The sequence below is a fragment of the Schistocerca serialis genome, chromosome 1 (genome assembly GCF_023864345.2).
Source record: "Schistocerca serialis cubense isolate TAMUIC-IGC-003099 chromosome 1, iqSchSeri2.2, whole genome shotgun sequence".
NCBI classification, from domain to species: domain Eukaryota; kingdom Metazoa; phylum Arthropoda; class Insecta; order Orthoptera; family Acrididae; genus Schistocerca; species Schistocerca serialis.
The window spans coordinates 218,765,829-219,054,186 of record NC_064638.1 but is presented as its reverse complement, the minus strand read 5'-3'; the positions used below and the strand labels follow the sequence as shown (position 1 = coordinate 219,054,186).

Genomic DNA, 288,358 nt, shown 5'->3' with positions numbered 1-288,358 from the left:
TATCAGTTAATGAAGCAACCCACTATCATCCAGAAATTAAAAAGGAGGAGACTGCAATGGGCTGGACATGTGGCTAGAATGGAAATCAACAGAATCACCAAGAAAGCACTTGAAGGAACTCCCCAGGCAACAAGTTCACTGGGCCGACCTCGTACAAGGTGGAAAGATGACATAGAGAAGGACATCACAGAATTTCTGCAGGGTGGAGAGAGACTGCGAGAGATAGAAGGCGGTGGAAGCAGAATCGTTGATACAGTGCGCGGTCTACAGGGCTTGTGATCGCTGAGAAGAGAGAGAGAGAGAGAGAGAGAGAGAGAGAGAGAGAGAGAGAGAGAGATAGAAAGAGAGAGTGAGACGGGGGGGGGGGGGTTCTGCTAACAGAAGTCTTGCAAAATTCAGGCCTGTCCGTGTGTTCATGATATTCAATTCACCGCCCAGTCCGCCAACTCGTTTCAAAACCTGGACATAATAGGAAAATTGATAGAAAATCCTACAAAACCATCTTTTTTTTAGTTTTTTGGGGTCACTGATTACGAATCCGATGTCGCAATTACAAAATTCAACATGGCGAATCCAATATGGCTGATAAACAATTATAAATTTAGTGTAATCCAGTAAAACTTTGGGTATAAGGTATTTTGAGGTCTCTAGTAACGAATTATGTCGGAATTGTCCCATTGAAATCTTTTATTCGATATTTTACATTTTTTCAGTAATCACATTCCTTTCTTGCCTCGTTAACGCTACCAGAAGAGTGGCCGCCGTCGGATTGTCTACTGGGAGAGGGTTCGAAAAGCAGATCTTTTACCTCCGGTGGCATCAGTTTATGTTCTCCGATTCTCATTTTCCGGATGCCCGAAAAGAGTGGGTCCAAACATGGTAGAAGCCAAAGGAGAACCTACATTGTTTTGGCACAGGAATACTTTCGCGTAAAATCTCCTCGGTTACGCCAGATATCCTTATTCTGAGCTTCATGTGTATCTTCGGATAGCTGATAAATTGGCAGTAGAGCAGCTGCGATTATGCCGTGCGTCTGAGCTATGTGGACTGATGTCAGCGTTGGGTACGATGAGTGTAAATCTACATACCGTCTTGCCACATTCAAGCAGTATCAAGTGAAATTCTGTGTGGTCCAGTGGACATGAGACGACGGGCGGCGCGTGCTTCACGATCGAAAGATTTTTAACTGTGTAACTACGTGTGCTGTGTGCAGCATGACGATATTCCTAGCGCCATCGGAACAAAAATAAGGGCGATCGATAATTACTTCTTACAAGACTTGCACCTTTCCAAACAGCAGAGAATGATAAGCAAGAGAAATCCAACCCCTGCAAAATGAATGACTTTTTTTGTAAATAAATCATATACTCTTGAATTTCACTTCATGAGATCCTTTCTCTCCACCACAGAGCCGCCAATTTCCAGGTAGGGGAGGGGCGGGGGCCGGGGGGCAGAGAGAGGGATGGTGGTTTACCATAGGGGTAGGAGCTAATTAAATGATCAAATTTCTTAAGCAGTCATTCAAATTGATAGGGGGGGGGGGGGGTCTATTCCAATAACTTAGACATGAAAGTGTACCTGCAGCAGCGAGGGGGAGGGGGTGGGTTGGAGGTTTCCTGAGGAGGGAGTGGGAACGGGCAGGGGAACAATAGTTTAAGGACCTGTCAATAAAAGGAGAAGAACAGGTTAATGGCCTGTCAATTAAAGGAAAACGAGAGGTTTGCCACTGAGTGCATACCTACCCCTGATGTAGGAAACCTGCACTGACAAAATGCGCTGGTTCTGCCCTTGTCCTACTACTGTCTTAGACGTCATTTATTGGTGTTTGCATTAGTTCTTTTCAGTGGTGGAAACAGACGATTTATTTGGCGTCTGTCTTTCCACTGGTGGAAATAGACGAATGAGAAGCGGGCGGGTATTGTGACGTAGCGCTGTTTACTTTCCGCCTAGTGGTGGGTGAGGCATCCCAATACTCTTGTTTACCTGCGGACGCTGTGGCCTCCCTAGCGTCTGTGTGTGTTGCTTCGCATGAGCTGCCGTTCGGTAACGCTGTTAACTGCTGGCAGCCAAGACGCCGGAAGTCGATACCCTTCCTCTCTATTCACATTAGCGGTCCGCTTGGTGTTTCTAACGCTTCTCAGTTTTCTCCCTCCTACATGGAAAAGACTGTTTCGCCAGTACGCGGGCTTCTCGAAATTGTTTCGCGTTTGCCGCACTTATACTGATGTTCTGCCAGTGCTAACTTGGTGCGTTGTCTTAGTCGGATACATCTTTCATGTTCAGATAACCGTGTGCTGCTCGGTCGCTCCGTCTCGCCTACATACACTAGCTCAGACTCACACCTGATTTCGTAAACTCCAGCAGCACCTAGGTTATCGACTGCATCTTACATTGAGTCAAGAACGTCATTTGTTGTGTCGCTGCTTCGAAAATCGGCTTGATACGTGCGCGGTGGAGAGTTTTACCTACACGTCCAATGACCTCTTGAACGTATGGTAGTAGGGCGCTGTTTTGGTTTTGTTCCTCCATCTTAAGTTCCCTATTGCCTTCAGCCTTTGTCGCGGTAGTTTTATCTACTTTCGTCATGGACTCTATTTCCACCAATGGAAAGAAGTTATGCAAACACCAATAAAGGACATATAACGCCCTTCCTCCTCATTGTGAATACAGTAACCTCTTCCGCCAGTATATAACAACAAAACTTTTCTCACTCAGCAGTTAGCAAAAACACCATGAAGAAGGCCATTTGCAACAGTGATCGAAACGTCGGAGAATTTTGCACATAGACAATGTGATCACATACCAAGAAGAATTTTATTGACAGATGCCATTCTATCCGATTACGCACTTAGCGATAAATCACTGGAAGTAGTAAGTACCGTAAAATGCCTAAAAGTAACCAGCCTATAGTGACATGACGACATAAAAGAATTTGTAGGAAAATCGTGTACCAGGCTGATTCCTTAGAAACTCCTTAAGGAGTTGTAATTCATCCAGGAAATAAGTGGTTTGCAATACACGTGTTCGACCGTTTCTTAGGTATCGCTCATCAGTATGCCTAAAACCACGTCCAGGCTGACCGGGGCGTCGGTCCTCGTTGTTAATCCGACGGGCGGTTTCGCTATGTGGTTGGCGTGCATCGCCGCTTAACAAATTGGATTAACAGAGGAGTCAGTGTAGATCCCTCGTAGGGCCACTCGTTTCGTCAACGGATCGTCTAGTTGGCGCGAGAGTTTCACGGAGCTGCCCAACAAACTCCAGCATCAGACTTTATAAGAGAGGCGTTGTGCATGACGGAGAGGTTCACTGTTGAAATTAGAGTGCGTCCGTTTCATGAAAAGTCAGGTAACATGTTGTTTCCTCCAACACACGTTTCGCCAAAAGACCACGACAAGAAAATTAGAAAAATAAGAGCCAATACGGAGGTTCACTGACAACCGCTTTTCCCGCGCGCCATTCACAAATGAGACAGGCAAAGCAGGAATAGTAGTGGTATCAAATTCACTCTCCGCCATAGATAGTAAGGCGGGTTGCTGATTGTGTATATACTCATGCTTATAAATTAAGGATAATACTGATACATGGTGAAACAACGCTCTGGTGGTCGGTTTGCTGGTTTAAATCACTTTGGGGTATGACCATGCGGTGCATTTGACCTGCGGCCGTCGCACATTGGCGCTGGCAGCAGTCCTTGAAAGGGACATGTATGGAGGTCGTGGTTTGATAGTGTGGGGTGGGATTATGATTGGTGCACGTACACCCCAGCACGTCTTTGACAGAGGAACTGTAATAGGTAGGTGTATCGGGACGTCATTTTGCACCAGTAGGTCCGCCTTAATGACCTTTAAAGGGACATGTATGGAGGTCGTGGTTTGATGGTGTGGGGTGGGATTATGATTGGTGCACGTACACCCCAGCATGTCTTTGACAGAGGAACTGTAATAGGACAGGTGTATCGGGACGTCATTTTGCACCAGTATGTCCGCCTTGGTGCATGTCAGAGTACGGTGCAACGAGTAAGTGTGCAGACGTGATCAGGCGTGCTAATGGTGACTATGTGTTCAAAATGGCTCAAAGAACACATATTGATGACGTTATGAGAGGTAGAATACTAGGGCGACTGGAGGTTGGTCAAACACAGCAGGTCGTAGCACGGGCCCTCCGTGTGCCACGAAGTGTGATCTCAAGATTATGGCAACGATTCCAGCAGACAGGAAACGTGTCCAGGCGCTACAATACGGGACGTCCACAGTGTACAACACCACAAGAAGACCGATATCTCACCATCAGTGCCCGCAGATGGCCACGGAGTACTGCAGGTACCCTGGTCGCAGGAGAGCCCGTAAAGCCTGGTGTCAGGGACACAGTACATGGTCATTGGAACAGTGGTCCCAGGTCATGTCCACGGATGAATCCAGGTCTAGTCTGAACAGTGATTCTCTCCGGGTTTTCATCTGGCGTGAACCAGGGACCAGGTACCAACCCCTTAATATCCTTGAAAGGAACATGTATGGAGGTCGTGGTTTGATGGTGTGGGGTGGGATTATGATTGGTGCACGTACACACCAGAATGTCTTTGACAGAGGAACTGTAATAGGTCAGGTGTATCGGGACGTCATTTTGCACCAGTATGTCCGCCTTTTCAGGGTGCAATGGGTCCCACCTTCCTCCAGATGGATGATAACGCACGGCCCCACCGAGCTGCCATCGTGGAGGAGTACTTTGAAACAGAAGATATAAGGCTAATGGAGTGGCCTGCCTGTTCTCCAGACTTAAACCCCATCGAACACGTCTGCGATGCTCTCGGTCGACGTATCGCTGCACGTCTTCAAACCCCTATGACACTTCAGGAGCTCCGACAGGCACTAGTGCAAAAATGGGAGGCTATACCCCAGCAGCTGCTCGACCACCTGATCCAGAGTATACTAACCCGTTGTGCGGCCTGTGTATGTGTGCATTGTGATCATATCCCATATTGATATCGGGGTACATGCGCAGGAAACAGTGGCGTTTTGTAGCACATGTGTTTCGGGACGGTTTTCTCAACTTATCACCAATACCGTGGACTTACAGATCTGTGTCGTGTGTGTTCCCTTGTGCCTATGCTATTAGCGCCAGTTCTGTGTAGTGCCACATTGTGTGGCACTACATCCTGCAACTATCCTTAATTTATGAGCATCCTGCAATTATCCTTAATTTATGAGGATGAGTGTATAATGAGAGATGTACAGTCACATGCCTCTGATATTGAAATGTGCACGTGAACACTTAAGACTGCCCTTTCAGTTTATAACATACACAGAAGACTAGTAAAAGGGAACCTAACGTGTCACAAACTCGCTGATAACTGAACCTCATATCAACTTCAGGAAGAATACAGCAGATTGTGAGATTAATCGAAAAACCACGAACAAGGATATGATCTCAGCCTTGGCTACCACCCCGCCAGAAGGCACGACCATAGAACAAGTTGGCACCATCGATATTAGCCTTTGATGGTTCTACTACGAGTTCAGTAGCAACGCTGCTTGCCTCTGTCTCTGTGCAATAAGTTAATTCCGAAGTCTCGAGATATTTCACTGCAGCTTTCATCACGTCCACTGAGAGCATCAGCCAGGCTGTTAAGTAAACAGTGCTGCCGACGCCGAGACACAGGCGCAGATCGACCCGCCGAATGACGAAGTTCGCCGCTGAGCTAAACGCTCTGTCAGAGTTGTATAAATCTGGGACAGAATCGCGCTGACGGGCGCGGTCTCAGTGGGCCTGAGGTTTTGCGAGAGTGGATCCAAGGGGAATGCTATATTTACGACCTCTCTCTGTTTATCTCGACCGTCGCATAAGTTGCAAGAAGTTAATGGAGATCTTGAGAAGTTTTTAATTTCTTAGTAAAGCCATGGATTCGACTTGTATTATTGCCACGTTCTCGAAATCAAATGTGTGTGAATTCCTAAGGGACCAAACCGCTCAGGTCCCTAGACTTACACACTACTTAAACTATCTTATGCTAAGAACAACACACACACCCATGCCTGAGGGAACACTCGAACCTCCGGCGGGAGGGGCCACGCAGTCTACATCTACATCTACATCTACATCTACATTTATACTCCGCAAGCCACCCAACGGTGTGTGGCGGAGGGCACTTTACGTGCCACTGTCATTACCTCCCTTTCCTGTTCCAGTTGTAAGAATTTAATAGAGATCTTGAGAGGTTTTTAATTTCTTAGTAAAGCCATGGATTCGACTTGTATTATTGCCACGTTCTCGAAATCAAATGTGTGTGAATTCCTAAGGGACCAAACTGCTGAGGTCCCTAGACTTACACACTACTTAAACTATCTTATGCTAAGAACTACACACACACCCATGCTTGAGGGAACACTCGAACCTCCGGCGGGAGCGGCCACGCAGTCTACATCTACATCTACATCTACATTTATACTCCGCAAGCCACCCAACGGTGTGTGGCGGAGGGCACTTTACGTGCCACTGTCATTACCTCCCTTTCCTGTTCCAGTCGCGTATGGTTCGCGGGAAGAACGACTGTCTGAAAGTCTTCGTGCGCGCTCTAATCTCTCTAATTTTACATTCGTGATCTCCTCGGCAGGTATAAGTAGGGGGAAGCAATATATTCGATACCTCATCCAGAAACGCACCCTCTCGAAACCTGGCGAGCAATCTACACCGCGATGCAGAGCGCCTCTCTTGCAGAGTCTGCCACTTGAGTTTATTAAACATCTCCGTAACGCTATCACGGTTACCAAATAACCCTGTGACGAAACGCGCCGCTCTTCTTTGGATCTTCTCTATCTCCTCCGTCAAACCGATCTGGTACGGATCCCACACTGATGAGCAATACTCAAGTATAGGTCGAACGAGTGTTTTGTAAGCCACCTCCTTTGTTGATGGACTACGTTTTCTAAGCACTCTCCCAATGAATCTCAACCTGGTACCCGCCTTACCAACAATTAATTTTATACGATCATTCCACTTCAAATCGTTCCGCACGCATACTCCCAGATATTTTACAGAAGTAACTGCTACCAGTGTTTGTTCCGCTATCATATAATCGTACAATAAAGGATCCTTCTTTCTACGTATTCGCAATACATTACATTGTTGCGGGCACGTGACACCGTAAGGAACATAAGCGGAAGAGAGACGAATGGATAGTCATCATAGCGAGGATCCACTGATATAAGCGGTTGCGACAATGTGCACGATGTTGTGGCCCTGCGACTGGAAAGGAGAAGCTGCTCGCCTGTTGGCGTACTGCTGCGGTTGAAGGATCGTGAAATAACGAGTAGGCCGTATGGTACTGGACGACAACGTCTCTTCTCAAAACATAGAGGACGGAGTATCGCCCACTGTGTAATTCGGGATAGGCAGCGATCTGTGGCAGATCTGGCGACAGAGTACAATGCAGGCGCAGGCACAAGTGTTTCAGAGCACACTGTTCAAAGACCATTATTGAACATGGAGCTCCACATCACACGACTACTACATGTTCCTGTGTTGACCCAACGACATCAACAGTTATGATTGCAGTGGACATAGCATCACTGAGTTTTCACCGTGGATCAATAGAAACGTGTCACCTCTGTGTCGATAACTGAGTCCTTACACGCCGTCATCAAGCCAAAGGCAGCACGAAACATGTACCGCGCCACAGATGCAGGCCGGTGAGGGAAGAATTATGCTATGCGGTACATTGATTTGGGCTTGCATGGCATCTCTGGTGGTCATCGAAGGCATCATGATAGCAGTGAAGTACCTGAGCATTAATGCAATCAGGATAGCTGTGTTATCAGTGAATCATATCATTGATAGCATTTCACCTTGAATTTTAATTCATCCCGGAAGATAAATCTGAAAGTAAATCGATGCTGTATTGTGCCCTGTAGCAAGTGATCGTGTAACGGATTTGCTTGGTCCGCACCGCGTGATTCGTAAACCTTGAATCTTTTAATGCAGATTTTCTCTCGCTAAGTGTCTGAGAGCAACAATGTTAATTTTCAGACATAAGGCTCGTTTTGGTTAAATGCAGTGCAAGATGCGTACATAGGTGGTACATGATGTACAAGGGCGAAACAAGTCTCCAATACCGGTTAACAAAAGACAAGAAGAGAAAAATACGAATACATTATTCACGAATTACAAATTCACAAATGAACACATGTTTTAACCATTCCGCACATTGTTCGCGCCAGGACAAGACACTCAAGACCGAACTCAGAAAGTCCATTTTTGACTTACATTATGTATTCAAAAATAGAATTAGCAGCAGAAAGTTCACGACAGGTGGTATATAATTACAAAACTTGTAATCTAAAGGTAATCTCTCTTTCTCTCGCAAGCGACCGCTAGATTTATCGCAGCTAGCGTCTCCTCCACAAGTGTGACTGAGCCACTGGCGCAATGTCCACGTGTTTCCGCCCCAAGTCCTTTGTCAAAATACTTAAAATAAACCACTTGGCTTTGGTCACAAATATAGCTCACAATCAGTTCAGCAAACATTTGTCTTACCCAGGCGCAGCTAACGACCAACATGAAAGCCAGATTACGCGTAGGAGATGAACAGCTGTTTACAATATTTGGAAAGCTCTCTCTGCTCGCCCGTTTTTTTTTTTTTTAATCTTTATTTCATAACATGATAATTATACAAAATTGACCCACCACCTTAGTGATTCTACATTTTACTTAACTACAGACAGTCTATGATTATTACTAGGCAGACTACTTCTTATTTACTAGTAAGCATAATTCCTAATTACTACAAAAGGTTAGTACTAACTGCCTGCAGCGTTACAGTTGTGCCAGTGTTAGTATAAACCTACTTAGATGCCTTGCTCATAGAGCTAATCCCTATGAGCGTGCCACTGGCACAGGGCAGGCAAGGGATAGTTTATCGCTGCAGGTTCCTAATTTACTATCCTATTCTAATTGACTAAATCTACTTCCTATTCTACGTCATAATCGGCGCGTTGTCTCTAATCGGTATCACCCCAGTCCCCCTGGTCCTGGCCGTGGCGGATTCCAACTGTAAGTCAACCTATCCACGAACAGGCGGTGTGGGACTGGGGCAGTGGTCGCAATCGGTGATTTCTAATTAACTATGCATGAAGGTCTCTCAAAAAGGTTTTTAGTACTTTTTGTGATACCTCGTTTGCTAGCGTATTCAGTCTCTGAAAGGTCTCCTCTTGTCTTAAAAGGTCATAGGTATTTGTATTTGGTAGTTGTCGTCTCAATGTCCCGGCTACATCATCGAAAAGGGGGCACTCGTAAACCACATGGTCAGGAGTACCCTCCGGTGCGCCACAGTCGCACGAAGGCGTCGCCCTTTTCCCAAACCGACTTAGATAAGTCGGATATGGGCCATGACCGGTGAGAAAGTGGAACATCCCCCGAGTTGGCTCGAAATACTTCATTTTTAATCTTTCCTTGACATCTGGTAGGAACTGAAAGGTTCTTCTACCAGTTTCGTCCGACTCCCATATCTCCTGCCATAGATCTACCCCCCTTTCCCTTATCTCCCCTTTTTCCCTGACTGGTGCCCCCATAATTTCCTCTACCTTGGTGATATTATCCTTTTTGGCCCAGTACCATGCAGCCTGTTCCCTAATCTTTATATCTAAGGGACAGAGCCCCATTATGATTAGCAGGGCTCCTCCTGGAGATGTTCTATAAGCTCCCACGGACCTTAATATCATGTTCCTTTGTACTCTCCTCACCGTCATGGCAGGCACCACCCTCGTGAGCCTGTGAGCCCAGACTCCCGAGCCGTAACCCACTATTGACGTCAGTATACTGTTGTGATATAGCTTGATTAAATGAGGCGGGAGGTGGAATCTCTTGTGTCCTATGGAAATCAGGTTATTTAATAATCGTAAAGCTTTCTGGGTTACGGTTTCTACGTGCCTTGCAAAGTTCCACCTTTCATCGATGATGATTCCCAAGTAGCGCGTTTCTCGTCTCCGAAGAACGGGCGTACCGTCAATTCTCACAGTCAGGTTTCTCATTAACTGTCCTTTAAGTAATAGGTAAGTCGCCTTGGTTCGTGAGATAGTCATTTTGGTGTTACGGCACCATAGTTGTAGTTTATTTAGTGCTCTATCTATTTTTGGTTCTATGTCCTCGCGACTTCGGCCGCCGACCAGCAGGAGGAGGTCGTCAGCGTAGGCTATCACCTCTAGCACCTCTTCGCTCTGTTGCAGGCTATCCAGAAGAGGCTCCATGTGGATGTCCCAAAAAAGGAGACCCAACACGGAGCCCTGGGGGCGTCCCTTGGTGATAGTTTTCCGGACTTTCCCGCTAGGGGATGATAGCCATACCTCCCGATCTTCACAATAGCTCCTCAAACAGCCATATAGCAGCCCTGGACACTCCTTCTCCCGAAGGCAGGAGAAGAGCGAAGGCCACCACAGGTTGTCGAAGGCGCTACTGATATCCACCATGATGCCAACGACATACTTACACGAGGCTGAGCCGCAGACCTCGGCCGCCAGGGCGATTGCATCAGATGCCGATCGCCCCGGCCTAAAACCGAATTGCCTGCCGCTCATCCCCTGCAGCATGCGGTGAGCAGTCAGTCTGTCCGCTAATAACTTTTCAAGGATTTTGCCAAAACCGTCCAGCAGGCAGATGGGCCTGTAGGATTTGGCTTCAGCAGGGTCCTTCTCGGGGCCTTTCTTAATAATTACCACATTTGCGGTTTTCCATATTTTTGAAAATTTGCCTTGTCTGAGGCATGCGTTATAGAGATGTGTAAGTGGCGCAACTAGCTGTGGGGCTAGCTCCGCCACAATGCCGTCTGGCCCGGGGGCTTTTCCTTTCTTTAAGGACTTGATAAGAGCAGCAACTTCCTCTTCAGAGAAGGAGAGGACGGCTTCGTCATTTGCGTACCTATGAAGGTCTTCAGTTCGTAATTGACGCTGCTCTTCGGTGTCGTTATTCCCGTCTCGTCAGGCAACAGCGATCGGAGGAGGACCTCGGCAGTTTCCTGCCAAGATTCCGTCATTCCGTTGCCGTGCCTGAGCGTTGATATCATCGTTGGGGAGCAGATCTTCTCCCTCACCAATCTATATGGCACACCCCAAGGATCGAGGGCCAGCTGATTGGTTACAAAATTTTCCCAGCTATTTATTCTGGTTTTCTGTAGCTCTTTTTGAAAGTTGTCCTTTGCCTCCCGGTATAACTGCAGCCATCTTTGCTTTTCCCACCAGACGACACTGCGCTGGTAGTGCTTCCTCAGTCTCCTAACAGACTGACGTAGTTCTTGTAGCTCGGCTGACCATGGTGCCGGTCTGGCCGCCACGGCCCTCCTCCTGGTTGGTACGGCCGCCTTAATCGCCCTTGTTATTGCACGTACCAGTCCCTCGGCTCTGTCGTCCACGTTAAAGTCCTGTCGTACGTCTCCTTCTGGTAATGGAGGAATGTCGCACTCTCTGGCTAGGCGTTCCCAATCTGTTTTCCTGAAATTCCTTTGCACTTCCCACCCCATGGCCCAGCGGCACTCTCTATCTCCTACAATAAAAGTGATTAGATTATGATCACTGGTGGTGGCATTGTCTTCCACTCTCCACTCATGTAGCATATTCACTGCGTTTGGCGTGACCAACGTCATGTCAATGTTAGTGCCCTGTCCTCCTCCAGCCACGTAGGGGGGGGGGGGGGGGGGGGGGAGATTGCCTGGTCTGTTTGCCACCACTAGTTGAAGAGCCATTATCATTTCCTCTGCTTTAGCACCATTTTCATCCCTTGTGCCACTGTACCATAGCGGGGATTTGGCGTTTATGTCAGCAGTTATAATGATTTTGCGTCCCCGCAACGCCGTGGCCACACTAGATGATCTAAGTGTTGTTCAATTCTATCTCCGTACGGAAAGTACATGTTAATAATGATAACAATTCCAGCAGGAGATTGTATCTCCACGACGTTGCAGTGACTATTGGAGTACTGTGACAGAGGTGTTGCACGCAGTGCAGTGTTTGTTATCAGAATGGCCGCTCTGGGGATGTCCCCACTGCTAACAATTTGCCATGTTGCGGCAGTGAACGCAACTTTTCCAGCCAGAGTGTACGGCTCCTGTAAACAGAGTATGTCCAGTCTCTTTCCCACCACTTCCTTTCGGAGCTCCTGCATAACTAGTCGACTGTTATAAGTATTGAGTTGTCCAATTTTTATTCTGGTCGTCATGGAAAGTATGTATGTCTGTGGTCATGTGGCCAGGTTTTGTTCCAGTCGTATGCTAGTCGTCCGTTTGCCATCACTGATTGATGGTAAATTTCATCCAGGTCAAATTTTTCTCCTCGTCTTTCAAACACTTTTTTGAGTAGGTCCCGCAGTGCTCCGAAGTCAGTGGGGAGGTTCACCGACTTTAATTGTATTCTGTCCACAGCCTCCATCACCGAGAAGGTTACCCTCCGTCCGTACTCGTGTCCTACCCTAACCACATGTCGTAAGGCAGTGGTCAGGGTAGTCGGCTGCTCCAGCCTAGCTAGTTGCATGGTGTACTCAAGATTTGGGTACACCCTTACCGGGTCTACCATCTTTGGTGATGGAGTTGGCGGTGGAGCTTGTAATGGTGTTTACTTGGACAGGTTTGGCAGCTTTATCTGCCGCTACCACAGGATGCTCTTGCCGTTGTAGATTTTTAGTCGGCAGCGTGTCCCGGCATTGGGAGGAGGGTGCTCTGACCTCTGAGGGGAGCTCGGTTTGAATGCCAATGTCCCTGGTGGGGGACTCTGTTTGTATAGATTTGTCGACTGTTGGTACGTCGGCGCTGACGAGCGACTTCAGGAAACTTCTGAATCTGCTTGCTCTCATAGCATCCCTCCTCCTTTTGCTCGGGGATTTATGCTTTGGCATCCTGCATGTTGTGCCGTTTTCAGCCATAGTCGATTCGAGATATTAATCTCTGTTCAAGCATCCTGTAGGTAGGGCAGTTTCGTCCTGTGGCTCCACAAGACTTCTTGCCACGACTCTTGCAAGGGATGCAAACACCTGTGGCCTTGCAATCTTTCCGGATGTGTCCGTTGTCACCGCATTTGGAGCAGGCCGACCCCCTGGTGCAATGCCTCAGAATGTGGTCCAAGTCGCCGCAGTTATGGCAACGAGGTACCACAATGTAATCTCTGGTATTTATAGCATGGAATCCCACGTATAGTCTGCCCAGTACTGTTATTTTTCTCCACATTGTTGCGGAGACCTCGGCAACGTGATGTACGACATCACGATCCCGAAGACCCGTCTTAAATCTCAGTTTAAAGCTATTTTGAAAATCATTTTCATTCATATCCTCAAAGTTTTGTTTTCTGATTGCTTCACCCAGTTCCTCATTTGACATTACTGTAGGAACATCGTACAGTATGACCAATGGGTTCCTCTTTTTTGGGGTTTTGCATTTTACAACTGCGTTAATTTTCGGATTTTCCAGAAGCTTGTTTTTGTCCTCTTCCGACGCAACTTCTACGATTACCGAGTTGCGGCTTGGTTTGACACGTTTAATCTTTATCTTGTCTTTTACAGGTTCGATTGTGGTAGTTAGAAGTTCCTGAATCCTTTTAACACTAGTATCTTGTGCCGGCAAGGTCCTAAGAAAGACTGCCGTCTCTTGTTTTTTAGTCACCCTGTCAATTGCTTCTTTCGTATTGTTTTGTCTGGTGGGGGCTTGTGCAGCCACCGCCGCCCAGGTCTTGCTCAGTTGTTGCTGTTGTCTCATACGGGTGTTCTCTTTTTCCAGCTCCTCTACACGTCCTTCCAATTTTGCATGAGCAATTGCCCATGCAGCCAATTCATTTTTTATTTGCAGGATTGCTGCCTGCCTTATCTTTCCATTTTTTATACTTTGCTCCAGGAGCAACGTAATTTTTGAATGCCGCTTCATTACTGAGTAGTCCTCCTCAGCCTGTCCCACCTCGTCCTGTGGAGAGGGATCAGGCACAAAAGAAGTTCTCGAAGGCGCACTAGTATCACTCGTCTCTGATCTCGCCATTTTGTACCGGCTCCTCTGGCATGGGGGGGGGGGGGGGGGGGACTCTTGCAGCTCGCCCACCGACCTCGCCCCTAGGCCAAGGGCACTTCAGAGCTGTTGGGTTCAGCGCACCGTCACCAGTGCACTGGTCCCCCTCGGTGACTCCGTCATCGACGATTTCACGCGACGCTCCTCGGCAACTGCACCCCGCACTCCGGAGAGGCCTACTTGCCCGAGTTTCCACCTCCTGGCCAAGGACCCACTCCTACTCAGGTGGCGGGCCGATCCCCCAGACGTTCGGCGGTCTGGACCCATCTAACCTGGCCCAGGCGATGTCACCACCACCTGGGTTTGGCAGAACACGCCCCGGTTACCCAGGGGCGCGGCGAAAAACCCTTGCCGACTCGCGCCGCGATCCCACGCCGACAAACGAGATCGCCGGCATGCAGAGCACCTGCTGGACTGTGCCCTGTGAATAGAAAGGGACTGGTGTTCGGTCCCTGACACAGCTCCCCCTGTGCCACGCACCCTTCGCTTTCGCATCGGGTTGGGTCGCAGCTCTCCCTTTTGTCGCAAGGCAGAATGCCAAGCTTAACATCTGGCACCACGGGAAGGCGGAAAGAGCCACTTGGGAAGGAGAGGCTATGAGAGACGCGTCACTTCCCCTGTGAGGACTGCCGCGGCACACCCGACTGGAAGCGATACGCCCCAGTGCGAGCTTCCGTGCCTTCGGCGCTCCGACAACGGGAGGGCACGCGCCGAACGCACCGTCAAGCGACCGACCTCACGCATCAAACGTCTAAACGTGATAGATCATGTCATGAAGACCAACTTTTGTCGGAGACCAAATGTACGCTGACATTTCTCGACGTCGCTAGACATCCGTATGTACTGGTTATGCTCCTGTGGGGCAGTGCGTATGTCTTGTGTGTTGTCTGTAACCCAGTCATCTACTCCATTTGGAACGGAGTACGTCCTGTGAAATTAAAGTTTCAGATTCGCTTCTAAAATATCTTTCTCCGTTTATATACATTCATGCGTAATGTTTTCTTGTTGAAAATCACTCTGCCGACCGCTGTGGCCGAGCGGTTCTAGGCGCTTCAGTCCGGAACCGTGCTGATGCTACGGTCGCAGGTTCGAATCCTGCCTCGGGCATGGATGTATGTGATGTCCTTAGGTTTGCCCGCATCTCGTGGTCGTGCGGTAGCGTTCTCGCTTCCCACGCCCGAGTTCCCGGGTTCGATTCCCGGCGGGGTCAGGGATTTTCCCTTCCTCGTGATGGCTGGGTGTTGTGTGATGTCCTTAGGTTAGTTAGGTTTAAGTAGTTCTAAGTTCTAGGGGACTGATGACCATAGATGTTAAGTCCCATAGTGCTCAGAGCCATTTGAACCATTTTTTTTTGTCCTTAGGTTAGTTGGGTTTAAGTAGTTCTAAGTCTAGGGGACTGATAACCTCAGATGTTAAGTCCCATAGTGCTCAGAGCCATTTGAACCATTTGAAAATCAGTCTGTCGATTTACTGGGGTAGGTATTATGTAGCAAAAAATGGTTCAAATGGCTCTGAGCAGTATGGGACTCAACTGCTGTGGTCATAAGTCCCCTAGAAATTAGAACTACTTAAACCTAACTAACCTAAGGACAGCACACAACACCCAGCCATCACGAGGCAGAGAAAATCCCTGACCCCGCCGGGAATCGAACCCGGGAACCCGGGCGTGGGAAGCGAGAACGCTACCGCACGACCACGAGATGCGGGCTATTATGTAGCACACTTGGTTAGTAGACTCAGGTAGTTAGGTGAATTCTCGTCGTCCCAGCGTCGCTGAACACTAATGGACACCTGTTGTCGCTGGAAAACGTCAGCGAACATTTTTGTTCCAACAGTAGTTGTTCCTCATGACGTAATTTTATCAATCCTAGGCATTTCATGCAAAGACTTCGAAATACCCTGTATATGAGACTTGTATTTAAATAGATACTAAATATAACATAAAAATCTTTTTGTATAGTGTTATTGAGTTATCCTCACTCAGCAGCAACCTTTCAACATCTTCCTCGACGACAATGGCATCTTCCAGCAGTGTAACCGTCCGCGATGCAAGACCAGAACCGTAGTGCAGTGGTCTCAGAAGCATGGTAGTGAACTCACATTGTTGTCTTGGCCACCAATTTCACCTTATCTGAAACCGATGGAACGCGTTGTCACGCCATCAGTCGTCATCTCCGCGCCCACAGACAGACTGTCCGTAATTAACTGGAATCGCATGACTGGCATGCAGACATCTGGTGCCACGTACCTTCAAAAAGCTGCCAAAAGATATTTCGAATACATGCGGTGCACAATCGCAGCATTATTGCGTTCCAGAGGTCGACCAGCTCTCTACTACGTGGAGGTCATAACATTTATGTTTCGGCTCATTAGTGTATTCGCAAGTTGCTCTATCGAGTAATGCTTAACCCCACAAGCAACCATGAACTCGAAACGGTGATCAAGTAGATCATGGTCGCATCACAAATGACTGTGATTGGTTTTCAATATGTTTCTATCAACGTCCATGCGGCAGACATGTGCTGGCTACGAAGTACAAGTTGTTTTCAGACTCGTCCCTCACACACATTGCTCATTCAAGATCTCATACTGCGTGAAATATTCGTTTCTGTTCATTGGCTCCCTATCTCAAAATGCCCAGTTTGGGGTCCACCAACTAACGTGCGTGCAATTTTGACTCTGAAGATTCTGGCACCCTAAATTCAAAACCTGAGGCGCCTAATACTTCCACCATAACTGGCTTTTAATTCGTTAGATATATGTATCACCTAGACAAACAGCCACCATAGACTAATCCAGTAAAGACCAACTGATTTTATTTTCTTTCTTAGAGAGACAGAGAGAGAGGCGAGGAAATAAACTTTAAAAAAAAAATAAAAGTATAGTATCTTCTGGCGCCTCATTACGAGGTTCCGATAAGATAAAGTAAGTGATAAAAATTTTTGGTGAATTTGACAAGAAGCGAACTGCGAATATTGTATTTCGTCTCCGGATATTCGGCAAACGTTTGCTTAATGATTTTTCTGACGTTTCACCAGCGCGAGTGGCTGGCATTGTCAAAGAATCAGCCTCCACTGTTGATGGTGAACTGTGGTTTTCTGTTTGTGTTGTGGATGTTTTAATGGTGCGCTATTTTGAACGGGAACTTGTGCTGTTTCGATAAGACATAATGTGAAGTTTACGATAATTTAGACAGAAACTAGTGTCCGGATGTTAATACGTGGTCGGCTCTTTCCAGCAAAGTAATATTTTCTTTCGTACAAACATGTTTAGAACTTTGTAAAGTCTTTCGTTCAGTCACAACTCGCCTCTTAACCCGGGTACGAAAATTCTCGTTTACAGTGGGTTACACGCTATCGACGTCTTGCCTCAGCTAGACAAGGTTCCGTAGACATTGACGTTGATTTCCTAGGGGCGAGCCGTTATAACAGCGGCAAAAGCAACAGAACCCTCCCCATTTTAAAACATTTTTTACGTTGCAATGGCTTATCAAGCACTGAGATGACATTAACGACAGCATTGGACTCCTCTTTATCTGCAACGAACACATCATACATCCTAAACCAAGTCCATTACTACATTCGCTCCTCACGACTGGTCCAAAGAGATAACACGATACAGTGAGTACAGTGTTGTCAGGAAGTCACTATACCAATCGGTTATCTGCATTGTTATTGCCTAAGCATGAATATTGTTCACTAAACGACGGCGCGGAACAGTGTTAGTCACCTGCTGAAATTCAAAGTACATGGCATCCACATGGTCACTACAGTCTACAGACTTCTGAGCGTGCGTTTAAGGAACTCGTGTTAAATACTACAGAAGTGGGCATGCCTTTAAGAAATCCGTGTCCAATATTACAGAAAATACCTAATAAAAGAGCGCAATACGTGGTCTGTAACTTCGTTTAATACTTCACGAGTGAGAGACCGTGGATGTCTAAAAATCTTTTCTAAGGTTTCGTTCCCATCTGCAGGAAACATCTTCAGAGTTCGTTGACAGTTTATAGGCTACATCGATCGTAGACACCGACTGCGAAATCCTTGATTTTGAATACATTTATTTATTTCATTTTGTACGCATATCCAAACAGGTTTTTATAACACAACCGCAATCATAAGTATTACATGTGCCAGATTATTCAAACAACACAAAGAAAACATTAAAGGTAGTGGTTAGCAGTACTAAGAAAACTTTTAACATTCTGGTGTTAATTAATCCCTGAAGAATTATTAAATTTTTGCAGTTCATGAATTTGCCACCTTAGAAATACTTTCTTTGGCGAAATGCTCTTCCAGTGTACATGATTCTAGACAAGTGCTGGAATTTTGATGTAGCTGACCAACAGTTATATAATAGTTTTTAAATGAACACGTCGCCATTTGACTGTATTGTTCTTTATTTAATTACGACAGCAAACCAACATCGACAACAATGTTCAGGTATACATGACGCCGTCGCAAGCTGAAGATGAAGATATAGAGAAAGTGTATGTGGGTGTTGAAAGGGAAATACGGTGTGTAAACGGGGATGAAAATCTAATAGTCATGTGAGACTGGAATGCAGTTGTAGGGGAAGGAGTAGAAGAAAAGGTTACAGGAGAATACGGGCTTGGGACAAGGACTGAGAGAGGAGAAAGACTAACTGAGTTCTTTAACAAGTTTCAGCTAGTAATAGCGAATATCCTGTTCAAGAATCAGAAGAGGAGGAGGTATACTTGGAAAAGGCTGGGTGATACGGGAAGATTTCAGTTAGATTACATCATGAAAAGACAGAGATCCCGATATGAGATACTGGATTGTAAGGCGTACCCAGGAGCAGATATAGACTCACGTCGGATCACAATATAGTAGTGATGAAGAGTAGGCTGAAGTTTGAAACATTAGTCAGGAAGAATTAATACGCAAAGAAGTGGGATATGGAAGTATTAAGGAATGACTAGATACGGTTGAAATTCTCTAAGGCTATAGATACAGCAATAAGGAATATCTCAGTAGGCAGTACAGTTAAAGAGGAATGGATGTCTATAAAAAGAAGTTGGGAGGGAAAACATAGGTACAAAGAAGGTAACTGCGAAGAAACCATGGGTAACAGAAGAAGTACTTCAACTGATCGATGAAAGGAGGAAGTACAAAAATACTCCGGAAAATTCAGGAATGCAGAAACACAAGTCGCTGAGGAATGAAATAAATAGGAAGTGCAGGGAAGCAATGACGAAATGGCTACAGGAAAAATCTGAAGACATCGAAAAAGAAATGATGGTCGGAAAGACAGACTCGGCATACAGGAAAGTCAAAACAACCTTCGGTGATATTAAAAGCGAGGGTGATAACATTAAGAGTGCAACGGAAATTCCACTGTTAAATGCAGAGGAGAGAGCGGATAGGTGGAGAGAATACATTGATAGCCTCTAAGAGGGGGGAGATTTGTCAGATGTGATAGAAGAAGAAACAGGAGTCGATTTAGAAGAGATAGGGGATCCAATATTAGAAGCAGAATTTAAAAGAGCTTTGGAGGACTTAAGATCAAATAAGGCAGTAGGGATAGATAACATTCCATCAGATATTCTAAAATCATTGGAAGAAGTGGCAAAAAAACGACTATTCGCGTTGTGTCGAATGTATGAGTCCTGGCGACATACCATCTGACTTTCGGGAAAGCATCATGCGCACAATTCCGAAGACGGCAAGAGCTTACAAATGTGAGAATTATCGCACAACCAACATCAGCTCATGCATCCAAGTTGCTTACAAGAATAATATACAGAAGAATGGAATTGAAAATTGAGGATGCGCTAGATGACGATCAGTTTGGCTTTAGGAAAGGTAAAGACACGAGAGAGGTAATTCTGACGTTGCGGTTAATAATGGAACCAAGGCTAACGAAAAATCAAGAGACGTTTATAGGATTTCTCCATCTGGAAAAAGCGTTCGACAGTGCAAAGTGGTGCAAGATGTTCGAAATTCTGAAAAAAGTAGGGGTGAGTTATAGGAAGAGACGGGTCATATACAATATGTACAACAGCCAAAAAGGAATAATAAGAGTGGACGACCAAGAACGAAGTGCTCGTATTAAAAAGGGTGTAAGACAAAGATGTAGCCTTGCGCCCCTACTGTTCAATCTGTACATTTAGGAAGCAATGATGGAAATAAAGAAAAGATTCAAGAGTGGAATTAAAATTCGAGGTGAAAGGATATCAATGATATGATCCGCTGATGACATTGCTATCCTGAGTGAAAGTGAAGAAGAATTAAATGATCTGCTCAACGGAATGAACAGTCTAATGAGTACAGAGTATGGATTGAGAGTAAATCGAAGAAAGACGAAGGTAATGAGAAGTAGTAGAAATGAGAACAGCGAGAAACTTAACTTCAGGATGGATGGTCACGAACTAGACGAAGTTAAGGAATTCTGCTACCTAGGCAGTAAAATAACCAATGACGGACGGAGCAAGGGGGACATCAAAAGCAGACTAGCAACGGCGAAAAGGGCATTCCCGGCCAAGAGAAGTCTACTAATATGAAATATCGGCCTTAATTTGGGGAAGAAATTTCCGAGAACGTACGTTTGGAGCACAGCGTTGTATGGTAGTGAAACATGGGCCGTGGGAAAACCGGAACAGAAGAGAATCGAAGCATTTGAGATGTGGTGCTACAGGCGAATTTTGAAAATTAGGCGGACTGATAAGGTAAGGAATGAGGAGGTTCTGCGCAGAATCGGGGAGGTAAGGAATATGTGGAAAACACTGAGAAGGAGAAGGGACAGGATGATAGGACACTGTTAAGACATGAGGGAATGACTTCCATGGTGCTAGGGGGGGGGGGGGGAGGGGCGTAGAGGGCAAAAACTGTAGAGGAAGACAGCGATTGGAATACAACCAGCAAATAATTGAGGACATAGATTGCATGTGCTACTTTGAGATGAAGAAGTTAGCACAGGAGAGGAATTCGTGGCGGGCAGCATCAAACCAGTGAGAAGACTTATAACCAAAAAAAAAAAAGCCATTTTCAAGTGACAGAGTTTATGTCATTAACACATATTGCAGGACTGGATTGCAATCCTGGATTGTTTGTGGCTCTCTGTAGATTCAAAGATAGGTTTGATTCCCAAGGAGGTCCCATCTTGCCATAGATACTTTTGTTCTTCTTACTCTGCTACTTGGTTTAAGAAATTTTCCAATGCAGATTTCCGTCAGATGCTAGGTCCTCTCTAGGACAGACCATGTTCTGAAGGTTTTTCAGTATACCTCGCCATAGCTGGAGCGTAGATGGAATACATAAGGTATCTAAAAGATTTGTTGTCCACAGGAAGTTTTCTCCGGATTCCAGTTTTCGGTATAGGTAGTTGTCCGTACAGAGGGTTCCATCTTATAGCTTTCAGCATTTTCGGCCACTGCACGTCTTATGCTATGTAGTGCGACACAATCTATCATATGGTATATAATTTTACGTCAGACAGATTTTAATGAATTATGCCTATAATTTTATGCGTCTATCCTTCATTCCTGTTGCTTCCGAGATCTACGTTTTCCAACAGTCGAACACCAAACGACATGATGTTATGGCTAAGACAGTGTACTCATATTTTGTAGGAATGGTCGTCAAGTCCATTATGGCGTTTCCTGATTTAGGAGTCTCGCTATTTTTCTAAATACCTTCAGGCGAACGCTGGATTGTTTCGTTCAATGAGCACCGCTCCCCTGCCCATCTCGGCTACCACTCCGTCGCTCGCGATCCCTCCGACGACGGAACGCTAAACTCTAATTATCCTTCCGCCTCCTAACTTGAATGTCACGGGCGAGGCAGTTCTAACAACAAGACGTCTGCAGCGCGCACCTCAATTTCCAGAGTGGAGTTTCCGCCCACCCACGTTACACAGCCCTCGCTGCCCGAAGACAACCTTGCAGGGGCAATCGTACAATTACCCTTTTACCCTTCTGGTAACTACTGGCTACTTGCCATGCTTATAAAAGCTATATTTGGCCTTTATCTGAAACAAAAACCGAGTATCTCCCTATCTTAAATGAGTAGCACAAGTTTCGGCTAGCAATTACGTAATTCAATTGGTATCAAGCAAATGTTACCCTTCGCCATTACAATGTGTTTTTTGCGCAGAGAATTAGTCTTCAAGTGATTATACGGTCCGCGCTTCGAGTAATACGTATCTTCTTCCTTTGCCTCCCACCTTACTGGGCTTTCAGCAGCATTACATACACACGGACCATTGTTCGTCCCTGCAAATGACACAGTAGTTGCCGTCTAAGGCGAAGCATAAGCGAGCATGAAAATGGGGCAGTTAAAAGTACCCGAAAATCTGGCAGATTAAGAACATGCACAAGATGCAGATCTATGTATACGACATTAAAAACAGAAAAGCCAATAGAAAGTGAAGTATAGAGTATGTCATAATCATCAGCCGACCTGGGGAAAGATCAGTTTGGGTTCCAAGGAAATTCGGAAGATACCAGTGTAAGTAGGCTGTTTAGGTTTTTATGTTGGTAACGCCACGTAGCGCTCTGTATGAATATCACTGACTGTGCTGTGTGTAGTCTGTGGCTGGTTGTCATTGTTGGAATATTCGCTATTGTAGTGTTGGGGAGTTGGATGTGAACAGCGCGTAGCGTTGCGCAGCAGGAGGTGAGCCCCCAGCAGTGGTGGATGTGGAGAGAGAGATGCCAGAATTTTGAGAGGTTGCTGTATGCGGACGACCTGGACGTGTGTCCGCCAGAAAAAGGAAATTTTTAAAGATGGATGTCATGAATTTATATATGTGATGACTTTTGAACAGTATTAAGGTAAATACATTGTTTGTTCTCTATCAACATCTTTCATTTGCTAGCTTTGCCTATCGGTAGGTAGTGCCTTCAGTAGATAGAATCTTTTATTTAGCTGGCAGTATTGGCGCTCGCTGTATTGCAGTAGTTCAAGTGACGAAAAATTTTGTGAGGTAAGTGATTCATGAAAGGTATAGGTCATTGTCAGTCAGGGCCATTCTGTTGTAGGGATTATTGAAAGTCAGATTGCGTTGCGCTAAAAAAATATTGTGTGTCAGTTTAGTGATGATCAGAATAAGTAAAGAGAGAACTGTCTGAGTACGTTCAGTTTTACTCAGCTGTCTCTGTATCAAATAACGTTGAAGTTTACCAGCACAGTAATTCATAATTTTTTTAAAGGGGACGTTTCGCCAGGAGTAAAATACAGGGAGCGAAAGGTTTTACACATCTTGTACAGAAACTGAACTGCAGTTGGGGTCTAATATCGATTTAATTATTAGGAAGTCTTTTTTGAAGACATTCGTCTAGACTGTAGCCTTGTACAGAAATGTGAACGATAAGTATTTCACACAGGAAGAGACTATAAGCTTTTGAAATGTGGTCCTATAGAAGAATGCTGGAGATTAGATAGGTAGATTACACAACTAACGTGGGGTTATGAAACAAATTGGGGAGAAAAGAAATTTATGGCACAAATTAGTAAGAGAAGGGGTCGGTTTAGAGACACATTCTGAGGAATCAAGGAACTGTCAGCATGGCATCGGAAGAGAGTGTGGGGAGCAAATATTGTAGAGGGAAACTGTGGTGATGCCACTTTCCAAGGACTTTTTTAAGAAGACTCACGCAGGCTGTGACTGAATGGTTGTCTACGACACACTTGTGCGATACTTTTTTTTTTTTCAGCCACATCACACCAGCCTACGGACAATTATCATGGGTACGTGCCGTTAAGCGTAGAGATTACCGTACTATATGTTTGCTCTATTGTCTTCTCAACTATTGCACTCTCACTTATTTTTCAACCATTACTCTACTAATTGAACAGTACAGCGGAAATACTCGTTCCCAGCAAAGTAAAGTTCTCATTGTACCATCACACATCACTGCCATGTTTTCAAAATCACTTTTGTATCAGGAATACGATTTTGGAACAATTTTCCTCAGAGTGTCAGAGACATTAAATATCTTCAAAACTTCAAAAAAAAGCTAATAGTCCACCGTCTATCACAACAGCCATCTCTCCTACACTCTGTGCAGCTCAATATCGTCACTCCCACTCCCCCAAAACTCTTGTCGGCAGAGTTCTCTACTTATATTCTGTTCATTCTCTAACAGCCGCAGTCACTGTCATTTCAATCTTCTCCACTTCCTTTATCCATTCCGGTTCTGTTAATATTGAAAATGGATTCAAATGCGTTAAGCAAATCTATATTAGTGTAAATGCCCTTTAGGAATATTACTAGTAGAGAACTTGACTACGTCATTCGGCGGTTCATGCTCCATACACAGCCATTGACCATCAAAATGAGTAGGTCTGAAGATAATGATGCAATGATCTAAACTGGTCACTTTGAATAACTGTGGCTTGAGACCTAGACTCTTATAATTACTTTCAAAGATTATAGGTGGATCGCTGATATCTCCAATAATGTTTTCCAAACCAATCACTTTTATAATAATAATAATAATAATAATAATAATGTTCCTCCTGGTCAGATGTAAGAGAGGGCCTCGAGGCCCTAATCTAGTCAGGCTAAACAAGCAATAAATAGATGAGAGATGAATACAACAAACAGGTTCAAATGAATGTAGGTTGAAATAGTTATTCAGAGATGGAGAGCCTTCCACTGGAGTAGTCTTCGGACTGAACACCGCAAAACAAAAGTAAATATGTCGCAGTAAACAAGCACTAAAAAAAAAAGAAGAAACAGAAAACTACGCACCAGGAAGGAGTTATCCGAATGGGATGAAAATCAGTAGATGTGGAGTACATGTACAGACAAACAAGTGATTACAAATGGATCTTTTCTTCAAGAGAAATCGCGTTACAAATTGAGTAAGTCAATAACTCGTTGGTCCATCTCTGGCCCTTACGCAAGCAGAAATTCGTCTCGACATTGATTGATAGATTATTGGATGTCCTCTTAAGGAATATCGAACCAAATTAAATCCGATTGGTGCGTTATATCATCAAACCCCCGAGGTGACTGGAAGGCCCTACTCGTAATGCTCCAAATATTCTCAACTGAGGAGATATGCGGCGACCTTGCTGGTCAAGGTAGGGTTTGGGAAGCACAAAGACAAACATTAGAAATTCTCGCTGTGTGCAGTCGAGTATTGTCTTGCTGAAATGAAAGACCAGGATGGCTTGCCATGAAGGGCAACAAAACGGAGCTTAAAACATTGTTGATGCACCGCTGTACTGAGGAGTACTGCGGGTGGCAAACGGAGGTCTCCCGTTATGAAAAGAAATGCCATCCCAGACTGTGTCTCCTGGTTGTCGTGCCGTACGGCGGGCGACAATCAATATTTTACTCCAACGCTGCGTAGGCCCTTTTCGCTGGTCATAGTGGCTCAATTCGAAGCGGGACTCATCACTGAAGACAATTCTACTCCGGTCAATGAAATTCCATGCCGAAGGCGTGCTTGGAGACTCTCTGGACATCGGTGGGATACCAACCTAACTGTCGCTCGCCATACGGTCCTCAACGAGGAGCGATGCCGTTTCATTTCTTTGGTTGTTATCCAAGACGGTACATCGACGATATTCTAAGCCCCGGTTTGTTTCCCTTCATGGCAAACTTACTTACTTACTCACTGGTCATACCGGGCTCGAGAGTCCATTACTGTAGCAACGTATTTTCGCCATCTGTCCCTGTCTTGGGCTATTTCCTTCCATTCACCTTCAATATCTAAGCTCCTCAAATCAGCATTCACATTGTCCTCCCATCTACGCCTCGGTCTCCCCACAGGACGTTTTCCCTCTAAAGCCGCCGGCACACGGACCGTGCATCCGAACGTTGAGCGTTGAGCGTGCGGAGTTGCTGACGTCATAGGGTGGAATAGCACGTTCGGGAGTCTTTCCGAATGTGCAGAGCAATATCTGGCATGTCAGATATTCTGAGCGTGCGTCTGAGCGTTGACCAATGAGATGGCACAACGCCACCACCTACGTCTCAAGCATGCCGTCTCCCTTCAGTACAGAGTTGTGAGGCGCCATATTGGCATTCATTTCAAGTTTATATGTATATATGCCGTTTCTGAGCACCAGCAAATTGAGAATCACTGGAAAACCAGTTGTTAACCGTGTGATTCGTTCTAATAAACTAATGAGAAACATCATATACGTTAGGCAAAAGAATTATTGTAACTTGCGTATTATGAGAATAGGCTATTTGAAGACAGCGACACACTGAAGATCCACCCAAAACGCATTGTTCTTGGTAAATATCAATTAGTAACATATCTACGATTAAGGTTTTCAGGAAGGGAAAGATAATATGAGTAGATGCCAAGACACTGTTGTTGGTTTAGCGTAATGGGTAGCATCACTGTTTAGAATTGAGTTGTTTGTTGGAGCGCTGGTTCGCTTATTGACTCTTCCAAATTTTTTTCCTAACATTCGCATTTTTATTAGGTTCTGACACTTTATTATTAGTTTAATATAAGAATATACTATAGTATTTGATGTTATGTAAGTATAAGTTCACCTTTTTTGAGGGGTGACTTTGTTCGATTGGCTTAATTGACAGGACAGCGCCGGCCCCTCGTGGCCGTGCGGTTCTAGGCGCTTCAGTCCGGAACCGCAGGACTGCTACGGTCGCAGGTTCGAATCCTGCCTCGGGCATGGCTGTGTGTGATGTCCTTAGGTTAGTTAGGTTTAAGTAGTTCTAAGTTCTAGGGGACTGATGACCTAAGATGTTAAGTCCCATAGTGCTCAGAGCCATTTGGACCATTTTTTTGACAGGACAGCTTGCGCTACTTGTATAAAGATATTTTGCTCATTTTTCTTTTATGCTTCGTAATTCATATGTTGCAACGATTCTGCTACTGGGTAGGAACAGTGATCAAGTAAGACCGACCTTGGGGTTTAACTAAAATGGGGGAATGAAGAAATAATGTTTATCTTATGTGGAGAAGTATTCCAAATTTGTACCGCACTGTTTGTAATGGAACTTTCATAAGCCTGTGTCCTTATTGACTGGACATGGTACTTTCCTTTTCGTGGACAATGGAGGAAATGTGCGTTTTAATAGAGCTAACGTGGGAATTTTTGCGGTCCCGTTGAGAAAACAGTGTGATTTACGAACTAGAAACATCCCTCAACTGCCGCTAGAGTGCGTTGCGATCGCGTATAGCACGTTGGGGCCCACGTACCGTATGCAAAAGTCGCATCGTTCCTGAGCGTACAGCAGCACGTTGAACTTGGCACGCCCGACGTTAACGTTCGACAGCACGGTCCGTGTGCCGACGGCTTAAGTGCCCTACCAGTACTCTGCGCGCTTCCCTGCCCTCATCCATTCGAGCTACGTGACCCGCCCATCAGAGCCTACGTGATTTAATAATATTGATTATGTCAGGGCTTGAATAGAGTTCGTGAACCTCTTCGTTATGCAGTTTAGCCACTCTCTGCTAATGTCATCCCTTTTTGCTCCGAAAATTTTCCTCAAAATGTTGTTTTCAAATACTCGAAACGGCTTTTCATTTTGCAAAGTGAGAGACCAAGTCTCACACCCATACAGCATAACTGGTAGAATAATAGTTTTGTATATTATAATCTTTAAATTCTAGACACTATCCGTGATGAAAGTAATCTGTTCAGTGAGAAGTAGCACGCATTTCCCGCCCGTAATCTCTTCTTCAGTTCGGATTCAATCTCATTTCTCGAAATGACGTCCACGACTATATACTTAAATGTGTTCACTTTTTCAAACTGCATGTCTCCAACTCTTAACATTTCCTGATCTACTGCTGTTGGCATTCTAGTAATAACCAGGTATTTAGTTTCGTCTTCACTTATCCTTAGATCTAAATCTTCACTAGCCTTGATTAACGCATTCGCTTTTGCTGTTACAGATTCTTTCCTATCGCTAATGATGTTTAGATCATCTGCATACCCTAATATCTTAATATTTCCATTTAACTCCACACCGTCTGAATTATCTGCTGTCATTCGTACAATATATTCTAGGACTAAATTAAAAAGTAGCGGAGACAGGGCATCTCCCTGCTTAAGTCCGTTCTTTATTACAAATTCTTCTGACTCCAATTTCCCCACGCGTACTCTACCTTTTGTGTTTTTCAAACTCGCTTCTATGAGTCTAACATGCTTCTTTGGTATTCCAAGTTCCAAAAGAATTCTGTTCAATTTTGATTGCAATACTGAATCATATGCTTTTGTAAAATCTATGAAAAGATTATGAACTGGCTTATTGTATTCCCATTTCTTTTCCAAAATTTGAGACGGGGTGAAATTTGGTCTATAGGTGATCTGTTCCTCCGTGGTAAACCATCCTGGAATACATTTCAGTTGGGTAATGCCTGCCCGCTCACGGTGAGAGCTTCAACTATTTTGTCTTCGTGCTTCCCAAACCCTACCTTGGCCAACGAAGTCGCCGCATCTCTCCAGGTTGAGAGCGTTCGGAGCATTATAGGTAGGGACCTCCACCGTATTGGAATTTTGACGATCGAACACATCAGTTAGAATCTGGCACGACATCCCTCAGGAAGACATCCAACAACTCTATCAATCAATGTCAACGCGAATAATTGCTTACGTAAGGGTCAGAGGGAGGCCAACGCCTTATTGACTTGCTTAGTTTGGGAAGCTCTTTCTCTTGAATAAATCATCCAAATTTCCTGAAATTGTAATCATTTTTATCTATACATGTACAGCAATTTACTGATTTCCGTTCCATTATGATAATTCCTTCACGGTGCTTTTTTTGTATACCGCCGTAGCGAGTCGTTTGGGAGATTGTGGTGAATGTGTGTGGTCACGTGGTATCACCGCCCTCAGTAGGCAATGCTGTCCTACTTAGTAGAAATATACTTAAAATGTAAACTTTTCGTTTACATTCCTGTATAATAGTCAGCAGGTTTATTTCGGTAAGCTTGTGAACCGTCTGAAAAGACGAACCCATAGCCGAAATGTTGAATAGTCTGGAGGATCCAACCCCGATACACAGATTACTAACATCGATGAGAGTAGTCCAATATCCATACGTGGTACCGGACTAGAACATGGCTAAATCACCTACCTGCTGATACTGCATGTCTGATACGTAGCATGGAGCCTCGCCGCCTCGACACTTTTCTCCGATTATCATCAACAGTCAGACTGACTCCGCATTCGTCGGTGAAGGCAACCTGACACCACTGATCTAGGTTCTGTTCCAGGTGTTCTGTTACCCACCTTGTTCACAAATCACGGCAGTGGGGCGATTTGCGTTATTGTCCGTAATCAACGCCTAGGTGGCAAACTGATCGTTTGAAGACTGTTTACGTCGACACAACTCTCCCTAGCGCCTCGAAAGAAGCAGCGCGCATTTCGATTGCACTCTCGTCCGGTTACACACGAGTCATCTTTTGCAGGTAAATGTCATCATTTGGTGAGTAGGATACCACAATACGGCTCATATTCAACGTTTTGCCTTCCGATAGCAAATGATTGTTGGTATGATATCGCTATGGTGCACGAAAATTCAGCGGGCATCTTCCCGTGCTTGCAACACTTACTGTCATAAGGTGACAATGTGAACACGGTCGGAGCTCGAAATGATACTAAAGGAATGTTGAAAGACATAAATCGCATTTTCCTGTTCACGACTGGAGTCAGAGCCCGCTCTATTTAAATGCAAAAGAGAATTGAGGAAAAGGTTTCCAATTTGAAACAAAAAAAAAAATGCAAGTCTTTAGCACGGTTCATTAATATCGCAGAATTTTCATTTCTTGTCCTTAAAAAATGTGCAGGACATCAAGAAATATGAGTATTTCGGGCCAGCAGTAACGTTACAAGTCTGAACGTAAAACTAACTTAAACTCTTCATTTAGTGACTGCACTATACATGAGACAATTTACAATGAAAAAGATTATTTATCTTTACAGGCGTAAAGGACTTATGTAACAGAAACAGGCTAAAAGAGTAGCGCCTGCCAGTTCTTGCGCCTTATGTAGATTTCTTGTTCAAGATAACAATTTTGATTCCATCCCTCTCGTTATTTGTCATGACATTATGAGCATCTTCAAAATAGATACATGACGATTCTTTAGGAAGAGATGCACTACGCATCCATTTCTCAGCCAGATGTATGAGAAATAACAGCAGTCAACTATAAGCAAAAGCTTTCCAGAGCGAAATGATATCCCATTACGACAATGTCCTTCAATTGCCTCGAAGATTATTGGTGTCTGTATCGTTCAGACCTTTAACGTGATTGTTATAAAGTAAAGATTTTGAAAAAAAATAAAGAGAAAATGTGTTACATCGTTACACAGCCGTGTACAGATTCAGGGGTAAGGTACACACAGCTTTACCATCGCCAAAAACTGTGCCATTTCTGCACGGTTACTATCTTTCCATGATTAAGACTTCTGGATTACCTGAGGTATTTGAAATAATAGATGTCGCTGTCAATATTATTTTGCAGAAAGCTGATAAAGTAACGTACCAAGGTGTGCAGCTGCGTATCCTAATGTATCATTAAAATAAAGAATGAACTACAGTTGTTTGCCCATAACTACGAAAGCGCAGCTGGCGTTCGTGATAATTACGCCTGCTGAGGCGTGTGAAATGAACTCTGACGACGGTCCTCTGTTAAGAACCATATGACATTTCGCGGGTGAGTGCTCCATTCATTTATGTAATCAAACTGCGGGCTCTCAGAGGCTGTGTGCTTGTAAACACACGTCACTGCTCCGCTGGTTGGGAGTGATTACGACAACGACAGCTTCTACCAGCACGTGTCGGTTTCTGAAAGCGATAGTAATATACATATTCTCCCCATTTCCCACTGCTCACTTCCGTGTTGTTAGTTCAGGCAGTGGAATACTAATAATACCGAATCCCCCTTTGTCGTTTTCAGCTCTTGCAATGAATCAGATGTCGCACTCACAGCACCACAGATTACTCTTTGTCAACAGCTACTCGAAATTCAGATGACCGTTGGACACTATGAACCGGCAGTATACCCGTGGACTGTTCGAGCAGATGATTATAAATAACAAAGGAAATTTTATGAATCCACTTTGTTGATGATCGGCAGTTTTCATTAATTCCTCATAAAGACAACGAGGATTGCTGACAGGTTTGATCTGACATCTGTCGCGTAAATGTTATCTAGCAGGTCGTGAACCAACACCTGTTGCACGATGCAGTTACAAAACTTGACCAACTGCGACCGAAGAAAGCAATGATATAGGAAGGTTAAAGATGCGAAATTAATACCGTGGAGGGCATGTCATGAAATAAGTTTACGGGGTGACCCAAAAGTTACGGTTCGAAGGCCGTGTAGTCCCGAACGACATTTGCAACTTGGGGACGTGCGTTGTCATGAAGAAACAGCGTCCTTTGTCGCTCATCCACTCCACAATGGTGGTTTTCGAAAAACATGCTGTCCATTACAGATTCTTCACTCTCTGATGGATGTCTATCGCTGTTTGTCCTTCGGCAGTGCCGGCCGCGGTGGTCTCGCGGTTCTAGGTGCGCAGTCCGGAACCGTGCGACTGCTACGGTCGCAGGTTCGAATCCTGCCTCGGGCATGGATGTGTGTGATGTCCTTAGGTTAGTTAGGTTTAAGTAGTTCTAAGTTCTAGGGGACTGATGACCACAGCAGTTGAGTCCCATAGTGCTCAGAGCCATTTGAACCATTTGAACCTTCGGCAGCCAAGAAAAGAATAACAGCGCGTTAGACACGTTTGGACGCATTTTGTAATGAAGTCACCTTAGTTCACGTTTCCGCATTTGCCGCACTCGCGTCAGACAGGAGATGCACACTAACCCTTTTCTTATATGTCGGTGCTTTCAAACCCGCATAGATGTCTCGCTACGTTGCATATACGCTGCAGCAAAGTTCTCAAACGGGAACTTTTTGATCGCTCCTTGTACAAAGCTGGACGGTTGGGAGTGGCTGGCCGTTGTGGGCGAGCGGTTCTAGGCGCTTCAGTCCGGAACCGCTGCTGCTACGGTCGCAGGATCGAATACTGCATCGGGCATGGATGTGTGTGATGTCGTTAGGTTAGTTAGGTTTAAGTAGTTCTAAGTCTAGGGAACTGATGACCTCAGATGTTAAGTTCCATAGTGCTTAGAGCCATTTGGTTGGGAGTGGATCTAAAACTAAGTGAATTAATATAGTGAGACTCAAACGAGATTCAAGCATTTAACATCAATTAGTTGCATAGATTATTCAGCGTCCTATTTAATAAATATGGCTCTAAGCACTATGGGACTTAACATCTGAGGTCATCCGTCCCCTAGACTTAGAGCTACGTAAACCTAACTAACCTAAGGACATCACACACATCCATGCCCAAGGCAGGATTCAAACCAGCGACTAGCAGCCGCGTAATAAATATGAATGTAAAGAGATCTTCAAGGAGTTTCTGACAGACCCGGGCTGCAAATAATTTGACAAAGAAGGCATTCACTATTTTCTTAAGGAGATGTATTCTTCTACTGCCGTTAATGTGGACAGAGATTTCAGTAGCTGTGGTCTATGCCAGGTAGCGCGAAAAGTAAGTTGCGTACAGGTGTATAATAATTAACAGCGCAATCTGATATTGGTGAATGTACACCGTCCAGTCACACTAATAAGACGAATCATCTAATGGGTGAATAACTATCTTTTGCAACGCGGACTGCTGCGAGACGAGCTGGAAGAGAGCCAGTGAGGTTCTGGAAGGTATCGACAGGGATGAGAAGCCATGTCGACTACTGTGCTGTGGCCAACAGCGCTAGGTTTCTCTGCTGACGATCCATGGCCAGAGCACTCCAGTGGGGCTGATCCCACAGATTCTCAATAATTGGGTTTTAAACCGGCCAATTTGGTCGCCAGGGAAGTACGGCAAACTCGTCTTGGTGCCCTTCGAATTACGCACGTAACTGCGAGCTGTGTAACATGTTGCATTGCCCTGCTAGTGGATACCATCGTGCCGAGGAAAAACAAACAGCATTTAGGGGTCGACATGGTCCCCAAGGACATTTGCGTTTATTCTCTGAGTCTTCCAAAATGACAAGATGACCGAGGGAATGCGCACGAAAATATTCCCCAGACCATATATCTCCCTCCTGGTTTCAGGGTATTTGCTATCATGCGTTTCACGCCGTACGCGCCAACGGGCATCTGTCCGATGGAGCATGAAACGTAATTCATCTGAAAAGGCCACCTCAATGGACGTACAGTTGTGGTATCGGAGTGAAAATTTCTGTCTTCATAAACAATGAAGAGCAGTCAACTTGGGTGCATGAAAAAGGCGCCTGTTGCGTAGGCCCCGTACGAAGCAACGTTCGTTGAACATTTGTTGAGGAGACGCTGGTGGTAGTCCCTTCGTTCATCTGTGCCTTTAGTTGTTCCACAATTCCATGTCTGTTTGCTCGTATACATCGCCGCAGGCGAGTGGTTATTGCACGCTGACGTCGAACGTAGGCCGTGGACACATTAATGTGACGGGACCGTGTGTATTACAATAGAAACAAAAAGTCTCGGTGAGTACTGATCAGCAAACGAGCCGTTTGCGAGATAATTACGAATGTGTGGTTATGAGCCGTCAATGACATTACATTGAAATATAGCCATATTTCGTACAAAGGTATTTGAAACGCAAACTCTATTAGCATGTCCTCATCCAATAGGGCTTAAATTTATTTGCCGTTGAGGAACGTGACGAATATGTGATGGTGCTCCGGCACTTTTTCCACGGAATATAAGACGACACCTGACGCGCCAATATTGTTCAGGGCGACTAGGTGGAACATTGCGTGCAGCTTGACCTTCAACATCATCTGACCTCAGTCCTCTGGGTTCTTCTGTCTTGAGTAGTCTAAAACGTGTATAACACTCCCGCTGAAATGGGTGACGACCTGGAGGAGCGAATTTTACAGTCTTGCTAAGTTTTATGGAACAATACGAGACTGTTTGAAAGAATTCGCAACTCTCTGCAGAGACAAATACAGAATTTTGCTTTCCTTTGTAAGGAAGTGGAATGTATCTTTTGACAGGAACGAGTGTACAGTAAATTGTAAGTTTTAGCTGGTTTAAATAACATTATATTTCTCGCTTCGTTCGGTCCCAAAGAACAAGAAAGCAGTAGATACAAGCGTCAGAGTAGGTGCCATGTTCCCTGACTTCCGGAAGGATTTGGTACTGTTCCGCCGAGCCACCTAATGAACAAATTACAAATATACGATAAACTGTGTAATTGGACTGAAGAGTTTCGAGCAAACAGTACACTACGTGATCTTCTGAACGGAGAGAAGCCTTCAGACATAAAACTAATTTCGGGCGTGCCCTGAGAGAGTTTTGTACAACCATTACTTTTCACACTATACGACCAAGTAGACAATGTGGAAAGCTCCATGAGGCTTATCATGGGTGACATTCTTGTGTACAGAGAAGACACAGTCCTGGAGAGTTGCAATGAAATGCAGGAAGACCTGCAGAGGATCGATATTTCGTGCAAGGAGTAGCAACTGACCTTCTACTGGAGCAGATGTAACATGTTGCGAATACATAGCTAGAAAGACCCTTTATTGTATGACTAGCTTTTTCCCCACAGTTTCAACCGTGTATACCTTCGACACTTAAATTAACACACCTCCTCTGCCTCTCTGTGTCCACTTATCCCTCCTTCTAGCTGTCCACTTCTCCTTCCAACTCTGTCTCATCTCCTTCTCCGCCTCTCTTCGCCCATTTCCTCCACATCCTCCCTCTCATCACAATATCTTCTCCCATCTCTCTGACCATATCCTATTCTCCTCTTCCTTTCCATCTCTGTCTCCCCCTCTTCCTTTTCCACCTGCCTACTGCTTTCTGCACCTTCCACATGCCTCATGGAACTCTCTCTCCTCCCTTCTCTCTGTCCATTTATTTCTCCTCATCACTCTCTCCAACCCCTCCTCTATCCATTTCAGCCTGGCTCCAGCCACGCACATCGGCACATATAGTTGTGGCAGATCAATAAAGCAGGCCGATATTACTCCACAACACACCTGTCATGTGAGAAGGCTGCATGTGTTTGTTGCCCCTGACATGTAGGCTGCCCTGCAAAGGATGTTGATTTGGCAGGAAAACATTGTTTCTATATGGCATGCCTATTGTGCAGGGCAGCCTATATGCCGGGGGCCAGAAACAACAAGTTTTTAGCCGTATCTCTGCTCTTATTGGAGTTAGATGGTTACAAACTGCACTGTGCTGATACTCATGAGACCTGCTGTTTCTGTGCCAGATTTGCTTGAAATCGATCCAGAGGTTTGGGAGGAATTCTTGGACACACACATTTTCACTTTGCTTTACATATATAAAAACACACAATTGTAGAACACTCATTGGAAACAGTTACTTGCATAAAATATCTATGAGTATCCACACAGAGGAATCTCAAGTGGAATGACCACATAAAATTAATTGTGGGTAAGGCAGATAGCAAGCTGAGATTCACTGGAAGAATCCTCAGGTAATTTAATACAGAAAAAAGGAAGTAGTTCACAAAACATTTATCTGGCCAACACTTCAACATTGCTTGCCAGTCTGGGTCCACACTAGACAGGATTGATATAGGAAACAGACAAGATCCGAAGAACAGCAGCACGTTTCACTGACAGCTCATCAACAAATCTTATCACTAATATCCTTTCACCATGAATTTTAATCCTACTCCTCAGCCTTTTCATTTTTGTTACGTTTTGATTCCATTATCAAGTGCAACACCAAACTGGCTCTCTGATGCTGTTACTTTACTTAAAGCCAAAGTGATTGTCATCTAATTCTTCTTTTAGTTTCTTCAGTTTATTATTCTTGTTGGAAACTTGGATGTCAATCTGTCTGTGTGACAGTTTTCGCACTTATCTGACCTTCCCATCCTTGGAGTTGTGCGAATGCTGTTCTGATGGCATGTCTTCAGTCTCAGAGATTCTAAAAACCAACTTGAACGGTTTTTGCATTTATATGTATGGTGTCTTTTCTTTTGGACATCACATCACAGATATTATTGCATAGACACGCCTCGACAGGCATACGGCTATTTTCGTGTGGATGCATACCCTCGTTCCTCCCTTTGCGGAAATACATTAAGGCACTTGGGAATGTGAATCAGATGGGAAGCGTATGCAGACGGCCGTGGTGACCATTCGCGGGAAGTGAAGAATCCGGGTTCGACTTCCAGTATGCTCAGAAATTTTCAAGTGCAGCTGTTAGTTTGTTTCAAGGCCCAAAGCAGTCTTTGGTCATTACTTCCCCCAAGACAACTCCTAAAATTTCCATAGGAATATTATGTGTCTTTGGCCTTACTTGATCTTTAATCTTTCAAATTTCTTGGTTACGTGCCACTATTGGGGAGACAGGCTTTCTGCGAGATGCTCTCTGGCTCCGGTGACTCGCGACATTTAGCCTCGTTTAAACCTTCGCCTTGAGCGTAACAAGCGAGGAGCGTGCAATCGAGAAGCGGCCGAGTAGGCTTCGGTGACGAAGAGATACGCGCCGCGCGTGTGACGCAATCTTGTGAGCGACGCGCCGGTTCACGGCCCGCTCGCGTCTCTCTGGCGGCGACAGACGAGAAAGTTCAGAGGTGACCGGGGACAGTCGAGCGCTGACTCACGTGCCGGCCACTGATTCACTGGAGCCTCCACCGGCGCCAGATAACTCCTCTACCTGCTGCCTCTCCTTCCTCATTTTTTCCTACAGGCCAGCCAACACAGAAGGGAAACATGTCGTATCTTATCGTGGCTCCGAGCTGCGGAAGTCGATTTGTCAGACAAACACTTTGGAAAGGGGAAACGTGTCGCCGCGGCGGCTATCTGGCGACTGGGACAAGCAGCCAGCTCCGGCGAGGCACCCCCGGCTGTCTCCGGAACACTGCCGGAGCTATCGCCGTGCGCGCGCTCACACGATTCTGCATGTCAGTCTCCTGTACACCGGAGATAAAACGTGAAATAGCTCGGTTCGCCAGCGGTGAACACACACAGAGAGATAAAATACAGGGTTACACAGCGGGCGAGAAATTTTGAAAGCAGTAGTGGCAGCGCTGTGAAGTTGGTAGTAAGGTGGGAGTGACAATTCTCTGTCTGCAGTTCCTCGTCATTTAGTAATCATGGAACAGCGCCCCAGTTCAATCTGTATGTGTGTGTATGTGTTTTTGTGTGTGGTTGCTCAACGACGAGCTTATCGGACTACTTACTGAAATAACTAGAAAAACAAATGTGCTTGATACTTTAAAAGATAAAATACAATCTTTCTTAAAACTGCAGTCACTTCTTCCAATCTCACTCACTTTCACCTGCACTATCACACTGTATGTGTACTGCCTTACACTCCTGCAGTGACTATAACTGATTTCCTCTGCGCCGGCCGGTGTGGCCGTGCAATTCTAGGCGCTTCAGTCTGGAACCGCGTGACCGCTACGGTCGCAGGTTCGAATCCTGCCTCGGGCATGGATGTGATGTGATGTCCTTAGGTTAGTTAGGTTTAAGTAGTTCTAAGTTCTAGGGGACTGATGAGCTCAGATGTTAAGTCCCATAGTGCTGAGAGCCATTTTGATTTCCTCTTTTATTGCGTTTGATGCTCTAATTTATCATGGGTCAATGAGTAGGTCTTGTGGAATTCAGCTCGTTCTGTTCCCCCCATGAGATCCATAGCGCTTTAGGCGACGGCGCTCAGGTTGACGCCGTATTGACTTCAGGAAGTTATTTGGAACCATCTCGTATTGTCGTTTAGTGAAAAACATGAGCTTATCGAGTATCGGACCAGATTTGCAAATGGATTCAAAACTTCGTTGCAGGTAGAACTCGACACGTCGCTCTAAACGGAGCAACACTGGCAGATTTGAAGGTACTTTCCGAAGTACCTCAAGGAAGTGTGATAGGACCGTTATTGTTTACACTGTACATGAATGATCTAGTAGAAAGCCTCAGCTGCTCTTTAAGACTGATCGCAGATGAGGCGGTTGTGTATAGCAAAGTAGCAATGCCGGAAGACAGTGTCGATTTTCAGAATCACTCACAGGGGATTGATGAATGGTACAGTCTCTAGCAGTTGACCCTGAACGTAAATAAATGTTACACATTGGCATACAGTGAAAAAGAAAGCCACTACTGTACAGCTACACAATTGATGAAAAACTGCTGGAAACAGTATCTACCGTAAAATATCTAGATGTTGATGTTTGGTTTGTGGGGCGCTTAACTGCGTGGTCATCAGCGCCCATACAAAAGGCCCAATTTTTACTCAGTCCATTTTTTTACACAGTCCAATCTAGCCACCATCACGAAAGATGATGAAGAAATGATGACGACAACACAAACACCCAGTTCCCAGGTAGAGAAAATCCCCAACCCGGACGGGAATCAAACCCGGAACGCCGTGATCCAGAGTCACCAACGCTAGCCACTAGACCACGGGCTGCAGACATGTAATATCTAGGAGTAACTATCCAGAGCGACCTTATGTGGAAACAAAAGCAGAAAAAACAGATTCTTGGAAAGAAGTTTAAGGAAATGTAACTCATCCCCGAAGGAAGTGGCTTATAAGTCGCTTGTTCGACAGGTTCTTCAGTACTGTTCATCAGTATGGGATACTTACCAGGTAGGACTGTTAGAAAAGAGAGAGAAGTTCCATATAAGGGTGACACAACAACACAACATATTACTTCCTCCCACATACATCTCGGGTAATGACCACGACTAGTAAATTCGAGAAATTAGAGCCAATACAAAGGATTACAGACAATCATTCTTCCCAAGCGCCTTTCGTGAGCGGAATAGGGTAGGTAGGGATGATCAGTTAACGGTACCAGTGATACCCTCAGCCACACACCATTACGTGGCTTTTGCAGTACGATGTAGGTGCAGATGTAGTTGAAGCACAACACACTATGTGATCAAAAGTATCGGGGCACCTAGCTGAAAACGACTTACAAGTTCGTGGCGCCCTCCATCGGTAATGGTGGAATTCTATATGGTGTTGGCCCACCCTTAGCGTTGATGATAGCCTCCACTCTTGTAGGCAGACCTTCAATCAGGTTCTGGAAGGTTTCTTGGGGAATGGGAGCCCATTCTTCACGGAGTGCTGCACTGAGGGGAGGTATCGATGTCGGTCGGTGAGGCCTGGCACGAAGTCGGCGTTCCAAAACATCCCAAAGGTGCTCTATAGGATTAAGGTCAGGACTCTATGAAGGCCAGTCCATTAGAGGGATGTTATTGTCGTGTAACTACTCCACCACAGGCCGTGCGTTATGAACAGGTGCTCGATCGTGTTGAAAGATGCAATCGCCATCCCCGAATTGCTCTTCAACAGTGGGAAGCAAGAAGGTGCTTAAAACATCAATGTAGCCCTTTGCTGTGATAGTGTCAGCAAGACAATAAGGAGTACAAGCCCGATCCATGGAAAACATGACCGCATCATAACACCACCTACTCCGAATTTTACTGTTGGCTCTACACACGGCCGGCCGGGGTAGACGAGCGGTTCTAGGCGCTACAGTCTGTAACCGCGCGACCGCTACGGTCGCAGGTTCGAATCCTGCCTCGGGCATGGATGTGTATGATGTCCTCGGGTTAGTTAGGTTTAAGTAGTTCTAAGTTCTAGGGGATCTCAGAAGTTAAGTCCCATAGTGCTCAGAGCCATTTGAACCATTTGAAGAACTACACACGCTGGAAGATGACGTTCACCGGGCGTTCGGCATACCCACACCCTGCTATCGGATCGCCACATTGTGTACCGTGATTCGTCACTCCACATAACGTTTTTCCACTGTTCAATTGTCCAATGTTTACACTTCTTGCACGAAGCGAGGCTTCGTTTGGCATTTACCAGTGTGATGTGTGGCTTGTGAGCAGCCGCTCGACCATGAAATCAAAGTTTCCTCACCTCCCTCCTAACAGTCATAGTACTTGCACTGGATCATGATCCAATTTGGAATTCCTGTGTGATAGTCTGGACAGACGTCTGCCTATTACACGTTACGACCCTCTTCAACTGTCGGCGGTCTCTGCCATTGAACAGACGATTTCGGCCTGTACGCTTTTGTGCTGTAAGTGTCCCTTCACGTTCCCACTTCACTATCATATCGGGAAAGTGGACCTATCGATGTTTAGGAGTGTGGAAATCTCGCGTATAGACGTGTGACACAAGTGACACCCAATCACCTGACCACGTTTTAAGTCCTTGAGTTCCGCAGAGCGCCCCGTTTCTCTCTCTCACAATGGCTAATGACTACTGAGGTCACTAATATGGAGTACCTGGCAGTATCTGGCGCCACTAATATGAAAAAAGTTATGTTTTGGGGGGTGTCCGGATACTTTTCATCACTTAGTGTAATTGAGATCGATGCCCAAAACTTAAGTTTCATGTGATGTGTCGCTACCAAGTAACATAGCTCGATGGAACTTGGACCATACATGCAAAGAATTATCACAGTATAGTACAGAAAGTATCTGAAAGATAGACGTACGAGACGAACAGAAATGACACTTCAATTCAAAGAGTATAATTATATTGCGGACACCGCAATTCATGATGGTCCCTGGATATCGTTCTTCATAGGGTGTGTGATGACCTAGGACGGCAGTACATGCTGCGCAACGTGCTCTCATGCTGGCCACAAGCTCGGTAAGGAGCTCTTGTGGCAAGGTGTTCCTTTCCTCCAGCAGGGCGTTTGAGAACTGTTGTACGGACGTAGGTGCATGTGACCGTTCTGCAGTACGTCTCCCCAACGCATGCTTTATGTGCTCCATGAGATTTAAGTTGTGGAAACAGGCACGCTCAAATGGCTCTGAGCACTATGGGACTTAACATCTCATCTGAGGTCATCAGTCCCCTAGAACTTAGAACTACTTAAACCTAACTAACCTAAGGACATCACACACATCCATGCCCGAGGCAGGATTCGAACCTGCGGCCGTAGCAGTGGCGCGGTTCCAGACTGAAGCGCCTAGAACCGCTCGGCCACACCGGTCGCCTCAAATTCAAAGATATAGTAGCAACAGCAATTGAGAGATTCATACCTCATAAATTGGTAAGAGATGGAACTGATCCCCCATGGTACAGAAAACAGGTCCGAACCCTGTTGCAGAGGCAACGGAAAAAGCATGTGAAGTTTAGAAGAACGCAAAATCCCGGAGATGGGCTAAAATTTACAGACGCGCGAAATTTGGCACGGACTTCAACGCGAGATGCCTTTAATAGGTTCCACAACGAAACATTGTCTCGAAATTTGATAGAAAATCCGAAGAAATACTGGTCATATGTAAACTACACAAGCGGCAAGACGCAGTCAATACCTTCGCTGCGCAGTGCCGACGATACTGTTACTGACGACTGTGCCGGTAAAGCGGAGTTATTGAACGCAGTTTTCCGAAATTCCTTCACCAGGGAAGATGAATGGAATATTCCAGAATTTGAAACACGAACAGCTGCTAGCATGAGTTTCTTAGAAGTACATACCTTAGGGGTTGCAAAGCAACTCAAATCGCTTGATACGGGCAAGTCTTCAGGTCCAGATTGTATACCGATTAGGTTCCTTTCAGATTACGCTGATATAGTAGCTCCCTACTTAGCAATTATATACAACCGCTCGCTCACCGATAGATCTGTACCTACAGATTGGAAAAATGCGCAGGTAGCACCAGTGTTTAAGAAGGGTAGTAGGATTAACTCATCGAACTACAGACCTATCTCATTGACGTCGGTTTGCAGTAGGGTTTTGGAGCATATACTGTATTCCAACATTATGCATCACCTCGAAGGGAACGATCTATTGATACGTAATCAGCATGGTTTCAGAAAACATTGTTCTTGTGCAACGCAGCTAGCTCTTCATTCGCACAAAGTAATGGCCGCTATCGACAGGGGATCTCAAGTTGATTCCGTATTTCTAGGTTTCCGGAAAGCTTTTGACACCGTTCCTCACAAGCGACTTCTAATCAAGCTGCAGGCCTATGGGGTATCGTCTCAGTTGTGCGACTGGATTCGTGATTTCCTGTCAGGAAGGTCGCAGTTCGTAGTGATAGACGGCAAATCATCGAGTAAAACAGAAGTGATATCAGGTGTTCCCCAGGGAAGCGTCCTGGGACCTCTGCTGTTCCTGATCTATATAAATGACCTGGGTGACAATCTGAGCAGTTCTCTTAGGTTGTTCGCAGATGATGCTGTAATTTACCGTCTAGTAAGGTCATCCGAAGACCAGTATCAGTTGCAAAGCGATTTAGAAAAGATTGCTCTATGGTGTGGCAGGTGGCAGTTGACGCTAAATAACGAAAAGTGTGATGTGATCCACATGAGTTCCATAAGAAATCCGTTGGAATTCGATTACTCGATAAATAGTACAATTCTCAAGGCTGTCAATTCAACTAAGTACCTAGGTGTAAAAATTACGAACAACTTCAGTTGGAAAGACCACATAGATAATATTGTGGGGAAGGCGAGCCAAAGGTTGCGTTTCATTGGCAGGACACTTAGAAGATGCAACAAGTCCACTAAAGAGAAGAAAGAGAACTCGTTCGTCCTCTGTTAGAATATTGCTGCGCGGTGTGGGATCCTTACCAGGTGGGATTGACGGAGGACATCGAAAGGGTGCAAAAAAAGGGCAGCTCGTTTTGTATTATCACGTAGTAGGGGAGAAAGTGTGGCAGATATGATACGCGAGTTGGGATGGAAGTCATTAAAGCAAAGACGTTTTTCGTCGCGGCGGGATGTATTTACGAAATTTCAGTCACCAACTTTCTCTTCCGAATGCGAAAATATTTTGTTGAGCCCAACCTACATAGGTAGGAATGATCATCAAAATAAAATAAGAGAAATCAGAGCTCGAACAGAAAGGTTTAGATGTTCGTTTTTCCCGTGCGCTGTTAGGGAGTGGAATGGTAGAGAGATAGTATGATTGTGGTTCGATGAACCCTCTGCCAAGCACTTAAATGTGAATTGCAGAGTAGTCATGTAGATGTAGATGTAGATGTAGATGTAGATCATTTCAGGTGGCACACGCTTTGGCTAGTGGGGGGCGGGGGATAGGAACGAGAAGTAAATAGGCTACCTGTTTTAACTCTGGTGCTTCGGAAGTGCTTATGCTATTCAGCATGTAAATCCAGTTGCACAGCGAAGGACACACGGCATCTGAACATGAGCTTCTTTGCTTCACTGTCACACTTAGAAATACACATTCCAGCACGCCTAAATTGTCGCACTTTCTCCGTAGATGTGGAAACGATACGTACAGTGGTTAGTGCGGAGTGCTTCCGTTGAGCATTTTACAACAAGCATTAACCACAGCAGCGACGTCCGTTCGGAGCGAAACACAGGCGTGAGCTTCGCAGCACGAACGCCGCTGCCGCCACGCAGGTGCCGCCTACGGAAGGAGGGGGCAGGTGAATCAATGGTGAATGCCGGCCGTTGTATGCAGATGCGACCACGTGCGCCTCGCACGTGGGTGGCGAGCGCAGCCTCGCGCCCGAAGGTGAGGTGGCCCGGATGTTGTCGCACGCCGCGGCCGCGGCCGCGCTCAGCTTTGCCTTGCCGCGTTTATGCGCCTGCAGCTATCATCAGCTACACCCTTGTACCACCATCTTGAAGCGGACCACTTATCGCTACTTGCTTGAGTTAATCGAGACCGGAGCACAAGGCAGGCGTGCGGCTGTGACCACCCGTACTGATGATGCTTCGTTTCTTGAAGGTCCTATTGGCCATTTGTTCAGTCTGAGGAGCATATTTGGCGATGGATAGATTACGTTATTCAGCTCGAAAAAGCAATTTTATGTTAATTTCATTTTCTGAACTACAATACAAAATGATTACAGTAGGTGCGTGTTTGTGGGTGAAGTTGACAATACCTCTAAAACAACTCACTGCTAATCAATGGTTCTTTTGCTTATTGCACCCTTGGTTTCTCCGTTGCGCTGTAGTAGTCGCGTAGAGTAGTGGATGCCATCACATCGTGGTGATCACCAGGACGCCTTCCGTCTCCTTGCATCAAAGTATTTTCCAGGGGGAAAAATTGGAGATCGCTCTATAATGTTCTCAGGCTCTTACGAACATTCCTGAATGTTTTCGAATATTCTAGAATATTCTCGAATTTTCTAGAATACTGTTGTAAATGGCACATATCGTGTGCATCCTAGCTATGGAAAAATCATCTTAATCAATGAGTTGTGTAATGTAGTAACCTGGAGAAACAAATGGTTCAAATGGCTCTGACCACTACGGGACTTAACATCTGAGGTCATCAGTCCCCTAGAACCTAGAACTACTTAAACCTGACTAACCTAAGGACATCATACACATACATGCCCGAGGCAGGATTCGAACCTGCGACCGTAGCGGTTCCAGACTGAAGAGCCAAGAACTGCTCTACCACTGCGGCCGGCGCAGAGTAACAACTCATCAAAACAGTGTATATCTTTCTTATAGAGATAAACTACACAAAAAAGAAAGATTGTCTGCACGAACAATTTTTACAACATATAAGTAGTTCGTCAGTGTTCCCAAAATTCTTTCGCAAAAACGCTTCTATATCAGATTATAGAAGCAGAAATATTAATCAGAATAAAAACTCAAGTCATTTTTCATAACCCGAATATCACTCATTTTGTTGACATACCATTCAGCATTAAAAGTCTCCAATTTCTAGTAAGATTAGCCCACTATCAATAAAGCAGGAGGCAATCATTCCAAAGTCGCGGAGGGTATTTAAAAGAACCGTTTTTCTTGGCACGGACAAGTATACTAATGAGCCAAAACTTCATGACCACCTGCTTAATAGCTGGTTTGTCCATCTTTGGAACAAAATACATAATTACTTCTGCGTATCAGCGATTCGACGGTTCGTTGGTAGGTATGTGGAGGTATATGGCATTAGATGTCTCTGCACAGGTCATTCGCGTAAACAACGGGCCGCTGATTTGCGTACGCGGTGGTGGCGTCCCATAACGACACAGATAGGTTCCACAGGATTTACATCAGGCGAATTTGGTCGACGTGACATTAACGTGAGTTCACTATAATGCTCCGCAAACCACTGAAGCACGCTTCTGACTCCGAGACACGGGCAATTATACTGCTGAAAGATGGCATCGCCGTCGGGGAAGACATCTAACATGAAGGTATAATCTCCCCCTTACTAATCGGTCTATCCTGCTTGCGATATAAAATATGACCGTGGATCGGGTGTATGCCTAATGGATTTTTACTGATTGGATAAGGCTATCTTTCCCAAAGAAATAATACTGATAAGTAGGAGGAAAGTGTACAACAGACCCTTCTGATGGAAAAGTCTACTAAAAGTGAAAAGTAATTAAACCGAACAGGGTTATAACTTGGAAAAATGAAAGTTATTTTGTGCATTGACTCACGAAAAACATTGGACACAAAAGGGGTACCACTGATCATGAATCCAAGAGTTTCAATAATGAACGAAAAGGAAATAATTAACGGTCGCCAGCCCACTAGGCCATTTTTCATCCGAAATCCTGTAAAAGATGATGGGGAAGAAAAACATGTATTATGAAACACTGATGTGGCAAATGAAGGTTGTCACGTTTTTTGACTCTAATTTTAAGTGAGTATGTAATGATAAAGAAAACTGAGAAGCCACTCTTACGTTATGTTTGTCATTAAATTTTGAAAAAAAAAAACAATCAAGTAATGATTTGAAAATATACAATTAAACTGTATGTTAGTATTTAACTTCGTTACGTGAACAATGAGTTTCAGTAACGTTATCAAAGAAATTTAGAAAAACATCGAAGCACTTTTTACTTCCTTTTACTTTGCAGTTACTTATTTTTCAAATTTGATTTCATATTATTGTCTGAACAACTGAGCCTTTTTTACTGACTTGAACAGAAATAAATAATAGAATATGTACCAAACCAAACAGCCATGTGCTCCAAGCTATATATAAAATAAATAAAACTTCAGCACTCTTAATTTGTGCATTTCTTTAGATTTGAATTTTTTTCCAGTGATTGATTCTCAAACTTGAGAATGAAATTGCTTTACATTATTCATATACTGAAACCTCTATCGTACAACAGTTAATTGAAAGTAGACCGAGGCTAAAATTCTTAAAAGTGAAATTATTCATTAATAAACTGGCTGTCACCATTCAATTTGTTTCTTATGACACACGGGGTAGCATAAAAGGAAAAAAAGGAACAAGGACCCTGTTTGGTAACAATGTCTTAGGACAATAAGGACACAATCACCCCGAGTTTAACTGATTATTATTTTAAAAAATTTTATCAATCAAATCACATTCAGTTCAAAAATATTCAAATGTGTGTGAAATCTTATGGGACTTAACTTCTAAGGTCATCAGTCCCTAAGCTTACACACTACTTAACCTAAATTATCCTAAGGACAAACACACACACCCATGCCCGAGGGAGGACTCGAACCTCCGCCGGGACCAGCCGCACAGTCCATGACTGCAGCGCTCGGCTAATCCCGCGCGGCTCACATTCAGTTGTGCTGCTGGGTTAGCCGGTAATACTTTCTACCAATTAACAGTCTTACTTCAGTGCTGTGCATACGACGAAACTCGGAGCCGACGACGAATCTGTATTGCTGGAACTACTGCTGTTGTTGAATACGGTACCCTCTTGTGGAGCACGGCTAATTACAGGAACGGACAACCGTAATTAATACAGCCTATTCCGCCCGTCCACTGTGTTTACTCCTGCTACTAGACATCTGGCCGGCGGGCGTACATGATGCTGCCGAAATGGTACTCTCTACTGGGAGAGCGTTAACACACACTTCCGCACACTACAAGCGCTGGAACCTGTCCCCCCCCCCCCACCCCCTCACTCTCTCTCTCTCTGCGAGCTTCGTGCAACAACTCCCTACACAAAGATTTTACAGTGCACAAGCACTGCTAATATCGTTGCTAGTCGATGCAAATAACAATTCATTTGACTTTCCCCCAGAGCCTATAAGTTTCACAGTAAGACACTGATAAATACAATGAAATGTCAACACAATTCTACTTAAATTTACACATACAGTGAAGGAATGTCCTTACTCATTAAAAGAAAGCATTTAAATTACAAATATTTACATACAGTTCAGCAAAAAAGTTATATACCGGTAGCATCCTGCATTTTCGGTGTTACAGAGGGATGCATGTGTGTGTTTTCGATTACTACCACAAGTCCTAAGCAAGCGCAAGAGAATGTATCCCATAGCATAATACTGCTCCCACCAGCCTGCATCTGTGGCGCACTGCATGTTTCGAGCTGCCGTTTACCTCGATGACCTCCACAGACGACCATCGACCTAGTGTGGCAAAAATATGATTCACCCGAAGAGCCGACACTTTTCCGTTGATCGACGATAGAATCCCGATGGTTTCCACGCCCTCTGCAACCGTAATTGACGGTGTCGTTACGGTGTCGTTGGGCCAACAAGTGAACATATAGGGGTGATCTGCTTCGGACATCCATGTTCGACAATGTATGATGAACAGCGTGCTCATAAACACTTGTGCATGCGTCAGGATTGTGTTCTTTCGGCAGAGATGCCACAGATCACCATCTGTCCTACTGTACAGAGCAGACAAGCCTCCTAACCCTACTTTCCTTGAAGAGTCGTAGACATCCAACTATTTAGGGTCTAGTAGTAGTTTCATTGTCCTCGTACCTCTTTTCGTCATGCTCTCGCCAGTAGTACTTGAACATTCAACAAGCTTCGCCGTTTTCGTGATATTTGTTCACAGGCTCTGCGTAACAATAATCTGCCCTTTGTCGAAGTCTCTTACCTCCCCATGTGCCGCCCATATTTTCGCTAGGATGATCCGTCGCCCGTATCTGCTTCGCTTACAGACTTTTCACAAGCTACGACATGCTCACGAACGGAACAGTGACCCGAAAATGTAGCATAAATTTCTTTTATTTCACGTCTATGGTAACGTAGATGTGCTTTTATAAAACAGATCTGAAGGTGGTCATTCTTGACCGATACTGATAGTCTGAGGACCTACAAGTTTGTGACCATAGCCGTGAAATAAAAGAAATATATTTTACATACTTCTGTTACCACGTCACGTGCCCGCAACGCCACAAGCCGGCATCCAGCGCCGCAGTGGGCAATCGTCACAATGTTTTGTCTTATCAGTGTATGCGTAGCGTGTTCGCACGTTGGATAACGACCAAAATTATTCGTCTGTGTACCGTGCTGCTGCTACGGTCGCAGGTTCGATTCTGCCTCGGGCATGGTTGTGTCTGATGTCCTTAGATTAGTTAGGTTTAAATACACTCCTGGAAATGGAAAAAAGAACACATTGACACCGGTGTGTCAGACCCACCATACTTGCTCCGGACACTGCGACAGGGCTGTACAAGCAATGATCACACGCACGGCACAGCGGACACACCAGGAACCGTGGTGTTGGCCGTCGAATGGCGCTAGCTGCGCACCATTTGTGCACCGCCGCCGTCAGTGTCAGCCAGTTTGCCGTGGCATACGGAGCTCCATCGCAGTCTTTAACACTGGTAGCATGCCGCGACAGCGTGGACGTGAACCGTATGTGCAGTTGACGGACTTTGAGCGAGGGCGTATAGTGGGCATGCGGGAGGCCGGCTGGACGTACCGCCGAATTGCTCAACACGTGGGGCGTGAGGTCTCCACAGTACATCGATGTTGTCGCCAGTGGTCGGCGGAAGGTGCACGTGCCCGTCGACCTGGGACCGGACCGCAGCGACGCACGGATGCACGTCAAGACCGTAGGATCCTACGCAGTGCCGTAGGGGACCGCACCGCCACTTCCCAGCAAATTAGGGACACTGTTGATCCTGGGGTATCGGCGAGGACCATTCGCAACCGTCTCCATGAAGCTGGGCTACGGTCCCGCACACCGTTAGGCCGTCTTCCGCTCACGCCCCAACATCGTGCAGCCCGCCTCCAGTGGTGTCGCGACAGGCGTGAATGGAGGGACGAATGGAGACGTGTCGTCTTCAGCGATGAGAGTCGCTTCTGCCTTGGTGCCAATGATGGTCGTATGCGTGTTTGGCGCCGTGCAGGTGAGCGCCACAATCAGGACTGCATACGACCGAGGCACACAGGGCCAACACCCGGCATCATGGTATGGGGAGCGATCTCCTACACTGGCCGTACACCACTGGTGATCGTCGAGGGGACACTGAATAGTGCACGGTACATCCAAACCGTCATCGAACCCATCGTTCTACCATTCCTAGACCGGCAAGGGAACTTGCTGTTCCAACAGGACAATGCACGTCCGCATGTATCCTGTGCCACCCAACGTGCTCTAGAAGGTGTAAGTCAACTACCCTGGCCAGCAAGATCTCCGGATCTGTCCCCCATTGAGCATGTTTGGGACTGGATGAAGCGTCGTCTCACGCGGTCTGCACGTCCAGCACGAACGCTGGTCCAACTGAGGCGCCAGGTGGAAATGGCATGGCAAGCCGTTCCACAGGACTACATCCAGCATCTCTACGATCGTCTCCATGGGAGAATAGCAGCCTGCATTGCTGCGAAAGGTGGATATACACTGTACTAGTGCCGACATTGTGCATGCTCTGTTGCCTGTGTCTATGTGCCTGTGGTTCTGTCAGTGTGATCATGTGATGTATCTGACCCCAGGAATGTGTCAATAAAGTTTCCACTTCCTGGGACAATGAATTCACGGTGTTCTTATTTCAATTTCCAGGAGTGTAGTTCTAAGTTCTAGGGGACTGATGACCTCAGTAGTTAAGTCCCATAGTGCTCAGAGCCATTTGAACCATTTTTTGTTGAATAGTACATTTTTCTGTAATTCAGAAAACAAATAGAAGACCATGTGAAGCGGATCCTATTCAGTTAGTTGTATTATAATTGCTTTCTTTCTCCAACATGTATCTTATTCTAGATCATGGCTAACCGGATTGCTGTTGCACGTTACATAACTTACTCTGAAGCAGTTAACATCTTTCCATCACAAACAACATTACAAAGAAGACAACCATATGTAAAGTCTATTAAAAACTATATCAGGTTTGTTGCCAGGGGCGTAATTATTACTCTGATATAAAAGGAACATTGACACGTAAATTCTGACAAGAGTACTTTAATTAATCTCGTAAGTGAGAGAAAAATGGAATGCTGGCTGTCAAAATTTGATTGACAGGCAAACTGTTATAGTAGTGCTTTCGAGATAAACGGAATTTCGGTAGGCAAGTTTTTACACAAATGCATTAGTGCATACCACGACTGAGATATAAACAGAACATAGGAAGATATACTTCGGCATGAGAGCCTTAGCGCGTATCATTACCAGGCTCTAAGCCAGAGTCTTGGGTACCTTCACAGCTGATGTATTAAGCGCCACGCGTCGGATCTAGTAGCAAAGTGCCTTCCAATAGCACAGTAGTTCCATCTCCTTTCTTTCTGGAGATATTCTGCAGAATTCATCGTTAGCGTATCCTTACATTTAACAGGTCACTTCAGATTTTTCATTTGACCAACCAAACTATTTGTTATTAACTTTCGTTTCCACTGCCTAACCCTCTTTTCCTATGTTAAAAGAAACACGTTTGACAAAATACTTCTGTCCAAAATAACTCAGGAATAAAGTTTATTTTGGCAATATCTATCTCAGAATTTGTAAACTCTTTATCTTATTGGGACATGAATATTATTGTCAGGTTAGTTCTTTTTGCATTGTAGTCCTGATCTACAAACTAAACAAACGAAGGATGCTTGTGTACTCTCACCAACAACATAGAGTGGTGTTCGCGTGGAATGTCATTAGCCCATGAGTCCCTGTGCACCGATCCTCTTGTAAAGTCACATCACAGGGTATCGAGTCGTTGAGATCTACTCATCGAGAACCAGTGCACGATGAAAAGGCACCTATTCTTGGTAGGAATTCCAGTTAACACATCCATTTGAGTACTGAGAAATTTCACCGTACGTGGCCGCTTTTGGAGCTCTGGAAGTGCACATAATTCAAGTTAGGCACCACCGATCATTTTGGATTTAAATTCGCACACGTGGTAGATTTTGATTCGTTAACATACCACCATTTAGCGTTTATTAATTTAGTCTAACAACGAATGCTGGGTTCGATGATATGGGCTGCTTGGTTCTGAGGACTTAGTTACATGTCTCCTGATGATGTGGTTTTCACTGCCACAAGACCGGTTGTGATCGAATAATGAAAAGATTAAATACAGCTGAAACGGCTTATTAATTCCAAGGATCATTATTCATAACTGCGGTTGCCCAGTCTGCAAGGTTTTCTGCAGTAACGTCGTCGATCACTGGGACATGCTGCGCCAGATCTGTATGGAGAAGGGCACCAACGGTTCTGCATGTATTGCACCCGCAACCGTGGAAACTAAAAGTGACCATTACAATCGAACGCAGCGATTCATCAGAAGCGACGACGCGGCGGATTGTGGGGTGGGGGAGGGAATAGTGCAGCGGACATTTTGGTAGCGTCACCCGCGGCACAATATCCCATAATCTGCGCGGCCGGAGGCTTTATTGTACACTACTGGCCATTAAAATTGCTACACCCCAAAGATGACGGGCTACAGACGCGAAATTAAGCCGACAGGAAGAAGATGCTGTGATATGCAAATGATTAGCTTTTCAGAGCATTCATACAAGGTTGGCGCCGGTGGCGACACCTACAACGTGCTGACATGAGGAAAGTTTCCAACCGATTTCTCATACACAAACAGCAGTTGAACGGCGTTGCCTGGTGAAACGTTGTTGTGATGCATCGTGTAAGGAGAAATGCGCACCATCACGTTTCCGTCTTTGATAAAGGTCGGATTGTAGCCTATCGCAATTGCGGTTCATCGTATCGCGACATTGCTGCTCGCGTTGGTCGAAATCCAATTACTGTTAGCAGAATATGGAAACGGTGGGTTCAGGAGGGTAATACGGAACGCCGTGCTGGATCCCAACGGCCTCGTATCACCAGCAGTCGAGATTACAGGCATCTCATCCGCACGGCTGTAACGGATCGAGCAGCCACGTCTCGATCCCTGAGTCAACAGATGGGGACGTTTGCAAGACAACAACCATCTGCACGAACAGTCCGACAACGTTTGCAGCAGCATGGACTATCAGCTCGGAGACCATGGCTGGGGTTACCCTTGACGCTGCATCACAGACAGGAGCGCTTGCGATGGTGTACCCAACGACGAACCTGGGTGCACGAATGGCAACACGTCGTTTTTCGGATGAATCCAGGTTCGGTTTACAGCATCATGATGGTCGCATTCGTGTTTGGTAACATCGCAGTGAACGCACATTGGAAGCGTGTATTTGTCACCGCCATACTGGCATAATACCCGGCGTGATGGTATGGGGTGCCATTGGTTACACGTCTCGGCCACCTCTTCTTCGCATTGAGGTTACTTTGAACAGTGGACGTTACATTTCAGATGTGTTACAACCCGTGGCTCTATCCTTCATTCGATCCCTGCGAAACCCTACATTTCAGGAGGATAATGCACGACCGCATGTTGCATTCCTGCACGGGCCTTTCTGGATACAGAAAATGTTCGACTGGTGCCTTGGCCAGCACATTCTCCAGATCTCTCACCAATTGAAAACGTCTGGTTAATGGTTGCCGAGCAACTGGCTCGTCACAATACACGAGTCACTTCTCTTGATGAACTGATATATCGTGTTGAAGTTTCACGGGCAGCTGTACCTGTACACGCCATTCAAGCTCTGTTTGACTCAATGCCCAGGCGTATCAAGGCCGTTATTACGGCCAGAGGTGGTTGTTCTGGGTACTGATTTCTCAGGATCTATGCACCCAAATTGCGTGAAAATGTAATCACATGTCAGTTCTAGTATAATACATTTGCCCAATGAATACCCGTTTATCATCTGTATTTCTTCTTGGTGTAGCAATTTTAATGGCCAGTAGTGTAATAGGCTGCTACCGGTGTCTCCTACAGTGGCAGCACTGAGCCCTCGCGAAAACTTCGCTTCTCAATTGACGCGTTACGCCGTCTGTCGCACTTTGACGAGTTAGCATGACTCATCATTCCGGAACATCACGCGGGAGGCGCTCACAGGAGACCATCCTACCTGAGAAATTCCAGTAATCATGTGCGTACCGCGTCTTCAATACACGCAACAGGATTCCCCACAGCTACACTCGCCGTATTTGTCTAGGGAAATCACCATAGCTAGATCACATGAAGTGAACACAGGAGCACCGGATAGAAATCTTTCATTGGATTCTGTGTATAGATCCGTTCGTTTCAGTTCCATAAAAAGAAATGAAAAACGACTTTGTCTTCACAAATCGGAAAGAATATCAAAGAAGTATCGAGCTTCAGTAGATGTTATTATTAGGATATTATTAATTTCCATATTATGTGCAGCAGTATGGGCCTTCCTGATTCCAGATGAGCGCATACACTAATCGAGCGTATTATGTCCACCTGCCTAGTAGTGTATTGGTCCATCCTTGGAACACAGTACACAATTGACTGTTGGTGACACAGATTCCTTGGCAGATTTCAGGAGGTAAATTGCACCAGATTTCTGCGAACAGGTCACCAATTCCCGTAAATAACGGCACGGTTTTTTACGGGTGCGAACCTGGCTCTCGATAGCGTCCCAGATCGGTAGATATGGGGCGAATTTGCTGATAAGGACATACTGGCTTCCACATAAGGCTACACTCCAGACTAATACTTTCAAAAAAGATTTTTTTGCCATTTAGTTTACAATAAATATTGACACATTTCTCATTTTCGGAAAAGCTTTGTTACTATTTTATATTCTTTTTGTTTATGCGGAAGTTCATTATTTTGCTTATCCATTAGAAAATTCGTCTAGCAATTTCAGCGGCTGATTTCCTAATTTTATCCCACCAGCATCACATAACATAATTCGACTGCTCCTCATTATCCTCGCTCAACTTTTATTGACGTTCATCTTACAACCTGTTTTCAAGACATTTCCATCCTGCTCAACTGATCTTCCAGTTCTGAACGAATACTGTCATTGTCAGACCTTAAAGCTCTTTTTGGGCAATATGCTGGAAAAAAGTAGTGTTTCAAAAATTCAGTTTCATTCCACAAAAACAGGATGTAATAAAATGTGCAGGACTCTTAGACTATTGTCTTCTTTAAGCATTTCTTTGAAAAGCTATACAATTTAACTACATGTATAGAGTAGACCCACGTACCTTCTATCTGCATTATCTTAAATAACAGTGTAGTTTTTAAATACTCATATTTCATATAATTTCAGTTCTAAACAAAAAAGAAATACGACAACCATTACTGACGAAAATTGACTTTTGTTCAAAATAAGGTGAACTGTAAAGGGCAACAAATGTTTCTCACTTGCTCAGTTATTGAAGGTGCGTAAAAAGTAACGTACTCACCTTGAGAGACAATCTTTGCTACCGTTAGTCCGCAGAAGAACTTCTATTTAGAAGCTTATAGTACTTGTAGAGTCTTATAGTACGTGTAGAGTACAAGTATCACACACTTATTGTTTTGTTGAACTAAATTAAACGCACAGCCAGTACCAATGTATGAAAATTAATAATGCTACATAACTTGTAATTTCTTTCCACATCGTTGTGAGATGTTGAACGAATGCCTCGTAAAACATAATTCTAATTTACTAATAAGAGCCATCATTAGAATTTTGAAACAAATTTAGAAAATTTTTTTGGAAAAATCTATATTTTGGCTATGGAGATAAGTGACTGGCATGTATTGTACTTTGCTCTACCTTTTCTTTCTACTAGACGCAGTCACAGCGCAAGTCTTAAACAGTGTAAATAAAAGGTATACAAATGCTGTCGTAGTGGAATAGACTCTACAGAAAGTTTAAAAATGTATATGTAATTCAAATTTTCTTATATTTTTTGTATATTTTACATTTAAAGACTTGTTGCCAGGTTCTACAGTGATGTACAGAGGACGTGCGCATCTGGAGCACAGAGAAAGCTAGGAATCCCTTAGTTTTTCAGTATAAATCCATTTGAGTTTTTTTATCGGGTTTAGAATGACAATGCACGTCGTGGACACTTTGTTAGCCTTTAGCTGCTTAAGATGTATAAGTATGAACCACATATATTTACAGTCGCTTCTAAGTAGACCGGCAAAAATTAAAAATTTTTAGATTTTAAACTAGATTTTTCTCCTTCAGTCGCAGTTTCTGGAATACGACAAATCTATGACTGAAACTAGTCACGACTGAAAAGTGCTCTGTAACTGCGTCTACAAGAATTTTTGAGAAGGAGGTTGTTTGAGTTTTGAACGGCTCATTCAAAACCAAAATTTGGCCATCTGGAGTATTCAGCAACATAAAAATTCTGTTTAAGGAGTACACAGAAATGTTTCATACCTCCCTTTGTCCTGTGATTACAGGGGGATTGAGTTTAGTCTCTTAGCTGCTGTTGCAGCTTGTGTTAAAAGGCGGCGAATCTATTGGCTCGGGGAACACACATTTTCCCTCGAAATGTAAAGCCGACCATGTGAGGATGTAGACAGATGGGAACTAGGTAACAGGAGGCATAACGACGGGACCAAAGGGCTTGCATGTCTCCATTATTTCTGATGGTTTATTCAGTGCAGCAGTCGACACGCCTTCCGCTGTGACAGATGCATATAGCATTGTAGTCGTTAGAACGAAACGCCGAACGTTCGCTATTCTGTAGTCCCAGCATCCGTTCTGCTAAAGCGGCGGACGGGGCAACCCATGTATTATGTATGAGCTGTATTCGGGAATCCGGCGTTCCGTTTCTTTCTTTGTTTTCTTTTCATTTTATTTTATTTTTAAAGAAGCGGTTTTCCACAAAAGACCGGCATGCTATATTGCCTGCCTGTTTCTTGCTGCCAATATGTCGGAACGTTAAACTCTAACCTTCGTATTTTTTCCCAATGCATCGTTTTGTGTCTCAAATTCCACAAATAAATAATTGTTTGCATTGATGGCACAGTAAATATTGACTGTTCCTTCCGCTGAGGCAGTAAAATTGAGAACTTAATGCGTAACGACAATGCGAGAAAAAATTACTATGTAACAAAATACAGGGGTTGGAACTGTAATAATGGTAATTATCATATACGTGTTTGAAAGTTTTACGGTCCATCAGACTAGCCACCAGAAAAGTTTATAACCCGTTGCAAGCGTTGTGGAAGTCGTAGGATAGCCACAGCAGCGCCAGCTGTGTTCATACCCGTAGTTCGAGATGAGCGGTCTATTGCCCGACGAGTTTCATTACGGTTCTGAATTGAAACCGTGAAGTACTTCATCTTAAGAATGAAGCTGAACATTCGGAGGGTTTGGTGGCTAGTATAGCAGATCCCAGCGTCATCTGTCGAAGAAACCAGACACAGCCTGCGCCATATGTGCACGTGCATTGACCTCAAAAAAGCTGGGCGGGTCCTGCAGAAAGTGTCGCCGTTTCTTTCTCTAAGCTTTTTACTTTTGGAACGCAATCTGTGACCAGCTTAGAGAAAGAAGCGTCAACACGTTCTGCGGACCCGCCCATCGTTTTGTAGGGCAATGCTTGGGCGCATGTGGCGCAAGTTGTGACTGGCTTGCTCATCGTGGGGGGTGGGAAGTGCTGTACCACCAACCACACTCTTCCTTGTGACTTCAGCTTCATTCTTGAGATAAAAGGAGCGCCTCATAGGTCATTCGCTTCAGAACTCTTAAAGAGATTCGTTCGGCAATAGAACGCTCCACTCGAACTATCAACACAACTGACACAGCTGAGGCTACACCACGACTTCCACATGGCTGGCAACGGATTAAACACTTTTCTGATGCCTGCTATGATGGACAGGAAAAATTTGAAACGTGTATCTGTTTTCTAGACGTTGTTAATAATTACACTCATGCTCATAAATTAAGGATAATTGCAGAATGTGGTGCCACACAACGTGGCACTATACAAAACTGGCGCTAATAACATAGACACATAGGAAACACACACGACACAGATCTGTAAGTCCACGGTATTGGTGATAAGTTGAGAAAACCGTCCCAAAACACATGTGCTGCAAAACGCCACTGTTTCCTGCGCATGTATGGGATATGATCACCATGCACCCGTACACAGGCCGCACAACGGGTCGGGACTCTGGAGGATGAGTATTATTGTAGAAGGTAAAGAAGCAGCCTTGCGCATATCTAGTAATGTATGTTAACTGTCATCCAATTTTTTTAAAAAATGCCCCAATAATAATTTTTATTATATAAAGTAATGTTTTTTTAAAAAAGAGCATTCATTTCAATTTAAAGAATATATCCAATGCATTAACATTCCTTTCACGAATCAGAAAAGTACAGGCCAGCATTGCACGGAGCTGTGCCGAAAATTTTTTAGGTAAGAGCAGATATATTCGCAGTTCTTATTGAGGTAAGAATTTTTTTGTTTTTTTATTCAGAATACAGGGCCAAGGCGCAGCGCCGCTGTCGTCATAAAATTTACCAGGTTACTGAATTTTTTTATTATTTCCGGGTTTAGGAATTGAATTTTGTGGTTACATTAAATGTGAATGCATATCTGCACGGAGACTATAAATGGGGACCAATTTTGTTCAGAGGTTACAATATTTAAAAAATTCATTTAATTAATTTTTCGTGGGGAGGTTACACTTGGTTCATGGTTCATTTAATTATTATATTTCCATGGGGAGGTTACACGTGGTTCATTTTATTTATTATTTTTGTGGGGAGGTTACAACGCCAGATGAAAATCCGGCGAGGATCACTGTTCAGACTATACCTGGACTCGTCCGTGAACATAACCTGGGAACACTGTTCCAATGACTATGTACTGTGTTCTTGACACCAGGCTTTACGGGCTCTCCTCTGACCAGGGATCAGTGGAATACACCTTGCAGGTCTCCGGGTGGATAAACCATGTCTGTTCAATCGTCTGTAGACTGTGTGTCTGGAGACAACTGTTCCAGTAGCTGCTGTAGCACTCCGTGTCCGTTTGCGGGCTCTGATGGTGAGAGATCGGTCCTCTTGTGGTGTTTTATACTTTGAACGTCCCGTACTGTAGCGCCTGGACACGTTTCCTTTCTGCTGGAATCGTTGCCATAATCGTGAGATCACACTATGTGGCACAGTGAGGGCCCGTGCTACGACCTGGTGTATTTGACCAGCCTCCAGTCGCCCTAGTATTCTACCCCTCATAACATCATGAATATGTGTTCTTTGAGCCGTCACCATTAGCACGTCTGAAAACGTCTGCACACTTACTCGCTGCACCGTACTCTGACATGCACCAACACACCTCTGCGTATGTGGACTGCTACCAGCGCCACCGTGCGACGACCGCAGGTCATTTTAACCGCATGGCCATACCCCGAGATGATTTAAACCCGCAAACCGCCCATCAGAGCGTTGTTTCGCAGTGTATCAGCATCATCCTTAATTTATGAGCATGAGTGTAGTTGCCACTATTAAACTTCCAACCCTCGTACATACAATTTTTTGATCATCGTTAAGTTTTAGACTAATTTTATCTCCATAACTGTCCGAGTTTTGCTGTTTCTTCTCGGCAAGAATCCGTGGAATAAAACGAGTCAAATAAGTCTACACTAAACTCTTAGAGATTCGGTGATCGCTGAAGACACAGAACTCGCGTTCGGGAAGTGTGGGGTTAAAATCCCGGTCATCCACATTTCTGTTTTCCGAGGTTTCTGAATATTGATTAAAGCGAATGCCGGAATGGGTCCTTTGCGAAGGACACCATTTCCTTGCCCATCCTTGTGGTCTTCGAGCGTTACTTACGTCTCTAATGACATCGTTGTCCATAGGATGTTCAACGCTAGTCTTCCTTACTTACACATCACGGACGACTCTGGTGTTTTCTTCACGTTATCGCCACGAAACACTTGCAGGTTCCGAACACGTTCCTGACACGCGTAACCTATTGCAGCAGGCATACAGCCTTTTTAGTATCAACCGTTAGTTCGTTATCTTAAAATACCAAGTTTTGTACACACTGCCATCGCTACGAATGAGACTGCAAAGGTTTAGTATGAACATCAAATATATTACCTTTGCGTATGCGTATTAGAGTTATAGCGACAGCTTCGGCTGCGAGCGAAGAACTGCCATTTGCCTACGTCATTTTCCTGTTCAGTCGTGTTGACGGTGATCACCCTTGGATCGTGTAAGCGTTCTCAGTTATTACTCCAATTTGTGCTCCACTGACTTTAAAGAATTTTGTTTTCAGGCCTCCTCCTCGCAATCGCAATTATACAAGTAAAAATGGGTTATGTACCGTCTTTTGCGAGTGTAATAAAAATCTTTATGTAGACCACAAGCCTTTCGGTTTATTTTAAAGCATCTTTATCGGTCATCGTAGTTGTATGGTTTCTCTTACGAATCATTTTGCCGAGATCATAAACCGTTTCCATTTTATACCATTACTGTTAAAATGTATCAAATTACTCTTGTTACAGTGTGAACCAGAACTCCACTGACAGAATACTGAAAATTGCTCAGAGACTTTTTCTGTGTATTTTGGTATAAGGGACCCGTGCTCTCAAGTGGCTCGTTATAACATAACTGCATTTAGCTTGATTTCTTACGTCTTGTATCTTGTATCTTAGCACAGCAGTGACAATGTCGACGGTATCCGCCGTGTGTGTCTTGCTTGGAGAGAAAACTTCATTCACTCGCTATACTTCCTGTTGATAACAGTGACGCCTACTTGGACCTCAAGGTTGCATTCAGGACTGATCGGACCTTTCTCTGTTTGTCTATCCGGCACTGTTAGCTAACAGTGATACGCATCAGGGTGGGTATGTTTATCGGAGAAGAATCGGCCGATGTGCATCTCGTCAATGGGTTCGCTGGATGTGATGGAAAAGGAGAAGGACGACGTTATGCTCAGCTGTTTCCGCAACGACGACAACGTCACAGTAATTTTTCATCCCTAACTAAGCGGCCGCCAATAACCGTATCTTTTCGTGTTACTACAGTCTTTTTCATTGTAGTTAAAATATTTTTTTTAAATAACAAAGGTAATACCGGTAATAAATCCGAATAAATAATAATTGCGTTGTTACGGACTGCTGGGAAACGTGGGTCCCTTGTACCAAAATACTAATGAGTTCGACGTTACTGGGCACTACGCACTGTAGATTGAATAGTTAGCTCGAGCCCCACATGCTATGGCACGAAAATATATACATTTCTGATACGCAACATTCAGCTTAATTGAGCGGCCCAGTGATGTGGCTGGTCTCAATGTTTGGCTATGTTTTTCGTCATAGGGTGCCACCTCACTCCTATCGTAAATTCAATTTTCAAGCTGAAATAAAATATAAAATAACAATGCAGGCTGGTATCGCGGTGAAATTTAAAAAATATTGAATCACTCACGTTGATTTATAAATTGATCAAGTACTTTGTTTCTTTTTTCCTCGAATAGTCTTCAATATAATGGCTAATCACTTAAAATGCAATCTGGGGGGGGGGGGGGGGGGGGGGAGGCTTTTACGAAAGGGCGGCCGTTAGTAAATGAGGCTACAACACTTCACTATAAATTCGTATGTCGCGATCACGGCACCCGACAATCCGTTCACAGTTCACATAATCCACTGTTGTCTGCTTTCCTAAACCACTATATAGAGCTCAACTTGATCGTTTTCGAACGTCACTACATATATACTTGTCCCCGATCGTTGCTACCAACCCAATATCCGCCAGATGCGAGGCACGTCCGGTTCTTAGTGTCGCTCAAACTCAACTCCTCAAAGATGGCCGCCATATGCACCATCGAAACGACTGCCTAACTCAAATCAATGTTAGACAAAAATAATTACGAATATTCTAAAACTAAATACAAAAACGCATATGATACATTGAAAAATATGGAAATTTCCCGAGCAATAACAACTTAAAGTCCAGTTTTTCGTATCTGCCATCGTTTCTTCACAAATAACGTTCTTGTGGCGTGATTTTGCTTTTCCCAGATTTTTTATACTAAACATAAATAAACAAATAAAAATACATAGTTAATTACTCATCTACCTCCTTAAACTTTAGAATGTTGCCGCTAGTTTCATCTCTTTATTTATTAACAAAAACACAGTTTCTCTCAGTCGAATCCCGTATTCCGACTTCTCATTCAAAAACGGTACATATTATGCTAAATCGGCTCTGATTGCCTCTACTAGCCGCATCCGTAAACACATTGGTCATATTAATCAGCCAAAGCATGGCCGAGATATTAGATTTTGAACTTTCATAAAGTTACAATTTCTTAGACACCAATAACTTTTAAACTATTACATATTTTTGACGCGCGTCGTGATAATTTAACTTTACATATTTTTCGGTCCGTGAGTGAAGAGAACGTAATGCCAATCCTGAGCGGTCCATTCGGCATGTTGTTGCGCCCATCCGTACAGCGCTGCATGGTGTCGTGTTTGCAAAGATGGACCTCGCCATGGACGTCGGGAGTGAAGTTGCGCATCATGCAGTCTATTGCGCACAGTTTTAGTCGTAACACGACGTCCTGTGGTTGCACGAAAAGCATTATTCAACATGGTGTCGTTGCTGTCAGGATTCCTCCGAGCCGTGATCCGTAGGTACTGGTCATCCACTGCAGTAGTAGCACTATGAGACTTAACATCTGAGGTCATCAGTCCCCTGGACTTAGAACTACTTAAACCTAACTAACCTAACGTCACCACACACATCCATGCCCGAGGCAGAATTCGAAGCTGCTACCGTAGCAGCAACGTGGTTCCGGACTGAAGCGCCACAAGGGCCGGCTCTGTAGTAGCCCTTTGGCGGCCTGATCGAGGCATGTCATCGACAGTTCCTGTCTCTCTGTATCTCCTCCATGTCCGAACAAGATCGCTTTCATTCACTCCGAGACGCTTGGACAGCTCCTTTGTTGAGAGCCCTTCCTGGCACAAAGTAACAATGCGGACGGGTTCGGACCGCGGTACTGACCGTCTAGGCATGATTGAACTACAAACAACACTAGCCGTGTACCTCCTTCATGGTGGAACGACTGGAACTGATCGGCTGTCGGACCGCCTCCGTCTAACAGGCGCTGCTCATGCATGGTTGTTTACATCTTTGGGCGGGTTTAGTGACATTTCTAAACAGTGAAAGGGACTGAGTCTGTGATACAATATCCACAGTCAGCGTCTATCTTCAGGAGTTCTGGGAACCGGGATAATGCAAAACTTTTTTTGATTTGTGCATATACATAAATGATTTGGCGGACAGGGTGGGCAGCAATCTGTGGTTGTTTGCAGATGATGCTGTGTTGTACGGTAAGGTGTCGAAGTTGAGTGGCTCTAGGACGGTACAAGATGATTGGCACAAAATTTCTAGTTGGTGCAATGAATGGCAGCTAGCTCTGATTGTAGAAAAATGTAATTTAATGGAGATGAGCAGAAAAACAATGCCATAACGTTTGAATACAACACTGTTACTTTGCTGCTTGACAGAGTCAAGTCGTTTAAAATGTTTAGGCGTGACGTTGCAAAGCGATATGAAATGGAACGAGCATGTAACGAGTGTAGTAGGAAAGGCGAATGGTCTTCGGTTTATTGGGAGAATTTTAGGAATGTGTTATTCATCTGTAAAGGAGACCGGATATAGGACACTCGTATGACCCAGTCTTGAGTACTGTTCGAGTGTATGCGATCCCTACACGGTGGAATTAGAGTAAGACATCGAACGAATTCAGAGACACGCTGCTATGTTTAGTACGAGTATGTTCGAACAACACGTAAGTACTGCAGAGAAGCTTTGGGAACTCATATGGGAGGGAAGGTGACGTTGTTTTCGAGGAAATCTATAGAGAATATTTAGAGAACCGGCATCTGCTGACTGCAGATCGATTCTACTGCTATCAACGTACATTCCACGTATGGACCACGAAGATAAGCGAAATTAGGTTTCGTACAGAGAGCAAAGGTAGTGGCTAGTATTAGTACAGGTTACCATCCGCCACTCACCGTACAGTAACTACCAACTTATTTATGTAGATGTAGATGAATACGTAGATGTAGATTTACTGTTGCTAAGCGGTTAAAAGATTTATTTCCTGAAATATATCGGACGAATGTGACAATAGATTGCATATACACGGAAGAAAATCACAACACCAAGGAGGAGTTGTGCGACAGAAACGAAAGTTGGTTGATATGTTTCCAGATCTAAAAGATGACGCCAGTCGCATAAGAGTGGCACTAGTGGCACCAATATCAGAATGCAAATCAGGTTGCGCCCCCCCCCCCCCCCCCACACACACACACCCGCCGGAGGTTCGAGTCCTGCCTTGGGCATGGTTGTGTGTGTTGTTCTTAGCGTAAGTTATTTTAAATAGTGTGTCGGTATAGGGACCGATGACCTCAGCAGTTTGGTCCGTTCGGAATTCACGCACATTTGAACGCAAATCAGGTTTGCTTTAAATACACGCTGTAAAGAGCCTGAGTTTTTGTTACTTTTGAGACTATACGTGGTTTGTTGATATTAATTAAGGATGTCTTTAAGGCAGCAAAGACATTATTATCGTCACCTCACTAAGTTTCAACGAGGTCGTCCAAGAGAACTACAAGAAGGTGGATGTTCCTTCTGCGATACTGCAGAAAGATTTGGCATGAATGTAGCCACTGTGCATGACTGCTAGCAGCGGTGGCCACGAGAACGTGTGGTCACAAGAAGAGCTCCGTACGGTCTCATGGCAGAGAAAAGACCATCGTGTTCGGCGTATGGCTCTGTCGCATCGTACTCCTTCTGCAGCAGCAGTCTGAGCAGCAGTCGGCACCACACAAATCAGTTACTTCAAGGACAGCTCCGAGCCAGACGCCCTGTAGCGTGCAATCCACTCACCCCAAACCACCACCATTTGCGGCTCGAATGGTGTCAAGGGAGAGTTCATTGGATGGCAGGATGGTTACGCCAGTTATTAATGTACCATAATTTCACATTTACAATGGCTTACCTCGCACTTACATTTACCCTGTTGTGTTTTTCGATGGAAGCTGGTTCTGTCTCCGTGCCAGTGGTGGCCGTGTGTTGGTTAGAAGGAGGCCAGTTGAGGACCTGTACCAATCCTGTACGCATGCTAAACGCACTGGACCTACACCTGGAGTAATGGTACTAGGTGCGATTTCGGATGACAGCAGGTCACTGTCACGGTTATCCGATACACTTTGACTGCAAATTCGCACGTCGGTCTGGTAATTCGACCTATTGTGCTCCCGTTAATGAACAGCATTCTATGTGGTGTTTTCCAACAGGATAACGCTCGCCCACATACCACTGTTGTAACCCAACGTCATGCTCTACAAAGTGTCGACATTGTGCCTTGGCCTACTCGATCACCAGATCTCTCTCAATCCAGCACATATGGGACATCTTTGGACGACAACAACAGCGACATCCACAAACAGCTTTAACCATCTCCAGAATTAGATTTTCACTCTGCAGCGGAGTGTGCGCTGATATGAAACTTCCTGGTAGATTAAAACTGAGTTACGGACCGAGACTCGAACTCAGGACCTTTGCCTTTCGCGGGCAGTGCACACAGTTTTACACTGCCAGGAAGTTTCATATCAGCGCACACTCCAGAGTGAAAATCTCATTCTAGAAACATCCTCGAGGCTGTGGCTAAACCATGTCTCCACAGTATCCTTTCTTTCAGGAGTGCTAGTTCTGCAAAGTTCGCAGGAGAGCTTCTGTAAAGTTTGGAAGGTAGGAGACGAGGTACCGGCGGAAGTAAAGCTTTGATGACGGGGCGTGAGTCGTGCTTGAGTAGCTTAGTTGGTAGAGCTCTTGCCCGCGAAAGGCAAAGGTCCCGATTTCGAGTCTCGGCCCGGCACACAGTTTTAATCTGCCAGAAAGTTTCAGTTTTAACCATACTTGTATTGACCGACCAAATCAAGCCATAGAACTCCATGCAACAAACTGACATCGGGCACCCGTACAACACAATGCATGCACGGTTGCATGCTTGCGTTCAACGTTCTGGCGGTCACATCGGTTATTAATGTACCATCATTTCACATTTACAATTGCTTATCTCGCACTTACATTACCCCGTGCTCTTGTATTACCTAGACAAATGTATTCCAATTGTATATTTCATTACTCTACACTAATTATTTTTTTGGTGTTGCGATTTCTTTCCGTCAGTGTATTTTTGAGTCAATATGTATATGATGTATAAGATCGGGGTGCCTCACCCTAGTCGCATTTTCTCTCTCTCTCTCTCTCTCTCTCTCTCCCTCCCTCTCTCTGTGTGTGTGTGTGTGTGTGTGTGTGTGTGTGTGTGTGTTTGTGTGTGTGTGTGTTTGTGTCTGTGTGTGTGCGTGTGCGTGTGTGTATAATGAACGCTCTCTGAACAGCAACGCCCATCGATGTGCAACGCCAGTGAACAGGAGTCGTACTTCTACCTAAGATGTCATTCTCTCTTAGTAGGTAGAAGAGAAATACGTTTACAAGTCGGAGACAGTTACTGTAGCCGTAACTACAAGCGTACAGCTACATTCGCCGCGGTGTTCTGCCTAAGCGGAGTGCGCACGTAGCGCGGGGAGCCCACAGCTATTCGTGTCGGTGAACTAGCCCAAGCCCCTGCCGCGCAGGCTGCAACTTCTATGATTCACAGAGGGCGTCGCCTCTGCGGAACAATCTCCGCGCGGCAACAAGTTTCTCTTTTGTTTCACTGCGAGAAGGTGCGCAATAAATCGATTCTCGTGAGTTCCGGCACGTAAATATAGATCCTCCACGATGGAATTAATTACCGCTTCATCTGGCGGAATGCCAGAATCCCAGCAGCACTTCGCCTATGCAATACCTGATATATGAGAAAGATGTGATCGCTAATCCCTCTTTTGGTGATACCTTCACGCACGCGGAAACAATATTCTTCGATAAGGTATGTTGCTCTCTCCTTGTCTTCATCTTTCTACGCACCTGCTAGACAATTCCACATCCATCATCATTTTCTGGATGAAAAATAATGTCACGTATATTATCGTCTATTGTACGAAGGTATTTTACTCAAGAATACACACAACCTTCATGCCAAACGTTTAACACGTAAGGCAGATATGCACAAAGAAGTTACAGCATACATGCTCATGAGAAAAACTACCATGACCACCTGCTCAACAGCCTGTTTGCACACCTTCAGAACGCAATACAATAGCAATTATGTGTGACATGGATTTGGCAAGTCCCTAGTAGAATTCCAGTAGTATTTCTCCCTACATGTCTACGCATAGGTCACATGATTCCCGTAAACTGCGGGCCGGTGCTTTGTGGATGCGCAGCTGGCGCACTATATCATCCTAGATGGGTCCTGCAGGGTTCAGATGTTGGATGTCCTTCGGGGGGTTGTTGTTGTTGTTGTTGTTGTTATTGTGGTGGTAGTCTTCAGTCCTGAAACTGGTTTGATGCAGCTCTCCATGCTACTCTATCCTGTGCAAGCTTCTTCATCTCCCAGTACCTACTGCAACCTACATCCTTCTGAATCTGCTTAGTGTATTCATCTCTTAGTCTCCCTCTACGATTTTTACCTTCCACGCTGCCCTCCAATACTAAATTGGTAATCCTTTGATGCCTCAGAACATGTCCTACCAACCGATCCCTTCTTCTAGTCAAGTTGTGCCACAAGCTCCTCTTCTCCCCAATTCTATTCAATACCTCCTCATTAGTTATGTGATCTACCCATCTAATCTTGAGCATTCTTCCACATTTCGAAAGCTTCTATTCTCTTCTTGTCCAAACTATTTATCGTCCATGTTTCACTTCCGTACATTCCTACACTCCTTACAAATACTTTCAGAAACGACTTCCTTACACTTAAATCTATACTCGATGTTAACAAATTTCTCTTCTTAAGAAACGTTTTCCTTCCCATTGCCAGTCTACATTTTATATCCTCTCTACTTCGACCATCATCAGTTATTTGGCTCCCCAAATAGCAAAACTCCTTCACTACTTTAGATGTCTCATTTCCTAATCTAATTCCCTCAGCGTCACCCGACTTAATTCGACTACATTCCATTATCCTCGTTTTGCTTTTGTTGATGTTCATCTTATATCCTCCTTTCAAGACACTGTACATTCCGTTCAACTGCTCTTCCAAGTCCTTTGCTGTCTCTGACAGAATTACAATGTCATCGGCAAACCTCAAAGTTTTTATTTCTTCCCCATGGATTTAAATATCTACTCTGAATTTTTCTTTTGTTTCCTTTACTGCTTGCTCAATATACAGATTGAATAACAACGGGGAGAGGCTACAACCCTGTTTCACTCCCTTCCCAACCACTGCTTCCCTTTCGTTCCCCTCGACTCTTATAACTGCCATCTGGTTTCTGTACAAATTGTAAAAGGCCTTTCGCTCCCTTTATTTTACGTCTGCCATCATCGGAATTTGAAAGAGAGTATTCCAGTCAACAGTGTCAAAAGCTTTCTCTAAGTCTACAAATGCTAGAAACGTGGGTTTGCCTTTCCTAAATCTATCTTCTAAGATAAGTCGTAGGGTCAGTATTGCCTCACGTGTTCCAGTGTTTCTACGGAATCCAACTGATCTTACGCGAGGTCGGCTTCTACCAGTTTTTCCATTCGTCTGTAAAGAATTCGCGTTAGTATTTTACAGCCGTGACTTATTAAGCTCATAGTTCGGTAATTTTCACATCTGTCAACACCTGCTTTCTTTGGGATTGAAATTATTATATTCTTCTTGAAGTCTGAGGGCATTTCACCTGTCTCACACATCTTGCTCACCAGATGGTAGAGTTTTGTCAGGACTGGCTCTCCCAAGGGTGTCAGTAGTTCCAATGGAATGTTGTCTACTCCCGGGGCCTTGTTTCGACTTAGGTCTTCCAGTGCTCTGCCAAACTCTTCACGCAGTATCATATCTCTCATTTCATCTTCATCTACATCCCCTTCCATTTCAATAATATTGTCCTCAAGTACATCGCCCTTGTATAGACCCTCTATATACATCCTTCCACCTCGGGGGGATATCGTGCGATATTTTGTACAATTGGCGTGTTTAATCACCGAAATTCCGAGATGGTTCGAGGGCCCTACCAATAATTCTCGAAACGTTCTCAACTGGGGAGAGCTCCGGCGACCTTGCAGGCCAAGGTAGGGTTTGGCAAGCACGAAGACAAGCACTAGAAATTCTCGCCGTGTTCTGGCGAGCATGATCTTGCTAAAATACAAATCCAGGATGGCCTACCATGAAGGGCAACAAAACGGGGCGTATAATATCGACGACGTTCCACTGTGCTCTTGATCATCATTTCATCCCCATCCGGCGCGCAGGTCGCCCAGTGTGGCGTCGAATGTAATAATACCTGCACCAAGGCGGCTGGACCTGCCCCACAAGGGTCCTCCCAGCCAATGACGCCAAACGTTCATTTCCATTTCCATCAACAAAATGCTGGAACTGCATAAGGCGAGTGTAGACTGGTGAGTTGGAAGGGGCCAAGTTCAGTGCACGCACCTCAAACAGAGTGAGGACGTAGAGTTAATAACGAGTTAATAACAACGTACTTACCTATAAAGGTTTAATTCAAAAGAGTTGGCTCTCAAAAGAAATTTCAATCGTTGTGCTGTTGATATTTAGCTCTGTCGGCTAATGAGTTGGCCGACCACTGCCCCAGGGAGTGTATCTGAAGGCCTAAGATCGCAGTACAGTACGTAGATGAGAGCACGGAAATATGGTTTGTAAGAGGAAGCTATAAAATGTTTCTCGGTAGATGAAACAGTGACACACGAGCGCAGAGAAGCTGTCCCCTTTCGTTTATAAAGGCGAGCTGTTAGATCAGCGGGCAAGTGCAGCTCCCACACGCCTGGGGGCACAAGCGCGTCTCTGTCGCCGAAATATTATTAGCCGAGCGTAGCGCGGGTTGTTTATCAACAGGAGTGGCCCCGTTCCGGAAATCTGCTGAACATCGATCAAACGCGGTGGTGCAGCACTCGCGCCGGAGGTGCTTGTGTTGGCGGCGGCTGCGGTCTGGGTGGCCCGTAGTTTATTTGGCCGCACCTCTGACTCACCCGCCAGCCAGGGGCATCCTTTGTCAGCGGGGCCACCACCACCGCCGGCAAGAGCACGCGAAAACAAGCCGCCATGATTTGGCAACACTGACACACATCTGATTCCCACGTTGCGAAACGGTCGCAGGTCAAACGGCGCAGTCCGTTCCTTTTTGACAAGTGGCGCTTACGAAACAGCCAGTCGTCCTCCTGTCGATGAAAATACCAGGAGTTGGATTCCTCGGTTCAAGATTACAGCTTCTGCCTCGTATAGCAGACTTTGCGTTTCGATAGTGTCGTGCGGACAGCGAGATAGCCCCTTGCCAAGGGCTTAGGCACAGAGGGTACACAAAAACTGGCCGAGAAAAAGAAAGGAAGACGATTTAAGAATTAAGTGGTAGCAGTACGCGAGCTTTCCAAACACTCGAGTTCCTGTCGTCCGCAGACTTCCTCTCGGTGTGCGACTGCTGACGCACCCTGTCGTCACAGTGTCATTTCGTCCAAGCAGAATCATAAAAGATCGATTACTGTCGAACAGACATTTAACATTAACATGATTTATGTGGTAACACTGAGCATGGTTCATACAGCTGCCCCCTACACAACTTGCTCGTATTCAAGGAAGGTGTTCTTGGTTTACATATCTACCATATTTTACGGTGACAAATGTAGGAGAGCCGATGCCGAAGAAAACCTGCTATTTATACGAAAGTCCCCGATTTCTGTCGACTGAGGACTGAAGAGAGATGTGACAGTAGAGGTTCTAATGGTTCAAATGGTTCTGAGCACTATGGGACTTAACATCTGAGGTCATCAGTCCCCTAGACTTAGAACTACTTAAACATAGCTAACCTAAGGACATCACACACATCCATGCCCAAGGCAGGATTCGAACCTGCGACCGTAGCAGCAGCACGGTTCCGGACTGAAGCGCCTAGAACCGCTCGGCCACAATGGCCGGCTGACAGTGGAGGAAGCAAGCGAAAAAAGTGGAGGGGATATATAATTTTCTTGCACCACTACCCATTTTTTTTCTATCCAAAGTTTCAGGTGGTACGAGTTTCTGTGAAAGTTAAAAATAATTCAAGAATAAGCCCTCTGTGGCTGGTTAATAGTATCACTGGAATTGTTAATCGTTGCGCTCGTAGACAGCTACGCTGTTTTCGTAGAAGTTCGTCACTGGTCATCGGCTGCATTGTTCAAACATCATGTGTCGTAATATCAAGGCAAAAAATGCCTTTCTTATGTATAAGGTATTTTGTTGTTATTCTGGCGCGAACGAAACTCTAACACACACCAAAATTCGAAAGTTATAAGTTTCTTTTCTTATCACTGTACTAAACCAACGTATTTCCTTTATAAAATATCGCTGGAAAATTGCTTCCGCTGTCTCTGCCAGTCATACCCCTATGGACGTGTCATACGTAGGCGTGTAAAATACTAAACTGCTATTTGAAGGAGTGCATAAATACCCAAACCCAAATATGTTTGTGATTGTGTACCTATACAAAACTTTTTCGCCGTTAAATGTTGAGCTAGGTGCAGAGGATGATTGGACAATGACTGAATGCGAGGCATACATGCTCTCTGTTGTGAAACTGTTTCAGTTAGAGTGTTTGAAACAACTCGATTTGATAATAAGTAAAATGGAAAAAAAGGTCATCTATGACACCCTTTCATGTAACATCAACTTCATTCCAGGATTCACCTAAAAAAAAACCTCTGTATCTTATTCCATTGCCAGATATAGCAAATATACTCGTCTAACGAAACAGGTGCTTTCAAGTTTCAGATAGAAGAGCTGATGAAGAGCTTCCCATTTTGATACTTTTCAGGTTTTTATTTTATTTGCGGTTCAGTAGGTGCTTGCACAGATGTGGAAATAGCTTTTATGTTATTTGTGATAAAGCCACTGGTCGCAGCACCTTTTGTATGCAGTTTCAGTAAATTAAAGATGATAAAAAGCCCTTGAAGGACGACTATGGATGAAAGTGGACTGTCAAATTTAGCTACCTTGCCTATAGAGTACAACGCATCTCCTAAACTTGATCTGATTTGCCTCGCTCAGAGCAAGGAAAAGCAAGGTAAAATTACAACAAAAAAAGTCCCTACAAGGGGATATTTCTCAATTCTTAATTATAGCTCTTTTCTTTTATCTCCAATTGATAATTTGTGCACTAGTAATAATTTATGACTAGCAAATAAAATCCTTTCTTTATTGTAAATCACGCTAAAACCAATGTATGTTATTAAAATTAGTTACTAGTTTCGGCTTTACAGCCATCAGCAGATCCAAAAGTGAGAAAATATAAGCAAGAATATTTTAATAGATTTATACAACAAGAAAAGTGGACAGTAAATGTGTGAATAAGAGTAATAAATTACCGAAAAACAGCAGCACCCAAGGACTGGAAATTCGTAGAATAAGGAAGTAAAGTTTACTGTAATAGTCGCTAGTGGTGCTAATAAAATAACAGTCACAGACAACTGAAGATATATGTAAATAAAAACATAGAAAAATAAAATTTGACTGGAAGATGTAGAATGAGATGCATTTTAAAAATCTCTAAAGTATGCCATGAGTTGTATGTTTAGGAAAAGATACTAAATTTAATATCGTTAAAACCTACAGATTAGATCGTTTCTCATGTGTTTAAAAAGCCTAATAGAGGATGTAAGATAAAAGTTAAAAGAATTTAAAACGCGCTTGCAGGCTGTACATGTACAGCTGTATAACAAAGACATTACACGAAAAGCGGTACATCACATCGCAGAGGCCACACAACTTTATACATGGTACAGTAGAGCGTACGACACTATACCGAAAGTAAAGAAGATTCAAAATAACCTCGAAAATAGAAGATATATATTTAAGGTGACTGGGATAAAAACGTAAGAAAGTAAAAAGAGGGGATTATAAATCGACGACTTTGAATTTCAGAGATTGTGTTTTTACTTTCAATTTCTTTTAGAAACTTCATATAGTTCGTAATTCACTTACTAAAATGATACATTTAATGTTTTGTGTGTAACACTTTCATCATAGTAATTCATTTAAAAAGTATTTTTTTATTTAAATAGCATTTTTATTACCAAACCTATGTTTAAAAATAAAAAGTTTTCTAGACCTGCGTAAAAGAATACAGAAAGAGAGGTAGTTAGTTGTACGATGGGTGCAGCAGTTGCAGTTCTGCCAGGGACTCAGGATCACCCCTTCACGGCACTGCATCTTGGCCAAAGGTGTGCATTTTCATCGTGGTGTAGAATGGAGCACGGAGACTGTTTTGCTCCTTTCTTCCTCTGACAAATACATTTCATCACCTGCATTTAAATTTGGGAATGTTATTCTCTCTCTCTGTCTGCTCTATGAAGTGCTATGTTACTGTCGACTCTTGTCAAGCAACTATCTTTGGTTTACCGATGCCACTGTATAAAATAGTCATCTCTGGGCCGCTTCCGTGAGTAAATGCCGACTCACATTAGACATCAACGGAATGGAACAAAATGAGACCGTCAAATTGTGCGGTATGTTCACAGTGGAAGGACCGTCAACATAAGGTCTGTCCTTCAGCCCAGCACTAAACGGTGAAATTAAGATTATCTACATCTACATCTACGTTATTACTCTGCTATTCACAATAAAGTGTCTGTCAGAGGGTTCAATGAATCACCTTCAAGCTGTCTCTCTACCCTTCCACTCTCGAACGGCACACGGGAAAAACGAGCACTTAAATTTTTCTGTGCGACCCCTGATTTCTGTTATTTTATCGTGATGATCATTTCTTCCTATGTAGGTGGGTGCCAACAGACTTTTTTCGCAATCGGAGGAGAAAACTGGTGATGGGAATTTCTTGAGAAGATACCGTCGCAAGGAAAACGCCTTTATTTTTATGATTGCCACTCCAATTGAGGTATTATGTCTGTGGCACTATCTCCCCTATTTCGCGATAATACAAAACGAGCTGCCCCTCTTTGTACTTTTTCGGTGTCATCCGTCAGTCCCACCAGATGCGGATCCCACACCGCACGGCAATACTCCAGAATAGGGCGGACAAGCGTGGTGTAAGCAGTCTCTTTACTAGACCTGTTGCACCTTCTAAGTTTTCTGCCAATGAATTGCAGTCTTTGGTTTGCTCTACCCACAATATTATCTATGTGATGGTTCCAATTTAGGTTATTTGTAAGTGTAATCACTAAGTATTTAATTGAATTTACAGCCTTTGGATTTGTGTGACCTATCGCATAATCGAAATTTAGCGAATTTCTTTCAGTGCTCATGTGAATAACTTCACACTTTTCTTTATTCAGAGTCAGTTGCCACTTTTCGCACCATACAGACATCTTATCTAAATCATTTTTCAATTCGTTTTGGTCATCTGATGACTTTACAAGACGGTAAATGACAGACGGCTACTCAGATTGTCTCCTATTTCGTTAATATAGGTCAGGAACAATAGATGGCCTATAGCACTTCCTTGGGGAACGCCGGATATTACTTCTATTTCACTCGATAATTTTCCGTCTATTGCTACGAACTGTGACCTTTCTGAGAGGAAATCACCAACCCTGTCGCACAACTGAGGTGATATTCCATGGGCACGCAGTTTGGTTAGAAGACGCTTGTGAGGAACCGTGTCGAAAGCCTTCTGGAAATCTAAAAATATGGAATAAATTTAACACCCCCTGTCGATAGCACTCATTACTTCAGGAGTAAAAAGAACTAGTTGTGTTTCACAAGAACGATATTTTCTGAATCCGTGTTGTGTGTCAATAAATCGTTTTCTTCGAGGTACTTCGTAATGTTCGAATACAGTATATGTTCCAAAACCCTACTGCTAATCGATGTAAGTGATATGGGCTTGTAATTCAGCGGATTACTCCTACTTCCCTTTTTGGATATTGATGTGACGAGCAATTTTCGAGTCTTTAGGTACTGATCTTTCTGTGAGCGAACGCTTGTATATATTTGCTAAATATGGAGCTATTGCATCAGCAAACTCTGAAAGGAACCTGACTGGTATACAATCTGGACCGGAGGCCTTGCCTTTATTAAGTGATTTAAGCTGCCTTGCTTCACCGAAGATATCTACTTCTACGTTCCTCATTTTGACAGTTGTTCTTGATTGGATTTCAGGAATATTTGCTTCGTCTTCTTTGGTAAAGGACTTTCGGAAAACCGTGTTTAATAACTCTGCTTTAGTGTCACTGTCATCAGTGGCTTCACCGTTGTTATTGCGCAATGAAGGTATTGATTGCGTCTTGCCACTCGTGTGTTTTATGTATGACCAGAATCTCTTTGGGTTTTCTGCCGGATTCCGTAATAGAGTTTCGTTGTGCAAATTATTAAAAGCATCTCACACTGAAGTACGAGCTATATTTCGAACTTCTTCAAAACTTTGCCAATGAGATACTGTTCGTTTTATAAAAAGTCGGGGTGTCGTATCAGCATAAAGGAACTAGCCAGCGGCGGTATAGTTTGTTAATGATCAAGCAAAACTAATTCTGAGTATTCTAAACACAGGTCGTATGTAAATTACACATACTGGTGAAAAACTAAAATAATAGGACAAAGACCGTAAGAATAGAGTTGGCACCACTCCTTGACACATAAGTCACCGAATTTCCGTAAATTCCAGGGAGCGGGCGATGAGTTCTGACGCCACATTCAATGACATGGCAGATGTGTTCGATCGGTTCGAGATATGGGGAGTTGGTGGGCCAGCACATCAACTGGAACTCGCCACTGTGTTCCTCGACCCATTCCATCACACTCCTGCCCCTGTGTCATGGCGAATTATCTTGCTGAAAAATTCCACTGCCGTCAGGAAACATGATCATGGTTTACGGTGTCTGCAACCAGTGTACGATACAACTTGGCCGTCACTGTGCCTTTTATGAGCTGCACTGGACCCATGGATGGTTACGTGCATGTTCCCCAGAGCATAATGAGGTCCGCAGTACGGGTGTCAAGGAGCTGTTCCCCTGAAAGACGACGGATTCGCGCCTTCCCATCGGCATGATGAAAAAGGTATCGGAATTCATCAGACCATGCACCGCTCTGACACTGAACCAACGTTCAGTACCTATGGTCATATGCCCATTTCAGTCGTAATTGCCGCTGTGATGCTTTTAACTTTGTCACATGTGTGGGTCGTCAGCTACGGAAGCCCACAGTTAATAGTGTTCGGTGGCTGTATTCAGACACACTTGTACTCTACCCAGAATTTGAGTCTGTTGTTAGTTCCGCCACAGTTCGCCGCCTGCCCTGTTTTACCAGTCTGCCCAGCCTATGACGTCTGATATCTGTAATGGGGGGTGGCTGCCAAACACCATAATGTGTGGCCGTGGTTTAACCTTGGTTCCTGCACGTGTTGAAGACACTCACCATAGAACTCCTCGAACACCCGACAAGTCGTACATCTTCGAGCCTCCGGGCCATCACTATCTGCCCTCGGTCAAACTCAACTAGACCGCGCGCCTTCCCCATTCTGCACGTAGACAATACAGTCACTGATAATACATGCACCGTGAGTGTATCTGACTAGCAGTTATTCCTCGTCAGGTGACGCTGCTATCGCTTAGATGGGTTTATATCGATAGTAGGGCGGTGGCCATTATGTTCTGGCTGATCAGTGCATTTTCATTAAAAAAATATCTGTTTACGATGACACACATTGCCTGAACAAAAAGAAAAGTGAAGTACGTAGGAGATATGGGCGGATGTCAATTAAATTTCGCACATGTACACTCCGTCGGGGGGTTATCTGAAAGATTGGAGCTGAAATATTCCGGGACAGGTAGTACCGCCACTGTAGTGTGTTAGTTTTGTTTGTATTTAATGTTGTTACCAGGCCTGGTTAGGTGGCGTAAACAGCATCAGATTCTGAACGATGACTGTGAAAGAGATGGAGATGCCAGGTACTCGTGTGAGACACAATTAGCAGCACTCGACAGAGTTTGATACTGGTCTGATGTTTGGTCTCTATTCAGCTGGTTGGTAGAATAGTTCACTATCCAGATCTGTGGGGCGTTCTGGGGTGACAGTCGCCCGATGTTGGACTGCATGCGAACGTGAGGCCGGACATAAAAATGGTTCAAATGAGCACTATGGGACTTAACATCGGAGGTCATCAGTCCCCAAGAACTTAGAACTACTTAAACGTAACTAACCTAAGGACATCACACACATCCATGCCCGAGGAAGGATTCGAACCTGCGACCGCAGCAGTCGTGCGGTTGCGGACTGAAGCGCCTAGAACCGCTCGGCCACCGCGGCCGCCTTTTGGAAAGGCGCAGCAGTATTACGCCCGGTGTCACGGTGTGGAGAGCTATCGGCTATGACTTCAGATCACAGTTCCTGGCAACCGAGGAATGTCTGATGGCACAGTGGTACGTCACGGAAATCCTGCGTCCTCGTGTGTTACCTCTCGTGCGACAATATTGTGGAGCCATTTTCGGTAGTACAATGCTCGTCCACACGAGACAGGTATCTCTATGAACTAACTGTGCGATGGTGTCGGTTAAGGTATTCCTGTGGCCAGAAAGATCCCAAGAACAGTTGCTGACAGAATGTGTGTGGCACCAGCTCGGATGTCACCATTCGAGGACCAGCTCCAACAGGTGGGGACCAGCTTGCCTCAGGAGGGGGTACAACGGCTTCGGCTTTGTGACACCCTTCCCAACCGAATCAGTGCAGACGCGCGGAGTGGCCCCGCGGTTAGAGGTGTCATGTCGCTGACTGCGCGGCCCCTCCTGCCGGAGGTTCGAGTCCTACCTCGGTCATGGGTGTGTGTGTTGACATCTGCAGTTTGGTCCCATAAGAATTCACACACATTTGAACATTTTGAATCAGTGCAAGCACTCATGCCATAGTGGTTTCAACGTCGTACTGGTAAATGGTTCATACTGGTAAGCTCTTTGTAAACTGACTTGGTCTTGTAATTACTGAAACAGTCAGGTATCCTCTCAACCGATGAAATTTCACTTCATATGATGCTCCCCTTCTGCGTGCTTCACTTTTCTTTTGTCAGGCAGTTTTGTGTTTTGTTCAGGTATTGCGAAACTCGGATAGTATTTTGTTTTCAGATATTCGGTCTCTCCTTTAGGAAAACACTCGAAGTAAATTATTAAGTCCTCGTTTGACCTTTTCAATATGTCATAAAAATATAGCGAACATTGAAATAAGGACTAGAAAGATACAAAATCCATTGGTATAATACGAGGGAGCGAGGCGGAAATCGGCTAACTTCCGGTGCTCGCATACGGTGTTAACGTCATAACTTCCTTCCCGAGAATCTTTGACCTCCTGTTCGTTTCGCTCTGTTCTGCTGATCGTCTGTATGAATACCGCCATTTGAAATACATCGTGGAATAACGTTCTGACGCTCCCTTTATTGAGGCCTGCTGTAAATCTACCTTAAGCGTACCAGGTGCTTGCAGCTCCTTCCCCTAGATCCGCGGCCGGCCGGAGTGGCCGAGCGGTTGTAGGCGCTTCAGTCTGGAACCACGCGACCGCCACGGTCGCAGGTTCGAATCCTGCCTCGGGCATGGATGTATGTGATGTCCTTAGGTTAGTTAGGTTTAAGTAGTTCTAAGTTCTAGGGGACTGATGACCTCAGATGTTAAGTCCCATAGTGCTCAGAGCCATTTGAACCATTTGAATCTAGATCCGCGCGCGTACGTCTATGCTGTTGATCGAAGCCTGGTGGTGTTCCGAATTGGAAATCATCAACTATAACACTAATTTAGACTGCCCAGTTACGTACTTCTAATATAGTCTGTCCAATTACCTACTTCTGTTGCTTCTTTGTTCTCAAAATTTGTTCAATTTCTTCATCATGTGAATTTGTCGACCAATTGGTAGCAGTTTGCTCTTGACGATGACTGTCATTTGTTATGCGGTTCAGAATCCTGTGTGTTGTATCTGAGGATACATCGTGCGAATACCAATTACCTTCAACTACATTCTGGTAAATACGCACATGATTCGTAAACTAAGTACCTCTCGCGAATCATGATTTGTTGTTCCTTTCCATTAGCGATGAGCGACGGACCACGTGATCCATTGTGTGTGTGTGTGTGTGTGTGTGTGTGTGTGTGTGTGTGTGTGTGTGTGTAATGTTGATTGTTCTGATTCACAAAGCAAAAAATATAAAGGTACCATTTTCTTCCGCTGTAAAATCGTATCGAGATTTTTGTTCCTTGGTGCTGATAAATCATGTCGTTAGTGATACGAATTGAGCTTCACTCAATTCTTGTACCGCAAAACTATTCTCTTAATTTTGATTAGCTCTTTTGAAAGCCTTCAGTTTTCACCGACAGACTGCTGTTAATTTAGGAATAATTTTCGATACCATTTGATTCACATTACGAACACATCACTGCCTAGTATATATGTGTATCAGAAAGTACAGTAAATTGCTGTGTGTATCGCGCAGTTAAAGCCGCTCTCTATGGGTCACTTCAGTCCCAATGTCATCTCCTTAACTCCACTAGACCCGAGTTCATGTAAAGCGGAAGATAGGGCTATCGTTGCAAAGCAAAGTACGTGAACATCATAAGTATTACAGAGTTACGCTGTGTGTCCTTGAATATACAAAAAACTAAACGACTAAATCAGTATATATATTTGTTGATACCGGAATGAGAAAAATATAGCTTTAAAAGACCTTAATATATGCGTTGTAAACTATAAGAGGCAATCAAAAGTTTCCGTTCGAGGGTGTTTTTGCTGCGTATATGCAACATACCGCGAATCCGATGCGGATATATAAGCACCGACGCATAGGCAATGGGTTATTGGGGCATTCGTGTGTGCTGCAAATGTGAAAACGTGAACCATAGCAACGTTATTACCAAATGCGTCCAAACAGGACCAGCGAGGTGTTATTCTTTTCAAAGTTGCGGGTGGACAAACACCAGTAGACATCCATCGGAGAGTGAAGAATGTGTCTGGGGACGCATCTCTGTCGAAAACCACCGTTGTGGAATGGTGCTCCAAGTTTCGTTCGCCATACTGCAAATGTCATAACGCAGAAGATACGCCAGTTCAAGTGGCAGACTTTCGGATACCCGCCTATGTACCTGATCTCCATTCATGCTTTACTGTCTTCTTCACGCAGCAGAACATGGTGTTTTCACAACACGGGAATCTTCAATCTGATGAGTTACTGGAATGATTGCCTCAATGATCACGGCATTTTTGCCTGACTGGTTACCGATTCTGGACTGTATGGCCCTCGAACGGAAGCTTTTTGATCGCCCTTTATAATTTCATCTGACCTCTGCCTTATAATTACATCAGACCTCTAACTTGCGTGTTGTAATCAGGATAAATAGGAGCTGCCTGAAGGCCAACTAACAAAAGTCGTCTGTGGCTCTTGTCTACGAGATACGAAGGGGGTTTGTTTAGGAACTGTTCTTGCAGAATTATGCCCTATCTCCGCGAAGAGTGAGTGATAACTTACGTTCATCTGTTGAAAGCAGTTGACTGTGTTTACACCGTCCTTGTGATGAGAGGAGAAGGTGAGGTAATACTCGGCGTTGGTACACAGCGCACTTTTCTCAAACAGCACCAGGAGCGGTCACCGACCTTAATGTTACCCGTCGACACACGGACCACTATCAACATCTACATCTACTGCTGATATATTTACCGACTTGTCTGACAGTCTGATGCTACCTAAATTGAAAAAGCTCAAAGGCAAAAAAATCCTCATAGGTGACAATTTGTCTTCTCATATTACAGATGTGGTGTTGACATTATGCAAAGACAATGACACTTATTTTGTCTGTTTACCTCCGAATAGGATGCCTTTGGATGTGGCATTCTTTCGTCCACTGAGAGTTGCTTGGAGGAAAATTTAAGGACGCTACGGAGACAGTGAAGCTGGAATGAAAAGTGCAGTTTAACAAAAACAACACTTTCCACACCTTATGAAAGAATTAATAGATGAAATATCTGTCAATGCAGCAGGACATATGAAATCATGATTTCGTAAGTGTGGCATTCTTCCATGTGATGTCAGTGAGCTGCTACATCATCTTCCTGGCAGAAATGGGAAGAATGATGTAGAAAATAGTTTCAGAGAGTTTTTTACGGAGAAAAGGAGCAGTATTACATGTGGAAATACATTAAACAAGAGAAGATTAGTGCACTGGCTGGGAAAAGTGTTGCCCATAAAAGTGAGCATACAGAAACTGATGAAGCAGTAAGCTACAATTCTGATGGTCTTGGGAAAGGGAGTGAACTGAGTAAAGGAACATTTAACAATGAAATGACAGACTATCCAACAGTTTCGGAAGATAATAGTCAGCAATCGGTTGGAGAATCAACTGAGTTGGTCGTATATGAGGGTGGGATTTCTGGAAGTCTATTACCCCTGAAGAAGAAATGTGGGGAATTTGTGATTTTCACTTATGAAAATGAACTTTTGCCATGAAAAATAATGAAATGCAACAGTGAAGAAGTGGTGATTTCACCCACGCTAAGATCGATGCATGGAAGTGAGTCATTCTCTCACAGCACTAGAAATTGCGGAGAGCTTTGGAAATTAATCCAGAATAATAAAATTGGGTAATTTTCCGTGGACAGCGTAGATTTCAAATAAGCCTAAGTTATGTAGTGCTTGCTGAAGCCACGGCACTTTCCCATTGCGTTCGGGAATGCCAAATCTGCGGTTTAGGCAGCCGTTTCTAGAAACACATGGGAATTCTGTGACGAATACATGTTTACTGCGGCCGGCCGGAGTGGCCGAGCGGTTCTAGGCGCTACAGTCTAGAACCGCGCGACCACTACGGTCGCAGGTTCGAATCCTGCCTCGGGCATGGCTGCGTGTGATGTCCTTAGGTTAGTTAGGTTTAAGTAGTTCTAAGTTCTAGGGGACTAATGACCTCAGAAGTTAAGTCCTATAGTGCTCAGAGCCATTTGAACCATGTTTACTGCAGGTTCCTGGCAAGTGCCCTCCCCACCCCCACCCCTACCCCCTCCGATTCCAAGTTTTTGAGGACGCCTCTGACTTTAACATGGTTCACCGCTTTACACGTGTCTCATAGTTTCAACACGATCCACTTCGAGCGGAATTGTCTCGCGTCAGCCAGGACACCTCGGCGAACTATGCCTCTCAGAAATCAGTCTGGTGCGATGTGTGTCAGGAGCCGGACGTAAACAACCTGTCAAGCGATGGAATTGACGCCCGGAAGAGCGGGGAATGCGGCCACCCTCGGGAGTGTCGCATTCGCTACGTGGCCCCCGTCCCTGGCCCCTGGTGTGCGCACCTCGCCGACCGCCGTCCTTTGTTTCGGCTGTAACAGCGGGCGCAACTGAAATAAACCACATTTAATTTGGAGAGCAACTAATGGCACTCGTAAAGGCGGCCACCGTCGCGAACGTAAAAACGCCTCGTTTGTTACGGTCGGCGCGACGTGGCATAAAAATACCCGTGCGCCCTGCGTAGCCGGCCTCGAGCTGCACTCGCCCGTTATAAAAATGCAGCGACCTACTCCCGCAGCGCTCGCGAAATTCTTCGTCTGCTCAAGCAAAATACTAATGTCTAAGACATCCAGTTCCTACCGTCATCTCGTCAAGATGGTTACTGTCGCCGCATTCAGTACTCGACTACGACAGCGTCTCCCACCGGTCCGCAGCTCGTGCTCGTGCGGTAGCGTTCTCGCTTCCCGCGCCCGGGTTCCCGGGTTCGATTCCCAGCGGGGTCAGGGATTTTCTCTGCCTCGTGATGACTGGGTGTTGTGTGATGTCCTTAGGTTAGTTAGGTTTAAGTATTTCTAAGTTCTAGGGGACTGATGACCATAGATGTTAAGTCCCATAGTGCTCAGAGCCATTTGAACCATTGACTCCCACTGTAGATCGTCATTCACAGATACAGTGGTAATTTTAGGTGACTGGAGTGTCGCAACATTCGGTTCTGGGTCCGTGCTGTACTACTTTGTCTACAGAAAGCTGCATACCTAAGCAGGCAGTAGGGGAAATCGGCCTGACGGTGATAATATTGCGCTGTTAAAACGCTGCTGTAACATAAACTAACAAGGGGACTGTACGAACTTCCCTTTACAGATTTGATTCAGATTGACATGGCGTGTGCGGGCCGGGGCGGCCGAGCGGTTCTAGGCGCTACAGTCTGGAACCGCACGACCGCTACGGTCGCAGGTTCGAATCCTGCCTCGGGCATGGCTGTGTGTGATGTCCTTAGGTTAGATAGGTTTAAGTAGTTCTAAGCTCTAGGGGACTGATGACCTCAGAAGTTAAGTCCCATAGTGCTCAGAGCCATTTTTTTTTTGACATGGCGTGTAATACACGGCTAGGGGTTCAATATATGTAAACAGGACGACGTAACTCTCAGAGGTTTTCGAGAAAATAGAGCTCGAAAATTTTAGGCAGGCTTAAATACTTCGTATGGTCGCAAATAAGGGCTATCCAGAAAGGAAGAACAGGTTTCAAACATTGCTTCCCAACTGCAAAAGATGGAAACAGAACACCAACGTTCCTAAAAACAGAAAAGTTCAAATTTTTGTGCATTCGTTGAGCACCATGTTTTACACGACAAATATGAAGACGGTGGCTGATTTCTTGCCACACACGAAGCAGCTGGTCTCTCGTTATCGAATTTCTCTAAGCATGTCCGACGCTTCCTGAATGACACCATTCCGAGACATAGGATTGGAAGAGCGTAGGAGAAGATGATATTCATCGCTGGTGGTCTTGTAAGTAGGCTGTTTATGTTTTCTCTATGTAAGTAGGCTGTTTATGTTTTCTTATTGGCAACATTACGTAGCGCTCAATATGAAAATCACTGGCTGTGCTGTGTGCAGTCTGTGGCTGCTTTGCATTGTTGTAATACTCGCCATTGTAGTGTTAGGCAGCTGGCTGTGAACAGCGCGTAGCGTTGCGCAGTTGGAGGTGAGCCGCCAGCAGTGGTGGATGTGGGGAGAGAGATGGCGGAGGTTTGTAATTTGTCATGAACTGGTATATTTATATATGATGATATCAAGGTAAATACATTGTTCGTTCTCTATTAATATCTTTCATTTGCTAACTATCCCTATCAGTAGTTAGTGCCTTCCATAATTTGAATCTTTTATTTAGCTGGCAGTAGTGGCGCTCGCTGTATTGCAGTAGCTTGAGCAGCGAAGATTTTTGTGAGGTAAGTGATTTGTGAAAGGTATAGTTTAATGTTAGTCAGGGCCATTCTTTTGTAGGGAATTTTGAAAGTCAGATTGCGTTGCGCTAACAAAATATTGTGTGTCAGTTCAAGCACAGTCGTGTATAAATTGTTCAAAGGGGAAGTTTCATATGGCGACCCTGCCAGGATACCTCACTGGAATCTTCTGATTTTTTCTTGTAGTTTGTGTAATTAGTGTAGATTTTGTTTATTGCTAGCGTGTAATTGTAGAGAAAATCTCCTTTGTAGTTGCAGTCTTTCATTGTTGTACAGTAAAACAGTTGTGGCATGCATGAAGATTTGCAGCAAGTTTTTCGCAGCTGCGCTTGCAATTAACTAAATATTATTTTCAGTGCTATGTTAATGTGTTCTCTTATTTTTGCTCTTCAAATTGTGCTTTTCTGTGTTGTCGTTTGAAATATTGTGACAATAATGGCGTGTGAAAAACGTAATACTAGGCTCCAAAGTAAACTGAGAAATGACAGTGAAGACGAAAGCAGTGTGATAGCGCCGCAGAGTAATGAATTAACAGACATTCAAAGTAGTAATTTGGTAACTGTGCATAGGGAAATGAAGCGGGCGGCAAACAATTGCGTGGACAGTGAAACAATTAGTGAAGAGGGACGCATTATCGATCGATCGGTCGGCAACAGCTTGCCTCAGGAATCGGGAATGACAGGACACAATTTTGCAAATACTGTAGACTCAGGGTTTGGGTTCTCACCGTTTTCTCAAATGAGTCAAGACACATTTTCTGCTTGTCAAAATGTGAATGTTGCCGGTGCAACTTCACTGCCGAAAAGCACTGAGGAACATGTTTCAGACACCAGTGCATTGTTATTACAATTAATGCAACAAATGGGACAAAAGCTTGAAAAGTTAGACACAATGGAACAACACCAGAGACAAACACAGCAACAGTTAGACACAGTGGAACAAAATCTCAAAAAGTTAGACACAGTGGAACAAAATCTCAAAAAGTTAGACACTACACTTGAACAAACACGTGAAGATTTAACCACTGAGTTACATAACATCGAATCGAAATGTCAAAAGGTCTGTAATGACGTAAAAACACAAATTTGTGAGCATTTCCAACCTATTTTTTCGCGTCATGAAAATGTATTACAGAAGCACGAAGCAGCCATAAAAGAACTGCAAACTATTGTTCATGAAAATCATGAGACCTTGCAAGCTAAAATTGACTCAGTTGCATCTACCGATTCGGTTACGCAACTTGCAAAAACTCAAGAAAACTTAAAGGACACAGTAGATACCCTGAAAATTGATTCAGAAAGACACATGGAGGAAATAAGTACACTATCAGAGAAAGTAGCCGAACTTTCGGATCAGGTCACTAACTTATCTACAAAGGTAGATGATGATCTGAATGACACAAGACCTGTAGCCTTCACTGACACAGAAGAGTATGAACAAATTAGAAAATTCAAACAGAATCAAAATCAAATCAATACACAGTACAAAAGAGAAATCCGAGAAGTACAAGATCAGCTGACACAGGTAATACAAGAATTATGTATTTCAGAGGATACTCGCGCCCCAACACGGGAAGAGGGACTTAGAAATACGGAACAACCACAAAATAATAACACAGGACACTTCGGAAGTTATGAAAGAAATTGGCAAGGTGCACCGAATTTTGAAATGGAACCGCCGAAACGACGTAACAATGACCGATATGCGACTCGCCGACATGATGACTTTGACTATAAGCTGTTCATTACTACACGTAAATTCAAAACATTTAAAAATTCTGGCAACGACATTCATCCACAAGCATGGCTCCGTCAATTCTCTCATTGTTTTCCTCCCAACTGGTCATTGGAGCACAGATTAGAATTTATGTGTGGCTACTTAGAGAATGAACCAGCTGTAAGAATGCGATCGGTAATTCACGATTGCCACAGTGAGGGAGAATTTTACCATGCCTTCCTCTCAGCATATTGGTCTCAAGCCACACAAGACCGTGTAAAACATAGCATCATGATGATGAAACACTTTGAACAATCTGAATTTTCCAGTCTTGCCAAATATTTTGAAGACATGTTGCATAAGAATCAGTATCTTTCAAACCCATACAGCCCCTCAGAACTCATCCGCATTTGCTTACTCAAATTGCCTGAACATTTAAGGCATATTATTTTAGCAGGACGTTGCAAAGACGACATTGAAGCCTTTCAGGGACTGTTACAAGAACTGGAAATTGACACTGACAATCGCGGAACGCGACAACAGGAACACAACAATTACAGGTCACATCTGTCACAATTCCGTGACGACAGAAACGATAACTGGACGCGACAAGGCTATTCTCACCACGCAAATCGTGACCAAAATAGACACCACCCGTACGACAACCGTTGGCAGAGTAGTAATAATGACAGGGAAAGATCACCTCTCCGCAGTAATGACTATCACAGAGACAATCAGAGAAACAGACAATATGGGAACAAAAACAATTATTGTCAAGGGAGGCAGAATAACATCAGACGCAACAGTTCAGCCCGCAGGTACGATTCAAGGAGAAATTCTCCACCACTTAACCGACAAGAAAGAAACTATGTAAAGTACCGACAAAACGACAGACGTGAATTTCATCAGAACTGGCGGGATTTAAACAGGGCAGGGCCCTCTCGTCACGGTGAATTTGTAGAAGTTAGGTCTCCAAATCCCAATAACGACGCTCGCCAACAAAGAGACAATAGGCAATGACTCGCACCGCAGGCAGCCACGTGCGCCAGGTGGCTCAGAGAAAAATAACATAGACGCTAACCTTGAGAAAAATTCCAGTATTCTTCACCGAAGTATACCGCCTGACAACTGCATTCAAGTTCAAACTCTGAGTACTAGGAAGAGTAAAGGTTTACACCACATTTCACATGTAAAACCGTTTATTGAAAGATAATCTGCTTTTTAACTTAGTCTTTGTCATAAAATTTTTCGCTTCACATTACTAGTATGCATTGTCAGACTTAGAATCTGTTAACATACAACAATGTTTAAAGTTAAATATCCAATCAAGAACCAAGAGAACTTATTTAAACAGAAATGACGAATGCATTGTTATAGTAAACAGACGTCACAGTGTTCTTGTGTGTGTACATTCTTGCTTGTTTGTTGCACGATTACGTAACGACTATAAGGCTCACATACTTAGAACATTTACCAGTACTGCTAATGAGATTTTAATGCAACATTTTGGTTTATTTGAAAATACATTCTGAATTTAAAGTGCTTTCTGAGAGATACCAGATGACACAGAGGTTAGTTTATGTGACAGCTACACGATTTTTATCACGACGCTACTAATGAGTGACAATTTACAATGTTGCTTTTGCGGTGTATCTGTTTTATATCTGCACAGTTTTCTGAATTCTTCTGCAAAGAAAAACATGTTTTACTAGTAACTTTTGTGGTATAGCAACAATGAGACAGCCTTTTTCGTGGCACAACATTACGTTACTGTACAGTACTTTCTTCATCACGCCAATAAGCATAATAACTACGATATCTATACGCAAAGCATTTCACTTTTGTTTATCATGAGGTAAGTACATTGACTTTAGCAGAACTTTGCTTATGGAGGACGATAACTACGACAGTTCCACAGAGTTATCTTACAGCAAGAGGCGCATTTAGCGCTACAGGACACATATTTGAGTGATTGATTATGTACTTAAAATATTTATTTTTAAAGATATTTGAAGTACAATGATACAAAGGTTTTCAGTGATACATTTCATTTCATTGCTGTAATCTGTAACACCTGAGGGTATAATTACATTAATCCTCAGGGGGGTACACACTTACTTTGTGTACCATGTGTGTGGCAACCACAAGGAACCCTAGCTAATATGGTATTTGCTTACACAACTTTACACATCGGTACCATATTTCTCTAATACATAAATACACAGCTATCTGATCATTTAACTGAGAGAGACAAACTTTTTTTTATTACATCAGTGACATATGTTTACGCAATTACAGAGTTGGATTACTTCACACTTACGAAATTGTATTTTGTCTGTACTGTGTGATCTGTTCATATTTTTTTTGGAACCATTGTGATACTATGAGAGCTTTGAATGATGTATTTGGTATGAGATCATGATTTTAAAGTACGTTTGAGGTAGATGACGCTATTGAAATGAGCAGAGAATTTTTTTTAGGTTTTGAAATATTGCAGAAAGTTACGACGATTTTGAGATTTGACTGAAGTGTTATGATGTTATTATTACGACGACGATGTGTATTATGTTGTTGAGGAATGTTTATTATGCTACGTATTTCTCATGATTAAATATTGAAGAAGTGTCGACGAATATGTATATGTATAATGAGGTAAGGAATAATGAGTAGTGTTTAGGGACTCTGATTTATGAAAAGGATGTTGGAAACCAAGAAACGTACTTTAAGAGTTATGAAATGTGTGACTGTATCACAATGCTGACCAATATTTTTTTTGGACACTTATATTTATAGGATTTTGTTTCTACAGATTTGCAACGCTAATTCTTGACCTGTGAAATATTTTTATATGAGACTGCCACGGTAGCAGAAACTGCTGTCGTAAATATTTCCGTACGAAAGTTAAGTGACCACCTGCACGTAATGCGTTGTGGCGCCCAGCTGGGCCAGCCGCCCGGAGAAAAAGCCATTAGGTGGAGAAAAAAAAAAAAAAAAAAAAAGAGGCCATTAACCTCGCTTCTGACATTCCTTTGTAGAAAACGTCGCAAATACGACACGCTAATAATAACTTGGAAACATTCTTACATCTGCAAACCTGATAATGACAAGTGTCTTTCTACGAGAGTTGGGAGCTACTGACTTACGAAATGCCACATAGCTACTGAACGATATTTTTATGCTTTGTACATAATTGCTTATTTCATTTGATACCTGTTTTCCAGCTGTGTTGCAGCATTGCTTTTATAAAATGAAATGCATTTGCTAATGTGAACACTTTCTGTCAACAGATCTATTAAATAATTATTTTATGATCCACATTCTTTAAAAAAGGAGCACTTGGAAAGGAAAGAACAATAAGAAGGAACTAGTAACAGTAACACATAATTTTCTTTTCAAGTACATGGTAATATTTTTTTTTACAATAATTTGTTGTGGTGCACCACTTTAATTACATAGACATTAAGATGTGAATATACAATTCCCTTATCTGCATTGTTGTTTAGTGTAATATTTTTTCTGCTTGCGCTATGTCATGTTTAGGTATAAGTTGCTGCTGTTTGCCAGGCATAGTGTTATTGAATTTGACTTTTGCTCATTTATGCTGCTAGCTTTGCCAATTTGCATTTTTTTGCATTGCTGTTTGTGTTGATTTGTTATGTGATGCTGCATTGCCTCGTCCCTTAGTTTAGCATCTGAGCTCAGTAGATTTAAGTTAGCTTAAGAGGGGGTAGCCTCTAAGAGAATGAGTTGCGATGAATTGGAAGAAATGCATTGAGAAAACAGGTTTAGGTAGGATTTTCTTGGAAATAAATGATGAGGTAAGATAATGGAAAATAAAAATGAGGTAAGAAATGTGTGAACATATAAAAACAGAAAGCATGCTTAGTTAGAATTTTTTTTGGTGGAAACAAAGGATGAAATAAGAGGAAAGATATATTGTCGTGTCCTACTGACGTGTCCTGAGAGGGAGTGGAAGGACTGCGTTGGTGCGCGTCAGAGAACTTACTTGGCATGAGGTCTCGGTGGTGTGGGCCGCCAACTCCTCACTGCTCCGTTGTAGAGAAGGCTGCAAGGTGAGCTAGAGTACGGAACTCGGATAGGATCTTAGGGAAGCTTTCATATATGAACACTCGATGTATAGAACGATTATACTGGAAGTACCCCTGGCACTTGTGATTTAAATAAGGTTCTATATACAGTCTCCAATGATTGTCTATCTGGCTATGCAGTTGCCATCCCTAACTTCCCAAACCTAAGTCCTAATACAGCAGAGGCGAGCGCACCAGACTAAGTGTCAGCTGTGTCGATTCAGCCTAAGTCCCTACTTGTTGCTGTGCTCAATACTCTCCTGCAACTCTTGCAGCATCCCGACGCAGACTGACGTGGACCGGCTTCCTAAGTACCTCGCTCCATCACTGTCTTTCGATCTAGCGGCTATCCGCTTTTATAGGGGTTAGTGCACCCGGCACCACTTGTTCTAGAAGGTTCTAGAAGGTTCTAGCACCCCGAACTTTGAGCCCTGAGTAGGCTAGTCACGCGGCAGCATGTGATGCCTACGTGATGAACTAGCCATTCTCCACTGTTTGCTGTGTCCACGGGTTGCCACTAACTGTGTTTGAGCCTCGTGATACTGCATACTCCGCTCTTGTTAGTCGAGTACACATTACACATTACACATGAGATAGTCTGGTCACGTCCGCCTCGCTTGATCTGTAGCAATAATTTTCCAGCCTACAGCCTACATGATTTTAATTCTATCTTCTACTATTTGCGACACCATCTTCTACTATTCGCGACACCAGCCTACAGCCTACATGATTTTAATTCTATCTTCTACTATTTGCGACACCATCTTCTACTATTCGCGACACCTCCCCATCCCCAGGGGAAAATTTTGTAAGCTCGGTCCCTCGAGATTACAAAATTTTCGTATTCTACTCGCGGTGCCAGTAAAACTTACCAGTCTTTATTGCCATCAAGACTTGACGTTATAAACATGAAAAATACATGGCACAAAAATAAAAAACACAAGAAGTTATAAGATACAGTTGAGTGCCGTCCATAATGTGCGTAGAACAAACAAAATTTATGTCACATATTCAAAAAAATGCTGCAAATTTTTACCAAGAGCATACAAAATAGTTACATACATAAGTACACATTTGAGTTTTATACACATACAAAAGATCTGATTTGTCATCAATTTAGGATACATCAGGAGGGTAAGATAATCAATAAACATACAATTGTGTTATCTCCTGTCTGTCTTGGGGCTTGACAGCTCCATTGCTCTGGCACGGGGCTCAGAGAGTTGTGGTGTTTGACTCTGTTCTCTCCATTGTACCCTATCGGAGAGAGGAGTGCGACGTGTACAACTTAATTCATACTCTCCACCTTCTGCTGCCGCTTCACAGTGCTCGGTTTGTCGGGCAGGGGTGTACCGAACACTTCGTTCCCAGCGGCCATCCGCTACCACTGTATTTGTCACACACACTTTAGCGCAACAATGTCCTCCGATTTCACACAATCTTTTGCCACACATACGGCAACACTTACAATAGATGCATAAACAACATGATATAATTAAGACAACTAACACTACTGAACCCGTATACCCCCATACGGAATATACGCTCTTAGACCATCCACTAAAGGTGGTTCGCTGCTGATATTCTATTTCACTCTGCAGTTCATCCACTTTGTGACTGGCTACCTTGAGGTCATCTAAGTGTCTAACAATATGTTCTAAGGGTAAATCTATAGGTATACGTGTGACCTCTTGCTTTGTTTCGTCTATGATACAGCAATCTATATTTAAGTTTAGCATAGGTACTATATCATTCTTACTTACATTAGTACTAATTATATGGTCAGCTTGTAACATGACCTGCGCACCATATCCTTTACACTGACTCGTAAAGGTTAACTTTCCGGTACCCCTTACAATAAGGTCGTTTGGGGGTAATCCGTTACATAATATTGTCAGTCCTTCATCCTTGGGAGCGACATACAGCCACTCATTGTCCTGTATCTGCGTCCAGATACTTTCGTTCAGTATGACATACTTTTGATTGCAATCTTTCGGAATTTCCCTTATAGGCTGTAGCATTCGAGCTTCACATCGCTCGTGATCATAGGTCGACATCAGAACGAACCGTTGTTTACAAATTTGATTTCTCGCCGTAACCGTTTTACACTGCAATTGGTCCCGAGACAGTAGTGCGTACTGTCGTTTCGCATCGTCAATAAGTAGAAAGTTTCGTTCAGGCTCGATATATGCAAATAACTTCTTAGTTGCATCATATTCTGCGGGTAATGGCCATATTCTATATAAAGTGTATACACTACTATCTACTAAAGGTATATTTAGTACATAACTTAAGGTATTGCCGGCAAGAACTACATCTATATCTATTATACGAAGTAACAGATACCCTTGGTCCTTCGTGAGTTCAACGGGAAATTTCTTGTCTTTTAAGTCCTCCTTTATCAGTTCGAGATACGTGACTACTTGTACAGGGTTAATCAAATGTGGTTCCAATAGCCCTTTTTGCGCATTAACTATGGCAGAGATCAATAGATCATATTCCCTTTCGAGCTCATTGAACATATTAGAGATTTGCATCAGTTGTTCCGTAATAGTCAAAACAATCAGGGTGTGTTGTATCTTCCTGTTGGTACTATTTTCGTAATCCTCGACATGTTTACTCAACTTCCTTATCCCATCCGCAATTATTTGAGTATTCCTGGTGACTGCATTAATTGTTTGGTTCACCCCCGTCAGTGACGCCCTCACAATGGTTACTTGTTCCTTGGACAATCGCAATAATTCCCTTTGCTGTTCCTCTAAAACATCTATCTTAGCTTTAAAGAATTCCGCATCATCTTCATCTAGTGTACCAAACAATACCTTGCTTGTTACCCCAATAAAGTTCAATATCCCCCTTTTGGTTCTGGGCCGTTCATGTCTAGCCAACTGGTCAATCAAGTCCTTTGATTTAGAAATCTCTCCCACCTGCCATTTTACAGTTTGTTGTACATTTTCACATTCTCTGGCATCTAACTTTGCTTGATTCATCGTACTTATACAATGTGCTATCGCTCTATTGGCCCCCACCTGCGTCTCTTCAAATTTGTCATGCAATTCCTTGAGGTTGAAATAGGTCACCACTCTCCACGTTGTGCTGTATAGTTTCACACTGCCCTGGTTGTCGTAATACATTCCTGGTGCAGACTGGAATTTTTGCACTCTTACATCTTGTGGGTTTGCCTCGCGTCCTGCGAGTCCGATCTGCCATATACTCCCGAATATCGCTGTCATCCACAAAGCCCTCATCAGTGGCATCTGTAATAGAAACGCACGTGCCACTCTCCTGTTTTGCTATCGCCTGCAATCTGTTCACTTCCTCTACCACGAACAACTAAAAGATATCCTTGCCTGCTTAGTAAAATTCCTTCAGTCTATTCGCGTGCACTTTTATACATTTATTTCCTTTCAGTCTAATTATCACGTTCGGTCCCTGTACATCTACTACAGTAAACGGTCCTCGCCACTGGCTGTCTAACTTCCTTGAGCGTCCCCGACGCACGCTTTCATCATACAGTAATACGCGATCGTCTTTTTTAAATTCCCTCGGGTTCTGTGTTTTATCGTAATCGCTTTTATTCCTGATTTTGCTTTCCTGTGTTGCCTTACGGGCCTCTTGGTGTACTAACTGCAGTCGCTGTCGGATTTCCGTCACGTAATCATCATAATTGTAGATCACGTTGGCTGGCTTCTTCTGTAACCACCCTGGCAGATTACACTTCCTGCCGAAGAATAACTGGAATGGAGTGTATCCCGTGGTACTGTGTGGTGTTGTGTTGTACACAAAACATGCGAACGATACCCATTCGTCCCAATCCGTCTGGTCCCGGTTCACGTAATGTCGTAACATCTCTGTTAGCGTGCGGTGCGTACGTTCTAATGCTCCGTTCGACTGCGGATGATACGCCGTTGTTTGTATCTTCTCAATTCTCAGTAATTTGCAGACTCGTCTCATCGTATCACCAATAAAATTACTCCCCATGTCACTTAATAGGGCGGTCGGAACGCCGAACTTCAAAATAATGTTTTCTACTAACTTTCGAGCTACTGTATCCGCGTCCTGTCGAGGTATCGGTTCAGCTATTACAAACTTCGTAAGAGAGTCTTGAAAGGTCAAAATATACTTGTGGCCAACTCGGGTAACTGGTAAGGGACCTACTATATCGATGTCACATCGCTCAAATACGAATTCGGGAGTCGGCGTTAGTTCCATCGGTTGCTTCGTTTTTGCTTGGGTTATCTTATTCTTTTGACAACTTTCACACATTCTTATGAATTTTTCTATATCGGCTTTCATACCCGGCCAGGTACAGTACTGCTTTATTCGCGCATATGTTCTTCCCATTCCCTGATGGCCTCCTATGGGAGATATGTGCATCTGTTTTAGGATTTCCAATTTGTCCTCTGCGCTTAGAGCGTCTTCTTCGTTTATCGGCGGTGCGGCTCCGTCTTCACTTACCTCGGTCGCGTCAGCTGTTTCCTCGGGGTCTGTTATCTCAGCTGTCGCTACTGGTTCTGTCGCTGCCTCGTTATCTACTTCTCGGTTCTCGTCCCGCTGCGCGGCGTCCGCCTTTACTTCTCCTTGCCTCCCGCTATCCTGCGGTACTTCCTTATCACTGTCTTGTACACTCCGAATCCGTGATAATGCATCAGCTACGCGGTTTTGTTTCCCTTCCTTGTACAGGATTTGGTAATCATATTCCTCCAATTTTAGCCGAAGTTTCATTAATCGAGACGATGGATCTGTGATACTGCCTAACCACATCAGGGGTTTGTGGTCCGTGAGTATTTTGAATTTCCTCCCAAACAGATAAGGACGAAAATATTTAACAGCCCACACTATAGCAGTTAACTCTCGCTCTATTGTACTATAGTTTATCTCTGCTTTATTGAGAGTGCGCGATATATACGCAACCGGTAAATCTTTTCCTATAGGACCTTGACTCAGATACGCTCCTACCGCGTATTTGCTGGCGTCTGTGGTTACCAAAAATTCCTTAGTGAAATCCGGGTACTGTAGTATTGGAGGTTTGGTTAACTTCTCTTTCAAGGTCTGGAAAGCTTCCTGTTGCACTTCGCCCCATTCGTACGGAACTCCCTTTTTTAGTAGTTCATGTAGAGGCTTGGCAATTTTACTAAAATTGCTCAGAAACCGTCGGTAATATCCGACCATTCCCAGGTAACATTTCAATTCCGTAGTTGTCTTTGGCGGCGGGTAATTTTCTATTGCCGTTACTTTCGTGGGATCGGGTTTCAAACCTTCTGCCGTTAAAACGTGTCCTAAGAACGTAACTTCTGTCCGCAAGAATTCGCATTTGTCGACCTGCAACTTCAGGTTCGCTTTTCTTAAATGTTCAAATACTTCTTCAAGGCGTGCGTTATGCTCCTCAAGCGACGCACCTACGATGACGATGTCATCTAGATAAATGAACACTTTATTCCCTTGCACGCCCGTCAGCACGGTGTTCATTAGCCGTTGAAATGTAGATGGGGCCGTTTTTAAGCCCATGGCCATTCTATTATATTCGTAATGTCCCGTCGGCGTACTAAATGCCGTTTTTTTTCGATCCTTCTCATCTATTAATACTTGGTAGTATCCCTTCGCGAGATCTAACGTTGAAAAATATTTTGCCTTTCCTAGACTATCTAGAATTTCGTCAATTCTAGGTAACGGGTAAACCATATTTATCGAGACATCATTTAGTTTCCTATAATCAACAACTACTCTCCATTTGGGTTTACCACTAGCATCAAGTTTCTTTGGCAATAATAACAAGGGGAAATTAAATGGACTGGTACTCGGCGAGATTATGCCGTCTCTCAACATGCCCTGAATTTCCGTTTGCAGTGCATCCTGCTGAGCTTGTGGGATGCGATACGGTCTTTGATTTATAACTGTCCCTTCAGCTTCCGGCGTTAGTGGGATCTGGTGCTTCACTACGGTAGTGTAGGTGAGCACGTCCCCTGGTAAGTGAAACACGTCGTTATACGCCAAGCACAATTCCCGTATGGCGTTGTGCTCCTCCCGATTTAAGTGGTCTATACGCATATTTTCCGTTAACAACTTTTGCCGCGTTTTTCTCTCGATCCTCCTGTTCTGGGGTGCACGTCTAACTTTGTAGCTACTGGGCGGTGGGACCTCTTCTGCTAGTACTTCCGGCACCCTAAACCGCACTTCTTGGGTTCGGGTATTCATTACGCTCGTTATACATGTTCCATCTTGGACGGCCACTATGGCTTCTGGTATATAGACCCCTGGCCTAATCTCTTGTTTGGGAATTACTGCCTCCCTACCTATTTTCCGCGTCACGCGGACTCTTATAAACCTCTCTTCCCGGGGTCCTATCCTGACTTCTTCCAGATCCTCCGGGGCTAGAGACTTGTCACGCCTACTCGTCGTGATATTACAGGGCTTCTTTGCTCGTTCTGGCAGCTCTTCGTTTCGAATAACTGCACTGTCATCTGGCGTCGCACAATTCTTACAAGTTGGCGCAGCCGGCACTCGGCTGTCTCGCCTCGTCGGGTATTTGGAGCAACCGCCACCCTTACTATCTGTATAACTTGGACCGCTATCTCTTATTTGTCTCCCAGCGACTGCCCGCGCGCGCGTCGTAACCTCGACCGGCGCCTTATCTCCTCGCGCTACATCTGCGTAACTGGCTCTTACCTCCGTCCCAATCTTACCACTTTGCGCAACTAATCGATTTGCAGTGTCCTCTTCGCACGCTTCTCGTAATTCTACCCATTCGTCTTGCACATACATTCTCCGTCGCCCATAATCCAGCACGACTTTATGTTCGTCCAGGAACTCCCGTCCAAGTAACCCATCAAACGGCAGATCAAGACATTCATTTACAACTTGAAACTGAGTAACCCATTTTCTTCCTATACCGCTACTTAATTCGATTAATACAGGACCCTCCGTCCTGACCTCTTCATTGACGATACTCTTTATTGTCACTGCCCTGTCGGTTTCCTTCTTTACACCATCCCTCAAAACCCTGGATTTAATGAGGTTAATGTGGGCCCCACTATCTATTAGTAATCTCGTCTCAGTTCCTTTTACATCTTTGCTCCTCACACATATATAGTCATTTTTGCCCGTGCATTCGGCAGCTCTTATTATTCCTGACGCAGCGTAATGGAACTGCGGCATTACGCCCTCTTCTCGTTTCCCTGCATATTCTTCCCACGGAAGTTAACCCATTTACTTTCGTGGCAATCTCGAGCATAGTGTCCGTGTCGGTGACACGTGAAGCATGTCACTGGTTTGGCTTTGGTACACGGGGGTGTGTGTCCCGGTAGGTTACATGCTGTACACCGTACGGGTGGAGGACACTGAGCTCGTCCCCCATTTCCCCTAAATTCCCGCACGTCAATTTCCTTGACTGGTAATCGATTTCGGTCTGTCCCCTGGGAGCCGCCCTTTACCACGTCTGTTTTTCGGACGGTATACTTTGTTCTACATTCACGCGCTACATGCCCTTCTTTTCCGCAACTAAAGCATTTCATACTATTTTTCCGTCCTGTCCTGCTTGCAGTCGCCACTCGGCGTTTATCTCGCTCGGACGTTATCGCACATTCCTCCGTTGCGGATAAGTCAATAGCCTCTGACAAGGTTATCCGTTCGCCTTGTGCCCGTATTACTGTTTTTATTCTCTCGTCGTATAATCCCTGTATGAACACGGCCCGTCCTAGCTTCCCTATCAGCGCATTGCATCCTGCAATCTCGTCCTCATCCATGACCCTCTTCATTGCCTCTCGAAAGTGGAACTGCATAGAATCAACGCGAGAGCCCCATTGAGCCACACTTTCACCGTTTCCCTGCCTACTATTAAACATAGTACAAGCATAGTAGTCAATTGTGCGTTTGCTCTCATAATTTTCCAACAATATAGACCTCACGGCAGACCAAGTCTCTGTATGATCCCTAACCAATAGTTTACTGCGGGCTGAGCCCGTTATCTGACCAATAATGAACTTCAGAAACACTTGCTTATAACTAGGGTTCACTAAATGGTACGCATTATCGCAATTATCAATAAATTCGGACAATGTTTCTCTGTCCCCATCAAATTTATGGGGTACCAACTTGGTAGCCTCACTATAACTTAAATATAGCCTGCTTACACTGGAAAGTGTCTGCGGGCCTTCGCCCGAGTCTACTTCATTGGAGGTTGACATCTCCACTAACCTTGACTCCTGCTGGCTGGTGCTGAATGTGGCGCGTCGCGGTGGCGGCGCGTAGATCCGCTCGAGATGAGCGCGGTGCGAGACGGTACAGCTGCTGGGACGGCGCGGACCGGCGCCTCTCTACCCCGGCGGCGGCGCGATGCGACGCTGGTGCTGCGTTGGCGTGAATCAGCACATTCTGCTTAGACGTGCCGCGGCGACCCCCTGGACCCGCGACGGTGCGCTGCGTCGACCCTCTGGCTCCGCAGCTGCGCGATGTGTCGACCCTCTCGTTCTGCGACGGCGCGATGTGTCGACCCTCTCGTTCTGCGACTGCGCGATGTGTCGACCCCCTCGTTCTGTGCTGCTGGTGCTACTTAACGCCCCTCTGCCTATTCCAGTACTCTATACTGTCGCTTCTTCACCCGTAGATACCTCACCTATACCCCACACCTGGCACCAGAAAAATGGTCTAAACCTCTGTCGTGTCCTACTGACGTGTCCTGAGAGGGAGTGGAAGGACTGCGTTGGTGCGCGTCAGAGAACTTACTTGGCATGAGGTCTCGGTGGTGTGGGCCGCCAACTCCTCACTGCTCCGTTGTAGAGAAGGCTGCAAGGTGAGCTAGAGTACGGAACTCGGATAGGATCTTAGGGAAGCTTTCATATATGAACACTCGATGTATAGAACGATTATACTGGAAGTACCCCTGGCACTTGTGATTTAAATAAGGTTCTATATACAGTCTCCAATGATTGTCTATCTGGCTATGCAGTTGCCATCCCTAACTTCCCAAACCTAAGTCCTAATACAGCAGAGGCGAGCGCACCAGACTAAGTGTCAGCTGTGTCGATTCAGCCTAAGTCCCTACTTGTTGCTGTGCTCAATACTCTCCTGCAACTCTTGCAGCATCCCGACGCAGACTGACGTGGACCGGCTTCCTAAGTACCTCGCTCCATCACTGTCTTTCGATCTAGCGGCTATCCGCTTTTATAGGGGTTAGTGCACCCGGCACCACTTGTTCTAGAAGGTTCTAGAAGGTTCTAGCACCCCGAACTTTGAGCCCTGAGTAGGCTAGTCACGCGGCAGCATGTGATGCCTACGTGATGAACTAGCCATTCTCCACTGTTTGCTGTGTCCACGGGTTGCCACTAACTGTGTTTGAGCCTCGTGATACTGCATACTCCGCTCTTGTTAGTCGAGTACACATTACACATTACACATGAGATAGTCTGGTCACGTCCGCCTCGCTTGATCTGTAGCAATAATTTTCCAGCCTACAGCCTACATGATTTTAATTCTATCTTCTACTATTTGCGACACCATCTTCTACTATTCGCGACACCAGCCTACAGCCTACATGATTTTAATTCTATCTTCTACTATTTGCGACACCATCTTCTACTATTCGCGACAATATGAAGTTTTGGGTTGGACTGCAGTACCACATGTTACACTGAAAACGAACCCTGTCCTTTCCTATTGGTGTTATCCCACTATGTGTGTGTGTACCCTTGTGTATTTTTCTTCCTGTCTCTGTGTAATTTCATAGAATTTTTTCTTCTTTTAATATTAAGCTACATTCACTATGATGAGGAATACTGTTATCCTCGAATATAATTGGCATTAATAATATGTTATTTACTTTGTAAAGATGTTAGACATTATTAATTCCGTTTTGTTTAATGCTTATGTGTGAAGTTGATGTTTCGAAAGTTATTCTGATCTTTATGTATTTACTTATGTCATAATTCCTGTAACACTGATGTATATGTCTATTTCTATTCTTTTGTAAAGCCTGTACTACAAATGGTATCTGTATTATTATGTTCTTTAATGATGTATTTTGTACCTTTGTAATTGTATTCTCATGTTATAAAATTGTAATTGACACCAGTTCATCTCATTATTCACTTGTAAGTTACATTTCACTGCACACGTTTCTGTTGGTCATAGTATATGGACAATATGCGAGAAGTAGGGACTGTTAGTGTTTGCAGGTGCGTTAATAATTCAGCAAGGGACTGGATAACAGCATTGCTGGTTCTAAGGACATTTCAAACAAATTTTTTTGTGAGTGCACGAGTGGTGGTTCATGGACTTGCTATATTGTCCACAAGACTCTTCGATGGTGATTGTGCACCTGCACAGTTCCAACAGATGGCTGCTGGCCATCTCTACAAGGACTACAGTGGGTCTACATCTTTGATGACACATCAATACCATTATTTCTACAAGGACTGCAGTAGGTCTGCACGTCTGGTGGCCCACCAATACCGTAATCTCTACCAGGACTACAGTGGGTCTGTTCTGTGATGACCTACCTACCAATATTTTTCAAAACGTGGAATGACTCTGCTGTGGGTTTGCTATGTTGTGGCCCATTACCTGTCTGTATGTCAAGAGTCAGCACTGTCTTTCCGTTGGAAGGACAACACTACTTCTTCAAGACTGCATGGAAATCCACTACTTCTGTGTGCAATTTCTTTTACTAATGAGACTTTGTGAAAAAAAAACAACCTGTAATTACTATTATCATGAATGATCGGGACTATCATTATGGACTGTGAGAAAATTTTAGCTTTTGACCAACATTGTATCAATAAGTGTGTGCATTTGATTTCTTTGTTATTGTAATTATGAAAAATTTTATCAAATCATTATTGGCCACTGCCCAAAAAAAAATTTGTAAAATTTTTTGTGGAGAGCATGGGGGCTATGTAAGTAGGCTGTTTATGTTTTCTCTATGTAAGTAGGCTGTTTATGTTTTCTTATTGGCAACGTTACGTAGCGCTCAATATGAAAATCACTGGCTGTGCTGTGTGCAGTCTGTGGCTGCTTTGCATTGTTGTAATACTCGCCATTGTAGTGTTAGGCAGCTGGCTGTGAACAGCGCGTAGCGTTGCGCAGTTGGAGGTGAGCCGCCAGCAGTGGTGGATGTGGGGAGAGAGATGGCGGAGGTTTGTAATTTGTCATGAACTGGTATATTTATATATGATGATATCAAGGTAAATACATTGTTCGTTCTCTATTAATATCTTTCATTTGCTAACTATCCCTATCAGTAGTTAGTGCCTTCCATAGTTTGAATCTTTTATTTAGCTGGCAGTAGTGGCGCTCGCTGTATTGCAGTAGCTTGAGCAGTGAAGATTTTTGTGAGGTAAGTGATTTGTGAAAGGTATAGTTTAATGTTAGTCAGGGCCATTCTTTTGTAGGAAATTTTGAAAGTCAGATTGCGTTGCGCTAACAAAATATTGTGTGTCAGTTTAAGCACAGTCGTGTATAAATTGTTCAAAGGGGAAGTTTCAGTCTCCCAGGGTCGCAGGCCTCCCACCTTGCGAATTTTATCTGTGGGGTGACGTAAAATCTCTCTCTCTCTCTCTCCGTCCGAACAGGCCACGAAGGCCCAACGGTACTGACCGGCAGCCATGTCATCCTCAGTCCACAGGCATCACTGGATGCGGATATGGAGGGGCACGTGGTCAGCACACCACTCTCTCGGCCGTTGTCAGTTTTCGTGACCGGAGCCGCTACTTCTCAGTCAAATAGCTTCTCAGTTTGCCTCACAAGGGCGGAGTGCACCCCAATTGCCAACAGCGCAGGACAGACCCGATGGTCACCCATCCTAGTGCTACCCCAGCCCAACAGCGCTTAACTCGGGAGATCTGACGGGAACCGGTGTTACCACGGTTACATAAAATACCGCGTTTTTATTCCCCCTATGCCTGCCTCTCTTAAGTCTGCGACACCGCACTGTTGTGGCTGTGAATTCGATAACGAGAGACAAGCTGCTTCGTATGCGCCAGGAAATGAGCCACCATTTTGATATTTGACGGATAACACATGGCGCTCACACTGAATGCATACAAATTTGAACTTTTCTCTTTCCAGGAACGTTGGATTTGTGTTCCTATCTTTTGTAGTTTGGAAGCAATAAATGTTTTAAATCTGTTCATTCTTTCTGAATATCCCTGAATTTAAGCAGCTCGCAGCAGAGCGAGTAGGCGCGTAGTTTCATAAGTGCGAGGCCTCAGGATTGAACCTCACTGCTGGTACTTTTTTTCATTCCCATGTAATTCTAACAAAACATTTATTATGATTGTCCAAATTATCTATATTAAATGATTCTTTTATTATGTAATTAATATTTATCGTAAAAAGAAGCAGAAAAGTTTTTTTTCGTAAGGAATTTGGAAATAAAAAAGGATACTCGAGAACTTCCAATCAAATCACTATAGTCATTTAATTTGTATTTTTTTATCTACACTTGTGGAGGACTACACGAGTCAGGATGGTATTGTCCTTAAAAATATGGAAAAGAATAATTATAGTGTCATACACAACGTGTAATGAGCCCCGCTGATGGAAAAAAAAACACCTTGCTTTACGTTCATAAACGATTCTCCATCATCACGCAGTTTAGCGGCGTACTACACAGATCGAACCTATCACCGAATATTGATACAGACGACAGTTGGACTGAATTTTTATACAGTCTTCTCTAAAAGCTATATGTCGATTCTGTTCGATGACGTACGGTCAATTTTGTAGTCGCTTTTTAAGGTTCTTCAGCTACCTGTAGAAATAAACGTCGCAAGCCTGCACCAGCGCAATACATTTGGGAGGGATTACATTAACACTGCACATTGGCAGAATAATGTGAGAATGATAAAAAAAGGGAACCGTAGGCAGATTATTCGATCCAGGGATCTCACGCCTATGGAACTAATCGCTTACTCGCTCAACCGCGGACATCTTTTGGATGCTAGAGAGCACAGGCAGTATGCAAGGGCACCTATTATCTCGGAAACGGTTTAGAGTTTCATCTTCGTGTTCACATATGTTAAAGTTCTAGTCGTACCCTACGCACCCTGTCAGTACGTATCAGATCGGCTAGCGGAAGTTCGTACGCTCCACTTGTAACCTCATGAGTCAAGATATTAATTACTCTCTTCAGCACAACACCATTCGATTTAGAGAATGGTACATGGGATGGAACTGGTTACCAGGCCGGCATCTGCCCTTCCATAGCTAGGGCAAGTGATGGCAGAGGAGTGGTCGGCATGTACCAGTCGGTTGTACGGAATCAGCGCAGCAAGGTGGGTCAATGAGCACAAAGTAGCTGTCGTGTTTCGACGGGCCCGTGGCCACACCGCGAATGAAATTTCTTGGTGAATCAATGCGGAGTATCCCACGTGTTTATGAGGAATGTTGTAGTCATCGCACCCATGTAACATGGCGTAAGAACAGCGGTCGAAGAAAGATCCTAACCGATAGGGACTGCAGAGAAGTGTCACGCCTTGTCGACGACAACTGGTTGTAAACTCGGCGGGAATTACTACAGCCAGCGAATGCGGCTCCATCTCAACCAAATCTCCGAGCGACACTGCGAAGCGAACTGCGTGGATGCACCTTTGGGTATTTCGCAAAACATCATTGCTCACAGCTCCACATAAATCTGTGCGTCTTCAACGGGCCAAACAACACCAAATGGCCACAGGACTGGGTACATTCATTCCTACACTGCGATAGAAAATTAAAGGCTCACTTTCTAGAAATCACGTAGTTGTCTCCCACTGCGACGCAGAAGTTTGAAATTTGCCTCATAGGTGCCTACAACCTCCCTCTGTAACGGTGCAAAAGGTGGCGCGCTGCGACGTCATCGTAGGGCACGGCGACGCTTGGAACAGCAAGGTGTCGACACATGCGAAACGAAGGGCCACAGCTCAGAAGTTGATGTGAGCTGTAAGATGGGTTCATTACGTGAAATTTGCACCAGATTGCCCCACGATTCTACCAACGCCACCGTGGGCATGTAATACGATGGGAAGGTCGTCACACCCCGTCTTATCAACGTTGCAACCCTTCCTTTGAGGACTCTGCGTCGGAGGTCAGAACAGCGACGCTTAGCGCTGAAATCACGTGGTAGCTGAGGGAAACATCACACCGGCGCTCAGAATCACCTCAAAAAGGCCCCACGATATGGCACAACAGGGTTCCTGTAAGGCAAGCCTCGCCCAAGGTGGGGTTTTCCTAGGTTCAGGTGCCAGAGCAACTGAGAGGTTGAATGTTATGAAACGTCCCCTTAGAAAAATTTATGAATCACTGTGCTGATAAACCTCTTACATTGTTTGATTTTCAAACAGCTGAGCAGAACTGAACGTACTCAGACATTTCGCTCTTTACCTATTCTGATCAACACTAAACTGACACACAATATTTTCAGCGCAACGCAATCTGACTTCCAAAAATCCGTACAAAAGAATGGCCCTGACTAACAATAACCTATACCTTCCATGAATCACTTACCTCACAAAAATCTTCGTTACTCGAACTACTGCAATACAGCGAGCGCCGCTACTGCCAGCTAAATAAAAGATTCTAATTACTGAAGGGAGTAACTACTGATAGGCGTAGTTATCAAATGAAAGATTTTGATAAAGAACAAACAATGTATTTACCTTAATAGTGTTCAAAAGTCATTATATATATATATATATATATATATATATATATATATATATATATATATATATATCAGTTCATGACATCCAGTCTTACAAATTTACTGTCTCTGATGGACACACGTCCAGATCATCCGCTCTCAAAACTCCGCCATCTCTCTCCCCACATCCACCGCTGCTGGCGGCTCACCTCCAACTGTACAGCGCTAAGCGCTGTTAACATGCAACTGCCCAACACTACAATAGCGAATATTACAACAATGCCAATCAGCCACACAGACTGTACACAGCGCAGCCAGTGATTTTCATACAGAGCGCTACGTGGCGTTACCAATATAAAACAGCCTACTTACAGTTGGTCGAAATTCCTTGCTGCGGAACCGGGGGGGCGGGGGGGCGTCCTAGATGGAGGACCCTTTTGCCGTTTTATTCAGGCTGTTCAGGCACATGACCACCGTCCCGCCCTTCCCAAACCCCCAGCCTCCTCCCCTTCTCCCGTCATCACCGTATAGGAGGGCCCGAACAAGAAGGCTGAAAAAGCAGAAAAGCTGCTTGCTGCTTCGGGTCACGCTCAAATTTCGTCCTATGATTATTAACGATCCCTGGTGATTCTATCGTGCACGCCGGGGCAAAAATTGCGGTTGCGTTACACTCCAAAGCGGTCAGAGAGCCTTCGATGGGGTTGAGGCCCCACAATGTAGTTAGAGTTGGTTTGAAACTCCCAGCGGGTTGCAGCAGTGTCGAACGTTATCAAGAACGTTGTTCTGTTGCTCATTGCCCTGTGAACTGTCGTTTTCGACCGCGAAATGTGTGGGAATCCTCAAGGGAAGGGGTAATTTCATTGGCGCCCCTTATGGCACCCTATACTTCCTTTTCGTGTCGATTACGAGCGGTGGTTCTTCTAAAATATTTTCCTCGGCCACCCATAAGAAAACCGCGTGATTTGAACGCTGTGTGTCGCGCGACCGATCTCCATCGGAGAGGCGTCAAAAGAAGGGACGAAATGTAAGTAAGTGGGTCTTTGACGACCTTCCCTTGGTGTGACACATCCAAGCTGGCGTTGCGCAGAATTCTGGTGTAATTTGGTACCAAAGCGACATCGTTAGACCACATTACAGCTCACACAACCTTCTGAGCTGTGGCCCCTTTTTTTAATGTGTCGGCACCCTGCAGTTTGAAGGGCCGCCGGGTCCGTGGGTTGCCACGGGTTTTCACAATTACAGAAGGAGCTTGGGCCACCTTTGAGCCAAATCAAACTTATGTGACTCATTGGGAGGCAATTACGATGTTTCGAAAAAGTGGTTCTTTAATTTGGTATTGCAGTATAGTCTCACGAACACTCGAGCACTCTATCGCACCTCGACTGATCTCACCCGGTCTTAATACCACAGGCGTCGTCTGAGACTATTAGAAACAGCGGGTGAAACGTAGCAATCAACTTGCCCGCAGCTCTATGGCATCTAAGCGTCAATGAGTTGCTTCAGCTCCATATGGCATACCTGAAGAAACTTGTAGATCTCTTTCTCGCTGAATGAGGTGATTATGATGTTCCTGTATTGGTAGGTACCTTCAGAGACAGTTGGACAAAACCATCCAGTGACGCATTACTATGCCGGCCGTTGTGGTCGAGCGGTTCTAGACGCTTCAGCCCGCAACCGTGCTGCTGCTACGGTCGCAGGTTCGCATCCTGCCTCGGGCATGGATGTGTGTGATGTCCTTAGGTTAGTTAGGTTTAAGTAGTTCTAAGTTCTAGGGGACTGATGACCTCAGATGTTAAGTCCCATAGTGCTTACAGCCATTTTTTGACACATTGCTTTTAATGTCAGCGAACTCTAGACGTAACGTATTCCGAGTTATCAGCAACGTTCTCTGCTATATTGCCAACACTCATATTAGGCAACACTTAAGGCATTAATCAATCTCCCACATCATCCAACGAAAATCAATAAAATGTTAAAGCTAAAGCAAATCTTGTCCCCACATCTTCAAAGGCTCAGTAGACGAGAACCCCCATATCCTCTTCTCAAAAGACCCCATGTGCTCACACGACACTTTAGGAGCCGATCCTTATTTATGGACGACAGCTATACTAACACACAGGTCATAATGAGTTACTTTTCTAATTTTAAGGAGGTGATTTCCCAAAACTCGTAATATTTGAAGAACGTCATGGTTTACCGCCATGGTACTTTTCTGGAGACTAGAAATCTACTCTGTAGGAATCAGCATGGGTTTCGAAAAAGACGATCGTGTGAAACCCAGCTCGCGCTATTCGTCCACGAGACTCAGACGGCCATAGACACGGATTCACAGGTAGATGCCGTGTTTCTTGACTTCCGCAAGGCGTTCGATACAGTTCCCCACAGTCGTTTAATGAACAAAGTAAGAGCATACGGACTATCAGACCAATTGTGTGATTGGATTGAAGAGTTCCTAGATAACAGAACGCAGCATGTCATTCTCAATGGAGAGAAGTCTTCCAAAGTAAGAGTGATTTCTGGTGTGCCGCAGGGGAGTGTCGTGGGACCGTTGCTATTCACAATATACATAAATGACCTTGTGGATGACGTTGGAAGTTCACTGAGGCTTTTTGCGGATGATGCTGTAGTATATCGAGAGGTTGTAACAATGGATAGTTGTACTGAAATGCAGGAGGATCTGCAGCGAATTGACGCATGGTGCAGGGAATAGCAATTGAATCTCAATGTACACAAGTGTAACGTGCTGCGAATACATAGAAAGAAAGATCCCTTATCATTTAGCTACAATATAGCAGGTCAGCAACTGGAAGCAGTTAATTCCCTAAATTATCTGGGAGTACGAATTAGGAGTGATTTAAAATGGAATGATCATTTAAAGTTGATCGTCGGTAAAGCAGATGCCAGACTGAGATTCATTGGAAGAATCCTAAGGAAATGCAATCCGAAAACAAAGGAAGTAGGTTACAGTACGCCTGTTCGCCCACTGCTTGAATACTGCTCAGCAGTGTGGGATCCGTACCAGATAGGGTTGATAGAAGAGATAGAGAAGATCCAACGGAGAGCAGCGCGCTTCGTTACAGGATCATTTAGTAATCGCGAAAGCTTTACGGAGATGATGGATAAACTCCAGTGGAAGACTCTGCAGGAGAGACGCTCAGTAGCTCGGTACGGGCTTTTGTTGAAGTTTCGAGAACATACCTTCACCGAGGAGTCAAGCAGTATATTGCTTCCTACTACGTATATGTCGCGAAGAGACCATGAGGATAAAATCAGAGAGATTAGAGCCCACACAGAGGCATACCGACAATCCTTCTTTCCACGAAAAATACGAGACTGGAATAGAAGGGAGAACTGATAGAGGTACTCAAGGTACCCTCCGTCACACACCGTCAGGTGGCTTGCGGAGTATGGATGTAATGTAGATGTAGATGTAGATGTAGAGCTGCTGATAAAATTTCTTTATGGAACAACCAGTTTCGATCCATGCCCATCATCAGGTTTCTAAAAATCTTTACAACATCGTCATCGGCGACTGATTTTATTGACGATGTGTTATCGGTTGTCAGCTGACGAACATTATTGGGAGCATTGTCTTCATAGTATTAGAGTAGTAGAAAAAGGTTCCTTATGATCTTCATTCAAATTGGGAGAGCTGACTCCAACAGACCGTCGCTCGCACCTACACTTCTGAGGAAGACGGCAAAACGTCCGTTGAACACACACTTTTGATTGTCCTACGCAGTGGTCTACGTGTGTGAAAACATTGAAACTGACGGTCCAGCCTCGACACTGACGACCTCAGTTCTGAATTCCTGTGTAATATCCGGTGCACTATGAGAGGCCTGTCTGGCACTGACTATCACACCCTGCTTAAGATCAGTTAACTTGTGACTTGCTACAATACTCTTTACGGATTTATCCTGTAACACACCTCTCAGAAATCTTGTCTCCACTCACTCCATTCGCTATATCTAGACACAACATTCGGGCGTCAATTATAGCACGTTCACGGCAAATTTTCAAACGGGGTAAGTTTACTGTCCGTTGCACTCCTATCTTCCAAGTCTTCCAATACGTTTGCTTCGTTCGTGAAATTTAGCATTAGCTCTGTAGTCCTTAATTTTTTAGTTCTATTTAGAAACTTCTGTTTGTCGTTTCACTTTATTGGTTTCTGTTCTATAGGATATGTGTTAATACATTTGGCAGTTTGCCTATTGAAGTTGCATTGAACACAGCACTTTCCTTTGGTGATAGTTAAATGGAAACATATTTTTTTTTAAATAGTGGGTACTATGATCTGAATCGACCTTGGGGTTAATAGCCGAATGGTATGAGCTAGCGACAGCAGCTGTTAAGGGCCAAAGCTAAGCTACAAGGGATGATGGGAAGCGCTATTAAAGTTAGGACGACTCACGTATGCTGAAATGTTTGGCAAACATTGATTCTTACTACGAGGGCGAGCTTAAAAGCAACGCCTCCGAATTTTTTATTCTGTTCTCCTTATCGGTTGGGGTATTACATGCCATGCAATTTACTCGATCGATTTTCCCGCTTCGCTGACGCCAGTTTTAAACCTCTGCCGCTAATGAGCTCTGAATCGTATTGCGAAACACGGTGATGTGTGCGTAATTTCGGTGTTGTAATCGAGTTTCTAACCGCACCTGGCGCACCTTCTCCTTCAGTTTGGTAATGACAGACCACACACGTGCGCTGCGATATCTGCAACAATCCGACGACTTGGATTCTCTGTCATCGATCATCCTCCATACTCCCTCGACTCGCCCATCACATTTCCGTCTTTTCCCAAAACTTGAGGAACATCTTCGAGGACTTCACCTTGACAGTGACGAAGCGGCGCAAGAAGAGGTGAGGTTGTGGCTCTGTCAACGAAGTTAAACATTCCAGCCACGGTATCAACAAACTGGTCTTTCGTTGGGTGAAATGTGGTCGTTACCAGATTGACTCTGTTGCGAAATAAACATGCAGACATGAAGAATAAATGAGTAGAATGTTAACAAACCTTGTTTTACTTAAAGTGCTGTAAGAGTTTTCATGTAAGAAATTCGGAGGCATTAATTTTCAGCGTGCCCTCGTAAATATGAAGTTCTCGAAACAGTCTCTCTTCCTCACTGCTTGAAGTTTGACATTTTTTACAGTAGAATTTGTAAATCGGAGGAAGGAAAACTCAGATTTAACGCCCCGTCGACGACGAAGTCGCTCGGTACAGAACACAGGCCACGATTGTGGAAAGACAGGGAATGAAATTGGCCACGCCCTTTCAAACAAACAATTCCGGTATTTGCTTTAGGCGATGTAGGGAAATCACAGACAACCTAAATTTTGTTGGCAGGACAGCAGTTTGAATCATCGACCACACGAACAGGAGTCCATTGTCTTACTACCACGCCACCTCGCTCGTTTTTTCAAATCAGTAGGAGGCCGTATGTTAACATAACACCTGTGCAAAGTGATTGAATTTCTGGTTTATGAATTAGTTGATTCACAAGTCAGTCATTCACCGAAGCCGCGTGGTTGTTCAGATGTGAAGTTTCCGTGTTAATAGTCCCCTCCACTCATCGCCGATTCTGTGGAACATTCCGAGCTGAGAGCGATCTTTCCAGCCGGGCGGCAGTGTCTTCCCGTTTGATTCAGCACTGCCCAAGCGCTACCGTTCACGCGCGTGTAAGCGACGCGCGGGCGGTCGTTGTTCAGGTTTCGCGAGGAACAGTGATATACACTCGAATCGCACTAAAAATATGAACTGTTTGCAGATGTTGGTGAAATACTTGTTTGGAAGTTTTGTGTTTCACTTGAGAAGCACCAAGAGATAATGGGTAGGAAGCTATACTTCTTATTGAACAAACTTCTGGATACTTCAAAGTCTTCGAGCGAAACGTCTTGTGGTGATAGATCATGTCATGGAACAGCTCTTGTTACAAACAAAATGTTCACTGACGCTTCCCAGTTACGCCAGGCATCATTTAAGACTTGTTATGCCCTGAGAGCGACAGTATGTAGGCACACTGCAGTGTTCATATGCAATGGGTGTTGCCTATCATACTGTCATTTTCCCATCGTGAAAGGCAGTAGACTCAGCAAAATGAAAGCTCTTGATTCACTTCTATAATATATCACTCCTCTTTGAGACACTCTTTTTATAGTTATCATGTTGAATATTGGTGTATGAATCTACTGGGGTAGGTGGTACGCTGCACACATGGTTTGTAGACCCTAGACCCAAATGGTTCGGTGAAATCTCGTTATCCAGTCGCCGAAAGGCGTCAGAGAAATTTTTTTCTAATGAATGTTGTTTCCCTTTATGTGATCTATAACCCTAGGGCCTAGACCTTTGTCACAAAGACTTCGAAATATTCTTAATATACGATATATCTCATAAAATGTATCAAATGTTCAAATGTGTATGAGATCTTATGGGACTTAACTGCTAGGGTCATCAGTCCCTAAGCTTACCCACTACTTAACCTAAATTATCCTAAGGACAAACACACACAACCACGCCTGAGGGAGGACTGTAACCTCCGCCGGGACCTAAAATGTATCCAGACACCTCTAACCACTAGACTGTTTTGAGATGTGGACCTGCAATTATAAATGAAGGCGGGCAGTATTGTGTTGCCAATAGAAAAGCTGTAACAACAGACTGGGTCGGGCAAGAGAGACCAGAGATTTCGAATGTGGACTAGTCAGAAATAGTTCAAATGGCCCTGAACACTATGGGACTTAACATCTGAGGTCATCAGTCCCCTAGAACTTAGAACTACTTAAACCTAACTAACCTAAGGACGACACACACATCCATGCCCGAGGCAGGGTTCGAACGTGCGACCGTAGCTGCCGCGCGGTCCCAGACTGAAGCGCCTACAACCGCTCGGCCACAGCGGCTGGCGTGGACTAGTCACGGGATGCCGAAGTCGACTGATGGTCATGTGATTGTGAAGTGGTAACGCGAAAGAATAACCACAGCTAAACTGACACCAAGCAGACCTCACGTACTGACAGACAGAGACCGTCAAACATTGTGGAGGGTAGTTGTAAAAACTCACATGAAATCAGAGAAAGAAATAATTCGTGAATTCTTAAGTACCAACAGGCCAGCTCGCACTACGACTGTGTGCTTAAAGTTAAAATGAATGAGAGAACAATGTCGAGCAGCTCCTAATAAGCCACAAAATTTTGTCGTCCGTGCTGTACTATGCTTGAGGTGATGTAAAGAGCGACGCACCAGACAATGGATGACTGGAAACGAGTGATTTGGAGTGATGAACCACGCTTTACTCTGTGGAAGGGTTTGAGTTTGGTGAATGCCTGAAGAATGTTGCCTTCCATAACGTGTAGTGGCAACAGCGAAGCACGGAAATGTTGATGTTTCGGCGTGACAGTGACTTTCGTGATTGGTGTGTAGTCCCCTTATAGCGCTTAAGAATACGCTGAATGCAGGAAGATATGAACATATATTATAGCATTATATACTGTTGGCCTTAAGAGAAACAAGTCGGAGACGATGATTCATTCTTCATGGCAGATTGAAACTGTGTGCCGGACCGAGACTCGCACTCGGGACCTTTGCCTTCCGCGGGCAAGTGCTCTACCATCTGAGCCACCCAAGCACGACTCAGGCCACGTCCTCACAGCTTTAATTCCGCCATTACCTCGTATCCTACCTTCCAAACTTCACAGACGCTCTCCTGTGAAATTTGCAGAACTATCACTCCTTGAAGAAAGGAAATTGTGGAGATATGGCTTTGCTACGGCTTGGGGGATGTTTCCAGAATGAGATTTTCACTCTGCAGTCTCGGTCCGGCACACAGTTGTAATCTGCCAGGAAATTTCATATCGCACACTCCGCTGCAGAGTGAAAATCTCGTTCTGATGATTGATTGTTTGTATTTGCATGATTAGTGCACCCTGTCAGCTCTGTCAGAGCAGCATCTGAAATGGACTCGCGTGCCCAGAGTCCCGAACTGAGCCAAATGGAACACCTTTGGGATGTCTTACAACGTCCACTTCGCTCCAGACCTGCTCCAGTATTAATATCCTCCCTTGTTTCGGCTCTTGCGGACATACAGACACCAACAGAGTTCAAGCCGTTATAAAGGCCAATGGTGGGCGCCGCTCGTATTAATATCCGCTAAGTAGTGTCCGCATACTTTTGATCAGATATCGATCACCTAAATTTTTAAAAGAACTACATTTAATACCGAAATTCCCAGCATCTAAATCATGTTGTTCGTATTCGCCCACTATCATATACCGAGTTTTTTTGTGTTTATTTTTAAACCTCGTTTGTCATATGTTCCAAATATTTTCCTTAGTGATAGCTGGAATCATCACAGGCTGTGCCGTTTATCATCTGGTCCTCGGGAAGAAGAAAGAAGTGCAGTTTTATCGTCTCCCACCAGTGCTACATTTACTTCCACATGTCTTTAATTATTATTCCATATAAATTTTGAACGTCAGAGGAGCCAGTGAGTGACCATGTCGAAATCCTTTTCTACTTTGTTTTATCTTTGATAACACGTTGCTTACCATCACTTAGGAGGTGCCTCCAAAATATAAGGCTGGAACTGCATTAAAACATCAGTATTCCACAAACTCAGATTCAGCTTGTTTACACGCCTTGTTTAGGTCAACGAATGTTAGATCAACTGTTCGTCTTCTTTCATCACTTATTGTGTTAGTTAAATATAAAAATATTATATGTACCTGACCGACCAGCTCTGAACCCGTTTTGGTCTTACATTTCTTTAAAATGTCTCTCAATTCTGTTTCTTAACACTGCCACTGGACACATTACAAATATGCCTCTAAATTTATAAACCTCTTTTGCTTCCTTTTCTAAACAAAGATGATATAGCTGCCTTCTTCCAATCAAGAAGCAGATTGTCTTGATTTAAGCATTCAGTACAAATATTTCCAAGGACTTCTATTAAGATACGTGACGCTGCTTTTAGCAGTTCATTGCTAATATATCCCAGACAAGGAGATTTACTTATTTTCAGTATGTTAACACATTACCTCACTTTTATTTTGTCATCATTTCTACTTTGCCCACTTGGGTTTCAATTTACTCCCTCACACCCCTTATTCACTAGATCTTGGCCGTGTCGATTATTCCCTTTTCTCCTCTTTTGAAGAAACGTTCAAAGTATGACGATTGCTGGTATCAGACACAAAGCAACACTAAACTTAATCATATCCCTTAGGCTGCCTTTGTCGGAAATTCGTAACCATAAGAGGCGGTTTCTCTGAAGAACGATGAGCTGTATTTTTCCATTCACGTACCTTATCTTCTATAAATAAATCATTTACCATATTAGTCGACCACAAGTTGTATCCAATGAGTTGTAACAATGGAACCTACTCTATAACTCCCCGCATAACCCACGCAATGCGACGACAGATGATTATAGGGACATGACGAATATTTGTCCACTAAGCCTCGATAGCTGCCATGCGTGCAACAGTTTTTCATTGCAGTTTATATATCAACCGAAGATTGGACGAAAATTAGTATACTTACATTCGACGGTACATGGAGCAAGTCTTTCATTCTGTAAGTGGCAGATTTAAGATCTGCGTAAACCTATAACTGAAACCAGATTCATCGGAGTACAAACGTTGTCTGGCGCCCTCTTGTTTATATCCAGTCTGTGTTTTAGCGGAACTTGGTCTCGAAACAAGAGGCTGAGCTAATCCACGTGCAGTATCTCTGGTGATGTACTGCAAGACTGCTAAACACAGTAATTGTTCCGCGCTCTCCGACAAGGCAATCTGCGGGCAGAACAGTTATAACGGCATACACGCTAACGATTGTAGGGTACCAGCTACAGCACAGCTAAGGAAACGAAAAAAAAAAAAAACATATGAGACATCATCTCCAAGTGATTACATCAGGCAGGCGTACCAGACATCTGCGATATGAAGAGACCTAATCCGTATGTCCTCAGTCCATTCAGCTCGGTACAGTACTCCAGCCTAAATATGGATATGTTATTTAGCGATGATGAGCGTGTAGGAGGTGCTGGCAGTAACGTTCTTATTCCCTTTGTTTCGTTTCATCAGAGGTTAGCGCACCGTCAGAGGTGGAAGAGAACCGAAGGGGTTGTTACTTCTCGTCGACATTGAGGTCATTCAAGACACAACCTAGTTCGGCTCGCTACAAAAGAACGAAGCATCTGCCTGTCCTAGCTGAAGAACCCACCGCAGCGTTCGTCGGAATGATTAACGCGGCAGCGCAAAAGATAAATCAGGTTGGTGACCTTGCTCCTCTACGATAAGAGACCAGGACCTAAACCAAGACGTTCCTCACCACATTGCATCGTCTGATCGGTCCTCCCTAGAAAACTGGGATTCTACTGTGTCATCTTTCCTCAGCTAATGGTGCCAGTTACCTTTGGCAATGTTCGTCTTCGCTGTCATGTACTTGTGATTATATGCTGTTGCTACATTTGCAGGTAACATTTTACAAATGTGGATAACAGTTTGAACAGAGATGTTTGGATACAAAAGTAGCGTTTATTGCTGTAAATAAAATTAAATTCCACGAATCCGTAATGTATTACGAAACAGAAGTAAGAGTGAAATTATTCACAATTTTGTCGACTTGAACATTAATTTATCTCTCTAATTTTGGACAATGTCTGTAAGTCAATTATGGTACAAATTACCATAAAATGTGGTGAACACAAACAGTTTTCAAATTTAAAAGAAAAACTTGATAATTTTATAAATAAATGTGTGAATGACAACTATGGTATTGTGGGTCTTGCGGCCAACTTTAAACTTACAGTTACTCGTAGTTTTGGGACGTAGGTAATGATTTAAAGACAAAAAACACTTTGAGTTGCAGACAGAGTTGGACGAATAAGGACAGGTCAGAACCTGTTTTGGCTCTAGGCGAATAAGAAACAAAATTTACCTGGTTCAAAAAATGTTTTATTCAGTACAAAACTAAGAATATTGAATGAAGTGTGATTTTATTAATTCTGTTGTCCAAATCAACAATGTTATATCAATGTTATATAATGTTCATTTGAAAGATTAATACTGGGAGTCGGACTAGGACTCGAACACGCAAGCTTGCCTTTGGCGATCAGTGCTTTTTACCGACTGAGCTGTATTTTTTATATTTCTATTTCTCTTTTAAATGATGAAATTCCCTTGTTATAAGGATTTTCTTGACTTTTAATATTTGGAAAAACTAATCTCTTCCTGTGGTACAGAAACACCGCGAGAAAAATAGATTTCCTGGAAGTGAGCACCAAATCATGGTGTCAGTTACTGTGGTACCGAAAGAAATGTAGATATGGAGTTCACGAATGATGATAAGAATAACATAGTAACTAACAAATACGGGTGTAATAGGCTTCAACACAACAACCTTTCTGATATAACTTATCTTTTGCTGAAATAAAAAATTAAACTAACTTCTTGCAAACCTTTATTAATTGGGATACCACCATATTTAGATTAGTGTTGCGACTGCCTTTGACGATGGCGTCCTATGGGTGTCCATTCCCATGCCTCATTCCCATAGCCAGTTTGTCAGGCTATAGTGCTGTATCTACGTATCGTTTGACCTTCCGATTATGAAAACTGCCGTAACGCCAGGAGAATTTGTAGCAATTTCATCTGAGAACGAGTTAGTGTATTTTTATTCTTTATCTTTCTCGCGTTGGTGGTCTACTAGAAATACTCTAGTTGCCAGTTACCACTACCTTTTAGTGTAATTTTTTGTTAGCTGTTCTGTGCTCTGTACAGTCTTACACATACATTTTTCCTCATTTGATCAGTCATCTGTTGGCTACATGATTTGTACACTGAACTCCAGTAAACAAAATTAATAATACCATCTAGCATGGCTCAGAATAAGTCTTCTACAGTAACAATGACATTCTACATGAACATTGCCTGAAAAAAACTGTGAAGCACCCAGAAGAAGTAACTTCGTATCGTACACACCATCGGCGGGTATATAAATGATTTGAATTGCAATTCAATATGAGAGGTAGGGCGGCCATCGGATTCAGCATCAGAGTGAGCACTTTGAAGGACGCGGAGATGCGACATATTCGTGTGAGGCAACGTTACCAGCACCTGATTCACTGTAGGCCTCCGTTTGGCCACCTGCTCGAATCGTGCAGTATTCCAATCTGTGAGACATTCGGATGTGACAATAACCCGACATTGGACTGCATAGGAAGATGGGGTCAGGCATACACGTCGTCGTCGAGGTTCCAGTCGATCATGTTTGACCACCACAAAAGAAAATCACGGGCAGCCCCTAAGGCGCTAGAGCGGCTGCGAGGCATCATTCAGCTGAATGGGTGTCGAAGATTCTGATAGGTACATTTCTAATGTGGTCAACAAAGGTGCGTGGCTGGCACCGTCGGTGTTACCGAACGATGTCTTAGAACGACTTCTTGCCGCCTTATTCACGCATATGTCAATGTTCCAACCCTCCGTGATCATGCTATAGGAAGACGCGGAACAGGAGGGATTAAAAAGCATAAAGAGCCTCTGCTGTTTCGGATCACGTTCAGATTTCGTCGAATGGTTTTGAACGGTCCCCAGTGATTCCACTTTATATACAAGAGCAAAAATTGCGGTCGCACTACATTCTAAAGAGATCAGGTCAGGTTCAGGGAGTTGCTGGCCTACTATGCCCTTAGAAAGGGTAGAATCATCCGGGCTGAGGGAGGTAAGCAGTGTCAAAGGCTGCCAAGAACGTCGTCCTGTTGCTCAACACAGTGCGAAATGAGTGGGAATCAACGCCCCAAGGAAAGGGATCGGTTCAGTGACGCCGTGTATGCCGCCACCGAAAACCTTTTTGTGTCGATTCTTAGCGGCGGAGTGACTCTCAGCGGCGGTGTGCCTAAAACGTTTTTGCTCGACCACCCATAAGAAAACCGCGTGATTTCAACGCTAAAAAGAAGGCGTAAAATGTGGATGAGAGGGGGTGTGACGACCTTCTCATCGAATGACATGCCCACGGTGTTGTTGGGCAGAATTGCGTTGAATTTTTTTGCCGAAGTGACATCATTAACCCAGATCACAGCTCACTTGAACTTCTGAGCTGTCGCCCTTTTTTTCGACAGTGTCGACACCTTGCAGTTTGAAGGCCGCCGAGCCCTTGGGTGACGTCGAAAGGCGCCACGGTTTTGCACCATTACAGAGAAGGCTGTAGCCACCTTTGAACCAAATTTTAAATTGATGCATCGCAATGGGAAGCAATTATTGGGTTTTTGGAAAAGTGATACGTAGATCACAATTTTTAAAAAATGTCATGAATGGCGATAAAAAGTGGTATTTTCTTTACGATCCTCGCATCAAATGTTAATTTGCTGAACGGGATACAAAGACATCCCCACCGATTCAAAGATGTTAAATAGACAAAGCAAGGAGAAAGTGAATTTACTGAATTGAGTCTGAGCTGTGAGGACCGGCCGTGATTAGTGCTTGGACAGCTCAGTTCCCGAAAACCATCTTACCGACCAACTTTTGCCGGTTATCTCCGCAGCGTCTTCCTTGGCCCCCCTCAAAGTTGGGGTGTGCCATGCCTACACGTCACATAAGACAGAATATGTTATATTTTGTTGTATTTAATGTTTTTCTAATATTTTTGTTTAACTAACAATCATTTGCATACGTTTAAATGTTAACTTGAAAAAAACTGTTGCACTGTGTATATATATGTACTGTTAGTTTGTTCAGTAAAGATAATTAATCAACAATAAAAAAATTAAAACAAAAAAAGGCAGAAGACAGAATATGTTATATTTTGTTGTATTTAATGTTTTTCAAATATTTTTGTTTAACTAACAATCATTTGTATATGTTTAAATGGTACCTTGAAGAACTGTTGCATGGTGTATATATATGTCCTGTTAGTTTGTTCAGTAAAGATTATTGAAAAAAAAGTCGATAGAATACTTGCTCACGAAAACCAAAGGTCCCGAGTTCGAGTCTCGGTCCGGCACACAATTTTAATCTGTCAGGAAGTTTCATATCGGCGCACACTCCACTGCAAAGTGAAAATTTCATTCTGGAAATTTACAAAATGTCTACCGATTGTAGGAACGAAGTTCACTGCTAACATTAAACAGAGGGTCAAGACTGTGACGAAGAAATCTGATGTAAATTTCTTCCACTACTACGAAGAATTAGCGGGATGAAACGTCCGAAAAATGGGAAGGAAAAATGTCAGATTTTCTGTATGACAAAGTCATTAAGAAGGACTGCACCAAGGACTGGGTTGCCACATTAGAGCATTCGCTCTTTTTCGGCCGAGCAGTTCTAGGCGCTACAGTCTGGAACCGCGAGACCGCTACGGTCGCAGGTTCGAATCCTGCCTCGGGCATGGAAGTGTGTGATGTCCTTAGGTTAGTTAGGTTTAAGTAGTTCTAAGTTCTAGGGGACTGATGATCTCAGAAGTTAAGTCCCATAGTGCTCAGAGCCATTTGAACCATTTTCAGTGTTCTGAACAATGATACGAACGCTATCACAAACGTTTGAATTCAGGAGCATCGTACTTCGAAGAAAAGTAACCGCAAATTATGCGCCTGCAATAGACATTTTAACTTCTTATTCCTTGCTAGTCTAAGATGAAATGCCTTTTCCAGCTTCATGATATTCTTGTTATTCGTCACTCCATAGATTCTACGGGCATTCCTGATTTCTGTTTATGGTAGGAACGTTGTTGGAATATCTCCGATCCAACGTTACGTCAATGTGGTGTTTACAATTCTCTCACTACTTCCAGGGCTTCTCATTTATGGAAAAGCTGTTCATTATTCTGACGTCATCCGTTCGCACATTCCAAAAGCATATTACAGAAATCTCATTCGAATGACTGATCTTTTACTGAGACAGCGTAAATCTCGCTTCCATAAATCAGAACATTGCCATTATATTGTGAAATTTAGTACCGATCTCCCTGCGTGTTTCAGTTTTTTAAGTGACGGTGAACTATGCCACGTATATACTGTAACTTACTACATTTTTTATTTAAATTTTCTAACAGTTGTAGATGATATCATATAAAAGATATTTGAAATATGATATGTGTTGAAGATTCTGAGCCTTTACAACAGTTTTAAATCTGTCTGATACCGTTTTTAAGTCAAGACATTTTTTGTCAATTTCCTAATACCGTATTTCCTTCTCATATGTAAAATGACTTTGACAGTTGGAGCTTATCTTTATCTTCTTGGATGATCGTCCTGCCTTCAGAGAAGAGCAATCAATTAGTGTGGCATCGTCGTTCAGGTTAATCCCTCGAAAAATGTATTTTGTTGCCACTTACTTATTATTTTATCCGAATATATGTTAAGCAATTCTGATGGCAAACTTCAACACTGTTCACTCCCTGTTTGTCTCTGAAGATTATGTAAATCCTCGATTACTATTTTCCAACGTTACTGTGTTGTTGTAGAGACATTGTGCTGCTCTGGCGAGTTTCTGAGCGTATCCAGATACTTTAAAAGTTGTTCATAGAAACTCACTATCAACCGTTTCAAAATATATATTTAGAAATTGTGTATAATCCTTTTCCTTTAACTTTTCTATTGCCTTACATGATGCCTCTGATTTGACTTTGCTTTTTTTTTTTTTTTCTTTGGCCTTATTGGAGTGTTTGTTGACGAAATAATAGTTAACGTACCTACCAATATCCCTGTATTTAAATTCCTTATATGACTGTGTTTTCGATGAGAGGTGTTGCTTTTGTTGCAGCCGGCACGTGTGTTCGGTGCAGAAGGCGGTGCCGCAGCAAGTGAAGCACGTGGAGTCTTTCAGCAAGCCTACGCAGATCAGCTACCAGCACAAGTGCGACAACGGCAGCGGGCTCTGCAAGGCAGTGAGGTGAGTCCAGCTGCGTCCGGTCACACGGTACGTGTACCCAACCACGTACGTCTCGGAATACATAATATTCATTCATGAAAAAAGAACAGAAAACCTCAAACGTTTCACAGCATTTATTTAGATTACCAGTTTCAGGAAACTAAGTTGCCATATTTGGATCTGTTAAGCAAAGATCAAAATTTTAAGCAGAAAAGATTCATATATAAAGGGAGGTGATTAATTTTTACATAGCAAAGATGTATACGTCATACCTTACGCAACACATCTCAGTGCATCTCGACCCTGTGCACATTATATCATTTCAAAAAGACATTTCAGAAACATGGAAACCATGGTATATCGATATGCCAAGTATTAAAAAAAAACGTACATGAAATGCCATGCAATTTTGCCCCAACTATATATGCTTATTTTCGTACGATAACAGAATGGAGACTGAGGTTCTAAAGTGAACAACACCTAATTCCGTAGTAATTTAGATCACCCCCTTCGCCGAAGAATGTTAAGCATACTCAGTATTTATTCACCTAAAAGCATCTGAACATACAGGACAGCATTTGTTTCTTTTAGTGGTGGTGGTAGTGGTGGCGGCGGCGGGAGGTGTTTGGCCTTCAGTCTTGTAACTGGTTTGGTATGGTCCATCACGACTCTCTCTGATGTGCCTGCCTCTTCGTCACAGAGCAGCACTTACTCTCAACGTCCTCAGTTTTTTATTGGATTTATTCCGATTTCTGTCTTCCACCACAGTTTTCATCTCCTACAGCTCCCTCTAGTATGATGGAAGTTATTCCTTGGTGTGTTAACATTAACCTATCATCCCTTCTTCTTGCCAGTGTTCTCCATAGTTTCCTTTACTTGCCCATTCTGGGGACGACGTCCCCTTTCCTTATCTCTTTGGTCCACCTAACCTTAACCCCCCCTCTATAGCACCACATCTCAACACCTTCGACTCTTTCGTTTTCCCGTTTTCCCGCAGTCGGTGCTTCGCTTCCATACAATTCTGTCCTCCAAAACTACATTCTCATAAATTTCTTACTCAAGTTAAGACGTATGTTTATATCAACAGATTTCTTTTGGAGAGAAATGTCCCTTTCGCCTGCGCTAACCTACTTCTTTTATCTTCTTTGCTTTGTCCGTCACGCCTAATTTGGTTTCCTAGGTAACCCCCCCCCCATGAACCATGGACCTTGCCGTTGGTGGGGAGGCTTGCGTGCCTCAGCGATACAGATGGCCGTACCGTAGGTGCAACCACAACGGAGGGGTATCTGTTGAGAGGCCAGACAAACATGTGGTTCCTGAAGAGGGGCAGCAGCCTTTTCAGTAGTTGCAGGGGCAACAGTCTGGATGATTGACTGATTTGGCCTTGTAACATTAACCAAAACGGCCTTGCTTTGCTGGTACTGCGAGCGGCTGAAAGCAAGGGGAAACTACAGCCGTAATTTTTCCCGAGGACATGCAGCTCTACTGTATGATTAAATTATGATGGTGTCCTCTTGGGTAAAATATTCCGGAGGTAAAATAGTCCCCCATTCGGATCTCCGGGCGGGGAACACAGGAGGACGTCGTTATCAGGAGAAAGAAAACTGGCGTTCTACGGATCGGAGCGTGGAATGTCAGATCCCTTAATCGGGCAGGTAGGTTAGAAAATTTAAAAAGGGAAATGGATAGATTAAAGTTACATATAGTGGGAATTAGTGAAGTTCGGTGGCAGGAGGAACAAGACTTTTGGTAAGGTGATTACAGGGTTATAAATACAAAATCAAATAGGGGTAATGCAGGAGTAGGTTTAATAATGAATAAAAAAATAGGAGTGCGGGTTAGCTACTACAAACAGCATAGTGAACGCATTATTGTGGCCAAGATAGACACAAAGCCCATGCCTACTACAGTAGTACAAGTTTATATGCCAACTAGCTCTGCAGATGATGAAGAAATAGATGAAATGTATGACGAGATAAAAGAAATTATTCAGGTAGTGAAGGGAGACGAAAATTTAATAGTCATGGGTGACTGGAATTCGTCAGTAGGAAAAGGGAGAGAAGGAAACATAGTGGGTGAATATGGATTGGGGGGAAGGAATGAAAGAGGAAGCCGCCTTGTAGAATTTTGCACAGAGCATAACTTAATCATAGCTAACACTTGGTCCAAGAATCATAAAAGAAGGTTGTATACCTGGAAGAATCCTGGAGATACTAAAAGGTATCAGATAGATTATATAATGGTAAGACAGAGATTTAGGAACCAGGTTTTAAATTGTAAGACATTTCCTGGGGCAGATGTGGATTCTGACCACAATCTATTGGTTATGAACTGCAGATTGAAACTGAAGAAACTGCAAAAAGGGGGGAATTTAAGGAGATGGGACCTGGATAAACTGAAAGAACCAGAGGTTATAGAGAGTTTCAGGGAGAGCATAAGGGAACAATTGACAGGAATGGGGGAAGGAAATACAGTAGAAGAAGAATGGGTAGCTCTGAGGGATGAAGTAGTGAAGGCGGCAGAGGATCAAGTAGGTAAAAAGACAAGGGCTAATAGAAATCCTTGGGTAACAGAAGAAATATTGAATTTAATTGATGAAAGGAGAAAATATAAAAATGCAGTAAATGAAGCAGGCAAAAAGGAGTACAAACGTCTCAAAAATGATATCGACAGGAAGTGCAAAATGGCTAAGCAGGGATGGCTAGAGGACAAATGTAAGGATGTAGAGGCTTATCTCACTAGGGGTAAGATAGATACTGCCTACAGGAAAATTAAAGAGACCTTTGGAGAGAAGGGAACCACTTGTATGAATATCAAGAGCTCAGATGGCAACCCAGTTCTAAGCAAGGAAGGGAAGGCAGAAAGGTGGAAGGAGTATATAGAGGGTTTATACAAGGACGATGTACTTCAGGACAATATTATGGAAATGGAAGAGGATGTAGATGAAGACGAAATGGGAGATAAGATACTGCGTGAAGAGTTTGACAGAGCACTGAAAGACCTGAGTCGAAACAAGGCCCCGGGAGTAGACAACATTCCATTAGAACTACTGATGGCCTCGGAAGAGCCAGTCATGACAAAACTCTACCATCTGGTGAGTACGATGTATGAGACAGGCGAAATACCCTCAGACTTCAAGAAGAATATAATAATTCCAATCCCAAAGAAAGCAGGTGTTGACAGATGTGAAAATTACCGAACTATCAGTTTAATAAGTCACAGCTGCAAAATACTAACGCGAATTCTTTAGAGACGAATGGAAAAACTGGTAGAAGCCTACCTTGGGGAAGATCAGTTTGGATTCCGTAGAAATGTTGGAACACTTGTGGCAATACTGACCTTACGACTTACCTTAGAAGAAAGATTAAGAAAAGGCAAACCTACATTTCTAGCATTTGTAGACTTAGAGAAAGCTTTTGACAATGTTGACTGGAATACTCTCTTTCAAATTCTGAAGGTGGCAGGGGTAAAATACAGGGAGCGAAAGGCTATTTACAATTTGTAAAGAAACCAGATGCCAGTTATAAGAGTCGAGGGCCATGAAAGGGAAGCAGTGGTTGCGAAAGGAGTGAGACAGGGTTGTAGCCTCTCCCCGATGTTATTCAATCTGTATATTGAGCAAGCAGTAAAGGAAACAAAAGAAAAATTCGGAGTAGGTATTAAAATTCATGGAGAAGAAGTAAAAACTTTGAGGTTCGCCGATGACATTGTAATTCTGTCAGAGACAGCAAAGGACTTGGAAGAGCAGTTGAACGGAATGGACAGTGTCTTGAAAGGAGGATATAAGATGAACATCAACAAAAGCAAAACGAGGATAATGGAATGTTGTCAAATTAAGTCGGGTGATGCTGAGGGAATTAGATTAGGAAATGAGACACTTAAAGTAGTAAAGGAGTTTTGCTATTTAGGGAGTAAAATAACCGATGATGGTCGAAGTAGAGAGGATATAAAATGTAGTCTGGCAATGGCAAGGAAAGCGTTTCTCAAGAAGAGAAATTTGTTAACATCGAGTATAGATTTAAGTGTCAGGAAGTCGTTTCTGAAAGTATTTGTATGGAGTGTAGCCATGTATGGAAGTGAAACATGGACGATAACTAGTTTGGACAAGAAGAGAATAGAAGCTTTCGAAATGTGGTGCTACAGAAGAATGCTGAAGATAAGGTGGGTAGATCACGTAACTAATGAGGAGCTATTGAATAGGATTGGGGAGAAGAGAAGTTTGTGGCACAACTTGACTAGAAGAAGGGATCGGTTGGTAGGACATGTTTTGAGGCATCAAGGGATCACAAATTTAGCATTGGAGGGCAGCGTGGAGGGTAAACATCGTAGAGGGAGACCAAGAGATGAATACACTAAGCAGATTCAGAAGGATGTAGGTTGCAGTAGGTACTGGGAGATGAAGAAGCTTGCACAGAATAGAGTGACATGGAGAGCTGCATCAAACCAGTCTCAGGACTGAAGACCACAACAACAACAACAGCCCGCATCTCGTGGTCGTGCGGTAGCGTTCTCGCTTCCCACGCCCGGGTTCCCGGGTTCGATTCCCGGCGGGGTCAGGGATTTTCTCTGCCTCGTGATGGCTGGGTGTTGTGTGCTGTCCTTAGGTTAGTTAGGTTTAAGTAGTTCTAAGTTCTAGGGGACTTATGACCACAGCAGTTGAGTCCCATAGTGCTCAGAGCCATTTGAACAACAACAACAGGTAACCTTCATTTCATCTGTATTGAGGTCACCAATTTAGACGTTAAGTTTATGACTAATCTCATTTCTGCTACTCCTCATTACTTTCGTCTTTGCGCAGCTGAGTCTCATTCCATATTATTTGCTCATTAGCCTGTTCATTCCACTCGACACATCTTGTAATTCTCCTTGACTTTCACTGACGATAGCAGTGTCATCAGCGAACTTTATCATTCAGTCTTTCCAACCTGAATTTTATTGCCACTGCTGAACCTTTGTTTTATTTCCGTCACTGCCTCTTCGATGTCCTCGTTGGGCAGTAGGGGAGAAATACTGCAACCTTGTCTTGCGCTGTTTTTGACCAGAGAATCTCTTTCTCGATCTTCCATTCTTATTGTTCCTTCATGGTTCTAATACATATTGCATATTACCCGTCATTCCTTACAGCTAGCAGTCATTTTTCTGAGAAATTCAAATATCTTACAACATTTTACTCTGTCGAATGCTTTTACCAGACTGATAAATCCAGTGAAAATGACTTTATTTTTTATAGCTTGCTCCCAGTGGTAATCGCAAAGTTACAATTGTTTCTGTGGTTTCTTTACCTTTCCTAAAGCCGAATTGATTGTCATCTAGCAAACGCAGTTTTCTTTTCTGTTCTGCTGTACCTAACTCTTATCAACAATTCTGACACACGAGTTGTCAAGCTGTTTGTGCGACAGTTCTCGCGTTTTTCTTCTCTTCCTATCTTCGGGAGAGTCTCGATGACATTTTTCCGAAAGTATGATGGTATCCCTCCAGTCTCAGATTCTAGAGAGCAGTATTTAGCAACATGATAGCTAGCAAAGAAAAGGCAGAAGAAAAGGCAGAAATGACATTAAGTTCCTTTAGGTCCAGATTCACCATATATAGTGTCCAACTGCTGTTGGTGGATAATACACTCGACAAATAAATTAAGAGAAGAGGGGAGTGAAAATCCAGCGGTGGCAAATGGTCCACTCCTCTCAAGAAGCTCCAAATTTTATATATTTATCGTCCTCAGTCTGAGAGGCGTGTCACCATAGACAGTGTCGCATGCCCCCATTTCGTGAATATTATACAGTTTGTAACTGGTAGCTATACGTCAACATAGCTTTTCGGCATGCCGCCCAAAATTAACAGACGGAACCTTTTTTCCACCACTATGTTTCTAACTGCTTTCTCTAGACTGAGTATAGTCGTACTAAGGTGTGTCTGTGATATCACCTAATGAGGCTGGTGTACACTAGTACACTAGTATCCACAATTAAACCTAAATTTTACACTAGACGTAAAATAACCTTCGATTGTAATTTCTACTTCCGCGACCGTAGCTGAGGTTCAAATCCTGGTGTTGGAAGAAATTTTCACCGCCAATATTCGGCCGACAAAGGCAGGAAAGATGGTGGTGTAAAGTTGCTGATCGCCTCACCTTGCGCCAGCATCCTGTATAAAACTGCAAACCTCTCCGTAGTGTCTCATGAAGTGGGGGCATGTGACACTGTCAACGGTGATCCGTCCGTTGGATGGGAACATTAGGCCTGAGGCAACCCGCTTGGTGCTGTTAGAGAGGAGCGAGCTATGTGCTGGCAAATGGTTTCACCCTCTCCCTTCTCTCATCACACTATTCCCACACCCAGTACAGTCGCCTACGATCAACAGATAACACAATTCTCATATACCGCATGAAGATGGACCATTGCCACGAAAGAAAAGAATCCTTCCAATTAACTTTTTTTTTCAAATTTCTTCCTACTCGTTTTATGCCTAAAAATTGACAAGTAACCATAACAACTGCTCCATTCAGCAACTTTCTTCTCTCACTGCATGAATCATATCGTGTTGCTACGATTCAACAAAACTTGTGATTATTTTATATTTGCTTTTATTTGCTTTTAATGCTAATGAAAAGACAATATGTTTGCTTCAATATCGTAGGTAAACGTTTTTAACGCTTCCCTTTATCACGTCCTTGACAGCAGTAGTTTCATAACATAGTCGATTGAACTACAAAACCCTGTTTATGATACGTTCCATTGCTCACACTTCTTATACTTGTGCGGGAAAATGTGAAGTTACAGTTGCGTTATTAATTGCCCATGTGGTTAAAGCTAATAAGTTGTACCGTAGTTAAGCCACAACTTCTAATGAACTGAAAAGCTATTACGTCTGAGTCTCTTAATATGTTCTTCTTGTTATGATACTTTCATACAAAGAGGTACGTGTTCCTGACAACATGAAGTTTGTGTAACTAACACAAGAGCAAACACTATCACCATAGACAAATATAATGTATTTTTAAACAAAGGTTATTTTTGACGTAAAAAGGTTGTGTTTTCAATTGATACTTACCATAAGTTCATTTTAGCAGACCAGACACGCGTTGTTGCACAACTGATCACTCGTTCCATGATCAGACAAACGGAGGGCATATTTCACGTCCAGACGAATTGAAATCTGTTAGCGAATACATCTTTCCAGCGGAGCTGCGAGGGATGATCTTTGATGTGCTTGCTTTTCGGATTCCTTTCAGATCGGAGGTATTATTAACAACACGCTGCTTAGTTCGTTTCATGGCAACGGACAAACTACACATGCTCGATTGTTCACGTTGCCAGAGCAATATTTTGGTAAAACTTCCATTTCCTTGACTTTTTTTTCCTTTATTGGATTTCGATTCCCCCTCCCCCGCAGAAGAGGAGTAGGCCGACAGCAGCGTAATATGCCGCTCTGCAGCCTACAGAAAAGTTATAAACAAAATTAGGAGATATTATAAAAATAAAAACAGGCGATAAAACGGTGACTGATTAAACCCGGGACAAGGCGAAAAATTGCGAAGAGAATATAAAAACAAAGGGTCAGTGATGCTGATTAAAACACATAGTAAATAGACAGGCACAATTAAAAAACACGGCGACATTCTGGTTTCTATTCGCAACAGTTTAAAAACACACCTAACGACAGTATGTTGTCCGTTCGCAACACTGACAGGTGATGCACAACACCAAACATGTACTTAAATCAGCACTATAGAGGAGACACGGCGGCGGATGCAGGGGGGGGGGGGGGGGGGGGGGGTGGCGGACCAATGACGGGGAAACAAAAAAAGGGGGGAGGAGAGGAAAGGAAAAAAGGGGGAGCCATTGGAGGGAGAGGAGATAGGAAAAAGGGGGACAGGGCAGATGCGAGAAGGAGTGGGGAAGACAGTGGAGGGGGAAAGAAAATGGACCCAGGGTGAGAGAAGAGAGGCAAGGAGTGGGTACATGGAGAAAAAACGGAAGGGGGGGAGAGGGAGCCCAAGAAAATGACAGAGGGAGGGAGGTGGAGGTGAGGATCATTGTTGATAGGAGGTATAAATGGAGGGAGACAGGGCATCATTCGGGAGGGGGAGTTGATGGAAGCCACCTTGGGAAAGGAGATGAAGAGTGTAGAGGTGGAAGGTAGGGGGGACACAACAGTGAAGGCGCGGCAGAGCAACCAGGGGATGAGGGGGATCAAGTCAGTCGGAGGGTAGAGGATGCGGACATGTTTGAGAAAAGGAACAGATGGGGGAATGGAATCAGCTCATCAGCTCATAAAGGATCCATGTGGGGAACGGGAGATGTATACGGAAGGCGAGGCAGAGTGCATGGCTCAAGGGTCTGGAGGGACTTACAGAATTTGGGGGGTAGGGGGGTGGCGGATATCCAGGCGGGACTGGCATAACAGAGGATGGAATGGATTAAGGATTTGTAGGTGTGGAGGATGGTAGAGTGGTTCAACCCCCACGTCCGGCCAGGAGGTAAGGAGTCGGAGGTGGTTGTGGGCTTTGGATTGGACAGAGCAGAGATGAGGGATCCAGGTCAATGGTGAGTCCAAGGTAGGTGAGGGCAGGGGAGAGGCGGACAGCACTTGTGCAGATGGTAAGGGAAAACTCAAGGGGCCGGAAGGAGCAAGTGGTATGGTCTGCAATGGTTGCCTGGGTCTTTGCCATGTGGCAAAAAGGTCAAGGTGATTCTGGAGAAGGCGTTGGGACCGTTGAAGGGTAGGAGTGAGGGCAAGGAAAGTGGTGTCATTGGCATACTGCAGGAGATGGACCGGAGGGGGGGGGGGGGGCGAGGATTGGGGCATATCTGCCGTGTACAGGAGGTAGAGGGGACACACCTGTAGAAGTGTAGAAGGTGCAGGAAACGGCCTTTTGAATGGTAACGTAGGAGGGTCGGTGGGAGAGGAAGAAGGCAATCAGACAGACATTGCTGATAGGAAGGACGTAGGTCTGAAGTTTAAATAGGAGACTGGGATACCATACATGGTCGTAGGCCTTTTCGAGGTCTAGGGAGACTAAAATGGCGGAACGACGGGCGTTAAGCTTGAGGGAGAGGAGATGAGGGAGATGGAGGAGTTAGTCATCGCCAGAGAAGGAAGGTCAAAAGCCACAGTGGGTGTTGGGGAGGAGGTGGTTTCGGTGGAGGTATTGATGCATGCGCCAGGTAAGGATGGATTCCAAGATTTCCTTGGCGTCAGATCAGCGTAGTCTCAATAAACGGGATGCTGATTGCGAGTGAGAAGTGTCGCGAAGGCTGCATATTATTCTACAACAATTTTTCCTCGTCTACAGGGTGAATATAATTAAAGTTAAGCTTTAAAACCACTGTAGAAATAACACCACCGGTCAGAATGACGTCAAATTGTAACGGAATACTATCGGAAATGGGGGAAAACGTATGGCAGAAGAAAAATAAATAGATACAAAATATAGCAATAGATGGCGCTGTAAGTATCATGATTTAATAGTGGTCGACTACAAATGACAAATGAATCATACAAAAATTCCTAAGGTGTAAGTTTGATGTAAAACAAACTGTAATACTCAGTGAGCATGGGTGTACAGGCGTGGTACTGTTAGCTACACTATCTGTTGGCGGACGACGTGGTGGACTGGTTTACGTAACTACGTTGAAAATAACGAATATCCGTCAGCGTAGTGGCGTAGCTACCAGAGTGCTATCAGAGTCTTCCGTTGAATAGGGAATGCACTCAACCAGAAGGCTCAGTGTGGTGCAAACGTGTGAAGCGAGCAGGTAAACATGCCATAGAGACGCATTCGTGTTTCCTACAGACAACTGAACTAGTTTGATCTTCCGAGTGGCAGAATGGTCCTTTCGGAGAAATGCCACACAAGTTGGACGTGTAGCGACAGTTGTGCAACGACAGTGGTATCAGTGGTCCTCGCAACACAGTCACTCTCCAGGATCGTTGTGTTATAATGGCAGCATTGGCAGATCGCACCGCTAGCACAGCACATATAAGGGGGCTTGTGAGCCCAGACGTGTCAGACCGGTCATTATCAGTGAGACTACGGGCAAGCACAGCTCTAGCCGGTCTTCCACTCGTTCCACAGCAGCGACGTGCACTGCTGGATTGATGCCGTCAGACGAACACTTGGAAGATAGAATGGCGTTCGGTGTTCTTCATCGATTAAAAAGCAGAGTCTGCCTGCATGTAAGTGATGTCCGTTTGCGTGTAAGACCTGGTGAGCACTGTGTCGTAAAGTGCATTCGTCCAAGATACACTGGCCCCCTTCAGGGGTTATGCTCTGGGATACCATAAGCTACAACTTTCCTTCACTTTTGATGTTTCTGGAGGAGAAGATAACCAGCGCTCGGTACGTGTAGGACGTGTTAGAAACATTCTTTTACTGTTCTAGCAACGGGAAGGTGATGTGTTGTTCCAACACGATAATGTTCACCTATGTAGTGCCACTGAAACTCAACGTGCTCTGTAAGTCGTGCAGCAACTTCCGTGGCCAGCACGATCTCCGAACTTGTCTCCAGCCCAGCACATGTGGGATATGTGGGATATGATGCGATAAGAAGTGACTCACGTGACTCGTGAATCAATAACTCTTACAGAGCTACGCGGACAGCCCGAGCAGGTGTGGTATAACGTATCCCCGAATAGCATTCACCATCTGTACGATCGACTGTATACCAGAGTCAGGGGCTGTATTGTCGCCCTTGGAGGCTACACCACGTATTAATATGGTGTTTTCAACATGGGTCGATACCTGATACCTCAAAACAGCTTGAGCTGTTGATCTGTTAATGTAATCATTTCGTGTATTCCGTATGTACTGTTCCAACACTATATCTTGAGTGAACTGGAAACTTCTGGAAGGGGTTGCTAATTTCTTCTGGCACTGTATGTGCTTAAGAAAGAGACAAGCGATGTCGATATTTTTAAGCAAATCATGCTTTTGAGGAATAAATAACCGATAACTGTAGTTCAGCCTGGAAGGTAATGGACTCCCCTAAATTGCTGACTCAGAGGAAAAATATGATAACGTCAGTCTTTCCTCTCGGAAAGTATCTCGGCTAATTTGTCTCGAACACCTCGGTGGATAAAACGCTTCACCTTAAAAGAGGGAGATTAGCTGCACTCTGTAAATGGAGCTTACTTGGGTCCGCAGACGCACGAACACTGTACCTGCCAGACTTTGGGGTTATAAGGACTTGGATATATAACAGTGCCAGTCGGAGAAGGAGGTTAATGGCTCTCCTACCGTGCAACTGTCGCGTATCAGGTTACATGGTAATTACACTCGCTAGGTTAGTTAAACTAGTCAGACACTTTTTGTAGCATCCCTGGCCAGCAGAATAAAAGACAATGATTTGCATTACATTTTTGCAGCATTCCACTGTCACCGTTTGTCGCTCTTCAGACGGCAATTACGCTCCTCGACGCGAAGTTTTCGAGGGAGAAAAAAGCAAGTTATGGTAATTCGTTTGACTCGCATTTTGGTCGAAAGTCAAGTTTTTCTTGTCCGGAACGAGGTAGGCGTGCTACAAGGCGGCCTGCTCTGCGTGTGCACAAGTTCCGGGCACGCAAGCTTTTCAGTTTTATGCTAATCATTTAAGTAGTTCGTAATGACCAAGCTGAAGCGCTATCTTCTTTTGATTATTGTTATAAAGACCATTCATGAATAAATAATATACAAAAATACAAAACCTCGACTAAGTCTGTGCTTCTATGCCAGTTTCGCTACTATCCCAGCACTATTTTCAGATGGAACCGGCACATCTACCTCGCGAGCAGGATGCTAAGTATCACTAAAGCAAGATGGCGGATCCTAGCAGGTTTGCACCAACACGGAGCAGCGGAGTGTCATTAGATATCTATTAGTTGTAGGGTTGAAACTATTCGAAATTTACCTTCGGATGGTTTTGCAATATGGTGAAAGTTGTTTGAATCGAATACAAGTGTACAAGTTGGTAGCTAATTTCAAACGGGGCATGAACTATGTCGAAGATTCGCCACGCCCAGGACACACTGTCCACGGATAGCAACACTGCGATTGTTAATGATTGATTGGAAAACATGTGTATTACTGTGAACGATACCGAAGCAACGATGAACATTCGAGTCGGATCATCCCACCATATTGTTCATGACATACTGATGTTCAAGAAAGTGTGTGCGAGGTGAGTTCCGAAACATTTGACACCAGAAATGAAAGAAAGGCACATGAATGTGTGCAGGGAGACCTGAAGTTCGTCTGCTTGCCCCAGCACGCCACATTCCATGCACCTGTCACCTTCAGATTATCACATTTTTAACTCACTGAAAGAAGCTCTTAGTGTCTAAAGATTCGGTGATGATGAGGAAGTCCAAGCAGCAATGCATAAATGGTCACGTACACGCCCCCAAGAATTCCTTGCATGTGGAATTGATAAGCTTGTCCAGAACTGACATGAATGCATAGAACTCGGAAGGGTTGGGGTAAATGGGTGGGGGGGAATCATTACGTTGAAAAATAGCTAAGTGTTGTATTTCGTTCTCATAATAGATTCTTTAAAAAAAATTTCGTTTTTTTATTCAATGGCCCTTGTATCTTCGTATTTTTTTTTAATTTTTTTCATCGAATATACCCACGTTATTTCCTGCATTCCCTCCCACATTTGCCTTCAGTGGTCTTTCTTAATTGTGCTGTCCAGAATTTGCACTTGCTTTTATTTGGTTTTACGTGGAATCTCTAGTATCCAGTAAGCCACTCTTTTATGATTTTCGACTGAAGATGTTAGAGTACCAAATCCTTAACTTCTTTAAATCTCTTTCCACTGCTGCAAACAGACTCCTGTGATATGCTTGTTTGCATAGCGATCTTCCGTAGCAGCCGTTACGATAAACTATTACTGGTTTTACCGTCTGGAGCTTACTGCACTTCAAGAGTGCTTTTCGCCAGACGCTTTTCACTTTTATTTACAAAATCTGTTCTGTTACCATGCCTATGCATTTTGGTATTTACATTTTAAAATCGGTGTTATACTGTTGGCGTACTGTTTACATGCGTTGTAAACAAGGGACAAAAACACCGTATGTACACTACTCAGCACTACTTAAGGACGAATAGGTAAAAGTAACATAACATATCAGCTACTCGGTAGAAATGAATAAAGGATGGGCAGAATGTTGCCAGATGTCTCTCCATCGTGCACAGAAAGTTGAAATTCACATGGCGTGAGGTTAGCGTGACTGTAGCGCCAAAAGATATTGGCCGTGCAGCACGAGACAATTGAAGGAACGTAAAGAACGCATGTGTGTCAATCAGCGAGTAGTTAGGGGGTGCTGTGGTGGCGTTCTTCGTTACAATATACCGAGCCCGATGGCGCAGGAGTTACATACTGGACCCGTATTCGGGAGGATGACGGTTCAAATCCCGGGTACCATCCTAATTTAGGTTTTCCGTGATATCCCTAACTCGCGTCGGGCAAATTCCAGGCTGATTCCTTGGTTCAAATGGTTCGAATTGCTCTGAGCACTATGGGATTTTAACATCGGAGGTCATCAGTCCCTAGCACTTAGAACTACTTAAACCTAAGTAACCTAAGGACATCACACACATCCATGCCCGAGGCAGAATTCGAACTTGTGACCGTACCGGTCGCGCGGTTCCGGACTGAAGCGCCTAGAACCGCTCGACCACTGCGGCCGGCTGTGATTCCTTCCCCATCCTTCCCTAATCTGATGAAACCGATGACATCGATGTTTGGTCCCCTCCCCCGAATCAGCCAACTAACTATTACAATATAGCCCGGAGACAACATTTGGGTTACTTCACGTGAGAAAAAAAATCATCGAAAAAACTTTAAGAAGAACGACATGTAACGAATGTAGCTCAGGAGTTTGGTATTGCTCCCAGCATTGTTTCACGTGCATCAGGAGCATTCCTAACTGTCAGTTTTAAGTTTATTTTTTATTTATTAGTAGAACTAACTGGCAATAAGTTCACAAAATTTTCGGTGATGAAATCGCATCCGATGTGCCTGAAATACAGATTAATGTCAAAACCGAGAATCCAAATGAGTTTCTAAATCCACTCACATGGAAACGATGTCCTAAAACCACATTTTCATTTGCTACAGTTAACAGAATTGCAACTTTTGATGCAGTTCCTGTATTTAATGATGGGAAAGTAGGGAGGATGAAGGTATTAGAGAATGGCCTTTAAGATAAGAAATTTCTCTCAGGAGATCTTGAGAAAAAAAGAATACAGCGCCTCTCTGAGAAAAATGTTCGCGTACTATTTTTTGAAATTAAAATTTTTAAATTCCATAAAAAAATTAAATATATATAATCCAAGGCACTTAACAGTAAATGTATTAATTTCATGTAAAGTGTAGTACAAAATTTCATTGCCACATCTTTAAAAATGAGGATTTGGCTTCTCTCTTAAATAGTGTGTGTTTTTCTTGAACGTTCTGCTTAAGCGATTTTATCGAAAAAGGTGTACCTGACAGAACTTGAACAACACTACTGGAAAACAGCCTCAGAATTTCTATTAAATACTACAATTTCTGTTATGAGTCAGAATTTTGATTCCAAGGACTAAAGAACTAATTTTGGTACAAAATGAATTACAAAACAGTAGGTGTGGCTTCAATATTAGCTAATAGATTGCAGTAGCTATATGATCAAATTAGGTTCTCATTGGATTTAAAAGAATAGCAAATAGTGCTAATGTTTCTGAGGGTATTTTTGTTAAGTCTTTACAATTAAAAGAAAATACGTGTTTTTCTCACCACTCAGGCATTTTCTTGCAGTTGTAACGACGGAACGAAAATAGCCTCTGGAACTGCAAAAGCAACTATGGACCATATGGCCACACATATGAAGCATATTATGCTAATTTTGAATGTTTCTACAAAAAAAGATGCAAATAACTCGAAAACCAAGCACCCTAGTATCACGTCAGAAAATCTGGTGAAATTTTTGTTCCTAGTTCACGCGTAATACTGATATTAGTGATAAGTTAAATGTAATTTTTATTCGTTACGAAGTTTACTCGCAACCAACAGGAGACACTGTTAGATTCACTGATAGAAACACGTCAAAACTCGCATTTTTATCATCTCAAAGGAATCAGTGTGCAAACACGAATCATGTAAAGTGATTATATGCATAGTTTCCATCGTAATATGCATAGTACGTATAATATTGTGGATTTTTGCAACGGCAGATCGAGGGTATGAAAGGGCAGCGGACCATTTGTCCTAGGTCAACTGGCTGTGCGAGATCAGTGAATCAAGACACGCGCTGATGAGCGGCGTCTCAGCAGCCGGGCGACAAGTCCAGGGTCTTTTGTAGGTGCTTGGGAACTTGTTTTCAACAGTCGCGTTGTTGTTGTTGTGGTCTTCAGTCCTGAGACTGGTTTGATGCAGCTCTCCATGCTACTCTATCCTGTGCAAGCTTCTTCATCTCCCAGTACCTGCTGTAACCTACATCCTTCTGAATCTGCTTAGTGTATTCATCTCTTGGTCTCCCTCTGCGATTTTTACCCTCCACGCTGCCCTCTAATACTAAATTGGTGATCCCTTGATGCCTCAGAACATGTCCTACCAACCGATCCCTTCTTCTGGTCAAGTTGTGCCACAAACTTCTCTTCTCCCCAATCCTATTCAATACTTCCTCATTAGTTATGTGATCTACCCATCTAATCTTCAGCATTCTTCTGTAGCACCACATTTCGAAAGCTTCTATTCTCTTCTTGTCCAAACTATTTATCGTCCATGTTTCACTTCCATACATGGCTACACTCCATACAAATACTTTCAGAAATGACTTCCTGACACTTAAATCTATACTCGATGTTAACAAATTTCTCTTCTTGAGAAACGCTTTCCTTGCCATTGCCAGTCTACATTTTATATCCTCTCTACTTCGACCATCATCGGTTATTTTACTCCCTAAATAGCAAAACTCCTTTACTACTTTAAGTGTCTCATTTCCTAATCTAATTCCCTCAGCATCACCCGACTTAATTTGACTACATTCCATTATCCTCGTTTTGCTTTTGTTGATGTTCATTTTATATCCTCCTTTCAAGACACTGTCCATTCCGTTCAACTGCTCTTCCAAGTCCTTTGCTGTCTCTGACAGAATTACAATGTCATCGGCGAACCTCAAAGTTTTTATTTCTTCTCCATGGATTTTAATACCTACTCCGAATTTTTCTTTTGTTTCCTTTACTGCTTGCTCAATATACAGATTGAATAACATCGGGGAGATGCTACAACCCTGTCTTACTCCCTTCTCAACCACTGCTTCCCTTTCTTGTCCCTCGACTCTTATAACTGCCATCTGGTTTCCGTACAAATTGTGGACTCTAACTGTGAACAGTAGAGCGGTGTTAAAGTATTGTAAAATTTATGTGTAGGTTCACGGACCTTCAATAGTTACCCACAAACAGTTTCTTGAACTTAAACTTTGTTCGAAAACGTCGTGTGCAAGATTTTATGCATTCGTGATCGACCTCGTGACCCCTCTGTCTCTGCCTTACAGTATTGTACGAATGTTCAACAAACATATTAATTACTAAACAATATCCCGATTATGTCATGGAGAGTTATTCATTGCACCAACCAATTTAGTCACGTTATAGTAAGTTCACAGAATAGTAACATGATAATGTGACAGCTATATGGCCACCCCTATACACTTACCAACCCCACAAACCTCAGTAAAGGGTTACACACTTAACGTAACCTTTTCACACGAAAATGCTGTGTAACAAAAGCTATGTCGCAATAGCTAAAGTTTGTTTGTTTTTCTGTATTAGTCTTCATCTTTGATTACCCCAATCCCGTTCCCATAAACTTTTTTTATTCTACTAGACCGTATGTGTACGTTATGAGATATATTGGTGTCTATGGACCTTTCAGTAGGCTGACTGAATAGTTGATTTCGAGCTTGACAATAACGGTCAACGATTCTTTGTTATGGGTATACTGTAATCGGGTGAGTTGGTACACAGTTTCCATCTTGTTGATCCTTGACTTAGAGGTATCTTTCTCAGAGATATTTCGTTCCATCCATTCCCCTATGCAATTAAACGTCTGTACCTGATTTATTTTCCCTCACATACGAATAGTTCTCTGCGAGTTTGCTTACGTTCGTTACGAAAATTGTTTGCTCAACTGATATCTAAAGTCCCACCTCGCTGCTTCCAACTGAAGTTGACTTGTCAGTTAAGCGATTGCTTCAAGAGTATCTCCTGAAGTTAGACAGTCAGTTGTCAGCCTCTTACAGGCGAAACTGACTCATTTCTTAACACACAACGTACGCATTTTTTCGCGCCACTTTCGGGTAAACTTCTCTAGAACACAACCGAACCACAACGACCGTAAGTTCCCGCCAAATCACCGATGTTAAGCGCTGTCGGGCTGGGCTAGCACTTGGGTGGGTGACTATTCAGTCAGCCGAGCGGTACTGGCAAGCTGGGTGCACTCAACAATTGTGAGGCAAACTGAGGAGGTACTTGATTGAGAAGTAGATGCTCCTGTCTCGTAAACTGATAGGCCGGGAGAGCGGTGTGCTGTCGACATGCCCCTCCATATCCGCCGCATCCATTGACGCCTGTGGGCTGAGGATGACACGGCAGCCGGTCGGTACCATTGAGGCTTCATGGCCTATTCGGGCGGAGTTCAGTTTATTTTTGGCAAAGAGGACTTTCCTCGCTAAAATTAATCTGCTAATATCAAACACAGGCCTCGATTTGAGGAAGAAATTTATGAGAGTATATGTTTGAGACACTGCGTTCATTGTAAGCGAATCATGGACCGTGGGTAAATGGGACAAGAAGAAAATCGAAGCAGTCGACAAGGATTTTGAAAATTATGTGGAGCGTGAATAGTAGAGGCAAGAAATGTACGGAAAGCTCGGACAAGGAGAAGGGACATAACGATCTTAAAACGTCACAGAATAACTTCCATTGTACCAGAGAGAGCTGTAGAGAGTGAAAACTATAGGGACTGACAGAGATTGGAATAGATTCATGTAATAAGAGAGAACGTCGACTTCGAGTGGTAATCTGAGGTGCAGAGATTGGTACACGAGGGGCAGCTGTATCGGGCCGCACTGAACAGCCACATGCATGAAAAAAGACAAAAGGAAACGCAAATTAAATACTTGAACTCAATAATCGGTAGAGCGGGATAATCATGAGTGTCGTTCGCTAGTGAGGAAAAAATTTGTGCATTTGCACGCCAAACTGGTCAAGGGCTCTGTGTAGCAGCCCTTTTTCTGTTTTCGCTTTTTCGTCTAATAGATGAAAGTTTGATTTTATTTTTTCCACATTGACTGTCATTGAAGGGTTTTACTTTTATTTAATATTGTCCCGGCTAAGTATCAATTTGATTACTTTTAAAAACCCAATGTTAAACGTGGGTCACTACACGTGTAGTCTTCCCAACTCTGAGAGAAAAAATCTTTAGTAGCTTTACTACCAATGTTTACAGACGACGATACTTTAACCTTTCGTTCAGTTGTTTTAGTTACGAATCGCTAGTTTGTTCTTGGCATAGATCACGTAACCTTAACGTTTATTAATCTAAGTTAAATTAATGTTCAAGACTTGTATTATGTTTCAAATTAACAACGTCAGTTTATTGACAAGAATTATTAATAAATATGTTCACTCATACGATCTCATTCAAAGAAGTTCTTTAATTAGATGTGTAAGTATGAGTACCGCTAGTATCAGAGATGTTACTATCGGTCGGATGTTACTATCTGTTACTATCGGTAAATATTTAATATCCGCAAACTGTCATTAACTATAATCATTAGTCGCGTGAAGTTAAAGTTTCCCATTATCACAATTCAAAGTCCGAATCCGGTTAAAAATCTCAATTCAGTAAAGCGTTTAAATATTGACACGAATTGACATTAAAGCCAAAGAGATTACTATTCACCTTCCCGTTTATCTAGTCTGATAAATGTCCAAATTAAAGTCTTAAATTGGCAATCCTCAAAAACAATCTCGTCACGACCTATTCTTGATTCCCGTTTAATAAAGTCCCAATTGTTGTTCTCTAAAGCTGTACGTCCTAAATAACTTCCGAAGTAGAACACACTAGAGACTGGAGTATCGTAATTACAACGTATGGCTATTTATACTTTAATAAACACTATCTTTGGTGTCCCAGACCTACGTTCTATGACTATAATATTGATTTTCGTACGTATTGGAATAACTAATATTTTAATATTTTCTACTGTTTTTCCCCCTTCCCATGTTTCTCAAATTTATAATTAAATTTTCCTTTTCTTTTCTTTTGCTTTCTATACTAGATATTTCCATCTACTTGTTTTTTATTTATTTTTAGTAATTACTACTTGTGGAGGGACTTGGGTCATTTTGTGAATTGAAACTTTAAGGACATAGGTGCTAATTTGGGAGCTTTTATTTTTTTTCAACACCGAGAGACGCTGTAGGTGTTACATCTGCTAGCCTCGCCGTCGTGCACTCGTTCTGTATAAAAGGGTTGTCACAGTTGCCGAGACTGTCTTCGCCGGTTTGCGGACGTTTCCTAGTGCTCTTCACGTTTGCCAGATACAACACTCGGACGCCTTAATGCTTTCCGCGGGTCAGGACGAGATCCCGTCGAGTTACGGTACACAGCATGTCCCGCCGGTCCTGCGTTGCTCAACGGGCGCTTCTTGAAGGCAGCGCCGTTCGCGGACAAAAAACGTTAAAAAAAGGAAGGCAACCGCGGAATCGGGCGAGCCGTTTTATGTCGCCGCGCCAGATATCTGCAACACGCCTCTCCCGCTACTTTAAAAGTCGCCGGCCAAGTCTCGCGCCTTTCGTCTCTGCGGCGCCCCGGCAGATTTCTCCAATTAGCGACGGATTATAACACTGAAACACTCTCAGAAAAGTTGCCCCTTCTATCTCTCTTTCATCGCGTGTTCATTTGCTGGCGCGCCACCAGTAATCAAACTGGTTACATTTATGTACTTCCAGATCTAAAGTCTGAAACTGTTGCATTTTCTTTTCGGTGAAGTTTGTACCTGTTCTGCTGAGGACCTGTTCTCATCCTTCCATATTCATCGTCAGTCGCTCTCATTTATCTTTATCCCAAATCACTTAGTTCGAGCTCCGTCTCCACAGCTCAGTGTGCAGCCCTTCTGACTGCCACCTGCGGGAACTGGGTTTAGTCCCTGGTGTCACCAAACATTCTTATCAACTGAAGACATATAGTTGCTAAATGAGTCCGCCATCATATTGTGGCACTTTTTTGTAAATGTCCGTCTTCATCACACTCATTTTACAGTTCACTATTACCAGTTTTGGCTACTGTCATCTTCATGTCTCTTACCAAAAAAAAAAAAAAAAAAAAGGCAACGTTGTAACCAACTAAGTTCAATTTGCCGAAGCAAAATATATAACAGGCCTGGTGATACACAAGAAAAACAAAAAATATTTACATGATTTACAGTCATGCATACCATAAAATATTCTGGTGTAGGTATCAGCGTCAAAATCTACACATTTACATACGTAGTAAGTGCTGGAGGATGCATCCGGTATTTATACGAATAACTGAGGCCAACATAGGACACTATAGCTAGAGTACATGAGTAACAGTATCGTAAATTTAATTGTTAAATTGGAGTATGCGTAGACATTAATTAAAATTACTTCACATGGCAAAACGAGCGTCTGACAATAAAACTGACATATAATATGTAGAATTACATCCATACTTAAAATCCACATAAAAGGTGTAAATAGTAATAACGGGAAGGTCCTACCCTGGCAAAGTAAATAACACCCAATTGTGTAAAAGCTAGAATAAAACGTTTAAAAATAACATCACATTTGATTTCATCCACTGTAAATGGTTCTGAAACCCTACGACTGTGAAAACAATAGGTTTGTTTAAAAATAACTTATCTGCAACCAATCTCGATTTTGTTTATTTTATTTTTCGCACGACTCGTTTCGGGAAATGATTCCCACTTGAAAATGCGAAAGCCGACCGGTGTGGCCGTGGGGTTCTAGCCGCTACAGTATGGAACCGCGCAACCACTACGGTCGCAGGCTCGAATCCGGCCTCGTGCATGGATGTGTGTAATGTCCTTAGGTTAGTTAGGTTTAAGTAGTTCTAAGTTCTCAGGGACTGATGACCTCTGAAGTTAAGTCCCATAGTGCTCAGAGCCATTTGAACCATTTTAAAACGCGAAAAATAAAATAAAGAAAATCGTGACTGGTAGCAGATGAGTTATTTATAAACAAACCTATGAACATCACATCTGTAAATCGAAACCTAGAATGACAAAACAGTTAAACCATAACCGAAAATGTAGGTAATTAACAAAACAGTGGCTGTTAGCCAGAAACTCGATAGTCGATAACACATCCGGAGCAGGATGTCAATGGTGCCGCCTCGTGGCTTCTGTGTATGAAGCTCTTGTTTCCCTGTGGCGGAGCTTTCGGTAAAAGGCCCAATATCCTTGCCGCTGGTGGTCGGCGCACACGAACACACGCCTAGCTGCTGCAGCGCTCGATGCCATTCAGACTACACTACTGGCCATTAAAATTGCTACACCACGAACATGACGTGCTACAGACGCGAAATGTAACCGACAGGAAGAAGATGCTGTGATATGCAAATGATTAGCTTTTCAGAGCATTCACACGAGGTTGGCGCCGGTGGCGACACCTACAACGTGCTGACATAAGGAAAGTTTCCAACCGATTTCTCATACACAAACAGCAGTTCACCGGCGTTGCCTGGTGAAACGTTGTTGTGATGCCTCGTGTAAGGAGGAGAAATACGTACCATCACGTTTCCGACTTTGATAAAGGTCGGATTGTAGCCTATCGCGATAGCGGGTTATCGTATCACGACATTGCTGCTCGCGTTGGTCGAGATCCAATGACTGATAGCAGAATATGGAATCGGTGGTTCAGGAGGGTAATACGGAACGCCGTGCTGGATCCCAACCGCCTCGTCTTCCTAGCAGTCGAGATGACAGTCATCTTATCCACATGGCTGTAACGGATCGTGCAGACACGTCTCGATCCCTGAGTCAACAGGTGGGGGCGTTTGCAAGACAACAACCATCTGCACGAACAGTTCGACGACGTCTGCAGCAGGGTAATGCACGACCGCATGTTGCAGGTCCTGTAAGGGCCTTTCTGGATACAGAAAATGTTCGACTGCTGCCCTGGCCAGCACATTCTCCACATCTCTCACCAACTGAAAACGTCTAGTCAATGGTGGCCGAGCAACTGGCTCGTCACAATACGCCAGTCACTACTCTTGATGAACTGTGGTATCGTGTTGAAGCTGCATGGGCAGCTATACCTGTACACGCCATCAGAGGTTGGCAGCCCTGCAGCCAAGCGACTAGCGCGAGGTTTGGTGTTCTCGTAAAGATAAGTTATTTTAGATTATAAAACACATAGATTACTACTGATTACGTGGTAAATAAGTGTATTAGTGTGCCGTTTAAGTGTACCATTAAAGGTTTCATTTCTCATTACGTAATATAGCAGAAAACGCGAAAAGACCGTACAGTCGTATTTTCTGTTTACGTTCTGCTGCAGCAAATCTATAGAATTTCGTTTAGTTGTTCCTTGCTCTCTCCAGCAATTTAACTTAGCGTACCTCTTCATTATTTAACTAGCATTTCCGGAAAGTAGCGTAAAGTTTAACTTGTTGTTTCAGAAACTTTGCACTTTTGTTTTTGTTTACACACAGTTGCGTATAGGCCAAATTTGTGTAACCATATTTTCGTGTTTATCTGTAATTTAACTGACTTATTCTTAATAAATTATTACGTTTATCATGAGTGAAAAGTGCTTGACTTGCCGTAGAATTGTTAGGTCGGGGCTTTGGTGTGATGGGTGCTGTAGTTTTTTCCATGTGGGTGACTGTAGTGGCGTGGGAATAGGGGAAGTAAATGAGACTCATCAGTGGTTTTGTAGGATTTGTAGTAGAGATAGGAAGATACTGGAACAGGAGGGGAAAATTGCTGCCCTTCAGGCTGAGTTAGACAAGGCCAGGGGAGATCTTGACAGGTTAAGGAGGGAGAAGGGTAAAGAGAGGTGGGAAGTGGCAACAGGCAACAGGAGGAACAGGCCTAGAACTTTGTCTGACAGCTTTATGGTGAATGTGGAAAATAGATTTGACCTGTTGCTTCAGTTAGAAGCTGGTGAGCCTCAAGCAGTTACAGGTGTAGACAGGGCACAACAAACTTTCAGCAGCAAATTGAAAAGTAAGAATGTAGGGAAATCAGTAAAGAGAAAGAAAGTGTTGTTGTTAGGTAGTTCCCATGGAAGAGGTGTTGGCCAACTCTTGCAGGATGAACTAGGATCAGAATACCAGGTCACCAATTTTTTTAAACCTAGTGCTGGTCTGGAGCAGGTGACAGAGGATTTAGGATCACTTTGCAAAGATTTCACTAAGGAAGACACCGTGGTTATAGTGGGTGGGGCAGGTAACAGTATTGACAGAGATCCTGGGTACAGCATAGAGTGTGACCTGGCGAAGATTGCATCAGCATCGAGGCATACCAGTGTTGAGTTTGTATCTGTTCTTGGGCGCCATGACCGACCTCATTTGAACTCTTCTGTCAAGAGAGTTAATTTGGAGCTGGAACGGCTGCTCATGTCGGGTGCGGGGTCACACATTGGTGTGGTTCATGTTGATTCTGTCAGTAGGTGGGATTATACTAGGCATGGCCTTCACCTCAACAGGAAGGGGAAGGGTAAATTGGCTGGGGAAATAGCAGGAAAGTTAAAGGGGGGAGGCACTGTCATGAGTGGTAAAATACCAGTGGTTATAGGATTCAGAAAAGACCCTTTTTTAGGGTAGGGAGGACAGAAAGAAAACAAATTTTAAGAGAGGTTAGAACTGAGACAAACCTTCAGTTTGAGAAAGAAATCAAAAAACATAATTCCAGCTTATTACATCAACATAAACAGCCATTGGTTAAGAATTTTCAACTGTCAGCAGATATTTTAACTCCATCCAATTTTAAGTCAGTCAATGTGAAATGTCAGCTATCTTTATTGCATCAAAATATTCGAGGACTGAGAAATAAAATTAATGAATTAACTATCTGCATAGATGAATTAGAGTCTTCAAACCCAGCTGACATAATGTGCCTCTCTGAACATCATGTGACCACTGGTATAGAACTTTTAAGTGTTACAGGGTTTAGGTTAGCATCTCACTATTGTAGATCAGAAATGGAGAAAGGAGGAGTTGCCACATTCATCAGGAACTGTCATAAATTTAAGAACATAGACATTCATAAATTTTGCCTAGAACAGCATATGGAAGCATGTGCAACAGAATTAGATTTTCACAAAAAATCTTTCATAATATTAAGTGTATATCGAGCACCTGCAGGTAACTTTAATCTGTTTGTAAACCACCTTGAAGCTGTACTGGCCCATTTAACAACCAAAAACAAAGAAATAGTGGTTGCTGGTGATTTCAATGTAGATTTCCTTAAAGACTCTCCCAATAAGAACCTATTTGAGTTAGTAACACTATCATTCAACTTAATTCCCACAGTAAAGTTCCCCACTAGGATAACCACTTGCTCACAAACAGCCATTGATAATATCTTTATAGAAAAGTCAAATGAACAAAATTATATTACAAAACCAATAGTCAATGGCCTCTCAGACCATGACATGCAGTTCCTTCTGTTAAATGTTAATACTGAACAGGATATAAAATCTGTTAAATCTGAGCTCAAGAGGGTAATCAGTAAGCCAAAAATTGATTATTTTAGGACACTCCTCAGAGACATTCACTGGACTGATGTTTACAGTGCTCATGGCATGAATGAAAAATATAACATTTTTGCTAATAAAGTGCTTACCTTATTTGAACACTGCTTTCCCCCAAAACTTACCAAGGTTAGAGCAAAGTCTACAAAGAAGCCATGGATTACTCGAGGAATAGGGGTATCTTGTAAAACAAAAAGAAAACTGTATCTGTCAATCCGAAACATTTCCAATGTTGATGCTATAGCACATTATAAGAAATACTGCAAAATATTAAAGACTGTAATACGGATGTCAAAGCAAATATATTACAAGGAAAAGATAGTCATATCAGATAACAAAATAAAGACAATATGGGATATAGTGAAGGAGGAGACCGGTAGAACCAGACATGAAGAGGAACAAATAGCATTAAGAGTAAATGATGCATTGGTGACAGATGTGTATAGTGTTGCAGAACTTTTTAACAAACATTTTATAACTGTTACTGAAAAGATGGGGTTGTCAGGTTCGGTAGATGCTGCTATGGATTACCTTAGACCAGACATTTCAAGTAACTTCCATAATATGAATTTGACCCTCACTACCCCAACAGAAATAATGTCCATCATAAAATCTTTAAAATCAAAAACATCTAGTGGGTATGATGAAATATCAACAAAGTTAATTAAAGAATGTGATTCTGAGCTAAGTAACATATTAAGCTATCTGTGTAACCAGTCATTTATCAGTGGAATATTTCCCGAATGGCTGAAATATGCTGAAGTTAAGCCACTGTTTAAGAAGGGAGATAAAGAAATAGCATCAAATTTCCGTCCAATTTCACTGTTGCCAGCATTCTCAAAAATTTTCGAAAAAGTAATGTACAGTCGTCTTTATAACCATCTTATCTCAAATAACATACTGTCAAAGTCACAGTTTGGATTTCTAAAAGGTTCTGATATTGAGAAGGCTATCTACACTTACAGTGAAAATGTACTTAATTCATTAGACAAAAAATTGCAGGCAACTGGTATATTTTGTGATCTGTCAAAGGCATTTGACTGTGTAAATCACAATATCCTTTTAAGTAAACTAGAATATTATAGTGTAACAGGAAATGCTGCAAAATGGTTCAAATCTTATATCTCTGGCAGGAAACAAAGGGTGTTATTAGGAAAGAGACATGTATCAAGCTATCAGGCATCATCCAACTGGGAACTAATTACATGTGGGGTCCCACAAGGTTCCATTTTGGGGCCCTTACTTTTTCTTGTGTATATCAATGACCTTTCATCAGTAACATTACCAGATGCCAAGTTTGTTTTGTTTGCTGATGATACAAACATTGCAATAAATAGCAAATCAAGTGTAGTCTTAGAAAGATCAGCCAATAAAATATTTGTAGACATTAATCACTGGTTCCTAGCCAATTCTTTGTCACTAAACTTTGAAAAAACACACTACATGCAGTTCAGAACTTGTAAGGGGTGTCCCAAGAGTATAAGTCTAACATATGATGACAAGAAGATAGAAGAAGTGGACGGTGTTAAATTCTTGGGATTACAGCTTGATAATAAATTCAACTGGGAGGAGCACACCACAGAACTGCTGAAGCGTCTTAACAAATCTCTGTTTGCAATGCGAATTTTGTCAGACATAGGGGATATAAAAATGAAAAAGCTGGCATACTATGCTTACTTTCATTCCATAATGTCATATGGGATTATTTTCTGGGGTAATTCATCAAGCCAAGCTAAAGTTTTCCGGGCACAAAAACGTGCAGTAAGAATTATATGTGGTGTGAACTCAAGAACATCCTGCAGAAGCCTGTTTAGGGAACTAGGGATACTAACTACAGCTTCCCAATATATTTATTCCTTAATGAAATTTGTCATTAAAAATATATCACTTTTTCAAACCAACAGCTCAATTCATGGAATCAATACTAGAAATAAGAATAATCTTCACAAGGATTTAAAGTCACTTAGTCTTGTACAAAAAGGTGTGCATTATTCAGGAACACACATTTTCAATAACTTGCCAGCAGCCATAAAAAGCTTAACAACCAATGAAATTCAGTTTAAGAGAAGCCTAAAGGATTTATTGGTGGCCAACTCCTTCTACTCCATTGATGAATTTCTGAGGAAAACCAACTGATTTGTATATAAGTACAACATAACTTCTGCACAATTTCAGTGCAGTAATGTGTTCACTGAAAATTTGTGTGTGTGTGTGTGTGTGTGTGTGTGTGTGTGTGTGTGTAAGTATAATCTAACTTCTGCACCATTTCAGTGCAGTAATGTGTTCATTGTAAATAAGTATTACAGTAGTTGTATTACATGTTTCTTACCTTATAAATAAATATAAAACTTTTTTATTTTAAATTCAGTGCAATAGTATTTGTAAAATGACTCTTAGTGTTCATTAAAAAATGACGATCATTCCACTTGGGACCTGTGGAATGGTACATTAGCTTATTTGTTTTAGTTTAAATATTTGTCATGTATTGTTGTTTTTCTGACATGTTCCACATCCTGGAGGACCTCCTCACTACGGATCAATTGGAATGAAAGTAAATCTAATCTAATCTAATCTAAACTGATTTCTCAGGATCTATGCACCCAAATTGCGTGAAAATGTAATCACATGTTAGTTCTAGTATAATATATTTGTCCAATGAATACCCGTTTATCATCTGCATTTCTTCTTGGTGTAGCAATTTTAATGGCTAGTAGTTTAGTAGGTTTCTGAATACAACAGAATAAGCATTCAGATTAAGCTCATTCTGTTCATTCAACAGTAATTCCGAATGCCGTTTTCCGTTACATAAATTTCTATTCTTTCGAGTAGGTTCAGTAATTGTCCCTTTGATGCCTTGTGGAACACTTCCGTATTATCTTCTATGTTTCCTGCCACGTGTTTCTCTTTATCCAATTGTGTACCGAAAGCACTCTTATTTTTGCTATATGCATGCTCTCTAAAACGAGTCTTGAATTCTTTCCTGTCTGACCGATATAAAACTCGTAACAGTCTTGGCAGTTGATCTTACAGACACCAGATTCTAAATGCTTAAAGGTTCATTTCATCACGGTCCCTATACCTGTTTACCCTGGCTACTTGTCTAATCATATTTAATTCTTCCACTTCATCGTTAGGGGTGAGTGGTAGTTTTAGCATCCTGTTGATCATGGTTCTCAAGAATGCCATTTATGTTTCTTAGTTTTTAATTAGTAGTGAATGTTTGTTAATTACTTTACACTTACGGTTATGGTTTAATTGTTTTGTCATGCAGGAAGATTTCGATTTATAGATGTGACGTTATTTTTAAACTGATTATTTTGGCTTTTACATAATTGTGTGTTATTTACTTTGACAGGCTAGGAGCCATAGCTATAGTGCCCTCTGCTGGCATCAGTTATTTGAAGGGCTTATTTCAATAGTGGTACAAGTCCATTTTTGTTCATTCTGAGATACAGAGTCCTAAAGTTAAATGGGCGCTGAAAAATCTGCAGTTGATATACCAGAAATATTCAAGTATATATATCAAATCTGCAGTTGAGATACCAGAAATATATTTCTGGTATCTCAACTGCAGATACCAGAAATATATTTCTGGTATCTCAACTGCAGATTTTTCAGCGCCCATTTAACTTTAGGACTCTGTATCTCAGAATGAACAAAAATGGACTTGTACCACTATTGAAATAAGCCCTTCACTTGTATAACTACCAGAGGCGTCCAGACCATCACCATCGCTTACTATGTACCTACATGTATACATTTTGACGTTGATACCTACATTAGAAAATTTTATGGAATGTATGGCTGGTATGCATAACTATTAAACATGTAATATTTTTTATTTTTCTTATGTATCATTAAGCCTGTTACAGATTTTACGACAGCTATATAAACTTAATTGGTTGCACCACTGTATTTTTATTTTTAACAATAATAAAGATGGCAGTATCCGAAACCGATAATAGTGAAGTATAAAATTTGTGTGATCAAGACGGACATTTACGAGTACAAATATTCTCTCATTCATAATCGTGACGACGACAGAAAATCTACTGGACGAGGAAGAAGTGGCTCGTGATTCGGAAACAGACAGTTACGATTGGGAAAATAATCATGAAACGTATCTGTAGTCTAGTTGCGGCGTATTTAGAGGTTTTCGGTTGACATCGCACTGCCCTTTGCTCCGTCTCGTAGATGCGGTGATGACTTATTCACAAATAAGTGAGCGCGAAATTCAAAATTAACTCACATGCTACATTTTCTACAGGACTGAAAGAAGACATCTTTAGTAAACTACATGTCCATTGCTACTGAATAGAGCGATTTCAAATGTCAATGCTTCAAGAACACACTGTGCTACATCAATGACTGATAACGAAAATGCGATCGTACGGGGTGCCTTCAAGGATATGCAATTGGCTAGATGAGTCTTTGATTCACAGAATCCAGTTCATTATACCAGATGGCGAACCTTTCAACAGAAACGAAAGCGAAACAGAACGTCCTCCAAGGAAATGTAATACGTCCTCCGAAATTCTCAATGTACATAAAACACTTTATCAGACAACGTTAGCAGTATCATCAGATTATTCGCTGACTGTTCTGTTGTGTAGAATAAATTATCCTCCTTGGACGATCGTACAGAAATGCAGGAAACGTGTTTGCCACTTAGTGTAGTGAATCGGAGCTCTCTTTCATTGCTCGTAACAAAGAGAAAGATTCCGAAAGCATTGGATTACAAGATTAGTGGTGTGCATCTGGAGTATGTCACAAGGTACACATTATCTGATCAAAAGTATCCGTATGTATAAGGCCCTAGACATAGATTATAAACAGGGGTAGTTATCTGCGCTAGGAAAATTTCTATTAAACATAGTCGAAGTTTTAGGTAAGTTCAGCGCTCAAGAGTTATTGATTATAAGGCTATTGACAATACTGAAATCACTGCCGGGTCCAAGGGGAAGAATAAAGTGAAGTTTATTTCAATAAAACATTGAGTATGACATCTAAAACAAGAAACAAAGAAACTATGAATTATTCAATCTGTATGAAATAATGATTACTGGTTATTTTGGATAACAGAGCTACCCCGCTGTTCCCAACATAGCCTCACGAATTCCTCGCACAAACAGTGACTCGAAGCTGGCGGCAGCTATTGAAAATCATGTTCTCACAAATGTACTCTGATCCTAAGAATGGCAATCGTATGGAACCCTTCAAGTGCGGGACAAACTGACCTATCTCACCAGTGCCGCCCGCAATGCGCCTACTGTCAACGACCGTGTCCCCTCAAAATGTAACTTTTTGTTCTCTGGTCTTCGCTCTATTTTCCGACGAGCAGTTTCTTTTGAAAATTGCAGAACATTGCAACCTAATAGCGAGCTTTCCCTCCAGAATAGAGTTCCTCCAAAAACACCGCGTCGTCTTCAGACGCCCGTCAGATCGACTTAGACACGTGCGCCCTCGCTCTGTGTCCGTGACGCCACATTCAAACACTCCAATCCTACACCTCTTAAGACTTCCGAAATGACGAAAATGACGCTAGCCTATTGCTTTGTGAGCTTCGTGTTTTCGAAAGCGGCCGATGGCTGTCTCCAACGCCGCTCTGCAAAAACGCGCGGAAACAGCCCCGACATACGCCCTCAGCGTCCCACACGCAGCCAGAGGTCGTAAACGCGTACAATGGTTTGCTGACTCCTGGAACACTCCTGGTCTCCCAAACAGTGTTACTCTAGGCAACATTTCCTGTTTCCCCGTTCTCAACTCCACTGCTGTATGTCTTCTCACAATGGTAAAAACATTCAGAACGATTGAGTCCTCCTCCCTGTTACAGGGGTTAGAATATTTATATAGGGCAGTTTACTATGAGTCACTGTGGTATATGCCCGTTGATAAAGCATTCATACCAATCCTCGTCGTTCACCTTCTCTGAATTATGGAATCTATGGCAGAATAAAAATGAAATAGACATGCAAATTTGTATGTCACCTTTCACTCATCACCATTTTGTCCTTGGAGGAATGGCAGCCATGAATCCCTCAAGATCCGAAATCGGAAAAGGTAGTACAGTTGGAGATTGGAGTCTGCAGAGAAGTCAACACTCTGATTCCAAAAATGTTTCGTGGGGGAGTTAATGTAAGCATAGCCTCCTACGTCCATTGTACGCTGAAGTGCCAAAGAAACTAGTATAGGCATCCGTATTCAAATACAGAGATATGTAAACAGGCAGAATACGGCGCTGCAGTCGGCAACGTGTGTATAAGACAACAAGTGTCTGGCGCAGTTGTTAGATCGGTTACTGCTGCTACAATGGCAGGTTGTCAGGATTTAAGTAAATTTGAACGTGGTGTTATAGTTGGCGCACGAACGATGGGACGCAGCATCACTGAGGTAGCGATGAAGTGGGGATTTTCACGTACGATCAATTCACGAGAATACCGTGAATATCAGGAATCCTGTAAAACATCAAATCTCCGACATCACTGCGACCTGAAAAAGATTCTGCAAGAACGGAACCAATGACGACTGAGGAGATTCGTTCAGCGTAACTGAAGTGCAAGCCTTCCGCAAATTGCTGCAGATTTCAATGCTAGGTCATCAACAAGTGTCAGCGTACCAACCATTGAACGAAAAGTCATCGATATGGGCTTTCGGAGCCAAAGGTCCACTCTTGGACCCTTAATGACTGCATGACATAAAGCTTGACGCCTCGCCTGGGACCGTCAACATCGACATTGAACTGTTGATGACTGGAAACAGGTTGCCTGGTCAGACAAGTCTCGTTTCAGATTCTATCGAGCGTATGGACGTGAACTCCATGAATCCATGGGCCCTGCACCTCAGCAGTGGCCTGTTCAAGCTGGTGGGGATCTGCTACGGTGTGGGGTGCGAGCAGTTGGAGTAATGTGGGACCCCTGATGTGTCTAGATTCGACTCTGGTCGGTGACACGTACGTAAGCATCCTGTCTGATCACCTGCGTCGATTCATGCCCATTGGGCTTTCCGACGAAATGGGGCAATTCCAGCAAGACAGTGCGACACCCCACATGTCTAGAATTCCTAGACTGGCTCCAGGAACACTCTTCTGAGTTTAAACCCTTCCGCTGGCCACCAAACTCCTCAGACATGAACATTGTTGAGCATATCTGGGATGCCTTGCAACGTGCTGCTTAGCAGAGATCTCCACCCCTCGTACTCTTGACGGATTTATGGACAGCCCTGCAGGATTCATTCTGTCAACTCACTGCATCACTATTTCAGACATTAATCGAGTGCATTCCACATAGCGTTGCGGCAGTTCTGCGTGCTCGCGAGAGCCCTACACGATATTAGGAAGGTGTACCAGTTTCTTTGGCTCTCCAGTGTAACAGTCAATAAAATTCTTCTGGGTATTTGGCTACATTATCAATATTTAAAATCCCCCCTGCATTTTGGCCAATGCTGTAAATCATCTTCCTCAGATTTGTCAGCAAAACACCCTGAGGAAGGCCATTTGCAACAGTGGCCGAAACGTTGGAGGAATTGTAAATGTTGACAATGCAGTCACATACCGAGAGGAATTTTATAGACAATGTTCCCTTGGTTTCAGTACGGTACAGTAGGCCAGGCCAAGTCAGGAATCTTATAGTCCAAAACCATTGCCTCAAAGAGTGCTCCTGGATGATAGGATGCGTCCTCATGCAGATACATATAGAATTTGTCTTCCAACTGTTCCTGCAGTGTACGGAGCACACAATGGTGTAAAATGTGTTCATTACCCTTCCGCAATTAGTGTTTTTTAAGAGCAATAAGGGATCACACCCTAACCATGAAAAACTCCTCCATAATTTAACACCACCTCCTCCGTACTCCATTGTTGGCACTACGCACCATGGCAGGTAATGTTCTCCAGAAATTCGCCATACCCAAACCTTTCCATTCGATTGCCACAGCGCGGTTCATCATTCCAAATCACTCGGTTCCCGTCATCTACTCAATGCCGAGGCGTATCAAGGCCGTTATTGCGGCCAGAGGTGGTTGTTCTGGGTACTGATTGCTCAGGATCTATGCACCCAAATTGCGTGAAAATGTAATCACATGTCAGTTCTAGTATAATATATTTGTCCAATGAATACCCGTTTATCATCTGCATTTCTTTTTGGTGTAGCAATTTTAATGACCAGTAGTGTAGTTTTGTGAGCATGATGATGAATTGCCGCATCTTCCATGGCCGTCAGAGATACAAGATCTCATACTATTGAGCCATTTTGGTTTACTTTAGAGAGAAGGTTGCATGATGGCTGTCTGCGACCACGGCCATCATCGTTACCTGAATTTGACACTTTTTTGCCGAAAAGTTCCTTATATTTCCTTGAAAACAATGCAGGACTGTTATTTACCCACTCCGAGACCACTACAAGTTGTTTTGAATGCAAACATTTTTTCTGCACCGTATTAGGCACGGCAATGCATTGTTTGTGGTGTTTCCATATTTTCGTCCACCCTCTGTATGCCTGTTCGGCTGTGCTGAAGTGCTGATCACTTGCACGTTCAGTCGCGTAACCCACTTTATGCCGTTTTGACATTTGTTGCTGGCCATTTCAAGTTGTTCCAGTTTTAATGGCCAGCTGTATACGTGTGCGTCTACGTGTTGCCAATGCGTGTGTGTGTGTGTGTGTGTGTGTGTGTGTGTGTGTGTGTGTGTGTGTGTGTGTAGAGCAGGGGTTCCCAACAAAATTTTCTCGCCGCGCGGGATTAGCCGAGCGGTCTTAGGCGCTGCAATCATGGACTGTGCGGCTGGTCCCGGCGGAGGTTCGAGTCCTCCCTCGGGCATGGGTGTGTGTGTTTGTCCTTAGGATAATTTAGGTTAAGTAGTGTGTAAGCTTAGGGACTGATGACCTTAGCAGTTGAGTCCCATAAAATTTCACACACTTTTTTTTTTTTTTTTTTCTTGAGGACCCCCTCATCGAGCATGATTGGTACCTTGTCATATCACAGTATCAAGTACCTAAAAAAAGCCAAATTAATAGTCTTTTTATACGTTTTCTATGTTTGGTACTTAGAAAAAAGAACATTGATATATTCATTATTGAAAAAATATTGAGGTTAAAACTTTTTCAATTTAGCCATCATTGTTATTGTTAAATTTTTGATTATTGCTCAAAATCTTTGTCTTCAAATCTGGGTGTTTAGTAAACAAACTCCTTAAAAAATAAAAATTGAGTGGTAACTGAAATTGACAGGAAAAAATTAAAACAGAGTATTGGTCTTTCAAGTGTACTACACTTCAGATTGCATTTAGTAGACATGTGTGAAAAATAAGAAAACTCTAATTTCATACAAGGTATTACGTATTTGAAAAAATACAATTACAACAGAGTACATCAGTATACAGTTAGTTTTAATTTTCAGTTCTTAATGAGATGAGTTCAATCTGACCTAAAGCTCGTGCAGGAAGCAGTCAAAACAAAAAATCTGTTATCATACGAAATATACTTAAATATTTTTTTATTCTAATAGCATCTTGCGGATCCCTCTGGCATAGCTCGCGGACCTCTGGGGGTCCGCTGACCACCTGTTGGGAACCACTGCTGTAGAGACAATGGTAGCAGACCGGCGACATTTCACACGCTGTCTCCTCTCAGAGCAGGACGCAAAGAGCAGTCGTACGGCTGTCACCTTCTAACAATACGCCACGAACAGGCCGTGGTGCCGCCTACCACGCGTGGTTCCCACATCACACGGGAGTGAAGGTGACGAATCACAGCAAGGAGAGCTGCAACCAGCGGCGACCTCCGTCGCTCGCAGCGTTTAACGAACAGTGCGTGCCGCTAATAAAACGCACCGCGTATGAGTATTCCGGACGTTCACTTGTCGTAAAGCCGCACAGCCGCGGCGCCTCACCGGATTTACGTGGTATTTAAACAGCATTCCGTTTGGGAATTTTACGACTGCTCGAGCGCAGAGACAGCCAACTGACAAGTTGCACGCGCGCTATTAACGGGACGAGGAATGCCGAACATACGGGACGCCAGGGGCAAAGAGACCACACGCGTCGCCAGCCGGTGGTCCTCGGCGCTCTCCGGAATGCAGGAGGCAGCTTTGTGAATTACGGCTCTGGCATGTAGCCTACGTCCGTAATCGTAATGAGAGCGGAAGGGGCTGGTAACACGTTTTTATTATATATATCTGGAGGGATGCGAAGGGTCGGACCAAATACAAGAATTACTTCCACAGTTTCTTCGTATTTTTCGAATTCATTCATTTCACTTTATACACTTTATTTGTGGTGGTAGTTAATGCCGCTTCAGCTCTATAAAACATTAAGAATGTAAATGAATACGTAGCTTTAAATAACACTCGTATGTGTACAGGGTTTTTCAAGAACATTCATTTTATTTCACAAGACTATATCTTCTACATGAATGAAGATAAAAACATGCGGTGTACTTAACTTAAGCATAAGGCTGCGAAGTTCTTAATTCCAAACAAATCATCTCACTTTAAAACAGAATACGTGTGTGAGTTGTCTTTTAATTATTTTAGACTTCTTTTCTGCTGTCGTAGTTATACAAGTAATGTAGTCTATATATCGTCTTTTGCAAGGGTAGTGAAGTCTTATTTAGACCATACACTTCTCGCTTCATTTGAGAGCAACTTCCGTGATCACTGTAGCTGTGTGGCTTCTTCTAAAAATCTGTTTCACAAGGTCGTAAATAGTTATGTCTTAAATTATTACTATTATACACCATTATATTACTATTATTACTCATGTTTTTTTTGTTTCCTATTTCATTCCTAACGTTTTACTACACATTACTATTATACACTATTATATTACTGTTATGATTTTTTTGTTTCCTATTTTATTCCTAACGTTCTACTACACATAGGTGTTCGATTTTAGTAGACCACACTTCACTGACACGGAATATACTTTCGTTTTCATATTGTGTAAATCCGCCTACACCTCGTGCACTTTTTTTTGCTTTGGTCTCCGATTATCTGTAATTTTTATTTTTGTGGTTGTGGAAAGGTCTGCTGTTTGAATTTATATTTTTTGACTGGCATGTGTGTGTGTGTGTGTGTGTGTGTGTGTGTGTGTGTGCGTGTGTGTGTGTGTGTGCGTACATACATATACACACCACTTTTTTTTTAGATAATAGGTAGGGCGTGGGATGATGATTCCTCCTGACTTCTTTTAGTAAGTGAGTGTGTGAGTCAGACTGTGTTTTTTTTTAGTTTTATTTATTTGTGTGTGTGTGTGTGTGTGTGTGTGTGTGTGTGTGTGTGTGTGTGTGTGTGTTTGTGTGTGCGGATGTACATTCGTGCATGCCTGGGTGCTTGCACAAGAGTGTGGTGCGTAAATGGAAGAGGGGGACGGTGTGATATGTCCTAACTTCTGTGTGAGTGTGTGTAAAAGGAGATGGTGTGTCTTAAATTCAGTGCGAGTAGATTATTAGTTTGTTAAATTTGTTAAAGCTACTTTACCATGCTATTGTGGTGTGTGATCATGAGTGGGTATGTAGCCTGGTTTACGCGACAATCTTTTTGTGGTGGCTAGTCGGGTTGTTATAGATTGGGGTGACAAAAATCATGGGATAGAAATATACACATATACAGATGGCTGTAACAACCCGCACTCAAGATACAGGGTGGCGCAGTTAAAAGTAGGTCTCCTCCCATTTGAATGCAATAATCGATTGTTAGCGTTCTTTTGTCAGTATTTCACTTCATTTCATCAGTGAAGTTAGACGTTCCTCTATGTGGTCTGCAAAATGAATTGAAATTGTGGAAGCATATGTGAGAATAGGTTCGATTGACGAAAGTTGCGTAATTTTCGGGGTCAAGCATCCGGATAGAGCACTGTCACCAAAAAGAGCAATACAGACTCTGTATAAAAACTGGTGCACATACAGATCTCTGCAAAACTTAAAACGAGAAATAATTCATTCATTTCGCGCACCAGAAGTTATTACAGACATTCGCCGAAGAATTAATCAGAGCCCAAAGAAGTCTATACCGAAACAGGTGCAACAGGTGCACCTCAGTAGGAGTAGTTGCCAGCGGATATTGAAAAGTCTTAATTTTTAAGCCATGTCACGTGTCTGTTGTACAGCAATTACAGAAGAATGGCAATCAGGAACCTCTAGTTTACTGCACCAGACTTTTGAATAACATCAACGATAGTTTTTTAGATGCTTTCCATTACATCATGAGTGATGGTTTCGTCTTCATGTGAATTCACAGAACACGCGGTACTGGGAAACGGAGAACCGTAACATTATGTGTCAGCAACCACTCCATGATGAACAAATCTGTGGTTTGAGTGGAGTATCAGGAACGTGCATCATTCAAAAAATGGCTCTGAGCATTATGGGACTTAACATCTGAGGTCATCAGTCCCCTAGAACTTAGAACTACTTAAACCTAATTAACCTAAGAACATCACACACATCCATGCCCGAGGCAGAATGCGAACCTGCGACAGTAGCAGTCACGCGGTTCCGGACTGAAACGCCTAGAACCGCTCGGCCTGACTTCAGTCACCGAACGCATCATGGTGTACTGCTCTGACCAGCAGGAGGGTAAGGTATTCGCTACTATGGCGCAGGGCTCCAATATACGTTTCGCAGCACCCTGTTCTTTCGAACCATATTTTTCTTTTATTGGAATAGTAGTTTTTGTGCCATAACCCGGATTCACATGTATGAAGTCAGATACAGCGATTAGTGTTCCAGTTAGTGTCGTGTGTCGATCCCTAGCTGATCACCACGTCCACCATAGACCCCATGTTGGTGAAAGCATGTGTCAAATAAAAATATTTGTGTTACATTTCGTTAGTCATTTTTGTTGTCTTGTGATGTTAAGGATGAATAAATCTATTGTCATTTAGATCACAACTTCTCTCTGAGTTCTTATTAACAGTACCTTCCCATTTCATTATTAAAGTCTAGATTTGAAACGTAAGTAGAAGGCTTTCAAATGTATTGTTTTGTATCGTACAATAAGTAAAATTACATTATTTATTATCGTTCTCGGTGTTGCAATTTTAGTGGCTAGGAGTGTATATTGCGAATTAACACAAGAAACGCAGCGGTTGTGTACGTGTGTGTGTGTGTGTGTGTGTGTGTGTGTGTGTGTGTGTGTGTGTATGTGTGTATGTGTATTTATGTATGCGTGCGTGTTCGTACGGAGGGAAGTAATGTGCCCCGGAGAACTCGCCAGGCTGCCACCTGTTGGCGCGCTTGCAGACTGCGGCTATACATTTTAGGAAGGTTCCGCACGCATGTGGCAGCTCCTTCGCGCTGGCCATCTTCACCGCCGTAGTTAATTCCCGCGCCTCCAGCTCCCTTGATTAATAGCGCTGCCCGGGGCAGTTCCCGCGAGACCGGAGCGTGGAAACGTTGCGCGTTATTTATGCCTTGTTGACCGCCACCCGTCATAATGCTCGGACGTGCGGCCAGAGTGCGCATGTCCGCGAGTGTAAACGTTTTAGCGAGCGACACCGTGCCATCCGTCACAGCCGCTTGTGAAGACGTCCGAGGCGGGTTCCAGCCGGGAAGCTGTTAGCCTGTTGGCGCGTCTCTGCTCGCAGCGCTTGCGTGTTTGCGAGCGAGGTCCTGTAGATTTCTCTCGCCCGCCGGATTGCAGACGGTAAATCAGCGCTGACTCGGAACAGCGGGCATTCGACCTCTTCTCTCCGATTAGACCCTCGTTTTCGTTTTTAGTTCTTTCCCTGAGTGTGAAAAGAAAGATGCGTATCCCTTCGTTATGGAAGACGATCTGTTCCAGAGGCAGCAAGTATTCCGATGTTTCAACCACTACTGAAAATCTTGCTCACGTATGCAGGCCATATTATATACACTAAAAAAAACTTAACTCCATCCGAACAGGCTATAAAGGCCCAACGGTACCGACCGGCCGCCGTGTCATCCTCAGCACACAGGCGTCACTGGATGCGGATATGGAGGGGCATATCGTCAACACACCGCTCTCCCGGCCGTATGTCAGTTTACGAGACCGGAGCCGCTACTTCCCATTTAAGTAGCTCTTCAGTTTACCTCACAAGGGCTGAGCGCATCCCGCTTGCCAACACCTCTCCGCAGACCGGATGGTCACCCATCCAAGTGCTAGCCCAGCCCGACAGCGCTTAACTTCGGTTATCTGACGGGAACCGGTGTGACCACTGCGGCAAGGCCGTTGGCATATTATATACTCTGCGTGACAATAATAGTGGAGCAATCAGAAGACGGTATCTTCATGCAACTACACACCATCGGCTGGTATGGAAATGATTACACTTGCAGTTATCTTTAACAGGTAGATTGACTATCAGAGTGCATTAGTGTTGTTCGTGTTTACTATTGTAACCTGCCCTGGTGGGTTATATACTGTGCGTGTAACCCGTCAGACGTTGAGTGATCACAGTCAAGGACGCCGAGTGCTGTGTACTCGTATGAGACAGTGTTACCAGCGCGTGACAGTTTGAAAGAGGCCTCATCGTCGGTTTCCATTTAGTTGTACTTGTAAATAATGCATTCGGATGTGACAGTGGCTAAGATGTTTGGCTGACATTGAAGGGTAGCCAAGATATCGGCTCACGGGCCATGCTTGGGTCCGAGCACCAAAGTGCTCAGCCTCGCTCCACATTTCCCCCACGGCCACGACGCGCCATCTGAGTGCGAAGAGGGGAAGAGGGGAAAACAGCGAACACGCCTCATTCAAATGTCAATACAGTCGTACTGCATATCACGTGGTTTTATATTACGCATTTCTGAGAAACATATATCTCAAACAAAACAAGTTTTACTATTAATTAACTATTTTTGGAGCGCTGAAGACACAATATAATTTTTATCTGTTACAGACTGTCAGCATTTGGACTGACGCAGACAGTCTCTCAAAGTTTCACACTCAGGTTGCCACATACTTAATTTCATAATACAAAAAAGGTCTTTCACATAAATATGTCCATTGACATATTGCAGTACTTTCGCAACTTCATTATGGAGACTTGGAAAATCTAACTGAGAAAAGTAATGTAGATGTCATGGACAGTTTTAATGTAACGAGATTTGTAATTAAAACTGAATTACCTAGCAGATCAATTAGTTACATCAGCACATGCACAGGGGCACTTTCAACTGAAACGGCAAACGGTCTCGCTAACAGCTCGAAAATAGGTGTAAGATTGACAGAGTTCTCAAAATCTTCATAAAACTATCGTTCTAATTCTTGCAAGGCCGTGATGAACTCTTCAGACTTCGCGCTTATTTTTACGCCAGTGAGCTTAGGGAATTGGATTGTTTTTGTCAGTATATGTCCCTTCAACAACGCGATTTTCTTTTTAAAAGCATCCCCATCAAATCAGAAAGAAGTTGCATGGCAGTGTCGTGCTGTGGGCAGTGTGCATTGAAGTCCAAGAAACAAATGGTTCAAATGGCTCTGAGCACTATGGGACTTAACATCTTAGGTCATCAGTCCCCTAGAACTTAGAACTACTTAAACCTAACTAACCTAAGGACATCACACACATCCATGCCCGAGGCAGGATTCGAACCTGCGACCGTAACAGTCCCACGGTTCCGGACTGCAGCACCTAGAACCGCACAGCCACCGCGGCCGGCCAAGTCCAATAAAATGAAAATTCTGTAGTCTATTCTGGATGTTCTAATTTTTGTTCCTGCACCCCTACTTCCTTTATAAATTCAACAATAGCGAGATTTAGACCGAAAAATAGTTCCACGTAAGTCTCTTGACTTAGCCAACATACTTAGCAGTAATACACACAGATGAGCCAAAATATTATAACCACCTGCTTAATAGCTTGTTTGTTCATCTTCGGAAATACAGGACTGATTCTGCGTATCGCGGATTTGTTGATAGTTTTATGTAGGTATGTGGCATTTGATGTCTACGCACAATCATGTAATTTTCGTAAAGGGCCGCTGATTTGCGTACGCGGTGATGGCGCCCGATACCGACCCAGAAGGGTTCCATCGGATTTACATCAGGCGAATTTTGTAACCGAAACATCACTACAATGCTCCTCAAGCCATTGTAGCACTGTTCTGGCTCCGAGACACGGACAATTATATTGCTGAATGATGACATCGTCGTCTGGTAAGACATTAAGCATGAAGGGATGCAGGTGTCTACTGCCACCACATGCAAGCGGAGGAGAATGTCTCCCACGACATAATACTGCTCGCAACAGTCTGCATGCGTGGCGCGCTGCACGTTTCGAGCCGCCGTTCACCTCGATAACGGCGTTTATGGAGACGAGTGTCGACCTAGCTTAACAAAAATGTAATCGCCCGAAGAGCCGACATGTTTCTAATGATCGACGGTCGAATCCCGATGGTCACGTGCCCACTGCAGTCGTAACTGACAAAGTCGTTGTGTCAACAATGAATATTTAAGGGTGGTCTTGTGCGAAGTTCCATGTTCAACAATGTACGATGAACGGTGTGTTCCGAAACGCTTGCATGTGCACCAGCATTATGCTCTTTCGGCAGAGATGCCACAGTTCGCCATCTAGCACACTTTAAAGAGCAAACAAGTCTCCGAAACCCACGTTCTGGGAAAAGTAGTGAACGTTCAATCATTTAGCGCCTAGTGGTAGTTTCACTGCTCTTCTACCTCTTGCTAGCCGGTGTGGCCGAGCGGTTCTAGGCGCTTCAGTCTGGAACCGCACGACCGCTACGGTCGCAGGTTCGAATCCTGCCTCGGCCATGGATGTGTGCGCTGTCATTAGGTTAGTTAGGTTTAAGTAGTTCTAAGTTATAGGGGACTGATGGTCTCAGAAGTCCCGTAGTGCTCAGAGCGATTTTAACCATTTTTCTACCTCTTTCCGTAGATGCTCACGACAGTAATACGTGAACATTCAACCAGCTTTGCAGTTTTCATCTACATCATACTCCACAAGCCACCTAATGGTGTGTGGCGGAGGGTACTTTCGGTATCACTATCTGATCCCTCCAACCCCGTTCCACTCGTGAATAGTGCGTGCGAAGAATGATTGTCTGTAAGCCTCTGTATTGGCTCTAATTTCTCGAATTTTCTAGGTACTCGTTCACGGACTCTGTGTAATAATAATCTGCCCTTGTCAAAGTCGCTTACTTCAATGGATTTCCCCATTCGCAGCCCAAAACGACTTCGCTAGGAAGATCCCACGTCCTTGCGTCCTTGTTTCCTCCGTTAACATACTTTGGCTATTGTGTCATGTGCCCGCAACGCCACCAGGTGGCACCCAACGTCTTGGTGGGTAGTGGTCATAATGTTTTGGATTGTCAGTGTATGAAGTCTCCATACGTTTCGTTCATTTCCATTGACAACTGCTGCAGCTGAAAATGGAATAACACGCGTCACTTTAGAAATTTTACTATTTCTACCACCAAATTCAAGTACTCCACGCCTGATGTACGGGACAATGAATCCTGTCTGTCGATAGTAATTTTTTGCAGTATCATTGTCATTTGAAAGTTTAAATTCATTCTGCATGCTACTACACGGTCGTTTCTCTTCTGTCACTCCCTATCATTTTAAATGATTGTGACGACAGATCGTTAGAATGCTTCTTTTTGTGCAAACAGCCACTGGGCCTGCGAACGTCCTTCATATTACGAACGAATAGAAAGGATAAACTGCGTTGACACCACGATTCTGCCGAACTCAGAGAGTTGTACCGACCTCTAAGAGCCGCACCACAATGCTAAATGAAATGTGGCGCTATTCTGGGTTCTTCTGAGAAGGACCAAACAAAACCGAAAGACAGGCCGGCCCTTGCTCCGCACGTGCCTCGCACGCGCTGATTGCGTGAGGTTTGGCACGCCATGGCCGGCCCTGACATACTGTGTACCAAACGTATCGTAACCCCATGAAATCTTCGCCTACCAACAGAGAACAGGTGATGAACTCCCCGCAATATGCTGTATATCTCGTGCCACTGGTCGGAGACTAGCAGTAGCCAGTCTAGTAAATTTCCGTCCCATGCACAGGCAGCCGTTAATACACTACTGGCCATTAAAATTGCTACACCACGAAGATGAAGTGCTACAGACGCGAAATTAATCTAACCGACAGGAAGAAGATGCTGTGATATGCAAATGATTAGCTTCTCAGAGCATTCAAACAAGGTTGGCGCCGGTGACGACACCTACAACGTGCTGACATGACGAAAGTTTCCAACCCATTTCTCATACACAAACAGCAGTTGACCGGCGCTGCCTGGTGAAACGTAGTTATGATGCCTCGTATAAGGAAGAGAAATACGTATCATCAAATTTACGACTTTGATAAAGGTCGGATTGTAGCCTATCGCGATTGTGGTTTATCGTATCGCGACACTGCTGCTCGCGTTGGTCGAGATCCAATGACTGTTAGCAGAATATGGAATCGGTGCGTTCAGGAGGGTAATACGGAACGCCGTGCTGGATTCCAACGGCCTCGTATCACTAGCAGTCGAGATGACAGGCATCTTATCCGTATGGCTGTAACGGATCGTGCAGCCATGTCTCGATCCCTGAGTGAACAGATGAGGACGTTTGCAAGACAACAACCATCTGCACGAACAGTTCGACGACGTTTGCAGCACCCTGGACTATCAGCTCGGAGACAATGGCTGCGGTTACACTTGTCGCTGCATCACATACAGGAGCACCCGCGATGGTGTACACGACGACGAACCTGGGTGCACGAATGGCAAAACGTTATTTTTTCGGATGAATCCAGGTTCTGTTTACAGCATCATGATGGTCGCATCCGTGTTTGGCGTCATCGCGGTGAACGCACATTGGAAGCGTGTATTTGTCATCGCCAAACTGGGGTATCACCCGGCGTGATGGTATGGGGTGCCATTGGTTACACGTCTCGGTCACCTGTTGTTCGCACTGACGGCACTTTGAACAGTGGACGTTACATTTCAGATGTGTTACAACCCGTGGCTCTACCCTTCAATCGATCCCTGCGTAACCCTACATTTCAGCGGGAAAATGCACGACCGCATGTTGCAGGTCCTGTACGGGCCCTTCTGGATACAGAAAGTGTTCGACTGCTGCCCTGGCCAGCACATTCTCCAGATCTCTCACCAACTGAAAACGTCTGGTCAATGGTGGCCGTGCAACTGGCTCGTCACAATCCGCCAGTCACTACTCTTGATGAGCTGTGGTATCGTGTTGAAGCTGCATGGGCAGCTGTACCTGTACACGTCATCCAAGCTCTGACTCAATGCCCAGGCGTATCAAGGCCGTTATTACAGCCAGAGATGGTTTTTCTGGGTACTGATTTCTCAGGATCTATGCACCCAAATTGCAAGAAAATGTAGTCACATGACAGTTCTAGTATAATATATTTGTCCAATGAATACCCGTTTATCATGTGCATTTCTTCTTGGTATAGCAATTGTAATGGTCAGTAGTGTATTTGTTCTGGTATATATTTCAGCCTCAGACCACGCAAATGGTATGATTACCGGTTTCGAATTATTACCACGTCGTCATCAGATGATCTGTTTAAAGACAAAGAAAAGGAAAAGGAAAATGTTGGTAACGTTCCTAAAAAATAAAACTAATTTCTATACAAACACTAAAACCAAACTAAACACCGTCCGAACAGGCCTTGGAAGACCCTAAAGTACCGACCGGCCGCCGTGTTATCCTCAACCCACAGGCGTCACTGGTTGCGGGTATGGAAGGGCATGTGGTTAGCACACTGCTCTCCCGGCCGCATGTCGGTTTACGAGACCGGAGCCGCTAATTCAGTCAAGTAGCTCCTCAGTATACCTCACAAGGGCTGAGTGCACGCCGCTTGCCAACAGCGCTCGGCAGACCGGATGGTCACCCATCCAAGTGCTAGCCCAGCCCGACAGCGCTTAACTTCGGTGATCTGACGGGAACCGGTGTTACCACTGCGGCAAGGCCGTTGGCTCTATACAAACACTGATGAGCCGAAACGTTATTACCATGCCCACTATGAGACTATATGTCGTCTGATGTCACTGCGAGAACGCGACAAAGTAAGGAAGGAAGCAGAGCAGAGACGAATGGGATATCATTGTAGCGACTCTGACAAACGGCAGATCGTTATGGCGCGACATCTGAGTGTGAGCATCTCGGAAAGGAAGTGGCTGATTAGATATTGGCTTGCTGCTGTCGTGAACATCTATGCAGAATTGTTGATGGACGGCGAAACCACGAGTAAGTGACAAGGTGTTGGACGATTAGCCTCATCACAGGCCGTGGAGGCAAACCCGCTTGTAAAAGTGGGATAGGTGGCGATTAGTGGCAGATCTAACTACAGAGTACAATTCTGCCATAGGCACATGCGTTCCGAAGCATACCGTTCAGCGCACATTGTTGAGCATCAGGCTACACGTTTTCGTGTTAACGTCGGCGCTGGATCTTCGAAACCGGACCGTGGTTCAATGATGGGATGATAACGTTTTGTATATTAGGCCGATGGTAGTCTCCACATACAGCGTCATACAGGCTAATGGCTACTCGAAACCCACACGTCGTTACTGACGCAGGTTGTTGGGAGAAGGGGTTGGGGGAGGGCGGCAGTATTTTGTTATTGTGGACACTCACCCTGAGCTTCCATGGGACCTAGTAGTAATCGAAGGCACATTGACAGATGTGGCCTACGTGAATATTATTGCGTTTCACCTCCGCGCTTGATGCCTTCCCCCATGGCGATGACATCTTCCACTAGGACAGCTGTCCGTGACATTACGCCAGAAGCGTGCTACAGTGGTTTTATTAGCATGATAGCTAACTCAAGTTGATGCCTTAGTCATCAAATCCGACTGATCTCAACCCAGTAGTATACATCTGGGACGCTACGAACCGCCATCTCCGCTCCCACAAATCACCGGCACTTGATCTATGGGCATTCCGTGATCTGGTGACCCTTCCGTGTACATATGGCATCTCATGCCTCCAGAAAATTATCTAGGACGTGTCGTTTCTATGCCACATAGAATCGCTGCTGAAAAACAGCGGAATTTTAAAATATTGTAACATCTAGGTTACCAGCTGACAAATGCTCCTGTCAGAGCACAAAATAAAGCGAATAGCCTCCTCTTTAAAACACTCTGACAGAAAAGTGGGAAGCAACCGCCCCAAATCTCATTCCGCCTTCCTCATCAAAAATTTTGGCATACAAACATAATCGCGCTCTTTTAACACAGAACATTCTAAATCGTTTCACTCAATCTCTCTTTGTAGTGAAGCCTTCACACTCAGCATCTCCTTGTAACTGCCACTATATATATATATATATATATATATATATATATATATATATATATATATATATATATTCGCTTCTGTCTCCTGTCTCATGTGTGTGACCGTTGTAGCATCATTTCTACTGTTGTTTACCACGCAATCCAATTTGATTGTAGATCAGTGCAACAGAGTCATCTTTCGAAAACATTTCTGCTTACAATCACGTACAAAACGTATTGTATGCAACATTCTGCAACGTATCCATCTCGAGAAGGTAGAACTGTGGCGACCAAGGCAGCATGAGAAAAGCAATGATAAAGGAAATATTCCACCGCTCATCCGACTGTGTCATCGGCCGATGATACAGTATGTTCCAAAAGATCGGATATGTTTGTAAATGGGAAAGCGCGGGACGACCAGAAGCAACTAAAAAGCATGTTGACCATCTCAGAGCATCTTACCTTAGTAGTCCTAAGAAGTCTATCCGATCAGCAGGTTTTAAACTTCAGTTGGCAAAGACGACAGTGTGGAAGGCTTTAGAAACACATTTGCACATATAAACGTACTGGTTACAGTTGGTACATGCTTTAAAGCCAGATGACTATTTTACAACTTTGTAAGTGAAGTTTTGCAGCAAGAAGGTAACTTTCTTGATCGCGTGGAGTTCATTGATGACGCAACTTTTCATTTAAGTGGGGAGGCAAATACCCGTAATGTTCGTAGTTGGGATCAGAACACCCTCACGAACTTGTGCTAGGTGAAAGATGTGCCCCAAAATTAACCGTCTTGTGCGCTGTGTCCCAACGTAAAAGTGTACAGACCATTTCTTTTCATTGAAGCTTATATGTTGAAACAATGCCACTTTCTCCAATTAGAAGGTGAACCTGAAAACTTTATTTGCCAACATCCCTTCCCCCCCCCCCCCCCCTCCCTACCCCACACCGCACTGACATGGTTTTGTACTAGAGCAGCTGAACGTCGACAGAACTCTTTCCCACTGGCCTCCACGTTCACCTCACCGCGATTTGTTCCTGAAGAGGTTATTGCTTCCATTACTCCAGGTATGTTAACCAAAGTGAATAATAGTTTTTTATGTTGGATGTGCGCTTTGTAACTAAAGGAGCACATATGGAACATTTGTAAGCTAGGTTATTTACCCTCAACTTGAAATACGATTTGTTGTAAATAGTCTAATGTAAACTGTGTGTATTGTATTTGTTGTATCGAACTGGGGACCTAGAAACGACGGAGAGGCTTTGTCCCCGCCGTAGCCCTTAGTGGTACACAACCCGACCGGCGCACACATTTTCAGCTGTCCTCATCGAGGTATATCAACAACACCTGTCGGCAGCTGAAGGTTTCAGTTAGTCATCATTTATTCCAGGGAAAAGCTGCACGATCATCCACAGTACCTGTTCTTTCCAGAACAATTGCTGTCTTCATATATATAACTGTCTCATACTTGAATTTAAAAAAGAATACATTTGGTGTTTTTTAATTCAAAAGTCAGTTTGACCACAGTGAAATCACTATTGATTTCGGCATTAGAATATAGCATTGGGAGTTATCCTCCTTTCAGAGTCGACTTCCTTTATCTATTAGCCACAGTCAAGAAGTAACTTTAAGCTACTTTTTTTTTTAATTATCACGGTTTGAAAGCCAGTAGGTCGTGTTACATACTGATACGAAAATTTTGTTTAATCACCACAAATCTGGACATTTGATATTGAGGTACGTTAGGTATTTATAAGCAGGTTTTTAAAGCTGTCAGTGACGTGATCGAAGGACGTAACAGAGGAATAACATGGCTCACATTTGGCAACACATGGCTCTTGGTTGCATGCTGTTGTGCAGTGGTCGCTTCTTGGAACAGAGAGATGACAGAAAGGCTGTTAAGTTAAAACTCGGCAAAGAAGACGAAAATGTCAGTCTCAGACCTCGTACTAAATCGACCTTACCAGGAAGCTTGGTAATGGCAGATTCTTCTGTCGTTCCTGCAGGAGGAGCATGCCTACGACACTAATTGGTTTGGCAGCGTTGAAAGTCACTAAGATTATTTCAGGGTTCTTGTGTTTATAAACTCTTTTTCATACACGGCCAAAAGAATAGGTTGTATGTAGCTGTCTGCATCCATCATGCTGCTCCAGAAGGGATAAACGGTCACAATGACGCTGTCCAACTCTGGAAGCAGAATCGAATCTATGTGCTTTGAACGAAAGCATTTTTCCTTCGATTAAGTCTGCGGTTATCCTTCTAGAGAACTCTGGCGACCGTATTTAATTCAGCTGAAAAGCTATCAGTACAGGCATAGCAGGTCGAAGTAATGAAATGAGATATCAGCAATAAATTCATTTCAGGTGGAGTCCAACAGAGGGATATTACCAGATTGTGCCGGACTATCGTCCCAAATGTTTAGGAATCTGACATTATTATTATTATCCTCACATATCTTCAACAACTTTCGATCCTCGTGTGATTGTTGATTTTTATGATAAAAATATAAGAAAACTGATTTATCTTGCTTAACCGCGTTCATCAATGCCATAGCGAAGCGATATGAAACAGAACGAGCACTTTAAGTCATTTATATGGAATGGTGAACTTCCATGTATTGAAAGAATTCTAGTAAAATATAGTGCATCTATAAAAGATACCTCGTACAGAACACTGGTGCGACCCGTTCTTTAGTACCGCTCGAGTCTTTTGGATATCGGGTCGGATGATTCAGAGGCTTGCTGTAAGATTTACAGTGAGTAGGTTCGATCAACGCGCGAGTATTACGGAAATATTCCGTGACTCAATTGGGATCCGTGGAGTGGAGAAGACAGACTTCTCGCGGAAAAGTACTCAGAAAGTTTAGAGAATCGGCATTTGTGACAAATGCTGACCGATCCAACTCTATCAGTTGTACATCTCGCGTAAGGACCGTGAAGACAAAATACGAGAAATCGGGTCCCGTGCGGGAAGCATATACACAATAGTTCTTTCATCGCTCCATTTACGATTGGAGCGGAAAGAAAATGACTGGTAGTGGTACAAAGTACGCACCGCCGCACAGCGTACTGTGCCTGGCAGATCATGTAAGTACGAGGGGCGTTTGAAAAGTCCGTGAAAAATAAAAACTACTTACGCTTTTGGGGTAAACTTGTTTTATTTTTCGACGTAGTCTGGTTTTAGACTTATACACTTCGTCCAACGCTGTTCTAATTTGTTAATCTTTTCTGAATAATAGGAATTGTCCAATTCTGCAAAATAGCTATTAGTTGCTGCAATCACCTCCTCGTTTGAATAAAATCTTTGTCCCACCAGCCATTTCTTCAAATTGTGGAACTAATAGCAGTCCGAGGGAGCCAAGTCTGGAAAATAGGGGAGATGTGAACGAGTTGGAATCCTATTTCCATTAATTTTGCGACCGCAACTGCTGAGGTGTGTGCTGGCACATTGTCGTGATGGAAAAGGACTTTTGGCAGTCCAATCGCCGACGGTTCTCTTGCAGCTCGGTTTTCAAACGGTCCCGTAACGATGAATAATATGCACCTATAATAGTTTTATCCTTTTCCAGATAGTCGATGAGATTTATCCCTTGCGAATCCCAAAAGACAGTCGCCATAAACTTTCCAGCCGAAGGAGTGGTCTTCGCCCATTTTGGTGCAGATTCTCCCTTGGTAACTCATTGGTTAGATTGTTGTTTTGTCTCAGGAGTATAGTAATGTGTCCATGTTTCATCCACAGAGACGGAACGACGCTTAAAGGCCTGCGGATTCCTTCTGAACAGCTGCAAACCATCCTTGCAACACTTCACCCGATTCCGTTTTTGGTCAAACGTGACCAATCGCGGAACCCATCTTTCGGATAGCTTTCTCATGTCCAAATGTTTATGCAAAATGTAATGTACCCGTTCATTCGAGATGCCCACAGCACTAGCAGTCTCACGCACCTTAACTCTTCTATCATCCATCACCATATCATGGATTTTATCAATGATTTCTGGAGTCGTAAACTCCAGAGGGCGTCCAGAACGTTCAGCATCACTTGCGCCCATATGGCCACTCCGAAAATTTTGAAACCACTTGTAAACTGTTCTGATCGAAGGTGCAGAACCACCGTAATGTTTATCAAGCTTCTCTTTAGTCTTCTGAGGCGTTTTGCCTTCACAAAGTAATGTTTAATCACCACACGAAATTCTACTTCGTCCATTTTTTTACAATCACTCGACTTCCTTGATTCACACGAATGCCAAACACAGAGAAATAGACCAATGTGGCTGAAACTTGGTGTGCATTCTTTCCAAAGATGCTACCAACAAAACATGACTTTGATAGGCGCCGGTGGTGCCATCTCGGACTATGCACGGACTTTTCAAACGCCCCTCGTAGCTGTAGATGAAGAAAAGTGCTTGAAAAAAAAAAAACGGTGAAAGAGTATGGTACGTTTTACTTGAGTAAGAAGAAAACTTTGTGCAAGATGGCTGCCGCATTTTATGAATGTTTATTAAAAGAGAATTGGAAAATGAATCTTTGGACTGCTTTAAAAACCGTCGCACTGTATAAATAAATGGGTGACTTAACGACTGGATTGAAGAAGAAAAATCACCTTTCGGAATGGCAATGCACCTGCCCCGAAAAGTGCTTTAAAAATGGCAAAATTATATTATTAGGCTATTCACCAGGTTTAACACCTTCTTATTTTTCATAGTGTTCTCATGTTATTTATGAGAAATTTTTTGTTCTATAAATTCCTTTTGCGCTAAGATTTACACCTGTTGCTTACAGAAATCTTTCAACGAAAACGCTCTACACACGAAAGGAACAAAAGCATACCTCACGTGAAAATATGGGGCAAAAGATCCGCAGTAACACTATTGGGATTTGTAGTTGGTCAGGTGTTGTTGTTCTTAGTCTAAATTCAGATTTTGTGAAGAGAAGTGTTTCAACTGAGAGACCACCACACGTCAGTTCGCTCAAGAAGTTGTTGTTTGCAGTGTGTCACAACAGCTCGCTCGTTAGCACCAATTATGAAAGAAGGCGTAGTTCCATACCTCACAGTTTCTGCGTATTATTTGAGTACTGAAAGTATATTTTTCTGGAAATAACTTCTTCTGTTTGTAAATTTAAGTGTAGTTGTGAGGTATTTCCTATTCATAATAAACAACCGGCAGCTGGATTTTACAACAACGAAAGTACAAATGAAATTGTCAGAATGTCAGAGCGCTGCTGTGACAAAAGAAATGTTAAGCCTCCGCTGCTGTGAGTTACTTTATTGACCACGCTATATGTATCAGATGCCTAGCCCCATCATCAGGTGTAATAATGTGAGTACGTAAGTTACTCCTATAAATGGGTAACCAAAGTATGTCGTAAATGACGATGTTTCGAGCTTTTTCTTCGAGCATTTATATTCAGCTACTCAGAACTCACTTGCTAGTGGTTATCACATAGATGCATATTGCGTGATTTAGCGTTGTGCTTAGATTAGGGCCGATCTTTTTTTGTGATATGAATGCCATGCTGTACTTGCAAGTGGAAGTAAGTGGAAGTTTATTATACGTATTATACTGCTACGGTGTGAAATTGTTTTATTGCTCCAACTACTTCCGTGCTGGGTATTGCCACTGCACTTATTTTCGCCTGACAGTTAGTGGCTTAAAGCCCCATCGTTTATGTCACAAAGACAAACGTTGATACCGTTTACGAACGAGTAACGTAATTCATGAGTTTGTGTAAACACATACCTCCTTCAGTCTTTCTCCAGGGACGACAGACATAACAGGAACCAGTAACAAGTGTTTTTCAAGTAATCGAGCATGACTTCATAAGTAGAATATTTCAAATACTCTTTAAATGTTCATCTCCCCACACCTGATGAAGTTAGCCTACCAAAAACATGTAGTGCGGTGAATACATTAACCACAGTGTTTCTGCTACATGGGGGATCAAAATTAAACTTTAAAGGAAACACACGGTAAACTAAAATTACGTATTCACTCTCAGCAAACTGCAGAGCACGAAACGCTTTATGCTCAGGAGTCGCCATTATGCTTACGTGCCCTACGTGGTGCTGCAAGCGGGAAAAAAATAAAGCAGTACCCGTGCGTTTACTTGTCTGAACCTGCCTGAGTTACTCTTTAATTTTGGCATTGAAGTAACGCTCCACAACGCTTATAGTTGATAGTATTAAGGTTCGTGACTTTGAAATTCCTTTAAGACACCCTGTATATTGCAATCCAGGTTGATCAGCGCGGTAGACTTAATGTTCATGTAAAATCCACACAACTCCCTTTTATAACCATTCATAACAAAAATATATATTCTCGCTAATCATTGCAATTACTAAATTACTGATATACCTGTGCGTCTTCCTGTGGAGAAGGCAAAATGCTCAACCCCTTCCCTCCGACCACAACAAATGGAGCCAAAAACTAATATCACTGAAAAAGCGGTCTCTGTGTTTCATTCTGGACAAACGGTACCTGCACAGTTCTCGTGACCTGAATAAATAAACAAGCACTATTCTAAGTAAAAGATCGTGGATTCCTTAAGACTGCAACCACATTTCTCCGGCTCGTCAGGTGTTTGCATTCTTTAGGTAACCATCTGCTCAAGGTGAAGTCTCCATCAAAATTTCGAGCTTCAGTCCACATAAATTTCCAAAAATAAACTTTTCAGTGATAATTTATGTAAGAGCATGACTCAGTTAGAATGCTTATAAATCATATATGGCTTACCTGGTGCGGGATCAGCTAACACGTGCACTCGCCTCTCTTTACAGGACGGTGTACCAGAAGGCCTTCCGCACGGTGTACTCGACTCGCTACAGCAAACATTCCTCGTTCGCCTGCTGCCCCGGCTGGACGCAGGTGAAGCCCACCAGCTATGGATGCATGCAAGGTGAGTCTCACGTTCTGCACTGAACTGTGCCGGTACTTGCTTAATTTGTGTAGATATTGTTCTAATTACTCGAGAGAAGCTATGTGAAAGTAAGCTGTTCTTAATCGTTTCTCCGGTACAGATCACAGTGGCTTGATAACGCTGGTTTCTAACGATTGTAGAAGTTAGAAAAGCCATGTTATTTCATCATAATAGTCATTAACACCAATGTTCAATATTTCCAGTCATGGTAGCGGAAATGTTATCATTTTGTAAAATTCTACCCCTGGTAAATATAACACTTGCGCCGTTGAAGTAACATGCTCAAGTTAAATAGATGGATAGACCTTATGCTTTACACATCACAACGCTGCCAAACGTATATTTCAGAAATCTGAGGCTTTACAGTTCCGCTGCCTGTGCATATTCTTTGGGGCTAAGCAGTCGACTTTGTCGAACGCCTTCCTGATAGAAGCTTGCTGAACTTCCGTTGACGACAGTGCCTGGCGAGAGAATTTTTTTGTCATAAGATCAAGTAGACTATTAATAGATTAACTACCCTCCTACGAGAAATAGGACACAACTTGTCGTTCAGTTGTTCCTTCTGTTATTCCCAGAAATGAACGTGTCTGCCTTGAACCGTTCGATTAAAAGGTATAGTCACATAGTCCCATTTGGGATTCCATTCAGGTAGCAGTTGAAAAAATCTAGATACTCACTGTTACAGTTTAATGGATAGGAGCTTTGGCACAGTTAATCATGTTTTAAATATTACGATAGTCTTGATTGGCCACATTGTGCTCAAGCATTTAATGATGGCTCTTACAGCGTACATTCTTTACCGCCAAGCAGAAGTATGTGCAAGCAATTTCGAATGTTGTCATATTGTACTACGAGAATGAGTCAATAAGTTAGTCGAAAACTGTGGTAGAGACACTAGTGCCGCGTGTAACAGCTGAGGTTTATTTTACTTTTTCAAAAGGCTCCCCCCGTAAATTTAAACACGTAATGAATAGAAACGGGGAAGAAAAGAAATTTGCGACACTATTCGATTAAAACAAGAGATCAGTGGACAGATCTCTTTCTGGGACATCAACGAATCACCAGTTTAGTATTTGAGGGACGTGTGGGCGCTAAAAATCATAGAGAGACCAAGAGATGAACACAGTAAGCAAATTCATAAGGATATAGGTTGTAGCGCTTATTCAGAGATGAAGAGGCTTGGACAGGACATAGTAGCATGGAGAGCTGCATCAAACCGATCTTCGGACTGGAGACCATAACAACAACAGCAACATCCCGTTCGCCAAGATCTTAAAAGCCTGCAGCATAGAGTTCTTGTAACAGCGTTCACATCCAAGGAGTGATCTCTCCAGCTGTAACAAGTTTATTTGGCTCCTTACATTGCTGCAACCCACAAGACCTATGTGTTGGGCGAGTAGCGAAATACCCTTAGACAGGCAAACAATGTGGCATTAGTGGATAATCAGGATGGCCAGGATTTTCCTTGATGGTGATTTTGTTTTTTGTTGTTGTTAAATTCCGCATCCAACTCAGTACAGATTTCCATGAAACACAGTTCTAACCACATACGAGACAAATTTCACTGTCAACGTTCTCTGCGGACAGTCCCTTGGCTCATAAAAATCGTGTTGCCGGGTACAAACTTGCGGCAAAGCTGCCGTATTGGTCAGACTGCACATCATTTATCATTGGCGGATACAAGTGTTCTGCCATCTTCTTGATATGTACAGGCGCTAAATTTAAAATGATGTACGGTACTCCGGTGTTTGCGACCTATTTACTGATTCACCATACCATATTTAACTGAGAAAACGATAGCAATACAATAGGCTCTCCAAGTTGGTCGCTGTTCTGCTTTAGATAACCTGAAATTCTAGTTTCCACAAACTAATTATAGTATCAGACATAAAAATATATTGCAAATACGGCAACCATCTTACACATGCCTTTCATGCAGTTAATTCATCAAGTCAAATGTAGCGCAGTCTTTCTTATAACATGCTTATGACATTAGATATTTCATACACGTTTAATAACCGTCCTCCCACAAAAATGCTGTGCGCTTTCTCGATGTTTCCGTATGTTATTTCAACTGTGGGATGCGTTTCATGCGGATCATTCTAAACAGAAGAAATCATTCACTTATTTCTCATCTGTTGAAATTTAAGGTACAGACTGCTTCAGTAACATTGCAACTTTCCTTCCAAATTGATTTGATAAGGACACGGTTTTCAAGTATTTTCAAGTATTTGCATTTGAAAGAATTAGACTAAATACGAGCACTTTAAAACGTTGCATAAATAAAACCGATACACAGAAAATTTATACATTACTTACGTTACTACGCAACTTGTACCAACATATCAGAGGAAAAATTTCATTCGCATTAACGCCAGGTCAAACCTGCCAGGAACTTTTTGGTTTTGAACTCGTAAACGCATCCTGTATTAGTGAGTGGTGTAATCGTAGATAGTTGGATAACATAGGTATTCCAGATTGTCATTTACTTTTAATCTAAGCGTTTTTTGCTCATCTGATCATTCACTTAATTTACAAAAGACTTCGCAGTAACAGCTTTCCAGCCTTCTTGTATCCTTCTTTATAATCAGTAGTGATGGATTTTAGCTAAGCCTCACTTACGTGAAGTTTGATTTATTAAAGTTGGTTACACTGATTAATTATTAGATAAAGCTGCCTGAGTGTGGCATTCGTAAGTACACCCTACAAATTATAATTATGGATGTATGTATATATGTTCCACATCGCCTTCTAAACCACGGGACCGGTTTCAGTCACCCACCTATCAAAGGGATGGGGATGGCAGTAAAAAAGCAGTATAGATATTTTAGTCCTCCAGTATTTAAGAATGAGAGCACTTAGAGACTTGAAGTAAACATTATTCATAAATGGAAACCTTTACGAAACTTTTTCTCGCTGACTGTCCCCCCAAAATGATGAAAGGAAAAAAGTTTATCGCTTACTACATTTCTACTGTTCATACAGTAAAACTGACGCTTCAAGCATGACGTTTTAGTTTATTGCTTCTTTACTACTAATTGTATTCGTGCCACATTTTTTCAGGCGGTATTTAGATATGCCGCTGAATGTAACAGAAAAATTACACCATTGTACAACGCTTAGTTCAAGAGATATGACATCATAAACACTGAGGTACGTGAAAAACTACTGTATCATGCAAGATGTTTAAATTTATTATTTCGTTGTTACTAAGTCCATTCGCAACACTTCTCGCAGACTGTATCCACATCTGCCCCTGAATGTATCTACAAAAATATATCAATATCCGACTCTTAGTTCAGGAGATATGACGTCACATACAGGGATGCGTGAAAAACTGCCTCATCTCGCATGATTAATTACTTCTGACAAGTAATCCCTTGAGTGCGACTGCTACGGTCGCAGGTTCGAATCCTGCCTCGGGCATGGATGTGTGTGATGTCCTTAGGTTAGTTAAGTTTAAGTAGTTCTAGGGGACTGATGACCTCAGAAATTAAGTCCCATAGTGCTCAGAGCCATTTGAACCACTGCCCACCACGACGTTAAATGCCTCCTGATGGTGTTGCGGCAACGTGACACAGTAAGGAACATAAGCGGAAGAGAGACGAATGGATAGTCATCATAGCGAAGATCCACTGATATAAGCGGTTACGACAATGTGCACGATGTTGTGGCCCTGTGACTGGAAACGAGAAGCTGCTTGCCTGTTCCATAGTGCTCAGAGCCAAAGCAAGCATTGCATTACATCTACAACAACAGTTTCCGTAGTTGACTTATCATCAGAAAGGAACCCAAGGAATTCCACAGAATGAGAAAATATGGCACATGAAACATTAGTGTTTCTGCAAGATGAGTCATTGGAATGTATGGTATCGTATACGCTCGACTGTGCGGACAATATACATGAGAAATAGAAGCATGACGAAATATGCTTAACAAGTGAAAGCGATACTGAAACTGGTGACGAGCCATGTAGTTCATCATCCTCGTCGGGCAGGGAGACACAAATCCTGTCTCCAGGGAAACGTATAAAGAGACAGTCGTTCTCCAAAGAGCGGGTATTAAACGTAATTACGTGCATGGAAGGTACTTCGCGGAACAGCTATGAACACTTGATCAGTAGAGGAGATGTGTTTCACATTAGCGAAGATGAACGAATGGTCATAGCTCCTCAGGTATGCAATTTAGAGCCCACGTATATTGGACATTTTTTTCTCGTTTTTGTCCACACTATCACCACTGAAAGTTACCAGCCCTACACTCTTCGCAACACAAGAACAGGTACATGTATTCAACTGTCAGAGGTATCAGAACAGTTTTCGTTTATAACTTTCGACTCGTTCGTTTCCGGTGAAGGGATCCTTACTTCAAATTAATACATTTATCGTTCTCCATCATCCTGGAAAGTCTGTAACATCATCACGGAATCACCACGTGTATATTTACATTTACAGACGCCCGCGCCTACAACTTTGACGCTCTGTAGTCTCGTTGGATGACGTTTCCGGACATGGGTTCCTACTCAAAATACTATGTACTCACTCCCCTCTACATTTCCCAGAAGTCCGTAACGGGAATTTCCGACCACCCTGTATAGTGTGATGAAGTTTAAGACTGAATTACGGGACTTCCTGTCGGGCAACACCAACAGCTCCATAGAAGAGTATTTTCACAGAAGATTATTTTATAACAACAGTTACACAATTATCGTTCGTGATGTTAAACCATTTCACTGTATTACACATAAATGTACATCTCTGGCTTCTTTTACATTCCAGAAGTCACTCACCGTGTCATCCATGGAGTACGACTAACCTAATTTCACTGTAATTAGGACCAAAGGGATATACAAACATGAGCCGTAGAGAAAGATGAAATGTTTCCAGCGATGAAGGCTTCCGATTCAACCGTGACAGCACGATTAAATTAGCTAATTAGACGTACTCAGATTCGCAAAGGTGATACTTATCAACAAGGAAGGGCGGTGAACACAAACATGGTAGACGTCTAATTTTGACTCAGTGAAGGACTATATTATTGCACCACAAATTACTAAAAGTATAGCACATACACTATTAATAAACAACGCTGAAGCAACAATTATATTTATGACGTGGTGGAATTAATTAATAAATCCAAGAAACAAAATAAAAATGCGCTATTAATGTGGTTAAATGGACGCTAAGGTATTCGGTGCAATGAAGTATCGTCTGACCTCATAAAAGTGAGCATGTACGTTCCTATTCCCTCCGCATTTAATACTTGCTGTGGTAAAGATCACTACATGAAAAAGGGTTACTGCACAGTTCAGTCCAGCTCACAGTACCGACAAAACCGTGGTGCAGCCTAAAACTTGTTCCGAGGACACAGTTAACATCGATTAACCGAGTAAGGTTGGAGCACACGTGTTGCCATGCTATCTATACTATCCGATACATTGAATATCCAGAAGAGGTTGGAGATCCGAAAAACGCTACATTCGGAACCACTAATCATGCTGTGCACAAAAGTGCTTTCTGGGTCCTTGTTGATACTAACTACTATACATTGTTCCGTCTTGTTACGGAAATGTAGTAAGGAATGTTTGACAGGCGCCATTTGTGTTCATTATGTACTCTTGCGCGCTGTCATCGTAGCACGGTACTAGTGTGTGTGCACTCATTTTACAGTGGTACATTTATGTGTGTACCTCTCGATATTTCACAATGCATTTGCAGACAAATTTTACACAGTACTTACATCAGTTTCAAACAGTATACGGAACGACAGTGGGTAAAAATGTTTGCAAAGTATCTGTTAAGTTCTTTAAAAAAACTCTCTAATATTTCTAAAATTCAAGAAAAGTTATTTTAAAATGCATATTTGCTTTAAAAACACATACAAATTACATTCATTAATGCCAGTCACAGTAATGTGACCACCTCTTATGGTCGACGTCAACATTCAATACCCACTCACAGACGGCGGGTGGCAGTGGAGGGTATATAAACTGTTCCGAGCGACGCCGAAAACGCTGCAGTTGTCATCGTAGTGCGGAAACGGGGCGATCTGTCTGACGCCTAAAGGACATGATCATTGGTTCTCGACCCACAGGTGGAAGCATTTCCAAAGAGGCTAAGTTTTTAAATTGTTCGCATGCCGCCGTGGTTAAATTATAGGCTACAATGGCAAAATCCTCCCCCCCCCCCCCGCCCCCCCCCTCCCCCCCCGTGAACCATGGAACTTGCCGTTGGTGGGGAGGCTTGCGTGCCTCAGCGATACAGATAGCCGTACCGTAGGTGCAACCACAACGGAGGGGTATCTGTTGAGAGGCCAGACAAACATGTGGTTCCTGAAGAGGGGCAGCAGCCTTTTCAGTAGTTGCAGGGGCAGCAGTCTGGATGATTGACTGATCTGGCCTTGTAACACTAACCAAAACGGCCTTGCTGTGCTGGTACTGCGAACGGCTGAAAGCAAGGGGAAACTACTGCCGTAATGTTTCCCGAGGGCATGAAGCTTTACTGTATGGTTAAATGATGAGGGCGTCCTCTTGGGTAAAATATTCCGGAGGTAAAATAGGCCTCCATTCGGATCTCCGGGCGGGGACTACTCAAGAGGACGTCGTTATCAGGAGAAAGAAAAATGGCGTTCTACGGATCGGAGCGTGGAATGTCAGATCCCTTAATCGGGCAGGTAGGTTAGAAAATTTAAAAAGGGAAATGGATAGATTAAAGTTACATATAGTGGGAATTAGTGAAGTTCGGTGGCAGGAGGAACAATACTTTTGGTCAGGCGAATACAGGATCATAAATACAAAATCAAATAGGGGTAATGCAGGAGTAGCTTTAATAATGAATAGGAAAATAGGAGTGCGGGTAAGCTACTACAAACAGCCTAGTGAACGCATTATTGTGGCCAAGATAGACACGAAGCCCACGCCTACTACAGTAGTACAAGTTTATATGCCAACTAGTTCTGCAGATGACGAAGAAATTGTATGTATGATGAGATAAAAGAAATATATGATGAAGTCAAAGAAATTATTCAGATAGTAAAGGGAGACGAAAATTTAATAGTGATGGGTGACTGGAATTCGGTAGTAGGAAAAGGGAGAGAAGGAAACGTAGTAGGTGAATATGGATTGGGGCTAAGAAATGAAAGAGGAAGCCGCTTGGTAGAATTTTGCACAGAGCACAACTTAATCATAGCTAACACTTGGTTCAAGAATCATGAAAGAAGGTTGTATACATGGAAGAACCCTAGAGATACTGACAGGTTTCAGATAGATTATATAATGGTAAGACAGAGATTTAGGAACCAGGTTTTAAATTGTAAGACATTTCCAGGGGCAGATGTGGACTCTGACCACAATCTATTGGTTATGAACTGTAGATTAAAATTGAAGAAACTGCAAAAAGGCGGGAATTTAAGAAGATGGGACCTGGATAAACTGACTAAACCAGAGGTTATACAGAGTTGCAGGGAGAGCATAACGGAACAATTGACAGGAATGGGGGAAAGAAATACAGTAGAAGAAGAATGGGTAGCTCTGAGGGATGAAGTAGTGAAGGCAGCAGAGGATCAAGTAGGTAAAAAGACAAGGGCTAGTAGAACTCCTTGGGTAACAGAAGAAATATTGAATTTAATTGATGAAAGGAGAAAATATAAAAACGCAGTAAATGAAGCAGGCAAAAAGGAATACAAACGTCTCAAAAATGAGATTGACAGGAAGTGCAAAATGGCTAAGCAGGGATGGCTAGAGGACAAATGTAAGGTTGTAGAGGCTTATCTCACTAGGGGTAAGATAGATACTGCCTACAGGAAAATTAAAGAGACCTTTGGAGAAGTCCGCAGCTCGTGGTTGTGCGTTAGCGTTCTCGCTTCCCACGCCCTGGTTCCCAGGCTCGATTCCCGGCGGGATCAGGGATTTTCTCTGCCTCGTGATGACTGGGTGTTGTGTGATGTCCTTAGGTTAGTTAGGTTTAAGTAGTTCTAAGTTCTAGGGGACTGATGACCATAGCTGTTAAGTCACATAGTGCTCAGAGCCTTTGGAGAAAAGAGAACCACTTGTATGAATATCAAGATCTCAGATGGAAACCCAGTTCTAAGCAAAGAAGGGAAAGCAGAAAGGTGGAAGGAGTGTATAGAGGGTCTGTACAAGGGCGATGTACTTGAGGACAATATTATCGAAATGGAAGAGGATGTAGATGAAGATGAAATGGGAGATACGATACTGCGTGAAGAGTTTGACAGAGCACTGAAAGACCTGAGTCGGAACAAGGCCCCGGGAGTAAACAACATTCCATTAGAACTACTGACGGCCTTGGGAGAGCCAGTCCTGACGAAACTCTACCATCTGGTGAGCAAGATGTTTGAGACAGGCGAAATACCCACAGACTTCAAGAAGAATATAGTAATTCCAATCCCAAAGAAAGCAGGTGTTGACAGATGTGAAAATTACCGAACAATCAGTTTAATAAGCCACAGCTGCAAAATACTAACGCGAATTCTTTACAGACGAATGGAAAAACTAGTAGAAGCCGACCTCGGGGAAGATCAGTTTGGATTCCGTAGAAATATTGGAACACGTGAGGCAATACTGACCCTACGACTTATCTTAGAAGCTAGATTAAGGAAAGACAAACCTACGTTTCTAGCATTTGTAGACTTAGAGAAAGCTTTTGACAATGTTGACTGGAATACGCTCTTTCAAATTCTGAAGGTGGCTGGGGTAAAATACGGGGAGCGACAGGCTATTTACAATTTGTACAGAAACCAGATGGCAGTTATAAGAGTCGAGGGACATGAAAGGGAAGCAGTGGTTGGGAAAGGAGTGAGACAGGGTTGTAGCCTATCCCCGATGTTGTTCAATCTTTATATTGAGCAAGCAGTGAAGGAAACAAGAGAAAAATTCGGAGTAGGTATTAAAATCCATGGAGAAGTAATACAAACTTTGAGGTTTGCTGATGACATTGTAATTCTGTCAGAGACAGCAAAGGACCTGGAAGAGCAGTTGAACGGAATGGACAGCGTCTTGAAAGCAGGGTATAAGATGAACATCAACAAAGGCAAAACGAGTATAATGGAATGTAGTCGAATTAAGTCGGGTGATGCTGAGGGAATTAGATTAGGAAATGAGACACTTAAAGTAGTAAAGGAGTTTTGCTATTTGGGGAGTAAAATAACTGATAAGGGTCGAAGTAGAGAGGATATAAAGTGTAGACTGGCAATGGGAAGGAAAGCGTTTCTGAAGAAGAGAAATTTGTTAATATCGAATATAGATTTAAGTGTCAGGAAGTCATTTCTGAAAGTATTTGTATGGAGTGTGGCCATGTATGGAAGTGAAACATGGACGATAAATAGTTTGGACAAGAAGAGAATTGAAGCTTTCGAAATGTGGTGCTACAGAATGATGCTGAAGATTAGATGGGTAGATCACATAACTAATGAGGAGATATGGAATAGGATTGGGGAGAAGAGGAGTTTGTGGCACAACTTGACTAGAAGAAGGGATCGGTTGGTAGGACATGTTCTGAGGCATCAAGGGATCACCAATTTAGTATTGGAGGGCAGCGTGGAAGGTAAAAATCGTAGAGGGAGACGAAGAGATGAATACACTAAGCAGATTCAAAAGGATGTAGGTGGCAGTAGGTACTGGGAGATGAAGAAGCTTGCACAGGATAGAGTAGCATGCAGAGCTGCATCAAACCAGTCTCAGGACTGAAGACCACAACAACAAACAGTGGCAAAATGGCGCCATCCAAAACCTGCACGGAAGCAACCATGGGCTATAGATGACAGGGGTGAACGACGCCTGCTGAGATGTTTAAGAGCGAAGAGACATGCAACTGCTGAGCAATTGACAGCCAGAATGAACTAAGGGGCAACCAATAGTGTCTCCTCAACGACCGTGCAGGTAAAGTTGCTGCTTATGGGCCCCCGCAGGAGGCGCCTAGTTCAGGCACCCATGCTGACTACTAAAAATGGTTCAAATGCCTCTAAGCACTATGGAGCTTAACATCTGAGGTCATCAGTCCCCTAGACTTAGAACTACTTAAACCTAACAACATCGCACACATCCATGGCCGAGGCAGGACTCGAACCAGCGACCGTAGCAGCAGCGCGGATCGGGACTGAAGAGCCTGGAACCGCTCGGCCACAGCGGCCGACCATGCTGACTACTGTTCATCGGCAAAGAAGTCCGGAATTTGCACGCCAATACCGCAGCTGGACGCCCACTGAGTGGGGACAGGTGTCCTTTTCAGATGAACCACGTTTTATGCTCCATCGCCATGAAACGTCTAAGAGCAAACACCCTGCAACAATCGTCGGGAGGTTCCAGCCTGGAGGAAGGAGTGTTAGGTCTGTGGAATGTTTTCGTGGTATTCCCTGTGTTATCTCGTCATCCTGGAAGACACAATGGATCTGTCCTTGGGAACCACGCCTAAATGCAGTTTCTTTTTCCTCGGCACATTGGCATCTACCAGGAGGATAATACAACGTATCACACAGCTCGCAGTGTACGTGCATGGTTCGAAGAGCAGCAGGATGAGTTTACCGTACACCGCCGCCAACTAAACGCCCAAGATTTAAAACCAGTCGAGAATCTATGGGACCCCATCGATCGGGCTGTTCCCGCTACGGATCCTCAAACGAAAAACCTAGCGAAGCTGGCCACAGCACTGGAGTCGGTATGACTCCAAATACCTATCTGTACCTTCCAAAACCTCACTAATATAGAGATGGGGCCCCTCCACGCCCGCACCAACGTGGTGACCAAACCTAAAGTTCTACTGTCACCTGCGTCAACATGTTAGTTATCTAGTAAGTGGATCACAGGATGCTGGGCTGTGTTGTTATCCGTGCGTCTGGGTAAGACTACGCATTAAGACGGTTCATCAGGTGATAGGTAGTGGACGAAACGCGAATGAGGGTAGCAATTTGAAGAGCAGAGGAATAAAAGTGCCAAGGCTCGTGCCGTGGGAAAAAACCTCTGCGACAGTGGGATGGGTAGTAAGAGCAGTAGTGGCTTACTAGCTGCGATAGTTCATGTAAGGTTGGGTTTGTTAGTGTGGGTATCATGCATCATTACCATGGCAGGCGATGGCGATGTATCCCGGTTTGCTGCAGCCGCTGTATTTCTGGAACAATCAGGACAAGTGTGTTCCAACTGGATATCCAGTAATGGTGGCTGATTAACATGGGCTCACCTGTACCGTTGTATTTGCGTGTACTTGGCCATAGATGTTAGGTGCTTGCAAGTATGTCTATTCTCTTCCTGCACGTCTCGCAGCAGTCCGCACAGCAAAAGTTGGTTATTCAGATTTTTGACAGGTGGTCATATTAATGTAACTGGAAATTCCACACCGGGGTGACAGAAGTCGTGGGATAGTGATACGCACATATCCAGATAGAGGTATCATCGCGTACACAAGGTATAAAAGAGCAGTATATTGACGGAGCTGTCGTTTGCACTCAGGTGATCCATGTGAAATGGTTTCCGACATAATTATGGCCGCACAGCGGGTATTAACAGACTTTGAACGCGGTATGGTAGTTGGAGCTAGACTCATAGGACATTCTATCCCGAAAATCGTTCGGGAATCCAATATTCCGAGATTTACAGGGTCAAGAGTATGCCGGCAATACCCCATTTCAGACACTACCTATCTTCACGGACAACGTAGTGGCCGACGTCCTTCACTTAACGGCCGATAGCAGCGGCATTTACGTAGAGCTGTTAGTGCTAACAGACAAGCAACACTCCGTAAAGTAACCACAGAAATCAATGTGGGACGTACGAGGAACGTATCCCTTAAGACAGCGCGGCGAAATTTAATATACCTTTGCTAACAGCACGATATCGTCTTCAGCGCCTCTCCCAGGCTCGTGACCGTAATGCTTGGACCCTAGACGACTGGAAAACTGTGGCATTGTCAGATGAGACCCGATTTCAGTTGGTATGAGCTGATGGTGGGGTTCGAGTGTGGTGCAGACCCCACTGAGTCACGGACCCAAGTTGTCAACAAGGCACTGTGCAAGCTAGTGGTGGTTCCATAATGGTGCAGGCTTTGTTTGCTGGGTCCTCTGGTCCAATTGAACCGATCATTGAATGGAAATGGTTACATTTGGCTACTTGCAGACCATTTTCCGCCGTTCATGGACTTCATGTTCCCAAACAACGATGTCATGTCACCGGGTCGCAATTGTTCGCAACTGGTTTGAAGAGCATTCCGGACGATTCGAGCGAATAATATGGCTATCTAGATCGCCCGACACGAATCCCATCGAAAAATTATGCGACATCGTCGAGAGGTCAGTTCATGCACAATATCCTGCACCGGCAACGCTTTCGAAATTAAGGACGGCTAAAGAGATAGCATGGCTCAGTACTTCTGTAGGGAACTTCCAGCGACTTGTTGAGTCCATGCTAAATCGTACTGCAGCACTAAGCCGGGCAAAAGGAAATCCGACACATTAGTAGGAGGTATCCTATGACCTTTTCACTCGTTGTACATGCTGTAGTTCAACCATCGTCAGTTCCTTTGCTGCCTAAGCAGTAGAGCTCATCTATTAGCTTTAGTATCTCATTTCCTAACATAATTTCCGCAGTGTCACATGTTTTAACGCAACTAAATTCCATTACGTTAGCTTAATTTTTGTTGATATTCATCTTAAATCTCTTCTCAACACACTATCAGTTCCTTTCAACCGCTCTTCCAAGTCATACTGTGTGTCTGACAGAATTACAGTGTCAGTATAGTATATCAGCATCAAATGTTGCACTATGAAATTATTGCACTGGTCACATCAGAATGACTCTTAACCATCGTAAAGAACTATAATCATTTATGTATAAGTATGGGCAACGGTTTGTATACTTTAATTTTTTGTATTTTACCTTTTGATTAATTATGCACTTTTAAATTAGGTAATTGTTTGAAAACGAACAAATCCATTTATAACTAGTCACCGGCAACTCAAATGAGAACGCACGTAGGACAGAGAGTTAAAGAAATCGTAAGGTTAAATAAAATGACTGGTTCTTCAGCGAATGCAATGTTGGAATTCCACAAATGTGAACTCTGCACCTCCAGAATATGAGTGCAGACTCTTAACCAATGAGCTATCTCTCCTTTTACACTTGGAATATTGTGCGCTCTACGCTGCGACATAGATGGTACGTTCGGCAGTAATTACTCCTTAATGAAAGCGGGACAGCGGTTAGAAAGAGGTCATGCACCTATACTGAGTAGTACGACGCGGGTTGCTTCATGGTTTTCTCATTGCGAAGACCAGAAATTAACAGCGATGTATTCTAGAAGCTGAAACTCGCCGCAAACAATAAAATTTAGTTGAACGAAGCATTATTGCTGTGAGATGTGAGTTACTTTCTGTATTAGGCCAAGACGGCTTTTGCTGGTAGCATGAAATAGTCATATCTGTGATAGGGTAATTGAGGGTACGTCCCCTTCTCGGTAATAAAACTTTTGCAGACGCGCTTGCGTGCGTGCTGCGAAAATTACCAATTGCAGACAGCTTTCGACATAGGCAGAACTGCTGTTAGCGAAATAGTCTTGGAACGACTTCGCGGCTGAGGGCACAACATGTCGGCAAAGTGCTAGTGCTCCTTCATAAGCAAGAAATAAAAAAAGGGAAGATTGGTGTTAATCACCAGAGGGAGTGTCTCAGAGGGAGCAGACCAGCGTTCAGCTTGAACGATTTATGGAACGAAAGATAAACCTGAATCTAGATGGTTGACTGGAGAATTGAACCCCTCTCTTCCCATACAGCTATAAAGCTGAGGTGTAGCACTGGGCACTTTCTGCACCATACTCCTGGCACAGACTGCATGCTATTAAGTGCTAGTTCGCAGCTACAAAAATAATATGAGGATGGCTCGAAAAATAAAGTAACAAGTCCTCTGCGAGGAAAGCTATATTGAAGAAACAAAAGAGGAACAGAAAGTTACTAATTCATTGGCACACATTAATTCTCTCAATAGCCACCGTAGTTTCGTAAGCATTTGTTCCGTCTGTAAACAAAACCGTCGAAATTGACATGAAAAAAATATTTCCTGTCTTGGAGACAGTTATCAACTGCCTCTGATCGTCGGCGACGTTTCTGAGGTGGTGACCGGTCAGGTACTTCTTGAATAGACCGCTTGGTGGGGTGTCCGGACTGCGTAGATGGTCGCCGCGCGGGATTAGCCGACCGGTCTAGGCGCTGCAGTCATGGACTGTGCGGCTGATCCCGGCGGAGGTTCGAGTCCTCCCTCGGGCATGGGTGTGTGTGTTCGTCTTTAGGATAATTTAGGCTAAGTAATGTGTAAGCTTAGGGACTGATGACCTTAGCAGTTAAGTCCCATAATATTTCACACACATTTGAACATTTTTGTGTAGATGGTCATTCAACACAGTACGTTGTAAACGCCTGAGCAAATCCGGCGTAATCAAGGCGGTATGCGTCGAACGTTGCCGTGCAACAACACACCACCACTCTGAAAGCAATCTCCGTCGCTTCCTCTCAGTCACCATCTGCTACAGTTCCAGCGTAGCACAGTAACGGGCAACAGTCACGGTCCCTCCATGTGTGAGGTCAACTAGTAACACACTCTGCATGTCTGTAAAAACGTCGCCTTGCCTTTCTTCGTGGAGACCATATATTTGATCTTCTTACCTGTGTGTGTGTGGAAGGGGGGGGGGGGAGGGGATTACCTCTATGACATTCCTACTTTATTCGCCTCACGTATCACATGATGCATCCACGTTTCGTCCCCAGAGACGATATGCTGCATAAATGGAACACTCTTCGCTTATACCGCATTAACTGCTGGAGAGACAAACAGCGAAAACATATCTTCCTCTAGACCAGTCACTTTCATTGTATGTTATGTTCGTGTACAGCCTGCCTCACATGCAAGCGACTTGAACTAACCATTCGGTACGTCAAGTGTTGCCGCTTGAGGTGGTGGACATGCTTGGGTGCTTCTGTTAAATTCCCGCCACTGAAACCAGATCTGTTTTCGCGAAATTACGCTCGTTCCGTGAACTTCCACAAGTTGGTGATTGTAGCTGGGAAAGTTTTCACGGAAAAATCTTATCACACTTTGCACTCCAGTCACTGACCGTGTATCCGTCAATGCCTCCACCTTGAAAACTGTATTTCGAAGCGCAACGTCACTGCTGTCTCGAACTACCAGCGGCGTTTGATAGCTTTCTTCGTCTATTCTATCTGGACCTGGAATTTAATTCGCACGTGGTAATTATGCACCTCTCAGAACTCTTTTTACATTCTATCCAATCCTCGGCTGCTGTCGCCCCTATACCAACATGTAACCCCCCGATCCCGCTCCGTCCACTTCCAAGCCCTCAACACACTATCTGAAGGCAACTTCCTCAGACTATCTCCACCTAAAACAGAAGTCTGCCCAGACGTCTATCCATCCTACTAGCTGTAGCCCTAGGCTCCAATATCAGCCTCCGGACCCAACCTCACTCCTTCACGATATTCCAGCCCATCATCATCCCTCCATTCCCAGACATCGCGACACATTTATCTATATTGACCCCTACCTCTTCTTCCTTGCTACCAACATAGCATTTACTGGCAGCTGACTTCAAAGGACTGGCCAGGTTGTCTTCGACATCTTTTCAGCACCAGTCGAACCACTGCCACTTGAAGTTCATAGTGAAGCATGAAATTGAGTCACTCGTGTTGTACTGTAGTACTATTACTTTGATCTTTTAATTTAAAAGTTATATGTATATCTCTTGAAAGTCTCTTCGGGTTTGCTGCCGGATCCTAAAATCAACTCGACTCAATATTTCGGCGATCCAGTTGCGTCGCTGTCTTCAGGAGAACGCTACTACTGCTGCTGAGTGCGTTCTCAGCAGCAGCAGCAACCGTCTCCTGAAGATGGCGAACAGCTGGATTGCCGAAATTTTGCATCGAGCTGATTATGGGATCCGGCAGTAAACCCGAGACTTTCAAGACTTATTACGCCGGGAAGGCCTACGAAGTCAAATATATGTATACATTTTATATTTTAACATTATTTGAGTGAAGAGTAACAAGAGAGTTGCTGCCAGCCGACCACAGACTCCGTGGAGGGAGGGGAATCAGTAAACATAAAATAAATCTTCTCACTTTACTGGTGTAAATGGTTGAGTATATTTGAGAATAAGCTATGTATGTACGTAATAAAATGTAGTAAATGAAATACTGACGGGAAAACAAAACATCTATTTGAAATCGGCATACGGAAGTATAGGACATTATGTACTTACCGTCAGGGCTAACACTGCGTCAGCTCTCTACTGAGACTTCGAAGGCGGAATTTTTTGAGAATAACTTTTCATTTTTCAGTGGAATGGAATGATCTGTCGAAGGTCAGTATGCAATAAATGTATGTCAAAGGTCATGTGTGAAAAATATAGAGTAATTTAATATTAAATAGGAAATGCTTCCTGATGTTATGCAAAATTGTATTTATTCGGTTTTCGGCTTCTTAGACCATCTTCATATGACAGCTAAATGCCGTAAACACAGGTACAATGATACTATTTTCACAGATGTCATGTAGGCTGTTTACAAAGCGAAGTATTACTTTTTTGTCACGCAGAAATATAAGGAGCAATCCAAAACTTTCCGTTTGAGGGTGCTGTTGCGGCGTATATGCAATGTAGTGCGATTGCGATGCGGGTATATAAGCACCGACCTATAGGCAAGGGATTAGTGTGGCATTTCTGCTTTTCCGACGTGCGTGCGGTAAATGCGGAAAACTGAATTATGGTGACGTTATTACCAAACGGGTCCAAACAGGATCAACGTGCTGTTCTTCTTATGGGTCAGCCGCAACTGTAAAGTTCATTTTGAAAAATTAAGAAAACCTCAGGACAATTGCTTAATCCACGACCGATTTCGGAACAGTTACAGTCCCTTCATGTGGTGTAAATTGTTGGCAACAGGATCTGGCCATGGATTCCCACCTAGCTTGCATTTAAGCCAATATTTTATATCTCATTTCGAGTATCCGTTTTTTAAGAAGTATCCGGAGGAGGCCGCTAAGATGGTATGATGGAAAAGTTACGTTGATGACATTTTTGTTCTTTATGGAGGCAACAAGGAAGCTTCTGACAATTTACATAACAAACTTAATAGATTCCATGGGAAGATTTCTTTCTCTGTACAGCATCATATTAACGGGGCCTTGCCATCTTAGGCTTAAAGAGCTCCTTAAATGAAGGCACTGTAGAGTTTGACATCTGTAGAAAAGAGTCTACTTCTGATTTAGTTCTGAATGTGGGATCGAACCACACGTATAAATATGAAACTGCTTCCTTCTGGTCCCTCCTAAACAGGTTGAATAATGTTCCCCTCACTTAGAGGCATATGAAAGAAAGTTCGGTGTAATCGAGTATATTGCTGCGGTTCATGGGTATCCGGGGTCTATGATTGAGAAATGAAGCATGGAAGGGATTAGATTCCATATAATGGATACGTATCAGAGAGGACTGAAATGAGTTTGATGACAGACAACATAGCTCCGGCAGTTTCCATACTAAAATCTTTGGGCTGTAGGTTAAGGAACCGCGAGATCTTCAATAAGGATCCTTTCTCCTATACCGGAGTGTATCGTATTGAATGCGATAAAAGCCAGTTGTGTAAGAGTAGATCCATTGGCCACACGGGCTGAAATTTTTTTTACGAAATTTAAAGAACATAAAGAACTGGCCAATCTCAGGTGAGCTCTGGCCATGCATTTGATTGGCAACAAGCGTCAGCTGCAGCAGGTTAGCGATAATTTAACTGTCTTACGCACTGCACTGCATTCTCTAGATACAATTAATGAACGAACGGACCTGTATCACAAAAATATTTTAGTTAATTATGACATTATCCGGGTAGCTTAAGGTGTCCATTCGACGTAACATTTTTCCTTGTTTGTTTAAATGTACAGATCCTCTCCTCTTTCACTGCTGTTATAGTTGTGTCTCCTTTCTGCTGTTACTTCCCGCTTTTCCACTTTAAGCAGTTCACCAGTCTCATGTCTGTTTCGTACCGCGCCTGCGCTTGGGTCTTGTGCGGCTTCAGTACTGATGGCTAATATTTACTATTACGCAGTTTTCCTGTTTGTCTTCCCGGTCGCGCAGCAAGGGGAAGCGCTATTATGGATTTTTGTAGTTATTCCACGCAATATGTGTTTCCCTACCCACCCCACCTCCAGTTTTTTGCATTCTACATGTTTCATTATTTTGGAAACTTTCGGCGCCCGATCGTGAAATCTGTTTTTTTTCTGATTATTTTCTGCCCCTTTTACTCTATTTATGGCAACATTCGAGTGAAGATGACCTCAGATGATTAAGTGATGTTATTTGTCAGTAACGTCCTGTTCTCTCTCTTTTGTTCAAATGTGTGTGAAATCTTATGGGACTTAACTGCTAAGGTCATCAGTCCCTAAGCTTACACACTACTTAACCTAAATTATCCTAAGGACAAACATACACATCCATGCCCGAGGGAGGACTCGAACTTCCGCCGAGTCTCTCTCTTTTACTTTGTTTTAATTTTGCACTTTAGCCGCATAGTTCCTTGTTTGACATTTAAGACTTTAGCATGCCTCCCTTTCGCGTGCAACATTAAATTTTTACTATCGCAGTTTACATCAGATAACAGTAACTGTTCCGAAACCGGTGGTTTTTGGAAACCCAGGATCTACTATGTAGGAATCAACATGGATTCCGGAAACAGCGATCGTGTGAGACCCAACTCGCTTTAGTTTATCCTGTAGTGAAGTAGAAGTGGATAGTTCCTGTGAATTATTATGGGTGGAGGTTACACGCAACAACCGAGCTAGGTTAATAATTGGCTCCTTTTACCGACCTCCCGACTCAGCAGCATTAGTGGCAGAACAACTGAGAGAAAATTTGGAATACATTTCACATAAATTTTCTCAGCATGTTATAGTCTTAGGTGGAGATTTCAATTTACCAGATATAGACTGGGACACTCAGATGTTTAGGACGGGTGGTAGGGACAGAGCATCGAGTGACGTTATACTGAGTGCACTATCCGAAAATTACCTCGAGCAATTAAACAGAGAACCGACTCGTGGAGATAACATCTTGGACCTACTGATAACAAACAGACCCGAACTTTTCGACTCTGTATGTGCAGAACAGGGAATCAGTGATCAAAAGGCCGTTGCAGCATCCCTGAATATGGAAGTTAATAGGAATATAAAAAAAGGGAGGAAGGTTCATCTGTTTAGCAAGAGTAATAGAAGGCAGATATCAGACTACCTAACAGATCAAAACGAAAATTTCTGTTCCGACACTGACAATGTTGAGTGTTTATGGAAAAAGTTCAAGGCAATCGTAAAATGCGTTTTAGACAGGTACGTGCCGAGTAAAACTGTGAGGGACGGGAAAACCCACCGTGGTACAACAACAAAGTTAGGAAACTACTGCGAAAGCAAAGAGAGCTTCACTCCAAGTTTAAACGCAGCGAAAACCTCTCAAACAAACAGAAGCTAAACGATGTCAAAGTTAGTGTAAAGAGGGCTATGCGTGAAGCGTTCAGTGAATTCGAAAGTAAAATTCTATGTACCGACTTGACAGAAAATCATAGGAAGTTCTGGTCTTACGTTAAATCAGTAAGTGGCTCGAAACAGCATATCCACACACTCCGGGATGATGATGGCATTGAAACAGAGGATGACACGCGTAAAGCTGAAATACTAAACACCTTTTTCCAAAGCTGTTTCACAGAGGAAGACCGCACTGCAGTTCCTTCTCTAAATCCTCGCACAAACGAAAAATTGGCTGACATCGAAATAAGTGTCCAAGGAATAGAAAAGCAACTCGAATCACTCAACAGAGGAAAGTCCACTGGACCTGACGGGATACCAATTCGATTCTACACAGAGTACGCGGAAGAACTTGCCCCCCTTCTAACAGCCGTGTACCGCAAGTCTCTAGAGGAACGGAAGGTTCCAAATGATTGGAAAAGAGCACAGGTAGTCCCAGTCTTCAAGAAGGGTCGTCGAGCAGATGCGCAAAACTATAGACCTATATCACTGACGGCGATCTGTTGTAGAATTTTAGAACATGTTTTTTGCTCCAGTATCATGTCGTTTTTGGAAAGCCAGAATCTACTATGTAGGAATCAACATGGATTCCGGAAACAGCGATCGTGTTTATTTATTCATGAGACCCAGGAAATATTAGATACAGGCTCCCAGGTAGATGCTATTTTTCTTGACTTCCGGAAGGCGTTCGATACAGTTCCGCACTGTCGCCTGATAAACAAAGTAAGAGCCTACGGAATATCGGACCAGCTGTATAGCTGGATTGAAGAGTTTTTAGCAAAAAGAACACAGCATATTGTTCTCAATGGAGAGACGTCTACAGACGTTAAAGTAACCTCTGGTGTGCCACAGGGGAGTGTTATGGGACCATTGCTTTTCACAATATATACACTCCTGGAAATTGAAATAAGAACACTGTGAATTCATTGTCCCAGGAAGGGGAAACTTTATTGACACATTCCTGGGGTCAGATACATCACATGATCACACTGACAGAACCACAGGCACATAGACACAGGCAACAGAGCATGCACAATGTCGGCACTAGTACAGTGTATATCCACCTTTCGCAGCAATGCAGGCTGCTATTCTCCCATGGAGACGATCGTAGAGATGCTGGATGTTGTCCTGTGGAACGGCTTGCCATGCCATTTCCACCTGGCGCCTCAGTTCGACCAGCGTTCGTGTTGGACGTGCAGACCGTGTGAGACGACGCTTCATCCAGTCCCAAACATGCTCAATGGGGGACAGATCCGGAGATCTTGCTGGCCAGGATAGTTGACTTACACCTTCTAGAGCACGTTGGGTGGCACGGGATACATGCGGACGTGCATTGTCCTGTTGGAACAGCAAGTTCCCTTGCCGGTCTAGGAATGGTAGAACGATGGGTTCGATGACGGTTTGGATGTACCGTGCACTATTCAGTGTCCCCTCGACGATCACCAGTGGTGTACGGCCAGTGTAGGAGATCGCTCCCCACACCATGATGCCGGGTGTTGGCCCTGTGTGCCTCGGTCGTATGCAGTCCTGATTGTGGCGCTCACCTGCACGGCGCCAAACACGCATACGACCATCATTGGCACCAAGGCAGAAGCGACTCTCATCGCTGAAGACGACACGTCTCCATTCGTCCCTCCATTCACGCCTGTCGCGACACCACTGGAGGCGGGCTGAACGATGTTGGGGCGTGAGCGGAAGACGGCCTAACGGTGTGCGGGACCGTAGCCCAGCTTCATGGAGACGGTTGCGAATGGTCCTCGCCGATACCCCAGGAGCAACAGTGTCCCTAATTTGCTGGGAAGTGGCGGTGCGGTCCCCTACGGCACTGCGTAGGATCCTACGGTCTTGGCGTGCATCCGTGCGTCGCTGCGGTCCGGTCCCAGGTCGACGGGCACGTGCACCTTCCGCCGACCACTGGCGACAATATCGATGTACTGTGGAGACCTCAAGCCCCACGTGTTGAGCAATTCGGCGGTACGTCCATCCGGCCTCCCGCATGTCCACTATACGCCCTCGCTCAAAGTCCGTCAACTGCACATACGGTTCACGTCCACGCTGTCGCGGCATGCTACCAGTGTTAAAGACTGCGATGGAGCTCCGTATGCCACGGCAAACTGGCTGACACTGACGGCGGCGGTGCACAAATGCTGCGCAGCTAGCGCCATTCGACGGCCAACACCGCGGTTCCTGGTGTGTCCGCTGTGCCGTGCGTGTGATCATTGCTTGTACAGCCCTCTCGCAGTGTCCGGAGCAAGTATGGTGGGTCTGACACACCGGTGTCAATGTGTTCTTTTTTCCATTTCCAGGAGTGTATAAATGACCTAGTAGATAGTGTCGGAAGTTCCATGCGACTTTTCGCAGATGATGCTGTAGTATACAGAGAGGTTGCAACATTAGAAAATTGTAGCGAAATGCAGGAAGATCTGCAGCGGATAGGCACTTGGTGCAGGGAGTGGCAACTGACCCTTAACATAGACAAATGTAATGTATTGCGAATACATTGAAAGAAGGATCCTTTATTGTATGATTATATGATAGCGGAACAAACACTGGTAGCAGTTACTTCTGTAAAATATCTGGGAGTATGCGTGCGGAACGATTTGAAGTGGAATGATCATATAAAATTAATTGTTGGTAAGGCGGGTACCAGGTTGAGATTCATTGGGAGAGTCCTTAGAAAATGTAGTCCATCAACAAAGGAGGTGGCTTACAAAACACTCTTTCGACCTATACTTGAGTATTGCTCATCAGTGTGGGATCCGTACCAGATCGGGTTGACGGAGGAGATAGAGAAGAACCAAAGAAGAGCGGCGCGTTTCGTCACAGGGTTATTTGGTAACCATGATAGCGTTACGGAGATGTTTAACAAACTCAAGTGGCAGACTCTGCAAGAGAGGCGCTCTGCATCGCGGTGTAGCTTGCTCTCCAGGTTTCGAGAGGGTGCGTTTCTGGATGAGGTATCAAATAATTGCTTCCCCCTACTTATACCTCCCGAGGAGATCACGAATGTAAAATTAGAGAGATTAGAGCGCGCACGGAGGCTTTCAGACAGTCGTTCTTCCCGCGAACCATACGCGACTGGAACAGGAAAGGGAGGTAATGACAGTGGCACGTAAAGTGCCCTCCGCCACACACCGTTGGGTGGCTTGCGGAGTATAAATGTAGATGAATGTAGATGTAGAAGAGATTGTGGATTAAGCAACTGTCCTCCGGTTTTCTTCATTTTTCTAAATCAACGTGCTCTTATTCTTTTCTTGGTTGCCGAGGGAAAAACAGCGATAGACCACCATCGGAGATTAAAGAATTTGTACGGGGCAGTATGTGTGTTGGAAACCATCGTTGTGGAACTGTGGACCAAGTTCTGTGCTGGTCGCGATTCTGCACAAAACGTTGGTCGATCTGTGAGGCGAGCTTCAACTGGGAGATTCAGTTGGGAAATACTCGAGCATCCACCCTACATTCCTGATGTATCCCCATGTCAATATCACGCCTTCGGTCCCTTAAAAAAGGCCTTGAAGATCGACGATTCCTGTCGGACGAGGATGTTCTGCGGGCGGGCGGTTATGGACTTCTTCACGCTGTAGGACGCTGATTTTTACCAAACGGATATCTTCAGCCTGGTGCGTCGGTGCGATGTTGCATGAATCCTCACGGCGATTTTGGCTGAGCGGCATACCGATTCTGAACTGTACGACCTTCGAACGGAAACTTTTTGATCGCCCCTTATAATTACATTGACTTAAAAAAGAAACAAAGTTCTTTTGTGTGTTACATTTAACAACTGATGAAAAGTAATTTTGAATTTACAGTTTTAATGGATTATTTGTAACGAATACTTAATTTAAAATACGGGAAAAAGAAAATCGAGTTTTATCATTTATTAAGCTGTCACGTTTGTTGATTTCCAGTATGTATTTCGTCTTTCTACTTTTCCTTACAAAGTGTAAAACTACCCAGTCAGCCGCGCGGAATTAGCCGAGCGGTCTTGGGCGCTGCAGTCTTGGACTGTGCGGCTGGTCCCGGCGGAGGTTCGAGTCCTCCCTCGGGCATGGGTGTGTGTGTGTCCTTAGGATAATTTAGGTTAAGTAGTGTGTAAGCTTTGGGACTGATGACCTTAGCAGTTGGATTTCCGACACATGTGAACACAACACTACACAGTCCACATCATATGAGTGGTTTTCTGTTAAAAGATGATCGGCAAAGGTTGAATCTTTCTTTCTTTTGTTCTCCAACTCTAGCTTTTCCCATATTCAGATAATCTAAGTGCCAGCTCTGCCTTACTGTGTAATATATACTTCCCCACAGTGCTTGCAAGCTACTTTATATAAGGTTAAGGTCAGCTGTGAACACTTCTCCTGTTTGTTAGTCTGTTAGTGAACCCATAATTTGACACATTAATTTTCGGCGTGTGAGGTTTATGGGGCTGCATTTTTATCAGATTAAGAATAACAGATTGGCTTCATCTTACGAAGAATTTACTAAATATCGACTAATATACTTGTGTCCGTTCCACATCATGAAAAGACAAGTTCACTTTCTTGATGGTATTTGAAGGAAAAACAGAAACCAAATATATAATGGTGTAACGGGTACAAATGTAGATATTTCAGCTGTTGACTGAGGAGGATGTGCTGAACATTACATCAGTATTTTCTTCATTTGCAGCCTAATAATTATAGCTTCACTAGTAGTATGTTTTTTAGGTTGGTTAGTACCGTCGAGTAAATACGGCAAGAGCAAGTCACTAACGTTTATTTTCCCCTTGGTAGCAAGACAGGTGATGAAGTGTGGGTGCTTGACGCCAAACGGTTAGTCTACATTGACAGGCGTAGTCTACTTAGTGCTACAGCTACGATCGTGAAGAAAACATCCGGCTGTAAATTATGTGAGATGTTTGTCGGACGACTGTCAGACACAGAGAAAAAAATAACCAACGCAACGATTTGTATACCTATTAAGTAAAACATATAAAAATCTGAACTTACACCCATTACACTCTGTATATCATGGATAAAGGAGACGTGATGTTATGCTGGGGAATATTTACAAATGTCTGAAGTACAGTGTTGTGAAGGAAAGGAATTGTACACTGATGAGCCAAAACAGTATAATCACCACCGTGTGTCTACACCTCTGGAACGGAATACATTTGCAATTGTGTGTGGCATGACATTGACAAGTCCTTGGTGACGGCGTAACTGGACACTAATGGTGTAATAAGAAACGTCATGTAACCAGGTGGTACATTTCCAGGATACGTGGTCCAATCTGGAGGATCTCGTGCCCATTGAAAGTGTACTGGATGATATCATTTCCGTACCGTGTCACGGGCCCGCAACATCATCGGGCAGTTAGTCAAGTGGTGGGATGTGATATATATTATTTTGGTTCATCTTTGTGTGTGTGTGGTGTGTGTGTGTGTGTGTGTGTGTGTGTGTGTGTGTGTGTGTGTGTGTGCGCGCGTGTGTACACTACTGGCCATTAACGTTGCTACACCACGAAGATCACGTGCTACGGACGCGATATTTACCCGATAGGAAGAAGATGCTGTGATATGCAAATGATTAGCTTTTCAGAACATTCACACAAGGTTGGCGCCGGTGGCGACACCTACAACATGCTCACATGAGGAAAGTTTCCAACCCATTTCTCTTACACAAACAGCAGTTGACCGGCGTTGTCTGGTGAAACGTTGTTGTGATACCTCGTGTAAGGAGGAGAAATGCGTACCATCACGTTTCCGACTTTAATAAAGGTCGGATTTGTAGCCCATCGCGATTGCGGTTTGTCGTATCGCGACATTGCTGCTCGCGTTGGTCGAGATCCAATGAGTGTTAGTAGAATATGGAATTGGTGGTTCAGGACGGTAATACGAAACAACGTGCTGGATCCCAACGGCCTCGTATCACTAGCAGTCGAGATGACAGACATCTTATCCGGATGGCTGTAACAGATCGTGGAGTCACGTCTTGATCTCTGAGTCAACAGATGGGGACGTTTGCAAGACAACAACCATCTGCACGAACAGTTCGACGACGTTTGCAGCAGCATGGACTATCAGCTCAGAGACCATGGCTACGGTTACCTTTGATGCTGCATCACAGGCAGGACCGCCTGCGATTGTGTACTCAACAACGAACCTGGGTGCACGAATGGGTAAACGTCATTTTTTCAGATGCATCCAGGCTCTGTTTACAGCATCATGATGGTCGAAACCGTGTTTGGTGACATCGCGGTGAACGCACATTGGGAGCGTGTATTCGTCATCGCCACACTAGCGTATCACCCGGTGTGATGGTATGGGGTGCCATTGGTTACACGTCTCGGGCACCTCTTGTTCGCATTTACGGCGCTTTGAACAGTGGACGTTACATTTCAGATGTGTTACGACCCGTGGCTCTACCCTTCATTCGATCCCTGCGAAACCCTACATTTCAGCAGGATAATGCACGACCGCCATGTTGCAGGTCCTGTACTGGCCTTTCTGGATAAAGAAAATGTTCGACTGCTGCCCTGTCCAGCACATTCTCCAGACCTCACACCAACTGAAAACGTCTGGTCAATGGTGGCCGAGCAACTGGCTCTTCACAATACGCCAGTCACTACTCTTGATGAACTGTGGTATCGTGTTGAAGCTGCATGGGCAGCTGTACCTGTACACGCCATCCAAGCTCAGTTTGACTCAATGCCCTGGCGTATCAAGGCCGTTATAACGGCGAGAGGTTGTTGTTCTGGGTACTGATTTGTCAGGATCTATGCACCCAAATTGCATGAAAATGTAATCACATGTCAGTTCTAGTATAATATATTTGTCCAGTGAATACCCGTTTATCATCTGTATTTTTATCTTGGTGTAGCAATTTTAATGGACAGTAGTGTATTTCTATCACCGTTGGTTAACATACAAGGCTCACATAAGCTAGTGTATTGATCTTCACCTCCAAATAGTTCTGGACCTGAGTCGTCTTGTCAGCGTTAATGACAAGAGTAGTGCGTATTGATAATGACTAGAAAAATCAGTGTACTATGAGTCTGCTTCCCGTGTTTGCAGCGGTGTGCGTGACTCCGTGTCTCAACAGCGGCACCTGTGTCAAGCCGGAGCGCTGCTCCTGTCCTCCGGGCTTCACTGGGCACCACTGCGAGCACTGTAAGTACGATGCACAACGCCCCCACACACTTAATGCGCTCATACAAGACACATATCTTCAGCGTTCAACGCACTGAGACATTCAAACACCTGCTTGTGTTCGTTTCTGGAGGGAAAAGGTGTGGGTGATTTTTAAATTATGTTTCACCATCTGCATCTCCGTTTTGGGAGCGGGTGATAGGAGCAGGGTACGAGGGTAACGTCTACAGCTTTCCAGATTTTCTCTTTTCTCTTTTTGTTCAATATGTAGGCTACTTTCACTCTAGACTCTCCATCTCCACGAGTGTTATCTCACACTTCCTCCACATACAAGGTGTCACAGGAGAAATGGTCGATATTCGAGGAGTTCTTTTTCGATGCGGTAAAACAAATCTCTTCTACTGCAAACACTTTGCTTTCCATATTCTGGGAGGTGGCAGTATGCCCCAAAACAAGAAAAAAATGTGTAGCAAACATGGGCTCTAAAGTGCATACCTTAAGAACTACGCGCGCTCGTTCATCTTCGGTACCTTCTCATCTCTTCTATTGAAGAAGTGCCCGTACACCTTAAGGTATGCATTTTAGAGTCCGTGTTTCTAGACAATTTTTTCTTGTTTTAGTCCATACTACCCCCTCTCAAAATATGGCAAAGAAAGAGCTTGCTGTAGAAGAGGTTTCATAGTACTGAAGATCAGGTGGCTATAGCTCTTAAGGTATGGTTTTGGAGCCCAACTTTACTTCACTTTTTTTTTGTCTCGAAGAATAGTTCCTGTTATACCCCCGAACGCTGACCATTCCTCCCGGGACACCGTTATAATTTGCTGTCAAGCGAGCCTGGGATTCTATTATTAACAACAATATCAATGAAATAAATAAATGTTTTAAGATAACAATTAATTCTAATTTTTTGCGTCGTTTTTGCATAACTTCCAAGAAAAGTCTCTCCCCACCCCTCCGTAGCCAAGGTCACAAACCCACGTCTGTGCGGTGGTGATCAAATCGGAGGTAAGCCGGTTCGAATCCTTCTAGCGGATGAAGTTTCCACTGCCAATATTTCGCAAGCAAGAGGAGGAAGGTGATGGTGTAAAGTTTGTGATCATCAGTCTCTGCGCTAATATTCTGGATTAAATTCCAGACCTCTCTGCAGATTGAGGACATGTGTCACTGTTGATTGTGGGGATATTAAGCTTGGCAGCCATTGTGGTGCTATTCGAGAGGACTACACTAGTCTTACCGTACCTATTACTGTTGTATTGTGAAACCGTCGAATGGTGTTCACATGTCAATTGCACGTTAGTTGGATACTCCGTATTCGGCGACTATTTACTATTTGCACGATATACGAGAGAAAATCGTCAGAGCACGTGCTTCGATAAGTGCCGATGTGATAAGGAATACCACTCAATCCATGATAAGTAGATTGCAGCACTGCACTGATACCAATGGTCATCACTTCGAACACCTTGTGTAAATGGACGTTCATGCCACCTTTGTGACCTTCGTTCGCCTTCAAAGATCTTACTGCGTTACACATCATTGGATTCGTCTAGATAGCCGCTATCAGAAAATAAATGCCAAACTATGGCATCCCCTATAAAAAACAAAGTTAACCTTCATATCTCTGAAGCGACTCCACCTAGCAACAAAAAACCAACGTCGTATTATGACTCCCCTTATCCCACGCAAATTTTGTCCCAGAAATTTTTCAGCGCCTATCGAACTTTCGGAGTTATTCTTGGTGGCAATAGTTAATGACTCACCCTGTATACATGCATCCATTACACTCACCTACACTCTCCAAATACACATACGACACACGTCTGACAATCCGCAAGGAAGGAGACCATTGTGCGCGGAGGAGGAGCACCCTTTTCGACAGGCAGCTGAACCCACTCCGTAGGATTTTCCAGCCAACAACACCACACGAAATTTACATTTTTACTTCCAATGAAAATGCAGTTCAGAAAAGTATTGGATGTTTCGAAAAAATGCATGCGATTTCGCATGCCTGTATTTTCTACACGAATAAAGATAAAAATTTGGGGCGAGTTTTAACTTACGCGTCGAAATTAAAAGTCTACCTTGGCGCTAGTTATAAGTTGCTGGTTCTCGTGGTTGCCGCTAGGGGTCTCCCTGAGCGCCTAGCTCGGTGCGGCTAGCTCGGTCGCTGCCTCGTTCGTTCATCACCAAATGTGTGCAAATCGAGTCAGCGATAATACAGCAACATAAAAGGTGGTACTGCGTCATCGACGTCAGTAATACGGAGTACCACCGCACTGCAGCAATGCTTTTTAAGAGGACAGTAGGCCGAATGATCAGTATTCTTTAGCACCATCACTTGTCGCTAGGTAGGAGGGTGGAGAAGTGGTCCTTCTTTCTATTATTTCTTTCTACCGCAAACATATTTTTAGTATTTTAAGATATGGTCAAAATAAAAGTATAGTCAAAATACGTAATTCTTTCTATTGTGCTTTTAAATTTCTCCTTATGATTGTTTTAATCCATTTATTGGGATTCAAATGAGAAGTAACCATTCCTTATGCGTATAATGTTCTCTAGTTTCCAGCTGCATCAGAGGCTGAAGCGCCATGAGCTTTTGACCAAGTGCTCCATGATCACTCTCAAGTGGAATGACTGCTGAAGGCACGCTGGTGCGACCTTATCCGCTGTAGCTGCTGGGTATGAATTACTTATGCTTCGACATATCAGTATACAGGGTGGTCAGAAACAGTCTGAAAAGCTTGTAAGGAGGTTGCAGGCTTGGTTGTGCTGATAAATAACTTTTAAGAAAAAAATTCGATACCTTGCGCTGTTCCCGAGTTAATTAGCATTGAAGTTAGCCAATCAGGCCGTTGCGCATGCATGCAAATTCAAGCGGCCCGTCAGATACAATTGCGTCAGTAGTGCTCATAGCGCACATCGGGGGTTCTCAATCTTTTAGTATTCGCGACCCAATTTTCAATCGTAATTTTTATCGCCCCCCTACCCTCCTCTTGATCGCACATATATGTTGCTCTCTGTCTTACAGGAAACGCGCGAAAATTTAAGGATTACCTCAGGGGAGTGCGGAGTGCAGAAGGGAAGCAGCGTTTCCGATGTCCTTGGAAGACTTTCCTCTGGAAGCCAGGCCCTAGGGAGTCACTAACAATCACAAAACTTGTTTTTAATTTATTATTCAAATGTTAATTATTAAATTCATTGTGCAGAACTGATACAGTCCTATTTACAAGTGATTGAATCACTGTAAATGAAATTTTATTTCTTATTGTGTTAGAATGTATGTTGCTTTGCTTCCCTTTCAGGAAGGTAACTAGTTTCTGATCTAATTTTTTTCTGTTTAATAAGCTCGCGCCCCTATTAATCTTATGACGCCCCCTTACTGGGGGGGGGGGGGGGGGGGGCGGTAGCCCCTGTCCCTCAAAAGATTGAGAATCGGTGGCGTAGACGATAGCGCATGAGACTGCTCAGCCTTTACCTCGGATTCGATTCTTACTAGCGTCCATCTCCAATTTTTGTATAAATTCTCTTATTCAGTTTTAGGAAACCAAACGAAGAAACCGTTGGGCAACACCGCCTCTGGTGGTCCGCTTGAATTTGTGTGCGCAGAGGCATGATTGGCTAACTTCAGTGTTAATTAACTCGGGAACGGCGCAGACCATAGATTTTTTTTGTTAACTATTATTTCTCAGCAAAATCTACCCCGAAATATCCTTACAAGCTTTTCAGAGTGTTTCTCACCACCCTTATATTCATACGTTCACTCCACATTCGATGCGCCCGTTTCCTCCCCGCTATCGCTGGATCCCAAAGCACGATGAGCTGCAAGCCGCAACCTGTATTAACCTAGTCGCTTCAAATGACGAATGTAGTCCCATTGAGTTGCTATCTCATTTAAATCGTACGACGAGCTTAGCTCGCAAATGTGCGCTTCACTATATGAGTGCATGGAGTTTAACTTCTAGCTCATAGATGGCTTTTAAATGTATTCTAAAATGAAGCATAACCCATGTGTGCCACGTGGTAGTTGATCTTAGTAAACGACCATCCTGGCGAATAGAGTAGTTCGTAGGAGGGATTAGAGGAGGAGGTGGTGGATAGTGTTTAACGTCCCATCGGAAACGAGGTCATTAGAGACGGAGCGCAATTTCGGATTAGGGAAGGATGGAGAAGGAAATCGGCCGTTCCCTTTCAAAGGAATCATCCCGCATTTGACTGAAGCAATTTAGGGACATATCGGTAAACCAAATTCAGGATGGTGGACACGGGTTTGAACCGTCGTCCTCCCGAACGCGAGTTCAGTGTGCTGACTACAGCGCAACCTCGCTCGTTAGGAGGGATTAGAGAAGATTGTGAAGGTTTCTTCAGCAGTGATAATTAAGTAAGTGATTTGTCTCAGCGAGAGCCAACTCTATGATAATGAAGGCAAAAATGCTGGTTCATTTCCTATGCACATGCCCCCATGAAAGGCAAAAAAGTGACGAAAAAGTGTGCTACGTGCTACTCAAGAGGAAAAAGAGGCGAAAGCGATGGCCAAATAAAAAAAAATCTTTGTTATTGCTCAAAATTCAGAAGATTGTTTCGAAGTCTACCATACCCATCGGTCATACTAGCTGATATCTATTAAATCTGATTTCATAGCAACCAGTAGGGTACTTAAATACCATGCATTCGGGTTAAGCGGGCGTTGTCAATGATTTTTATATCGATAGCATCCTTAATTACACAGTGCCACAGGCCGTTAGTGCAAGCTGCGACAGAGGTTGCGTAAAATTTGATCTGATGGCCGTTTTCTAGAGCATGCTCATCTAAAGCTGATTTTTCGGGGTAGCACAGGCTCTTGCTCCTTCCCATAATGTTCTACAGTGCGCACTGTTTGTCCGACGTACGACTGGTCACACTCACGAGACATCTTGTAGATCAAAGGTGTTCGGAGACCTGCCGCATCTTTGACTGCTCTCAGTAATAGCCGAATTCTTGACGGAGAATTATAGATCGATTTGATTTTGCGTCTTTTCGGCAGATGCAGCATGGCTCACAGATGTCGAATTATAGCTCAATGATCACGAGGCACATCGAACGCCGTCCACTTATGCCCACATATGGTGGGCACTAGTGACGTCATCGCTGGCAGCTACAGTATATAAGGTCGTACCAACAGCCCATCAGCAGACATTCCGATCGATAACGGCGAGGGAGTACTTGGTCGAAAGCTCGTGGCATTTTGACCATTTGACGCGCCTGGAAGCCCGAGAACATTTCATTCGATGTTACAGATGCGAGACACTGCATTATTACATTTCTGATTGATAGAGACATGGAAATCTGCCAATAATGACATTAGACAGGAAGTCAATTAGCAGACTGCAGAGTCAATAGGGAACAAATTGTGGTGGCATACTTGGTGACGGTACGTGAGTACGCTATGCTTCTTGTTTTCAGCCGTGTGCTCGCCTTCGTGCATCAACGGTGGCTCCTGCGTCAAGCCGAACCTGTGTACCTGCCCTCCTGGCTTCACGGGCCACCGCTGTGAGACCAGTAAGTACAAGCCTACTCTGTCTTCACTGCCAACTACGTTACTGGCCGCTAAAAAGTCAGTACCATGAAGACGGCACCTGACAAATATAATACTGACATGAAGTTTACTACGTACTTCGACGTGCAAATGATTAGGATTACATTCCAACCACACAGAATAGCCAGGAGTAACGCCATCATTCTGTGTATAAGGGAAGATCATACAGCGGGTTTCTCATTAAGAAGTCGCATTTTAATGGAGACTTTTTTGTGAGAAGATCGCCTTATGCCTCACACAAGGAGGAGAAACGTCTATCAGCATGTGTTGTAATTCAACAGCGTCGGGATCGTAATCTATCTACTGCTGTTTATTGTTCCTTGACATGGTTACTCTTGGTTGTGCGGATCCCATGACCTTAATGTAAATATACAGGGTTGTCCATTGATCGTGACCGGGCCAAATATCTCACGAAATAAGCGTCAAACGAAAAAAACTACAAAGAACGAAACTTGTCTAGCCTGAAGGGGGAAACCAGATGGCGCTATGGTTGGCCCGCTAGATGGCGCTGTCATAGGTCAAACGGATATCGACTGCATTTTTTAAAATAGGAACCCCCATTTATATTACATATTCGTGTAGTACGTAAACAAATATGAATGTTTTAGTTGGGCTACTTTTTTCGCTTTGTGATAGATGGCGCTGTAATAGTCACAAATATATGGGTCACAATTTTAGAAGAACAGTTTGTAACAGGTCGGTTTTTAAATTAAAATACAGAACGTAGGTACGGTTGAACATTTTATTTCGGTTTTTCCAATGTGATACATGTACCTTTGTGAACTTATCATTTCTGAGAACGCATGCTGTTACAGCGTGATTACCTGTAAATAGGACATTAATGCAATAAATGCTCAAAATGATGTCCGTCAACCTCAGTGCATTTGGCAATACGTGTAACGACATTCCTCTCAACAGCGAGTGGTTCGCCTTCCGTAATAATCGCACATGCATTGACAATGCGCTGACGCTTGTTGTCAGGCGTTGCCGGTGGATCACGATAGCGAATATCCTTCAACTTTCCCCACAAAAAGAGATCCGGGGACGTCAGATCCGGTGAACGTGCGGGCCATGGTATGCTTCGACGACCAATCCACCTGTCATGAAATATGCTATTCAGTACCGATTCAACCGCACGCGAGCTATGTGCCGGACATCCATCATGTTGGACGTACATCGCCATTCTGTCATTCAGTGAAACATCTTGTAGTAACATCGGTAGAACATTACGTAGGAAATTGGCATACATTGCACCATTTAGATTGCCATCGATAAAATGGGGGCCAATTATTCTTCCTCCTATAATGCCGCACCATACATTAACCTGCCAAGGTCGCTGATGTTCCACTTGTAGCATCCGTCGTGGCTTTTCAGTTGCCCAATACTGCATATTATGCCGGTTTACGTTACCGCTGTTGGTGAATGACGCTTCGTCGCTAAATAGAACGCGTGCAAAAAATCTGTCATCCTCCCGTAATTTCTCTTGTGCCCAGTTGCAGAACTGTACACGACGTTTAAAGTCGTCGCCATGAAATTCCTGGTGCATAGAAATATGGTACTGGTGCAATTGATGTTGATGTACCATTCTCAACACCGACGTCTTTGAGATTCCCGATTCTCGCGCAGTTTGTCTGCTACTGATGTGCGGATTAGCCACGACAGCAGATAAAACACCTACTTGGGCATCATCATTTGTTGCAAGTCGTGGTTGACGTTTCACATGTGGCTGAGCACTTCCTGTTTCCTTAAACAACGTAACTACCCGGCGAACGGTCCGGACTCTTGGATGATGTCGTCTAGGATACCCAGCAGCATCCATAGCACACGCCTGTTGGATATTTTGATCGCAATGGTCATACATCAACAAGATATCGACCTTTTCCGCAATTGGTAAACGGTCTATTGTAACACGGATAATGTATCACGAAGCAAATACTGTCCGCACCGGCGGAATGTTACGTGATACCACGTACTTATACGTTTGTGACTATTACAGCGCCATCTATCACAAAGCGAAAAAAGTGGTCCAACTAAAACATTCATATTTCTTTACGTACTACACGAATATGTACTAAAAATGGGGGTTCCTATTTTTAAAAAAACGCAGCTGATATCCGTTTGACCTATGGCAACGCCATCCAGCGGGCCAACCAATAGCGCCATCTGGTTTCCCTCTTCAAGCTAGACGAGTTTCGTTTTTTGTAGTTTTTTTCGTTTGATGCTTATTTCGTGAGATATTTGAACCGGTCACTATCAATGGTCCACCCTGTATAATCGAAGGGTTCAGATTTCCTTCAAACCAACTACACTCCCCAATGATATTTCTTCCTATGTGTATAGCAAAGTTTTAAAATCCATCCTCTCCTAACACATCCACAAACACTTGAACCCGCATCTACCCTCCCTGTCAGCCAATATGGCTTCTGGCCCAACTTATCTAGGAGATGGAATTTGAAACCTACTCCTCCCGAAAACGCGTATCTTAACCGTGGATCATCGCACTCGGTGACAGAAATGGAAATGAAACCTGGAACGTAATCTGCACGTTCCGAATAGTACCAAAGAAATATTTATCGTAGACATCCTACGGATGGTGCATCATACTCTAGTCATCAGTTCGTATAAAATCTTAATGGCACGAATTATTTACAGCAGTATTTTCCTAAACATTCTATTGTGCTTGGAGGGGGGTGGGGGGTTGACTCAGGAAAGTCATGTTATCAAAACTGGTGTCAGAGACAGCGATTCCTGTGACATTACTCTGAACGTCTTGTCGTAAAATTTTGCTTCGAGCAGATCTTTAGAGAACCAACTCGTGAAGGTAATGTCTCAGACCTCCCAACAACAACCAGACTTGAATTTATCGAATCAGTTACGCAGAGGAAGGTATCAGTGATCGTAAGTATGTGACAGCAAGTATGACTTCGGGTTTTAAAAATTATGTTAAGAAAGGTAGAAAAATATTTCTGCTTAACCAGAGTAACAGACTACAACCTGCAGAGTATCTGAGTTGTCAGCATCAGATAATCAGTGACTAGAACGAAGATGTGAGGCACAAATGGAAAAAAATGTAAAACCGTCGTTCAGTACGTCTTAGACAAGTATATTCCGAGCAAGAACTCAAGCGATGCGAAAGACCCACAGTAGTTTAACGGTCGTGTCAGAAAACTCCTACGTAAACAAAGAGAGCTTCATCACAAATTCAAGAAATTTCAAAACGTGGCTGACAAACAAAAATTGAATGAAGCGAAAAAAGCAATGAGAGAAGCTTTCAAAGATTCTGAAAATAAAATTTTGTCAACCGATTTGAGTAAAAGCCCTAGGAGGTTTTGGCCTTACGTAAAATCAGTAATCGGTTCACTCAGTGAACATACTGGCACCGAACTGAAAGATAACAGAGAGAACGCCGTAAAACTGAATTCGGTCTTCCGAAATTGTTTAAGCGCGGAAGATCGTAACACGGTCTCTCCTCTCAATTATAACACGGACGTCGGAGTGGCAGATATTGAGGTAACCGATAGCGGAATAGAAAAAAAAGTACAATCGCTTATTAGTGGAAAGGCATCAGGACAAACGCTTCCCTGCGCATAGAACTCAACACTTCGTCCTTAGCGGAAATAAATGGACAGATGTGAAGGTAATTTCCGGAGTACCGCTAGGAGGTGTGTTAGGACCATTATTGTTGTAATAATGATAAATGATCAAGTAGAAGGCGTCGGAAGCTCTTTAAGGCTGTTCGCACATGATGCGGTTGTCTACGGGAAAGTAGCAACGCCAGAAGACAGTATCCGTTTGCTGTATGACCTGCATAGAACTGATGAATGGTGCAGGCTCTGGCAATTGACCCTGAATGTGAAAAGACATAACATATTGCGGATATGTAGGAAAAGAAGCCCACTGCTGTACAACTAGACTACTGAAGACAAACTGCAGAAAACATCATCGCCCCTAAAATACTAGGAGTAACTATCCAGAGTGACTTGAAGTGAAATGATCACATAAAACAAATAGTAAGGATAGCAGATGCCAGACTGAGATTCATTGGAGGAGTCATAAACAAATTTAACTCATCCACGAAGGAAGTAGCATACAAGACGCTTGTTCGACCGATTCTTGAGTACTGTGCATCATTCTGGAACAGGTAGAAGAGAGATTAAGAGTGGCGCGTTTCGTTTAACCGGCGCGAGACTGTTACAGAAATGCCTAACAAACTCCATTGGCAAACGTTACAAGAGAGGCGTTGTGCATCACAGAGAGGTTTACTGATGAAATTTCGAGACAACATTTTCAGGGAAGAGTCGGACAACATACATCTCGCGAAATGACCATGACGAAAAAATCGCGAAATTAGTCCTAATACAGAAATTTGTCGACAATCATTCTTCCCACGCGCCATTCGCGAGTAGAAGAGGGAAGGGGGGATAAGTTATTGGTACCAAACGTACCCGCTCACCGCTAGGTGACTTGTGGAGTATGATGTAGATGTAGATGAATGGAAAACACTGGTAGGAGCCGACGTAGGAGAAAGGCTCGAATTCCAAGGAAATGTAGGAACATGTGAAGCAACATTGATCCTACGTTTTAACTTAGCAGATAGATAGAAGAAAGGCAACCCTACGTTTGAAAAAGTTTTGATCAGTGCTAACTGGAATATATTCTTTAAAATTATGAAGTTATCAGGTATAAAACACAAGGAGCGGAAGGTTTTCTGCAGCTCGTACAGATATCAGACTGCAACTGTAAAAGTCGAAGGACATGACATGAGCGCAGTAGTTGAGAAAGGAGTGAGACGTTGTAGATTAAACCCGATGTTGCTCAGTCTGTGCACCGAAAAGGATGTGGAGGAAACGTGGGGGAAATCTGGAAACAGAATTAAAATTCAGGGAGAAGAAATAAAAACTTTGAGGTTTGTTGATGACTTTGTCATTCTGTCCGAAAAGGTAAAGGATGTGGAAAAGCAGTTGAACGGAATGAACGGAGTTTGGTGAAGTCGTTGTAAGATGAACGTTAACTGAAGTGAAATGAAGGTAATGAAATGAAGTCGAATTAAGGGTGGTACAGAGGACATTTAATCAAGAAATTAAGCACTAAAACGAGTGCGTAACTTTTGCTCTAGGGGCAGCAAAATACTCACAGCGTAGTAAACGTCATAATGATATTTTAAAAAGAAAAGGTCTAGACTAGCTGCAATAAATTCAGTATTCTTTATGACAGCTGTTACGACTTTATTGCCATCTCAAGTAACATCTAGTTTCATTTGGCGTCCATATTACATCTATAGTAAACTGTCATTGTCTAATTCGTAACGATTAGGTGACATGTAGTAATTATAAACGTATGGAACACGTTTTGACACTTGTTTGATAGTCCGTTTAATTTAAAGCGCGATTTGACATTTATTTGACAGTTCGTTTGCTATGATGTTATCACAAATGTAAAATCGTGCTTTAAGGTAAACGAACTACCAAATAAGAGTCGAAACGTAGTCCACACGTTTATAGTTACTACATGCCATGTGATCACTAAGAATTAGACAATGACGCTTTACTATAGATTCAATACGGACATCAAATCAATCTAAACGTTTCTTGGGAACAAACAAAGCCGAAGCAGCTCTCGTGAAGATTATTGAACGTATTGCAGCTAGACTGGACCTTTCCTTGAAAAAAAGAAAAAAGAAAAAAAACTGGAGACGGTCGACGTTGAGAGGGATGTAAAATGTAGGCTGGCAATAGCAAGAAAAGCGTTTCTGAAAAAGCGAAATTTTCTAACATTGAATATAAATTTAAATATTATGAACTGTTTTGTGCAGGTATATGTCTGGAGTTTTGCCTTATACAGAAATGAAATGTGGACAATAAACAGTTCAGACAAACTTTTGTAATGTGATGCAATAGGACTGCACTAAAGGTTAGACAGGTGGTCGAATAACTAATGACGCGGTACTGAATCAAATTTGGAAGACAGAAATTTATGGCAGAACATGAGTAAAAGAAGGGATCGGTTGTTCGGACGCATCCTGAGGCATCACGGAATTCAGTTCTGCTGTTGGGAGAAAAAAGCGGTAAAAATTGTAGAGAAAGACCAAGCTTGAAAGCAGACATCAGGATCAAATGGATTTTGGTTGCTGTAGTCATTCAGAGGCGAAGGGGCTTACACAGGATAGACAAGCGTGAAGAGATAGATCAAACCAGTCTCCAGACTGGAGACTGTAACGACAACACTTATGTTAAGAATCTCTGCGCCAGCACCTCTCTTCTCCTTGTAGCCAGATTTAGGCGGAGCAACTATTTACATCTACAAGACGGTAAATGGCAGCATCATCTGCAAACAGAAGACGGCTACTCATATTGTCTCCTATGTCGTTAATATAGTTCAGTAACAATAGAGGGCCTGTAACACTTCCTTGGGGAACGCCAGATATTACTTCTGTTTTACTCGATGACTTTCCGTCTGTTACTGCGAACTGTGATCTTTCTGACAGGAAATCACGAATCCAGTCGCAAAACTGAGGCACGCAGTTTGATTAGAAGACGCTTGTGAGGAACGGTGTCGAAAGCCTTCTGGAAATCTAAAAATATGGAATCAATTTGACATCCCCTGTCGATAGCACTTATTACTTCATGAGTATAAAGAGCTAGTTCTGTTTCACAAGAACGATATTTTCTGAATCCGTGTTATGTGTCAATAAATCGTTTTCTTCGAGGTACTTCATAATGTTCGAATACAGTTTATGTGCCAAAACTCTACTGCGAATCGACGTTAGTGATATAGGCCTGTAATTCAGTGGATTACTCCTACTTCCCTTTTTGGGTACTGGTGTGACTTGAGCAATTTTCCAGTCTTTAGGTACGTATCTTTCTGTGAGCTAGTGGTTGTATATAATTGCTAAATATCAGCATACTCTGAGAGGAACCTGACTGGTATACACCTGGACCGGAGGCCTTGCCTTTATTAAGTGCTTTAAGCTGCTTTGCTACACCGAAGATATCGACTTCTATGTTTCTCATCTTGGCAGTTGTTCTTAATTGGAATTCAGGAATGTTTACTTCGTCTTCTTTGGACTTCCAGTTGTCTTGTGACAGCCAGAGCGAGAGCACCAGCAGCAGCGAGTACTGTTTGTATAAAGCGTTTATTTTGCATTTTGTTTACGACCTTCCACTAAGGAAGGGGTTCTATTTGTGTTTATCTGCTCTGCATAGTAACTAACAGTTCTTGATAAAATTTTACGTAGTTTTCGTGTTAGATTTCTTAGTGTTTTCTTGATCGTTTAGAACAGAAAGCGCCCAAAAACCGTCTTTTGTTTGTTTCGCGGCCGTTAGCCACTAGTCACTTGAATCAGCAGTTGTCTTGTGACAGCCAGAGCGACAGCACCAGCAGCAGCGAGTAGTGTTTGTATAAAGCGTTTTTGTACTTATTTGCTGCGCTTAGCTTTTAAATAGTTTTTCTGGGAAAACCTAGCGTAGTTTTCGCGTCTCGTATTTCAGTGAGTGTTTCTTGATTATCAGAGTAGCTCATCAGAAGATTATCTTGGGAATTTGTCACCGTATAGAGTAGGGTAAACATAGTCATGTGTAGGGGCTGTGGTTGTTGTGAGCGGACGCAAGGAGAATTGGCCACTCTTCGGGGGCAGGTGGAGGCTTTGTCTGTTAGGCTCATCGAGCTCGAGGCGCAGGCGTCGGCTCGTAGTGGCGTTGGGGCAACTGTGGTGAGACCTATGCCTACTTCGGTGGCCTTGGAATCACATGGAACCCCTGATGTCGCTGCGTCTTCTGGCAGTGAGCATCTTACCGGTCAGCCATCACTCCAGGGTGAATGGCGGACAGTGGTGGGCTCGCGCGTGCCTGGCCGAAAGGCGAAGGTGGGATCTGGCCGCGTGGCAGCTGCCTTACCCCTTTCCAACAGGTACGGAGTGCTTCCTAGTGGTGATGACATCGTTTCCGAGCCACCACAGGGTGCCTCGCCTGTTGGGCCAGTGGCCGATTCTCCGGCAAGGTCCCGACAGTCACGGAGGGCGGGCCTATTAGTTATAGGGAGCTCCAACGTTAGGCGGGTTATGGAGCCCCTCAGGAAAATAGCGGGTAGGTCGGGGAAGAATGCCAGTGTGCACTCGGTGTGCTTGCCGGGGGGTCTCGTCCGTAATGTGGAGGAGGCCCTTCCGGCAGCTATTGAACGCACTGGGTGTGACCGGCTGCAGATAGTAGCACATGTCGGAACGAATGACGCCTGCCGCTTGGGTTCTGAGGCCATCCTTGGTTCCTTCCGGCGGCTGGCTGATTTGGTGAAGACAACCAGCATCGCACGCGGAGTGCAAGCTGAGCTTAATATCTGCAGCATAGTGCCCCGAGTCGATCGCGGTCCTCTGGTTTGGAGCCGTGTGGAGGGTCTAAACCAGAGGCTCAGACGACTCTGCGACTATAATGGTTGCAAATTCATCGACCTCCGTTATTGGGTGGAGAACTGTAGGGCCCCCCTAGACAGGTCAGGCGTGCACTACACACCGGAAGCAGCTACTAGGGTAGCAGAGTACGTGTGGCGTGCACACGGGGGTTTTTTAGATTAGAGGGACCCCCCCTTGGGCGAAACGATAAAATACCTGACGGCTTACCAGAGAGGACATTATCATCGTTGATAAAGAATGTCCGTCCTCAGAGACCAAAAACAGGAAAAGTTAACGTAATATTGGTAAACTGCAGGAGTATCCAGGGCAAGGTTCCTGAATTAGTATCTCTTATTGAAGGAAATAGTGCGCATATAGTATTAGGAACGGAAAGTTGGTTAAAACCGGAAGTGAACAGTAACGAAATCCTAGACACAGAATGGAATATATACCGCAAGGATAGGATAAACGCCAATGGTGGAGGAGTATTTATAGCAGTAAAGAATTCAATAATATCCAGTGAAGTTATTAGCGAATGCGAATGTGAAATAATCTGGGTTAAGTTAAGTATCAAAGGTGGGTCAGATATGATAGTCGGATGCTTCTATAGACCACCTGCATCAGCAACCGTAGTAGTTGAGCGCCTCAGAGAGAACCTGCAGAACGTCGTGAAGAAGTTTCGTGATCATACTATTGTAATAGGGGGAGACTTCAATCTACCAGGTATAGAATGGGATAGTCACACAATCAGAACTGGAGCCAGGGACAGAGACTCTTGTGACATTATCCTGACTGCCTTGTCCGAGAATTACTTCGAGCAGATAGTTAGAGAACCAACTCGTGAAGCTAACGTTTTAGACCTCATAGCAACAAATAGACCGGAACTTTTCGACTCCGTGAATGTAGAAGAGGGTATCAGTGATCATAAGTCAGTGGTTGCATCAATGACTACAAGTGTAATAAGAAATGCCAAGAAAGGAAGGAAAATATATTTGCTTAACAAGAGTGATAGGGCACAAATCGCAGAATATCTGAGTGACCACCATCAAACGTTCATTTCTGAGGAAGAGAATGTGGAACAAAAATGGAAAAAATTCAGAAACATCGTCCAGTACGCCTTAGATAAGTTCGTACCGACTAAGGTCCAAAGCGAGGGGAAAGATCCACCGTGGTATAACAATCATGTACGAAAGGTACTACGGAAACAAAGAAAGCTTCATCATAGGTTTAAGAGTAGTCGAATCATAGCTGATAAGGAAAAGCTGAACGAAGCGAAAAAGAGCGTAAAGAGAGCAATGAGAGAAGCATTCAACGAATTCGAACATAAAACATTGGCAAACAATCTAAACAAGAACCCTAAAAAGTTTTGGTCATATGTAAAATCGGTAAGCGGATCTAAATCCCCTATTCAGTCACTCGTTGACCACGATGGAACCGAAACAGAGGACGACCGAAGAAAGGCAGAAATACTGAATTCAGTGTTCCGAAACTGTTTCACTGCGGAAAATCGTAACACGGTCCCTGACTTCAGCCGTCGCACGGACGCCAAAATGGAAAATATTGAAATAAACGATATCGGAATTGAAAAACAACTGCTATCACTTAGTAGCGGAAAAGCATCCGGACCAGACGAGATACCCTTAAGATTCTACAGTGATTATGCTAAAGAACTTGCCCCCTTTCTATCAGCAATTTATCGTAGATCGCTGGAAGAACGTAAAGTACCTAGCGACTGGAAGAAAGCGCAGGTCGTTCCCATTTTCAAGAAGGGTCATAAATCAGATGCGAATAATTATAGGCCTATTTCGCTTACGTCAATCTGTTGTAGAATAATGGAACATGTTTTGTGTTCTCGTATTATGACGTTCTTAGATAATACAAATCTCCTTCATCATAACCAACATGGATTCCGCAAACAGAGATCATGTGAAACTCAGCTCGCCCTATTTGCCCAAGAAATTCACAGTGCCGTAGACACTGGCGAGCAGATTGATGCCGTATTCCTGGACTTCAGGAAGGCATTTGATACGGTTCCGCACTTACGTTTAGTGAAAAAAATACGAGCTTACGGAATATCGGACCAGGTTTGTGATTGGATTCAGGATTTCCTAGAAGAAAGAACACAACATGTCATTCTTAACGGTTCAAAATCTGCAGATGTAGAGGTAATTTCGGGAGTACCGCAGGGAAGCGTGATAGGACCTTTATTGTTTACAATATACATAAATGACTTAGTTGACAACATCGGTAGCTCCGTGAGGCTATTTGCAGATGACACGGTTGTCTACAAGAAAGTAGCAACATCAGAAGACTCGTACGTACTCCAGGAGGACCTGCAGAGGATTAATGCATGGTGCGACAGCTGGCAGCTTTCCCTAAACGTAGATAAATGTAATATAATGCGCATACATAGGGGCAGAAACCCATTCCAGTACGATTATGCCATAGGTGGTAAATCATTGGAAGCGGTAACGACCGTAAAATACTTAGGAGTTACTATCCGGAGCGATCTGAAGTGGAATGATCACATAAAACAAATAGTGGGAAAAGCAGGCGCCAGGTTGAGATTCATAGGAAGAATTCTAAGAAAATGTGACTCATCGACGAAAGAAGTAGCTTACAAAACGCTTGTTCGTCCGATTCTTGAGTATTGCTCATCAGTATGGGACCCTTACCAGGTTGGATTAATAGAAGAGATAGACATGATCCATCCAGCGAAAAGCAGCGCGATTCGTCATGGGGACATTTAGTCAGCGCGAGAGCGTTACGGAGATGCTGAACAAGCTCCAGTGGCGGACACTTCAAGAAAGGCGTTACGCAATACGGAGAGGTTTATTATCGAAATTACGAGAGAGCACATTCCGGGAAGAGATGGGCAACATATTACTACCGCCCACATATATCTCGCGTAATGATCACAACGAAAAGATCCGAGAAATTAGAGCAAATACGGAGACTTACAAGCAGTCGTTCTTTCCACGCACAATTCGTGAATGGAACAGGGAAGGGGGGATCAGATAGTGGTACAATAAGTACCCTCCGCCACACACCGTAAGGTGGCTCGCGGAGTATAGATGTAGATGTAGATGTAATCGTGTCCACCATAGAGGCTGCTGAAGTAGTGAGTGAAAAGCGGAAACGGCTTCGCGCTACCCAGCAAGTGGAGATGATGTTTGTGGCGTAGGCTGCTGTTCTGTTTTGTTTTTGTTTTTTTGTGGTTTTAGGGTGCACAACTACAGTGGTCATTAGCGCCTGTGCTGTGCCGTAGAGTAGAGTAGAGTTGTGTGTGCTGCAGTAGACTCTCGGCTCGTGTTGCAGGGGACTGCGGCGGCTGCAGGAACGGCGGCACCTGTCTCAGGTCTGGGCTCTGCGCCTGCCGGGACGGCTACGGCGGCGACCACTGCGAACACGGTGAGCCGTAAACAAGCGCATTCGTGTAGTTACTTTTTTTTCTTATTACAGAAGTTTATTCGCCCAGGTCACATAAGAAGTCACAGTGATTACTCGTTTCAACGAAACTAAATCGCTATCTTCAGATCATTTGTAGAGAGAAGATTTTTACACGGCCAATCCATTTAGTTGACTGTTCACACTAATTGGGCAAAACTGCACTGTACATAAAAATACAATTATGGAAAATTCTAATGTCAAACCAAAATAAAACGCCTACAGTTCCAAAGTAAACATACCTTATAGAAACGACATTCCATACTACCGTCTCTCGTCATACAGTAACAGAATAGTTGTAAGAACAGGGCACAATAGTTACCAATAAAATACATAAGACGTGTATAAAATGTTTTCATGTTGCATTCCTGTTAACGTCTGATGAGAAACTGTTATGAGGAGGCCGGCCGGAGTGGCCGTGCGGTTCTAGGCGCTACAGTCTGGAGCCGGCGACCGCTACGGTCGCAGGTTCGAGTCCTGCCTCGGGCATGAATGTGTGTGATGTCCTTAGGTTAGTTAGGTTTAATTAGTTCTAAGTTCTAGGCGACTGATGACCTCAGAAGTTAAGTCGCAGAGTGCTCAGAGCCATTTTGTTATGAGGAAATCAACGGAATAAATCGTGTTTAGAGGCGCCACCAGATGGCAGTAGTTTCTTACAACATACGCTTATGTCTTCGAAACACAATGTAAAGAGCTTATATACATATAAAGAGCTTATATACATATAAAGAGCTTATATACATATTCGTGGTTTATAGAAATTATAAAATATGAAAATGGTGTGAGAGTCTCGTATAATAATGTGTCTTTATTGATCAGATGATGTGTTCTGCGTAGCTTGAGGTCTTGGCTACGGTCCAATTAAGTTTGTTATCTGAGTCATGGTCTAGGTTACGATAAGTGTTACATATCGACTCATTATACAGAACTCTCGGACCAAACTCCATCTTTAAACTTAAAAAGATACAGGAATAATATCTTTTTAATAAAATTTTTTGACATGTTATTTGGAAAACCAGGTATATAATCCTTTCAATTTTATGGATTGTTAGGTATATAAAGAATACAAAAATAAATTACACTGTATTTCGAAGACATAATCGTATGTTGTAAGAGACTGCTGCTATCTGGTGTCACCTCAAAACACGATTTATTCCGTTTATTGCCTCATAACAAGTATCTCATCAGATGTCAACAAGGACAACATAAAAACATTTTATATACGTTTTTTGTATTTTAACGCAACTACCTTTATGTACGTTACAGTTGTGTCCAATGAATGTGAAGTGAGAACGTAATGAATTCACCCTGTAAAAATCTTCTGTCTGCACATGATCTAAAGATCGCGTTTTAATTTCGCAGAAATAAAATGATGACATACTTGAGACCGGGCCAAATATATCACGAAATAAACATCAAACAAAAAACTACAAAGAACGGAACTCGTCTAGCTTGTAGGGGGAAACCAGATGGCGCTATGGTTGGCCCGCTAGATGGCGTTGCCATAGGTCAAACGGATATCAACAGTGGTTTTTTTAATAGAAACCCCCATTTTTATTACGTGTTCGTGTAGTGCGTAAAACAATATGAATGTTTCAGTTGGATCACTTTTTTCGCTTTGTGATAGATGGCGCTGTAATAGTCGCAAACGTATAAGTACGTGGTATCACGTAACATTCCGCCAGTACGGACGGTATTTGCTTCCTGATACATTACCCGTGTTAAAATGGACCGTTTACCAATTTCGGAAAAGGTCGATATCGTGTTGATGTATGGCTATTGTGATCAAAATGCCCAACGGGCGTGTGCTATGTATGCTGCTCGGTATCCTGGACTACATCATCCAAGTGTCCGGACAGTTCGCCGGATAGTTACGTTATTCAAGGAAACAGGAAGTGTTCAGCCACATGTGAAGCGTCAACCACGACCTGCAACAAATGATGATGCCCAAGTAGGTGTTTTAGCTGCTGTCGCGGCTAATCCGCACATCAGTAGCAGGCAAATTGCGCGAGAATCGGGATTCTCAAAAACGTCGGTGTTGAGAATGCTACATCAACATCGATTGCACCCGTACCATATTTCTATGCACCAGGAATTGCATGGCGACGACTTTGAACGTAGTGTACAGTTCTGCCACTGGGCACAAGAGAAATTAGGGGACGATGACAGATTTTTTGCACGCGTTCTATTTAGCGACGAACGTCATTCACCAACAGCGGTAACGTAAACCGGCATAGTATCCACTATTGGATAACGGAAAATCGACGATGGCTGCGACAAGTGGAACATCAGCGACCTTGGCAGGTTAATGTATGGTGCGGCATTATGGGAGGAAGGATAATTGGCCCCCATTTTATCGATGGCAATCTAAATGGTGCAATGTATGCTGATTTCCTACGTAATGTTCTACCGATGTTACTACAAGAATGTTTCACTGCATGACAGAATGGCGTTGTACTTCCAACGTGATGGATGTCCGGCACATAGCTCGCGTGCGGTTGAAGCAGTACTGAATAGCATATTTCATGACAGGTGGATTGGTCGACGAAGCACCACGCTTTGGCTCGCACGTTCACCGGATCTCACGTCCCCGGATTTCTTTCTGTGGGGAAAGCTGAAGGATATTTGCTATCGTGGTCCACCGACAACGCCTGACAACATGCGTCAGCGCAATGTCAATGCATGAGCGAACATTACGGAAGGCGAACTACTCGCTGTTGAGAGGAATGTCGTTACACGTATTGCCAAATGCATTGAGGTTGACAGACATCATTTTGAGCATTTATTGCATTAATGTGGTATTTACAGGCAATCACGCTGTAACAGCATGCGTTCTCGGAAATGATAAGTTCACAAAGGCACATGTATCACATTGGAACAACCGAAATAAAATGTTGAAACGTACCTATGTTCTGTATTTTAATTTAATAAGCCTACCTGTTACAAACTGTTCTTCTAAAATTGTGAGCCATATGTTTGTGACTATTACAGCCCCATCTATCACAAAGTGAAAAGAGTGGTCCAACTAAAACATTCATACTTATTTACGTACTACACGAATATGTAATAAAAAATGGTGGTTCCTATTTAAAAAACCGCAGTTGATATCCGTTTGACCTATGGCAACGCCATCTAGCGGACCAACCATAGCGCCATCTGGTTTCCCCCTTCTAGCTAGACAAGTTTCGTTCTTTGTAGTTTTTTCGTTTGACGCTTATTTCGTGAGATATTTGGCCCGGTCACGATCAGTGGACCACCCTGTATATATATATTTGTAACGTAAGGAGTGTTACTTTTCCGATAGCCCTCGTACCTCGTATCATTCGTTTAATCTTGACAAGATTTTCTTGCTAAGCTCTTATAGCAAGAGGAACTTCTTCTTCAGCCATGATGCACAGCTGTTGTAAGATTTTTCAGTAGAATCTGTCTGGCACGAAACCAACGTTATAGTTCATCCCATAGACATTAGATGATCCTGATCAGTTTCCCGGTGACAAACCATCGACGAAGTACGTTTGTTATTGTTTTACTCACATTTACAAAAAAAAAGTCGAAACGTCAATATTGTTACATTCTAGTCACCGTTACATTTTATACTAGACTCTCCAGATTTTACAAGGAGCTACTTAAATACTGAGTTTTATTTTTTTTTCCTTTTGTCATTATTGTTTTGCCCGAAAAGGTACACCGTACACAATCGTGTTCGTGTCTCTTGATATCATTCTGTTTACGTAATGTGTGACGGTTCCAATACAGTGACACGAAAAATTCGCAAGACCAAAAAATAATTAATGTAGAGTAATGCAATTTCGGGGATACATCTGTCTAGGTTACATATTTAAGTGATTAACCTTGCAAAATCACAGATATACGCGAGATAATCCATTGTAAATGTGAAATGCTGGTACATTAGTAGCCGGTGTAACTGCCAGGACGTTAAAGACAAGCATGCAAACGTGCATGCACTGTGTTGTACGGATGCCGGAAGTTAGTTGTTAATGCTGGTTGTGGATGACGCTGGAGTTGTCGTCCGACGATGTCCCATATCTGTTCGATTGGGTACAGATTTGATAACCGAATAGGCCAAGGCAACATGTCAATACTCTGTAGAGCATGTTGGGTTACAACAACGGTATGGTTCAAATGGCTCTGAGCACTATGGGACTCAACTTCTGAGGTCATCAGTCCCCTAGAACTTAGAACTACTTAAACCTAACTAACCTAAGGACATCACACACATCCATGCCCGAGGCAGGATTCGAACCTGCGACGGTAGTGGTCTCGCGGCTCCAGACTGTAGCGCCTAGAACCGCACGGCCCCTCCGACCGGCCAACAGCGGTATGTGGGCGAGCTTGGAAAGCACCGCCTGGGATGCTGTTCATGAACGGTAGCACAACAGGTGGAATCACCAGACTGGCAGACAAATTTGCAGTCAGGGTGCGTTGGATAATCAAGGGGGTGCTTCTGTTGTCATACGAAATCGCACCTCAGACCACAACTTCAAGTGTAAGTCATGTGTCTAGCACGCACACAGGTTGACTGCAGCCACTCAATTGGTTTCCTTCGAACACTACACCGCCATCACTGCCACCGAGGCAGAACCAGCTTTCGGCAGAAAACGCAACGGACGTTCACCCTGCCCTCCAGCGAGCTCTCGCTTGACACCATTGAAGTCGCAAATGGCGGTGGTTTGGGGTAACTAGAATGCACACTACAGGGCGTCTGGCTCGGAGCTGTCCTTGATTTACTGATTTTTAACACTTCTATGGTGCCAGCTACTGCCAAAGTTTCTGCTGCAGATGCAGTACGGTGCATAAGAGCCATATGCCGAACTCTATAGTCTTCCCTCTTGTTAGTGCCCGGCTGGTCCCGGCGGAGTTTCGTGTCCTCCCTTGGGCATGGATGTGTGTGTTTGTCCTGTTTGTCCTTAGGATAATTTAGGTCAAGTAGTGTGTAAGCTTAGGGACAGATGACCTTAGTAGTTAAGTCCCATAAGATTTGACATACATTTTTGTTAGTGCCAGGTGGCCGTCCGGAGCCCAGTCTTCTTAGGACCGTACATTCTCGTGACCACCGCTGACAGCAATCATGTACAGTGGCTACATTCCTGCCAAGTCTTCTTGCAGTATCGCAGAAGGAACATCCACCTTCTCGTAGCCCTATTACGCGACCTCGTTCAAATTCAGTGTGGTGTTGATAATGACGTCTTCGTCGCCTTAGAGGCATTGACTACCATCAATTACCACGTCCAATCTCAAAGGTAACTGACACTCACGACCTTCACAGCATGTATTTAAATCAAACCTCATTTGCGTCCTCATAGAGGCGCTAATAACGCCACTCTTATGCGACAGGCCCGGAATCTCAATAGACATAATCTTTCAGTTGTAGAAACATGCCTATCAACTTTCGTTTATGTCGCGCAATTCTTTCTTTGTGTTGCAATTTCTTTCCGACAGTGTATTTCTCTAAATGGAGTGTTAATAGTTCTGTTCAGTAGCCCTGTTGACTGCAGACGAAAATCTTCTCTGTTTAGGTCAGTATCTCATGCTGAATAATTATCTAATGCAAATACAGACGCAAAAATCGAAAAGTGCATGTACCTGGCAATAACACATTAGTGACATGGATTGAATAAACCGTAAGCAAGCTACGAACTTGGTATCAGGCGGAAAAGAGCAGTGTGAACCAATGAACTGAAAACCATCAAGTACTCTTGACGTGTAACAAAACCGGCGAGAGAAACAAAAATAGAAAACGAATGTTTTCTGGATAAGCATGACGCAACCTCAACTTGCCGAGTCGACATAATCCGACCGAGAGTGGCCAGTGCCCCTGCGGATGTAGGCAACCACCGATATACACCGCAGAATGTCTTGCATAAACCTCAGGCGGTCAGTCGTTGATACGGAGGGAATAACAGACGCTAAACTGTCCCAAAATTTTTTTAGAGTTTTACAGTATAGACTGTACCAACGAATTAAAACAAATTGATACAACCCATCACGAACAGAACGTCGTAATTTCACCAAGTTTTAACTCTCTTTCTTATATTTGGATGTAACACCAGTTGTTAAACATCAAGACAATTAATTCTGAGCCGGCCGGGGTGGCCGAGCGGTTCTAGGCGCTTCAGTCTAAAACCGCGCGACCGCTACGGTTGCAGGTTCGAATCCTGCCTCGGGCATGGATGTGTGTGATGTCCTTAGGTTAGTTAGATTTAAGTAGTTCTAAGTCTAGGGGACTGATGACCTCAGATGTTAAGTCCCATAGTGCATAGAGCCATTTGAATTAATTCTGAAACTATACATGCGTGATACTTTCAAACGATTCTCTCACGTCGGTAACAAAGGAATCATTACACATTATTTCAGGTTCCTTTACGGCATTAGAATGGAAGCTTACGAATTGTTTCTCAAAGACGAATATGACATTATAAAGCTGAATACATGTATTTACTTCAAGTAGCGGGGGACTGATGCCCATAGATGTTAAGTCCCATAGTGCTCAGAGCCATTTTCAAGTAGCACCCCTTTCATACAGACAGTACGGTTCACGTTTTATTGCGCTGTATTCTATCCTACTGTTATCCACGAGTATTCTTAAGTAGACGTCGCTGGCTTTATTTTCCAGTCACACATGGGGAACAAACCGCTTCTTTCAGCTGCCTGAAGGCAGCAGCGCGGGGAGTGCTGAGACTCTTCGCAAAATCAATTTTTGACCAATGCTTTTTTAACTATAGTAAACAAGTATCTTTTTAACGATAGTAAACAGTTTATAAAATATTAATCCCGTTGAATTGGTTTTACTTACAGTCATAGTTGTAAATCACAATTTCTGAGATTATTTTGCCACTCGTAGAAAACATCGCTATCGCTCTCCCACAGTAATTAGGGAAAATTGCGTAGAATGTTTACGTACATCACTTTGGCCTCACAGAATATTTTATGATAAACAGAGAGATACAGTCTTTTCGTCTCGCGGAGAAAAGAATCTCATATTTAATAAATACACACATCAAAAAACGTTTTGCATCACCTCGGTTCCCAGAACTCCTGAAGACAGACGTTGATTGTGTATATTATATCACAGACATAGTCCCTTTGACTGTTCAGAGTTGTCACTAAACCCGAGCAAAGATGTGAACAACCATGCACGAGCAGCGCCTATTATACGGAAGAGGTCCGACAGCCAATCAGTTCCAGTCGTTCCACCAGGAAGGAGGTACACGGCTCATGTTGTCTGTAGTTCAACCATGGCTAGACGGTCAATACCGCAGTTCGATTGCGTCCGCATTGTTACTTTGTGCCAGAAAGTGCTCTCAACAAGGAAAGTATCCAGACGTCTCGGACTGAACCAAAGCGATGTTTTTCGGACATGGAGGAGATACAGAGAGACAGGAACTATCGATGACATGCCTCGCTCAGACCGCCAAAGGGCTACTACGGCACTGGATGACCGCTAGCTACGCCATCATGTTCAATAATGCTTTTCCTACAGCCACAGAACGACGTGTTACGACTCAAACTGTGCGCAATAGGTTGCATGATGCGCAACTGCACTCCCAACGTCCATAGCGAGGTCCATCTTTGCGGCCACGACACCATGCAGCGCGGTACAGATGGGCCCAACAATAAGCCGAATGGACCAGATGTGTGTGAAATCTTATGGGGCTTAAGTACTAAGGTCATCAGTACCTAAGCTTACACACTACGTAACCTAAATCATCCTAAGGACAAACACACACCCATGCCCGAGGGAGGACTCGAACTTCCGCCGGGACCAGCCGCACAGACCATGACTGCAGCGCCTGAGAACGCTCGCCTAAGCCCGCGCGGCCAGAATGGATCGCTCAGGATTGGCATCATGTTCTCTTTACCGATGAGTGTCGCATATGCCTTCAACCAGACAATCGTCGGAGATGTATTTGGGCCGGCCGCTGTGGCCGAGCGGTTCTAGACGTTTCAGTCTGGAACCGCGCGACCGCTACGGTCGCAGGTTCGAATCCTGCCTCGGGCATGGATGTATGTGAAGTGCTTAGGTTAGGTAGGTTTAAGTAGTTCTAAGTTCTAGGGGACTGATGACCTCAGATGTTAAGTCCCATAGTGCTCAGAGCCATTTGACGATGTGTTTGGAGGCTACCCGGTCAGCATGAACGCCTTCCACATACTGTCCAGCGAGTGCAAGAAGGTGCAGGTTCCCTGCTGTTTTGGGGTGGCATTATGTGGGGCCGACGTACGCCGCTGGTGGTCATGGAAAGCGCCGCAACGGCTGTACGATACGTGAATGCCATCCCCCGACCGATAGTGCAACCATATCGGCAGCATATTGGCGAGGCATTCGTCTTCATGGACGACAATTCGCGCCCCCATCGTGTGTATCTTGTGAATGACTTCCTTCAGGATAACGACATCGCTCGACTAGAGTGGTCAGCATGTTCTCCAGACAGGAACCATATCTAACATGCCTGGGATAGCTTGGGCTGTTTATGGACGACGTGACCCACCAACCACTCTGAGGGATCTACGCCGCATCGCCGTTGAGGGGTTGGACAATCTGAACCAACAGTGCCTTGATGAACTTGTGGATAGTGTGCCACGACGAAGACAGGCATGCATCAATGCAAGAGGACGTGCTACTGGGTATTAGAGGTGCCGGTGTGTACAGCTGGATCACCACCTCTGAAGGTCTCGCTGTGTGGTGGTACAACATGCAGTGTGTGGTTTTCATGAGCAATCAAAAGGGTGGAAATGATGTTTATGTTGATCTCTGTTCCAATTTTCTGTACAGGTTGCGGAACTCTCGGAACTGAGGTGACGCAAAACTTTTTTTGACGTGTGTACATTGCGAGTCTATAAGTCCTTTGCTCGTACACTGGCCGCACCTTCCTAATTTGGATAAATTGAAAGTAATTTACAGATAACGTGGTTTGGGACTTAAACAAAAAAAACAAGCCAAGATGTGAATGTGTATGGTTCCACACTTGGTTTTTTTGAGTCATCTGTAATTGGTTTGTCACGGCCCGCCACGAGTTCCTCTCCTGAACCAACCTTTTCATTTCAGAGCAGCAATTACAACCTAATTCCTCAATTATTTGCTGGATGTATGCCAACCTCTTTCTTCCTCTACAGTTTTTACCCCCTAAGGCTCTCTCTAGCACCATGGAAGTTATTCCCTACTGTCTTAACAGATATCCTGTCACCCTGTCCCTTCTCCTTGACAGCGTTTTCTATAGATTCCTTTCCTCGCCGATTCTGCGGAGAATCTCCTCATTCCTAAACGTATCAGTCCACTTAATTTGATTCGTTATACATTTTTATAATAAATAATTTTCCTTAGTAAGAGCGATAACTTAGTTAAAGCTTTCTGTTGAGTTTCACTGGTGATATATCTTTTCGCACCTCTCGTATGAGGTAGTCATCGTTGCAGAAACATAGAAATGTGGTGTAAAAACACTGGAAAATAAAGTAAAGAATTTATCTAATATCATAAACACATATAACTTAGAATAGGTAACCTAACTTAGGTTTAGCGTAAGAGTGTATAGCTAACTTACTTATACTACACTAATAAAACTTAGTTCCTCCCGAATAGGCTATGAAGGCCCGAAGGTACCGGCCGGCCGCCGTATCATTCTCAGCCCACAGGCGTCTCTAGATGCGGATAGGGAGGGGCATTTGGTTAGCACACCGCTCTCCCGGCCACATGTCAGTTTACGAGACTGGAGCCGCTACTTCTCAAGCAAGTAGCTCCTCGATTTGTATCACAAAGGCTGAGTGCACTCCGCTTGCCTACAGTGCACGGCAGCCCGGATGGTCACCCATCCAAGTGCTAGCCCAGCCTGACAGCGCTTAACTTGGAAACCGGTTACTACACTAATACCCGAACATATTACCATCAGAAACGTAGCTGTAATTGGCTGAGACGTTAACGTAACATAGCTGAATATTATCCTCTTTTTGTTGAGCAGAACACACGTGGAATCAGTTGAAAAGTTGTTGTAATAGGTGCATCACGACTTTCTATAGTACTTAGACAGCAGGTTGAAATACAATGCCAGAAAAGAAATTAATTTAAAAAGTAGCTGATTTTCGATATCCTTAAAAAACAACCAGTTTTGTAGTGGATGATAGAAAAATGTGTTTACTGGTTGATCCAGTTCGGTGTTAATGTTGAATGTCGGGGACGGTACGTCGGGTGATGTACATCGTTTGTTGAAGACCCTGGCAGGATGCTGACTGTTGTTCTATACAGGAAGTGCGTAGGCTTTAAGCAACGATATGCAGCGCAGAAAATGGATAACATCGCTCTCTGCTGAAGAGCTAGGAAAAATTAAACAATTAGAACGTCCATCCGAAGACATAAAGTCGTAGATTTCTTGGTGCTCTTGTTGAATCACAGTCTGTGTTCTTCTTGTCGCTTAACAACCCTGCGCGAATCGTTGTCTGGTTAACAGTTTCCTTCCATTCTGTTCTCTCATTTACTTTCTTTCTGCTTTCTCTGATCCCACGGGCTTTGATGTTTTCATCCACGTCATCCAGCCATCGTTTACGAGGTCTTCATTTTAATCTTCTTCCTATCGGTTTTCATTGGAAGATTTTTTTTTGTACGGTTTCCACTGGAAGACTTGCTTTGTAGTTCTGGTGTCCTCCATTCTTAAGAGATGCCCCAGCCAGGCTATTCTTTTATTTTTCATTAGCCTTACAATGTCAGCACTCTGTATGAGACGATCCGACTCATAATTTGTCCTTGCTCTCCAAGAACCACCATTACTTCGTATCCCTCCATAAATTTTCCTCAGTATTCTTCCGTTCAAATATTCTGAGCTGCTGTTAAACAGTGGTGGTTAGTGCTTCACATCCATACATAACTACTGGCCTAATCATAACCTTATATTTAGTCATTTTGAGCTGTCAGTTTACCATCCTAGATGTCATTAGCTTCTTAAACATATGGCAAAACCTATTACCACTTAAAATACGGGCTTTTATTTCACTGAACATGGAATTTACTTTCCCCTAGGTATTCAAAATCCTCTACATGCTCAAAATTAAAATCTGCTGCTGTCCACTTATTCAAGTTACTGTCCCCTGTTCTACGGAGTTTCATATACTCAATTTATAATTCACTAATTTCGAGTCCTATACGCTGTGCAGTTTGTTTCACTTCCATAGCTACTCTCTCCAATGACATCATAGTCTGTAGTCGATGTTATTTTAGTACGGCTGGGATTATACCCAGTACCTCAGCAAGGCAACGAATTCGGTGGCAGCTGTGTTAAATTACCTGTCATAAATAAGAGGTGCAACAATAAGATAATGAGATTGATTTTCTTTGCAAGATGTGGCAACCCTGCAGGCTTGCATAGGCACAATATCTTTAACCTTGGTCTATAAGCTGCTTCTAGTCCAAGTGGCACATCGAAGCAACTGCCCAGTCTTGAGTTGTACTGTAATAAGTTAACACGTGTTTGTGTATCTCGTCACGGGAATGGAACCGCATAATATTGCGCAACAGTATGCCATTTCTTTTTGTGTTAAATTGGGTGAAAACGCGACGACATCTTACGGTAAGCTTCAGAAAGCTTTTGGAGAGGAGATCATGTCAAGAGCTCGTTTTTCGTTGGCATAAAATGTTTAGTGAAGGCAGGACGAATGTTGAAGATGAAGACCGCAGTGGACGACCATCAACCTCACGAACTTGGCCAGGGTGCGTGAACTCGTATGATCTGATCGAAAATAATCCGTGAAAATGATTGCAGAAGAACTGAACATCAATCGAGAAACGGTAATTGAAGATCTTGGTATGAGAGAGATTTGTGCAAATGTGCCATCCCATACTGCTCTTTCAGTACAACAATTTTTAACCTCAAAACAAATTTCAGTACTATCACAGCCATCTTATTCACCAGATATCGCTCCGTGAGACTTTTTTCTATTTCCAAGAGTCAAAACGGCGGTCAAGGGACACCATTTTCAAACAACACAAGATGTCCAAAAGCTGTGACGAGGGTCTTGGAGGATATTACAGAAGATGAGTTCCAGAAATGTTACCAACAATGGCAGAAGCGCTGGAAAAAGTGTGTGCAATCAGAAGAGAACTACTTTGAAGGAGACAACACTAAACTTGACTAAAACGGTAAACAACATTTTTTCACATCAGTGTCATCACTTTATTGCCACACCTAGGCCGGCCAGGATGACCGAGCGGTTCTAGGCGCTACAGTCTGGAACCACGCGACCGCTACGGTCGCAGGTTCGAATCCTGCCTCGGGCATGGGTATGTGTTATGTCCTTAGGTTAGTTAGGTTTAAGTAGTTCTAAGTTCTAGGGGACTAATTACCTCAGAAGTTAAGTCCCATAGTGCTCAGAGCCATTTGAACCATTTTTGAGTCACACCTAGTGATTTCACCATCTGAATAACGAGGAAAATTTCTCTTCCAGTTGCCAATAGAGCAAATAAGGAGACAGTGAATGAAGTCGGCTTAGCACAACAAAAGATGGGTGTTCTTTATCGCCCCCCTTGACTCTGCAGCTAATTCAGTTACGATAAAGTAGATGCGAATTGTGGTTTCCATACTGTGGAAGGCTCGAGAGTCAGAGAGTCTTACCGATTTTTTGCCCCCGGCAATTATATCTGAAAATACGCTTTATTGGTATGTATCGTCTCTCTCTCTCTCTCTCTCTCTCTCTCTCTCTCTCTGTGTGTGTGTGTGTGTGTGTGTGTGTGTGTGTGTGTGTGTCTGTCTGTCTGTCTGTCTGTCTCACTGACTCTCCTCGCCGACCCTCTTCAAAATGGTTCAAATGGCTCTGAGCACTATGGGACTTAACATTTGAGGTCATCAGTCCCTTAGACTTAGAACTACTTAAACCTAACTAACCTAAGGACATCATACACATCCAAGCCCGAGGCAGGATTCGAACCTGTGACCGTAGCAGCAGCGCGGTTCCAGACTGTAGCGCCTAGAACCGCTCTTCAGAGATTCATGTGCCATACCACGACATTTTGTATAATGTTCGCAATGTAGTGTGCAATTCCAAAATACGTAATACTTGATTAAAGGCCTGCCCATATTTAGAAAAAAATTCGTGATCTTTCACTAGCGGAAATGATTCGGCAGTGTGAGAAATGCAAAGTTCAACAGTAATTGAAAGTCCACATTTAAATACAGGTAAGAAATTTAGATCTGAAGAGGCAATGGCATATGACACCTAATGGAATCATGCGTAGTACGGCACTGCATTGTTCGACCAACCTTGCTTAAGCACACAATTTTATACGGGGCGCTACCACGGCTCCCGTGTGTTGCAGATGTGGACGAGTGCTCTTCGAACCCTTGTGACCAGCTGTGCACCAACAGCGTCGGCAGCTTCCAGTGTGAGTGCCGCCCAGGCTTCACGCTGCTCGCTGATGGAAAGTCCTGCCGCAGCCAAGGTAACCACCAACACATCTCCTTTTCGAGTTGATCTCGAACACGAGAGAAACGTCCGCTACTTCCCCTCTTGTTTCACGACCCAACAGTAGCGAAACTGTGGAAATAAGAATACTTTTACGAATAGCTGTGATCAAAACAGTCAGGGAATCAGACAGCATACAAGGAACAGTCAAATGAAAACGAGACAGATGGGAAAAAGTAAGTAAATTGTTTACTATTTCACAAGTAATCTTCATCTACATCTACATTTACACTCCGCAGGCCACCCAACGGTGTGTGGCGGAGGGCACTTTACGTGCCACTGTCATTACCTCCCTTTCCTGTTCCAGTCGCGTATGTTTCGCGGGAAGAACGACTGCCGGAAACCCTCCGTGCGCGCTCGAATCTCTCTCATTTCACACTCGTGATCTCCTCGGGAGGTATAAGTAGGGGGAAGCAATTATTCGATACCTCATCCAGAAACGCACCCTCTCGAAACCTGGGCAGCAAGCTACACCGCGATGCAGAGCGCCTCTCTTGCAGAGTTTGCCACTTGAGTTTGCTAAACATCTCCGTAACGCTATCACGCTTACCAAATAACCTTGTGACGAAACGCGCCGCTCTTCTTTGGATCTTCTCTATCTCCTCCGTCAACCCGACCTGGAACGGATCACACAGTGATGAGCAATACTCAAGTATAAGTCGAACGACTGTTTTGTAAGCCACCTCCTTTGTTGATGGACTACATTTTCTAAGGACTCTCCCAATGAATCTCAACGTGGTACCTGCCTTACCAACAATTAATTTTATATGATCATTCCACTTCAGATCGTTCCGTGAGTATACTCCCAGATATTTTACAGAAGTAACTGCTACCAGTGTTTGTTCCGCTATCATATAATCATACAATAAAGGATCCTTCTTTCTATGTATTCGCAATACATTACATTTGTCTATGTTAAGGGTCAGTTGTCACTCCCTGCACCAAGTGCCTATCCGCTGCAGAACTTCCTGCATTTCGCTGCAATTTTCTAATGCTGCAACTTCTCTGTATACTACAGCATCATCCGCGAAAAGCTGCATGGAACTTCCGACACTGTCTACTAGGTCATTTATATATATCGTAAAAAGCAATGGTCCCATAACACTCCCCTGTAGCACGGCAGAAGTTACTTTAACATCTGTAGACGTCTCTCCATTGAGAACAACATGCTGTGTTCTGTTTGATAAAAACTCTTCAATCCAACCACACAGCTGATTTGATATTCCGTAGGCTCTTACTTTGTTTATCAGGCGACAGTGCGGAACTGTATCGAACGCCTTCCGGAAGTCAAGGAAAATGGCATCTACCTGGGAGCCTGTATCTAATATTTTCTGGGTCTCGTGAACAAATAAAGCGAGTTGGGTCTCACACGATCGCTCTTTCCGGAATCCATGTTGATTCCTACAGAGTAGATTCTGGGTTTCCAGATATGTCATGACACGCGAGCAAAAAACATGTTCTAAAATTCTTCAACAGATCGATGTCAGAGATATGGGCCTATAGTTTTGCGCATCTGCTCGACGACCCTTCTTGAAAACTGGGACTACCTGTGCTCTTTTCCAATCATTTGGAACCTTTCGTTCCTCTAGAGACTTGCGATACACGGCTGTTAGAAGGGGGGCAAGTTCTTTCGCGTACTCTGTGTAGAATCGTATTGGTATCCCGTCAGGTCCAGTGGACTCTCCTCTGTTGAGTGATTTCAGTTCCTTTTCTATTCCTTGGACACTGATTTCGATGTCAGCCATTTTTACGTTCGTGCGGTGATTTAGAGAAGGAACTGCAGTGCGGTCTTCCTCTGTGAAACAGCTTTGGAAAAAGGTGTTTAGTATTTCAGCTTTACGCGTGTCATCCTCTGTTTCAATGCCATCATCATCATCCCAGAGTGTCTGGATATGCTGTTTCGATCCACTTACTGATTTAACGTAAGACCAGAACTTCCTAGGATTTTCTGTCTAGTCGGTACATAGAATTTTACTTTCGAATTCACTGAACGCTTCACGCATAGCCCTCCTTACGGTAACTTTTACATCGTTTAGCTACTGTTAGTCTGAGAGGTTTTGGGTGCGTTTAAACTTGCAGTGAAGCTCGTAACTGTCAATACATTTACCCCACTGTGATGCAAGGTGGTCAATATCTTCACGGAAAAACGCTTGGAGTTGCCTACGGAACCGTGAATGTACCCAGGCGCGCACCTCTTCATCCGAAGCAAGTGATGCCGACAACTGACTTTCTTCAGGTCTCCAAAAATATGCAAATCGCATGGGGAGAGATCGAGACTGTATGGAGAATGTGTAAAGGTTTCCCAGCGAAATATCTGCATCGTAGTCGAAACGATCGTGGCTATATATGGGCAGGCATTATACTGCAAAACAATGATGCTGTCCGTCAATATTATTGGGCGTTTGGACTACGCTGCAGAAATTTCACTGTTATGCCCTTACACAAACTCCATACAGTCTCGATCCCTCCCCATCCGATTTCCATATTTTTGGAGCACTGAAGAAAGACATTCGTGGCCGTAGATTTGCTTTGGACAAAGAGGTGCATAGCTGGATACATAATCATGATTCTGTTGGCACACATTTTTCGATCACGGCATTAGCCGTCTTATCTCACAATGTATAAACAGTTATGGGGATTACTTTTGAAACAATAAACAGTTTTGTATTCTATTGTATGTTAACCGGGGACCTAGAAACGACGGAGAGGCTCCGTCCCCACCGCAGCCACAGTGGTCCACAGTCCCACGACGACTACCGCAGTCCACTTCACCCCTCCGCCGCCCCACACAGAACCCAGGGTTATTGTGCGGTTCGGCCCCCCGTGGACCCCCCAGGGAACGTCTCACACCAGACGAGTGTAACCCCTATGTTTGCGTGGTAGAGTAATGGTGGTGTACGCGTCCGTGGAGATCTGTTTGCGCAGCAATCGCCGACATAGTGTAACTGAGGCGGAATAAGAGGAACCAGCCTGCATTCGCCGAGGCAGATTGAAAACCAGCTAAAAACCATCCACAGACTGGCCGGTTCGCCGAACCTCGACACAAATCCGCCGGGCTGATTCGTGCCGGGGACCAGGCGCTCCTTCCCGTCCGGAAAGCCGTGCGTTAGACCGCACGGCCAACCGGGCGGGCATAAACAGTTTACTTACTTTTTTTTAATTTTTCTCGTTTTCATTTGACTTCCCGTTACACATTACGAAAAGTTGGGATTATTATTTACTCTGGAGTAACAAATATTATATATCATTTTTTTTATTCCGAAATACTATCTTCGCGGAGAGCAATGAATTATTTAGTCTCTTTATTACGATACCCACTTTACACAGCCGTAATAAATATTGTTTATTAAGCCCTACCAATTTCTAAGGGCTCAAAGCTTCGTCAGATACACGAAGTAACCATCGACAAACTCTGCAACCGCAAAATACATTATTTCATAATCATATATCATCATCAAATATGTCTTCAGCTTTGCTGGCAACATAATGTTGCCAGTAAAGGTGGAGTCATATTTGATGATGATCCAAGTTTATGTAATAATATACTTTGCAGCTGCTCATTATGTCAGCTGTCATCTCGTGTGTCGTCCGCCTCCGGTAGCTGAGTGGTCAGCGCGACAGAATGTCAATCCTAAGGCCCGGGTTCTATTCCCGGCTGGGTCGGAGATTTTCTCCCCTCAGGGACTGGGTGTTGTGTTGTCCTAATCATCATCATTTCACCCCCATCGACGCGCAAGTCGCCGAAGTGGCGTCAAATCGAAAGACTTGCACCCGGCGAACGGTCTACCCGACGGAAGGCCCTAGTTACGCGACGTTTCCATTTACCTCGCGTGTCTAATGATGAGGCCTTGAACACTTCAAAGAAAGGAAAACTGGATTTAACGTCCCTTCTACATCGAGGTCATTAGAGACGGAGCACAAGCTCGGATTGTCTCAAGAATGGAGAAGGAAATCGGCCGTGCCTTTTAAAAGGAACCATCTTGGCATCTGCCTCGGGCGATTTAGGGAAATAACAGAAAACCTAAATCTGGAGGGCTTGAACACTTCGAAATCGATATCGGCTAATAAACAGCGTTGAAAAGGAGCTCTCAGTTTCGTCCAGCGAAATGGAAAGCATAGGATAATATTATTCTAACACTGGTATCATCACGGAATATGGTATTACACTAGGTGATTAAAAATTAAATACAGTGCCAATAATGGAAAATGGAATATCTATACCCTTACTGTTGTGAAGTAGAGAAATCATATTTCCATAGGACACTGATAAATGGCAGCAAAGACATTTCTATCGTATTCTGCGTAGGTAGAACACAGATTATGATCACTCGCTCTGGCTGTGATGCAGAGACCGGTGGAACAAACAAGCACGTCCGAAATCTATGATGGCAGAGTTCACGAAGTGAAGGCTTGCCAGAAGCAAAATCTAAAGTGTACAGACAGTCTTCGTAAGAGTGCGCAAACAGTACAAGGAGCATTCCGAATTGAAAACCATAAACACAAGCAAGGACAATCACTTTGATATCAATGGTATGTTTCGAACGCCTCAGCAAATAGCGAGAACTGCTGGACACGTGCGCGTATTTACAGGCAATCTCGCGTCAGTGGATGCTTCCATATGATGTGCTGGCAGCTGCAGTAGTACCCTCTGCGGGAGCAAGCTGCAACCGTGGTATGAAGCCCAAATATCTCTGAGTCTTCCTCTATATCAACAATGGGTCTGGCGGGGAATCCGAATCACTGTCACATACGAGAAAGAAATCATTCAAGGTGCCTTGCTGTGAAGCACTTAGTTGTTGTTGTCTCAGCGCTTCAATTCTGATTGTTTCCAGAATGAATTTTCATTATGCTGTGGAGTCTCCATTGATTTTGATACTTTCTGACAGATTAAAACAGTGTGCCGGGCCGGGACTCGAAGCTGAGACCTGTGCCTTTAGCGAGCACTGCACGAGTGATCTATCAACTGAGCTATCCACGCACGACTCACGTCGCCCCATCACAGCTTTAGTTTCTCCAGTACCTCTCATTTACTTTCCAAACTTCACAGAGATATTGGCGGAACTAAACCTGTGAGGGCGAATCGAGAGTCATGCTTGGATACTTCAGTCAATTAGCGGAAAAAAAGAACTCAATAGAGCACTTGCCCGCGAATGCCTAAGTTCCCATGTTGGAGTCCCGATCCAGCACACAGTTTTTATCTGCCAGAACGTTCCACAACTGTATTTGACTGACCGAATATTTCATTCTGCAACAGAGAGCGTACTGTTTCGAAATTTCCCATCATATTAAAAGTATGTGCTGGACTGCGACCTTACCTTCTAGGGGCAGTGCTCTTACTAGAGTGCTGCAGCGGCGTGGCCTAACCGCGTGGCCCGCACGCCCTGTGGGGTACGAGTGAGAGAGTGAATGCGCCTGGCGAACGTTGACGGAAGTTGCCTAAGATTGACGATGCTAATGACAGTCAAGTGAGCGCATGTACGTCGGCCACGCGGCTGGCCCAACCGTATGAGAGCTTGTTCTTATCCACGCGGATTTCATGCAACTGCTCTCACTTGCACATTGGTTGCGAGTTTGCAGTGTGTACATGCGCTTGGCCTAGCACCAGATTCGGGAGAAATTTATGAAATGAAAAATAACGAATACAGATGTGTCCTCGGAGTCTTTCGCTACGGCATACAATAATAAAACGTTCTCGGTTTTCAAGCCGCGTCAGTTCGAATAAAATTCTTGAGCTTTCGATGAACATCTCCCAAATAGGCATGATGACGTCATCAGCAGCCAATCAGATAGCCCCAATGTGGCGCGCGTGCGTAAGTCGACCCGGACAGCTAGCGGAGCTATTGCCCTTGGCAGCACCGGTGACGTCAAGTGGCGCCAGGGACAGGCGCAACGTTTGAAACTGCCGCTCCTGCGTCGCGCATCTGTCTTTGCTTTCTTTCGACGTCCAACGCCCGCCCCCATGCCCTGCAGAGTATGTAGCCCTCGTATATTTTGACATTGTTGTTGTTTAAACGAATCTCGGCCGCTTCCTTTATAACGGAGTCCCAATATGTAGATGTATGATCCAACACTTTTGTATTTTCGAAGTGTATTTTATGTCCGTTTTCTAGGCAATGCTCCGCTATGGCCAACTTGTCAAGCTCCCTTTTTTTAATATGGCGCTTGTGCTCAGTACAACGTTCCGCAACCGTGCGAATTGTTTGTCCGATATACATGCTGCCATATTCACAGTGTACACCATACACGCCGGACACTCGAAGAGCAATGTCGTCCTTAACAGGGCGCAACATATCTCGTATCTTGTGGGCGGGCCGGAACACTGGTCTTAGCCCATGTATCTGCAGCAGACGTCCTAACTTGCTGCTAGTTGCTCCACAATATGGCAGTAACGCAATCCGTTTGGCCTCTTCTACTGATTCACCAGATGTCTTTCGTCGGTGGCCCTTGAAAGCGTTTGCGATGTCTCTTTTGCTGTATCCATTTTCCCCGAAAACACGTTTTAAGTTCTGCAATTCAGACGGAAGGTGGTGGTCGTCAGAGATAATCTTGGCTCTATGAACCAACGTGTTCAGGACCGCTTTCTTGTGTACAGGGTGGTGGAAACTATTGGCGTTCGACTACCGATCAGTGTGTGTTGGTTTCCGGTACACTGAATGACCAAGCTGGCCTCCTGCCTTCCGCTCAACCAAAACATCCAAGAATGGTAGCTTGCCGTGCTTCTCCATCTCTATAGTAAAATTAATGTTGGGATGGACACCATTCATGTGACCGACGAACTCCTGTAGTGTATCTTCACCATGAGGCCATATCAGGAAGGTGTCATCAACATATCGTAGAAAGCAAGACGGCCGTAATGTCGTAGTTTGCAGTGCCTGCTCCTCGAAGTGATCTATGAAGAAATTTGCGACTGCTGGAGACAGTGGTGATCCCATGGCTCTGACGTCCACCATCTCATAATATTCATCGCAGTACAAAAGTACGTTGTCGTTCCATCTGGAATCATTAAGTTGTTCCATCACGTCTTAACGACAACGTGGTTTCCAGAGTATAGATGTAAATGTACATGTACATGTAGAACAGACTCAAGACCTGCCCTAACAGCTTACTTTCTGACAGTCTCTTTCACCTACTTTCCAAACTTCACACAGGCTCACCTGCATCTGAACTAGCACCCCTGGAAGACGCGTTGCCCGTTAGCACTCGTTTCAGGATATTCGTCTGCCACCAGTAATTTAGGATGAATCTTCGATGGTGTCAAGTTCCTGTGCTGCGAATCATCAGGCAAATGGCTGAATGACATTAAGCTAAAGATCCTGAAATGAGTGCCAACAAGCAGTACATCAAGAACCGGTCACGAAAGCCTCAACTGTTTTCTACTCGTAGAAGAAATTATATTGCAGAGAAATCGCTAAGTCTCAGCCTAGGAGTTGTTTTCAGAATGAAGGGAGGATAAGGTTTAATACACCATTGATAAAGAAGTCAATAGAGGTAGCGAACAAACTTGGATTGGGCAGGTAATAGGCAATGTCCTTTTTAAGAGAACCATCCCAGCATTTAGCTCGACTAATTATAAATGGTGCAATATTTGACTTCCTGTATAAGTGGAAAAATGGCTGAAACTCACACTTTGGGTTGTTTCCAGAAAAAAAATTTAACTGTGTTGGACTTACTGAATCACTGAAGTCTTATTCCAGCATGACATTTTGTGATGTAAACACTGTAGGCGTTCCGGAATGGTGTCTACGAGCTCAGTTAGTCCAGTGAACTGAGTGTCAGTAAGGTCATATTGTGACATAATGGTAAGACAGAGATTTAGGAACCAGGTTTTAAATTGTAAGACATTTCCAGGGGCAGATGTGGATTCTGACCACAATCTATTGGTTATGAACTGCAGATTGAAACTGAAGAAACTGCAAAAAGGCGGGAATTTAAGGAGATGGGACTTGGATAAACTGAAAGAACCAGCGGTTGTAGAGAGTTTCAGGGAGAGCATAAGGGAACAATTGACAGGAATGGGGGAAAGAAATACGGTAGAAGAAGAATGGGTAGCTCTGAGGGATGAAGTAGTGAAGGCAGCAGAGGATCAAGTAGGCAAAAAAAGACGAGGGCTAATAGAAATCCTTGGGTAACAGAAGAAATATTGAATTTAATTGATGAAAGGAGAAAATATAAAAATGCAGTAAATGAAGCAGGCAAAAAGGAATACAAACGTCTCAAAAATGAGATTGACAGGAAGTGCAAAATGGCTAAGCAGGGATGGCTAGAGTACAAATGTAAGGATGTAGAGGCTTGTCTCACTAGGGGTAAGATAGATACTGCCTACAGGAAAATTAAAGAGGCCTTTGGAGAGAAGAGAACCACTTGTATGCATATCAAGATCTCAGATGGCAACCCAGTTCTAAGCAAAGAAAGGAAGGCAGAAAGGTGGAAGGAGTATATAGAGGGTTTATACAAGGGCGATGTACTTGAGGACAATATTATGGAAATGGAAGAGGATGTACATGAAGATGAAATGGGAGATAAGATACTGCGTGAAGAGTTTGACAGAGCACTGAAAGACCTGAGTCGAAACAAGGCCCCGGGAGTAGACAACATTCCATTAGAACTACTGATGGCCTTGGGAGAGCCAGTCATGACAAAACTCTACCATCTGGTGAGCAAGATGTATGAGACAGGCGAAATACCCACAGACTTCAAGAAGAATATAATAATTCCAATCCCAAAGAAAGCAGGTGTTGACAGATGTGAAAATTACAGAACTATCAGTTTAATAAGTCACAGCTGCAAAATACTAACGCGAATTCTTTACAGACGAATGGAAAAACTGGTAGAAGCGGACCTCGGGGAGGATCAGTTTGGATTCCATAGAAATGTTGGAACACGAGAGGCAATACTAACCTTACGACTTATCTTAGAAGGAAGATTAAGAAAAGGCAAACCTACGTTTCTAGCATTTGTAGACTTAGAGAAAGCTTTTGACAACGTTAACTGGAATACTCTCTTTCAAATTCTGAAGGTGGCAGGGGTAAAATACAGGGAGCGAAAGGTTATTTACAATTTGTACAGAAAGCAGATGGCAGTTATAAGAGTCGAGGGGCATGAAAGGGAAGCAGTGGTTGGGAAAGGAGTAAGACAGGGTTGTAGCCTCTCCCCGATGTTATTCAATCTGTATATTGAGCAAGCAGTAAAGGAAACAAAAGAAAAATTCGGAGTAGGTATTAAAATTCATGGAGAAGAAGTAAAAACTTTGAGGTTTGCTGAAGACATTGTAATTCTGTCAGAGACAGCAAAGGACTTGGAAGAGCAGTTGAACGGAATGGACAGTGTCTTGAAAGGAGGATATAAGATGAACATCAACAAAAGCAAAACGAGGATAAAGGAATGTAGTAAAAATTAAATCGGGTGATGCTGAGGGATTAGATTAGGAAATGAGACACTTAAAGTAGTAAAGGAGTTTTGCTATTTGGGGAGTAAAATAACTGATGATGGTCGAAGTAGAGAGGATATAAAATGTAGACTGGCAATGGCAAGGAAATCGTTTCTGAAGAAGAGAAATTTGTTAACATCGAGTATAGATTTAAGTGTCAGGAAGTCGTTTCTGAAAGTATTTGTATGGAGTGTAGCCATGTATGGAAGTGAAACATGGACGATAACCAGTTTGGTCAAGAAGAGAATAGAAGCTTTCGAAATGTGGTGCTACAGAAGAATGCTGAAGATAAGGTGGATAGATCACGTAACTAATGAGGAGGTATTGAATAGGATTGGGGAGAAGAGAAGTTTGTGGCACAACTTGACTAGAAGAAGGGATCGGTTGGTAGGACATGTTTTGAGGCATCAAGGGATCACAAATTTAGCATTGGAGGGCAGCGTGGAGGGTAAAAATAGTAGAGGGAGACCAAGAGATCAATGCACTAAGCAGATTCAGAAGGATGTAGGTTGCAGTAGGTACTGGGAGATGAAGAAGCTTGCACAGGATAGAGTAGCATGGAGAGCTGCATCAAACCAGTCTCAGGACTGAAGACCACAACAACAACAAGATATTGTGTGTCTGTCCAACACAACAGACCTGATAAGCTAACCAGACAAAGTGTTACTTTCCTCTTTAAAAGAGCAGACTGGTCACTTTGGGGCACTGTAGGTGGTGTAGAGGTAATACCAGGTGATCATCTGGTCATCGAACACTGACATAATTCATATTAGTGACAAGGTGTGTATGTGTGTCAGTCAGCTGTACGGAACAGTGCAATAAGAAGAATGGAATTTAGATGTGACGAAATGGCAGAAAGGAACTGTAATGTTTGGACATGCCCAAGGACACAGGTGCCAGATCTATTGGTGCATCCTGTCCAATGTGTCATTGTGGACTGTACAAAGTACCAACAAGGAATAATATACTATTTGCAACCATGTAACATGGAGTAAGAACAGTGGATACAAAAAGATTCTGACAGGGACCAGAGATAAGTCTCACGCCTCATCAGTGACAATCAGTTTGAAGACTTGACAGGAATTACTGCCGCCAGCTAATGCAGGCACATCTCAACCAGTTTCTGAGAGAACGCTGAGAATGACACTAAATGCAATTGACATTAGGGGTCACACACCCTCGTAAATGACCATTGATAACAGTAGGAAATAAAGCTGCAAATCTTCAGTGAGCAAAACAACACAGAAATTGGGCAGTAGCTGACTTGTAAGCATGGAGTGTGGTCCAACCAGTCCTGACTTTGGTTCTTTTCCAAAGGAAGTAAGGTGTCAATCAGCAGTCCAGTCAGGTGTTTAAATTGCAGTGTGTAAAGAGCTATTTCATGCCAGAGTTGGTTGTGTGATGTTTACACAATGTTTCTTTGGACTATGATTTGGCCCTACTCATTCAGGTGACGATTAATATGTACCAAGAACTTTATGTCAACATTCTTGGTGACCGCGTGTTGCCGTTTCTTCCACATATTGATGAGTATGCCATGGACATTTCCCTTCAAAGTTCCTAGTTTGATGAACACCCTTTCATACCTCAACTGACCCACCAAATTGCCAGTTTCAATCCCATAGAAAATGTCTGTGACTATTTGGAACAGAGGATGAGATGTAACAATCAACATTCCTGCTTAAACTGCGGTGTTCCTGAATCTAATCCCCAATGAATGGCTTCAACTGGATATGGCATACCAGATAAACCTTGTGGATTCTCTTCCTCGCCAAACTGAGGCCATTATCAAGGCCAGAGACAATGTTACATGGTATTAGCATGATGTCTGTTGGGAGAGACTACTGCAATTTTTGTCTAATATGCTCGTCTTAGCTATGTATCAATGCTGTTTCCTTCGGTAAAAGGAAGTTACACAGATTCGTCATTCTAGTTCCAAACAGCAGCAGGATGTAGATTCGTGTGGATAGCCACTTCTGAAGATCATTACTTGTTTGACTGAATACTCCCACTGTGAAGTGCATTGCAGAATACGTTTCACTTCTCACACATGGCTCGAGTTGAACACATTCCATTCAAGAGACAGGACATTTTATTAGACCTGCATGCCTAAGCACACATTCTGTACTGTTATGAGAAATCGTTTCATGCATTTTGTAACAATTATTTTTGTAATATTGTCTTCTTCCAGTTACCGATAACATTCGGCAGTTGTGTAACATTTCTTCCTGATGAGAAGTACCATGGGTAAGTTATGGATTACTTAAAAATGGTAATAATGCTTTCAATCCTGAACCATTAAATTTTGTTATATTTCGTTTAAAGAGGGAAGCAAAATTTAACCTATCAGTATTAGTCCATAGTGGTCCCTTTACTTGTAAATATATATTTAGCATTAGATGCATAGGCACTCCCTTTTGAAAATCTCGGGGTATGCTCATCAAGTCACACTTTGAAACGCACATTTACCCCCTATATAATTATAGTAAATGTAAATGCTACAAAAGTAACTTAAATTATATGATCACTTGCGTAGATAGGGAGAGACTGGAACACGCTCTTCCTGACAGTTGTTTTGCTGATGAATTCGTTGAATTGAGGTTGGCAACTGACTAGAATAAAATAATAACTGGATCATTTTAGCGGCCTCCCAATTCAGATGATACAATTGCTGAAAGGTTCAAAGAAAACTTCAGTTTAATTTCAAACATATATCCAACACATACAATTATAGCTGGTGGTGACTTTAATAAACCCTCGATACGTTGGCGAAAACGTATGTTTAAATCTGGAGGTTTGCATAAAACATCGTCCGAAATTGTGCTAAATGCATTTTCTGAAAATTATTTCGAGCAGTAACGGTTGCGAAAACACACTTGATCTCTTAGCAACAAACATTCCTGAGCTAATAACGAATATCAAAACGGATACAGGGATTAGTGAACACAGGGTTGTCGTAGCGACACTGAATATTGTAAACCCCAAATTCTCCAAAGATATACTTGCTCAAAAAAAGCAGATAAAAAATCGCTTGGCGCCTTCCTGGGAGACAATCTCCACTCCTTCCAAATTAACAATGTAAGTGTAGACCAGTTGTGGCTTGAATTATAAGAAATAATATCGACAGCAATTGAGAGATTTTTACCAAGTAAATTAACAAACGACGGAGCTGATCCCCCGTGTTACACAAAACTGGTTAGAACACTGTTGCAGAAAAAACGAAAAGCATGCCGAATTTATACGAACGCAAAATCTCCAAGATTGGCGATCTTTTACAGAAGCTCGAAATTTAGTGCGGACATCAGTGCGAAATGCTTATAATAGTTTCACACCGAAACTTTGTCTCGAAATCTGTTAGAAAATTCAAGGAGTTTCTGGTAGTACGTAAAGTATACTACCGGAAATGCTATCAACGACAGTGCTGCAAAAGCAGAGCTACTAAACACAGCCTTTCGAAATTCCTTCATCAAATAAGAAAAAATAAATATTCCAGAATTCGAATCGAGAACAGCTGCCAACATTAGTAACTTAGACGTAGATATCTTCGGAGTAGTGAAGCAACTCATATCACTTAACAAAAGCAAGTCTTCCGGTCCAGACCGTATACCAGTTAGATTTCTTACATAGCGTGCTGACGCAGTAGCCCCATACTTAACAATCATATACAACTGCTCGCTCGATGAAAGATCGGTATCCAAAGACTGGAAAGTTGCACAGGTCACACCAATATTCAAGAAAGGTGGTAGGAGTAATCCATTAAATTACAGACCCATATCATTAACGTCGATATGCAACATATGGTGTGTCCGAACATAAGAATTACCTCGAAGAAAATGGTCTATTGACCTGCAATAAACACGGATTTAGAAAACATTATTCTTGTGAAACGCAAGTAACTCTTGATACACACCAAGTGTTGAGTACTATTGACAAAGGATTTCAAATTGATTCCATATATCTAGATTTCCGGAAGGCTTTTGACACTGTACCACACGAGCGGCTTGTAGCAAAATTGCGTGCTTATGGAATATCGTCTCGGTTCTGTGAATGGAATCGTTATTTCCTGTCAGAGAGGTCACAGTTCGTAGTAACTGACGGAAACTCATCGAGTAAAACAGACGTAATTTCTGGGGTTCCATAAGGTAGTGTTATAGGCCCTCTGCTGTTCCGTATCTATATAAATGATTTAGGATACAATCTGAGCAGCGATCTTAGGTTGTTTGCACATGATGCTACCGTTTATCGTGTAGTAAACTCATTTGCAAGATCAAAACAAATTGCAAAACGATTTAGAAAAGATATCTGAATGGTGCGAAAATTGGCAATTGACCCCAAATAGTGAAAAGTATGAGACCATCCACATGAGTGCTAAAAGGAAACCGTTAAACTTCGGTTACATGAAAAATCAGTCAAATCTAAGGGCCGTAAATTCAACTAAATACCAAGGAATTACAATTACAAACAATTTAAACTGGAAAAAAACGCATAGAAACTGCTGTCAGGAGGCAAACCAGAGACCACTTTTTATTGGCAGAATACTTAGAAAATGTAACAGATTTACCAAAGAGACTGCCTACACTACGCTTGTTCGTCCTCTTTTGGAGTATCGCTGCATGGTCTGTGATCCTTACCAAATAGGATTAACGAAGAACATCGAGAAAGTTCAAAGGAGAGCAGCACATTTTGTACTGTCGCGAAATAGGGGATAGAGTGTCACTGACATGATACAGGATTTGGGGAGGACACCATTAAAACAAAGGCGTATTTCGTTGCGGCAGAATCTTCTCATGAAATTCCAATCACTAACATTCTCCTCCGAATGCGAAAATATTTTGTTGGCGCCGACCTACATAGGGAGAAACGATCGTCATAATAAAATAAGGGTAATCGGAGCTCGCACGGAAAGATATAGGTGTTTATTTTTTCCGCGCGCTGTTCGAGATAGGAATAACAGAGTATTATTGTGAAGGTGATTCGATGAACGCTGTGACAGACATTTAAGTGTGACTTGCAGAGTATCCATGTAGATGTAGATGCAGATTCAGCTCCCTTGCGAAATCAGAATCGATGTTCAATAATGCTACATGAATTAACCCGTCATGGGTCATGGTTCATGGTGGCTCTGGTGTAAGTTTTCAGTCTTTGAAGTGCAGAAAACGAACGTTCTGCAGTACATGCGTCGTTAAAAGAAGTCGCAATAATTGTACTATTCTGGTATCGTGTTATACAGACTTATATTCTATAAGCACTTGTCGTCCTCTGTCCTAATCAAGTACTGCGCTACGCTTTCAAAGCTATCTAATTTAACATTAAGCTGATTTACCTCATCCAGCAAAATATCGCGATGAAGAGTCAATCTCATACAGTCGAGATAGTCCCCGTAAAAAGCACTAATGTAACTACTGTCTTCTTTACCTACTAAAAACTGTTCTATTTTGACAAGGTGACATTGTTTTGGGTGGAAATCTCCTTTTAAAGCCGCCTGCTGCTTGATGCATTACCTGAAAAATAAAATTCGAAACTTTTCTTGAAATTATGATGAATTATGTTTTTCACTACTTCCTAATTTTGAAGGCACTTTCTAGGGCATGAAAACAGTGGAGGGACTTAATTGCAATGCATCTCATTTTTCTTTGGTGCGTTCCCAAAGCGATATGAATATATCTGTATTTCTAGCTCCTTCTATTGAAGATAAAACAGCATCTACAGAATTTCGAGCAAGGTGGAAATTCAATGAAGCTTTTTGAAGTACTGCATTATGTATTTCTACTCTTTGAAATACAAAAATTAGCATGTTGGTATGAAACAGGGTTTCAAATTTTTGAAGACTTTTAGAAATCCTTTATCTTTTGCATCAGCATCGTTTCTTTCATCTTCCGTATCATTAAGAAATTGCAAAAGAACTTAATAATTATTATCTATGCACAACGGAGACACAACACCAAGTGATCTCCATCGGTAGTACAGGCATCACTGCACAACTCGCATGCACCACCTCCTTGGGCACCTCGACCAACTTCATAGCCATGAGTATGTGAAATCAACTGTTTAAGATTTCCGAATTTTCCTAGCGTCTTGGGTGAACCACGGATAAATCAAATCAAATCTTAGAGAATTGACGGAATATCTCTTAATACTGGAATGGTATTAAATGAGTCCTGAACAGCTAAATTTAGGGAATGTGCGACGCAGTGAACGTAAATAGCCTTGGGTTCAGTTTCTTTTATCCGTGACTGTAATCACAAAGGGCTAACGTTTGTTGCGCCATCATAGCACTGCCAACGGCAATTGTTATTACCAGACACATAATATCTTAATAATATATCCTTCACAGATTTAAACAGGGTATTTGAATCAATAAATGGGAGCTCACAAAAACCATAAAACAACTCACGAACAACAAAATTTTGATCAACAGTACGAAAACAGACATCTGCTCTCTGATATATCGGATGTCTCGTCCGACATTAATGTATACAAATCATGTTCTTTTCTTTGTTGAATCAAAATTCTCTGAAAAGAAATTCTTATCAATGTTGTAATTTCATTAATCATGTCATGATACACTGGAACGTAATTTCAGAAGATTGACAAAATTAGAAGACTCGTCAACATGATCACGTAAGGCCAATCCTTGGCAAACTAAGAACATCATTGAAGTAAAAATTTTCCTTAAACAAATTGTAGCCCGCTGCATTTCTTTTGTTTTAGAATGGCTAACTTACGCTTTTTCAATAGAATTGTTTCTACTAACTGAACACATATGCAAATTACTTTTTTTCATGAGAGTTAAGTCGTTTTAGGGTAACGGACCAGTTCTTAAAGCTGTACTTAACGAATGCATTATAGTAATCCTTGTTCACAGTAACAGTTTTTGGAGGCACTCTCTTGTTTTCACCACGTAGACCTACACAACAAAAATAAACTCTGTCATCTTTTTCGTCATGCTGAATCCATGTATATACACTCCTGGAAATTGAAATAAGAACACCGTGAATTCATTGTCCCAGGAAGGGGAAACTTTATTGACACATTCCTGGGGTCAGATACATCACATGATCACACTGACAGAACCACAGGCACATAGACACAGGCAACAGAGCATGCACAATGTCGGCACTAGTACAGTGTATATCCACCTTTCGCAGCAATGCAGGCTGCTATTCTCCCATGGAGACGATCGTAGAGATGCTGGATGTAGTCCTGTGGAACGGTTTGCCATGCCATTTCCACATGGCGCCTCAGTTGGACCAGCGTTCGTGCTGGACGTGCAGACCGCGTGAGACGACGCTTCATCCAGTCCCAAACATGCTCAATGGGGGACAGATCCGGAGATCTTGCTGGCCAGGGTAGTTGACTTACACCTTCTAGAGCACGTTGGGTGGCACGGGATACATGCGGACGTGCATTGTCCTGTTGGAACAGCAAGTTCCCTTGCCGGTCTAGGAATGGTAGAACGATGGGTTCGATGACGGTTTGGATGTACCGTGCATTATTCAGTGTCCCCTCGATGACCACCAGTTGTGTACGGCCAGTGTAGGAGATCGCTCCCCACACCATGATGCTGGGTGTTGGCCCTGTGTGCTTCGGTCGTATGCAGTCCTGATTGTGGCGCTCACCTGCACGGCGCCAAACACGCATACGACCATCATTGACACCCAGGCAGAAACGACTCTCATCGCTGAAGACGACACGTCTCCATTCGTCCCTCCATTCACGCCTGTCGCGACACCACTGGAGGCGGGCTGCACGATGTTGGGGCGTGAGCAGAAAACGGCCTAACAGTGTGCGGGACCGTAGCCCAGCTTCATGGAGACGGTTGCGAATGGTCCTCGCCGATACCCCAGGAGCAACAGTGTCCCTAATTTGCTGGGAAGTGGCGGTGCGGTCCCCTACGGCACTGCGTAGGATCCTACGGTCTTGGCGTGCATCCGTGCGTCGCTGCGGTCCGGTTCCAGGTCGACGGGCACGTGCACCTTCCGCCAACCACTGGCGACAACATCGATGTACTGTGGAGACCTCACGCCCCACGTGTTGAGCAATTCGGCGGTACGTCCACCCGGCCTCCCGCATGCCCACTATACGCCCTCGCTCAAAGTCCGTCAACTGCACATACGGTTCACGTCCACGCTGTCGCGGCATGCTACCAGTGTTAAAGACTGCGATGGAGCTCCGTATGCCACGGCAAACTGGCTGACACTGACGGCGGCGGTGCACAAATGCTGCGCAGCTAGCGCCATTCGACGGCCAACACCGCGGTTCCTGGTGTGTCCGCTGTGCCGTGCGTGTGATCATTGCTTGTACAGCCCTCTCCCAGTGTCCGGAGCAAGTATGGTGGGTCTGACACACTGGTGTCAATGTGTTCTTTTTTCCATTTCCAGGAGTGTAATTTTATCCTATTTTTTTTTTTTTAACTCCCTGCGGTTGCCACTTTCAGTGCCGGTATAATTTTTCGTGGAATTTCAGAGATTTCAATGTCAGGCTGCCGAAGATCGATCACTTTTTACTGCTACACGCTGTGGATTCGATATCACCATCACGATTATCAGTCGAAGTCCTTTTGTATTTCACTATATACTTATCCATTTTAACGATTTGGTCACGCAAGACATGAAGACAATATAATTCCAAGCACTGGTGACGCAGATCAAACAGAACTCAAACTAACGTGTAGCGGTCTACACGTTCTGGGTTCTGACTATTAATATCTCGTTGTTCGTTCAATTATCGAAGTCTGGAAATTCAAATTCAGCCTAAGTTACACTATATCAAACATGATTTCACTAGAAAAAATTTCTCGCTGGCTGTTGCCTTTCGTGATCGTTGCAGAGCTGCCAAGTAAGGCACAAAGAACTTCGCCATTGTCATTACTATGTCTGATTGGAATACTCTCTTTCAAATTCTGAAGGTGGCAGGGGTAAAATACAGGGAGCGAAAGGCTATTTACAATTTGTACAGAAAGCAGATGGCAGTTACAAGAGTTGAGGGGTATGAAAGGGAAACAGTGGTTGGGAAGAAAGTGGGACAAGGTTGTAGCCTATCCCCGATGTTATTCAATCTGTATATTGAGCAAGCAATAAAGCAAACATAAGAAAAGTTAGGAGTAGGTATTAAAATCCTTGGAGAAGAAATAAAAACTTTGAGGTTCGCCGATGACATTGTGATTCTGTCAGAGACAGCAAAGGACTTGGAAGAGCAGCTGAATGGAATGGACAGTGTCTTGAAAGGAGGGTATAAGGTGAACATCAACAAATGCAAAACGAGGATAATGGAATGTAGTCGAATTAAGTCGGGTGATGCTGAGGGAACTAGATTAGAAAATGATGCAAAGTAGTAAATGAGATTTGCTATTTGGGGAGCAAAATAACTGATGATGGTCGAAGTAGAGAGGGTATAAAATGTAGACTGGCAATGGCAAGGAAAGCGTTTCTGAAGAAGAAAAATTTGTTAACATCGAGTATAGATTTAAATGTCAGGAAGTCGTTTCTGAAAGTATTTGTATGGAGTGTAGCCACGTATGGAAGTGAAACGTGGACGATAAATAGTTTAGACAAGAAGAGAATAGAAGCTTTTGAAATGTGGTGCTACAGAAAAATGCTGAAGATTAGATGGGTATATCTCATAACCAATGAGGAGGTATTGAATAGAATTGGGGAGAAGACGAGCTTGTGGCACAACTTGACTAGAAGTAGGGATCGGTTGGTAGGACATGTTCTGAGACATCGAGGGATCACCAATTTAGTATTGGAGGGCAGCGCGGAGGGTAAAAATCGTAGAGGGAGACCAAGAGATGAATACACTAAGCAGATTTAGAAGGATGTAGGCTACAGTAGGTACTGGGAGATGAAGAAGCTTGCACAGGATAGAGTAGCATGGAGAGCTGCATCCAACCAGTCTCAGGACTTAAGACCCCAACAACAACAACATGTCCATTTACTATATGCTTCAGCCAGGAGCGGTGAGGCACTCTTTGCAGCAGGTATGTGGGCTCTTTGGTAAAGATTACTTTAAAACAAGCAGCTAATTAAATATTATTAGATGTCCTTTGTGTGAAATGCTGGAATAGCCTATACTTAAGACTTGTACACATATGAACTTTCCAGGGAACATCACAGCAACAGAAGCGAGAGACCTGATGGACTTTGAATTTATTTCTGAGAGGCTGGAAGAAAGAGTAACAGCCATTGAAAAAGTAAGTGGAAGCATGAATTCAAAATAGATGTTATAGGAACCATACAGATTATTTAATATATATTCCTGTGTCATAGTTTGTAAAAAAGAGAGAAACTGGTAAGTCCTGGAGCTATTTAGAATCTTGGCTGACACTTTCACAAATAAATGAAGTGTTGAGTGATACTAAATCATCTCTTAAATCAAATGAGTACCAAATGAATCCTTGTCTTCCATTAGAAATAGTATCATCTGGGACACTCAATCACGTCATGAACCAGCTGTTTTTTTAATGCTGTAATTTTTGCAATCTACCCAAACGTTACTACTGAAATGGGTAGTACCTAACTTACACAAGTGCTGCTAACATCTGTAATTCACAATTTGAAGTAACAGACATCAATGTTGTAGTGCTAATATCCCAACAAGTTGCAAAGGTGGGTCTGTTCACGTGGATGGCAGTCCTTACATACACTGTTGAAGAGAAAAAGTACACCATTTTAGAGGTTTCCATTTCACACAAGATTTATTGTCACAACAATACATATGAAGCACATGAAACGATTACATTTACAGAACAACAGTGCAAGCGGTTCTGAAGCACAAGGTAGTGACCCATGCTGAACCATCCATGTTAGTACATGTTGTGTAGCCTCCATGGGGTGGCAATGCAGATGCTTATTCTGACATCCAGACGATTGTACAGATGGTGAATACTGTCCCAGGATGTGCCATTCCACACCTGCTAGACATGTTCACATAGTTCTGTAAGAGTTGTTGGTTGACGAGTCTCACAAGTCACTTCTTGTCCCATCATGTCCCACACATTCTTGATTGAAGAGAAGTCTGGAAATTGCTGCACATCTTGCAGAGTGCATTGAGTTTCACAGGCAGTGTGTGGGGAAGCATTATCGTGTTGGAACAACACATCACCTTCCTGTTGCAATAAGGACAAAAGAACAGGTCTAACAACATTCTGCACATACGAGGTCTGGGTAGTGTCCCCTCCATAAATACCAAAGGGGAACAAGAGTTGTAGCTTAGCACATCCTAGATCATAAGGCCTAGTGTGGGGCCAATGTGTCTATAATGATTGCACCCTATGACACAGCACTCACCAGATTTATGTTGTATGCACAAACAACCATCACTTGTGTGCAGGCAGAATCGGCTTTCATCACTGAAGACCACGGCGCACCATTCCATGTTCCAAGTGATCCACCATTCCACGTTCCAAGTGATCCTCTGATGGTACCAATCAACCTGTGCATGTCGATGCTTTGGAGGGCTAGAGGTGTGGGTGCCTGTAGATACACTGGTAATGACTGGTTCGCAACAGTCTGTGTTGACACATGCGGGCTCACAGGTCCTCTTATCTGTGCTGTGGTGGCTGTAGGACCTGCCACTGCTGCCTTTACAATATGATGATAACGGCAGTTGTCTGTGCTCCTTGGACGGCCAGAACCTTATCGACAGGTGTGAGAATGTTCATGTGACCACTGATAGCATCATCACTGCACAACTGACACAGCACATCCAACTTTTGTAGCAGTTCTCCAAAAGGACACCCCACCACTCGGAAGGCCACAATTTGATGCCTGTCAAACTCAGTCATTGGCTGTAGGAAGCACAAGTGCATCTCTGCGTTCACATCACACTGAGCCTTCTGGCTATGATCATTCCATATTAAAGAGTAGACACTGGCAGTGTTACTATGCTATCTATTGACAGACTGTGTTTGAAATCATTATCAGTACATCTACTATTTACCAGGTAACATATGCCATCATCAGATCCACATCAATGTCGTCTTCTCAGGTGTATTTTTTTTTTTTTTTTTTTTTTCGGCAGTATATGTCGTGCTGAAGGTAACATCTTTTATGATGACAGACCATGTCATTTTCTGATTCAGTTTCTTCTAGTCAGTCAATGTTTCGACCCCTTGGCTGGGACCTTCTTGAAGATCCTGTGTATTGGCAGTTAGCTGAACACTGTCAAAGACCATCATCATGTGCACTAACAAAATGGAATTTTCCCGCACTTATGCTGAAGAAATGGGTGTATAGAATAAAATTTCTCTAGCTATAGTGGTGGGCCATCATCATTGATTTTTTTGCTCCACAAAACAATGTGTTTAATGTCCTCTACTGTTCGCTGTTAGTGTGTTATGCGCAGGAGTGATTGGGGTTCTTTTGGATGTTAATTCAGAAATTGGTCAGTTTGATCAGAGTTGATGTACTACAGCACGTGCTACATCACAGCAAAGTTTGCTGTAGTTAAGAGCTGGATCACACTTCTGTGCTCCCAATACGTTATGACTGCCAGTTGCAATTACTCTGCTAGCCTTAAAAATTGCAACAGCATGAAGTCAGCATGGAAAAGACACAAAATTTTCATATTTTGATATGATTAACATTTCAGCACAATGGCACAATGTAGACAGGCAGCATGGAAAAGACACAAAATTGGCAAGAAGGCTGCTACATATTTTGATACGATTAACTTTTCAGCACAACTGCACAAAGTAGGTAAGAATAAGGTCATCTACATTCTGTATCTAAGAGGTTTCTTATTGAGAAAATCATTTGAATGTTGGTTGCTTGTGAGGATCTCATGTTATGCCTTGCATAAGGAGGAGGAATTCTACAATAGGATTGTGGCTTATCAAGACTGTGGTGGTGTTGTTGATGTTTGTGTTGGTTAGGGTTCCACAACTGTCATGCAAATATGGAATCAACGGGTTGAGCGGCCCTGCTCAATTCCACAAGGGCTCTCAGTGGTCTCACAGAACTAGCATCATAGGGGACAGAGGTACTACCCTAAGTAACCAAAAGTATCATTGCAAAAATCAGAAAACTATGCTTACATCATAGTGTCCTCCATGACCTTCTAAGTAGACACATTAAGCATGTACATAATGACCCCAGTGTTGTTCCCATTTTTGGAAGCACTTCATGGAGGCCACGAGGTGAAGGATGTTCAGGGCCTGTTGCAATTCCACTTGGATGTCTTCAATCAAGTCAAAATGTCACCTATATGTGCGCTTTTCTTGTTCAGGCACAAGTAGAAGTTGCATGGGGCTAAGATATGGCTAATTGGGAGGGTGGGGAACTGTTGCCGTGTTGTTTCTGGCCAAAAAATTCCATCACAGTGAGCAAGATGTGCTTGGGTGTGTTGTCATGGTGCACTAACCAGTCATTCTTTTTCTACAACTCTGCCCATTTGCTTCAAACATTTTCCCTCAGTTGCCTCGACACCTCACAGTAAAACTGCCCTTTGACAGTCTGATAATGTGCAACAAAGTCCTTATGCACTATTTCCTGAATGTAGAAAAAATTGATTAGTATTAACTTTATGTTGCTACAAATTTTTTGAGCTTTTTTCAGCCTTGGAGGAGATGGCATTTTCACTGCAATAACTGCTGTTCATTTCAGGGTCATAACCACAGTGGTGAATACCACTTGTTACGACTCTGGGTTAGAATTTTGGACATTCTCGAACTTTTTGTTGCAGCTCAGAGCATGTCTGAATCGTGAGGTTTCGCTAATCGATGCTGAGAAGGTGTGGGACAAACATCTCATCTTCATTTCATAGTCTAGAATTCATTTATATGTAGGCTTGACAGCCCAAGTGAATTGTCTGCTATCGGTCTCTGTGAATCATGTCACGCACTGTCACAATCGTTTCCAGTGTTGTGCATGTTGACAGTTGACCGGAACATTTGTCATCTTCCACAGATTCTCAGCCTTTCTTGAAGTCAACAAACCACTCATACGTTCTCTCTTAACTCAGTGCACTCTCAGCACATGCCTCTGTGAGTGTGTGGTGGGTTTCAGCTGCAATTTTTTTCAGCTTGAAACAGAATTTGATGCAAATCCATTGCTCCTTCGTGTTATCTATTTCACATTTCGCAGAAACACTGAAGCACTTCCTGACATGTACAACTACAACACACAACTGCATGCACCGAAGATGACACAATGTTGTGCTGCAGTAGCTAAGATGTGTACCTCGAGGCTTCTTGCTGCAAAATGTAATACTGTACTGGTTTGACCATTACAATGAAATTCTCGGATATTTTGGGCAGCACCTCATATTGTTTGCTCAGCAATGTACGTCCATACAGCAATGTCAAGCAATGTCAAGAATTGAGCTTTTTCGCAGCAAGCCAGTGGGATGATGTCTGAAGCACTATGAACTGTCAGCACAATGGCCACTGTTGCGGCTTACTTTGATGAGACAGCAAAGAGAGGCATGCTGACTGTGGTGCACTCCTACAGCCCCATAGTAATGGATGTATCCACGAGTGGAGGCTCCAAGGAGTGTGAGCTTTGTCAGTTTGCATTCATTGTCATCATTAAAGCCCAGCACCTGGTGTGATGATACAGGATGTCATTGGATATAGCGTACCATCACTTGTTCACTTGTGGCTCACAAAGCCAGTAAATGAGACACGCATTACATTTCTGGCATGTTAAGGCTGGGAGCTATGCCTTATCTTTGAGGTCTCCATCTCAGTATCCTTCAACAAGATAATGCAAGGCTGCATGTTGGTCATGGTGTCCTGACCTACCTTGGCTCAGTGGATATTCGACTGTTACCCAGGCCAGCATTTTCTCTAGATCTCTCAGCTACTGAAAACATTTGGTCATAAGTTGCTGAGTGATTAGCATGACACCACTTGTCAGCCATTACAACTGATGAACACTGGCACAGAGTTGACATAACATGGGGTGACATACCCATTTCTGCCATCCAAGCTCAGTTTTATTCATTGCCCAGCCGGGTTACACCCTCAATACTCTAAACCACCTAAAAAAGATTATCGTGTGTTCTTTCTACTATAATGCATATGCACAATAAGCAAAATTTCATTACTTCCTATCCTTCTGGTCATTGCAATTTTAATGACCAGCCATGTATAATGCAAACTAGATGTAGGTATGGAAATGAGTCACTTCTAGTTAACATTACAAAGTACATTTCAAATGCTATGTAAGATAATCATCCATTTTTGACACTTCATTACCTTGTTATTACACTCCATGTTGTACTGCACATTATGAGAGATAGTCATTGCACAACACTCCATCCATGGACATTCTAAATTATAAGTGTCTCCAAAAATAGATGACACAATGATAAATTATTTATTTGCCAAAGTTTTGAAGTTCCTATGCTATGGATTATTATAATACCTTAATAATAATTACTAATATTGAACTGAACTCCACCTGAACAGGCCTTGAAGGCCCAATGATACCGACCGGCCGCCATATCATCTTCAGCCCACAGGCATCACTGGATGCAGATATGGAGGGGCATGTGGTCAGCACACAGCTCTCCCAGTCGTATGTCAGTTTACGAGACTGGAGCCACTACTTCTCGATCAAGTAGCTCTGCAGTTTGCCTCACAAGAGCTGAGTGCACCCTGCTTGCCAACAGCACTCGGCAGACCAGATGGTCACCCATCCAAGTCCTAGCCCAGCCCGACAGCACTTACCTTCAGTGATCTGACAATGTGGCAAGGCCATTGGCTATTATTAATATTATCAAAATTATTATCATTATTTCTATTTTGTTAACAACTATTGTCACATCATACTTATAGAGCCATAAACTGATTTTAAAATGCTACAAATGGCAATAGTGTGTGTAACTGAAATAAATTTTACTGATGAATATAAATAACAAGGTAAGATAGTTGCATTATGAAACATTATGTGGTTAAACTTGCAAATTTGTTAATCACATTGAAAATTTTATGCTTGTGATTTATATTAACATCAAGTAATTAACCTCATCTGTCCAGTTGCATATAATAAAATTTGGAATTTATTTTAGCCTTAAAAATCTTTACTACAAGATTTTGAACTCTATTGAAGAAACAGCACAACTTATCAATAAATGTTTGTATCTTGTCTATTTTCAGAAAATGGCACTGCAGGAAATACAAACAGAACACATTTCTTATGTTTCACTCTCAGAAATGAACAACAAGATGGTTTCCATCATGGAAAGTGTAACAGAGTTGCAGAATCAGCTAGAAAGCATTGTAAGTTATGCTACATTTCTTGGTTGGCCTAAACATACATTTAAGGCAAAGAAATCACTTTTACACCACTATGTATGATATTTATCTGTAAAGTAGGAGTATCTTTTTAAAAACTGTCATTCTTCTTAAATGTGGTATTTAAATTGTTCATTTTACTTGCATCAACAACAAAATCTACAAATTCTCCTAGTTGAGCCCTCAAAGAGCACTGATACACTAATTATAGCTTCTTTTTTTTCAACATGTAACCCTTCTTTATGTGTGGTTCTGTGTGGTATGGCATAACAGCATTACTCTTTAGAGCAGCTTCTATATCCAAAGTGGTATTTCCTAAATCATTATTAATAAATATAAAAAGGGAAATACATTAATGGAAAAAAATTCCACCACCAAGAAGTAGCTGTGTGAGATAAAAAAAGTTAGTAGGTATGTTTCTATGTCTGAAAGATGACGTCTATTCAAATTTTGGGGTAGTCTCATAAGAGGGGTGCTTGTAGTGCCACTATGAGCATTCAAATCGGGTTTGCTTTAAATATGTGCCGTAATGGTCGTGAACATTAGTTATCTTTGAGATTTGACACAATGGATTGATGTTAGTCAAGAACGCCTTTAAGGTGATGAAGACGCCATTATCAACTACTCATTGAGTTTGAACAAGGTTGTATAGTAGGCCTGCGAGAAGCTGGATGTTCCATCCACAATATTGCAGGAAGACTTGAAACAGCGGAGTGAAAACCTCATTCTGGAAATATCCTCCAGGCTGTGGCTAAGCCATGTCTCCGCAATATCCTTTCTTTCAGGAGTGCTACTTCTGAAAGGTTCGCAGGAGAGCTTTTGTGAAGTTTGGAAGGTAGGAGATGAGGTACTGGCGGAAGTAAAGCTGTGAGGACGGGGCATGAGTCGTGTTTGGTAGAGCACTTGCCCGCGAAAGGCAAAGGTCCCGAGTTTGAGTCTCGGTCCAGCACACAGTTTTAATCTGCCTGGAAACTTGTTGCCTGGTCAGACAAATTTTGTTTCAAATTGAATTGAGCAGATGGACGTGTACAGGTATGGAGACAATCAATCTTGGGTGTCAGCAGAGGACTCTTCAATCTGGTGAAGGATCTGTAATGGTGTGGGGTGTGTGCAGTTGGAGTGATATGGGACCCCTGGTATATCAAGATTTGACTCTGACAGGTGACACCTATGTAAGCATCCTGTCTGATCACATGCATCCATTCATGTCCATTGTGCATTGTGCATTGGGTAATTCCAGCAGGACAATGCAACACCCCACATGTCCAGAATTACTACAGAGTTGCTCCAGGAACACTCTTCTGAGTTTAAACATTTCCGCTGGCCACCAGACTCCCCAGACATGAACATTATTGAGCATATCTGGGATGCCTTGCAACATGCTGTTCAGAAGAGGTCTCCACCCTGTCATACTCTTACAGATTTATCGACAGCCCTGCAAGATTTGTGGTGTCAATTCCCTCCATCACTACTTCAGATATTAGTTGAGTCGATGCCATGTCATGTTGTGGCACTTCTGCGTACTCACAGGGGCCCTACACTATTATGACAGGTGTACCAATTTCTTTGGCTCTTCAGTGTACAAATATGAAAGATTAACTTTTATATGAATTTTCTTGCTTGTTGGCATTTGTGAATTTATAGTATCATACAGGCCATCAGGCATTTTATAATAAAGTATTAAGTCATAATTTTATGTTTACTTCTTCCTGTTATTTGCTACAGAAATCGGTGCAAAGTGAAGCAGGCAGACTCATGCGCACACTGCAGAACTACAGGACTGAAATTGAAAGGATAAATCCACTCTGTAGCCAAGTGTCAAGTCTACAACATCGAATACAGACTTGTAAGTAATGTTTTGCAGATTTTGTGTGTGCTAGAATTTGTAACATATGATACAGAGACAAACCAACTAAGAAAGACAACACACTGAATAAGATATCACATATCTGTGGTCAAGAGCACTGATATTAGTCTTAATCATTAAAATGTTGAAGAATTTCATGCCCTTTAACTTATAAGAGAATGAAGAGGGAGAGCACAGGAACAGGAGTGTAAGCAGAGCACTCACAAATCTCCATCAATAAATACACTAAGTTCAAAACACTTGAGAATGCTGCCTAACCCCCCTCCCCTCTCTTCCCCCAATTCCTCCGGCCCCAGTTCACTTTCATGCTTCTGTTAGTTTTACTCTAGTTGTTTTGTTAAATGTATTCACTATTTTTTAAATAATTCTTTAGCTATGAATCACCATATAGAAGAGATGCAGATAGGCACAACAAAAAGACTGTCAAATAAGTAAGCTTTCAGAATTAGACAACAGACATACACACACTCGAGCAAATGCAACTCAACCCCCACGTGACCACAGTCTCTGGCTGCCAACGCCAGAGTGTGAGCAGCCACGTGTGGTGGGAGAAGCAATCTTGGTGGTGGGGGTAAGAAGGAGACTGGGGCTCATGTCTGTTTGAGTTGAATTTGTGTGTGTGTGTGGGGGGGGGGGGGGGGGGGGGAGAGGAAGTGTCTGATTCTGATGAAGGCCTTTTTGGCTGAAAGCTTACTAGTTTGACAGTCCTATCTGCAACTCAGCATCTCCGCTATACAGTGACTAGAAGCTGTACTTTTCATAATACTGTAATTATTCCATCCTGGATTTTCCATTGCTTGGTTCAGTTATGAATCCAGTTACATCTTACAGAGTCGCATTACAGTACACACTGAATCATTTTAGGGTTATGTTATACACTAATTTATAATGCTTGAAAATAATTGATTGAAGTAAACCATTTCTTTTATTATTTATACACTATTTTTCTTAGTGATCTGTTTCGTGCCATGCTATCTCTGGGCACCAAATGAAAGGTTGTATCATAAACAGCAAACAGTTAAACATATGGCTGAAGTAAATATATTAGTGGTTGTTACATAAAGATGAGAAGATCACTAAATAAAGAAAAATAGTAGCAAAACAAGGAAAAATATTTATGAAATGAGGAAAATTGTTGCCAAACAGGGAGAAAGAAGATTTTTCAACTATGAAGGTGGGTCAGCATACAAAACAAATAGATTGTTAAACACTGGGAAAAGATCGCCAAACAAAGAAAAAAGACCGCTGGGCACAGTAAAAGCACTGCCAAACACAAAAAAGGTGACGAAAAAGCTTTTGCCATTGTTTCCAGTGTTATACTAGGTAGTGGCACCACTGCTACACAGTCTATTGCCAAGAGGAGGTATCAACAACCTCCTGACTCAGGCAGAGGTCTTACAAGATCAAGATGATGGACATGCTGCAGTCACCCCTTTGGTATTTGATATTTGCCATGCGTGGGGTATGCATGGTGTCCTACTTTACCTTGCTGACAGCTAATTCAAGCTCATGTCCATAACATGCAGTCTGTTTTCACTTTTGACCAAGCAATACATTCCATTATTAATTTTGTAGCTGATTATATCTGAGTGAGACATGCCATGGAAATAATTGAAAACGATGTCCTGAAATGTTTGTGGAACGGCCACATATAGGAGATACCGCACTCTAATTGAGCAGCAGCTCTGGAGATCATCACCTGCTCTAATGTACATCCTGTAGCAGCCTCTAGTAGTAATTCTTTTATTTGTGGGTCTTGCTGTTGTGTTGCAGTGAGCTCTTCTTGACTGATGCTAACTGTTACTGCATTTATATGTGAGAGAAAATCAGCCACGGTATTGTCTGTGTCCTTAAGACATCCATCATAACAGGTCCTGTTGTGAGCTGACCACTTATGCTGCAATTCTGTGAGCTTTTGGGAGAAAATACGTAATGGTTGTTGCTGACCTGTGGTAATATGCTGTGGGACTACCCTATAGCAGTTCTGCTAGCATCAGTGGTAACTGATAAGGTCACTGAAGACACAGGATGTGCCAGTGTATTGGCTTGGTCTAAACTGTCTTTCATTCAGTCAGGCACATGTTGCATTTTACTGGTCCATGATAGTGCTTGTTTGCCATGAGCATTTTTCCTGCCATTGTGTCAGTTAATGGCACTTGGTATTTCTACAGCCTGAGGTATGTGTAGACAGTAGAAACTGATCATACCACGGAAGTACCTAAATTCATGGAAGTTTCTTGGCCTAAGCATCCAATGGATAGTCTTTACATTGCTGTCTGGATCTAGTCACATTCTTTGTCATGTAGTTGCCTAGAAAGATTACTTCTTGTTTATGGAAGTGACATTTTTCCTCATTTACGACTACTCCCAATCATTCTAAGGATTTGCAAATTAGGTGAAGCTGCTCTTCATGCTCTTGGGGGAATGTCAAAAATACTACAATGTCATCCAGATAAGAGAAACAAAATGGGAATTTATAGAGGACTATGAAATATTGACAAGTCTGAGTGAAATTTTTAATACACAGGGCTGAAAAAGCAACTCATACAGTCCAAAAGGCATGATCCTCACAGTTTTTGGTATGTTTTCACAGGGGGGCTTGGGATTTGCAGATACGTTTTTTGGCAGTCCAAAATGCTGAAAATGGAGCACCTGCTAATGTGTGTGCAAAATCTTGTTTATTATGTTGTGGTTAGTGATTAGGTACCGTTTGTATTCTCCACATAGACAATGCATCCCCCTCTAGGGTTCAGAATATTTTACATCGTGGTCCAAAAATTTATAATGGGTCACTGTCGGTAAACAAAACATCTCAACATCCTTTATTTTTATTCTTCTGTCTATTGGTCGTGTGAATCTAGGACTGCAGAGGTACAAAAGATGATGATTATTATTATTATTATATTATTATTATTATTAGACCACGTGAGTGGTTCAACATTCAAATTTTGTTTGAAGGTTGTGCTATTTGGTGCTCATGATCTGCCCAGTACCATTTCATTCTCACTTATCATAATTCTCTCAATTTGCCTGATATTTCTACAACCCTCCTATGTGTAATTTCTGCTGTGAATTTGCGGTTTTTAAGAAGAGTATTAATTTTGTCTTTGTTCTCTACACCTGTTATTTGGAGGACTGCTTTAATATCTTCCAGAATTTCTGGGATTCATTGTTCTCCAGACTCCTTTGATCTGGTATTTATTATTTATGTAAGTTCTGATGATTATTCTTTCAATCTTGAGGAGCTGATCAGTTCTTTCATTTTTAATTTGGAACCAGGTTTCATAACCACAAATGGCTTCCAGGAGAATTATGCTTTTATAGTGTTGGATCTTAATGTCTATTGACAAATATTTCTTATTATATTTTAGGTAGTTTTGAAACTGAGCATTTTTATTTTGTAGGTTTTACTTACCCATCACTTAAGTTATGCTTGATGATTTCTGCAAGACATTTCAACTGTACAACTCTGTTAATTCTTTGGTTGTTTATGAAGACTCTAACAGGGGTTTCATGGATAACAGCTCATTTTTCTCAAAGAATCCTATTTTCAACATGATTTTTTTGGAGACTGGTGATCAGAGCATGAACTTCTTTCATGTTAAGAGCTAAGAGAGTTAACTCATCCATAAATGCCAGGCAGCAGTCTATCTTATTGTAGTTTTGTTGCTATTTTGAATTTGGTGGGTTTCCTTTTTGCCAAATCCTCATGACATAATGAAGAGCTACATTGAAAAGATAGTCCATCATTTATTTTTTTTATTGTGAAAGCTTTTGAAATTTCTTCCCTAAACTTTATCTTGGAATTTGTGTTACTTAAAGGTAGTTCATTGCTTTTTATTAATTTGGTCTGAAGACTGTATGATTTGAGGGTTTTTAAAAGGGTGGATATGGATATTATTTGCCTCTGAGAATGAAATAAAGTGCTGTTTATTTCTGTGTTGTAATATTTTTACATACATTTTTAGCAAAAACAAAATATTTTATTACAAATACAATCTTAATTGGTGCTACAGTCTTGTTTTTTCTAGATGTTCCATTACTGAATTGAAATAGCACGTGACCAAGTAACCCTTTGGCTGATTTGCAGTTGTTCCTGTCCATTATTATTTTTTTGGGTTTGAGTAATTCAGTATATGATCTCCGGGTAGGATTGAGTTTGCCTTTTCGTGACAGTGCTGCATTTGTATGTTGTACATGTACATCATTTATCTGTCTTGTTTGATAGCTTTGTACATTCATTACAAGTGATCCAGGGAATGTTACTGTTTGATTTTTCTTTTACAATAACTACATTCTTTAGTATGTAACTTAATGTAAGTTGTATTTTATTTTTCCAAAATAGCTGTCTGCACAATGATGTTTGGTGCACCCCTTCCATTAACCTTATAATGTTTTTCTGTGGTAATCTAAATAATTTCAAATTTGCTCCATATTTCCACAGAATACTAAATCATATTTAAATATGAAGTAAACATTAACATATTTGGCTCAGCTTTCTGTTTATTTAGTCTGCATGTGAGACCCACTTCATGTGTGATTGTATTCACTACTGATAAATTTTTTGCTCTGTTTCCAATTGTTTGTCCATTTATTTCAATATAAGAATCATCTGCTGTCCTATTCTTGGTGAAGAATATGTCCATTGCAAGAATTTTTTTCCCAGATTTGTAACCAAACTGTTTGCATCAAAGTACTCTACTACATTCTTTGTGGCAGTCATAATATGTTTTCAAAGGTATTTTTTATACTCACCATAATTAAGATGCTGGTGTCGGTTGAAAATTGGTATAGCTTTCTGTTACTGTTGTTAACAATCAAATCATTAACATATAATACAGACAGTATCAGACCCAATATGGAACCTTGGGGAAACCTATGTCTGATTACTAATAAACGTGACTGATAGGTCACTATTGTATCTCTATGAGCTTTTACTTTTATGGAGGTATGATACAATCCAGTTACATGCTGATCACTGAGTACCCCAAATTTATTCTCAGTATTTCGTTTAGCAATGAATTGTGGTTCTGCGTTCCAGAGGAGCAGGTTGAGTGTAACAAGATGAGACAGATTGTGAAATGTGTATGTGAGGGAAAGACTAAAGGAGGAACCAGTACAGGACAGGATAGAAAAATCAAGACTGCAATGGTATGGACACATGAAGAGAATGGATGAGGATGTTTGATCTGCAACTGGAGGGGAAGGGGCCCAGAGGAAGACCAAGAGATAGATGGGTGAAGGGAGTGAAGGAATGTGTGATGAGATGAGGAGAGAACTGGACGAAGGTGGAAGAGGGGGAATGGTGGAAAGACAGAACACGATGGAGAGGCTTGTGTTCCCGACAGACCCAGCCAGTGGCTGGAAAATGTCCAAGATGATGATGACTATCGCAGATAATAATCACCAGGAAGTATGGTGGGGACCTGGGCAGAGGTCCCATTCTTCCAATATTTTGGAGAGGCACAGCGGTATTTTTCCTGCAGTCATGGTGTGGGTAGCCATTCAGTATGACTTCAGATTATGGATGGTAGTGATAGAGAGAACTCTGACAGCACAACAGTATGTCACGATCATCCTGTGACCTCATATGCTGCCCCTCATGTGACAGTATAGTGGTACCATTTTTCAACAGGACAATGTTTGTCCCCACGTGGCATGTGTCTCTATGAACTGTCTGCAAGTGATGTTAAGGTAATCCCATGGCCAGAAATATCCCTAGATCCATCCCAAATAGAACAAGTGAGAGACCAGGTCAGACATCAGTTCTGTCCTAGTGCCAGTGTCCTAGATATCATGGACCAGTTACTACAGTTGTGGGCCAACTTGTCTCGGGAGAGGATGCAATGGCTCTATGACACCTTTCCCAACAGAATAAAGGCATGCATGTAGGTCTGAGGGAGTGCATCATCATGCTGATAAGTGGGCTCATACTGCCCTGTTCTTTGTAAATTTTTTTATAATCACTGCAATAACCATCTCAAACCCTGATGTTTCATTTTGTTTACTTTTCCCTCTCTGGATGCTACAATTTTTTTTCTTTGTCAGGCAGGTACATTCAGCACAAAGTAAAAGAGTACCATATTTGCCATTCACCCTACTTTGGCAGAATATATGGACTCATGCATGTATATTCTGCTTTAGACAGATGGTGTGCTTATATTACACACGTCTTGGGAACATCATATATATATTTTTTTTCCTTCTTTGAACACTTCACCCATCTCATCTCATACAGCATCAATAACATTTTTGTCACATATTCTCTATGAAATTGTATCCTTGTTCCCGAAGACTGCCCAGTGGTTCAAGTCTTCAAGATTAATATTTCACTGCAGAAAATCACTTGCATACTAGATGTGACTGCTGTTGAAACCTGTTGACTACATTCTTCTTCTATTGCACTGTCTTGCAATGGAACTCGGGTTATCCAAGAATTCTTGGAGTACATGCCAGTGAACTGTAGTGATGACATGTTTGGAAGCTTGAAACACCTCAGACTTGTACTTTTGCCTATACACAGGTATTTCAGTTTATAGCTCCCCAATATATTTGTGGCAAACATAGAGAGAGAAGGAGAGGAAAGGGGGGGGGGGGGGGGTAGTTCTATATTTCTTCTTTTTCTTCTTCTTCTTCTTCTTCTTCTTCTTCTTCTGCTTTTCATTTTGGCCATCTGAGGACCATGTTGATTCACATTGGCTTCATTTCTTGGCCCATATTCTTTCATTCTCATACTTTGCTACCTCCTCCACTCTTCTGTCCACAATGATTTTGTGAAAGTTTGAATTCTATTTAAAAATTACCCTGTTGTCTATTTATGGTTCTCATATTCCCATTTCTTCCAGATCCCGGTGTACCTCTTGCATCCAGGGTACTTTAGTTCTCCTTTTCACCAGAAACTGTCATTATTTGCTGTGTTAACCTACCCTGGTCCAATTTGAAACCCATCTTATTTCCTGAATTTTTCACATCAAGAGTTCTAGTTAGGTATAGTCAATAATAAAGTGTTGTTTCATCACAGTTATATACTTTTGCATCATTTAAATTTTCATCTACCATTACTTTGTCTAGAATTTCAGGAAATTGTGAAGTAGACTCGTCAATGGAAGCTCTTGGTTCACCTTCATTGTCTATTTGGCTAATTCCATGGTGACACCACCACCTTGGAAACCATCTGTCGAAAGCAATACAGTGTTTGTGCCCTCTAAATCAAAGTGAAATTCCATAGCTCAGGCTTTAATAATTAGCCTGCAAAGTGGCACTGTTTCACTTTGGTTTAATACAAGCCACCCATCAAGATATTCCTTAAGTTTGCTGTCTTTTCCTAGTTTCATCCTTTCTCTATCCATTCCTACATAACTTTCAACTTACAAATTTATCTGTTTATTTCACTTGTGTCTTCTACAAACCCTATTATTGTACCCACTCTCACATGCTAAACTTGCTTTTTGTATCATCATTTTTAACTCAGTCAATAATCTTTAGTTTGTCACTCACAGAATAAGATTTTTTTTTTTGTTTCTGTAATGTCATAACAAGCACACTCAAATCTAGACTGACTGAATAGTGCATAATCATCATTACGACTGTCTCACTAACATTACTGGCAAGCACTGTTACGCAGTCACTTTGCTGACTGCATCAAACTGATAACCATGAGACGTTATTTAGGTTTCTGTCTAACGACACTCATGATATAATGACAGGAAGAGAAACTTAGTGTTGAAGTTAGTTACCCCCATACCTTTTTTTTTGGAGCGGGGGAGGGGGGAGGGCAGGGGAGGGGTAGCTTTCAGGGGCAAATGATACTACATAATCACTACAAGCAAACTGTAATAAGACTTTTACAAAACATTGTATCTCAATCTGCTACATATCAGGCTTTTTCCTGAAGCTTTTCTTCGGATACTATACATAAACAGACTAAAGCAGCCTAGTAGTTATTCCCTTAATTCTCAGTTTTAGTAGCTTAGGACTAGTCATAATATATTTTTAGTATACTTTACAGATGTAGCCTGTAGTGGCTGCCTCTGCCTGTGAGCACCTAACATGACTCATTCCACATTCCTGAAAACTCTTCATCATCATGGCAAAAATCAAACAATGGACAATCCAGGATGGAATGTAACAATACGAGAGAAGGAAAGTTGCTACTCACCATATAGCGGAGATGCTTAGTCGCGACAGGCACAATAAAAAGATTCACACAATCATAGCTTTCGACCATTAAGGCCTTTGTCAGCAGTAGACACACACACACACACACACACACACACACACACACACACACACACACACACACACACACTCACTCACTCACTCACTCACTCACTCATGTAAGCGCAATGTGCACACACGTCTGCAGTCTCAGTGAGCTGAAACTACACTGCGAGCAGCAGCACCAGTGCATGATGGGAGTGGTGACTGCGTGGGGGTAAGGAGGAGGCTGGGGCAGGGAGAGGGAGGGATCGTATGGTCAGAGTGGCGGACAGTGAGGTGTTGCAGTTTAGACAGAGGGTAGGAGAGAAGGTGCGGAGGGGGTAAAAAGCAGAAATGAGAGCAATAAAAATGTTGTTGTTGTGGTCTTCAGTCCTGAGACTGGTTTGATGCAGCTCTCCATGCACATACAGTAAAGCTGCATGCTCTCGGGAAAAATCACGGCTGTAGTTTCCCTTTGCTTTCAGCCATTTGCAGTACCAGCACAGCAAGGCTGTTTTGGTTAGTGTTACAAGGCCAGATCAGTCAATCATCCAGACTGTTGCCCCTGCAACTACTGAAAAGGCTGCTGCCCCTCTTCAGGAACCACACGTTTTTCTGGCCTCTCAACAAATACCCCTCCGTTGTGGTTGCACCTACAGTACATCATCTATCTGTATTGCTGAGGCATGCAAGCCTCCCAACCAACAGCAAGGTCCATCATGGTTCATTACTGGGGGGGGGGGGGGGGGGGGAATAAAAGACTGGGTGTGACGGTGAAATGATGGCTGTGTAGTGCTGGAATGGGAACAGGGAGGGGGCAGGATGGGTGAGGACAGTGACTAACAAAGGTTGAGGCCAGGAGGGTTACGAGAATGTAGGATGTGTTTCTACTACTGACAAAGGCCTTAATGGCCAAAAGCTATGAAGGTGTGAATCTTTTTATTGTGCCTGTCGTGACTCTTCATCACGATGGAATTTACAGAACATGATGTGTGAATCATCACCATATAATATATCTTTAGAGATTGGCACAGAAAAGCATTCTCATCCTGATGCTGGGCAAGTCCATACCTATGTGGCCACCTCCTTGGACTGCTACCCACCAAGCTGTGTACTTCAAATGTTCTCTTTTTATTTCTGTAGTATATATCATGGCAAGGAAGTCTTTGTGCACTGTGGCTCCACGGAAAGTTCTTCATTATTAGTCATGAGTGATTATATGCAATTCTGTTGCAATTTTCGTCACAACACACACAACAGTATACGAAATTCTCATTAAACACTTTTCTTGTTGGGCTGCAAGAACCACTAGCTATTCCAGTTGCACAATAACAACATTACAAGGATATTTCTTCGAATATGTAACACATTGTATCCAGTTCAGATTTCCAGTTTGTCGTGCATGAATTCATCCTCTGAGTAATAACACTTCAGTGTCAGTGCCTCATATAGCTTTCTTTTAAATGAACCTAAACTAATCTGCATCAACTTTTTCCCTTTGATTTTGTTACAAATAATCATTCCCGTGTATTGAGGTTACTGACCACACAGTCTGAGATGGTAGGCGGGGAGCATAAAATTTTCTTTATTTCTGGTATCATGTGAATGGACAAATTCGTTTCTCTCGACTAATTCATGTCTGGTGTACAAAAATATAATAATCTCATACATGTATAAGGATGACAGAGTTAATGTTTTAAGTTTTCTAAATAATAGTCGACATAATTCTTTGTGATTTGCAGTGCACATATTTTGAATGATTTTTTTCTGTATTTTTAGTATCCACACTATGTTTGTCAAGTTACCCCAAAAAACAATACCATACCTAATAATGGATTCAAAGTAGCTTGTATATGCTACTTTTCATGTGTCCATGTCAGTTGCCATTGGTAATATTTGCACTGCAAATGCAAAGCTGCTCAGTTTGTTTGCGGGTATTCAAGGGGTGCCTGCCAGCTCAAATTTTTATCTACATTTAAACCTAAGAATTTGACTGAGTCTACTTCTTCTATATTTTGGTTGTTGTGTACATATCTTAATCTGCTCACATTTTGACTGTTTGGTTTTGAACTGCATCATGTGAGTCTTAGATAAGTTTAGATTCAATCCATTTAGCTGAAACCAAGATTCTAATGCACTGATCGCAGCTTTGGGAATTTTTTTCCAAATCCTGATCTTCAACTAAGATAGAAGTATCATCTGTGAACAGAACTGGTGGGGAGCTGATATTTAATGGTAAGTCATGAACATAGAAGAGAAATAGGACTGGGCCTAATATGGAGCCTTGTGGAACACCCTAAGTGTTTCCCCCCTCCCCCCCCCCCCCCCCCCCCTTCAGTCAGAAAAATAATCTGCACCATTTGAAGAAATCATGATAACTCTTTGCTTCTGTTTGATAAGTAGGATTTAAGCCAGTGTAGGGCACTGCTAGTAATTCCATACTTTTCAAGTTTTGAAACAAGCAGTGCATGGTTTACAGAATCAAACGCCTTTGTAAGGTTGCAGAAAATACGCCTTTGTAAGGTCGCAGAAAATTACTGCCACCTTATTTCTCTTGTCTAATGATACACTTATTTTCTCAGTGAAACTGTTCACTGAATCTATGGTGTTTTTCCCCTGCTGAAAATCAAATTGATTGTTTAGGATAACAGAATATTTTGCAATGAAGTTTTGGATTTGTGCAACAGCAAGTTTTGCAATCTCTCTTGATCCCTTCTTGAAGAGTGGTTTGACTTCAGAATATTTCAGCACCTCTGAGAAACAGCCCTGTTCAAAATATTGATTTATTATTGAGCTAGTGGGTTTGCAATTTTATTGTGTACCACTTTAATAACTTTGGTGGGTATTCCATCCCAACCGGCAGATTCCCCCCCCCCCCCCCCCCCTTGCTGTTAGAATTGCATTTTCTACATCCTCCACAGAAACTTAAGAATTTTTTAAAGTTTCAGGGTTTTCACCTAGGCCAAAGGGATTTACTTTGTTGTGATAATCTGCTACATCTACATCAGACTTTGCTACGTTTATAAAGAATTCATTAAAGTACTCTGGTATTTGAATTTGACTTAACAATAGTATTTCCTTCAATGTCAATTTTTGAAATTTCTTGGTTACAGGCTTTCACACCTAAATCAGATACAATGACTGACCACACAGCCTTGTCTTATTTTTATGATTTAAAATTAGCCTGTTATTTGCCAGTCATTTTGCTGCCTTGACAACTCTTTTAAATATGGTTTTATTGAGTCTAACATATTTAATGAAATCAATATCTTTATTATATTTTAGTTCTCTGTGCAGTTGCCTTTTCCTAATGCTGGAAATTTTTATGCCCTGGGTAATCCACTCTAATTTATTTGTTATTTTATTTCTGCAGGGTCTAGGTGAAACTGTTTCATTAAAGACACCAAGAAAACTATTTAGGAATTTTTCAAAGTTTTCATCACTTGAGTTACAACAATCAAAAGGCCATGTTTTCTCTTTTAGCTTCTCACTAAATGTTAGCAAGTTTTCCTGCTCATATGGGGTTGCATACGTGAAATGTTCATGTCTGTCTGTGGCAGCTCAATGAACAATGCACAGTGATCTGAAATACCTAGATCTAGACAAAATGTATACACATCTTCACATACATAAATAGAACATTGTCAATGCAGGTTGCTGACTGCCCATTGTATCTGGTATATTCAAAGAAATTAAATTTGAAGCCATATTTCTTTACGAAGTCAGTGAATCTTGAGCATAGCTACTATCACATGTGATATCAATATTAAAATCAGCAGCTTTTACATTTTTTTCTATTTTTCTCTACAAAGGTCTTCTAGCATAATTTGAAGCTTAGATAAGATTAGTTCTGCTGTTGACATCCCTGGAATTCTGTATATTGAGATTATTATAACATTAGCTAGTGAGTCCACTATTTCTACACAACAGCTCTCAAACACATATTCTTCATTTAAATAATTAAAACAGTTTCTAGTCTGATAACTTATATCACTATGTACAAGTATACATGAGCCTCCATGTGACTTGTTTTTTCTGCGAAAGCTAATTGCTAATCTTAAGTTCCCTATTTTGTTTAAAATTTTAATAGTGTCCTACCAGTGCTCATTTAAACAAACAACTCTCATATTTGCATATTCTGACAGAATATCTTCCAATTTGTCTATTTTGGAGCTTCAATTGTTTGAAGCATCAGTGTTTAAATGATTTACATTCCAGTGGATAACATATCTACTTTGACTATTAGTTATTGGCTTTAGCACATTTCTTGTCAGATAATGGTTTGGTTTTGTCTTTCTTAATGCTAGACAAGTTTTTTCACTGCCATCACTACTTGCCAGGTTGGTTGGTTGGGTGAAAGATTAAAGGGACCAAACTACAAAGGTCATCGGTCCCTTGTTTCATAAAAACACAGAGCAGAGTGAAACTATCCACCAGGCAGGCGAAGCACTAAAAGAAAAATTCCGGGGGAAGAAAAGCCCCATAGTCCATTGTAAGACAACACGGAAAACAGAGCACAGCAACAAAAACAACATAGAGAACAAAGGCAGAAGGAATTAAAACTGCACAGCAGAGGACTGTGGCTGGCTGATCACGAAAATAATAGGATGAGCCAGCCACTCTGCAACACGTTAAAACCTCCAGCCTAAAAGTTTAGGGCGGAGTCGAATCACAACACAAAACTAATTAAAAGAGAGAGCTCAAAAGAGGGTGATGTTAAAAAAAAACTTAAATGGACCTATAAAAGCCGCTTGCGCGAATAAAACTTAAAACCCGATCTGCCATAGAGACATTGTCACCTAAAAGAGATGATAAAGCACCCTGGAGATTAAAAGACGACAGTCCAACAATATGTGGGCCACCGTCATAATCGCACCACAGCGACAATGAGGGGGGTCCTCTCGACGCAGCAGATGACCATGCGTCAGCCAAGAGTGACCAATGTGGAGCCTACAGAGAACCACAGAATCCCTGTGAGAGGCCCGCATGGAGGAACCCCACACGGTCGTGGCCTCCTTTACATGCCGCAGCTTGTTGGGAACAGACAGGGTGCGCCATTCGTCTGCCCACATCCCAAAGACCCGACGGCGTAACACCGATCGGAGATCAGTTGCCGGGAGGCCGATCTCCAACGGCAGTTTGCGGGTGGCTTCTTTAGCTAACTTGTCGGCGTGTTCGTTGCCCGCTATCCCAACGTGTCCCGGGGTCCATATGAACACCACTGAACGGCCACGTTGTTCAAGAGCATGAACAGACTCCTGGATGGCAACAACAGTGGGATGGTGAGGGTAGCACTTGTCAAGAGCCTGGAGACTACTGAGAGAGTCACTGCAAATGACAAAAGACTCGCCAGTGCTGGTACAAACACGCTCAAGGGCACGAAAAATAGCTGTTAGCTCTGCGGTGTAAACACTGCAGCCGTCCGGCAAGGAGCGCTGGTCGACATAGTCCGCATGAGCGTAAGCGTACCCCACACGGCCATCAACCATCGAGCCATCGGTATAGATAACCTCCGAGTCACGGGATGCGTTGAGGAGAGCAAGAAATTGGCGGCGCAAGACTGCAGGAGGAACTGAATCCTTTTGCCATTGGGAGAAGTCCAGCTGAAGCTGCGGCCGACGTATACACCAAGGTGGTGTATGTGGGCGGACCTGAAAAGCAGATGGAAGAGGCAAAGACTCGAGTTCACTAAGGAGTGACCGAACACGGATCCCAATTGCGTGGCCTGATCACGGCCGCCGGCGTGGAAGATGGACTGCCGCATCGGCGAAAAGGAGACGGTAGTTAGGGTGACGGGGAGAACAACGGACGTGGGCAGCATAGTTGGCTAAGAGTTGTTGACGCCGAATGTGGAGCGGAGGAACCCCAGCCTCAGCAAGTAGGCTATTAACAGGACTGGTGCGGAATGCTCCTGTCGCCTGTCGAACCCCACAGTGGTGAACGGGGTCCAGCAGTTGCAACGCTGAGGGCGATGCTGAGCCATACGCCACACTCCCATAATCCAGTCGGGACAGCACAAGGGCTTTGTAGAGCTGCAGCAGCGTGTTACGGTCTGCACCCCAAGTTGTGTTGCTGAGGCAGCGGAGGGCATTCAGATGCTGCCAGCACTGACGCTTGAGCTCACGAATATGTGGAAGCCAAGTAAGCCGGACATCGAACAGCAATCCCAGAAAACGGTAAGTGTCAACAACCCTGAGCTTAGCATCCTGAAGATAGAGCTCAGGGTGGGGATGGACAGTGCGACGTCGACAAAAGTGCATAACACAAGTCTTCGCAGGAGAAAACTGAAACCCATGGGCTAGGGCCCACGCCTGTGCCTTGCGTATGGCTCCCTGCAACCGACGTTCTGCAACACCAATGGTGGAGGAGCTGAAAAAGATGCAGAAATCGTCAGCATATAACGTGGGTGAGACAGACGACCCTACTGCTGCTGCAAGGCCATTAATGGCCACAAGCAAAAGGGGCACGCTCAATACAGAGCCCTGTGGAACGCCGTTCTCCTGGATATGAAGTGAACTATGGGATGTGCCAATTAAAACGCGGAATGTCAGAACAGATAAAAAATTCTGAATAAAAATGGGGAGAGAGCCCCGGAGACCCCACCCGTGCAACGTGGCGAGAATATGGTGCCGCCACGTTGTGTCATATGCTCTGGAGAGGTCGAAAAAGACGGAGACGAGGTGTTGGCGCCTGGAAAAAGCAGTGCGGATTGCAGACTCAAGGAAGACCAAAGTATCGGCGGCGGAACGGCCCTGACGGAAGCCACTCTGGCATGGGGCCAGAAGACCCCGAGACTCGAGCAGCCAACACATCCGTCGACTCACCATGCGTTCCAGCAGCTTGCACAGAGTATTTGTTAAGCTGATGGGCCGATAACTATCCACAGTAAGCGGGTCCTTACCAGGCTTCAGCACCGGAATGATGGTACTTTCTCGCCACTGCGACGGAAAGACACCATCACCCCATATGCGGTTGAAGATGGCAAGAACACATCGCTGACAGTCCGGGGACAGGTGTTTGAGCATCTGATTGTGGACGCCATCTGGCCCAGGGCTGTATCGGGGCACTGTGCCAGGGCGCTCTGGAGTTCCCACAAACTAAATGGGGCGTTATACGCCTCAGGGTGGCAAGAAGCGAAAGAAAGCCGTTTGCCTTCCTCCCAGCGTTTGAGTGCGCGAAACGCAGGCGGGTAATTCCCCGACGCAGAGGCCCGAACATAGTGCTGTGCGAAATGCTCGGCGATTGCATCGGCATCGGTGGATACTGCCCCGTTGATGGTAAGCCCTGGGACACCTGTAGAGTACTGCAATCCAAAAATGCGCCGAATCTTCAGCCACACCTGGGAGGGGGAAGTACGGGAACCAATGTTGGAAACGTACCTCTCCCAACACTCCTGTTTCCGCCGTTTGATAAGCCTCCATACCTGAGCACGGAGACGTTTGAATAAAATGAGGTTCTCCAAAGACGGGTGCCACTTATGTCGCTGAAGAGCCCGCCGACGTTCTTTAATGGCGTCAGCGACCTCTGGAGACCACCAAGGCACCGACTTTTGCCGGGGGCACCCTAACGAACGAGGAATGGTACGTTCCGCAGTGGAAACAATCGCTGCAGTCAGTGTCTCAACCACCACATCGATGGTACTACTTGCCAGTTTCCCTTATTTTTATGACCTGGCAAGTATCTATGAACATCTTACTGAATATTTTTGAGCCCAACCTATTCAGATGTAGACCATCTTTGGCAAGACACTTTGTACTTAGAAATTTGTTGGGATCAATGAAAACTACTCCTAGTTTATTGCACTGTTCTTTAATATTGCTGTTTATTCTCTGCACATAGCTGTCACTCATCTATCTCCTGTACACAATGCCGCTTATTATTATTCTGTAATTTGAGGAGAGTCTTCTGACTGTTTGGATGACGTTCCTTGTATGGCTGACAATTTCTTCCTCACTGTTGTTTCAAAGCAAATTTGTTCCCACATAGATAAAACCACCTTTTACATTTAGGTAATTTTCATAAACAGGTTTTCAGGGCACTGACACATAATTTCCACATTTTCTTTATTTTACTTTGTCAGTGTTGTAGCAATCAATGTTGTCCAGTTGTCTTCTACACAACAATTTTACACCTTCTTTTGTTTTGTGACATCTCATTTTGACATCAGGTTCAAATGGCTCTGAGCACTATGGGACTTAACATCTGAGGTCATCAGTCCCCTAGAACTTAGAACTACTTAAACCTAACTAACCTAAGGACATCACACACATCCATGCCCAAGGCAGGATTCGAACCTGCGACCATAGCGGTCGCACGGTTCCAGACTGAAGCACCTCTGGCAGCAGGCGGTTGGGCTAGTTTTACTTTGGTTGATCCTTTGTTTATGGTAGTCTTTCTTTTTCAGTTCTCTAGTGAGAAACTATTGGCCTTGAATATCTATTTGTCAAATTGTTGGATGTACTGACAGTCATTTGCTGACTCACTGGCTGTAGCTTACAGGTTATGTCAGATACTCATTGGTACAACAGCTTCAAGTGTCGAACTGCACCTTCCCTGCCACGTGGTGGCATTCACAATGCACCCCTACCACTATCACTATCGTTATCCCATCCTCTACCAAACCTCTTCACAGCTATAGGCTGTGAGTGCGTGGCACAAATGAGCCTGCCCTCTGCAGCCAGGTGCACACTCCACCATTTCCCACTGTTGCATCCATGCAGCATGCAGACTGTGCTAAATGATTTTTGCTGCTTCACCTGTTTATTCTTTTACTGAGATCAACATGACTTTACAGCAAAAAGAAAGATACACATTTCAGTAATTCTTTTTTGTATGATACAATTCACAACATGGAATGACACACAGTTCAAAGTCGTATTGTCTGCAACAATAATGCGATTCCTTTTTCAATGGTGATCAGTGTGAAGCTGTAAGATACAAAGCAACAAACACAAAACACACCATTCACAGTATTATTACACTGGGTCACTTGGCACACCGAAAGTGGCTCCATCTGGTAACAAAAAACAAGAATCTTCTCCATAAAAGGGAAAGGCAATTGCAACAAGTCTGCTTTTCCACCATACTCATAAATTACTATTAATTTGTATTCATATTACACACAAATATGTTGTCCTTTTCAGGCAACTGTCGGAGTGCTTACGGCTACAAATATCATCTAACATAGCATACCTGCAGAGCTGAAGCATGACTGTTGAAGGAAGACTTCTGTCAAGAGGAAGTTCACTGCCATTTTGTTCAGGGTTGTTATTGCAACTCTCAACAGTGATTTTTTTTATATGTATATATAACAAATTTTAAGAATGAGATGAAAGCACACAGACCTTAAATAATCAATTGTTTGTATAATTATTCAAATATTTTGATAGATTTACAAGATTGTGCATTTATGCAACAAACTTTTTAGCTTCTTTTTGACAAGAATATATTGAAAATGGTTTATTGTGTATCACAGAAGCAGTTGTCAGATAAAATATTTATTTAGTGAAGACTGAAACATATAGATTATGGTGCCATTGTTCTAGTAGTTGTCTTATATAGGATAGAAACTTTGAGACTGTGCCTATATAAACTGCCTGTTGCCTGAAATCAAATGTAGTAATTGTGGGCATGAGCTTCATAAATGCATTGCAGTTGGAGGAGGGGGAAAAAGCTTAATTTATTGAACACAAAGTTGAATCAGTTAAAAGAATAAAATGTGCCTTTGCAAATAAACTATTCTGCATTACTGAATGAGTGTATGTTTCTACAAGCAATCTGAAACAGAACGATAAGAAAGTTATTTGTCATCTCTTGTGATAAGAACTTAATTAAATCTTTCTACCACTTGAGCTGTTTTGTGAAAATGTTTTAAGGTATATTTTAGGATAAATGGAACCATGTAAATGAAATTTGACTATGTGTAAATAAAGGCAGTATCCAATAACATTGGAATATTTTTATCAACTTTTGTAGCTTCTGAATTATGAAAATAAATGGACACCAAGCTCTTCCTATACAAAATATTCACTTCAGGATGTCTGATAATGCTCTATTGAGATTGATAAGCTACAATGAGTCTGTAAAGGCAGAGCCATGATGTAATATTCCCAGTCATATGGTTTCCTTTTGCAATTAGCTCCAATGTAATACAGAATAATCTCAAATGCTGTCAGTCATCACCACAATCATTTTATTAAACAATAATTGTTCTTTATATGGTATTTTTCAGCAAATGATCTGTTAGCTTACAATTCCTTTCATCAATATCAGCTTATATCCCCTTCAAACCTGTGAAACTGAATAAAGTGATATTTCAAAGGAGGAGGAAAAAAAGACCTTATTTAGCTCATTCCAGTTGTACCCAGATCACAAAGAAATGTGTATTTCACTATTGCATTAGTAACATTTATCTGCATGAAATTCTACAAGGAAAATTAAGAAAGTGTTTTAATACATACCCAGTTGTTCTTAAGCAAACATTTATTTACTTTTTTAGAAAGCTGAATGCTAGTGCCCAATTTGCTTGTTATTTTAAACAATACTGTATTACTAAAATATTTATTCCAGATGTGCATAAAAGCATTACAATCCTCAATAGCAAAAATGTCTTTGGTATCCACACCGTTACAATATCTAGACTCACAAACACAGTCAGCATTTTGTAACTGGTGTGTTATTAGATATGCAGCAGTCCATAGCTGTCTCTGTTTAGCTGTTTGTGTTTAAGATTTTTCAGAGTTGCAAATTTCACACTACACAGAATTCACAACTACAACAGTGCTACTGCATACAGTAGTATTAAGTTTCTATAAGGCTGGCAGTGACAAGATTCAAGCCACTGGTGGTATTAAGGAGCTGTATGTGCAAACATGAGAGAGAAATAATTATGCTCCATTGTTGTAGGGGACAACAAAAAATCAGTAACAAATGAAAGTCTCAAAGGTACCAAGCTGTTTATTCGAACATGCAGTGTGCCTCTGTTCAGGCGAAAAGGGAAAGGATTTCGCTAATAGTGAGAGGAAAGGTTAGCAGGCAGTACATTTTCTGCTACAGGATGTTCTCAGACTAGGTCAATAAGACCTTGCATTTGGATATATCCTTACTGTATACATTCCTGAAGTATGGCTTCTGTGAGAGAATATTATTTTCAAACATATTTGTAGAAGCTTATTTCATCATACCACATCAAAGATTTCCCAACACCTCAACTATGTCGATGTTTCTACAGATAAATCTCACTTCTGAGAAGAGACAATAATCCAGAAAAAAATAAATCTATGAGAAGTGATGCCATGTGGAGTAGGGACACTACATGACATCACTTCTCATAGATTTATTTTTTTGAGGCAGTAACTGTCAAACGGACCACAGTGTTGTCTTCTTGAAGGGCATACTAATGAACATACCAACAGTCTGACTGAACTTATCAAATGCAAATAAGCATTCTAATATACTCTTTTACTCACAATGCAACATTATGGCCTTGAACAATGAAACAGTTATCAGAGACCATTATGACACCTGGGCATTTTATGACACAAAGACTGTTAGGTTGTGGAGTCCAATATCTATCCATTCTTAACTCTTCACCACTTTGCATATTTTTGGAGAAGGGGTCAAGTGCAATCAGTAAATGTTCCTACCAAAATTTCTCCATTATGGTTGATTATGCATAGTTTTCTAGTGTCCAATTTGGATCACAAAACTAATTTAATAATACTCATTCATTACACTGAAACACAAAATAAATGACACTTCGTACTTAGCTGTTAGTGGTCACAGAAATGTTCAGGACAACAACTCAAACAACTGGCAGTAGCAAGACTCAATCACAGTGATGAAAATTATTAGTAGGAGAGGCTGAAAATAGGCACCTAGCTGAGTGGTATCACAGTCCACCTAGGTAGAAGTTAATAGTAGTAGGCAGATGGCATTATACTTCAACCCCAAACAAGCCCAGTCACAACACAATAAGACTAAAGAATAATTGGTGCCATGCTGAGGCACAGTCAATGTTCAATCCACCATGGAGATATACACATTCACATGCAAACAGAAATGAGACTAGGCTGGCAGCCACTTGGTCTTAACAGCCAGCTGGCAGCCAAGTATGCTGTGTGGTTCCACCATTTGCAGGAATTGCGCTAGAGAAGATATTGTGCAGCGTATCGATGTTATGCCATCATACACTGTTATGTCCAGTGGGATTAGAAGAATAAACTGGCCTTGTCATCACTCACTCACCCTTTTTGGTTTCATGCAAGTGAATGGGTGAATAATAACATGCTCTGTTTCTGTAAAGCTTCTTTCAAGATCTTGAAGTGCTTTTGTTACTAAGCAAGAAATCTACTTTACATTTCGATCAATTAGGTGAAAGTTGTCTTCCTGTTATTGGTCTACACTAAACATTAACTATCAAAACCAAAAGAGCAATAATATGCTCAAGTTGTGTATCTAATGATATCAAATCATCACTATCAACCTTTCCAATTTGTCCTGGTTCTTGTTAAGTTACAAATGTGTCCAATGGCAAAATATACTTGACACATAGTATGTACCTAATGTCAATTCCCAAAATTTTACATATGCCAACAACTGCAGCGCAACTACAACATAATTCCTCCGCGTGAACAATTTACACCGATGACAAGATATTCCAATACAAAGATGTTACAAAATGAGAGATAATGGTAAGCTATGATACAACAAGATTCAATAAGGTAACTTTTGTTAGGAGTTGCTGGAACAGCTACTCCAATCTACGGCCCACAATAAAATGTGTGTGAAACTATTATACATCTAGAGTAGTAAAACTACAGAAGAACATTCTCATTTATGTTAGTACTTAAATCAGAAATATCATGACCAAGACACAGGTTATTTAATTTTGTTTGTTTGTTTGTTGGCAGTTGTTGTGGTGGTATTCAGTCCGAAGACTGGTTTGATGCTGCTCGTCATGCTACCCTGTGCAAGTCTCTTCATCTGTGCATACCTGCTGCAATGTACATACATTTGAACCTGCTTCCTGCAATCAATAATTGCCCCCTCCCTCCCTCTATAACTGTTACCCCCCATATTCCTCTCAATTATCAACTTCTCAATTCCTTGATGTCCCAGGAAGTGTCCCATCGACTGATCCTTTCTTTTACTTAAGTTGTATCATAAATTTCTTTTGTGTTCTTATTTGATTCAGCACCTCCTCATTAGTTCTCTGATCTAGCTATCTAATATTCATCTTTCTTCTATATTTCAAAAGCTGCTATTCTCTTATTGTCTGAATTGTTTATAGACCATTTTCTCCTCCAAACAAGGCTACATTCAACATAAACACCTTTGGAAGAGTCTTCCTGACATTTAAATTTATATTTGAATAGCAGTCTGTCCCAGCTAAGTAACTACTGCCAGACGCTTTGTCTGGTGTGGCAGTAAATTTGTTTATGGGCCACTGAATAGAATTATGCATAAAATTCTGGGAACAATGTTAGGTAACTGAATATCATTGGTTTGAGTCACAAATGTTATCTGTTCCATATACAGGGTGAGTCACCTAACATTACCGCTGGATATATTTCATAAATCACATCAAATACTGACAAACCAACTCCACAGACCGAACGTGAGGAGAGAGGCTAGTGTAATTGGTTAATACAAACCATAAAAAAATGCACGGAAGTATGTTTTTTAACACAAACCTACATTTTTTAAAATGGAACCCCGTTAGTTTTGTTAGCACATCTGAACATATAAACAAATATGTAATCAGTGCAGTTTGTTGCATTGTAAAATGTTAATTACATCCGGAGATATTGTAACCTAAAGTTGACGCTTGAAACCTCCGACGTTCAGTTGCGTGTCGTAACAAACACGGGCCACGGTCGGCAAGCAGCATCTGCAGGGACATGTTTACGATGACGACCGTGTTTACGAGTGTGTCTGTAGTGCACTGTTGTGGTTTAGTCTAGCTGTCGCAGTGTCTGCATGTAGCGCTTGCTGCTATTGTTATTCTGCATTCGTCTCCGCACGCAGACCAACTGTAGTACACCGTGTTACCAGACGTCTGTGATAGTGTACTGTTGTAGGAACTGTGACCATGGTGTATTCAAACTCTGAAAAGGCGGAGATGATACTCGAAAATGTCCCACTGGAAACGCGTTGACGTATGTGGTATCAGCATGATGGTGCACCTGCACACTCCGCAATTAACACTAGGCTGACCCTTGACAGGATGTTCGACGGGCATTTCATAGGACGTGGAGGACGCATAAATTGGCCAGCCCGTTCTCCTGATCTTACACCTCTGGACTTCTTTCTGTGGGGTACGTTAAAGGAGAATGTGTCCCGTGATGTGCCTACAACCCCAGAGGATATGAAACAACGTATTGTGGCAGCCTGCAGCGACATTACACCAGATGTACTGCGGCGTGTACGACATTCATTACGCCAGAGATTGCAATTGTGTGCAGCAAATGATGGCCACCACATTGAACATCTATTGGCCTGACATGTCGAGACACACTCTATTCCACTCCGTAATTGAAAACGGAAACCACGTGTGTACGTGTACCTCACCCCTCATGGTAATGTACATGTGCGTCAGTGAAAAAGACCAATAAAAAGGTGTTAGCATGTGGACGTAATGTGCTGTTCCAGTCTCTTCTGTACCTAAGGTCCATCACTGTTCCCTTTGGATCCCTACGTAATTCGGTGCTCTCCAATAAACATGATCGAACAGTGGAGGAGTGGTACTCAAGCGTCAACTTTAGGTTACAATATCTCCGGATGTAATTAACGTTTTACAATGCAAGAAACGGCACTGATTACATATTTGTTTATATGTTCAGATGTACTAACAAAACTAACGGGGTTCCATTTAAAAAAACGTAGGTTTGTGTTAAAAAACATACTTCCGTGCATTTTTTTATGGTTTGTATTAACCAATTACACTAACCCCTCTCCTCACGTTTGGTCTGTGGAATCGATTCGTCAGTATTTGATGTGGTTTACGAAATATATCCAGCGGTAATGTTAGGTGACTCACCCTGTATAATTTGTGTTTGGAGTGATCTCTCTTTTCAGTGATGGGAGCACATCATGATTAAATTATATGTGTACAAATAATGGAAATATTCTGTGTGAATTGAATTGTGTGTGTGTGTGTGTGTGTGTGTGTGTGTGTGTGTGTGTGTGTGAGAGAGAGAGAGAGAGAGAGAGAGAGAGAGAGAGAGAGAGAGAGAGAGATATTGGATAGGTCTTTGAATATGTAGCACATCATGTATCTGAAGTTGAATCATGTCCAAAGGCCTCAAATAAACAAAATGAAATAGCAAGGAATACGCCTAATGTTAACCTGTAGTGTGGGACAGGCAGTTAGGTAGTTAATTAGTTACATGCTCCATAGATCATTTGTACTATTCTTTGATTGAAATCATGTGGAATGAGGCACTTTGCAGGATATGTATGCACGATTAGTATTAATGTAAATGAACACATTAGTGTTTTTAGTCCTGCTCATGCAATTACACTTAAACTTTTTTAGTGGCTGCCAGTGTTTACATAGAAACTCTTCAATGGAATAGACAGAATTGCCCAGGAGAAATGATGTTAAGTTAGATTTAAAGCCTGCTTTGCCGTCAGACATTTTGTGGTACTAGGTAAATGACCAAAAATATTTGTTGGTGCAACTGAGTTCCTTTCTGAGCCACCGACAGCTTTAATCATGGGTAATAAAGGTAACTTTTCCGCTCTAGTATTGTAGGTATGGTCATCATTGTTCTTCTCAAATTGCGATGGAATACATATGATTAATATAATTTGTGGATGCTGTGACCACACACTTAAAACCTCTAGCTCTTGGAAGAGGTACCCACAAGACATCTGTGCTTGCTTTTGAGCAATCAACACTTCAAGTTGTGAGTTACCCCAGAAAATTATTCCACAAGACATTACTGAGGAAAAACATGAAAATTATGTCAGGAGATTAATTCATTTGTTTCCAATATCAGCAATTGTATGAAGATCAAATGTAGGTGGACTTAACTGTTTGAGAAGCTCAGTAATATGCTTCTTCCAGTTAAGTTTTCATCAATATGCACACCCAAAAATTTTGAGCATTGTACCATGTTTATATGCTACAGCATTCATTGGTATGACTGTTGTACAATACTGAATCTAGTGTTTTTTCAAAATTTAGGGAAAGTCCATTTTCTGAGAACCACATTGTAATTCTTTGGAAAATATCATTTATGGTCACTTCTGTTGCTTTCTCTTTGATGGTATTTATTATAACACTAGTATTGTCTGCAAAAAGTACCAATTCTGCTTGTTGAATGTTAAGTGGAAGGTCAATTCACATATACAAGGAATAGGAGTGGACCCAAAATTGAACTGTGGGACTCCCTTTGTGATTTTTCTCTAGTTTCTAAAATTTTCTGCCCTTCCAACATTGTTTGAATTATTTGGCACAGCTTTTTCTATTCTGTTTGCTAAGTATTATGCAAACCAGCTTGAGTTTTTATACGACAGTAGCATGATCTACACAAACACCTTGGAAATATCACAAAAATTACCAACTGGTGATATTTTATTATTTAGGCTTGTACTGTTTGATGAATGAATGTGTAAATAGCATTTTGAGTCAAGCAACTCTTCTGGAATCCAAACTGTGAGATGCTAAGCAAATTGTTTCAATGTAAGTGTAAGACTACTCTTGATTATATTACATTTTTAAACATTTTGGAAAAATATGTCATTAAGGAAATTGGACAATAATTGTTTAAGTCTGTCTTGTCACCTTTCTTAATTAAATATGTCATTAAGGGCATTATGTATTAAGTTTGAACAACTTTTCAGAGTTCTGTTTGAAATTCCATCAACACTATAGCACTTTTTTCATATAATTCTATAAATTTAAGTGGACATTGGTGCTACCTCTAATTGCTTACAGTTTTGTAGAATGACATTTAAAATATTTTATCTTGCTTCTTCAACTGAACCAATTGGACATATGAATTTAAATTTGGTCAGGAGAGCTTAGATGATCTGCACAGTGGTCGGCAAAGATGTGTCACTACTCCAAAAATAATTGCAAAAGCGCACAATATGGTCATGGAGGATCGCCGACTGAAAGTGCCTGAAATTGCTCGCACTTGCCAGATGTCATCTGAAAGGGTATATCACATTTTAACTGAAGAATCAGAAATGAAAAAATTATCTGCAACTCTTGACACTGGATCGAAAACACATGAGAATGGACATAGCAGAACAATGTTTGGCCCATTTTAGGAGAAACGAACAAGATTTTTTGCACCAATTTGTGACCACAGATAAAACTTGGGTGCACTACTATACCCCAAAGACAAAACAACAGTCAAAGCAGTGGAAACTTGCTGATTCTCCACCACCAAAGAAAGCAAACACAAGTCCTTCAGCGGGAAAGGTCATGGCATCAGTGTTTTGGGATGCGAAGGGGATTCTGTTTGTATATTATCTCCCCACTGGGCAAACAATTACTGGAGAATACTATGCTAACCTCCTGGACAAACTGCAACAAAAAATACGTGAAAAAAGGCCAGGTTTAGCAAGGAAGAAAGTCATCTTCCATCAAGACAATGAACACCCACACACATGAGCTGTCATCAGCAAAATTACATGAACTAAAGTATGAATCGTTGTCACACCCACGTTATTCACCTCATATGGCTCCGTTAGACTTCAATCTCTCCCCAAAACTGAAAATTTTTCTTGATGGATGAAGATTCACTTCAAACGAAGAATTGATAGCCAGAGTTGACAACTATTTTGCAGGTCTTGAGGAAACTCATTTTCGACATGGGATCATGGCACTGGAACCATCATTGGACCAAGTGCATTAATCTACAAGGAGACTACATTGAAAAATGAAATAAAAAGTTTCGGTGATGTAAGCACTTTTTCCATTCAGTATTTTTTTGAAGTATGCAAGTAATGTCTGACCTTAAAAGGGGAGGCCGCCAATTGTGAAATTCAGATTCGATTCATACTGTGCATAATGAAAGCTCATGGCCAGAGGTGTAATGTGGCAAAGCACCAAGATGCACTTCTCAGCCGTTGTCGAGAAAATCGACAGTTGAAAGAAACCGTTGCGGTGAAATACTCTCTACCATTACTACTTTTCTACAGCGTCGTGGCGCAGCAGTAAGCACTCGGGTTCATAATCCGAAGGTCGCCGGATCGAATCTCGCGCCATGCGACCTTTTATTTTTTTTTTGTAATGCAACAATTATGCATATAATAAGTTGTTGAAAGTCGTTTGTCGTGGAAAAACTGGCAACTTCGAACATCATTATGTTTTCCACAAACAAATTTGTATTTCACAAATGTTATTAATTGTCTTCATAATGTTAACCACGTATAGTTAACGGAAGACGTAGAAACGATATTCCGAAATCAATACGTATAGCGTAAGTCAAACGTTAGAATTAGAATAGAGACCCCACGAACACAAATTTGCTGTGGCAGGTATGAAATATAAACTCCATTACTTGCTCGTTACACTTAAAGGACAGATGTTGAATGGGCCGAAACGAGCCACCGCATAACAGCGTAGTTGCCTGCTAACTTCGAAAGAAGGTAGATGCGATCCCTAGCGCAACTTATAACATCGTCGAAAATCAGTGCGGACGGGAGAGCTTTGGTACACCCTGTTAAAAAAACGGAAAAATGGAGGCGGTACAATTGGAGAGCGATCCGCCTTCACGGCGATCCGCCTTCACCAACATGCATAAGCAATTCATTATTCATTAATAATTATAATTAATAATTCATTAATAATTTATATATATATATATATAAAAATTATTAATGAATTATTAATTATAATTATTAATGAATAATGAATTGCTTATGCATGTTGGTGAAGGCGGATCGCCGTGAAGGCGGATCGCTCTCCAATTGTACCGCCTCCATTTTTCCGTTTTTTTAACAGGGTGTACCAAAGCTCTCCCGTCCGCACTGATTTTCGACGATGTTATAAGTTGCGCTAGGGATCGCATCTACCTTCTTTCGAAGTTAGCAGGCAACTACGCTGTTATGCGGTGGCTCGTTTCGGCCCATTCAATATATATATATAAAGTCGCATGGCGCGAGATTCGATCCGGCGACCTTCGGATTACGAACCTGGGCGCTTACCGCTGCGCCACGATGCTGCAGAAAAGTAGTAATGGTAGAGAGTATTTCACCGCAACGGTTTCTTTCAACTGTCGATTTTCTCGACAACGGCTGAGAAGTGCATCTTGGTGCTTTGCCACATTACACCTCTGGCCATGAGCTTTCATTATGCGCAGTATGAATCGAATCTGAATTTCACAATTGGCGGCCTCCCCTTGTTAGACCTACTTTGGCTTTATATAAATCTCTCCCCCTCTTACATGAGATTTTAATTTCCTTAGTTAGCCACAGTTTACTTGTTTTTTAATGGATTTTATTTATAACTTTTTGGGGAAGCAACTTTCAAATATTGAGACAAATTTATTACAGAATAAATTGAATTTGACCTAAGCATCTCTTTCTATATGATTATACCTCATCCAATATCACCTCTTTTAACTTATTATTCAAACATTGTATCTTGTTCTCATTAATAAGCTTCACTGCTTTGTATGACCCTGCCTCAGGGCTGTAAGGTGCCATGTTGCTTATTTCCAGCAATTGTGCACCAAGGTCAGATAGTCAATTCACAAGAGGAACACATTCATTGTTTCAGCCTGAGCACTGTATATAAAAATGTTACCAATCAGTGTCATACTATCTTGCTGCACCTGAGTGGGAAACTGACAACTGAAATTAGATTCAAACACCTAAATAATGATTCTAGTTCATTTTTCTTGTCCATATCTTCACTGAAATCTCAACAAAATTACCAACTGTTTCTTCTTGCCTGACAAGTAGCTCAATAATGGATATGGATTTCTCACAAATAACTGTGTTTCCTAGAGGGGATCTGCAGACTGTTAGAATTATCACACAAGTTTCTGAACAGGGTATAGATGTGGACAAGAAAAAAATATCTCCGATGTCCCAGTTAAAAATACACTTTTTTCATGTTAACTGACAGTACACTTTCCCTTGGAGCTGTAAACATTATCAATCCTTTGAATGGTAATGATTTCACAGAACTATCAGCACTTCAGAAAAAAACCAATGTGCTTAAAAATATCTATGATGCACAGCAACATGTACACTGCAATTTTTCTATTACAAAAGTATAAATATGAATGCCACCGAAAACACCATATTAGTTTCCAAAGCACTGAAATTGAGATTGTGATGCACTTTTGTAAGCCAATCTTAGATCATGTGATGAGATCTCATCAGCAGATATTCAGAGCGTAAGACATGTAATGTAATCAGCCAACAGCAACATCAATGTTAAGTAGCACGAACACACAAATAGGAAAAGTTAATGGTTTAAATTAATATACATATAGTGTAGCTACAAGCAGAGCTAAGCTTTCCTGTTAACATTGGTACTTTTTTGTGTGTGTTACCTTTTAAGGTACATCAAACACAAAGTAAAATTTTAAATAATTGCATACGGAGCTGGTCTCGTGGGCCTGAAATTTTTCTCAGTGGCTGTTCTTCAAACTGTTAAGTTTCGAATGAGAGGCACATGCTATGTTATTTAAAAAATTCATTCCACATTCTTACATGTAACATAATTTCTCTTGCATAAAAGGGAATTTACTTTGAAAGTAATGCTTTTCAAACCACAATTTGCAATATTTTCTTGCAATGTGTTAGAAACAGGTTTGTCTGAACAGTTGCTAGAGTGTGCCAGAAAACGGGCATTACTGTGAACGCTTGTGCTTGCACTGCTTATACACCTTTCCTCACATTCCTGTTTCGAATTTCATACATAGTGGGACATCATGCACTGCAGTATGTTGTTCAGAGAGGACATATGGAGTTATTGTACTTAGGTCAGCTGTTTTATCATATCCTATTCTAGATAAAGAATGCAAAATAAGAAAGTAGTTCCTCGCATGTTATTAATTTTAAAACTAATCTCTAAAACTCAAAGTACCCTAATATTTTGCTATGTGGCGACTTAAACATAGATTTTTTTTTAAATTGTTCTCTGCAATACTGTTATCTAGCATTTCCAATCATGTTTACATCCACATAGTACTGAAGAAAACTAGTATGAATGAATACCAATTTCTTGAAGAAAGAGTTGTTTATATACACCAGAACTAAATACAATAATTTTTATTGACTTTTTCAAATGGTATAAAAAATCAACAATGTTATCTGTGGAGCCAAGAAACTGTACAACTGGTGGTTTATACTCTACTTGAGTGGAGTTACAATGATAAAACATGGTGTGCTGCTAGTCTATAATTTACCGAAGAATGGCATTCCATAAATTTAATATGCAAACAACACAAATTAAGAAATAACGTCAAGCATAGATGAGGTACCAGACAAGTGTTGAAACATGTCTTGTGATTGAAAAACATTGTATTTCACAGAAAGCAGATTTATAAAATTCTGCTAAAGCTGTCGATATGTTTGAAAATAAAACATTTTATTCAATACCACTGACCAAATCCGCTGTTGCCATTTTTTGGAATGCACTCAGCCTCGTGATGCCAACTGAGGAGCTACTCGACCGAATAGTAGCGGCTTCGGTCAACAATACCATCATAACGACCGGGAGAGCGGTGTGCTGACCCCACGCCCCTCCTATTCACATCCTCCACTGAGGATGACACGGCGGTCGGTTGGTCCCGGTAGGCCACTCGTGGCCTGAAGACGGAGTGCTTTTTTTTTTACTGACCAAATCTGCCTGTTTTGTCTTTTTCATGTGAACATTTATTTTTACTACACATATAACATTAGCAGATCTTGCATTATTTCAACAGGATACTCCAAGAGCATCAGAATTTCGTAAATCATACTAAAAATCATAGTTCGTCTCATAATGCACATTCGTATGTCTAGATCCACAGTGAAGTGGGCCCCTACCTGGTATTAAGCTTTCAATGTGGTTTTCATAATGCCAATTTTCTCGGCGTACCAGTAATGTATTATCTCACGTTTGGTTCTTTATAATGGCATTATGCCATGAGTGCCTGAAGATGAAAACGTGCAATAGAAATTCAGCGAAAAATTGAAACTAGCCAACAGTGTGGAATGAAATGATTTGTTTCCAATAAATTGGCTGCCTCTAAAGGAGAGATTAATAAAAAAACAAATTTATTTAGCAAAACAACAAAAATAACTTCATTGTTCTGCAAGAAAATTAATGCTCGATTGTGAATAATGTGGAAATAAAGTAAACTCAGAAAACTGAAACTAATAACATATTTTAGTCTTCAATAACTATGTGAATGTAATTTAATTCACTTGATAACTCCCACCCATAGAAAACAGTTTTGTTTTCATCTGACGTGAGAGCTGTAAATGAAAAGGAAACAGCAAAATCTCAAAACATAAACATAGGTCGCATGGAGACTACCCCTCCACAGCAACTCAAGGTGCATTTATACCTGTGCACCTTGTGGGTAGTCCCTGTGTGGATGTAGCTTGCCCTGCACGAAGAAGAAGCACCCAGTGTGAACACAGGTGTGAATGGAATCACTTGCATGCATATGTTGAGGATGAGGGATGCACCTACATGAGCGCCTAGACTTGCATGTGGGGGAAGCAAAGTCACAAGGTGGCAATGTGCAAGTCGCACAGGTGTAAATGCAATTTCACACTGCTTTGTGC

At 43.0% G+C, this 288,358-nt stretch overlaps 1 protein-coding gene and 1 pseudogene across 1 annotated transcript; one reads left to right on the top strand and one right to left on the bottom strand.

Annotated features, from left to right (window-relative positions):
* The first annotated feature begins 97,688 nt into the window (after positions 1–97,688).
* LOC126460578 (epidermal growth factor-like protein 8) lies at positions 97,689–275,552 on the top strand. Its single transcript, XM_050095929.1, has 11 exons — positions 97,689–97,750; positions 119,312–119,458; positions 172,181–172,299; positions 198,942–199,037; positions 204,456–204,551; positions 216,287–216,379; positions 229,728–229,850; positions 249,404–249,492; positions 255,403–255,525; positions 257,266–257,386; positions 274,750–275,552. Exons 1-11 carry the CDS (start codon positions 97,689–97,691, stop codon positions 274,791–274,793), a joined length of 1,113 nt encoding a protein of 370 aa, XP_049951886.1. The 3' UTR covers positions 274,794–275,552.
* On the bottom strand, positions 163,993–164,110 carry LOC126428170 (5S ribosomal RNA; annotated as a pseudogene).
* Positions 275,553–288,358: the final 12,806 nt, after the last annotated feature.

Bases quoted from the DNA above. Each gene is read 5' to 3' on its own strand.
- LOC126460578 (XM_050095929.1), top strand. From the start codon at position 97,689: ATGAGGTCTCGGTGGTGTGGGCCGCCAACTCCTCACTGCTCCGTTGTA. The intron at 172,300-198,941 runs GTGAGTCTCACG...CCGTGTTTGCAG, and splicing joins CAGCTATGGATGCATGCAAG to CGGTGTGCGTGACTCCGTGT. The intron at 249,493-255,402 runs GTAAGTGGAAGC...GTCTATTTTCAG, and splicing joins GAGTAACAGCCATTGAAAAA to AAAATGGCACTGCAGGAAAT.